Source organism: Astyanax mexicanus, chromosome 25, assembly GCF_023375975.1.
Source record: "Astyanax mexicanus isolate ESR-SI-001 chromosome 25, AstMex3_surface, whole genome shotgun sequence".
Taxonomy (NCBI): Eukaryota; Metazoa; Chordata; class Actinopteri; order Characiformes; family Acestrorhamphidae; genus Astyanax; species Astyanax mexicanus.
The window spans coordinates 16,041,402-16,329,759 of NC_064432.1; the positions used below are offsets into that span (position 1 = coordinate 16,041,402).

The window sequence follows — 288,358 nt, forward strand, 5'->3', positions numbered from 1 at the left end:
TCCTTGCAAAAGGGTGCTATATGTGGTATTGGTAAGAGAATCATTGACTTTAACTGTAGTTGAAACGCTGGCATTACACCGAATATATTATGTTCTATTTTAAGGTTCATGTCTGTGTTTTGAGGGTATATAATAGATAACAGATAACCTAATAGCTAATACACTTAGAAAATAGGCTCATACAGTTGTGGTTAATGTTAATAATCTATATAGCTGCATAATAATATATATTTTCAGTATTAGTTCTAGTATTAGAAATAGTCACATAATAATAAATACCTAACAGTGTTTGCCAGATTACAGATATCTTATCTACCCAAAACATTTATGTTACTTCAGATTTTTCAGACATTGTCTGAGTTCATGAGTTCATATATAAAAATGGCTTAAGAGGGATTCATAGACTCACAATGGTGGCATCCTGTTACAGGCTGGAGATTTTATATACATGTGGCAATGAGACAAAATAAAACAAAAACACACATTTAAGGATAAGAGGTGTATCCCACGAGGGAATGTTTGTCAGCTGTGCTATATATATATATATATATATATATTCTTTCACCACTCTAAAGAACCCATTTTGCCTGCAGTGTAGGTTATGTTTAGACTGCACCTAGGGGAAAAAGTGCTGTGGGTAACTTTTAGTGGGTTTCTGGGTAAGTGGAACATGCTCTGCTTGCAAGGTGGTTACCATGGTGAACTGGGAGGAATAAGACTGATTTCTTCCCCTAATATGTTTCTGTTAATCTTTCAGGTCTGATTGGGGCTTTCTCGTGCCCGATAGTCTACGAAAAGCATCAGGTAAGAATTTTCAGTTACTTTGTTACAGATACACAGATATGCACTATTTAAATATACAGCATGCTGTGTTTATGATGTTTTAAACAAATGCTGATCCTTTAACATTACACTTTGTTAAGGTTTTCAGCATTCAACCCCTAGAATCTAACCCTATATTTGTATTTCATTTATAAATCCTAATACAGAAAAAAACTATATGATTTTGTAACCGTTTAACTTGAGTCCGACAGGCTTCAGTGTTGGGTCCTATCAAACTGGAGATGACTACAACAGCAGTGTCTTTATTGGAAGTGTGGGTTTACAATACAGGGTTTAAGGGGTTTAAAGGGTATAAAATGCAGTGTTTGATAAAGTTGTTTATATGAAGTCAAAGCACTGTTATAAGTCTAATTTAATTTGACAGTCAGGCTCCTAATTTCTTAATATAAAAGAACACAGAAGAATACAAGCTATGCTTCATCATTCTGTAAATTTTCGGCTGGCCACGGCAGTTTATTTGAGAACGTAGACCAGCTCAAAGTGAATGACAGCCAAAGAATGGATTTCTCTCTGGGGGGAATCGCAGGATAAGCCTGCCCTAACATCAATCACGAAATGACAGCATCTGCACTCTTCTACACCAGTCAGGCATCTTATTCATTGATCTTATTAAGCGATCTCATCAGAATTGTGTGTATTCAACAGTATTTCCAGCCTGTGAAATGTGCATCTAGCTCCCTCTTTCTAGGGAGATACTCAACCTTCTTTTTACAGTCTTAAAAAAGGCTTAACTATTTTAACTCTCCTTGTTTTAAGAACGACCCCTTTTTGCAAACTCACCTGCAAAAGGTTCTTGAACTGCAAATTCCATTTTTGCAAGTTCATCTGCAGCAGGTACTTGTTCAGCGTTTTATTGACGTTGACTTGAGTGTACTAGCTTGTTGTTTTAGAAGAGAACTGAACAGTGACTGTGTGCCAGTAGGCGTAGAACCTATGCAAATATTTCCTCCCATCCCTTTAGATATTTTCTCATAGCACGTTTTGTGTTGTTTTAATCCCTCTTCAAATAATTCACACTAATAGAACTTTGAAACTTTGTAATTTTACTTATATTAATAGAATGCTGGTGTCATTCTAAACTGATAGTTTGTACCTTTAGTTTGTGATTATCATGTATTGTTTACTGGTTGTAGTATTGATGTGATTGTAGTTATGCTTCACCAGAGCAAGAAAATGTGTCCTTTATCTCTGCTTCATCTCCTACAGACGCAAATCGACCATTACGTTGCCCTGATAAACAACCAGGTCAAGGACGTTGTTGGAAAGTAAGTTCAATTTGTCTTCACCTTTTTACATGTTTTTATTATTTTTTTCACTGGTGACCTTTTGAATTGGTTTCTAAATTATGGATTTCTCTATCCAATTCAGTGACCGTAATGAATCAGTTACCTGCTTTTATAACGTGATCCATTTTCCTTCCATTGTTTTGCTGTTGCAGAATGCCCTCTTGTGTCCTCTATGTGCCATTTTCAGTCATGATTTTCAGCTGCCACAGTGAAGAAATGCATTTTCTAAATGTACCATAGACAGTGTTCATATGTGACCTTATTTACAGTGAACTAAACAAAAAAAAGAGGTTTATTTTAACTGATTAATGGGGTGGTACAAGATTCCTACCCAAACAAGGCTCAAGTTGGCTTGACGTTTGTTACATTGTGTACATTTTAACAGCAAAACATAATTGCTGCATCATTTAAGGTGGAATGGAAAGTTTTTGGGTAAGAGGACAAAAATCACCACAGTTATAATTGCAATATTAATAAACCACTACCAATTAAGTTTGATTCAGTATGGACATGCATACCATTGCAAACCTAATATAGAGTTCCTAACAGCAGAGGCAGTTAGGTTTCTCCTCCAAGCGTGTTGAGCTGTCCATTGACACTGCATTAGTGTTAGATTGAAAAGATTTATTTTGCTGACTTCATGTAGAGCAGAGAAACAGAGGCACCTTTACCATCTCAGTGTCTGTGATCTAATGTTATTGGCGAGTTCTAACTTTGGAAACAAAATTGCAGCATTTTAGATGGATATTTCTGGGTTAATTTTGTGTCTTTATCTCCTGTATTGTTTCTGTAGGATCCAGGCTAAAATTCCTGGCGCTAAGAAGAAGGCTGAGTAAAGAGTATAGAGGCCGTTGAGCTGGAAGGAGTCTGTCGAGTTTAAGGCTGGTGGGGTTGCTCTGAGGATCAGGGTGTGGTGTCCTCCTCTACACTGTTATTTTCAAACATCTCTTTCTCTTTTTCTCTCCTACTGAATCCCTCACACCCTGTTGAAAACTGCTTATCGGTTTGTTCTCTCTTTTTCTCCCCCACTCTGTTTTATTTTCCTTTTCCACCCAAAAAGGTCACTACGGTGAAGTTGTTAAACCATTCGAGCCACTACATGTTTTTCTTGAGACACTGACTGACTGAAATAAATGAGCAAATAATATCTTTACTCTGTCACACATCTCAAAACAAGAAATAGTATTCCATTTCCTGGTTCTGTTCTTTTCTCAAACCACACCTACTTCAGAAATAATTTAAGTATGTGTTTTTGTTTTTTAAATGAGGGAGTGTTTAATGGTACCACTTTTTTGGGGCAAAAAGGAACTCGGTATCAGTCCATTTTTGGTATAATTTAGTGTTACTGTGATTGTACTGTTTTATTGATTAACTGTGTAGACTTTCACAACGCTTCTCGCTCTTTCAAGTGGCTCTTGTTAAACTACTAGCAAAGAGTTGCTCCATAGCACTTCATGCTTCTGAGTATTTCTAGGCTAATAGAATCTTGCAAGATAAGAGCATATATCGAGACGTCATTTCACCTCATTGCAGCTATATAGTGAAAAATCTCTGGAAGAACACGTTTACAGACGTTGACTTAAAAAAGAAAAAAGGAAAAAAAAAAGGATATTTAAAGTTGTTTTTTTTTCTGTGGACCCAATACCTACAGCTGCAAAAATATGTAACATGAAATCTTAAAGCATTGTTTGTTATGCAAGTAATTGTGAATGATAACTTCATACAGTCGTGGTAAACTCAGTGGAATGCATTGTGAAATGTAAACAAGCACCAATAAAGCTTCTAGATGAATGACAAATGAAATGTGTTTGTGTTCTTTTAATTTTATTATTTTGACCCCAAAAAGTGCATGTGTTGTGAAGCTCTGGGAGCATGGGATTGTGAGTTCAGTTCTCCCTCTGGCCAATAACCTGGCCATGGGGCTCCACATTTGCATCATTATGTGATTTATACTCTACAGTCATTAGCTTTAATACCCACCAAAGGAGCATTACATTTATCACATCAGTTACTTTATCTTTACCCTTATTTGGGGGGTATTAATACAATGAGTCTGGGATAGCTCCTTACCCGCTGTGACCCTGAACAGGAAGCTGCGGATAAAATGATGGACAGTGGCCAGTTGATTGAGGTAGGAAAAACATGAATGTAAAAGATAAAGTCCTTGTTGAACTGGGGGCAATGAACCTGTATTTTTCAGCTTGCACTGGTGCTGGAGAGCCAATCAGCTGACTGGCTGAGGCAGGTGGTTTGTCTTCACTGATGTCACGACTGAACATGAGGCAGAGTGGACGCTGCATGACTTTTAGAGCCTCTGACTGGCTGAACCTCTCGTGCTACGTGAACGTGATCACTGGTGACCTGCTGCTGTGTGTACAGAGTGGAGCATACTGGACACGGACAAGATTCACACTGTCTTAATTTTCACTTAGCGTGATCTGAAAATCATGTTTCCCAAAGGTTCTGAAAGATTTGGAAAACCTGGAAATTTACTTTTTTTTCCGAAAACTCTTAGAAAAAAAGTTGATAAAATGACCCAGAAATATTGCTTAGTTTATTTGGCAACTGGCGCCCTGTTTATTTAATACCAGAGGGATTTGCATCTAAGCTTGTTATAAAAATAATTTTGAGACTGCAGTAAACTTTTAATGATCAAAAATATTCCAGACACTGAAACTTGAAAATAAAAATATTTAAATGTCCTAAATACACATAAATATGTCAGCGTACCAGCTATGTTAGTTGGCTTTTTAATTGACAAAAAAAAAAATACTTATATCCTAATGTTGTATGATAAGTTGATAATGTAATTAATTTTGTAGGTCTGTTTGCATCTTTACCGTGTTAAATGATTCAAAAGTAGTTCTTTCCTTTTTTTGGGTGCAAGTTAGTCACATTATATTCCCATATATTACATGCCCCATATATTTTTGAATGTAATGTAATAGATGTGAAATCGGATCGACAGATCTCAGCTTTGGAAGGGTTTTCGGCAAAACTAAGACCAGATCTGTGTAAGTCAAGGACCCCCGAACCTATGGTGCAAGTTTGGTGAAGATTGGAGCATATCAAAATTTTTGTCTAAAAAATCTAAAAGGGATACATACACCCCTTAGAGTTTTTTTTCAGTGAAATTTTTGACTTTCTTCAATCCTCTCCAAACTTGCACCATGTGATTGGGCAAGTCTAATTTAAATAGAACTGGTCTTAGTTTTGTTGTATGTCTCTTCAAAGCTGAGATCTAGTGATCCCATTTCACATCTGTTCAATTCACCTAAATATATGCGTTTTGGACAGTAGAATTTTGTAACTTTGAAAAAACAAGATACAATATCAGGTCTGATATGCATAGAAAAGTGATTTTTCTATTAATATAACATTTATGTGTCATGTTAGACACCATATGGCACCATTTAAATACATTGGAATTTGGATCCCACTTCACTTTTTTTTTGACATCATTAAATGAATGAGAGTTGGGATGTCCAGTTTGACTTAAAAACATGTTATATTAATAGAAAGATCACTTTTCCATGCATCTTACATCTCCCTGGTTCCATATCTGCCTTCAGAGTTGTCAAATTCCAGTATCTAAAACCCATATATTTTGGTGATGGGATAGGTGTGAAATTGGATCATCCAGATCTTAGCTTTAGAAGGGTTTTTGACAAACCTAAGACCGGTTCTATGTAATTCAAGGTCCCCCAAACGCATGGTGCAATTTTGGTGAAGATTGGAAGATATCAAAATTTTTGTCTAAAAAATCTAAAAGGCCCTTAGTGTTTTTTTCAGTGAAATTTTCGACTTTCTTCAATCCTCTCCAAACTTGCACCATGTGTTTGGGGAAGTCTAATTTAGATAGAACTGGTCTTAGTTTTGTTGTATGTCTCTGTATGAGATCTAGTGATCCCATTTCACATCTGTTCCATTCACGTAAATATATAGGATATATTTTTTATTTTGTGTTATTAGAATATTGTATTTAATTTGTGTTAATCAAATATTAATTTATTTTGTGTTAATAGATTGTTTTATTTTTGTTAATAGAATGTATATTTTTTATTTGTCTTAATAAAATATATATATTTTTAAATTTTGTGTTAATAGAATATATTCTTATTTTGTGATAATAGAATTTTTTTTATTTTGTATTAATAGAATGTTTTTTTACATTTTATGTTAATAGAATATTTTTTTTATTTTGTGTGAATAGAATATTTATTATTTTGTGTTAATAGAATTTTTTTGTGTGTGTTAACGTATTTTTTCTGTTAATTATGGAAGCCCATTCCCGCCACCTAAAAAATAAAAATACTCCAGCAATTTTTTTTTATTATTATTAAGTAAATTGCTATCTCAATATTTTGAGATACTAAGTCAATATTTTGAGATACTATCTCAATATTTTGAGATACTAAGTCAATATTTTGAGATACTAAGTCAATATTTTGAGATACTAAGTCAATATTTTGAGATACTATCTCAATATTTTGAGATACTAAGTCAATATTTTGAGATACTAAGTCAATATTTTGAGATACCTTAAATGCTGGCTGAATATACATGCGGCCACCTGTAGATAATGACCTGGGAATTAGGCCAAAAGTGAGAGCAATAACGTTTTAATTCATATTTAATTTTATTTACATTATATTTCACTCAGAGTTAAACTCTGTCCCTCGCATTGTGTTCTCCCCTTTATTCAGAGCGTTTTCACAGCACTTTGCTTACATGCTGTTTTTTACTGTTAAAATGCGACATCTACAGGCGGCCGCATGAATGTTCAGCCAGCATTTAAGGTGGAACGGAAATCTGAATAAGACACTGGCGAATAAGAAGCTAACTTCAGCCTCGTCCAAGATCCGGAGGCTTATTTTGATATTGTGTGATTCCTCTAAAAGTTCCAATATTTCATGATTTGTGAATCCACGTCTGAAGTAGTCCTCAATGATGGTATCCATTTTGCATCTTTGTCTCACCTGCTTCTGTCTCTGTACAGCCTACTAGTATCTCAAAATATTGAGATAGTATCTCAAAATATTGACTTAGTATCTCAAAATATTGAGATAGTATCTCAAAATATTGACTTAGTATCTCAAAATATTGAGATAGTATCTCAAAATATTGAGATAGTATCTCAAAATATTGACTTAGTATCTCAAAATATTGACTTAGTATCTCAAAATATTGAGATAGTATCTCAAAATATTGAGATAGTATCTCAAAATATTGACTTAGTATCTCAAAATATTGACTTAGTATCTCAAAATATTGAGATAGTATCTCAAAATATTGAGATAGTATCTCAAAATATTGACTTAGTATCTCAAAATATTGACTTAGTATCTCAAAATATTGAGATAGCAGTTTACTTAATAATAATAAAAAAAACATTTTGCTGCTTTATTTATTATTTTTTAGGTGGCGGGAATGGGCTTCCATAGTTAATAGAACATTTACACAAAAATAAAAATAATATTCTAAAAACACAAAATGTAAAAAATATCCTATTAACTCCTCGGGGAGCAGGACTCTTATTATGAAGGCTAGTCGAACTCGGTCACGTTACCATAACTCCGATTTTTTAAATAGTATATATATATATATATATATTTTTTGTGTGTGTGTGTTAGTAGATTATTATTATTATATTATTTTGTCTTTTGGGTTTTTACATTTTTTGCTAGTATATTTCTTTATTTTGTTTTAATATACTATTTTTTATTTTGTGTTAATATACCTTTTTTATTTGCTTTTTTCGTGTTAATAAAATATACATAAACATGTATATATTTTTTTGTGTGTCGATATAGTATATTTTTTTTATTTATGTAAATATTATTTAGATTTATTGCTGTGTGTTTTCCTGTTAGCTGCTGTCTGGTTGTGAAGGCCTTTGTCTGTTTCCAACCTGAAGCAGGACTCTTATTATGAAGGCTGGTCAGACTCGGTCACGTTACCCCAACCCCCCCTTCTTCTCCTCCTCCTCCTCCAGCTGAGTTTATGGGCGCCGTTATCGGGGCCGCTGCCTGTGACTGAGTTCGGTAACCGGGGGCGGGTGGTTTAGTTTACCGGGGCCGGGCGGTTTTAGCGAAGTGTGGGTTTTAATAGAGTAGAGGGAGCGGATGATCTGTGGTCAGGCTTCAGGCTGCGGTGGGTGTTATTGTTAGCGTGCTAAGGCTAGTTAGCCTGCTAGCTGTGGTTAGCTATGGTAGTTATGATATTATGATAGTTGATATTATATCAGCAGTAAATAATCAGAGTATTATTTATTTAGTTTAATATTTAGTTTATTCGTGATCTCTGGGGAACTGTTGTCATGGCTGTCTGTGTAACATTAGCTCGGGAATTAGTTGTCATTAAAATGCTAATGCTAAAGCTAGCGGTTTACCCGCTGTGCTGTTGAGTAAGTTAACTAGGTTACCTGTTAGCTAGGCTGTGTGTGTTTATTATTCTCTGAGATTAAACTGCTGTAAATATGATCTGTCTAACAAAGGCAGGCTGTAGATCACCTGTTCTCAGTCTGATCATCGCTTAGCTCGAGCTCCAGGCTTCACCAGTAGCAGGAGCTGACTGTCTGTCAGGCTATAATTCGCACATCTAACAGCTGGGTTTTAACTCTCTGGATCAAACAATGGCTGCAGATCTCCAGTCCAAGTACACCAAGCTGGCCCAGGAGTACTCCAAGGTACAGTGTGCGTTATATAATGTAACAATAGCATGTAGTTATTTAGCCCTTTCTGACCCTGAGCCCAATACAGTGGACATCATGTTGTTCTTCTTATTTTGTAATGTTTTGTTCCAATTAAGTTTAATTTTTTACAACAGACGTTGTCACAAAACATCTTTACAGAGAAAAAAAACAGGGGCAAGGAAAAACTCCCTTACATTACCCGCTAAACAGGCCAGCATTTTTCTACATTTTCTGCCTGATATCACACACACAAATCTTCACAACTAAGGATTTCTATTCAATCATTACATAAAAAGCTTTCATGTTTAATAATAAACATTACTACAAAATCTAATTGCATTTGTAATAGAAATTATTTAAAAAAATGTAAGTAAATCTGCAACTTTAAAAATATAATAAATAACAATAATAAAAAAATGGCTCTTTCCTGATCAAAATCAGTATTGTCCTGAAATCAAATCAAACATTTCATGTCCTCCAAAACTTTTGTATGGTCATGAAAATCCTGGAGTTTAGTACAAACAAATAACAAACAAATAACAGAACAAGACAATAGTACAAAGAGTACAAAGGTATATGTAGCATGGAGCTGTAGCTAATGTAACAGGTACTAATTTAAGAATGTAAAAATGCGGACATTGTGATGAGGACATAAACAGAAACAGATTCTGTGTGTAGGTAGGTGTGATGGGTAAATATGCACAATGTTAATGTTGATCAGTGCAGGGATGTAGAGCAGGAATGCAACACAGCAGGCAGTGTAGAGCCAGGCTGGGCAACATCAGGAACAGGGCATCTCAATACATGTAAAAGAGAAATACAAAGAGAAAGCAGAAAGAAAAGAAAGAGGGGAAAAAGCGGGAGTTGGAAAGGTTGTGTAATAATTCTGATGAGTAGAAGGACAGGGCTGATTCCGGAAGACCACAAATGGACACGTCCAGGCAGGCCGGCCGGGCATCTCAGCACATGTGAGAAAGATAGAGAGAACAGAGAGGGGAGGGAAGAAAATGGGATTAGAATGATTTTATTATTCTCTGCTGGAGTAGGATGGGCACTACGTCCATCTTAATAGACAATAACAAACCAATTAAAAAGTTTACCAGCCAATAAAACAGTAGCTTGACCACACCAACTGCACTGGATTAAACAAAAGAATTACTAAAAATCAGTAGATATTTTATCAGAAATTATTTTCTTTTTATCTGAACTAGGGACTGTGAGTTGTTAAGACCAGTAAAAATATAATTAACAACACAGCTTAGTAAAGTGTGTTTCTGAGCATTTCTTTTGCACACCTCTCCACCCACCCACTCTGCCAAGAAATTATTATTTAAGTACTGTGTTCTTCTCTACAGTTAATAGATAAACCAAAGTGTTGTCAAGTGGCAAATATGCTTATTGTGCAGATCCCCCACAGGCTCTGCCCTTTATAGTTGACTGACTTGCTTCACGTGGATTCAGGGCATTTCCTTTAACTACCACAGGATGCTGCAACTTTACTGAAGCGGCCTACTTCCTGCCTCTTTTCATAGCTGGAGCTTAAGCTTGCTTTCTTTTGTTGTTAGTTGGTAACCTAACATGTTCACTCTTATGTGTCTGATCGTGTTTCGCCGGACAGCTAAGAGCACAGAACCAGGTTCTGAAGAAGGCTGTGGTGGATGAGCAGGCCAACTCCAACTCCTTAAAGGTAAGACAGTTAGTTACCTTTTTATTCTTGTTCAAGCTGCACAATATGGACAAAATACCAAATAGCAGTTATTTATTTTCATGGTGAAATGCCCTTACAGAATGAAAACTGTAGTGGTTATAAGCTGCATGACTGTGTTCAGAACCCACAGAATCGAATACGATCATGGCACACAAAACAGCAGTTAATGAATAATAAAATTCCCTGATCAGTTCCAATATAGTAACACCAACATTTACACGTGTTTGCCATCTGACTGCAGGAGGAACTGAAGCAGAGGGAGCAGGGCCTGAGAAAGGCTGAGCAGGAGATGGACAGCCTGAGCTTTAGAAACCAGCAGCTGGCCAAAAGAGTGGAGCTGCTGCAGGAGGAGCTGCTGGCCAGTGAGGCCAAAGGCAAGAAGACCAAGGTGAGTTTAAGAGTTATCTTGAGTGTGGTTGACCACTTGCCAAAGAAGGGGCTTTATTCCATTTCTAAAGTTGGGTAAAGTTGAGTATTTTAACATTCCTTGATCCTCTGTGTCATTTGTGTACTGTAATACGAAATAGATAGCATTACCACCCACAGTGGATAGAGCAGTCAGTGGTAATAATCATAACAGACAAGGGACAGGCAAAAATCATACTAAGTCCTGTCCCATGATTTTTGGCATTTCAGTGTATGGGACCTTAATCTGCCACTTTTGCTCTTACTATACATAATTTTATTTTTCTAACAGAACAAAGTAGATTCTCCCTCCCAGTCAAGTTATCAGACGCAAAGCGTGTTTGATGAGGACCTGCAGAAGAAGATTCAAGAGAATGAAAGGCTTCACATCCAGGTAAATAATAAGTAAGCCAGCATATAGGTGTTACCTCTTACCAGTGCTGCCAAGGTCACACAACCACAAACAAATTGTGTTTTGAGTAGACAAGCATCACATGATTTACTAAATCCATGGACTTGCCTGTTAGAAATGTATCTAACTCAACTAAAAGGGATTGTAAATTATGGTAGGTGAGAGGTTCAACAACAAGGCCAAGCTATAAGAAATGTATTTATGTTTATTTATGCAGACCTTTAGCTGCCACTGTTGGCTCCTTGATCAAGGTTCTTAATCTGAGACACTGATATATTTTGATTTAAGGCACAGAAAAACATTTATGGGCAGTTCCCCAGATAGGGATTAGGTCTTGTCTTATATCACACAGCATTGGAATATGCACTCTTTGATCCATAGTGACCCATCAGGACCAACCAATAAGTTGAAGCTTCTCTGTTCATCTGCTTTCAGTTTTACGAGGCAGACGAGATGCACCGGCAGCAGGAGCAACAGCTGAGAGACAAACTGGAGCAGCTGGAGAAGGATGCTGAGCAGCACCAGACAGTGGTGGACAACCTGACAAGCAAATACATGGACACCATAGAGAAACTTCAGAGCGACAAGGCTCGATTAGAGGTAAGGTGGACTGATTCTACCAGGGAAAGAAATTGTAAAGCCGCAACCAGGCTACGATTGAGGCATTAGCTGTGTTCCTGAAAGTGTTTCTTTTTTTTTTTTCATAGATTAAAGCTCAGACATTGGAGAGGGAGTCTAAGGAGTGCCGACTCAGGACTGAGGAATGGTATATTGATTCCCTAATGTTTCAAATTCAGTATATTATTACTAAACCTTTTTATCTCTCAAAGAAGGGTAGCTTTATTAGAGAAGGGATTACATGTATAATGTTTTTTTAATGCAAAAAAACATTTCCCAGTCATTTTATGCTTCAACCCCCCCCCCATATATATGTATATGTGATATGATATAGAGTCTTCCTGTTACAGTCAGTAAGACTTCACCATGATTTTAAGATGGTATATTACCAAAGAATTCCTATATAATTCTGCATTAAAATTTCTAAAGATGTCTTTTACTTTTATATTATTTCTATATCTGTACAACTTCCAAGCAAATTTGGCTGAAAGTACAGTCTGAGTGTGTTCTCCCTTTGTGTCTGTGTGTAGCCAGCAGCAGCTGAGGAAGTATCAGACAGAGCTGAGCAGTCAGTTAAAACACAACAGCAGTGTCATCCAGGAGAAAGTGCCCTTTAACGACACCAGTTAGTATTCAGCCATCTTACACCTTCACCGTGACATTTTACATTTTTTTGTATGTTTAGTAACTCACAGTAAAGAATCAAGCCTTTTGCATTTTTTTTAATCTTCTTCAGAATATGATGACTACAACAGCTTGAATGTTCCACCACACAACAGAAGACATCAGGTAATCAAGCCGAATAATGAACACAGACTATGAAACATTACTCAGCACTTTAGTAGATCAGAGTTATGTAAAACTAACAAAATGTAAATAAATGATATTCTAATCTTGTGTATAGCTGAAAGCTCGAGATGCAGCCGGACAGGCTGTGAGTTTTGTACAGGACCTGGTCTCTGCGCTGCTCAACTTCCACTCATACACAGAACAGAGGGTTCACATTTACCCCCTGGACTCCTCCATTGAATCCATCTCTGCCCTCAACCAGAAGGTACACACTGCTATAAACCAGCCCTCTTTGTTTATTTTTTGTAAATACCTTGATTCTTTAATGTGTTCATATACGGTACTTACAAACAAAATTGACACCTGCTCCTGACCACACATAAAGTAGACTGTGCAAAAGTATAACTCCCTGTAAAACCTAATAATGTTTATATAAAGTTTATTTATTTATTCACTTCTAGAATGCACTTTATTCAATAAAACATTAATTTCTGGTGGAAATATCTGTTTTCTTTTGCTTTTTCTTGGAATGTGTAATTCCTCAGTCTAAAGACTTTCATTTGTAATTCATGGGCCTGGATTATGGTGATTGCATGGTAATAGTAAAAGGTTGTGCACCTGCAATCATTTGTATTCACACATTCTACCAATGCATCAAATGTTTTATGAATGAGGCTCATTGTGATTAAATCCCCTCTGATTTCCACACTCTTCTATTTAAGTATCTTCTGCCAGTGGTTATTTACTGTAGTTGAAATAATCAAATTCCAGTTAAACTCATTCTTTTCATCCCATATCAGTTCTCCCAGTACTTGCACGAGAATGCAGCCTATGTCCGCCCACTAGAGGATGGCTTGTTGCAGCTGCATCAGAGCATTACAGAGGACACAGTCACAGTACTGGTAAGCATCACTGTTTTATGTATAGAAAATTTTTTGGATGGTGTTGAAGTCCCTTTATTAATGCCCGGTGGTTTAATGTGTTTTTTTGGAAGGAAACAGTAGGACAACTGCAGGACTTTTCCAAATCATTTTCCACATACACAAGCTTTCTGCAGAAGATCCTGCCTTATCAGCTTAAAAGGTAGGTTTTCTAAGTATTGACAGGAGAGAACATGTGTTGTATACTTTAAATTATTTATGCACAATCACTAATGTCCTCATCCCACTGTTTAAGCTTTTTTTTTTCCTCTGTCTATATCTAGCCTTGAGGAGGAGTGTGATATTCCTCTCTGCACAGCGCCTTTGAATGCTAAGAACCGTGAGCTACAGAACGATATGAAGACCTTTACTGCCGTCTTTGAGAAATTGCAGAATTACATCAACCTTCTAGCCTTACCTAGTGAGTCCTGTACTCTGGTACAAAAGCACAGACACTCATTATGCACCATTCACATTATAGCATTACAGTGGTCACCAACCCTGTTCATGGAGAGCTACTGTCCTTCAGGTTACACCTGCATTTCAGATCAAGCACACAGTAATTAGATGGATCAGGTGAGATTAATTCATGGTTTAAGTTGAAGTCTTCTGAAGCAGGGTTGCTGACCCTAAGGTAATGTGTATGCAGATAACTAGGGGTGTAACAGTTCAGAAAATTCATGGTTCGGTTCACACCGCTGTAAAAACCCCACTGTTCGGTATGTTTTTGGTACGGTTGGTGGAAAAAAAAGCTGGGCATTCTGTACAACCGCATCTTTATTAACTTCATAATAACAAAATAACTTTATTTTAAGCATGTTTTGTTGTTTGGGATGGAATGTTGTAACGGGGCTCGAGCTCTTTTATTAAATCCTTGAATCCAGGGTTCTCTCCTGCTTACAACAACAGCATTACTTTAACTGCTTAAATCACATTTTTTCCCTAAGCACATTACTGTATCCATTTCAGTGTTTAAGTTCTTTTTAAGAAATATCAGCATTAGATCGTTCAAATTAAAGTATATTAGTGGTGTCAATTACTTAAAAATGAATTAAAATCATGATACATCTTTTAATGCTGGAATTTCCCAGTATTATTTTGAGGGAACAGTAATAAAAGTGTAGTGTGATCTCGCAGACTAGAGCTTTTTTCCTGTATTATTATATCTCAGAGAGGGAGCGAGAGACAGATAGACAGACAGACAAATGGCACGAACAAAAGATAGAGACAGACAGACAGACAGAGCAAGCCAAAGAGAGAGACAGACAGACAGACGGAGTGAGCGAAAGAGAGAGACAGACGGCACGAGCAAAAGAGAGTGTAAGAGAGGGAGAAAGAGAGAGAGACCGTAGGAGCGCCTAACCCTGCGTTCACACTGGAACAATCTACAGACGACCATTTTGAAAACAGAATCATCTGTGTTTTCTGTGTCATCTGTGTGCTCCAGCCTGTGTTCCGTGTATTTTGCGTGTGTTTATGCGGACCAAACTATAACCCCTGTGCAGTGACGGTTCGTAAATAATACATGTACCATTACACCCCTAGAAGATACTATACTAGAACTGTTCAAAATCTTCAGGGTGACACAATATGCCACACAACATTTTAAAGCTTTATTAAATTAAAGCTATATCACCACTGCTGCTGCTGATAAACACTGGATGGGAACAGGAAATAAATCATCTGATAAGAAACTGTCTGTAATCTAGAAATCGCTGTGTTTCCTGATAGTGAATCTGCATTTGTTCACAGATGAGTTCTCATGGTAATTTGCTGTGCTTGGTCTTTTCTTGATAAATGAATCAATCAGCATAGTTCATAATGACTTTTGAATATGATCATGTTATGTTTAGAGCTTTTTCTGTCCTCAGTAAATTGGTTAATATATTCTGAATACATTTACAGCCTTTTTTGCTTTTCTGTGGAATATTAATGACTTGATTAACATTTATTCTTAATGTTGTGTGTTTTTTGACAGGTGTGCGTTTGGATGCCATGCCTCAGAGCAGCTTCAGCGCTGTTTTTACCCAGCTGTCGGCCTGCTTACATGGACTGCATGACACCACCAAGGGTGAGACCACCAGTTAGATACAGTAAATCAGTTACTCAGTTTGCTCCCCTTGATGAGCCATACTTATCTGCTGCTTTTCTGATGTGTAGTTGACCCAGTGGATTTCCAGTCGTTTGCTGCATTATGCAGCAACTGTCATTAAAAATTTAATGCAGTGCTTTTAGTAGCATCATGTCATTGGGAGAAGGTTTCAGATGTAATGTACAGTACTCTGCTTTAGGTTTGGGAACTAAACACTTTTTTAAAATCATACCCACCTGACATAGCAGAAATCATGGGACAGGGACTAGCGTTTTTGTGTCTTATGGCTTTTTGTGTTCTGTGGAAGCTAAATAACACTGCACTTACCTGCAGGATATGATAATTGACACCCACTGTGCTGTCAAGTATGGGTAATGATGCCTTCTATGTACGTATACACTTAACACTGTGAATTGAGAAAGAATAAAGGCTTATTTAACATCATTAAACACTGATTTACAAATCTAGATGCTGATACATGGAGTAATAGAATACTAGACCCTCATGAGAAGAGCTTTGGAGATGATTGGTTATGACTGACTAATGAGAACAGTGATGTAAATCTTACTTTTTATGAGAACCCTATTTATATTATAATTGTAACCCTATTTATTATTATAATTATATTATAAGTATTAGTGTTTTACTGAGTAAAGAAAGCTTTTTAATATAAAAATTATATGTTTTGCCGTACTGTATGATTGCAAATGAATTGAACTCAATTGCAGATGTGATGCTGAATCTGAGTATGGTCACTTGGTATAGCTCAACTGACATGGGGTGCTCTCTCTGCTCTAATATAGGTGGTGTGAAACGAGCCTTACTGCTATAATAAGCCTGGCCTGCCACTGTGTTACTGTGTCAGTTCCTAAGTAACTGCCATAACATTCTCATTATATCACTGTTAGGGACAGTAGATCAAAGTTTAATTACCCATAAATCATGTCCTATTTAAAATAATACAGGCTTAGGTGTACCATGTTAAATAAATATTCATAGCCTAGTATGGGAATAAGATTAAGACTATTTTAATAATCTCTTTTAATTAAGACTTCTATTTTGATGGAACATTAAGTTATATTTAAAATATTTCATTTTAAGAACTATTTAATATATCTATTTATACCTATTTAAGAACTATTTAAAATAATACAGGCTTAGGTGTACCATGTTAAATAAATATTCATAGCCTAATATGGGAATAGGCTATGAATATTTATTTAACATGGTACACCTAAGCCTGTATTATTTTAAATAGTTCTTAAATAGGTATAAATAGATATATTAAATAGTTCTTAAAATGAAATATTTTAAATATAACTTAATGTTCCATCAAAATAGAAGTCTTAATTAAAAGAGATTATTAAAATAATCTCTTTTAATTAAGACTTCTATTTTGATGGAACGTTAAGTTCAGAATTAGCTGGCTCTTGCGTAGGAGTCTATAGTATGTTCAGTACGACTTATGATTTTGTGAACATTCCAGGTTTGAGATGTATATAGAGGTGGGCAGTACAGCAATAATTATTTCTTATAATATTGTACTACTTTTCTGAGCATATAGTGGATATCAAATCTTAGAAAAACACAAAATAACTGCAATTAGTCACATGTAAGTGGTTGGGACGCAGCGCATTTTGAATAAGTATTACTGAACTAAATCTGGGATCATTTTTTAAGTGTTTTTTTTTTTAAGAATAACTCACACCCACTCTTACTTTGCCTGTTCTACAGAGCTCTCCAAGCACTACAGTCAGAAGGTAACTCTGGAACAGGAGCTGCCCACCGTCACCCAGAAGCTGCGCACCACTAATGAGTGCTTACTCTCCTCCTTAGCCTCTCTGACCAACAGCACTGGAAAGGTAATCCAGCAAGGAATACAATAAAAGGGCAGTTTGTGCTTACTTTGATTGTGGTGATTGGGAGTTTTATGGTTCTTAACATTAAATGTGAATGTTTTTTTTTTTTTTTATCTACATGCTAGTTATTAAGTAATTATTCTTTTTTTGTTTGTTTTATCCAGATTGCCACATTCTTCAGCAACAATCTAGACTTCTTTGCTTCATCAGCTGGGTACGGACCAAGAGCTGGAGCAGGAAATCTCAACCCACAGCAGGCAGAGAGCATGCTCAGTAACAAGAAGAAGGCGTCCACGTACATTCTCACAATCAGGAGGGTGAGTGAGATGCTAAAGTTATTGCAATTTGTGTAACTTATCATTTAATAGATTAAAGGGATTCGTTAGCCAGATCTTAACTGTTGGTGGTACTGTATTTGAATTAATTTTGTAAAAAGCCTTTATTCAGATAATAAGCTTATAGCAGTTAGACCAGTGCCATAGACCACCATGTAAAGGCTCTCTTTTTTCTGTAGTGGATATAACATTTATTTCACAGCTTATTCTTCTTTTTGGTTTTAGACACGCCCTGAATCTGTTCCGTACACAGAGGCTCTGACTAACCGCCGCATCTTGACCAGCTCCACAGAGAGCAGAGAGGGCCTGATGCAGCAGGTACTTCTGACTTTAATACCTGGATTGATCTTTACTTCTTCGTCTCTTTTGGGTTGGACATGATATATCTAATTAAATATGTCTTTAAAAAGCGGAAAACAGAGCATCTAATCATATTCTGTCTATGGGTAGAACGTAACTTACACATTAAAGTTGTAGTCTGTATCATTTTGTGTCTGAAAGCAGAAGCATTTTAGAAGGGCTCATTCACCCATAGTAAAAACAAAGAAACAAAGGAGTGAAGCAAGCTCTGAAACCAAATAGGGAAGAGAGAGTCTGCGCTTAAACCAGGATTAATATCAGATTGGCGTTTGAACAGTGGAGAGAGCTTCGTGACCACTCTCTCACTTTTTCTCTCTTTAACTGAACATAACCTGGAATCGGATTCTTTCACTCTGAAAGGAGGCTGCATCACACCCGACCAGCTTTAAACGATTCTTCCGCATGCTTGGTGCAATTACCCATTCTCACCAGAGACTCCCAAATCCCAAAACTTACTGACATCAGTTTTAACACCTTAGAAGTAAAAAAAAAAAAAAAAAAGATAACAGTTTTTAGCATTTAAAATAAGATTTTCTAGCTCATATCATCACTGCATTGTTATTTTTTTCCCCTTTTTGCCCTGCAGGTGCAGCAGAGCCAGGAGAAGATCGCTCGTTTGGAGCAGGAGAAAGAGCACTGGCTGCTGGAGGCACAGCTGGGTCGAGTCAGGCTGGAGAAGGAGAGCCAGCGCATAGCAGAACTGGAGGCTCAGCTTGCAGCTGCTTTAGGGGGTGACAGTCTCTCTACCTCCTCACAGACTGGCTCCCTCACTCTTGCCTGCACTGACCCAGAAACAGAAGACAGGTCTGGCAGAGAAGAGTCTCAGAGCACCAGTGTGGTAAGTGCTACTCATGGGATTTATCAACAGAGAATAAAAAAAAAAAAAAAGATTGCACTATAGAACAGTTTGAACCAATCAGGATTAGGCTTTCAGAACCGTAACATAATGTTTTGGGTCACCCGGTTCAGATTACATGCATTTTTGAATTTGTTTAATTTTTGTTTCGTTTTTTTTAGTAGCTTTATATGATTTAAAATGTGAAACTGTAAATAATTAACCTAATTTCATTTTCCTATCATCAGGTTGGAATGCTTACAACAACCCCAACCAGTGAGACTGTAAGTATTAATCCATAAGACCCAGAGCATAGTAAAACATTAAAATCTTACATTAAGGTATTAGAATTGTTAAAATGGTTTGAACAAAGCTGTAGAAGCAAAACATACACTTTTAACAGGAGTTAGATTTATCTCCAGCACTAACTTAAAATTTCTGAAGCATGGTTCATGCCGTTGTTAAAATTTATAGGCTACATTCGGACCACTCTATCCTCTGTCTGTTGTGCAGGTTGGAGATGAGGAGTCCCGGGAGCACTTGATCAAAACCCACTATATGGCACGAGTAGCTGAGCTGACCACCCAGCTTCAGATGTCCGACAGCAAGGCTGTACATTTCCATGCAGAGGTGAGCAGAACTGTCCTTTATTTCACACCCAGTACCCAGGAGCCGGAGATCTTATAGTGACAGATATGTTTCCATTTAAGACTAGAACATATAGAAAACCAGTGACATTTGATATTTTCTATTGTTTTTTTTCCTCTCTGTACGTAGTGTTACACAATCTAGATTATACCTAAACTCCTGTTACCAAGTGTGTTTGTGTGCTGTATGCTATACATCTAATCAATGAGAAACCAGCTGTATCAGATGAGCTCTTATGGCTTTCTCCTTTAGTGCCGGGCGCTGGCTAAACGTCTGACAATTGCAGAGAAATCTCGTGAGACTCTGACTGACGATGTGAAGCACGCCAATCAAAACATCACACGCTTGCAGGTAATCTCAAGGGTAAAGAGATAAAGGGGCTTGTCCAGCCGAACAGAAACGTACATAGACAACACTAGGGCTGCACGATATATCGTTTCAGCATAGTCATTGCAAAGTGTGCAAAGTCACATCGCAGGACGTGCTGTCACTTAAGGCAATTAAATCCAACATGTCATGTTGCAATGTTTTGATTTATGACAGAAGTAGATACACAGCGTTGTCTCCGTGTCTGTGTAAGTGACAGGCTGCTGCTGCCTGAGAAGTGTGAAGGGGAGCACAAGGGGGAGGGGTGTTAGGAGTAAACACAAGGTAACCACATGGCCTCCATCCACATGGTTGGCATGTGCTTGTAAACACATGTCGAAAGCTATGCACCCCAGCACTGTTTTCACAGATATTTCCAGTAACAGCTGAAATCACACTTTTAATCCCAGAAAAACACTCTTATTTACCTTTTAAAAAGATGTTTAAATGCCTGATTAAAGGGCCGATTACTGTTGTTACGCCTTGGGTTTTGAGTGCTCGGCACTGACTTGCGATATATGTTGTTGAAAAAGAAAGAACATTTGCAATGTAAAAATGTTCCAATATCGTGCAGCCCTACTACACCCATGCTAAATGCAATAAGCACTGACTGCTTTCACACTATTTATGTGAATTAGTTACATCAGTCCAATTTCAAAACACCACAGAGAGTTGTCTGCCCTGCCCACCCCTCCCCAGACATGAGGCTACCTCGGGTGGCCATTTCAGGAGGCTGAATCTACACAATGTACACAAAGTTTAGACAGGTAGGAGAGGCAGAGAACTTTGAGAGAACGAACAAGAGGCAAGTGAAGCAATACAGCATTTCTAAACTCTTAAATCACCCGTATTTAGTGTCCTATTGACTGTATGTTACACAAGGGAGCTATCGGCCAGGCTTTGCGCTGTGCCGCGTCAGAGACCGCCATGTCGGCATGTTTCCTTAATATCTGATGATACATCCTGATCATTTTATCATTTACTATTGAAAATAAGTTACATATTGGTCCTTTAATTGAAATAATATAAAAATGACTGAATTGTCAAAAATACAAAAAAATATATATATTTTTTATTTTGCAAACTGCCTGCTTTGTTATCTACATCAGCTGTAGAGTGCCAATGCACAACTTAAGAAAAAGGCAAATTTCATCCACCAAGGTTTTGGCTAATAATAATAAACAAAAATCCAGTCTTAGTTTAACCTGTTAGTTTGATGAATATGATATGTATAGATATGTTTTATTGGGCAGGATGAACTAAGCACTACCAAACGGAGCTACGAAGACCAACTGAGTATGATGAGTGATCATCTCTGCAGCATGAACGAAACCCTCAGTAAACAGCGAGAGGAGATTGACACACTCAAATTAGGCAACAAGGTGAGTTACATACTATTGTATTGTATTCCTATTATTTATATTAATTAAAATGTAAGGAAAATATTAACTGTACTCACATGTAATGGTCACTATTATCATGGGCCCACCCAAAATTGACTGCTGAATTTTGTGCTGAAGATGCTGGAAAGGGATGACTTTATACAGATGACTTTCATTAACGAGTGGATCCTCACTCCTGAGTGATATGAAAAAAAGAAAACATTACATCATGATACACATTATTATATATCGCAATATTTTGACATATTTTCAATATTTATTGGTGCATTCCATCCATAAACACAGGAATATCTCAATTGGAATGTGTAGTTGATCAGTGTTCTCTTTGCTCAGAAATACATATTGTATTTCAGTATGCTTAGAAAAAATATTTTGTATTATCACAATAACTCAATTTTCTACAATATAATAAAACATTTACCCATGTGTCCGATGAATCCAACCTTTACTGTTCCTGTTAACTGCTTTATCTTAATTACGTAAGTAAGAAAACATCTAACTGAAAACATCTGAAAACATTCCTATAGTCCTCTCTGCCATTAATTGTTTGAATGTACAGAATACTAGATGAGAGCATAGAGGAGTCCATGACTGCTGACTGTTGGTACAATGTTTAAGGAACTTAGAGTAATTTTAGTTCATGGACATTTGCATCACCATGCCTTTCTTTACAAATGGGCTAAACCCCTTATATGCTTTAAAGGCATACTTGAGTTATTGTTCTTTTCATTTGACTACACTGCAATGAAATTAAGTTCCTCTGGAGCCATGGTGCAACTGTCCTATATAGATGAACAGTTCAAAATAGATTTAAAAGTGCCACATATCTCTACACCGTATGCTCACATATTAAGATTGTACTGTGTCTCTACTGCACTGTCCTATGACAATATAATATAATATAATATAACAGTGTACTACTCTGATTAATGTAAACTTTCCTTTCTTCATTTGATCCTCTAGGGAAATTCTAAAAAGAACAAGGGCCGGTAGTGACGCTCAGTTCTCCTTTAACTTCAACAGAGGAATTGGACGAGGGACCAGACAGTGCTCTGACTGTACAAGCACTGTACAAAAGTGGAGTCACACAACACCCCACTTCCTACTCCAGTGTGTCAAACTGGCCAACTTTGACTCTGTAATACATTTCCAATAATTTCCATACCAATAGCTGGTGAAGTGCTTTCTTTTTTTGTGTGTGTGTATGAGGGAGCAGCTGCTTGGTCAGTTTGAGAACTGGAAGATGCACAGGTTTCTTTCAGGGCGATTGTTGACGAGTAGGTGGTGTGTGTTTTGTGTTCACTTGAAATTCTGTAAGAGCTTTAGTATACGCTGTGTTTGTCTGTCCGTCTATTTTAAATAGTTCTGAGTTGTGGTGAAAGAGTTGGTGATCAGATTTGGAGAAAAAATTATCAAAATTGAGAGGCTAAATGATTCTTGCAGTGGCAGTGGGTGGACTGCACAATTTCAGACGTTGAACATTGAACGTTGAACAAAAGAACATTTCTGTGCTCAAACGATATGGGATGCATTTGAGTAAAATAGTTGTTGCAGCAGCTCCAATATATGCAGGAATCTGTGGTACAGATTAGGTGAAAGAGGATGTGTGTGTCTTTCAATGTTACTTTAATGCATTCAAGACTGCATACTGACAAAAAAAAAAGAAATCTGTAAATGCACACACAAACATGCACACGACAGGAATAGCACCAAAAGTCCTTTCAGACGTTGTGGTTACATAGCACACAGCACTGTTCTCACTGCAAAAAAATACATATAGGCAAGTAAAAGCATCTTAAAGGGCATTTACCTCTATCTATTTATATTTCTGCATAATTTAATGATTAAGATGTAAACAAAGCAATTTACAGGGGATTATAATGTAAAATACTTAGTCATTATTGTATGACATTGCTATTAACACATTTTACAATAATATAATGCATTATATATTGTTTTAGAGAAGCCTTTGGTCTAAAATCTAATAGTATTTAATACGTTAATGGTGGAGTGGCACATGCATTCCCCCCTACAGTAAAACTTAAACAAAATATAGCTTATTTTGTCAAATTGTCCACTATTTTATCATCAACAGAACATCTAAAACTCAAATAACCTGTAGTAGGTATGGCTGTATTTACATTATAGACATTGACACCCATATTTACTATCACTGATTCTGTAAGTTTCTCCACAATAAACCATTTTACATCAAACCTATCTAAACCACTTTGTTTATCTCAATCACTGAATTATGCAGAATATTTATGGAATTAGTGAAATTTCTCTATAAACGTCCTTAACAGTAAAAAGCATTACATGAATTGGTTGATTTATTTTTCATATGTTTCTACAGACGTCCATCACGGGCAATTATATGGCAGTTTTTCTGTTACTTTTAAATTATTCACATCAATATTGGAATCTCATCTTACATTGACCAAAATTATGTCCAGCCTGTGGTCAGTTTGACCCACAACATAAGAGAGGGGTTTGGAGTGGGCTTTAGATTAAAACTTTTTATAAGTTGCCTGTATTTGGGTTGTTTTGTAGGGGAATAAGATATTATCACAATACGTTACCCACAATAACGGATTTTGCAATACTCAAGGTATCGCAAGACAATTCTTTATGATACTTCAAGCTGTTGCTGAAGAGGATAAAATACAACTAAATAAGCAAATACCAGGAATTATGGATTTATTGGCGCCCTATTCATTTGATTAGCACCACCATGTGGAGTAATGAAGCAGTAACTTTAGTAAATCAAATTGTGGATGTAAGTCTTGGAGAGTTTAAAGCGCAAAAGTTTTAATAAAAATATTAATACGGCACAATACAATCAAAAATATACAATATCCCGATATATTGTCCCACCTCTAAATTGTTTTAACTTGCCAATATAGTAATATACACTTTTTGCAGTGCTATGATAGAAGGCCTGTTTGTGTATTCCTGCCTTTTGCAGCCTTTAGCAAAATCCTGCTAATGACTAAAAAACATTGTATTGTGTAGCCTTACTGAAAGAAATAACACACACACTAGACTAGTATGTACCTCAGTAGTGCTGATTATTACACATGTAACCAGAGGAAAAATCTGTGAGGTAGAGAGCCTACAGTTACAGTAAGGATTGTCCTATATTGTTGTGATCCATATTGTTATATGAATATGAATATGCACTGAGCAGATTTTTCTGCACAACCGAATCATAAATGGATGATGAAAAGGGTTAATGTGAAAACATTTAGTTTGTGTGTCATTCATGTTTTTTTTTTCTTTTATTACAAAATTATATTACTGAATTTATGCAAAAGCTCAAATATTTGAACTTATACTTTCAACCAATGAAATCAGTGTTTTTGATTAATGTACTGGAATTAATACCCAAGCGCTGAGGAAGAGTATATATTCACTCCATTACAACTGTGACCGAATTCATGCAGTTATTTTTTTTTCTTTGTACGACTGGTGTGTTATTTTTTTAATTAATGTTTTAATCTGTCAGCTCAAAAGTAGTTCTATTAATGAATCCCACACAGTTTACACAGTACCGATTCACAAGTTTACAAAGTTTTATGGATTCAGCCCAGCTGCTTACACCCTCCACGCTCCAGACTACTCCAACTGTGAAGAACTAATTCTGGGCTCAACTGCAAATGCGTTTGTTCATTTTTAATCCAGTCCAGTTACTGCCCCTCTACCAAAACTGTGTACTTGGCAAACTAAACATGACACACTTGTGAAATAAAGAATCAAATTTGCATTGTGTTTTCATATTGCTGTATTTAATTTAAATAGGTTACATACCCTTATTGTGAATATATACATGTACACATATTTTCCTGTTTTGTATTTGCAACATACCTTTTTTTTCTTTTGATTCTTAAAATATGATTAAGTAAAACATTTGGAACAAAATTAACTCTATCGATTTTACTGTATAAGCTTTAGTTTTAACATAATAATAGGGTGGGCAATATGGTCCTAAAATAATATGATATTGCATGGTATTTCTGCTATAATGATAGTTGGCAATTTGACAAAACATTGAAACATTAAATAAATACTACAACAAAATAATTTTTTTTATTCTATTATTGCATATGATATGATATGGCACACCCCTAACTGAGATATTTAAAAACAAGAAATTTCAGATTTGTAACAGAAGTCAATGATCCAGTATGTCATGATACTAATAATGCACTCTAAATATCTCCATATAGCCAGGATATATCAAGTTAAATTAATGATACTGGACATATATAATCTGTCTCTAGAAAATCTACAGCTCTGGAAAAAAAAATAAGAGACTTAAAAATGATGAGTTTCTTTGACTTTACCTAATTAAAAACCTCTGGAAAGTAATCAAGAAGAAGGTGGATGATCACAAGCCATAAAACCAAACTGAACTGCTTGATTTTTTTGCGCCATGAGTGGCATAAAGTTGTCCAAAAGCAGTGTGTAGGATTGGTGGAGGAGAGCATGCCAAGATGCATGAAAACTGGGATTTAACACCAGGGTTATTCCACCAAATATTGATTTCTGAAGTCTTACAACTTGATGTGAATATGAATATGAATTTGTTTTCTTTGCATTATTTGAGATCTGAAAGCTCCTCATCTTTTTTGTTATTTCAGTCATTTCTTATTTTCTGCAAAAAATGCTCTAAATGACAATATTTTTATTTGCAATTTGGGAGAAATGTCTGTAGTTTTTAGAATAAAAGAGAAGTTTATTTCACTCAAACATATACCTATAAATAGCAAAATCAGAGAAACTGATTCATAAACTAAAGTGGTCTGTTAATTTTTTTTTTCCAGAGCTGTATTATGGAAAATGAGAACAGTGTGATTTTTTCCTGGTAGTACACTGATGTGATAATAAGGGGAGGGTGATATAGCATACTAATGATACTAATACTAATAATTTGTAAATTTTGCCACGCAGTGAATGCACGCCTTAACATGCCGCCTCCTCCTCGCGCATGCGCAGTGTGTGAGCTTCCGCCTGCAGTAATGGGACTTTTAAGGCAGTAAACAGGGAAACTCCGCTGTGTTTTATGATTATCTGTATCGTGTGAAGAAGATCTGAGCTGAGTTTTAGCGCGATGGGGTCCGCGGAGCTGCGGGCGGAGCTGGAGAGTTTACTGAAGTCTCTGAGTATTGAGTGGGTCTGTGTGGATCACCCGGAGGTAAACCCGCTCTCAGCCGCCGCGTGGCTTCTTTAACCCCTTCAGTAATAGGCCAGGAATTAGTCTGCCTGAAAATTACACCACTAAATCTTTAAGATTTCTATTCAAGCATTACATAAAAAGATTTAATATGAAAAGCATAAGTGTAACGTTAATTGTAATAAAAAAGTAATTCTGTTAATGTCAAAATATAATAAATAAAATCATAAAATTGTAACATTGTAAAAATACAACACAAATTGTTCATGTCCTCCAAACCATTAGTTTAGTTTCGTTATTTAGTTTTTACGTCTAATTTCAAACATGCAGAATTTGGGTTGATTCCTGTTACTGATCTGGAATTATTAAGTGGAGTAGAGAGAGAACAGGCAGCTTCTCCAAGTGCCCTGTAAGAGATTTCAAACCTCTCAAATTTTCAGAATGTAAATGTAAAAGTTGATTTTTCTGCAGAAAAATATGATTTTGTATCACCTACACCTGTACCATTACACACTAAAAAGACTCTACTTTTATACTTTATTTTATTATTATTATTATTATTATTATTATTATTGTTTATCTGTATCATATTATCTTTTCCTTTTTGTAACTTCTGTGTACTGTGTATATCTGCTGCTACTGGATGGTCCAGAATTTCCCTCTGAGATCAATGAACTGACTGTCTGTCTGTCTGTCAAACAAGACATTTTAAGAGGTTAACTGACTTAAATGACAACTAGTATGGACAATAAAGTATTTTTGTTGGCTTGCAAGAAAGTGTGGGTCACTTTAAAGCATTTTAAATGTAGAAAATTGTCTACATTACTACATTACTACTTTAAAAGAGAAAATTGTCTACATTAGTTGTCAGTTAATAATTAGTTCTGTCGGAGATTTTAAAGCCCTATTTTCACAATGTACATAAGTTATTTTAATGCATTTTTTTTAGAGCTGATGTGTTTCTTATGCAGCAATGTAACTCTGTAACAGGACGATCTGCCTTTACTGTAAATGTTACGGTGCAGTTCGGCGAATGAGCTGCAGTTTCTGTTCTCCAGGCGGAGCCAAATAACCGATTAAAAAATAATAATACTAATAAAAGGAAAGCTCAGCTGGAATAAAACGAGATTAACCGATTTCAGCTATTTAAAAAAAAATCCACATACACAGTTAATAATTAATTAATTTTTGTGATTTGTGTATAATCTAGCCACCAAATATAACTACAGTCCCATATGAAAAATAAATATTGTAAGCATATGGAAATGCATCTATAATGGGGATTCAACGTACGATTATTTTGACAATGGATTAATCTGTTCATTTTGACGATGATTTATTGTCAATCAGATAAAAAAAGGGGGGGGGGGGATCTAAATTAGATTTATAGCAATTTATTTATTAAACTTTTTTGTGTTATGTTATGGAAACATTGTATAAGTAACACACAACATACCAATTTTTTAAACTATTAGTGTTTAATGTAACTGTCAGGTTAATTTCTCATGTAAGTTAATTTTATTATCATTATTTAATAACTAGGGCTGCAATTTATGATTATTTTGATAATGGGTTAATCTGTAGATAATTTATTTTAATTCGTTAATAAAAGGAAAAACATTTATTAATATAATGTATATATTTATTTAATATATGAATATATTGACCAGATATTGTTATATTGACTGATATAAAGATTGTAGAGAACTAATGTTAATGTTGAAACGTTAATGTTAGAAATAGTGTTTACATGAAGAAAAGAACCTTACATTAATATTATTTCCATAATTATAAAACAACACAACAATGTAAGTAATATATATAAAGTCTGAAAAGACTTTGAAAAGGCTTTAATTTAGTTATTGAAAATGTTTGGATTGAGATTTTTTTGTCTGAATGTAGCTTACTGATACCGCATTTAAGGTGGAATTTAAGATTTATGGAATTTAGTGAATTTTAAATTTACTGAAAATTAGACATGTCTTGTTTAACTACTCTAGCAGGGCTAGGAATACCGAGTGAGAGGAAAATATAAAAAACGTGCCGCTGAGGCTGGTTTGACTAAAACTACAGCTTGTTTTGGATGCCACATTTAAGGTTGTATTTAAGGTGGAAAGAAAAAAGAAAACTCAGGGGAAAATCTCTGAGGCTAACCTGTTTGCTAAATGTGAGTGAGATATAAATGTATTAAGAATGAGACACAAATTGTGTACCTACTCTAGCAGCTCTAGGAGCAAAATAGAGAAAATGTGATGAACTTACAGTGAATCTCCTTCACCTACAGCTCCAGCATTCTTTACTCCAGTGCTTTACTGTAAAAAAATAAACTTTAAATGTTCTCCTTAATGGGATTTTTAAGTAAGCTGAGCAAAATATACTGAATTACAGTGTAAAATGTAGTAAAATAACCGCCTCAACTAACTTTATTAAGTTTTAGGGTAAAATTTGGTCTGACTGAAATTACACAGTTTTAATTCTTTAATTGAACGGGGTCTACTGAGTCTTACTGCAGGGGTTTTTGCCTGATGTTGGTCAGGCTATTTGCATATTGGGCGTGTCCGCCCACCTCTCATTCGCCATCAGGGTGTAATCATTCGCCACAGGTTGCCTTCTCTTGGGATTTATATATGCTCTGGTATTTCGTTTGACCGCCTTTAGATTTGATTGTAGCATGGGTTCGCTGTGACCTTGTTTTAATAAGCTTCTGCAATGTCACAAGATTTATTTCAATCCATTAATTTAAAACAACTGCAGCAACCCCAGATCATTTGCTTAGTTAAAGCCAGATGAAGACTTTTTTTTTTGCCCAAGCAGCATATAATAGTTATCTACCTGCTTCCAGTGTTGAAGAGTGTTGAAATAAGAAATAGCTATTTTTTGTATTGCTGGGTGGGACTACATGTTGGCTTTGCATTATCACACATTTCTATGACTGACAAATAAAAAAATCCAATTGGTTGGAACTCATCTAATTTTACATGAGAGTTCATTTGTTTATGTCCAAACATTTGTGGCCACATATCCACACAAAAAGATTTTTTAAGATGAATCGGCTTATAATAACTTAGTTCGCTGTTCTTGGCATCTTCTTTTCCATTGGCTTCTGGCACAGTCTGTTTGCATACTGGGTGTGTCTCCCAGTTTCTACCACTCACCATCAGTGTGAAATTATCCCCCCCTGGGCTACTTTAGGTAAATCTGTCTGTTTTACAATCTCCAACAGCACAGCAAAATGTGATTAAGTGCCATTTTTCTGAGCTGTGAGTTCTGTGTTGTCTGTCTGCTATAGTGGTCCTCTTTAGTGTTTTCTGCCTTTATCCAATTTTAATGAGTATTCCAAATTGGTGCTTTAATTAAATTAAATCAAGAAGAAGACTACGTATGAATCTATTTCATTCACCTGATCATTTTGAGAAAAAACTTACACCTCTCCTATTGGCATTTTGGTTGTGTCCACCCACCTCTCAGTCACCATCATGGTGAAATCATTCTTCACAGGTTGCCTTCTCTTGGAATATATGTAATGTCATAGTTCAGGGTTGGAGGCTGTAAGAACAAGCTACCATGTTTTGTGTTGTTGAGTGTAAATATACATTGGTTGGATTGAGCTGGTCACATGTGCTACAGGCAAAATCTGTGGGGTTTTAAACCCATCACGTGTTTAATCAGTGTTTATTAATCCACAAAAACTTGAATTACTTTTTCTTGATGCAAATCAAGAATGTCTTTAAAGTACATGTCTATTTTATTTTCTCACCAGGTTTTCACTGTGGAGGAGATGATGCCGCATGTGGAGCATCTCAGTGGGGCTGTCACTAAAAACCTCTTTTTGAAAGACAAGAAGAAAAAGGGTCTGTGGCTCGTCTCTGTTCGTCATGACCGTCAGGTTAACCTCAATGACCTGGCCAAGAAACTGGGCGTAGGCAGTGGTAACCTGCGCTTTGCTGATGAAGCGGCTATGATGGAGAAACTGAAGGTGGGTCAAGGTTGTGCCACAGCCCTCGCTCTGTTCTGCGATAAAGACCAGAGTGTGAAGTTCATTATGGACAGTGACCTGGCTAATGGAGGCCATGAGCGAGTGTACTTCCACCCTATGACCAATGCTGCCACCATGGGACTGAAACCAGATGACTTGATGAAGTTTTTGAAAGAGACGGGACACGAGCCGGTTCTTCACAGCTTTGAGTAGATCTGGGATATACAACTGTCTGTTACACATACAATATGGACTGGTTCTTGGAATAGGGATTAAAGGAAGTTGTGGACAATGCTCAACTTTTGTCTGGAAAATGCTATTAGTTGGTTTCCCCACACTGTAAAAAATAAAACTAATTACCTCCCTTAAAGTTGCTCTAACTAAATAATCTGTATTGGCCAAATTATAGCTGAACCCTAGTTGAGGCCAAACCAGTTTGACTCTTTAGTTGTCCAGGGTCTACCAAGTTATTCTGCAGGGGTTTTTACTGGATGTTGGTTACAATGTTTGCATATTGGGTGTGTCCTCCCATTTCTCACTCTCCATCAGGGTGTAATCATTCTCCACAGGTTGCCTTCTCTTCAGATGGGTGTGCTGCATGTGTTATGTTATAGTTACTTGCCTGACTTCAGTGTCGAAGGCTATAAAAGCAAGTTGCTGTGATGTCAAGTGTGACTATATGCTTGACAAATCCAGCTGCAAGCTGAACCTGCTTCTATGTGCCCAAATGTCTAATAGAAATAATTGAATAGGATGCTCTGAAGCAGCAGCATTGGTTAAATAATTGTAATATCAGCAGTTGAGCTTAATATCATTTCTGTCTCCTGGCAGAATGCAATAAAATTCTCACAGCAACTTTTAGCATATAGCCGTTGCATGACGTGCCTGATGACATATTGTTAATACAGCCCCAATTATTCCAATGATTTCGAAAGAAATGGTAAGGTGTTTACAAACTTTTGGACATGCATGATATGGACAAAAGTATTGGGACACTTGCTTAGTCTAAAATCAAGGATTTATCCTGCTTCTGTTGGAGAAAAATGCCTCTACTGTCCAAGGAAGTTTCTACTAAATTTGTTTAGTAAAATATTCATCTATCTTATCTCATAAGAGCTGGATAGAGTAGAACCATTATTTCAGAAAACAGCTCAATACCGGAAAGGTTTAAATCCCTCTAGTCTACATCTGTCATTAGGATTGTTTCCAATAGATTCATGTATATCTGCTACAGATAGTCCTATTCTATTGACAATACTTCTCTACAAAGACTGGCCAATTTGTTAGTGTGCATCTGCACATTTGTATCAGCAGTCAGCAATGGGTAAAACTGCAGGGTTTCTTTAAAATGTTGATCACAGGTCGTTTTCTGTGCACTACAGCCATTTTGAGGAAAGTTTCCCATTGGCTCCTGTTTGCATGTTGGGCGTGTCCACCCACCTCATCGTCAGGGTGTAATTATTATCCACAGGCTGCCTTCTCTTGGGGTTTATTGGAACATTTTATATAATAGTTAACTGTCACAGTGTTCAAGGTTATAAGAGTAATTTACCATGTTCTGTATTGTTGACTATATGTTGGCTGGGTCCAACTTGTCACATTTGTTTTATTGCAAGCTTATATGATTGACAATAAAGACAGATTTGTAATTGTCATATATTCCCACTTCCCTTAACTTAAATGAACAAAATCATAGTGTTGCACCCAAAACATTAACTTATTTTTTTAGTCAGTTGAACTTACAATACACATTTCTTAACTTAAATTACGCCAACTAAAAACAGAAATTTTAAGTTGGTAAGTTTCAGTTGGCCTCAAAACAACAAAATAAAACACTAGTGCAAGTTGCACAACTTGCACTTTCTGAACTTTATTTCTACAGTTTAAGGGAGAGACTGTTAATGCAGCTTATAACTACCTTCATGTCAAAACAAAAAGGTGGTTTCACAGCATTTAAAACCTTAATTTAGATTAGACATTTAACCCACCCACTAGGTTCACATACAAGAATACCAACACTAAGAGGGTGAGGACAAGCACATGCCTCCTATACATAACAAGTCAGCTGCTACTGCCTCTTTTCAAGCAGCACGTGGCTGCTAATGCTTTCAAAGGGAACATGCTGGATCCCCAGACCTGATACACCAGCCCGCAGACACCTGTGCTGACCAGTGAAAGATGAGGGGAGAGCACAAGAACAATTATGCTATCTTGAGTTCATAATTGTGACCCTCAGGCCAAAGTTTAAACATTTCTGTCTGTTACAACAATGCTGTTCATTTAAAGCAGTGACCTCCTAGTGCAGATACAGGTATGATTCCTATATAATGTCTCCCTACATAGCAGTGATTTGTTGTGCCTCTGTTGCAGTGTTTGTATTGGTATTGAAAAAGTAACAGTTTAAAAATGAGTCATCATACAAAAAAAACAGAGACAATCATTGTTTTATCACATTTATACATTTATGTAAAAGTGAAAAAGGAAGCAAATGCCAAGTCTACATGGTGACAGTAGTCTTACAGGCCAACATTCACACTCGCACTCATACTCACATACGCATAAAGCAGGAACTTGCTGTACCCTTGTTTTTGGCAACCCCGACGACAACCGTTACCCATAGAGTCCTTTTTCTCTTCTTTTTCTTTGTATCTGGAGAAACCACTCACGTGTGTTTACTTTTAATGGCGAGAAGGAGAAGAACGGGGTGGGCGAGGGGCGTGTTAATAGTCTTTGCTCCATGCAGAATGTGGCGATCCATGCTGCTTTTGTGCAGATCGATGTATGATGTTTTTGTAACACTAGAGATGCAGCGCCGCATGCACGCTCGTAAGACAAAGAGAGTCCACTGGCAGAGTTTAAAAAGGCCAGCTGATTGAGAGTCACGCAGGGAGCCGGCCGGTGTATAGTACAAAGCTCCTACAGACACAGTGGAGCAAACATTGGCACCAAACGGTCCACTTAAGGAGTGCACGAGTTTGTCTGTAACACCACCGTGCAGCAGTGCAATCAGTCAAAAATGCTCAATACTTAAGATTCAATTGTCTTGTGTTGCAAAGTCTTGTGTGTATCCTTGATTCAAGGAAAAGAATGCTTGTTTTCATAACACAGAAGGATCCTTGATTTAAACAAAGGACATACAATCTTTCATACATCTTTTCTCAATGTCGACCAGGTCAGAGGTTTAAAAAAAAAAAAAAAAAAAAAAAGGCAGTCAGACAGTCAGGTCGAAGGTCACTTTTCTCTCTGAAGAGGCAGCAGACCAGGAGGAAGTGAAGAGATGAAGAGAAAAGGGCAGAAAAATGAGATTACAGGCAGAAATGGTGAGACAGAAGAGACAGACAAACACGCATGGACCGCAGAACAGAGTGCAAATAGATATTTAAATGGTAAAAAAAAGATTTCACTTGTTCATCATTGATATTGCTTTATTTTTAATTCTAATAATTCAGCTGTATGAATGGGATGCTTAATGTCCAAAACAGTGTGGGCATTTAGCATACTTTAGCATACATTACGCTTACTTTTATGGGCATAACACTTTAGTAACACTATAAGGTCTATACTATATACCTACATATTTTTGTTTTGTGTGTATGCAATTCTTTTTTTATCCACCTTCAAGTAGTTCATCTTTTTACATTTCACATTGAATTGTGCTTTAATAGTGTACACTGGAACACTGTAACACAAAACTGACCAGTGACTGATCATAATTCTTGACTCATCTTGTCCGAATATGGCCACAAACTACAGTGAGCAGACAGTGGAAGATATTAAAAGAACTAGCTCAATTTACTCTGTGACCTGTCCTTAAAAACTAAAACTTTTTATGGATTCGTGCCTAAATAGACACAAGCAGTAGTTATGTTTTTGACTTGTTCATTTCATGTATTTTGGTAACATTTTAAGAGTTGATTTAATTTCAGTAACAACACAAAGTGTTTAGGCTACTCCTCTCACCAAACAGTGATTGAGTGCTGTGAAAGACTTAAAAATGCTGAAGATGGCACTGAAATATACTGTATGTTCCAACAGTCCATGTACACACAACATAAACACACATACAGACATGCGCTGTATTGGTAAGCGAGGGAGGTCCAGCCACAACCTTACACTAACACCATGCAGTAACTGAAGCCACGTCCGAGAGGAGGGGGGTGACTGAAATCTGCTCAGACTACACAGATTTACCTCAGCAGGGACATGGAGACACTCAGTCAAACTTCCACCGAGAAGAAGGGAAAGGGGGCTGCTAAAAGAGGATGTCTGGGGGTCTTTGAACTGAGCGGGAAAAGGGGGAAGGAAGCAGAGCTAGGCCGAAAAAAAAATAAAAAATAACACCCCATCCCAACCCACCCCACACAGTTAACCATGCAGGCCAGGATCCATCATCAACATGGCCTCCACAGTCACCAGAGACCAGCACGGAAAAGCAAGCACGTGCAGCTCAGACATCTGTTCCACCTCTCCGGGTTACCATAGCGACCTCCCATCCCCCCTCACGGGCAGCGACACTCACCCCTTCAAGCTCGTGAAAACGCTAGCGCTGCGGCTAATGTTTAGGAGCTTTGCTGCTCTCCCGATCTGCTTTTTGACTTTCTGCGATCTTGTAACACTTCCACATCTGCAGGACAAAGGCAGGTGATATTACAACTAAATATTACAGGAAAACAAAACCAAAACAAAATTAAAACAAAAGCACTGAACTTCACTTCATATAATATGTACATGATAAATAATCAGGAAGCAATAAAATAAAAGAGCAACAAATAAATAGAACTCACTACAGTTATTATATAGTGTGCTACTACTGTGGGGATACAGGGAAAGTATGTTTGGTATATGTGTTTTGCAGCAGAACCTTAAATATATACAAAACCTACAATCTCATAAAAAAATCTCCTCTAAGCAGCTGACCCATTAATCCAAGCTCAACCACAAATGCGTTCTTTCATAGCAAACTGTTGTACACTCTTAAAAATAATGTTTTTCTTTGAGCATTGCCATAGAAAAAACTCCTGATTCAATAAACATTCAAAAGAATCATGTTTGTAATAGAGATGCGTTTTTGTTAGAACCTTTTAAAGGTGATGTATATGACTAGTAAAATTTAGCAGATGCTCTTTGTACACTGGAAAAAAGTCTAATGTTCATACTTAGCCCTGACTTCAAAAAATGAGAAACAAATAACGTGTCTCAGACGGAGCCACATAACACTATTCCATCCAATCAGCAACAGGGGGTGTTACACTTATTTTTGCAGTTTTACAGAAATAGGTCAATATTGTTTTATTCCCTTTCTGGATGTTTCTCATATATAATCATAACTGGTTTTCTTAGCAGCAACAATGTTAGCAACAGTTTGCTAATCTACAAAGTGCATAAATTTGGTTATGGAGCTTTTGAAGAAGTACTGAAGTGATTCTTTCTACAGTAAATACAGCACATTGAAGAATCTCATGGTACCTAGAATCTGTTAAAAACAGAAAAGCCAAAAATCTGAGATGAGTTGAGTAGTGTAGGTACCATGCATTAACTTTTTTTCTTGATTGAACCAAAATAGGTTCTTCTATGACCCTGCTCAATGAACCATTTGAATAACCTTTATTGGAGTGTAAAACTGGTTGAGCTTCACAACATAAATCACATTTAACATAATGATACATTTAGAAAGCATCCTAATGCAAATATTTATGTATTGTGCATATGAAATGTTATATTATCTTAATGTCGTAGTGTATTTGAGCTAATGGAAGCAAATTATGTATGCTACTGCTGTTGAATATCTACCTAGATTTATTTAATAAGCTAGAGCAAAAAAATGTTTTTATATTGTAAATGGACAAGTTAAATGGGATTTTTAACAACATGCTGTAAAGCATATCCAGCCACTGCATTTAAAATCTGCAATGAAAGAAGGTATTTGCGGGAATGGATTATTTCACTTTCAGGGGAACCCCTAACACCAATATAGTTTGAACAATGTAGTGAAAATAAGTTGAACAGCTCAATCGCACACACAGTAGTACTACTGTGCTAAACAAGTAAGATTACAAGTAAACAAAACAAATAAAGAAAACAACACCCATATATAATATGTCAGTTAATCCATTCATTTTGATTGAGGCAATCAAAATAGAATCTCAGAATTGACACAGAGAGGGAGAAGCCATGCAGTGACTCAGCAATGATGTTGTGAAACCCATTTTTATGTAAGACGGTCCCAGATAGCAAGAAGTGTCAACAGCGCAAAACACCAGACATCCATCCCTTGTGACAAAGCTTTCCCTCTGCACAAGCCCCAAAAATATAATATTATATCTAGTTAATCTTCTAGAAGCCAGTTGAACTTGTAGAACAGATCTGAAGATATTATTTTTTATGGATGTCTATTAGTCTTTTAAATAGCTCTGAAAATGCAGAGCATCATGGGACATGCTCCACAAGCCTAATTACTTTATTTAAATATCAAAGTAGATCAGCTTCAGCTAACTTTGGAACTCATGAACACGCAAATGTAGGCGCAGGGTACAAAAAATAAATTAGCAGAATGGTGAAATGATACAATTCCACAAGGAGCAAAGCTTATGAGGTTTGCAAAAAGCTACAACCAATGGCTTATAATTGTGACGATCATAATTGTGGTGATATGATTACAGTACATCTCAATAAACAAAGAAACGTTTGCACATGAATTAAGCGTTGTGTGAAAATAACAATAACAACATGAGACATAAGGATTACCATGCATGCAGACATTCAACAGCTGGATTGAACAGTGAGTTCAACAGAGGGATTGTTCAGAATCAACAAATCTCCCACAGACAGCCCAAACAGTTCGAGAGTGTGGTTATGGAGTCAGCAACACAACAAGGAGGAGAAAACAAACAAAAACGGATACCATGAGAGTGCTCAAAGCGTTCATGCAGGTGCTTGACAATCACCACAACGGAAACAGGTCACATGATCCCATATATTAGACACAGCCATATTCGTACCACAGCGATTGGCTATCCTCTGAACTCAGGGGAGCTGATTGGTCGGAAATGCTTACATGATTGTTATCACTGCCCCTCCCGTCTATTTTGGTGTCAGGGGGACCGTTTGACTGGTTCTGACTGGGCTTGGGCTCTCTGGGCTTGAGGGGAGGGCCACTGATGTTACTAACTAGGGACGTATTAAGAGAGAGGATAGCTTGGTTTCTAGTGCCGCCCGCAAACACCGGCTCACTAAGGATGGAGTCCAGGAACACTGAATCTACAGTGAAGGAGGGGCCTAGGAAGGCTTGCAGACTGGATAGCTCGGGGTCCTCTACACTTGGGGCGTGGCCAGTGCACGGCATGCTGGCGGACTTGGGCAGCGGTGTAGGGAGACTAGACTGGGGAGGAGCGTGGGTATGTGCTCTGGGGGATGCTTGGTACTCACTGGGCACAGGCTGAGGGCGAGATTTGCTGCTCTTGGAGGGCGAAGGGTCCACGGAGATTGGCTGGCGGCTGTCCTTGGACAGGAGATCGTGGATGCTGGTTCGCCGTGTGCTGCCCTCAGCTGTGGAAATGACACTGCTTGCCCGGGGAAGACCTGCAGAGGAGGAAGCGGCGCTGTCGAGGCGCTCAGAAACAGAGGTGGCCTTCCCTTGAGAAGTCAGGCTGGGTCTAGGCTGGCTCGGACCCTTAACACGGGTGCTCTCTGCCTTCCGCAGGGTGGGGCGCCCCGGCCCTGTTCGCGTAGTGCTGGAGTCTGATGGTGGAGCCCTACCACTGGCAGAGCGCAGAATGCCCCGGCCCTTGGGACGTTCCTTCTGCACAGGCTCTGCTGCTCCTGACAGACGGGGGGATTCTACAGTCAGGTTCTCCTGGCTTCCAGACTGGAGGGGACAAAACAAAAACACTGTTAAAACATCTAACAATCAAAAATTATCTTTTAAAAAAGAAACACCAAATATTTTAGATAGGCAGCGTATTGACTAATGAAAACGATTGCAGTTATTACAAACTTAAATATTGTAAAACATCACATTTTAAATTTAGCAGGATTACATCCTGACATGGCTGAGCTTTGTGTATCATTAAGGAGGCGCTCATGTCACCTCAGAAGGATCTATGCTCTCTTCCAGGAACTGCTGAAGGGAAACCACCTCACTGCCAGGAGAGCCGGTCTTCCTCTTGCTCTGGGCACCAGTGGGCTCCATGTTCTTGCGGAGTTGCAAGGGGCTCTGATGAGATGACCTCTGAGAATGCGGCTGCTGCACTGGGCTACTCCCGCTGGACCAAACCTCTGTGTCCAAGCTCAGGCTGAACTCACCGCTGCTCTCACTGTGAGGCCTGCTTAGAGTGCCGTTCACTGCACCTGAGGGCCAAAATTGAGTTATTTTGTATTTTGTATATTTTATATCAGGCCACATTATGTAACATAACTCTTTGGAGCTTTGGAACATATATAAAAATATGAATGTGGAAAAACTGGCAGAAAACAGAAGACACCCAAACCACAATCAATTCACCTGCCATTAAGGTAATTACACTGCACCACACCATGCCACAACAGCTGAATAAATTGTAAAGTGCATTCATTTTCTGCATTTGATTAGTATCCCAGAAATACAAGCGCACGTCACAGACTAATGCGGTCAATACTCTTTAAATATTTTTTTCTAAATAATTAGACACCAGAGACACCCTTAAAATGAAAGGCAAAAACCTGGTCGATACAGGCATACCTTTTTTCTTTGCATGCTGAGTCCTAGGAATTATCATTGCTATTACTAATAGTGGCCTTGCTACTAGGGAGACTGGCTGGACGGGGATGGCAGGGCACACAGCACGAGAACAGATCACACTGAGGCAGCAGATGGTCCATGCTGGCTGGAACAATCAGCAACCATATTTGCCCAGAGCAAACTCAGTGGCAGGTACTGGAAGAGGGGAGGAGCCTTGCAGAAGAAACCACACAGTAAGTATCTGAGGGAGGAGGGGTGCACTGTACAAAGTTGGAGGACCTATAAGGGGTGCCCATGCACAAACAAGGCATGATGTTAAAATGTAGACTCTAGGAAAAAAAGGTTTATATATATAGAACGTCCAAGTGAAACCTTGCAGTGAGTGAAACATGCTTTAGCAGAAAAGAGAAAAGGGTGTTAAATTTATACAAATCCACCCATTTAGAGAACACTTCATTGAGTCACTTACTACAGACGTTACAGGGGACTCTGCACAGGGTGGATAAGGTGGGAGTTGGGGGAGAAATGCCTTCTGCATTGCTAAAAAGCTGCAGTCCTGTCCAATTACACACAAAGAACTCACTGTCATAACAACTTAACACATGTTCTCCTGACTGGCACTTGCTGTCTAAGCTAAAGCCTCTTTGTGCATTATGAGTGTTAAAACCAGTAATATGCATGGCCATGATTGTCGTCCTCATCAATCTCAGCAGGTCACATCCAAGTCTTCACAGCTAAATATTATATACAGGTTTTGTTTACATGGACACTTCATTTGTGTAGATATCAAAAGGCACAGCTTAAAGTTGCTTTTAAAAAAACATGTAACAGTTTACCTTAAAATAACAAATGTTAAGAATGACTGTAATATCATTCTCATACTGAGTCTTGAGGAAGTCTCATCTACACACATAAATCCTTTTAGCAGATTTCCTGAGCACAGCAGATCTTTTTAAAAATACTAAAATCAAACTAACCTCTTAGGAGCCTTTATAAGCTAGAGCTAAATATGGCACTGTACTGTGGCTCTGGCAAGACAGGCCAGATTACCACATGTTTTATCATTTTAATTGCATAGTGTCAAAAGGAAATTGCTTTATGGAAGATCATAAGAGAGTTTTTGCAGAGTCCATTTCTCACCTTGAGCTTGAACACCACTCTGCTCATCTGAGGTCGGTGTAACATCTTCACAGGATACATTATCTGCAAGGTAGAAAGGCAGATTTTACAAACCTTGTTTAAGTTCTAGTCTGAGAAGGAACAGCTAGAACTGAACATCTTGTAATCATTTTGTTTCAATCTGATAGCAGTGAAGGAAAACCTACTAATGTTTATGTTGCTATTTAAAAAAATAGAACTAGTGATCATGTCTACATGAATTAGTGTTGCAAATGCAGTAAATCCATACAATTCTGACATTTAAACACACAGTAAGCCAAAGTTACTTATACACTGCTAAACTGGAGTTTTAATAAGCATATCAAACATATTTTGATTGTAATATCTGTAAATCTGCTAAGATTTATTTTAAAGAAACTGCAAATACACATATGATTCTGCTACCATATATCAGTTATATCAGAATATTATGACCCATGTCACTATATATATATATATATATATATATATATATATATATATAAAAATACACTTTTAAACAGAAAATACATTAGATTCGGTTTGCTCTACCTTTGTTCTTAAGCTTTTGTTTATTGTGGCTGGCAGGTAAACTGAGTGTGGCACAGTTGATGGCGTTGGTAGAATAGGCCATAGATCCCAGCTCTTTCATGCGCTGGCCATCACCCGCTGATGCTACCTCTTCAGGGCCGTCAAGGTTGTCTGTGCTGCTTGCCCACTGACCCCCGGCTAGTGCCATTGTCTGCAGCAGGTCGTTCATTGCTGAGATGGGAATATCGAGAAGTTTTTATTACTTTGCAGCAATGGAGAAAAAGAAAGATAGAGAGTAAGAGCGCGAGATACAGAGAGAGAGAGAGAGAGAGAGAGAGAGAGAGAGAGAGAAATAAAAGTAGTAACAGATCAGAATACAGACTTAGAGAGATAGAGGCATGCAGTATCACACCAATATCAACAATCACAGATGCCTCATCAAGAAAGAAGAAAAAAGGAGAAGAGAGGAGAAGAAACAGAGAAAAGAGAAAGAAACAGAAGAGGTTGTGCCATGTTAGCATGACATGCACAGAGCTGAAATGAAGCCTCCAATAGTTGTGTCTCACTAAGCGAGAGAGATAGAGAGATACTGTGTATGTAAATATGTGTGTGTACTAAAACAAGTAATAAAGTTAAAGAGAACTGAGAGGTAAGAAAGAGATTAAGTCAGTGGACCAGGGCGTGGCACTGCACAGCTTAGCTTAGTGTTAACCCCATTACAGCTGGGTCAAATGTTGAGTGTTGGCAGCATTTGCACTCACACTAAACCTGCAGGTCCTTGGTATAGATAGGTAAAGATAGAGAAGAATAGTACAGATAGTAGAAGAGCGTGTGTGTGTGCAAGATTGCTCCATTTCAGTTCCAACATGGTGACTAAATGGGTGGTAGTGCCGTGCTGCTTATGCAGTGAGTACGGACAGGGTGAGTGATGAGACAATCACCTCACACCACAACCAGAAAAGAGGCCCATGTCACAGACAGTGCAGGCCACACACATCCAGAGAGATCACACCATACACAACACCAACACCCTCCAAATACCATATCATATACTATCAAATACTAATGCAACTACTGAACAGTACTACTCTAGTTCTATACTACAACACCAGTACTTAATCAGATATATCTGATTAAAATACCACTATATATTACTCTACCAGTACTCAAAGAGAACTTTAGAGAACTAGACTACAGTACAAACTACAGGCTCAGTACTACAGGGGTTGGACAATGAAACTGAAACACCTGGTTTTAGACCACAATAACAGACAATTCTGGTGGAAACAGGAGAGTTGAGGTGCACATTGAATTCTGCCGTGATTTGTTTAGCTGTTTTATGTTTTTTTTGGATACATTCCGGGTTAGCACCCGAATATCCCTTTCAGACAGCTTCCTCTTGCATCCACAGTTAATCCTGTTGGATGTGGTTTGTCCTTCTTGGTGGTATGCTGATATTACCCTGGATACCGTGGCTCTTGATATATCACAAAGACTTGCTCTTGCTCTGTCTTGGTCACAGATGCTCCAGCAAGACGTGCACCAACAATTTGTCCTCTTTTGAACTCTGGAATGTCACCCATAATGTTGTGTGCATTGCAATATTTTGAACAAAACTGTGCTCTTACCCTGCTAATTGAACCTTCACACTCTGCTCTTACTGGTGCAATGTGCAATTAATGAAGATTGGCCACCAGGCTGCTTCAATTTAGCCATGAAACCTCCCAAACTAAAATGGCAGGTGTTTCAGTTTCATTGTCCAGAGCTGTATGTATTTGTTTATAGGACATGGGGTAGGCAATATGTGAAAAATTTTGTGATATATATTTTCAGAACCTGCACTATTTATAGCAATATTTTCACACTCTTTGTAATGGATACAGTTTCTCATGATATTCCAAGGAAAATAATATAACGAATCATGACTAAAAAACGACCATGATGTGATAAAATATGTTAATATTGTAATAGTTTAGTAATAGTAGTTTCATCTAATGTGCACAAACCAGTTGCCAAATAATGATGTATACCTCCTTATATCTGCAAATACACTATATGTCCAAATAGTGTTGTGGACACCACCCCTCATAATGAATGCATTAAGCTACATTAAGTTGCACCCATTGCTGTCAGAGATGGGTAAATGCACACACACATACACACACAGCTTGTCTAGTCTTCGTAGAGATGTACTGCCTAGAGAAAAGTATAACCTGTAGCAGATAAACCTGCTGGAACCTTGTCTATTGCCAAGTGTGGGCTAGATTAAAAAAAGGTATAAAACCGGGTTCTCTGAATAATTATGCTCCATTTAATATTTTGTGATGAGTCTTGTGATGATCTCACTAAGGCTTTTGCCAATGAATGCATTCACATCCTCACATCAATGTACCAGTAGCTCTTACAGGGAACTTGGGACAATGTAGTCTGTTAATCCAACTAAAGCAAGATCAACTCTTTTCCCATATTCCAAAAATACAAGCAAGAAAAGAGCAGATGTCCCTATACTTTTGTCCATATAGTGTATGCAATGGCTATTTTGTCAGGTCCCATTTATCTAGGTGTACATTTACAATAAGTCACTGTGACCAAAGTAATGACCTGCAAAATGTGATTCCAGCTTTTGCATTCTTGATCAATAAAAGTGGACAACTATAGGCCCAATCTAGGCTACAAAATCCACCTTTGTGGCAAAAAATGGTTAATTTACCAAAGTGTTCCCAACCCTGGCCCTGGAGGCACCCTGTCCCACACATTTTAGATGATTCTCTCCTTTAACATATCTCATGCAACTAAAAGTGTGAAACTGAGCTGATTAGATAAATCAGGTGTGTTGGGAGCTGGGAAAGCACTAAATGTACGGGGCATGACTGGTGCCTCCAGGATCAGGGCTGAGAAAGACTGATAAAATCTAATAAACTGGTATTTTAGTGTATACCCATAATCAGTCATTATGACAAAAAAATCTGGGAAAGTTGTGGGTAACACATGCATGTTTCTTAGCAAATAAAATAAATCAACACTGTGATTTTTAATAAATCCCAGTTGTGAAGTTTTATGCACAGCATTCCTAGCACCTGGTGCGAATATTGAAAGCAACAAAGGAAGTAAACAGAATTCTACACAGAGAAGGATGCAGGCATGGTGGAGAACGAAGGGAGGAAGCCAGTAGCCATCGGGACTCTTACACATGGAGCGCCGGTAGATGGCCTTCTCTTTGTCTTTCTCCTTGGATCTGTTCCTCATAAATGGCAGCCTTTTCAGTGCTGTCGCAGGATAATAGAAGGCAAGGAAGAGGAGGAACACAATGAGCCCACAGAAGGAGAGATGAAGGTGGAAAGAGCAGGGAGAGAACATAGTGACATTAACAAAGCTGTATAACCAGGAGTAGGATTAAACCAGACCACCACTCAGACAAACACACTCTCTCTCTCTCTCTGTCTGTCTCTCTCTGTCTCTCATACACTTGGGAAACAAAAACATACATAATACAATACACAGAGTATACATATTTTAGTAATATGCATACTAGCTCACAATTACAGGTGAAAAACACGGCAAAAGAGACGGCAGTGAGGAGGGCTGTCAGAGATATGAAGATATGAAGCTGCATTTCCAATGCATTGCCAACACCGCAGAAGCCAGAACACACACACAGAAGGGATGTGATTATTAAAGGGTGCAATTGAGGGAGTAAATGGTAACACCAGGGAAGGCAGTTTTGCAGGATGGGGAAATTAAGGCTGAGATTCATCCCAAACGATAATATACATTTAGGTCTTTAGGTAATTTCAGTTTGTAAGGCAACTTAATGTAGACCTTCTAAGCACTGCCAAACTATGGACACTCATGTGATTCAAATGTACACAAAAAAACACACTTGAAAATAATGAATTAATATTCTTACAAGCATATCTTTTTTGGAAAATGTTTGGAATTTCATTTGTATTACCAACATGCCACATAAATAAAATGTACTGTTATCATTCTTACTGTTATTTACTAATCTAACAATGCAACTGATCTGAACTGCTTCAAAATATGCATCATCGTATTGTATAGACAAACATTAATTGCACCTTTTAATATTGATAAACAGTTATGATGGGCAGTCACAAACTCTTAACATGCCCTGAAACAGGATATTTATGCTACAGCCAAAACTCGCCCTGATAAAGCCTACCATTGGAGGAGCCCTGCGCATTGCTGTGCTGCGCTCTCCTCCCTTTTCGTGCAAAGAGAGTGAGAGAAAGCAAAAGAGTATGAAAGAGAGCGAGAGAGATCGAGAGAGAAGAGAAAAATAGGCAAATCAAGCATTAGGCCTGAACAGCAAAATAAATGTCTCCAGTAGTCAAAGTGCACTAAAAGCCAGCAAGCATCCTCAAGCATTTCTGCCTGCAAAGAAGAGTGAATTGAAAAAAAGAAAGTTCTGGAATTTCCAACCGAGAGAAACATGACTGCATCTGCCTGGTCATAGACAGAAAGAGCAGCTCATTTCAATACATACAAAAATACGGCTGTTTCAAATGGACCATTAATTGATGCCATAACCATCAACCACCAACAAAACGTGTAATTGAGCTGTGTGATTTTAAAGACCCTTCTAAAAAGTACAGAACTTTCTTCTTTACCAATTTTAAGGTTTTTGAACACTCACATATTTACTGCAACAATTTAACCAAGGTAATCCTTTTATCAACCAAAGAAGCATTCAAGGCACCATTTTTATATTATTCAAGATAGTATTGGTTACAGTAAATTTCATGTTAAAGCTCCTAAATCGTTTCATGCATCATTATTGTATATAACAATAAATAATCTAAATAAATATCTATATCTGCTGTATATCTGCTGGCTGTAGTTTCCACATATTTGGGGCTGCAGCTTAAGAGAGACATCATACTCACTGCTGCTTCTCTTGTGGCTCAGGGGGTCATCAAGTGATCCTGACCCCATGGATGAACTGTCCTGGCTGTCTTGAAAAGCTGACGTCCCAGCCAGGAAACCGTCACTGGACTCTGAGCGGGTGGGTGTGATAGTGAGGGAGCGCATTCGTTCACGGCTTTTCGGCTTGATGAGTTTCTTCATCTTCAGTGTAATCCAGTTGCCCCTTCTGTCAAAAAAGAAAAGGTCTCAGCAAATTTACTTTGTGTTTCAAAAAAGAATGTATAGAAAGGTATGCTCTGCCAAAGAACTGTAAAGAATCAGTGTCTGCATAAAATCGATAAAATAAATAACATGCAGGAAAACAAACAGCACTGTACTGTGCATGTCACGATTCATAAACACGGAAATACAAAAGGAACACAAGTCTCCATTTTGCACAACGCAGCCAAAATGTAGTTCTGAGGACTGGTGTCAAAAATCAGTGAACATGCAACAAAGTCTCATTCTTGATGCAAAAATACCTGCTGATCCAGGCTCTGAAAAATGACCAAAAACATGTACTATAACTTGCATATACTATATAACTGCTGTATTTGTGTTGTACCAAAATCTAAACTAATTTGTTCCCAAAGTCTAACTTTCAGTCCTTAAGGTAGTAGAGACAACCAGAGCATCCCTCGAAAACAACACAAACCTTCGAGGAGGCGAAGGATCATAGAATTTGTATTGATCCATGATTTTCTCTTCCAACTTCTCCTTCTGTCTTCTCAGTTCATTTAACTTGTCTCTGAAGGAAGAGAAAAGAGCGAGATAGGGTGAGATATATAAGAAATACAAGAAATACAAAAGCTTAAAAGTCCCAGGATTGCCTTAAAAAATGCAGTAAATATTTTTTCCAGCCATAATCTAATACATTTGTTACTTTAAATTAAGGTCTTTAGAAGAATCTGAATATTGAATTTTTTTTTTTTTTAACTAAACTACCACTATAAGTCTGGAGGTAATCTCGAAGCTGATTAAGGTACATAGGAGCTGGTATAATAGTGATGTTGATGTCGCACATGTATTGCCTCTGCTCCACATGAAACAGGTCCTTGCTCTCCATGGTCTGCTCCAGTAGGGTCCGATTTTGCAACATCAGGGTCTGAATCTGGTCCAGCAAGTGACGATTCTCCTCTTCCAAGTTGCCTTTCAGCTGACTCAATAACTAAAAAGAGAAAAAAAATGGGTTTCTTTATAGGTAATCAATCTTCTCAAATTTGTGTCTGTTCAAACTAACTTTTAATATGTACCTATATTTGACATTCACCTAAACAGATAATGCTCCCAAACTGAAGTGCATGCTTAACAAGAAATGCTGGAGATGGAAATATGCAGTAGAGGTGGGCTGCAAACTCAAAAGCAAATTATCTATCATGAGCGCAGGAAGGAGAAAGAATTAAAATATGTTGATGATGCCTGAATGTAAAATAGTCTATTTTTCCTTCTCCTAAGTATAAATATGTGTAAATGTAACCTTAATGCAAACGTCAGTTCCTCATAGGTCAATTCAGTGTGTGTTGATTATTCAATAAGTCACTAACAATCTATCATTCCAAATGTTTATGCTCTGATATAAAAAATATAAAACTTACAACTACATAAAAAAGAATGTATTCCATGTTCAACAAGCTGACTACAATAACCAATTGTTTACGTAATGTACAGTAAAGAACAATCATTATCAGGTGTTGTTATGAAATTATAAAATTAAAAGTAAAATAACAAATTAAGTTAATCTGCAATAGCAGATAGGTGCTATCCTTTAAACATATCCATTAAACATGTTTTGGCCAAGTAACTCTTCAAATATTTTCTCTTCTTCTGTGAGTTGTTCTAATGTATTGACTCACCAGTGCTCAGCCTTTATTTTGAATACCAGAAACAGAGGAGTTAGTCTGCATGTCATATCATCTCACAGGGACAGGTTTATGACTTAATAACAGACCCCACAGGGAATAGAGATCAACTTTTGCATTCCAGGGAGGACATGTGTACTCCCCCCTTTCCACAAAGTCCAATAGGACAAAAAGGAAGAGGCAAAGTCTGACATGCCCATGCCAGAGGCTGTGGGATCTGTAATGAGCCCATACATTCTTGTGGGGAGAACCCGACTTCCTTCAATCTATGTAAAGATATGTCCAATTCCAGAGCATGATGCCAAGAATAAACAAACTTCAGAAAATACAAAGTGAAAGATTATATCATATAATGTGGGATGGACAAAGTAGAAACAATGAGAGACATCATGGTCACATGACCTTATTTATTCCTCTTTCATACTCTCGTTAAAAAATGTATAAAACTAAAATAGAAGAAATGTGCCATATCGAATCAAGCCGAATCATTAGCATACTGTGTGGAAGATTTACCTCACACTGGTTTGTAAGTTTGGTGGAGGTGATGTCCAGCTGTTGGTACTGCTCTTTCAGTTTGGAAAACTCAGCCTCCAGGCGTGTCTGTTCCAATTTGGCGTTGTTAAGCTGGCTTTTCAGGTTCTTGTGGTCAGCCTGCAGCCCCTCATTGTCTTTAAGCAGCTGCTGGTATGTAGTGTTTAGCCTTGGGAAAAGAAAAAAGCCACTTAAACAAATACATACATGTATCCCACTTACGGAGGAGGGTTTGCAAAAATTATGTTTTATGTGCTTTATTTAAATTATTTAGTTTTATAATGTAGTTTTAGTATTATTAAACTAAATGAATGTCCTACACACATTCAATACCAAGAAAAGTAATATTTGTTGTAGATTTTAACGCCTTACGCCATTAAATGAATGCTAATTAATTTAACAATTATATTTTTATGAAAGTTATATGTTATGCATTTATGAGTTTTTCAGAGTCTCCAGTCCCCTACAGGGTTTATACACTTTTTACAAGGTAAAATTCAAGCACCTTTCAAGCACTTTCAAGGCCTATTTGCAAGTTTTTCCAGCACCTTTCAGCTGTGGTGAATTAATGATAAGGGTAATATCTTAAAACTGCCATTCAGCGATAATCAATATATCGCAAAACTATGCTCCACACTTTACAGTGACTATGCTACAGAGACAAAAATAGCGAGAATTATGGATTTATTGGTGTCAGTTTCACACAATTGAAATACCAATTTAGCAGTTACTGTAATATGTCAAATTTAGGGGTGAGTTGAGAGCATTCATACATACATGTACTCAAAATTACTGATTTGCTTTCTGTCAGAGATATGGGGTCAATAATGAAACTGAGACTCAGAAGATCACTATGCAAATAACTTTCAGTCATTTTGTTTTTACTGAAGGTGGGTAACCCAATCCAGAAAGTAAAAATGCAACCCAGGGCTTTGCACCAACCCCCCCTGGGCGGCTCTGCTGCAGATAAAAAACCCTGGGTTGGATTTTTACTTTCTGGACCTGGGTTAGCCACCTGTAGTATTTTCTTGATAATTTTGTTTTTTTTTTTCCTGGGTGCATTGTACAAACTGGACTCACAGTAATCATTTGCTTGAGTGTTAAAACTGTGTAAAAAAAAGTAATAAAAAATGTAATTAAAAAATTATAAATTTTTACAGTTAAACACTAGGGTAGCACGGTTTGACAGGGTAGTAGAACTTGACAGAACAGCGGCACTGTCAAGTCAGCTGTGGGGTCAGCGTCCTCCGATCTCTAGGGCCTGTATCGTGGCTTTAGTGCCTAGAACAACCCGCTCGGCACACTGTTATGTGTAGTAAGGACATAAAGCTGGTTTTATTTAAACTATTTTCTTGTTTTAATATGGCATTCCACAATTATACAAAACTGTTAATTCTAGGTTTCTAATCCCTGAGGTATTGCTACTAGGTTCTGCTTAAAGTCACTTACTTGTCATTGTCCTCTTTTAGTTTGTGGTACTCGGCAGCTGTGGCCTGATGACTCTTGTTTTCTGATAGCATCTTCTCCTGCTCAGCCTTCAGGACTTTTTCCAGTTCCTCCAGCTGAGTCTTTTGTTTCAGCAGTTGGTTATACCTGCACATTCAAACAATACATACAAAAAAAAGGGAACATAAAAGTTAGCTTTCAGACTTTCAAGCGGCTGCTGATTCTTTATGCTTCACAAAGACACCACTCTTCTTGTGGTACAAGCCCATGGATAGTCTCACCTGTCCTCCAGGTCACGATGCTGCACCTCCAGACTCTTGTGTGCAGACTTCAGGCCACCGTGTTTGCCAATCAGTGCCTCGTATTCAGCAGCCTGGCGCTCATGGAGGGCAGCCAGTTTCTCATGGTCCCGCAAGAGGAGCTCATACGTGGTACGGAGCTCCTCTCGCTCCCGTACAGCACCATCTCTCTCACTCTCTGCGCTGCACTGCTGACTCTGCAGCTGAGCATTCTGGGCCCCTATTGCTGCACTCTGGGAATTCAAAGTTGAGTTCTCCACCTGTAGATAAAAGAGAAAACAAAAAATACGGTCAAATTATGGATCCAGTGGACATATTTTATGTATTTAGGCATACAATGTGCTAAAGCTGCTTCAGCAGTGCTATCCAGGAATATTAGCAGGCTACAGGCCGACAAAACTCACCTCTGGACGGCCAAAGAGCTAGCGTTTCACGCGTTTACTGCTGGAGAACTAAACTGAAACTCCTGTATATCGCTGTATGTCAGTGGAGTAGCTTTACTTCTCCTTACAACCTGACTGATAAAATGTATACATGGTCCACTGGCTTAAAAGGTACACTGAGGATTTTTGGGAAAATTAAAGAATTTTAAATGTGCCTTTTAGTGCAGAAAATGTATTTATGGATCCATCTAAAGTGCCTTCAATCTGGAAGAGCTATAAGGCGGCTATGGTTCAAGTGAGGAGAGCAACAGGGGTGCCACAGCTGGTCTGCAATCTGGACACAAGCTTAGATAGTATAATGTGTCCTATGGTATAAGAAAAATTTGCACAACTGTATGTGAACCATCAAAGCCCAGCGGGTAACATAAACTTGTGCAATTTGTGCTAGCTTTTTTTGTCTGAATATTTTTAATCCACTTGGCTGCAAGTTAGGCTGTCTGCGGTTTCACCATTAAAAGTCAGGCTTAATCTCCACATTCAGCGAAATTATGAAGTACCAGATAATCCAAGTGGAATAAAAGCATAGATTTGACTCTAAAAAGATGTCACATTAGGCCATAACATTTTTATGTCAAATTTAATGTCACTGCTACTTGATACACTCATCTGTCAATGATTGAGAATGCTTTTAGACCTAAATATCTGTTACATTTATAAATGAAAATTATAAACACAGCTGCAGATGGAACTAAGCTCAGTGTTACAACTGACCTAAATTTGGCTTGATCTGTTGCTTGATCTAAATCCCTGTACAAACTGTGCCATATTGGATGCAAAGCCCAGCATTTAACTGTTCTAAGCCAGAGTTCAGTGGAAGCTGGGGAAATATGTAAAGCTATATGGAAAAATAATAGAAAATGACTGTATTGTATTTTCATTGTAACTTGTCATGATCAAGTGTTTTCTATGCTAAGATAATACTGAGAGCTAGTGCTGTGCATTATGACTATATATATTTACTTACCTTCTATCATCCCTATAGTTTCTACAGTAATTTCATCAATTATTTATGCAAATATATAAAGTGGGCTACGATGAAATGTATCGGTGTGGTCACTTTGCATAAACTCGGTTTATATACGTGATAATAAAGTAATCTTCGCAAAAAAAGCTTCATAATGTGGTTTTGGACATGGCGCTGATTTACGTTATTTGAAGGACACATGCGGACACGCCGGTTTGCGACATGCTTTACGTTATTAAACTCTTGAGAGCTGAACAATGGAGATGCAGTGTTCTTTTGGAAAAATTAGCTACTGCATCTATCTCATCTGTTTTCATTTGATACATATATATTGCTGCACTAAAAGGTAGCAATTCTTATTTGTGAAAGTTGGGTTTAAGGTCACTTTGAAATAAAGTTGAAAAAAGTAAGCAATGATATTATTTTGTAATATTGTTCGAAGAATAACTAAAAAGATACTTAAATGTGGTATATCATGATATATATCGTTATCGTGATATAAAAAAAATCCATATCGTGATATATGATTTTTCCCATATCGCCCATCACTACTGAGAGCAGTAAAGCTAGAACAGAAGAAAAAGAGAAGACACAGAAAAGAGAGAGAGTGGATTCAAGATGCTGCTAACCTGTAGTTTGGCATTTTGTGTTTGCAGAGTAGTGTTGTTCTCCTGCAGTGAGGCAGTTTGTCTCTGTAGGGCTAGAATCTGAGCCTGAAGATTACTGCTTTGAGTCTCAAGCTGCTTCAGCTGGGTCCGGAGGGCCTGCTTCTCTGCCTGAAGAGTGGCATTCTGGGAAAATATGCACAATAAACCATTGATGATTCCTTTCCACTAGATCTGACAATTATATAGAAAGATATATTGGTTTTGGGGACCTAAATTTAAGACAGCAGTGAAAGTGACTTACATTTCTTTCCACCTCTATGAGGCGATCTTTCACCTTCAGCAGCTCTCGAGTGGCCTCATGGCTCTCCTTCTCCCACTTACTGACACTCTGTGAGTCACCCACTACTCTGGGAGGAGAGCTGTGTACCATGCGTTCCTCTTCTTCCCTCTGACGAAGTGCCTCATAGTTCTTTTTCACCTAAAATGGGTGAAATGGACAGATTAGTGAGGAATGGGAAACAGTTTAGGGATGTTCACATAACAAGCCTCATTAATCAATTCAGATTTTTTTCTCAGATCTTGGAGTTTCAAATTTATAACTGTAAATAACCTGTATTTGTCTGTCAAGTGGAATTTACGTCTGTCACTAAATAAGAAGCATATATATAAACCAATGCTGATGGCTGATGACACTAACTGCATGCATTTAAGCAAAAGGATGCAAAACCCAATCTGAACACTCACATTATTGCCATATGCTTATGAATCAAATAAGCATCTGAATTATGGACCACACATGATTCAAATCTGTTTTAATAAGACTGGGTTTAACACGTCCACCCAGGTCTAAGCAAATCAGATGTCTGTCACATTAAGGCAAAAAATCTGATGTCAGCTTGTCAATCTATTCTAATAATTTTGTAATATATTCTAGATTTTTTTATGTATTGGCTTAATAATTTGTTTAATTAAAAAGTTGATTGTTCAATGTAAATACAGCATTACTGATCAGATCTGTTTCAGTTCACAACGTAAAAATTAAGATGATTCTGAAGTGATGTATAGCGAAAATGTATTTTGCATGATATAAACAGAGATAAAAACAATGCTCACTGTTTTGAGTTCCTGGCGGAGCTCTTGGTTGAGGTTAGAGGACTCTTTTAGTCTAGCTTCCAAGGAGGCGATCTTCTCCTCCTTAATCTCTAGTGAGGATTTCAGAGTGGACTCCAACTTCGACTCTAGCAACTTGAATCTGAGAGTTACAAAACACCATATTCATTACAAGCAACAAAAACAGTGTCATTATCATTTATCAATGTCATATTTTTCACAGTTGCATAATTAAACCTCGCTACTGCTCAAAAGTTACAGAAAGGAAACTAACATTGTGAGATTAATATCACTTATATTGTTATTTCTGTACTTGTTTTTGTAATAGCTTTTGAGCTGATCTAAATAGTCAGCTTCAGTTTTTTTTGTTGAACACTGTGGCCCACAAAATCGTTAGCCTAACCCCACTAAAATATTTTCTAATATATAACCTTTGTATTTTTGGTCAATTGCCCACCACAAGGGTGCACACCCAAAATACAATGAGTACCACTTGTCTAGAGCATAATTATTATTATTTTTTATTTGATTGTGTTGTTACAGTTATTTGGCTAGCATGCACACAGTAAAGTTTCCAGTGTTAAGTCAACACAATGCATAATTGAGAATATGCAAATGAATTGTGAGTAAATGCAAATTACCTGGCATCAGAACTCTCTTCGTCATGCAACAGTCCCTCCTTATTCAGACCAATCTTCTCCAACTCATGAGTTAGTTTCTCCAGGTCGTTATTTATCTGTTGACCCTTTAGTTTCTCACTTACCAGCTCCTGAATAGCAAAACATCAGAATCAGATTAGAAAGCCAGGCTCTACTACGGAATGCCATTCTTCTTTGTATCCAAAAATGTGCTATACCAGTCAAATGTTTAAGACTTCTCGTTCAATGTTTTCTTTATTTTTATTATTTTATACACTGTAGATTAATATTAAAGATTGAAACATTGCAGGGACACATATTTAATCATGTAGAAAAAATGTTTGGCCTCCATAATCACCCAAACTAAAGTTGGACCACAGAGCAACAGGAGTGTTCAGCACCTCTGGGAACTCCTTTAAGAATTTCCAGGAAGAATTATTCCAGGTGACTACCTCATGACACTGACTGAGAAAATGCCATCTAATGAATGGAATCTTTTAAATGACATCTATTGAATCTAAAGTATGAAACATTTTCTCGTTTACCATTTATTTGATTCTTTATAGATCTGATGTCTTCAACATTAATCTACCATTTGAAAATAATAAAAAACAATAAAACTGTTTTTATTGTCATTAAACTGTTGTATACTGAACATATGAAAGATAGGCCAAACTGTGTCCCTCAATACAACATTGAAATATGATCCATTATTCCATTAATCCACAAAGGTGGGTACAAATAATTACTGTAATTGTTACAATCAGATTTCTTTCTTTCTTTTCTTGTGTTATTGTGGTGGCTAAATTGTGTATGTACCTCTCTCAATGTGACCAGTGTCTTCTTGTCAATTGTAGCTTGCTTTACCATCTCCTTGTTTTCTTTTTCAAGGTCTTTGACGCGGTTGTAAGAGTCTTTTAGTGTGCTAACTTCCTTGCTTAGGGCTCGATTCTCCTTCTCAAGGTGCGAAATGCGCTGATTGTCATCATCTAATTTGGAGTCCCTGATTTCAGCCTGCTGTCGAAGTCGCTTGTTCTCTTTCTCCAACTGCTTCTTGTCTTTCTCCAGCTGAGAACTTTCCTGCTCCAGCACTTTATTTTCCTGCTCCAATTGCTCCAGACGCTTGCTAGAAATCTTAAGCTCCTCCAGAGTCCTCTGAAGGCTTTGGTTTTCACTTTCCACATCCTGGAGCTCACCTTCCAGTTGCTGGATCTTGCGGCTGCTGTTTTCCAAGGCTTTTTGGAGCCGCTGGTTCTCAGAGTCTAAGCCCTGGTAACTTACCTCCAGTCGTTCACTCTTTTTAGATGAAGCTTTCAGCAGCTCCAGGCTCTTCTGCATTTGGCTTTTCTCGCTCTCCAGTTCCTTGTTTTCCAGCTCCAGTTGAGCAGCTTTGGCACCTGCAGACCTAAGTGATTCAGTTGTACGCCGCAGCTCTAAGTTCTCCTCGTCCAGCTGGGCATTCTCCTTCTCCAAGGCCTCTAGCTGAAGGGCTGTGTTCCTTAGTGCGTCAATCTTCTTCTTTAACTTTCTGCTCTCAGACTCCAGCTCAGTGTTTTCCTTCTCGAGTGAATCCACCTTCTCGCAGGTGATGCTGAGACTCGCTACTCGCTTCTGAAGCCCTTCGTTCTCCCGCTCTAAGCGATGGACTTCCATTTCCAGCTCTTCTGATTTTTCACCTTTCTCTTTGTAATATTCCAAGTCTTTGCGGAGCTGCTTGCGCTCAAACTCAAGCTTGTTGAGTTTGCTGCTGGTCTCTTTGATTGAATCGTGAAGCACGCGGTTTTCCTTCTCCACATCTTTGACCCTGGCCTCAGCACTGACTTGTGATCGCTGCCTGAGAGAGGCAACAGTCTGGTTCAGGTGCTCGTTTTCCTGCTCCAGTCCCTTCACCTGCAGTGTAGAGATACAGAGGATGTAAGCTGAGAAAGAACCGAATGCATGATTATAAATTTAAAGAGGTTTTGTATGATGCACTACACTAGAAAGACCCAACCAACCACATGGTGTGCCACAGCAACCATTCTGCAACAAATAGGCAACTACCAGTGACACCACAGCAATGACCCTGGATACCAAAGCAAATGCCCAGCACCCACATTGCACCACCCTACCAATCATCTAAGCATCTAAACAACATCAGCATCATCATAGACAATTAACATACCTACCAAATCTACCATACACCATATCTACCAAACACCACAGCAAACACCTGTTATACCAAAGCTACAGCCTAGCAACCACCTTGGATACAATAGCAATCAGTTAAGCTCCTTTCACATATGTACAATAACACAGAAGCTGAATCTTTTAATGCAATTTTTCAAAATTACTTTGTATGTATATTAAGTTTGGTAATTGGTAAGTTTTGCCATTGGTAACGTACCTGTCTCTCAGAGTTTTCCCTCAGCGTCTCCAGAGTCTTCTGCAGCTGTGCTTTCTCCTTCATCAGGTCTGAGCTGAGGTTCTCAGCACTGCGCAGGCTCTCCCTGTCTACACGCACCTCACTCTCCAGCTGTTCCAGCTGTGCACAAAAGGTGGGTAGGTTTACAATACATATGTATTACATATTGTGGTTTGTAAAGGGGGCAAAAGGACTACAGCTATAAACCAATTTTGAATAAAAATCTTGAATCTTGAATCATGATTTGGCCCCCAGTCCTCCTGCTCTCTGAGCTCAAATTTGGGGTTTAGAATCTAACAGGGATAATTAATACCCTCTCTTTGCTCACACTCATGAGGGGGGACAGGGAGGGATGGTAAGTGTCTGCATTGTCTCTGAAACACAGAAACAGCTGCAGGGCTTTCTACATCTACATCCACTTCTGGAAGGGTTATCCTACAGTCTGTCCGTGCACACATTCAATTTTTGTCATTTTTATTTTTTTTAATAAACTCAAAGCTTTTCTAAAACACATGCTTATATAAAATTATGCAGAAGGCTTGTACACCTGCACATGCACACACACACAGAGCATAAGCCCATCACGTACGTATGATCTATCTGTAGTATCTAATTCTGTCAAAGCTGCTTAAGTGACAGCTTAGTGTGGCACACGTCTGGGTTGAGAGCACCCAGCGACTGTGCTTAAGCTACAGCATGACCCTCTATTTCACTACTCCTTTGGTTCAACTTTTCAGCCTTTGTGTAAGGAAATTGCATTTTATTCATGACTTAATCTAAGCTTAAAATGAATTGTTAAGCCTGCTAAAAATAAATCGAGTCCAGAAGCACAGTCTGTAAAGTCCTGTAAAGACTTCTTTTGTTCTCTCTGTCTCTTCTTGTCTTTGCTGAACTACTTTTTTATTATGAGCCACTTTAGTGAACTCTTTTTAATGCGAGTTTTTGTAGTACGGAGCCCTAGAGCAAAGACGTGCACGTGTACCTTGAGACAGCGAGAGGACGTATCATCTGACCTTTTGGCAGAGTCTCTGGTTCTCCTTCTCAGCTTTAACAAGGCGTGTGCTAGCCTCCCCACAGTTCTTCAGTTCCTCCACAGTCTTCAGGAGCGCTTGGTTCTCCATCTCCAGCTTCAGGAGTCGGCTGGAGGTCAGCTCATTCACCTCGTGACCAAGAGACTTCTGAGGAACTGCAGGCATTTGTGCAAAATGATGAAATGAACAAAAATATAAAATTAACACTTCTCATCTGCACACTACAACAACTGTTACAACAAGCCAAACTGAGCTTGCTCATTTGGAAAACAACCAGGGTTTATCTGGGATTTAGGACCAGTTAACCTTATTAGCTTCGTCAAACGTGGGCCGGGTGGTAATCTGGGACTTGCGGTCATTAAATATTAATTACGTTAATCAATCATGTGTGAATAATCCAAATGCAATCTGCAAGCTGCCAGTGCTAAGGCTTCAGAGTTTGCAAGCTTACCCTCTGTAAGCTCAGGTGTGGTTTTGGAGAGCTGCTCCAGCTCCCAGCCCAAATGCAGAGACTCATCCATGCTCTGCTTTTGAGCCATCTCTAGTGTCAGGTTCTCCTCCAATAGCTCCTCAATGCGCTTCCTGTCCATGTCTCGCTCCTTAAACACAAAACAAACATTTTAACATGAGGATTTACATAGGGTTAAAATCGTCCAGTTATGTTCTATTTATAGCTTTTTATAATCTTCTAGTTCTCTTACCATCTCCATGTCATGGATTTTAGCTTTTAACTGCAGATTCTCCTTCTCCAGTTCATGCAGCTTATCAGAGCGAGCTCGGGAGCCTTCTAGCTGGTCCTCCAGCATGCTCTTCGTCTCCAACAAAATCTGATTGTCCTCTTTCAGTTCCTGCATGTTACCAAATATGACCGATTTATGACTAGGTTACATAAGACGACCACAATATAAGCAAAGCAACACTGTCTACTAAATGCAAATGAAACTAATAAAAACAAAAATGGTACTAGGGGAGAGCACGTTGTGTAATTTATGCATGTGCAACATGATACATTTTCAAATTTAGAATACCTCCACTCTGGCTTTGTAAAATTCAATGTCATGGAGCCTCTCTTTATAGCGCCCCACTTCACTCTCCAGCTTGTCCACTCGGATGGCCTTCTCTCTAAGGGCATCAAGCTCATCCCGGTAGGCTCTGGCAGACCGTGCATCAGACAGCAGCTGTAGGTTCTTATCACACCCCCCCAACACACACACACACACACACACAACAAACACACACACACACACAGACACACACATCAGGAGAACTGTTGCACCTAGGTGTGCAGTCAATGGGTTAACACTAATCCTGCCAGGAAGCAGGATTTCAGTAGTGTTTTGACACTTTCCTTGAGCACAATATGCTTACAGGTCACTCTAAAAATACAGCAAGAGCTACACACATGCAGTTGTTATCTAGGTGAAAACAGCAGAGAAAACAATCAGTTAGGAGATGAAGACTGTAGATTAAAGTTTTATCTATTTGTTATAGACTCTCTGGCTCTTAGGAAGAAAAGCACCCTGTCATGTGTTGAGTAGTTCACTAAGTTAGCCTTTTATTGTATTGTATTTTTTGTATTCATGACGATAACACAGTTAAAAGCTGAAAGTAAGCTATCTATACCATGGCAATGTCAGGAAGTAAGGATAGTTAGTGTTGTGCCAAATTCTTCCTCTCAGACAAAATCCAGCTTGCTTCCAATGCATATGCATCACACCGCAGAACGAGTCTCAGAATTTTTTTATATTTCTATTTTTAGGGACTTAGGGGGACCTTTTAAACCTGTTACTTTGATTTGGAAAAAACTGAAAAGTCAGAAGGCCTTTTCTGCAAAACAAGCAGAAGGAAGCAAACAAGGTATGTGTGAAAGCACTCTAAAACACTGACACAAGAAAGTGTGTGTCCTAATAGCTGGTTCGAAGAGGTAGTACTGAGCATCAATACAGGCTATGTTAAAGTGGAGAGTGCTGATGTTCTTTCTACCTCTTGCTGAATCCTCTTCAGCTCTTTCTCTAGGTTCTCCAGCTCCTGCCTGCAATCCATTAGTTGCTCACTCTTCTCTTCCCTGAAACAAAATGATATGTCATCAATACACATGCACTCCATTTTTCATCCCTGATTCAAAGTTAACTTTACTTTTTCCTATAATTTAACATGTTAAGAAAAACTACTTGCTTTGCTTGAAACACTGAAAAAATATTAAAAGCACTAAAACGAAAGGAATTATTAATATGACTTGTAAAAAGCTTACAAAGCTACAAATTATTGTAAATACTTTCAGTGCCATAAATGGTACAGTTTATCCTAAAGCTGTGTGTCACAATTATATCAAGGAAATGCAAATCTATAACGGTTCTCTCAAACTTCCTGATAGCATACAGCTGCATAGTGGGCACAATCCTCTCCTTTGATTAGCTCCTGTTACCTCACAATTATCTCTTACTCCTCTTACAGGAACACTTCCTCATAAAATGCTAATGTGGCTAACAGTGGTGGAAAACCTATGTAATACCAATTAGCATGGTCTAATTTTCATAATACATACAGTCCTAGTCGCATCATTTTTGGAAGACTTGTTCCTTCAGTAAACGATGGAAGCATGTAATGAGCCTCATGCATGTACTAAACAGCTCAAACAGTTCAGGAGTGAATTAAATTAAAATTGGCATGTATTGCATGCTGACAGGGCAAGGTGGGGTGGTTCAGGAACTCTTAGCAGTGCCGCGAAAAAAAAAAGGCATCACTAAGCGCTTTCAATGCTGCATTTTCAGCTGCCACACTTTTGTGCGACACTGTTTCATCTTTTCGTCTTTGTACAGCATCATATTTTAACTTAGTCAAAGTGTATTTGTTTAGTGCTTTGTACAATAGGCATAGTTACCCAGCTGCTCTACAAAGATCCAGATCTAAACATCTAGCATTAAGAGAGGAAGCTTGGAGAGGAAACTTGTATCACCAATGACATCTCCAGATTCTCTGTAGGTTATGTGTGCTGGCCAAACCAATGTTGTCATCAGAAATTTGGAAATCATTACATGCCAATTGAGTGATAATACATAACACTTATGAAAAAAGTAGTATAAATCAAAGTGTCAAAGTTAAATGCATTTTTGGAACTTGACAGTTTTTGAATGTGGTTTTGATACACTATTATTTTACAAAGTAAAGCAAAACAGAAAGGGAGGAGCTTCTCAGATCTGGAAAAACGCCCAAAAATCCTGATCCAATCCGCTGACTCAGGACTGGGGCTGATTCAAGCATATTTTAATGAATAAGGTATCAGCTATTTTAATCCCAATCCAGTTCCAGTAAGTTTTTTAATTTGTACTTTCTATACCATCCTAAACTTTTCTGATATTGTTGTAGTATATATCTAATGTATAGTGCTCAGCTGGGGCACATCCACAATGTCTGATGGCTGTATAGAAAATTTATACTCAACCCAACTCCATCCTAGGCTTACAACACACTCAGCAAAACAAAACAAAACTGTTTGCTCAGCCTGAGTGCTGCAGCGCAGAGATGAATGTGTCTTTTTTTAGTGCTTCGTTGCGTTGACAAAAATAGCCTGTCCTCTTTCTCTCCTTCAGTGCTCTAACTAAGATGGGAACAAGAAGGAGATAGGGCACGACAAACGCAAAAGCAAATGCGCTGTGATAAACAGAGATTTTGTTGAACTCAGACTGTGTAGAGCTTAAGACAAGAACATGCAACAACTCCATAAGTAGGTCAAAGACGCTTGAAGAATATCCAACATGCTAGATTATGTCTGATCTGGGCCAAATCCCCAGATATCTGATCCAGAGTCAGGCCCGGTGGACGCTAGCTAACACTGGCTACGTCCCCCAACAATTGCCTTGCACATTCATTCTTCAGCATGCTGACATCACTGTGACAGGGTCAGGGCATAACTAGGCCAACAGCATCTAACGGAGGCTTGAAACACTGTTATATGTGTGTCAGATCCCCAAGGCTCTAGACAGAGTGAGCTGGGAGAAATTAGAACTATTTGCTTCACATTTGTACAAATCCAAGAAGCACATAGCTGTTTTTTAACTCCTTTATTTTTATACATAAGTGAACAAAGCAGGTGCTGACAGGTACACAACAAGATCATCCTCTCAAAAGCTCAGCAAGGCTACAGGCAGGCTGGCTACAATGCACTTAATATCAACTTCCTCTCATTATAAAACTGCTTCTCCAACAGAGTGACCGCTACCGCTAAATCATACCACTGTGTATTGTCTCTCAAGGTTAATGTCCACTTAAGGAGGAAGTTCAATTATTTACAAGCCTGCAAAAAGCTCCTGTGCTCTGCCTTTCCCAGTCAGACAAAGCAAAGCTGCGAGATAAGGGAAACTGTAATCATTTTAAAATATTGTCTCTGACAACAACAGGGAGACTTTTCTCCCTGACTTGACCGTTTGCATTTGCTGTTCTCAGGAATTTTAGAGAAAATCACCAACAGTTATGAACCACGATGATATGTAGAAAATGTTGGCTAATTTTAAGCAGCCAAATTAAATGCAATTTGAAGCACAATCTCCTTTAGATATGGCACATCGTCACATGTCTTCTCATACTTTTTTGTGTTTAAGTAAGACACTTTGAATTGCAACTATCCATTAAAAGTGCTACTGAGGATGCACCAATTGATTTTTACTCTTTAACTCTTTTTTTTTTCACAATCATTTCATCGCAAGCATTTTATAGCAGTTGATAATGGGAATTTTTAGAATTGTTGGTGCTTATACAACATTAAACATCTACGGTATGAGTGAGGCCGTGCCTTAGATTACTCGAAATTGAACAATAATATGCATTATATAGCATATTAGGAGTTCCAAACAGTGCAGTAGCTTGCTTCAAACAAGCAAGTAATGGGACTAAATTGACTCTTCTAGCATGGGCTTCATTGCAACAGAAAATGTTTGTCTATGACGTGCACTGTTACAGATGACTTGACCTGAAGGACGCCTGATTTAGGGCTTTGGTTATTGCAGCAAAACCTACATGCACTAAGCTTAAAAGAAATGTGTATAAGTACTTTTATTCTTTTCTTTGTTTCACAGTTTAATTCAGTAACATTTGGCTAATACTTTTTCTGGTAGTGTGACAGTCCTATTTTGAACAGCACCATGTGCTAAAACACAAGCAATACTGAGATGTTAAATGTGGGGCTTTACTCACAGCTCCTGTCGGAGGCGCCGGATCTTTGCCTTGGCGTCCGCCAGCTCCACAGATAGATGCTGCCTGCTCTCGGTTCGCCGCATGCTGGGTGAGTCATTAGGTGACTGGGCACTGGGTGCAGGGGGTGAGTACTGGCCACAGTCTCTCTCCTGGGTCAGCTCCACAATGGTCTGGAAGCAAAGAGGCACTATTAACTCGCCAAACATGGTACCCACACATTTTTTAAAACAGAACAATTCTGTATAACAAATAATTTCAGCTACTTTTTGGGTGACTCATGTAGTAATTTATTTGATTGTCACAGAAAAGCAATGCCAAAATAATAGTATGCTCTGGAGCAGTCACACAGCTGCAATTCTCTATCCACATGTCTCACAATGCACAATGTAATCTGGTTATTAGAGTGGTATAACCCCTGTAGCAATGGGATGTGGAGCAGTAGAACTGTCTTCTCTGAAGTGTTTGAGCTGCAGCCAATAACTAATAAGGGATCAGTTTGAGTGGCCTTTTTTTGAATAACTAATTATCCATTATCAGTACCTGACCTCACTAATGCTCTTATAGCCAAATGCTGTTAAAGCTCTATAGCAATGTTCCAAACTCTAGTGTAAATATGCCCTTGCCAAAGAGTAAAAGCTGTATCAAAAGAAAAAGATTATATTTTCCTTTTAGTGAAAAATCTTAAAATTTAAAATGCTGTGTGATATAAAACTAAGCTTTACCCCTGTTTGGAAACTGCTCTACAGTCGTGAAAATGGTTCTTCAGGACCACAGAAACTCTAACAAAGCAAGCTGCTTTTCACTGAGGAAAACTATTTTTGATGAGTTTCTGATTTGCTTCTCTCTTGTTTATCAACAACAGAACCACATGTTTTTTACTGTTTCTATGGAGAAAACACCATGGGCTAGTCATGAGGAAGAGCCCACTTCAGGCATTTAGAGGGTGTATTATTACATTGGCTGTATACTGTGCAACAGTAAACTCGTCAGGCAATATAAGCAACCTTCCCCCTCCTCCGTTCTGCGTGAGGTCTCCAATTAGGGAGAGGAAAGAGATTGGGGCAGTTATGCCGTGCTAGCCCGAGCAGCCAGCCGTGATGATTTCATTAAATTAAAACCAGAAGGACAATAAGCAGAGCGCCACCAGAACTGGCCAACAAGACTGGACCTGCTCTGTGGGGCCTGTGCTAGAGGAGGTAAGGGAGGGGTCAGCATGTGAGTGACCAATGCTGAACTGAGAGGAACAGGAAGGACATTTTAAGAATATATCTGTAATCAGCAATTTAATTTAATCCCTGCTCCAAGTGATGTGTGGGAGCAAAAAAGTGTGAGATAGGGTGAGAGAGAGAGAAAAAAAGTATCACTGAGAGAGTGAGTGTGAGCGAGAGAGAGAGAGAGAGACAGGGAGGCAAAGAAAAAAAGGGGAGGGAAATGGTGTTTTAATGAACAGCGGCTGGCCACAAGTGGGGCTCTGTAGATCATTATCCAAGCCCAGAGGAGCAGAAGATACAGGGAATGCCCTCAAAGGCCACTGCAACTCTGTGGGAGGGCTGAGTTTAATCAGCCTCACCTGAAGCACAAAACACTGCATATGCGTTTAGACACTCATACAGAGCAGATTCAGTGTTTAGCAGCAGACATTAGAAAGATAGATATGACTGCATGATATGGGGGAAATACTAGTATCACAATTATACTGATACAGTACATTGAGATGAAGTGTGATATGGCTTGCAACATAGTAAAGGACATGGGTCACATGTACATCTCAAGTTGTTCAACATTGAAATACTGACTGTTAGAGGGCACAGTCTACACACAGCAGCTTTCAGTGCTATTCTGCAAATGCCAGTTTGATAGAAAACTTTGGAATGTGAAACCCTAGAGAATATAACAGCTGTTTTACAATAGAATAGTCTGTTCATTCAGACTTCGGTACCTCCAGCTGTTCGTCTCTCTCGTCCACCAGGTGTTTGAGATGGAAAGCCAGGTTTCTGGAGAGTGAGTCCAGGTCTTCAGGGGGAGCCTCCCCACCTTCCAGCCACTGTAGATCCAGCACATTCTCCTGATTGTGTGTAACCTTCAAAACAGCAGCACATGTACTCAAATCTATTTTAAAACAGTAAAGACAAAATATACTAATATGAGATAAATAACTGTATAAACAACTGTCTACATTCATCAGAACTCTGCATACTTAGAATTTCTTAGTTTTTGTGAAGCTCAGGTATAGTCTACGTTTTTGTTCAGATCTCTATAAATTGTTTTGCCTTTAGCTTGTCTTCAACTTTTAACACTCAACAGCTTTAGTTTTCTTTCCAACTTTTATGAACTGTATACATGGTTAAGTTTACGTAAAACTACTTTCAGTGCTAGTTATTTTTGATCTTGGTACAAACACATCCAAATTGTATATGAGTAAAACAACACGATCAGAAAGGCTTAGACAAAATGTCCTCGGACTATATTCACATTCATTTTAAAGCATCTTTGCTGTAATATACAAGCCCTTTCAATAAAACATAGTTTAAATATTTTAGAGACGCAGTTTTATGGACTGCTTTTTACCTCTTGAATATGAGACGCAATAGCTGCCTTTGTGTCGAAGTCCAGCGTCTGGATTCTCTCAATGTACTCCTCTTTTTCTTCACACTGCAAACACGCAAGGAAAGTGAGGACACAAAGTCTGGCAATGCGAGACATGCACTACTAAGAAGATCTGTAAGAAAGCTATATCTTCTATACTTTTTGCATAGTCTGTTCTAATTTGTTACAATCTAAGGGTTAATAGATCAAGTAAAGTTGTCCAAAAATTACTCAAAGTAATATCATGATACATTATAAATTTAACATTTTTTTGCTTCTCATGTAAAGCATAGAAACTTCACTTAAGAAAAAGGTGTGAATGTGTATGATAGATTTAGTCTCATTATTTTAGTGTTTAGCTACAATGTTTTAGCCTTGATGTAGGTTGAAAGTGAAGCACTGTACTTGGCATAGGCAAACTTATTGTGTTTGTGTGTGTTAAGCGTGCATGTGTGGAACTAGATCAGAGAGGCCCTCCTGTGCTGCCGACAGCTTCTCACACAGATCTCAAGATTGGCCTGCTGCCAACTTCTGCCACCTGTCACGATGGTAGCGTTAGTGGCTACTTCACGTTTCATTTAATACAATCTGAAGCATCTCGGAAGACTCAGAAATACAGTTGCTCTTGTGTGGGAACAGTGGGTGTTGCATGAGCTCACCTGGACAGCACACCCCAACAACAGCAACAAGAGTTTCTTTATTTCTGCCAAGCCTTGTTCTAGGGGAAAAAAAAGAAATAATTTTAAATTCAGTCTGTTCAACTGTGGAAAACTACCTAAGATAATCCAACAGTGCATCTGGCTTGTTTTCAGAAAATCTGTACATCATGGTGGTCTCAGACATGACACAACATGATAGGCTGGCAGGGTGAAGCTGAAGCTGTGGGAGCTGAAGTGTTAACACTGCAGAATTAGGAAGAGGGATTCTGCACTCGTAGGGGAAAAGACAGGTGGTTTCTCCAACTGGGCCACTTGGCTCTGATTAGTCCACTTGTGCAGGGAGGGTGGAGCTCTAAGACAGGGCAATTACAAATAAACAAACGGCTTAGAAAGTAGGACTGTTTAGCTACAGTGGAAGTAAAGCTGTGAAGCAACTGTGAGCACATGACAGACCTGCAATTGTGTGTTCTTTTCATTTAGAGAAACCCCAAATAATGCACATTATTTGTGGCAATTATATCCACAAATCACAAAAAGTTGGACCAGTATGAAAAACTTAAATAAAAAAACAAATCTGCCTTTACAGATACAACTCAATACCATACAGACAACCTGTATGGATGATAGTGTTTTCTTTTATTTTCTTGGGCAAAATACATCCATATCTTCCAATGAAGATCTGGTATACACATTTCCACTGTGTGATGGTTCATTCCAGATGCCTTATAGCCCAGGCAAGTCAATGCCGCATCTAAACATGAATAACATAAGGCTTTCGATTTGCAGAGTTTAGTTTTAGGGGCACTTGTGAATAAAATTCTGTATTAAAGAGTTTTAAAGAATTAAAGAATTTGCCTCTCTTGCCCATGTGGTTCTATCAGCTAATGTTGAATGATGATTGTTGATACAGGGCCATCAGTGGGATTGAAGATCACGTTTGCTCAGCTTGGACATGCACTCTCGGCCTTCAAGCAATTAAATTTTTCCCAGTTACTTTAATCATGTAATGATATTATGCACTATAGACAAATAAATATCCAATATTTCTTTATTATTCTTTATCACGTTCTTATGCATTTGTAAACAAACTGGAGATCCCTTGCCCATCTTAGGTCCTCAAAGATGTGGTTTTGTTCCAAACCATGATTCTACAAAATCATGATCACATAAACATTTTTATTAGTTAGCTTTTTTTTTTACCTCACTACTAGACCTACCTAGGTCTTGAATGTATATTATATATGTTTACTGGATGTATTTAAAATAAAACACATGATAAAACAATAAAACCATACTGTTCCAGTGTGCTCTGGAAAACATTCTTGACATTTAGACATTCAGTCATGATTTTGATTTTTATGATATGGTCTAAACTTTTGGATAGACTACATGTAGGATACTCAGTAAAGGATCAGCTTAGCAAACAAACAGGATGTTTTTTTAAATGGAAAAAAAGGAAAATATTTAAAAGCATTAATGTTTTCTCCATCAGTGACCTATATTTAATTCTCACTGGTCAACAGCAGCACGGATTACCACCAAATGCAGCAGCAGGGCTGCCAGATAGGGATGGAGTCTATATTTGGGCACATGGAAAAACACACAGCAGTTCTGTGGAAGACCCTTTAACTTTGCATCCGCAATAAATTATGTTTAAGGCTGAAAACCCTGTTTAAAAAGATTTAAAATGTGCAAGAGAAACGAAAAATCAACAAATCTGAAACTACATACTTATTACTCACTGCCTAAGCACTGCTCTAATTTGAGATTAGAAAGGAAGTGGCCATTGAGGACATTTATTTCCATGAGGTTGAAAAGAATACTGCAGCACTCAAGCACAAACTAAATACGATGGTTACACTGGCAACACTGAGTTATCCAGAAAGGAAAGAGTATATGTGATTGAATGGAAAATCTGCTTTATTCACTGAAAATAAAAATGCTTGCTCACACATATGCATGCACACAAGTGTACACACACACACCTTCTTTGAAAGAAAGTGAAAATTTCCCCGCATGCTAGCTTAAGATAAGGAGACATTGCTGTGTTGTCTGTGTGCAGTGGATGAATTATTCAAAGAGGCTCAGAAGAGAGCGCAGAGCTAAAAGAGAAGAGAGAAAAAAAGGGAGTGAGAAAAAGAGAGGGAGCGATGGGGGAGGCTTCTAAAATCGAGCATAAACATTCGCCTAAAACAACCCCTGTCCTCTCTGGGGTCTGCTGTGACGGAACTGCGAGTTCTTTTCTAAGCTTTCGTCACCATCCTTCCATCCTGAGAGGAAAAGAGAGGTCACAAGGACACTGACTAACCCTGGCCTGCTCCACCTCTTCCTGTGAACAATGACTGCTGAACAGGAAAAGGAAACAGCTCCTCTGGGGGACCCCTATGCTTAATAATGCCATAGTTTCCTGTGATCTCATGAATGACAGTATCCTCTACAGCAGCAGTTCTCGACAGAGCCAGCCTTAGGCCACCCAATTGTCCATTATCACTGAGGCATGATACAGGGATAATAATCAGCAAAAGATCTGAGACTTGAGTTTTAGATTTTAGCTGAAAATAGTACAACCCCAAATCAGAAAAAACATGGGACAGTATGAAGAAATATATACAAAACAAGAAAATGTTTTTTTTTACATTCCCTTTAACAAAAAAAAACGTTATACGGAATGGCACCTCCCAGATGCCCCTCAGCCCCAAGAAGTTGACGCTAAATGGCTAACATAAAGCTTCTGTTTTTATAGTAAATTTATAAGTGGCATTTGTGAATGTTACTTTATATTTTAGTGCTTGACAGAGATTTGTCCCTGGCCCATTTAATTATAAACTGGTGATCCTCTGCACACCTTTAGTCCCTAAAGTCAATAGCCTTTGTGCAGTGGATACTGCTTTGATACCCAAGGAAGATTCCAATCACAATTTTTAACCTTTAACTAGCCCTAAAAGGCTTGAAATGGAATACCCAAATGTAAGAAATACTTTCTTTTTTTATTACTATTTTTTTTATTGTGCTTAGAAGAAGCAGAATCTTGGACTACTGTACTAAATTATTTCCTCTTACGCTGCTTTTCGGGCCAACACAGTGAGCGGAGCTGTTCAATGGACAATTCTACAGCCACCTTAGTGGTGACTTATGCTTCCTTCTGGCTGACACTAAATAAAGTGCACCTGTCATGACTCAGCATTTCTATCCTCCAGTTGTTGGTGTTGATCTAAAAACAAGCAAACAGGACACCTGTTAGACAGTCATGTGTGCGCTGAGTGAGTCAATGTGGTCTGGAGTGAACAAGTGAGTAAGGGCAACCGCTGAACTAAAGGCAGGGCAAGACACAGGGCAAGAAGATCACCAAGCAAGGACAGTGGGGTTGCGTCACAACATGCTTCTACCTCACATGGTTGGATGGGGAGAGAGAGAGAAAGTGTGTCTCAGCGAAAGAGAGAGCGACCTAGACAAAGCAAGAGGAAGAAAAAAAGACCTAGAGCAAGATAGAGAGACTAAGAGCAAGACTGAGACATATCAAAAGAACCTAAGAATGTGTATGTGTGTGAGAGAGAGAGAGAGAGAGAGAGAGAGAGAGTGATATAGAGAGGCTAAAAGTCAGACAGAGAGAAGTAAGACTTCATCAGTAGCTAACTCCTCATAGTGCTGGGTAGACTCCCACAGAGCTGATAATGTTCCCATCCCCCACAGGGCTCTAATAGCTGCATAATAAAAGCCACATGGCCAACCACTTTCAGATGGAGAACCACTGTTCTACAAAGCCTCTGTGGCAAAGGTCACAGGAGACCAACACTGATTTGTCTTGGAGGCAGTCGCACATATAAATTATGATGACCATACAGGCCTGTACAGGATAATGTACAGAATATGACAGAACTAGATGTTAACTGGATGACTGTGATATTACTTCCATACATTATATTACAAGGGACTTTATAGGTCATTTAGTATTCTAGTATCATGTATAACTAAATAAAATTTTAACACAGTTTATAAATGAAGTAATTTCTATTAGTGACATGCCTTCTGCCATGTTGCAACACATCCTTGAAGTTTATAAAATAAGACAGTAAAATCAACCTGAAATTAAGCTTGGACAGAATAACAGTAATACCATATACTGGCAGTATTTAAAATATATCATGCTGTCTCAAAATTATTTTCTATGTCTATTGTCATTGTCAATACTCACCTAAGGATTTAAAATGAATGAAAATAAACCTATAATATTTAATATATATTGTGTTTTTAACATTACAATGAGCACCACATTGAACAAAAAGTAATTTGCCTTTAAACAACATTTAAAACTATTAATATGTTTTTTTTACTGTATTTTACTACATCATTTTTTTTTAAATGAGCCAAAATGGGAATACAAAATAAATGAAAATAAAACATCTGTTGTGTCATATAAATTAAACAAAAAAAATGGTGCCCCTAATAAAATGTGCTGGACAGATTAAAAAAAAGATGCTGATCAACTCCATGTAACCTGGAGGAAGCATATGTTAACCTTAACACCCTTTGTTGGCAAATGGGTGGTGACCATCAAACAAAATGGAAAGAAATCTACAGCATACAAGAGATAGGATATAATAATAAGTAACACTTGGAAAAATGTTTTTAAAAAAAGCTGTGTTTCAAGCTCTATTCAGTACCTGTGCTGTTGTATTCACAAGCTAAGAGGGCCGATTGATCTGCAGTCCAGAAAAAGCACTACTACATGCAAATCCTCTGTGGGTGTGCCCCACAGTATAATTCTACAACTGCAGCGTAAGCAGGTATAGCAAACCCTAGGGATTGGGATGAACCCAGCATTTGGTGTCAGCTTATATGGGACACCTACCAGTAAGTGGGGTCCTGCCAAGCACCAGCACATTGGGCAGAGGCATCATCACTAGCTGCTGCAGGGTCTCCTAGAAGGAAAGAAAAAACACACACCAGTGTCATTTAGCAGCTCATTCTTTTTACTCTTTCTATTTCTCAGCTGTGCATACTACCTGCTGTCACAGTCAGCACTTATTCAGTTGTAATTGATCCTGCAATTGGCAATCAATACGAAGTGCCTTAATGGCCTCCTTTGAACGAGTGGCTGCAGATATTTTCACACCAAAAGCCACTGGAGACAAAGAAGCTTCCCCCACAGTTCCACTCACATAATACAAGAGTTTTTCTCTCATATTGTCAAGGTTTCCTTGTGTTTGGTTATGCTTCTGTGAAACTGTGGAGATTTATACTAGGAAAACACTTCTGACATATTTTAACAGTTACATAATATGTTAAATAAGTTAATTAAATCAGTAATTACAATTACTTAATGTGAAAGATACAGAAAGACAGATCAACGAATCATTGCTGCCATTGTATGTATATGTATATGTATATTTTCAATTAAAGATTTATTATAATATTTGTGTTCACACAATCAAAAGCACTGATTTAATGACAAAGACTATGAGCAATGTTTAAACTGACTGGAAATAATAAGTAATCACTGCATTAACATACACATAAGAATGTCTTCTCCTTTTGCCACAAAGTTATCTTTTTGTTATGATAGCAACAAACAATTAGAAGAGAGTTTCAAACAGCAACAATCGGGGAAAATGTGGGTTTCGTCCTCTGACAAATTTAGTACAACATGTAGGACAGCACAAAAACAGATCCATCACAGTACAATCAGTTAATCAGTCTTTTATAACAGAAAGGCCATAATTTATAATAGAAAGGCCATAAATGATTCCAGTATTCTTTAAGATGGTCATGATGTTTTATTAAAATTATTATATACCAAACTGTATCGTCCTAGTAGGGGGTGAAATGAAAAAAAAAATGGGTATTAGACTACAGAACACACTAATATATGTCATAATTTAATAATTCATTCTAATTTTAAGAGTCAATTGTGTATTATATGCATGTATATACAAATCATTTTCTAAAAGATGGGTGTGAGGCCCTCAACTGGGTACACGCCTTCAACATGACACATTACAATGTAATAAATTAATAAATATATATTAAACTGTGATGTCTATGCCGACAGCACTGTGCCCTTTAAACAGAATTTAAGATTAATTCTTTCGAAATTGACCGAATGAAATCTTTAAGATTGCTGCACATAATCCCCCCTGACAAGAACAATATAATCCCTTCTATTCATCCGTGTGCCTGAAAATTCAACTTCATGGGGTAAAAATGAGCTAAGGTAAGCAAAGAGAGGCTCAGACAACAGGAGCTTTCATCTTCTATCATTTCTCTTACAGTTAGCGGTCTGTGTTATTTCATTGCTCCTCTAAGGCCTTAGGGACCGCCCTTCAAAATCAGAAGAATCTAGGATTTCTACAGAGGGAACATAGAGTTAGTAAAAAGCTGAGGCTGAAACCAGGAGGTGATGCACAAAGGCTGACTTTCATACCAAAGATGTGTGCACATTCTAGGGCTGTTCAAGCACTATAATTTACAATCCTGTATGTATCCCTGGAATGCCTGCAATGATTGCACATATGTTTTGAGAGTAACAGTTTTGGATCAAACACTGCAGCTCAGATTTCTGACGCCACAGGCAAATCTAATAACAACAAATAAGGCAACAAGGACTATCTGAGTCACAGAGCAGAGGTCTGCTAGAAGCTGGGTTCATGTTGTGAGTCAGCTACCTTCTCATCAGCAGAGCATTAGGGACGCAACCAAAAATAGGGGTGGATATCAAGGCTAAAACATGGCTTATCCAAAAGACATGACCAAGGACAGGATACAAAACAATCTGTCGGAAAACCTTCCAGTAGAAAACACTATTAGTATATTTTCTACCATTTGGTTCATTCAGCAGTATGGCTTTACATTGTGTAATGTAACTTGGAAAGTAAACATTTTATTTACACCAATTACCCATAACATTATCACCACCTGTCTAAAGACACTGTCTAGGGCTAATGCCATTTCATCCTTTGCCTCTATCAGTCAGGAGATTTTTGTTGGGACAGAGGCGTAGGGTACAGTGCAACATGGCACTCCAAATGAAGTTAATGGATTTTTCAGACATACACTCCAAACAGAGGGATCGGATATAGCTGGCAATATGGCTGCATTAGCAGACAAAGAAACCAACAAGTGTAGTGTGAAGATAACCATTGCATTATTTTAGCTTAATGTAGTTGCAATGTTTTATGGCCCTTTTCCTTATAATAAGTATGAAAAATCGCTAGTAGTACATCTCTGTAGCCAGTTATACAAATTTTTCATTCCACCGTACATGGTGTAGCAGTTACATTCTAACATTTTATTCCAAGATGTTATTAGCTGTAAGTTCTGTAAGTTAGTTAGCAAGCAAGGTGGGGCCTTTGTGGATCAACACATTACCTTCAAGAAGTTCTGTAACTATTTATCTATTATCTATTATCACAGCATATTTTCTGAATGCCCCTCACAAAAGTATGGTTGTCACCATTTTATGTACTGGAAAAATAAAGACCAGTGGTCTTGCAGCAAAGGTACCATCTATAGTCAGAACCACTGGTCCTGCTAAAGAAAGAAGGCAAATGTTCAACAATGTTGTAACAATTTAACAAATATATGTTCGTACTGAACGGTCATAATAAAGATCTTACCAATGCAAAATAACCGAAAGGTGTAGCCGAAAATTTCATAGTGGAGAGAAAAAATTCATCCATTGTCAATACCCACTTTATGCATGAGGGTCATTGGGCTGGAGCCTATCCCAGCCGGCATCGGGCAGAAGGCAGTATACATCCTTGGCAGTATGCCAATCCAATCGCAGGGTAGAAAGAAAAATCATGCTGAACAAAATTTCACAAGCATGGGCTCTACATAACTTCTGCATACAGATACATCCTTACTGTCTACACACTACATCCAGCATGGTTCATTTACCATTTTTGAGATGAACAGGAAAAAAAAAGTACAGAAACAGAACAATGGCAGTATGCTATATTCTCTCACCAGTACATCTGTAAATAATAGCAACAGTGAAAGTATATTACTGGTCTAAAAAGGACAAAAACACACACAAACCAGGCACACACACCTGTCACTGTTGTAACAATACAGACACTCTTTGCAACCCCCCTATCACTGCCACTGTCACTAGACACACACATATCACCTCAAGCTCTTATGTTTACCGAACAAAGCTCATAAAACCCTCTTGACTGACAGGCAGACAATAACCCTGTTTGCCACAAAAGTCTTCTATTCATTCTAATTTAGGCGATTCACTGAAACAGCATTTTAAAATGAATCCTACTTGCAGTCAAAAAAAAGCTACTGACATGTTTGTACGAGTGCTCACAAATGCCACAGGCAAAGCAAACAGCTGGAGAGAGATGTTGAGCGGTTTAATATGAACCGTGTAGCATGTATGAGCAACATGTGCATCATATTCTGAGTATACTAAAACATAAGCAACAAAGGAACAAAAGACTGTGGAGGTGACAGAACTACCACCAGCACTGTGTTCTGGGGGGCTGTCCTACACGCCTCTGGCTTCACAATTCACACCTCATACAGTGTGCGAGTTTTTTTTACATCCTGTTCTGCCTTGTGAAACAGAATGAATCAAATGAGGGTAGACAGCAATTTACCCTATTTCAAAGCATAAAATTAAAACTGTACAGCTATGCCAATAAAAAAATAGAATAACATCACAATATTCACAGATGTTATATATATTTATATATTCGGTCATGATCATCATCACCAACTTCTGCTGGGGGTGGCAATGCCTTCTAGGACGTGTTGCTGGTGCACATGGCACTTTGGATTAAGGAATTTTAGGTGGATGCACTGCAACTGTGGAAATGGAACGTCACTTCCACCTGTCACCCATTACCTGGTATTGCCCTTGCCATGAGCATGCTGCCCAAAGTTCAACCTCACTCACCATCCCCTAAGGTAACACTTCATGATTGATTTGCATACTGTTTTCCTTTAACTTTCAGTATTTCAGTACACATTGAGTGATGTCTCCAGTAGATATATATAGGTCTACACTGAGTGTGTATTTCACAAAAAGTGAAGAACCTGCCTGCAGGTTACCCAAAACAGTAACTACTTATCTTAAGGGGCTTTTCCTTTATTTGTTTCTGCTTTTCTTCTAAATCTAATCTGAACTACCTGCCAACAGTAGTGCCAACAGTAGCATGGCTTTAGCATGTGTCACAAAAGAGCTGTGTTTTGTTTGCCTTTGCTTCTTTGGCCACAAAGGAAAGCTACTGAAAACTCACTGCTGATGACCTTGAGCACTAGCTCCAATTTCAGACCATGGAAGTCTATTGTGAGCCGGATAGTATCATCTGGACAAGGCTAGAGAGTGAATTAAGGGTTAGGACAGAAGCTGGTGGGCATTAAATGTGGGCCAATCAGTTGATGGATGTCTATTACATGTTATCTATGTGGTAAGTGCTGTTTAAAGCACTTACTATTTGGCAGTTGTCGTAAAGCGGCAGTGGCATGGAGCAGGGAGGAGGCACTAAATGCAGCTGCAGCTCTTTGGCTTAGGCTGTTGTGTGTGGCTACTGTGTGTGTGTGTGTGTGTGTGTGTGTGTGTGTGTGTGTGTGCGTGTGAATGAACTGACAGAACACTTCATTTCCCCTTCAGTCCTGGTTCCGTCTGGATAGAGGGGGCAGTGGCAGGAACAAGGCAAGCGATTGTCCAGCAGAGGTGCTGGAAACGACGGTCGCTCTGCATGCCTTAAGAACACTAACGACCTGAATCACACCCATTCTGCAGACACTGCGGTTGCCATGGAAATGCTGGTGGGTTGATTCACCCTGTGCAGATTTTGGGTGTGTGTATGTGTATGCTGCTCTCATCTTTTCTTCCTCTCTCTCTCTCTCTCTCTCTCTCTCTCTCCAGCTCTCTGTGCCTTTTCGAATAAGCTTCTGCTTAGATGCTGCTGAAATTCAGTAAGAGGTTTCACTGCTGTCTGATAGGGAGACAGAAATAAAAGGGGAGCAGAGGAAAAAAATAGTAGATGAATCATGACAATAGGTTCACTCTCACAATAAACAGCCCAAGACAATGAGCAGGCTAACAATAGTATATATGTGGCATGCTCTTTTCAAACCAATATGCTTTCTGGTATTCAAATCCTACTCAGTGAGATATGTATACATACACCAATTAGCCATGACATTGGCAACACTTAAACAGCTAAAATCTAAAACAGAGTGCGAGAGAGTACTGTGTACTGTGTACTGAGTACTGTGGTCTCTGGCATCAATACTAATAAGTTAATAGCAAATCCCTTAACAATTTGTGTGAGTAGTAAGGTGGAGTGAATCAATGAGCTTGAGGTGCTTATAATCACTTACCGGTTCACTGGTTGCGTTCTTTGAACACTTTTAGTGACCACTAAATACCTGGAACACCCCACAAGATGTACCTGATGTTTTGGAGATGCTCTGACCCAGTCATCTAGTTCATTTATTGTAAATGTTGGTCCTGGAGGCACCATCTCCACTTTATCCACTTTATCTGCTCATTAAAAAGCACTATGAGGCTTGATATGGGTACATTAAAGCAAGTAGTCCACTAAAATATGTACAGGGGAATGCATCCAAGAACAAAGTAAAAAACACTGATTTAGCCATCACAATCTGGTCCTTGTCAAATCTTTACGCTTACCCTTTTTTTGGGCTTTCAAAACATCAACTTCAAGAACTGACTGTTTACTTGCCTTTACATATATTCAATGGTGTATAACAGTAATTGTTGTCTCCTGTGGACCACTTAATTAAAAAATAAGGAATTGTTATAAGACAGCAAGTCAGACTCATAATTAAAAAGCATTTTTTGCACATATTAAGACCTTGATGTGCCTCTATGCCCATAATTCTAATATGAGACAAATAGAATAGTTGTTATGGGGATCTATTGGCTCAAGATTCAGAGAAATTAACATTACTATACAAACTATAGCATGTCGGCACACATGCTATAGTTTAAGAGTTGTTTAATAAAGGCAATCAATTTTATAAAAATCTATGACCAAACAAAAACCCAGTTGCATCTAGAAAAACTTCTTTGTGTTTTCACACTGGTGGGAAAAGTTTTGTTGATGGTTCTATACAGAACTAAATTGTAGGTATCACACCACATGGCTTATATTTCCAATCCAGTCCACAGTAGCATGCCTGGAAGAGAATGTGGGCATTATGATATATAATGTAAAAGACTGCATATGAAAGTGAATTTGGCCTGCAGCCGTTCCATCCACACAAAGCAGTTAGCCAATATAAAGTACATGCCCTAATAAACTAATGCACAAACTGACATGCATACTGCAAGCCCTTCAGCCACCAAAGCATTAAAACCAAAATGAAGTTAGTGGTTAACAACTCTTCCCTCTAAAGATCTACCGTTGGTTTTCAGCTATAACTGTAAGACTGTATCACACCTAGGAGTGTAGAAAATTATCACAACATTATGTATAGTATTATACTGTATACAATCTAAAAACACTATCGATTTGTAATTAAAGGTTTGCAAAAAATATTTTGTGTTGTGGGTAAGCTATCAAAAAGCTAAAACAATGGGCATGTAACCAGCTATTAAAACAGGGAGAGAAATAACATGATTATCAGTGGATACAGTTACTCCATTAAACTGTAGATAAAAATGTGACAAATATTGTCAATTTTTTACATGCATACATTAAATTAAACAAGTGCATTATGTATTTCATGAAACTATACTTAAGCCAATGTATCTTCTCTGAACATCTAAAGCCTCCAGCTAAACCAGTTCTATAAGCACGGCCACAAGCATGTATAGTGCTGTAGACTGTTAAGCCTAATCAATGAATCATCACATCATAGCTACATAGGTTAATAGCTAAAACATTGATTCTGCACATAACTCACACACTAACGTTAATTTTAAACATTTACCAACTCTGATATCCCACTGCAGTTGCCCCCTTTTTTTCATGATGCCTTCAAGACGGAAAAAGGGGGGAAAATAACCAAAAACAAACATTCCCTCTGCTCTCCAAAGTGGAAGTCTAACAGGCAGCCTTTGTATTTGTCAGCCAACTAGCTGTGACTTCAACCCTGAGCTTGCAAAACAAACCAGGCTGCTGTGTTTTCAAAGGCCAGGACAGACTGAGGCTCACAGATGTGGGGAAAAAATACTTTAGCATAAGGGTGAAGGAGGGTGCTGGGTTAAAAACGTCACCTACATTTACGTAATTGCTTAAAAAAACATCGAGATTGAAAAAAGTCACATGTATTTAGAGACTGAGGGCTGGGCCCAGAATGAAGCACTGTTTAACTTGCAGCCAAAAACAGACCACAAGTTTCAAAATAGGGTAGACCAAGATACTGTAACCACTGTAGCAGCCTCGTATATTGAATGTAGCAAATTTTAAGTGCGTCATTTAAATAGGCGTAAAGTCAGTGAGGTTTCAATGGTTTGCACTGTCTCTTTCGTCCTTTAAGATACAGATTGTCTAGACACTCAAAAGACAGTGAAAAGACAAGCCTTATAAGACTCATAATCCAATTAACATGTCTGTGGCATTTGATAATGGGACAGTTGAAAGCTCACATTTCTTGGCAAAGATATTAAATGCAAATGGTCACATGAAAGGTCTTATGACATGGCCAGTTTATGGCCAGCAGTTCAAATACTGTAATAATTAGTCATACCATTTATGAAACTAAATCAGAGAGTTACTGAAAAATGTCTGAAGCATTTTCTCAGTGATGTATGAATTTGGACTAATTTATAATCTATATATTTATTATTTGGCTGCTTAATATACTATTTGCTAAATGTTAAAAGATATTGGCCATTGCAAAGACAACATTTGCATAAGCCCCCTAACTATATACAATGATTTATGATGTGACTTCGACCGAACACAACTCAATTTTCACTTTATTGATTCACTAATGTGGACAACCCCAAAACTGTAGACAGTGTGTACCCAAGATTTTATTTCATTTGTTAGGATGTACATATTTGTCAAGCACTAAACTAAGAAATACTGTGCAAAACAGGAGCTTTTATGTTAACCATGTTCAAAAGTGGTGTTGAATCAATCTGTGTAAACTTGTATTGTCCAGAGAAATCAGTATTTCAGATGTTTTAGAAACATAAAAAAAAAAAGTAAAACTTTTACAGTGATATTCATGTGTTTTTTTTTTAAAGCCACATGCTGCACACATTACAAAGGCAAGACATATGTGAGTGAGCACTGCACTGGTGCATCAGAAAGTGGAGGACATAATCAATGTCATGCTGTATAATCATTACCTCTGGTTCCCAGTGAACTCCTTAGTCTATATGAGGTTGGTATGCAGTCTCTGGACTATGTCAAGGACTAAGAAAGACCATTATATTCACCTACTGCCGACTATGTCTGAAAAAAATCAACAAAAATTGTTGAACAATCTGTCATCCTTAAAACAGCTACAAACAACCATCTGTGTGTAATCTGATATTTTGCAGTGATCACAGGAACTCACCAGAAGGCTGTAAAGTCTATCGCTGTTTTATGTATTATTTAGACAGCAATATTTTCCCTAGCAAATTCCCTATGTTCATTCTCCTTCTAACCTTTGGTTGGCAGCCAGCTTTATCAAAAAAAAAAATCTATTTCCAAGAGCCTCTGATTATTTTAGCAGTCAGGCGTCTAGACTGAGACCCTGCCCACAACCTTCCTCGTCCATTAAGAACCGCTTCGGAAATCTGCAAGTCGGAACAGCATTATAGTGCCATTATTATGGAAATGGAGCGTTGGCTGATTTATCAGTACAGCAAGTAATTTCCTCCCTCCTATTGCAGAGATTCCAAAGCTCTAATATAATGAATTGTGGAGGGGGTGGAGGGGGGTCTAGTCTTGGTTTGAAGTCAATTGCATCCCTCTGTTGTGAGGAGAGTTAATTAGCAAGTTTACTCCGCTGAGAGTTAGTTTATGCTGACTCAGCAGTCTTTAATCCTCTGCCTCTATTGAGTCACTTTTGAAGCACAATGCAGATTAACCCCCCCTTCTCCCCATGCTTCACTGACTTGTGTAATATTCATCCTGTATTTAACACTGTTGTTCCATTTTTGGTTCAGTGACTGATGTGGCATCTCCAGTGTGATAACTGCTAAATATTTCATTAAAGTCACTATGAGATGGTTTTTATTTAGTAAAATAAAATGAAAACAATACATATTGTACATAATCGCACACCAACTAATCAGCTAATTCTAGCATGGGCTAAATCTAAACACTTGGAAATAATGTCAAATAAAGCGAGTCGGACTAGTTGCTATACACCACTACAGACTACTAAAATGATAGACCTGAAACTAAATATTAATAATTAACAAGAGCATCTGTCCAGGGTAAAATGTATTGCCTTACTTACTTAATATATGTATATTTGGATTTTTCTTGCTACTTTTATGATTCGACAACTCACCTACCTATTGTTTTACCCAATAATAACAGATTATGAAAAAAGGGCACAAAATATGCTTAAAGCTATCATTCAGGAGTAAAGAGGCATTTCTTTGCCCTGTTGAACGAGCTTTCACCTTTTTATTTTTTATTTTTATTTTTTACACACATTCCTGCAGTCCACTGCATGCAAGCTGTGTCATGTACAATTCCTGTTCTTTCCAGTACATTAACACACTTTCAAACAACCCAGTACCATATAGTACTTTATGCAGAAGAAGTGGAGGGGGTATGCATGTTTTAGATTTAGTAAAACAAAATGCTAACTACGTGTACCTTCTGATCAAACATAAAAGGGCCAGTTCTAGACGTTCTAGATGCTATCACCTGGAAAGAAGGCCACATCATTTTCAAATAAATCTTGAATTCAAAGGTAGCATTAAGGTCTTAAAATGTCATTATTTTTCCAAAGAATATTCTGTTAAAAACAACGCCCCATACTTATTTATCATTTGGGATGACAAAGCTTAGATCTGCTTAGTCAGCAATTTTTTAAATAAAATGCCGTTCATGTCTGGACATGTACATTTGCACATTTGTGCTACCCTCCTATTTTTGCCCTTTTTTGCACCACAAACCTCTGCCAATGGATACAGAATAACTGCTCTCAACAAGATTGATTTGAGACATAATCTCATCAGATCAGTAGCCAATTACAGCTTCGCATTTCATTACTCTGAGGAAAAACACATTGACAAATTCAATGAACTGAACTTTAAAGTCTCCCTCGGCACTTAATATCAAATACACACATTGAATTAACCACATCTATGAGCTTGAATGCTCTGTGTAATCTATTTGCAATGTGCCTGAGCACAGCTCCAGAACTGGGGAAAACGTGTGGCACCATCTGGAAAGCAGGCAGCATTCCCACATCACACCAGCCACAGGCATGAGCATGAGTGACCAAAGCATAGCTATGTTTCCATGTGAAAATGAGCTTGGAACAGTGTCATTGCTTCCAATTTAATCTCACCATCATTTGATGAACACATGTTTGTAGTGCATGGAGATTTTATTGTTAGAAAAATATAGTTTGTGCAGGTCGAAGTCTAAGTGTGTAATTTACATTTACCAACAAGCTCTTAGCAAAACATCAACAAAAGCGTATTTGAGAAATGTAATAACAACCAATTCAATCAATGACTCACCTGATAATATGTTTTGATACGACGTATGAGGGTGGAGAGATTCTGTATGCGCAATACTGGATCATTATTCACTCTCTTGTTGACTCTCTGTGAGGATGCTTTAGGATTTCTGTGGAAGGAAAAAAACAATTACAGTTCAGGATAGAATAGAATAGATTAGGATAAAACAAATGTGAAGGCCATTTTTTCTCATTTGTTGGTTGTGAAAGTCCACACTGTAAAAAAAAATGCCTGAATTGAAGGAAATACTGAGTTGACAGTTGTATACTGTAAGGGTATTTTCAGACTGAAGACAAATTAGACTTCTCAATTCACATCCTTTAAGATAACTGTCAGCACTGCTATTTTCCAGTGATCAGATTTATAATTGCTTGGGGTGACCTGATCCGACTTACTATATCACGTAAAGGAAACCTAGAACTAGGGCAAAAAAAAATAAAAATAAAAAATAACTTAAAACTCATTATCAAATGTCCTGTCCTGATCGCTGTGTCAGTATGCTCTGCAAATAATAGCTAAACACAGAAAATATTATATTTCAACCTCTTTAACAGGAATTCTGAATAAAAAAAAAATGCAGTACATTATTGTAAGATGCTTTACAGTATATTTTAGCTGCATTGCAATAATGAGTTGGGGACCTCCTGAGAAATCCATCTCAGACTTAAGGTCAGAGGGGTGTCAAATGTCACTGAGATGGTCAAACACTCTCTAAATCAATGCAAACAGCAGTTCACACTGTCAAGAAAACAGACCACAACAGACCAGACCAGATCAGTGTGACAGTTAGGGCTGCCACGATTAGTCGACTAGTCACGATCATGTCGACTATTAAAATAGTCGACGACTAATTTAATAGTCGATTAGTCGTTTTTTTTTTTTTCTTTGTTTTTCTCTCCAAACTGCTGCGACTGCCTTTCTGTCCTGGATGCACATGCGCAGTAGTGGAAACCGGGGTAGGTAGTGGACGACATCTCAGGACATTATACAGACAGGCTCTGGTTTCATGGCTACCCCGCTACAGAACTCAAAAGTGTGGGATCACCAAGAAAATAAAAGTGAAACGCGTGCAATGCAATATCTGCAATGAAGAACTTGCCTTCCTCGGCAGCACAACCGCGATGCACGAGCACCTGAAAAGGAGGCATGTTGTGGCTGATTAAATGACGAAGAAGCTAAATTGCTATTTAGCTGCTAAAATTAGCGTAAACAGAGCGTTAACTTAGTACTTAACTTACTCATCTTGATAGCTTTAAAACAGAGGTCACTAATAGGCGGACCGCGATCCGGATCCGGACCCAGACGTTGTCACAAATGCCGTCCCAAACCGATAAACTACAGAGAAGGATTTCATTCTGACAGTGGCTTCTGTTTTCAGTGCTTTTCGGTGCAGTAAACTCACAGATCAGTCATGTGTGGTGTAAAATCACCAAACGCTCTCCTCTGCCAATCAGATCTGTGCAGACCGCTGCCCTGTGTACGGTAATGTACACAATATCTGGACAGAGAGGCATTTTTTATTAATATACTTTTTTTTCATAATAGTTCAAACAACCTCACGGTTGAGATGTTTCATAAATGCCAGTGCCTTATCCTTATTTTACACAGTTGTTTACACTTTATGCTAAACAGTAAAATAATTGTCTGTTACAACAAGCTGCATATTTCATTAAAGGTTTAATGAACTATGATTTTAATTGTTTTTATTTTTAGTTAGCATATAGCTGAAATCTAATGTTGGTTGTATAATAGCAGCTGCATTCTATTGTGATAAACTGTGTTTTATATTCAATTAACGTATGATCCGATTAGTCGACTAATCATAAAAAATAATCGGTGATTAGTCGACTATAAAAATAATCGTTTGTGGCAGCCCTAGTGACAGTAGACACACTACTTCAGAAAACCTTTTTTTGTTTGTCTAAATCTTTACATACATTGTTAAGGATATAATATTGATACAATCAGCAATTATAGCATCACTTGTTTAAAAGAAAGAGAAAATTGAGAATATCAGAAAAAAAAATTAATAAGAATAAAACAACTCTTTTGCATTAGAGACATCGACATACATCAGTGATCTGTGTCATTCCCAAATACTACTTATACTGTACCTATACAGGTAATAGAGTCTCATGTCCGGACCGATCAAGAGCTGAGTCAGCGCCGAGCACTCAAAACACGAGGAAAACAGCAAAATAACAGTAATCGGCTCTTTAATCAAGCCAATAAATGGCTTATTAAAAGGTAAATAAGAGCATTCTTTCTGGGATTAAAAGTGTGAATTCAGCTGTAACTGGAAATATCTGTGCACAACTGTGCTGGACTGAGGTGCACAGCTTTTGACACGTGTGTTTACAAGCATGTGCCAAACCATGTGGATGGAGGCCATGCGGTTACCTCGTGTTTACTCCTCACGCTCCCCCTCCCCCCTGCGTTTCTCATGAAGTAACAGCCTGTCACTTACACAGACACAGAGACAACGCTGTGTATCTACTTTTTGTGTCAAGAATCAAAACACTGACGTGACAACATGACCTGTTTAATTTATTTGCCTTAAATGACATTGCAGGTCCTGCGATGTGACTATTGTGCATGCGCACATCGCAATGACAATGCTTACACGATATATCGTGCAGCCATAACAGGTAACGATCTAAAACCCTATATACTGTTACCTCGTGTTCTTTTAAAACACCCAGAAAACCACCTTCAGTTTCTGTAAAAAGTAACAAGTAACATCTGTGAAGAAAAAACATCTACAAAGCTACTTTTTCAGGAGCAGAGAAAACCCCTGGGCCTTCCACTGTTTTGGCTTAATTATTCCACAAATTCAAAGACTTGCTTCTTTTTTTAGCTCCAAGAGATTTAAAACACCTAAATCGCATAAAGGGCAAGTAAGTGGAGCTAAAAACTGCCAAAGACAAACTGGAACATCTTGGGCCTGTATTTTAAGTTCGAATTGACTTCTAGCTGACCCTGTAAACTAGGCTAATTTATCAAACATTAGAAGAATTCAAGGGCACAGACACAAATGCAAAACACAGCCACACCTTTTTTTAAGCTACCCAGCGATCTTTCTGCACAGAGGCACAGAGAAAATTTTAATCCCTAAGTTCAGTTCAGCACTATGTTTTTTCCTCAAAAAAAAAAAAAAAACACGAACATGCTTGATGAGCACACAGAGATTAACACATCTACTGCTTCGCTGACCTTCTTCGCTGGCAGATGGCTTGTGTTTAGTTAGCCACTGACCTCGTTTCTCGCCCAGACTAGTCTGATCCAGCTGCCATGCCATGTACTGTTGTGCAGTGCATTGATAGATGGTTGTGCTGATGCAAATGACAGGTAAAATGTGCAAGCTGTGCATAACACAAACAATATGACATTAATCTCAGCCATTTTCACACTTGTAAGAATATCATGGAGGTACTCACTGTGTGTAGGGAAGTAATTAGGGGCATAATTATTGGAAAACAACAAATGTAAAAACTAAAAATTACTTTTAACAATTAAGTAGGTCCAACAGTGATCTCGTTAATTGTTTACCTGATATTTGATCTAAATTATGAAATGACTGCATTTTATTTCTTATAATCCAACAGTATAATTTTATTTTGTAGTGCAAATCCAGTAAAATATTGCCTAATTAAAACAAATTCTAAATGTTTTCGTTATGGGTGGGAAACATGACAATAATAGTATTGTGCTACTGGTGCATTCTGTTTACAAAAAAATTAATTGTCACAAAAATTGGGATGCTTAACATCAAGAGAATTAAAAGGGTATAAAACATTTTGTTTAGTGTCCAGAAAAGGGCATTACTAGATTTTGAAGATTGCTGTGAATGTTTGATTTCATATAGAAACAAGAGCATCAGTGAGGTCAGACTGATGACTGATCTTCACCTCATCCCCAACTCCTCATCAATATTCCAGAGAACAAAGTTCCACACATTAAATGCTAGGGGGCTTTATACCCTCAGGAATTAGGAATGGAGCCAACATAGTCATGTTTCTATGCTCTAGAGAGTCCTAACCTATTGGGAATTAGACAAGCTGTGTACCTGTGTGCCTTTGCAAAACTGTGTCAGCAATAGGTGCAACTTAAAGGAAAAAATGCATTCATGAGAAGGAGTGTCCACAAATATGTGCGCACATAGTGTGTGTACATTATACAGTATATAACTAGGATTTTGGCATCAGTCCAAAAAACATATTGGTCGATACCCAATGAAAACTACTTGAAATTAACAAACAGGTAATAAATCTAATAAACAGCTTTGCCAAATTAGGGCATATTTAATATTTCATATTATCTAAAACTGAATACTGAATAAAAATAAAATCAAATAAACAATCAAATGCTAACAAACATGCAAATTTCCAGAATGTATTGAACATGTAATGTCAAACAAGTAAATGTTTTTTTTTGTTTTTTTATGGAGAAGCATATGCATCTTTCAAGTGAACCTTGACACAATTTCTCCTCTCATCCTTAACTGTCCTAGATACCCACACATACACTCCACACAGACATGCACGGCTATTCACTAGACGATGAAATGGCTAACTCGTCCGTTCAACTGTGTCACTCAAAACATCACGTGACTTAGATGCGCATGCTTTTCTAATTTGTTCAGTATTGGGGCAATGCTTATATTCCATAGTTTGGTAAATTAGCCCACATTGTAAGTAAATATTAAAAGAGATAAAACAGCTCATAAAAACCCCCACTGCTACAACAGCCATTCAGTTCGATCATTCTTAATGTTTTTTTTTTTTGCAGTGAAGCTCTTTTGCAGTCTTAAAGGCTCCTTTTGCAAAGACTGTGGCTGCTCCCACACTCGCACACACCGCCACACACAACTGTTTCTTAGTCTTGCAAATCAAGGAACAAGGTCCTTTTAAGACTAGTGTGAATACACCAATCATCACGTGACCTCAAAGCGCATGCCTATCCAGGAGGCCTTTTAGACGACCTCAATGGGGGGTGGGCTTAAACCCTTAATTAAATACAGCGGTGGGAGCTGTAATCCTGTCAGCCCAAGTGCTGGTTAAAACACAGAGAGCCGGCCTTGTGGATGTTAATTTTCATTTCATCCTCAAAATGGGAAGGACAAACAGGATCCAGCATGGAAGGGGGTTGGCTATGCTGTCATCACCCTCCCCAATGTTGTGGTTAACTAGTGGATAAAAATGATCTGAAGATATCAGATTAATTACTGCAAGTTATAATATTGTAATAAATATAGTCAATATCAACAGCATTCATCATAACCAACCAATCAAAATAAAGCTATGTGTACAACCCAACAACAAAAACAAGTTGGGACTGTACGGAAAATGGAAATAAAAATAAAATGCACTGGTTTTTACATTTACAGATATTATGTTGCTCTCAGTGATCTCACTGTAAATGCATTAATTCTGCCATCACAAAAGTGCACTGACACAACCCATATAATAACAGACCCTGTCTTTTTGGCTTGTTGCTGTTAACAGTCTGGATGGTCCTGTTTGTCTTTGTTTTAAGTACACAGCGTCCATTTTTTTTCCTAACTAGATCTGGAATATTGATTTATCTGACCACAATACACAGTTCCCACTGTGTGATGGTCCATCCTAGATGCCTCTGAGCCCAGAGAAGTTGACACCAGTTATGAACATGGATAGCATAGGTCTTTTCTATGCACAAGAATTTTTAAAGTGGTATTTGTGAGTGTATACTCAAACTGTAGTGCAAAGGTCTGCCAAAAAATAATTTGCTCTTGTGACTGGTGATAATGGTTCTCAATGGAGTGCATTCATTAACTGCACATTGCACCAGTAAGAGCAGAGTGTGAATGTTCAATTAGCAGGGTAAGAGCACAGTTTTGCTCAAAATATTGCAATGCACACAACATTATGGGTGACATACCAGAGTTCAAAAGAGGACAAATTGTTGGTGCACGTCTTGCTGGCGCATCTGTGACCAAGACAGCAAGTCTTTGTGATTAATCAAGAGCCTTGGTATCCAGGGTAATGTCAGCATACCAACAAGAAGGACGAACCACAACCAACAGAACTGTGGACGCAAGAGGAAGCTGTCTGAAAGGGATGTTTGGGTGCTAACCCGGATTGTATCCAAAAAACATAGAACCACGGCTAATCAAATCACGGCAGGATTCAATGTACACCTCAACTCTCCTGTTTCCACCAGAACTGTCCGTTGGGACAATAAATTATTGGGGTCTAAAACCAGATATTTCAGTTTCATTGTCCAACCCCTGTATGTATATGTATATATTTTGGAATGTTTTGCCGGCCAGAAATGATACAATGGATGTAATTTAACAAATTAACTTAAGTTTAGCAGACAAAACAGGAAATATCTTGGGTTTATACTGCCTGCAGTGAAATAAAAGTCAAAGGAAATGGAAGATTTATACAAATACTCAAATTAAATTTATAAAAGAATAAGGTGTTTACATGCATGTAGTTATAAGCATTACTGTACACAAGAATGAAAGCTATTGTAAGACAGACAGAAGATATGGACTGCGTCGATGAGGCAGTCCTTCAGACATCGGCAGATGAATGCAGAAGTCAATAGTCAATGCAGAACGTGCCATGGCCCCAGGCGCTGCTGTGCCACGGACTAACCTACTTCTGACAGGCTGCATCATTCTCAGTTGGCGAGGATGAGTAGGGGGAGGACAGAGGCGGGATTACACAAACACTGTCATGGCACGAGTGGCCTTTCCAGCGGAAAGAGGAACTGTTTTCCAGAGCTGTTCTAGACAGGCAGGTGACAAATGAGACATATGAGACACATGAGAAAAGGAAGGAGAGGACGCTAGAACTAAAGCAGCACAAACTAAAGTTCCATCTATTAGGAATCGTGATATACATCAAAAACAGTCCCCATAGTAGAGGGCCAATAGGACCACATTAGTCATCCAACAAGTAGGACACCAATTTTTGACCAATCTGAAAAGGAATACCAAAGCAACCAATTAGAGCAAACAATGCACCCACGCCCATTATTGAAAAAAAGCGAGTAAATCAGATCAGTGGGCAGCTGACCAATATAAAATAATTTAAAAGGGAAAAAAATTAGGATACACGACAATACAGGAATTATATATATAGATTATATACAGCTTTGGAATAAAATAAGAGACCACTTAAAAAGTATGTTTCTTTGATTTTACCAAACTGAAAACCTCTGGAATGGAGATTTATAGATGGTCCCAAGCCATCAAACCAAGCTGAATTGCTTGAAATTAAGTTTTAAGTTATACAAAAGCAGTGTGTATGACTGGTGGAGCAGAACATGCCAAGATGCATGACAACTGAATAAAAACCAGGGTTATTCCACCAAATATTGATTTCTGAATATGAACTGCAAACTTTTCTTTGCATTATTTGTGGTCTGAAAGCGCTACATCTTTTTTGTCATTTCAGCTATTTCTCATTTTCTGCAAATAAATACTCTAAACAATTTTTTGGGAGAATTTGGGAGAAATGTTGTCCGTAGTTTATAGAATAAAACAAAAATGCTTATTTTACTCTGGTCTCTTTTTCTAGAGCTGTATATTATAAACTATTAATGAAAAACAGGAAAATGGGTCCTTTCTCATGCTTGGTTCTGTTATTGTTAGTAGAAAACGCAAGAAATAGCAGTTTCACTGTTTAAAACTGTTTAAAAACACAAACTGAAATTTTAATATAGATTCTTATTTTATTTATCCAATGTTATAATAACAATAAACTTCCAGCGTGCATGTCAAATATAGACCACCCTAATGAAAACTACAAAACATGCCTATACAATATCTTACCACTATGTCAAAATAGTGTTCTATCTTTGTTTTTGTTCAGTTCTTTATTCAAATTGTTTTTGATTATCAGGTTGTGAGACTGTAAAAGAAACCTATTTCTTGGTTTTATAAGTAACAATAACAGAAAAAAAAAAAAGAAAAAAAAATTAATAAGGAGTGGTACACAGACTTGAACTTTGACCCAGAATACCAGATTCATCATCTCGGTAATGAGTTCAAGCATGAGTTTGGTATGTAGTTGCCTGTTTTTGTTTTTACACTAGGAATGGATTTCGTATTACTTTAATGCACCTGTATATTGTCACCGACGTACAGAAATCTTACAGTACTCAATGTGTCCTTGTTAAAATATCACTCCATCAAGGCCATGCTGACTGCTTCCAGTGAGACCAGCTTCAGAGCATTCTTATCACAACAACCCCGTTTCATCAGTCCAGGTTCTGAAGTTCATTCCACTGATTCCACACAAAATACTACCCCGTATCATCACACAGATGCACGCTGGAGAAATGAAGGTGGTGTATTTTCCATCCTGCAGATAAGAGTGGAAAGTAGGACATCAAGAGAAACATGGGTGGAAGACCATTTTCAGACTTCAGACAGGCAGATAACAGCAGAAGAAACAGCAGCAGCAACAGCAGTTATGAGGGGGAGGGGTGGTGTTGGGGTTGTATGGGGCCTTCTTTTCTACCTGTCTACATCTCCAGACCAGACTGACATCTTTGATCTGCCCGGATAAAGAATCAGGCAAAGCATCTACTGAAAAAGATTGCCTCGCCCCTCTCCCCACAAAGGACAAAGGAAGACACATGTCTCATCACTAAAATTCAGAAAGTGAGAAAATGGGGGAAGAAAGCCAGAACAGCAATGTAACTACTGAAATGGGTCTATCCTATTATCACCCTCTGTCTGTTCGCAAAAAGGCACCACAGGGTGTGAACTGAAGCTACTGCACACAACACCGCCCAATCTAGGATTAGCGTAATTAAACTGTTGTCGTTCAGGAGATATCTTATCGGCTGCAAAGCCGGCCTACTGCTGGGATAAAGTGGCAATAGTCTGTGTGAATTGTGCTAGAGCTAGTGGGGGTCGGGCTAAGGGGTCAGAAAGAGTAGTGTTAAGTATTGGTATAGAAATACACCAGTGCAATTGTAAAGATTCAGTTAGAACCGATTACAAAAAAAAAGCTGTTTGAATCATGTGCAAATAACTATAATAAAACTGAATCACTTTGAGATGAGTACCTGTGTTCACCTGGTCACTCCATGAGTCTTAAATATCAGAATTATATCTGGATAAGGCCAAGCTACATAAAAAGTTTAATGGTGTCATTCCGCTAAATTGCACTTTTTCTTGTTCACACATCAGTGTTATATGCTTTTGCCCAGTAATTCATATCTAAGAAACAAATTGATAGAATTTGTCTAAGAAACACCACCATCAAAGTACAATTGAGCTAGGTAGGTTTGTGTTTAGAATAGTTCTGTTTACACTAGTTACTTGGCTAGCTAGCTATCTTGTGTAAGCAGAGGTGGGTGGTCCAGGTCCAGACAGTAAAAATCTACCACAGGATTTGGTTCCAACTGCCAGGGCGGCTCAGCCAACAAAAACCAGGGGTGGGTTTTTTAATTTCTGGCCCTGAACTACCCTCTGTGTGTAAGTAACTACAGGTTTACATAGGATCTCCGGTAGATTTTGTGTTTTACAGACACTGTAAGACTAGGTCAGTGGCTCAACTGCATTTAGCAGGGTATTAAACATGTTATAAAGTAACATGACATTGCAAAGGCTGTTATTACTGTAAAATTTCTAATTTTTGCCCGTCTTGCTACTGCCTGTCACAGTGCTGTTAACCAATCAAAGGTGATAATGTTTGTATGTAGGAATATTCATGAGCAAGAGCCGAAATCCTATCGTTCTTCCCCGTCCACTCCTCCACTGGACTACAGCAGCGTTATACCGTATCACCAGAGCACTTTTTTTCAAAAACAAAAAAACAACTCACAGGGCATTCATACTAGAGACCATAACTAGACATTTTAAAATAAATGGGGAAAAAAACGATAGAATGACACCTTTAAGCGGATGTTTTAGTGCAACCAAAACAAAATTACCAGGTGTAAATGGGTACCAGGATTATATCTGGATAAAGCCATTTATTAATCAAAAACGCAGCTGTAACTTGGAGAGCTTCTGGTTTTGTGGAGCACTGGTCACCGAAGGGGCAAAAAAGTGTGGGACTGGGCAGTCACTGCGGAGGGGCAGGGCGTTCACCTCCACCATCTGTGCTGCACCGTCTAAACCGTTAGATAATCCAGGCGGGCTTCTCTTCTGCAAAGACGACTTGTGTCTGTCAACCTAGAGGCTTTCTGGTCACTGCTAAGGGAGATGAGGCAAGACATGGAGCTTTCACATGGGGAGCATCATGTGCTGCATCGTGATCCAGAGCAGAAACAACCACAGAGTAAAAATAATAATTTATTCATATATTTTCGTCTTCAGTGAAGAGTGACATTGAGGAATAATTTGTCTACTTTAAAATAAGATCAAAAAAGTCTATACATACTTTAAATTAGGTATTAAAGAGTCTATAAAACAAAAACTGAAAATAACTTAGACACCACCCATAGCAAAGTACTGTCCACTAGTTTCCTCACTCTTCTAAACTGGTATTACTACCAAATACAGTTTCCCACACTTCTTTACTGAACCAGCACATCCCTAACAGACTTCTAGCTCCAGGGCATAACTCACAACTACACCCCCTTAAAGTCAAATTTGTTAAGACAAATGACAAGATCAATTCCCCTCAAGCATTTCTTTTGGATAATGACCACCATTTATGCCAATGAGGCAAGGAAAGCCCTGTAGGAGTATTGATTATGAACAAAACCAAAGTGTGCCAGCAGTTAAAGCTATAATGGACATAATGCCAACAAGTTACTTCAATTTCTGCTGGCCATATTAAATTATGCAACAAAGTTCTGGACATTGCATCTTTCACCGCCTGATAACTTCCTAGAAATCTGACAGCTCCTATAAAGAGAAAGGGACAAAAAATAAATAAAGTGACCCTTTCATGCTACTTATACTGGTAATCTAAATTAAATTAGGACAATCTTTCTCTAAAAACTGTGGCTTGGACAAAGACCACTCACTATAAACAATCAACGAAAAAGAGAGAGAGCTAGAGGAGAACTGTAGTAGCCACCAGTTCCATGTGTGCTTTGCTAAAGATTTACCAGTGTCCAGAAACACTAACCAGTTAACATGCCTGCCAGTTAACAAAGACCTGCTTCACTTCACTCATCGAACAATGTGCCTTCTGTCTAAGAGAGCCATGCTGAGAGGATGAGTGCCAACAGCTGCCCAAAGCTCAGCGCCAGCACTAACTGCCTAAAAATCCCCAATAACCAAGGCAAGACTTCAGCTGTACCTCAAAGTAGAGAGGACAAATAAATCTGCATACAAGTCATTTAGCATACAGCCTAATAACATGTTCCATTTCAAAACTGCCAATGGGTATAATGGGTATAATTGCATATTTGTATATGATGCTGACAGGAAACATAATAAGGCCAGAAATTAAGTGCTTAAATCGATATTTCAACACTTTCCTATTAAACTGAGTGTGTACAGAAGTAGTTCTGTTTCATGAGCAGCTGTCAACATTTACTTTTGTAGAACAAACCTAGAACTGTTGTTTGACAGTACATTAAGACTCTGAAACTTTTAATAGACAGCTTCACCATTCAAATTGCCTAAAATATGGCTACATATTTCTGAGTAATATTGATAATCAACTTTACATAATCCACAACGGATACTACTTTGGTTTTTATGGGATCAAATTTATATTTATATTATAAGTAGGTATGAATAATGTTCATGAGCCCATGCTTTAGAGTACTGCTACTTAATGCTAAAAGATGGCCTGGTTTAACTTTCAATGGCGTGTACAACATTTTTTTTTATTTATTCCACGCCACTACAAAGCTTTTCTATTCCTTCATCCATTATGAAATAAGTGTACATTTTAAAAAGCAACTGACTGAAGCATAAAACTAAAAAACGAAGATGGTCTTAGTGTGTCGAAATTTAGTTATACTGTCTCTGATCGTCTGCATGCTTTCGAACACTGCAAAAAAAAAGTAAAACAAAAGTTAATTACCCACCACTCTCTATGATGACCAAACTTGAATGTGTTCAACACAGTGTGGTGATGTGATGACAACACTGAATCTGTAGCTTAGAAGTATTGTGTACGTTACTCTACTAAACACAGAAGTGGCACCAGACCAATAATAGTCTTACTTTCTGAAAATGTGCCTGTTCCACTTCTCTCAGTACAGCCTGGCTCAAACCTGCAGTCTGGAAATGCCATTTTCACCCTGAAACAGGCAGAGCTATGGATTCCTTGCAAAGCGTGTGCAAGAAAGGAGTGGAGAGGGCTGGGTTGCACAATATCAGCTCCATGTGCAGAGCACATTTCTGCCTTTGTGCCTTCACAAAGGCCAACAACATGACCGCAGTCTTTCTTTATAATAAATAATAGCAAGTCTGATGTGTACTTACATCTGAAGCATGACCTCGTTCAAGTAGGCTCCATCCACTAATTCAATGTATTCATTAAGCTTGCTGCCATCGTTGGTCGAGGGTTGAACCACAGTCTTCACCTGCAATGTGTCAAATACACACATCAGCAACGGCACGCTAGCTAAAATACACTATGGAAACGTGCACTTAAGCCTGATATTGGGCGTTCAGGAGAAAAATCTTACCCAAGCTACCAGAGGAGTGAGTAAAAACTGCTCCAGTAAAGGCGTGAACACCTGGTTTTCCATCTTCTTCGCGTCTCCTTTAAGGCTATTATTCCACAGAAGAGGTCAGATAATGGTAAAAACTGAGCAGAATTTAATTCGGTTTAATTCGCTCGTCCTGGGCAGAACTCATTTCCTCTTATGGTTAAAATACCAGACGACGCTCCTCCGTATGGGTTATAATACAAGGAATAAATAGAGCAATGCTTGAATTAGTTAGTTAGCTTAGCAGTGGATTAGCCAATGTTTTCTTTCAAATTTGCCTCAGATTTGAAAAATAACGGCATTTTTCTGGCCTTATCTGTTAACCTAGCGTTAGCGTTAGTTAACCTAGCTGTAAATCCGACCAGCTTCCTAACCTAATAGATTAGCTAGCTTACCCTTTACGTTTTGTCCTCAAAGACAGATTAAACAGATAAACTACAAACTAAATAGTCCTGAACATTGCATATTAATGCGTTTTAAAACAAAGATAAAAAACACTAACACTAGTTTCGTTAACCTAGCTACCGTTGGCTAGCCTTCTTTCTAACACCTCATACGAGCCATTCAAATTGAATGGGAAAAAATGACAAGAATCAGCCCGTTAACCAACGACCGAAAAACGGACAAAATATCGCCAGAATTTGGAAAAAGAGACGCGTAATATCCTTCAAGCCATCTTTTTCGCTTTCCTGCAGCACGTTTCCCTCACGGAACCGACTCACTCGGACGACAATTCCCGTTTAATGAGTATCCCAAAGAATGTGGATTTTGGCAGCGGTGGTTTTCTCGTCTGCCTCCGTCTGAAGGACCGTAGCGAGCGAAGCCGCGAACGAATCGTTCTGTTGAATCGGTTCATTTGAATAACTCACTCGAACCGATTCACAAATCCTACAATTCCCACAACTGAATTAGCTACAGTCCTACTACTTTACTGTTATAGAAAAAAGATAAATAAGACATGTTAGGAAAATACCACAGCAAATATAGTAAAATATCACACATTAATAAGATTGTTTATTAATAATAATACATTTTTTTATTACATGCTTGCATATCTTATACTTTACATCTGTGTCTATTTCAATGTTTTATTACAATAAACAGCCAATTAATCAACATATATTTATGTAAAAAAGTTTCATGATTAAGTTGATTGGAGTGACAAATAGGACTTGTTAGTATAGTATTATTTTTCCAGGAATTTTAACTACATTAGTGATTAAATAAATATTAAATAAATAGGGAAGCTTTTATTAATTTGCTCACCAAACTCACCAAACACCTAAGCAGCAATGTCTACTATAACAATATCTACTATAGCTATACAGCTCTGGGAAAAAAATCCACTTAAGTTTCCAAATTTAGTTTCTCTGATTGTGCAATTTATAGGTATATGTTAGAGTAAAATGAACATCGTTGTTTTATTCTAAAAACTACAAACAGCATTTCTCCCAAATTCCAAATAGAAATATTGTCATTTAGAGCATTTATTTGCAAAAAATGAGAAATGGCTGAAATAAAAAAGAGGCAGAGCTTTCAGATTTTAAATAAGGCAAAAAAAGAAAAAACAAGTTTATATTATAAAGCAGTTCAGTTTGGTTTTATGGCTTGTAATCATTCATCTTCTTCTTGATTATATTCCAGGGGGGTTCAATTTGGTAAAAGCAAAGAAACTCAATTTTTAAGTGGTCTCTTATTTTTCAGAGCTGTATATAGTAGCATTTGAAAATTTGTATATGAACTAGCTACTAGAGAAGAATGCTGATTAATCACTAAACATTAGAACTCTTAATATTTGTGGTGATGTAATTTGATAATCGTTGTGATGATTAACCACAACTAGTACAGTAGATAAGAACCTCTGACTTGCCTTGTGAATCAATGAATCGTTTAATAGACCGCCCCATCAGTTCACTCTGACAGTTAAAAAAAGAACCGACTCGGTCAATTGAATCACTGTCTGCAATTGCTGAGATTCTCAACCCGCGCTCATTGGTCAGTTTACAGTTGTTAACTAAGTAGATATATATATGAAAACTGCATTATTTTTAATGACGTATCTACAGGCAGACTTCTTATAAACCGTATAACTGTCTCCTTTAGAAATCTAGTGGACTGTTAGGATGTTTCACCTTTATTTTATGACCTGGAATGCACTATTTTAGTGTAGACTTGGTAAAACCGTAGTAACTCGCAGTCTAGTGTACTGTGTGTATTGATGGGTACGTTTAATTATAAGCTCTAATTAGAAATAGCTAATTACCCGGATGTCGCCTTGCATACTTAATGAATGAACGTGGATCTGATGTTCCGTTGTACTTTGAGATGAGATAATTTAGAGCATATGTTTTTTTTCTCCAGTTTATATTTTAAAACTATTTGAATTAATAAGTAATATTGTTCTTTTCTTGTGTGGTCCTTTATTTTGGTTGAATTTAAATAATTCGTCTAGCTACCTTAACCCTTTCTGGTCCAAATAACGTTAGAGCAAATGTAATTACATTGTTTGCTCCTGTTGTGAACAAAAATGGCTTTCATGTAAATACACAGGCATATAGATTATATAATATAATGCATTATAATGATGTCAAAAATGATGCCTGGCGTGTTTTCCTTTGTTTGCGCAGATCGCTCTGGCTTTTAAACACGTCAAAACAGTGGCCTCTGGTGGTGATGAAGGTAATAAACTCCCCCTATTCATGTACAGTATGTGCATAACATGAATATTATTATTATCTACACAACGTTAAACAGTGTTATAATATTTATACAGTATGCAACCCTGAGATATGTGCAAGTAGGCCCACTGCACATGTAATGCCCTCATGTAATCCGACAAAACACTGTCATTTGATTGATAAACAGGATGACCTACATGAGCGGAAGCTCTGTCGCCTGTCCTGTGGAGCTGTTAATGAAACTTAAGTGATCCAGTCCCCTTCCCACTGAGCACCAACCCCAGGGCGATTAACATAAACAGGGGATAAAGTGGGGTGTGGAAGCCAGCCACAATTCTGCTCAAATCACAGAATCAGAGGCCCCGATTGTGCACCCCACACCAGTGCATTTCCATGTACATACAGTAAATCAGACATAACATTAAAACAATAGCCATATTAACTTGAAATGAATTACACTGATTATTAGGTTATGATGGCATCTGTCTCCAACTGTGGAAAGTACATATTAGGGAGCGATGCACAATCTAAGCCACTATGAATTAGGCCAAAAACTGTGATCAGAGCATCTCTAAAACATCAGTTCTATGGGGTGTCCCTGGTAAGCAGTGTCCACTCCTCACCAAATGTACGCCAAAGAAGGGCAACCCAAACTAGTGACAGGGTCAAGGCCTCCCAGGGCTTACTGATGTTAAATACATAATAGGAATTAGACAGGTGGAGCTAATGTTATGGCTAAGAAGTGTATCTGCCCATTCAGCCTTCAGTTAAGTACAGCTCACTCACATTACATTTGAGTCTCACACTGGACTACATTTCAAAAGAAGCTCAATACTGAAAATCAGAACAGAAATAATTTGTGTATCAAGTTAGTAAGTTAATTATTACTTTGTGATGTTGCAAGAAAATATATATTGAAAAAATAAAGTATAAAGGGAATGTTTCTGAACAAACTGTGCATGGTGTCTGTAAGTGGGTATCCAAAGTGGTTGCTATGTTGTTGCATGTGTGTTTCTTTGATATCCCAGGTAGTTGCTTAGATGTTGCTATTTGCTTCTTGGCAGTTGCTTAGGTGACCAAAGTAATGACTCAGGTGTTAATAAGTAATTGCTAATGGGTTGCTATAGTCACATTAGAACGTTGCTGCGGTATCCCAGGTGTTGGGAAAGTAATGCTAAGTAGTTATTGGGCACTTGCTATTATAGCCCAGGTGGTTACTAATGTGTTGCTTAGTGGTTGCTGTGGTATGCCAGGTGGTTGCTAATGTGTTATCTTGATGCCATGTTGTTCCATGTATCTGATGATGAGTATATATAAATCATTTATAGATTTATATAATAAATTATAGTTAATGAGTTATATTCTTAGACGAGTTATAAATAACACAAATGGTTAGTGTCGCTCTCCAAACCTCAAATTCATTTTCTGCACCACCTAAAACCGTCTGACACATCAGCACTGCAGCCTCTCAGACATGCAATTACTGCAGCATCACCCGCCACTACACCGCTATCTGCCCTTACTGGGGAGGAGAACTGCTGACATGAACATGTTGTCATGCCAACCACCACTATCACTAAGCTGCAGCCGCGGCAGGAGCTTAACCCCTCAAGTGCCCTTCACCAAGGGTGGGCATTATGGCCAAATTATAACATCACGACCCTTGAAGAAATTCAGCAATACTAAATTTGATTCATGATATTTGGCTCTCCTGAGATGAAACAACATAAAATCACCAGCAAAACTGCAGTGTCACATTTAACAGCATAAGCATAGAATCTGGGTCCAAGTCTAAGTGTTAATAAGCTTATATACCATTTTTAGAAATAGATGTCATGTGCCAAAATGTTTCTAAAACTAAAAACTTTTCAAGGGCTCTTATTAACGTGATTAAAATGCAATAATTTTACATTGACATTTTCACATGTAGGAAATTACCATTTAATTTTAAAATATCTTTTTTATTGTTATATTTTTAAGATAAACCTTTATCATTTGTAGGATTAAGATGTTTTATTTGAAGTAAAAACCTAATTTTTGTAACAGTGTAATGATTTGTGTTCATACCATAGTTTGCAATGGGGAACTGCATTTTCTGGAATGAAGGTGCTCCATCCAGTACTTCTGGGAAGAGCTGGGTATTTGGGGATGAGGCAGGGTGCTGATCATCCAACTTCTTGACCTCAGAAACTCGTTTCACAGAATGCATACAAATCCTCACAACAATGATCCTCCGAAACCTAGTTGAAAATCTTAGACAGTTAGCCAAACAAGGCACAATACACTCTTTTTAGTACTACTGATTTTAGAAGAAACAATGAATGAGCAGGTGTCCCAATACTTTTGTCCATATAGTCACCAGCACAATAGCTTATATATGTGTGTATCATCTAATGTTTTAATAGATACCTCCACATGGCAGACTGGGGTTCAATTCCTGTCCCTGTAAGAATACCACTGATAACCTCTGAGTTAGTACACTACATGCTCCCACCTCTAATCCATTTTAAAGGACCTTTGGTCATATTTTATGATCAAAGTATTATATATTACCATTATAATCATTATTATCCCCACTCACCCGTAATACCCCTACTTAACAGATGCCACATTTCTGCTGCAGCTGGCAGCCTTCTGACATATCAGCATATGTGTGCTTTACAAATGCAACATACTGTGAGCCATATGGAAAGAATATTGGCCTACACAACAAGGGTCTAGACACAGATTAAAGCATACTGGTGAGTAAACTAAACTGTTGAGTCTTCATTTCTGGGTTTCCGAACGTTTTGCTCCCAGCCCACTTAACAAAAAAGTAAGTGGTCCACATTAAAATTAATTCCATTCTAATTTGACCAAATGCCAGACTACTGAATTTATTAAATTGCTTGAAATTAATTTTGAAGGCTTGCTTTGAATCTTGTTAATTCACAATTATGGTCGCCAAAGTTGGTAAAAGATAACACAAGCCATTACAAGGCTGATAAAGCAAGAAGAACAAAAGGAAAAAAAGCAAAGAATAGGATAGGAGAGAACACTGATAAAAAAAAAGGTCACAAACTAATATTTTGTTGGACCTTCTTTAGCTTTGATTGCTGCACACATTTGCTGTGGCATTGTTTTAATAAGCTTCTGCCATATCAAAAGATTTATTTCAATTCAGCGTTGCATTAATGATGGTAGAATCTGATCACTGCACAAAGTCTTCTCCAGCACATGCCAAAGATCCTCAATGAGGTTAAGGTCTGGACTCTGTGGTGAACAATCCATGTGAAAAAATGAAGATCTTATGCTCCCTGAATCACTCTTTCACAATTCCAGCCCCATGAATTCTGCCACTGTCATTTTGGAATATGCCCGTGCCATCAGAGAAGAAAAAAATCCATTAATGGAATAACCTGATCATTCAGATAGTCAGCTGACCTCATTCTTTTAGCACATACTGTTGCTGAACCTAGACCTGACCAACTACAGCAACCCCACATCATTTGCTTAGTTATATCCAGATGGCGACTTTTTTTTGGACCAAGCAGTGTACATAAAAAAACAAATATAAATGTGTTTCAGAAAGACTAAGAAGGCCTTTTGGAGCAAAGTCTTATGGGGAGCTTAAGGAGGAGGACATAGGTTGATGTTACATAAACATTTAAAGCAAAATTTAAAATACAGACCCAGGCATATGTAGCCCAAAACTAGGTGTAGTCACTGCCTAGGAAACTGGCTCAAAGCTCAAACTCTAATTTGTTTCCACTACCTTCAAACAATGCCACAGAAGAACCACTTTTGTGGGAGATATTATGCTGGAGTAAAGAACCTTTGACTTGGTAAATAACTTTTATATTAACCTTGTAAACCATTTTAAAAGTTTACACACATCTCTTTTACACAAGCAGTTCTTTATGGAAGCAAAAGCTATTTCTTTCATGGTATAATTTTACATTCACATTACCAAGCTAAATTGACCCAGTTTGGTTTTGTTTTTTGCCTTAATGTGACAGATTTGATTCTTTCAGGAGAGTGCAGACGTCAAGTCTAATCTTTTCAAATGAGATTTAAACCTTACAAACATGGCTATTGATCAAATATGTATCTGATTCCTAGACAGAAATCAATACGAATGTGATGCATCTGTTTGCCTGTTTAAATGCACTTAGGAAGGTTTTGTCACTTAGTGGGCATCTTTGCAACAGTGCTAGACAGTTTTATCCATCTATACAGGTCATCAGAATCTGATCTCTATGGAAAGGAACTGAAGATAAAATTTCCCTTTCAAAACCACATTTTAAATCTCTGATAAAATCCTGAGAGCTCATGTTTTTTTTTGTTGAAGGTGGGAGTTTATCTGTAACCAGACCCAATGCTGAATGTTATGAACACTCACTTATTTCCTACTTTAACCAGTGACAGATCTCCTGGTTTATTCTTAAGTATGCAATAAATGTAAACAGAGATTGAATTTAAAGCTTATTTTTGTCTGTATGCATGTGCTTAGTGCTGTCCTCATTAGCCAGCACCGCTTTGTAATGAATGTGATATACATAAATGTATCAAGGTGCGCATGCATGCTGTTCCAGGGGCAGTTTTGGTTACATTACAGACAGAAACAGTTTGCTTACACTGATCACTGTAAACCATTAAGATCAGTTAGTCAGTCTTCTAACAAATGATGGCATGCTCCTGCTTGGCACGGAAGAAAGCCTATAGCCACACTTGCCCTGTGCAGATATAACTGGTAATTTTTGCAGTGAACACTTTGCATTGCATGAGCAACAATTAAGCAACTCAAGGAAACATCCAGCTTTAGGAGTGTTTACATTTCAGATGTAGAAACTTCATTTAAAACCAGATTGAAGTTAGACCACTCGTTTAAATGCCAGGCTCAAATTTAATCTGAACTTTTTTCATTTATCAAATGTATACAAATGCTGTAGAGTGGAGATAATGGTTGTAAATGGACTTGTACAAAAAGTAATGGAGAGAAACAAAAACAAAACCTTCAAGAAATCAACCCTAACCACCTGAAAATGATGTAGGTGTGGTTCCAACAGTGGTACTTAAATTGGATGGAAACTTCAGACTTAACACCAGTTCATACAAGGAAGGCCCATTCATGCTCCAGTTCCAGCTTCAATCCCTGCTTTACACAATTCAGCAAGGACCCAAACAAAGACCAAATCTCATGGTCTTCTTTTGGTGCATCTGGGATGGCATTTTGCAGGAGCATGGGAAGGTCCTGCAAGATGCAAACAGTGAGAGGAATGTCTGTTTCAGCCAAATGGTAGCTGCATCCCAAATCCTAGGCTGCAATTTATGGCCACCATGTCACAAAAATAAATGTAAATTATTCATGCGTCGCACTGCAGTTGCAAAAAAGCAGAGCATTACTGGAGACATCGCGACAAAGCCTTATTAGACTGCTCCAGGTGTATATAATCGGCTACCATGTAAATTAATTGATACATATGACCAATATGGCATTGAAAAAGAGCCTTAAATATACAGATGACCTGCATCCTAAGCTTTGGAATGCAGCTAGTGTGTAACTGTCAGAATATTTAATACTTCAGAATATAATATATAATATAGTGTGCTGGTGACGGGAGTTATCTTCTGGTGATGAAGCCACTTGCTGAGGAGAGCCTGCGCTCCTCACAGAAGAAAAGGAACGAACATTCAGACGTGGAAATTCTTCTCATGACGAAATGAACAACACAGACACCCTCAGACATGCTCCATTCAGCTGCAAAATGACTTTACTGCAGTTTAATACACGTTATTAAAATCAGCAACAGAACGTCTCGTTTTCTTCAATGAACGAAAGAATTTTGATTAAAAAGGGGTAAACTTGTCATCCCACCTTGCTGTGTGCCAAAAGAGGAGAGAGAAAATGTACACTGGCAGGAGTAGTTGTCCCCTCTTTTGAATTATAGTAATAATAAAAAAAAAAATCACTGGGGGGAAACAATTAAAAAGACGGGGCGGGGAAAAATACAGCTGTACACTACTCGTAATAAACTCAGGAATACAAGATCTCAAACATCTGAACTTGAGCTCCAAGTCATAGACAATAACAAGTTCTACTCTTTAGACCCATGCCTGGAAATCTACCCCCCAATTTCACCCTCCCCATTCAATCTCTTACTCCCTGCACCCATCCTGGATCAAGAAGAAGAAGAAGAAGAAGAAGAAGAAAAAAAAAAAAAAGACGCATGGCTCGGTAGGCTCTGCCAATCAAGCTTCCAATACTAAATGGCTAGTCCTGCTAGGCTGACTGGCTCTCATGGTAACTCCACTCTCCACTGGTGGGAGAAAATAGGAAAAAACAACTGTGGTTGTGGTGAACTTCAGCACCCCTGCTGGTACAACCTGGTACAACAGGATCAAGTGGTGGTGGGGTATTCAGGGAGGGCTCAAATGACTGTGGCAAAGGATCCGTACACCTCTGTCCTCTGCTGCCCAAAGTCTGGTGGTACTTGTGTCTGAGCAAAAAGGTAGTAGAACTGGGGGCAGGAGGGGTGTGGTTGGGGGAACTGTGTTTGGGGTTGGGTCCCTAAGCCCATAAGAACAGGACTCGGTGGCACCATGGGACATTAGAGTGGAGGACTACAGCTGTGTCTTACGAGCCCAGTCTGGGTCGCTTTCTTGGAGACATGTCTTCCTCCTCATCTTCCTCTTCTTCGTCATCTTCATCTTCGTCATCTGGGTAGTCCACAAGGCCAACCAGTCCAGTCTGGAAAAAGAAGCATGAATCAATTTAAAAGAAAAACCTTTCGGTGCGCACTGGAGGTCAGCTGTGATCCAAACTAGGGCATATATAATCTGCCTCTGATAGATGCATCATGGGACATGAGAACAATGGGGGAGTTTTTATTTTGTATTAGGCAAATTAAACTATACATATTTTGCTAAGACTTTAAATGACATTTCACATCCTGCAATGTCAGTATTGTGCACATCGTGATAATGCCGAAACAATATACTGTGCAGCCCTAGTCATGAGAATTAAAGAACAAGGTGAAAGGAAGATAAAGTATGCAGAGAAATGCTGATAGAAACAATTCAGTAGTATTAACCCCGGTGAAATGCAAAATTTGCACATCAAACCAACCTTTACCACAGGGGTGGAGGGCAGTGCTGCTGCCGCCTTTCCTGAGGAGCCAATGGGACTGGCAGGAGAGGCAGACGAAGCTGGTTTGTTGCTGGCACTGTTGTTTCCGTTGGCGGCTCCTGCAGAATGAGAGAAGGTAAACTTAAAGCTGGCAGTTGGCGTCCGCTTTGGAAGATTCTCCTTGTCCTCACATTCTTTAACTGCAACGAGATAAGAGACGTGTGTGAGGAGAAGTGGAAGTGCCTTTCCAAATAGGAAAAGAACAGGGCAAAGAAAAGAAAAACTGGGGAGTGAGCATAAGATACCTTTTTTTGTCCCCATGTACTTTCCGTAGGTTTCTGGAAATTCTTCGTCGACTCGCTTCTCAACAGCTGCTTCTGCCTCATCTTCATCCTCATCTTCATTGAACCACATTTCTTCATCATCCTCCAGAGACCGAGCATCACGACGGTACCTGTAAGCATCAAATTTTGTCATTAAAGGAAAAAAAAAGAAAGAAAAGAAACCAGATTAATTGCAAGTGATGCTCCATGTCTTACCTGCTAAGCCCTCGGCTCTGTCTGTCCTTCTCTTGCTCATAGCGGCCCTTCAGGCCTTTGAATGTTTGAACATACTCGATAGATTCAAGTGCTTTGTAGAAGTTGTCGACAATGTGAGCAATCAGAGATTTTATGTCCTCCTAAAATCAAGAAAATAAAACATATGAAGATCTGAATACCAACATTTTTAAAAGTTGCAGGCTTTTAGTCAAGTTCTTACCACTTTGATGAACTCGAACAGTTCTATGATGGCTGAGTTGAGAAGATTGTATCTTGTCCCATTATCCAACAAAGCATTAATGACTGGCTCAAATAGGTTCCCTTTAATGATGTAGCGGTTATAATACTCATCCTTCAGTCCTATTATTCTCCTCATGAACCGCAAGGCACCTGTAGAGGCAAATAACAGTTAGCACAATTCGTAGTATTACACTTATCTTTCAACACAGAAATTCCTCTCACCAAGGCTCTCTCTCACCTTTTTTTTGTTTTTGTACTACTGATGTTGCAAAGCAGCAAAAAAAAAAAAAAAAACTACTGCACGCCACCTGGACATGGCTAAAATTACTAAAAGCAGCCCATTTTCTAAATCACAGACTGATGAATCAAATATGGCTTGCAAAGCCTGTTTTGCATTATTTGCAAATTTGTAAAATGAGACACACTACCAGAACATTTACTCATTTTAACTGTGACTGGAAAATGTGACAAACGGCAGTGTACTCAGAAAAAAACTGCAATACTAATAGCCCTGCTCAGAGACTTACATAGTGCCAGGAAGGTGTGCTTGGAGTTCATAAGCACCAACACTCTCCGCAGTAGGTCTTTATTCATGATGTAGTTCTTTATGTGGTAAGTATGGTGCTCTACACAGAATGTCAGCAGCTCCAGAATCAAAGCGAGCAGCTGAGCAGTCTGGAAATTGTCTGGAGGTAGCAGAAGAAAAAAAAAAAAACACTTTAAAAACAGAAGTAAAATATTAAAGAGCAGAGTTAGTAATATTACATTAAATTCCAAGTAGTGAGACAAATCTTGCTTACCTGGACACACTGGATTAACCTTTGTGGTTTCCTCAGGTAAGTCTATGGAAAACCATTCAAACATTTAAAATTCATTCTTTATTTAAACTAAATAAAACCTTTTGGCTGCACAAGCAATCAAAGAAATCTACAACTTTAGTGCTTTCTTTGGTAAAAACTGTGATAGCCACTATCCTTTAACATGAATACGTCCCTGTAGCTAACTATTGATACAATGTCATAAAAATAACTATGGTAAAGCAGTGAGGTTGCTAAACCTTTCCACTCTTTGCCAACAATAACAGTGCTCCTTATAGCTTGGTAATGAAGCAGTGCTTTCTTTATATAACAATTTTGACAATGTATTGAGTTCTTGAAGGGCCGTCCCATTTTGTAGGGGGAGGTTTGAACCATTTCCCCTTCTAACTCAGTTAAAAGGGGAGGGGTGACACTCAAAAACAAGGAGAAATGAGATGGGGTCTAAATGTAACATAAAACTCACCCTTTCTCTCTTCCGCTGTATTGGCCAGCAGTGGGGCAGTTAGGACATGCATGCAGTACTTATAGAAAAAGCTGAGGAACTCAGTCTTCTCTGTTTTCTGGGGATTCAAGTTCAAACAGGATATAAAATTCAAATCAGTTTTGAATGTGAACCAGTTGTTGAATCTCATTACATGACCTGCTAATATACATCACACACAATTTAGGAAATGTTTTAACAATAAACAAATGATCTAACAAACAGCCATGTAGTAGATTTTAGAAACCATCCATCATAACTCCTATACAATCCTGCATGTAGAAGAACCTAAACTCATTCACATCTAACAGGCAGGGGACAGCTAACATTAACCATCACAGTTGCTATGGTGTCAGAAATAATAGGGCCTTATCTACACAATGAGTCAATTCCAAAGGGCATGTTTCTACAAATGACTACTCACAGCACACACGAAAAAGCAGAGCAGAACCATTTGTTTATTCCACTTTGCAAAGCACAGTAACTCACATTAGTGGGTGCCAACATGTTTTCTGGGTCAATGAGGGTACGGAGCAGCCCCATGAGCTGTACTGCACCACCCAGCTCAGGGTCTGAGTCGCAGATCATTTGCTTTATCACAAGGTTTATCAGTAGGACATCCTGAAAGAACAAAACCAAAGGTAAATGTATGCAAAAATATTTGTTTAGTACCAGGTATGTGTTTGGGACTCAATAATAAAAAAAGGTAAATCATACAGTATAAACAAAAACTATAGTTTACAAATGTGCAAAGAGCAAAAGGCTATATGTTCTACACATACATTTATTCAGTGTTTACAGACATATGAGCTGCATTCAAATCTTAGGCTGCAGCTGGGGCAGGCTAAAGTTTTAATGAGAAGACTGTGCCAAAGTAAAGGACCCTTTGCATAAAGTGAGGAAATGCATCAGATGTATAGAGCCATTTTGAGGATGTAAACATTCGCAACCCTCTATTACCCAAAAGGCTCTATATGCAGAGCCTGGGCACTCCAAAGCTCGGGCACAGATATTTACTCAATGCCCTTCTGTCAACACCCATCCAAATATTCAAAAGGGCTTTATGTGAAACTGATCTCATTTGAGTGCCCAAACTTTAGCTAAAATGTTCTGCTGGTACTCACATCATCATCCGCCTGCTGTGGTTCCTGCATTACAAACTCTCGGACCATGGAAGGACTAAACTCCACCAAATATGAGAAGATATCTGTGGCTGCAGCTCTCACCTGGAGATCATCCATACCCTTAAGACAAAAACAGCATTTATTAAAAAGGCATTGCTCCCTAATAACATACTTCTTTGGGATAGGGGGTGATGGAGGTCATGAGTCTTTTAGAGCACAAACTTTCTTTCCCAGATCAACATATAAACAAATGCCTAGTTAAACTAAGTGACAATTTATACTTCTGCGTCAAACATATGCCCTCAGTACCCTACGTGTAGCCTACTCCAAAGCCTGAAGTGCACCTCTACAGATATGCATCTACGACCCACTGAGCTTTGTTTCTCTTCCACACATTTCCACCTTTGAGGTTTAAACTGCAGAGGGAGGCAGAATCGCAGAGATGCAAACGCAGAAGTATAAACACACAATGCAGCGTACAGCACTCATACTATGGCGTAGACAACACTTTGAATCAATGCAGAAGAATAAACCAGCCTAACAGGTTAAGAGTTGCTACTGTTAATGGCAATCAATGCTCAAAAAAACAAAAAGAAATCAATGAATGGAACACTTTGTCAAGGGCTTTTAACTTACCATAATGATTTCCAACGCAGGGAGAATTCCTAGGTTTGCTAACGTCTTGAAAAAAGCATCCCTATTTTGAGGTTGCAGTGTTTGTGAAAAAGCACAAAACTCTTTGAAAAAGTTGACCTGTGAGAAACAAACATTACAGTTATCCAAAAATATAAACTATGGGACACTGTTTAAAACACAATATATTGATTTATTAAGGCAAGATGGCAAACTTGAGATCTTACCAGCTCTCTCCTTTTTCCCTCCTCTGTTGCTTCATCTGTTAGCTGAGCGAACACTTCCGTCAAGAACTTCTCATCCTCCTGGTAATCAATTAAAAAATATTTTTTCAGATAATTTTTATTATCATTTATTACTATGAAATATCAAACATTTATGAAAACAGGCCAGTATATAAATTAGTACAGGCCAGTATATGATATTTAAATTTGAGGAAGAAGAATGAGATTAGATGAATCAGGTCGACTGCCGACTAGTTCTAATACAATGTGTGTTCTCATAAAATAGCAACAAAATTTAGAAAAGATGCGCTGATTATTAACACTAAATTAAAATCCCTTTATTTTATTTAGTAGTCCACCCACACCCACACCCAATTTGTTGCAATGCTCCCGACACTAAGAGGATGAAGCACATGCATCCTCCAACACAAAGTCAGCAACCAACTATTTGCTAACTACCGCCAATGCAGCATCACCAGAACCCCAGTTCTGATGCACTGACTAACAGACCCCTGTGCTATGTGTCATACAAGAAAAGTACACAATCAAAGTACACCACCAGTGCCGATGTACATTTCTATAACTTAAAACAGAGGGTATATGCCCTGGCCTAACTTTAGGTGTTGAAAGGTGTTTTCAGGTTAAATTAAACCGCTGTATTGAAACTAATACATAAATATGAGCTTAAACCAATACATTTTAAAGCAGCATGGCCAGCGTTGGCCAACTTTAGTAATGTGGCCAGGATCGTTTGGTCCTTTTCCAGTATACAATCGATGATTCTACAAAAGCAATTATCTGCATTCCTAGAAAAAACAGCTCTAACTGTCAAAACTAGAGATATGTTAAGAAAGTGCAGCTGCAATGACTTACCTGAAGCATACTAACTATTTCCACCTTGTTGAAAAAGATAAATGATGTGAGTGTGGAAAGGAAGTTTTCTTCGAAGACTGATGGCGTGGGCAAGATGATATCTTGTATGTACTGAACCCGATATGTCTGGTGAATCTTCTGCCTAAGTTCTGAGTCTGTGATGGGGATGACCTCTTTAAATTTTGCTGTCTTGGTGAGGAACTCCCGGTGCCTCTTGGGCTGAACCAGTGCCGGGTCGTACTCCAGGCAGCCAACAACGTCCATGATGCAGTCATCAGAGAACATGACCTCGAACAAGGTGGCCTTATTGAGGAAGAGCACACCACGCACTATTTCATAAAGATGGTGCAGACCTTCCCGGTTGTCCTGGTCTTCGCACGTCCTAAAAAGCTGCAGGAGCTTTTTGATATAGCCTTCGCTCATGAGTGCCAGCGCCAGCTTCTCCCGTCGGATGGGCGAGGAGAGCACAGAGGTTACTAGGTCAGCTATTTCCTCCAGACGAGCCAGCTCGCAGGCGGGCAGCTCCACCAAGTGGCTGGTCTCTGGCATCTCCTCGAAGCGTTCTTCCTCAGATTCATCGATGGGGTCCTGAGTGATCTCCAGGGATGGATCTTTACCCTGCACCTACAAACAAAGGGCAAAACACATTAAGTAGGATGAAAACACTTAAAATAAAGACTAAATCCCAAATGTGTCAACAATTATTAGGAAACAACTCTAGGAATGGTGAAATATCCAGTATAAACAAACTGATTTCAATATAACAACTATTAATCTAATAAATCTATAAACCTATTATACAATAAAAAGCATCAACACTAAATATAGAACATACATTTTATATTTGTAAATAGTAGGAATGTAGCGGTACGTATTCTTTATGAACCGTCATGGTACAGGGGTCACGGTTCGGTTCATGCAAACTGCAGAATACACGGTACAGGGGGTCTATAGGAGGAACTAATGTTCACAGAAATGTTGCCCCCGGAAAGTGTAGCTGTAGCACTGTTGGTATTAGCAACTCGCTACTGACTTAGCCCATAGCCTGCCATGAGAGTTTTGCTCTGAACACCTGAGAGTGTATAATATACACAGTAGGGGTGGGAATCGATTACTATCTCACGATTCGATTCGATTCCGATTTTGGGGGCCACGATTCGATTCAAAATCGATTTTTGATTCAAAACGATTTGAATTATAAAAATTTCTGCTTCTGGCTTATGAATCTTATTGAAAAAAAACCCTCCATAATATACACTGGTCCTGGAGCAAGTAATGTGTTACAAAAACAATAAAATGTGCAGGAATGTGGGTCCTCAGTGACAGAGAAATCACTGGGATATCACAATGACGTTAATGAACAATAAATAAATAATAAATAACACTGCTTTATTACCAGGCTACTAGCGGTGGTGTGTAGGTGACGCTGCTGGGCTGATGTGATGATAGCAGTGGAGCGCTAAAGTTCAGGAGCAGCTGCTGATTAACTAGTTAATTTAAGGTCGTTGTATTTCTTCAGAAAGGGGGCAGGAGGTGGAGAAATTAATTCATATTGTCCATTCCTTAATTCCTCTGTGATGAGGAGCTGAAATGAGCTCTGATTAGCTTATTGTTATTTTTCCGTTCCGCCTTAAATGCTGCAGCCCGCAGCCACCTGTAGCGTTATTTAAGGTGGAACTGGAAAGTTAGCTTGTTAGCTAGCTAACAGTTACTGAAACTAACTACTAGCGATCTTTTTTATGCTTGTTATGAAGCATTCTGCCATAAAACATTGAAACTACACGTTAATCTAAGGTAATATAGTGCTTGTTCTGCCATCTTACCGGTGATTCTCAAACACCTACGCTCTGTGTGTGTCTGGAAGACCTCGGTTTGAAGGGACAAGCGGGTTGCCAGGTCCAACAAAAATACCCAGCCCAAAATCAGTCCAAAACCCGCCCCTCAGAATCGATTTTGGGACATTTTAAATCGATTCTGAATCGTAGTAAATGAGAATCAAGATTCTTATGTGAATCGATTTTTTGGCACACCTCTAATACACAGGAGCTATAGGACCCGCCTGTTGCTGTTAAATCAACTGTGTGGGACTACTGTGCATTCCCTGTGAACTACAGCAGGGCTGGAAAGCAAGTAGTGAACCGAACATAGCCTACACAGCCTTTTTATACAGCCGGTGTGAAAAGAAAAAGCACCAGCAGGTATTTAGGCACAATTATTCTCACTTTTTAGACTGCCCATTTGTGAAATGTATTACAGTAAAAGTTTCTATCAGAGCAATATTTAACAACACATTTTAGGTATACCAATTTTAAAAATATAAGCTGCTAAGACTGTCCCATCCAGAACGTGTGCTTGGCATTTCTGTAAACCATGGGTAATAACCTCACACCTGTATTACGATAAATTAAACACAATTACACAATTAAAGGAAAAACACTGCTTTACATTGGTACAAACTTTGTTTTTGAGTTCTTCTCAATATACTGCTAGAAGATACGTAGAAATAACTACTTGATTTTCCAGCCTCAGTAACAGATAATTTGCAAAAACACATTTAACTGTTTACCTGACAGATCTTCTCCCAGATTTCATCACAACCTGCCTTTTCCTGGAAACTTAGGGCAAGATCATAATTTTCTGCTTCGGACCAAACGATGAGTGTATCCTAAGAGAAAAACATGAACATTTACAGAAATAAGAAGCTGTATAGATAGCAAGTGTCCTTTAAAGATTGAAACCAATAATTAACCCAAAACACAAAACTGTGGATCAACACTTACTTGTTGCTTTTGATATGCTGTATTTGGACTGATTTTGGACTCCAACAAAAGTGAGCCTGAAAAAAAAAAAAATCCAGAAAGCACACATCACAAAATTTACCCAAAGTTAATAAGAGATTGAGGAGTGGCACTTAAATTGCTTTGCTGTCAAAATAATTACATAATTACATAAAGATGAAGTGTCCCGTAGTAAAGATTCTTTCTTTGACCTGTTTTAAATACAACCGTCCACAGATTCATCACTGTTGTATATGTGTAGAAAAAGCCCAGTCCACCAGGCCTAAACATTTTAAGTGTGTAAGACCATTTACAAAGGGTGACTGGCTTGTCAGTGGTTAGATGATTAACATCAAAAACAACATGACTCAAAGGTGGCACTATATCCTGCTGAAGAAATGTGAACTTGATTAGCTGTTCCACATCTAAACAGACATCTATCAAGATTCAGTACATGCATCATTCACCAATATGAAAGTGAAAGGGATGATTAATTACACAGTCGCATGCTGTATATAAAATCAAAACAGATGAAGTGTATATGAACAGTAGGGTATAATCACCAGTTATTTACGGAATTTATTCAAATCTGAATCAGAAATTCAATTCGATTTCTGATTTATTTAGGTATATTTACAGTAAGCATAGTTTTTTTTTTTTACCTTTTATTACGTGAAGGACTAACTCAGCACAGTAACATCCATTTTTGTTTACATTCATTATAAGATTTAAATAGTATTATTCATTATACTTATTTACATTTATCCTCATAATGCGAACTTAAATAAATAAATAAATAAATCAATCCCAGCATTAAAAAAAAGCATAGGAAAGTCGTACTAACACATTGGGCAACACTCTGGATGACCTGTTGACTGCTTAGTAGTCTCTCTCCTTATCACTCTTTTAAAATCCTGATAGCCTTTACTCTATACTTACCACCTAATCTAAGTTAATAAGAAACAATGAATGTTTACTTGCCTAGAAATTGCTAGTTTAAGTCTGTTGTTATTGTACAAGCAACACTCAACCTTGCCTTGATTAAAAATGTCAGCATTCACGTAAAGGACCATTCCTTTTTTTTTACTTTAACAGGCTTTGTACACAACAACCTAATTATGTTTTCATTTGTAAACAAGTAGCACATTTAAAGTGATGTGGGAGGTATTGTTTTTCCATTTAATTTAAATTAACCTACTGAGATTTCCTCTGGTAGCTTATATAGTATGTAAAGATAAACAATAGTGATTACTATGCCAAAAAAAAGTAATACATTTAATCAAATTAATTTGATTAATTTTGCAGCCTTTTTTAAATAAATTGCTTGAAATACTTCAGTACAAACTATTTTAAATGTTTTGGTACTTCCAATTAAGTGTGGAGTTTAAATAACTCTTAAAACGTTATGAATGTGGACTTGTTTTTTTCTCATTGTTTGATGTTTGAAAGCAGTGCATTTTTATAAGCATTTCTACAACAATGTTCACTTTACTCAAACATATACCTATAAACAGCAAGATCAAAGAAACTGATTATGAAACTAGAGTGGTCTCTAGTGGGTACCTCTCTGAGATTAATTTTTGCAGAAACAGAAATAAAAAATCTGTAAATGTCAAAATATAACGAATAAAATCATTAAATTGGCTCTTTCCTGACCTTTATTTTAAAATAAATATTTTCCTAAATACAAATCAAACAGTTAATGTCCTCCAAACCTTTAGTTTCATTATGGTTGTCTAGTTTTTACGTCTGTTTTTAAACATACAGAATTAGGGTTGATTCATTTTACTGGCATGGAATTATTAAGTTGAGTAGAGAGTGGACAGACAGCTTCTCTAAGTGTCCTGTAGGAGATTTCAAATCCCTCAAAATTTTCAGAATGTAAATAAGTTATTTCACTCCAAAGGAGAAAAGGGGGTTTTGTATCACCTACACCTGTAGCCCTTACACGGGACAAGGCATTTTAAGAGGTTTTATAGGCGGAGTTAAACACAATGTATTCTATTAAAAATATCAAGAACTAACAGTGTGGCGGAAAAATAAACTGTTGTTGGGGACAAAAGTTGTGAGTCTCTGATAAATCACAATATTGAAATACTTATTACTTGTAACTAAATATGTAATTTGTATTGTGTGTAACGTTAAACTCCACCAAAAGCATGATGGGAAATAATCTCAAAAAGAATCTAGTTGCAGTCCTGAAAACAGTTAACAGTTATCATCAGTGTTTACTACATCTTATCCTGTCACTAAACGTGAGTCTAATCTTTAGACTTTATTCTGTTAAAAGCCTTTTCAGAGTCTTTTTAAAGTCGTGTAGCGTATAGACAGCATTAAGATAAATAGATAGCTAGCTAAACTGACTAGCTAACAAGCTAACCGTTTCATGTAGCTTAGCTTAGCTTAGCTTATCCTTGCTTTAGCATTAGCCTTACCGTCGGATTCAGCCCGAACCAGCAGCGATATTCCCTTCAGTCTCTCCACATAAGTAGAGGAGACGTGCCCGGTCCCTCTGTCGTCCCACTGTCGGTCTTCGTTGAGCGTGTAAACTTTAACCCGCCGCCTGGTGTCCGACATGGTCGGTCTCGGTGAATCGGCTCCGTGAACGCCGCCGCCGCCGCCGCTGTTGTTTTCTCCGCTGTTTTTTCCTCAACCCCGGGCTTTAAACTCTGTTACTAACCGCATGTTCCCCCACACGAGCTCAGAAACGCACTTCTCCACTCTCTACCAGCCCGAAGATCTCCCGCTCCTCATTTACCAGCACTCCGCTCACTAAAAACAACCCCCAGACCAGTTTGATCTCCAGCGGCCGTATTCTCTCACCCACCGACCGCCATCTTGTAATCCGATCTGGTGTTAGTGATGGTGACTCTACAACCAAACGAATCGTGACTCAGACAGTAGAATCGGTTCACAAGCTCCAACGAGTTAAACCCCATACAAAGCTCTGGAAAAAAATAGAGATAATGTGTGATAATGTAATGTATTTTTATAAAAAAAAATAATAGCATTAAATCAGTATTATTAATAGTATATATATATATATATATATATATATATATATATATATATATATATATATATATATATATATATTTTTTTTTTTTTTTTTAATGTTGTGATTTTATACAGCTCTTTAATATTTTCATTTAACAGAAGAGATTTTCTTTTTAGCTTGTTCATTTTGTTGCTACAGAATACCTTCCGAAATTCTCAGTGCAGGTACAAAATAAGAGAGAATTTCTCTTTTCTTTGTTTATTTAGACAGTAAACATAGCTACAGGGTGACTATAACATTGTGGATATGCCTTAAACAAAATAATAAAGAAAAAACAATAGCGAAACAGTAAATACATTCAATTAGACATTAAGGCATTAGCTGCAATTAAAGCATATACTGTACACACATACATAGCAGAACAAATAATATCAGTGTTGTCTTAATGTCTAATTAAGTTTATTTAGCTAGAACATGTGTATTTCTTCTTTTTATTTGTCATGAAATTTTGACACAAAACAAATGCCATATTTGCATTTTTATTCCTAAAAGAGGCAAGCAAATATGTTTTTTTGTTATTGGTATATTTTTTATTATTATCTTATTTATATCATTAATACAAAGGTGTATTTTTTAAGATTACCATAAATTACCAACTAAATTACTAAGTAGAAAGAATAATTGTATACATAAATGTGAGGTAATTTATGTTTTGTATTTTGTATAATAGGCCCATGCTATGTAATACTTTTCCAGAAATACTAATTAAAAGCTTGGTGTTTTCTATAAAATAAATATTATATTTTGTTAACTCAGTGTGTGCTGATGAAATCCAAAGTGAACGGAAGTGAATCTCTGAATCCGACGTTCAACTCATTAATCGGACAGTTCAAAAGAGTCGGTTCTGTGAGTTGAATCGAACTCCCCTTTTCTCCCTTAAAACATCAATCAAAGCACTGTTCCGCCGCGGGGTCTCCCGAGAGGGGCTACGGCAGCCGACTGGGGATCGGCAGGGAAAACGCGCAGGTTTGTTAGTTCGTTTTCTCATTATTATTAAATTATATACAAAAATAAACAATAAAAAGAGGACAAAAAAGGAACATCGGAAATTATTTGGGAATCCTGTAATATTTTCAAAGATTTTTTTAAATTTACTTTTGGCAAGTCTCTGAATCTACTTCAAAGATTTAAATGATTGAAAACCATTAAGTCATCAACCATTTAAATCACCATTAATTATAACTAGTGTCTTTGTATTATGATATAAAACAACAAAAAGTGTTGTCCAATAGAAGACAGCAAACTTGTATTCATGTCCCCACTTACCCTAATTACATTGCAAATAATGCACTCTTTTTTGCTGCTAATGTAACCATAGTTTTTTTTTATTATAATTCATTTGATATTTTTTTCTCAAAAGATAAATCAATTTATATGAAATTGCGATTTCAACACACGTCTCCCAGCACTGTGGTCTTGCAGTGTAGAAGAAGACACTTTAATAATTATTATTAAAATGTATATTATTATTTGTAGGAAGCACCTTTCACCTAAAATCATTGTAAGTGTAGATTCAAAGCCCCAACCATTCTAAACATTTAAATGAACATTGATTCCATGTCAGAATTTCAACACTAACCAATGCCTATTAGGCAATGTTAAATAAAGGTAGTTTTGGGAGGGATTTTTCCATAACGCTTTGTCAGGTAAATGTCAAAATTATTGCAATAATCATTAATTCATTAAATGATAATTATGGTTATTTTGACATTTACCTAACAAAGAACATAAAACATAATAATAAGAACATAACAAATATAACTGCCCAAAATACAAACAAACAAACAGACGAACAAATAAATAAATTAATTAATTAATAAATAAAGGCGCATTTGGTGCGAAGGAGGGCGGTTAACACGTCCGTTTTGGACGTCCGGAGACTTTTGAAATTGGGTGCTACCCTTTTATAAGCCACTGAGTGTAGGTTTATGTATAATGAATTTTAATATTTGAATTATTGGTGTATTTATTCTGTCTCTTTGGCAGGTCAAAAAGCAGTAACAGTAACACCTGTTCAAATAAAACAGACCTGTCTAATGTGTTTAAACTACTGCAGGAACCCCCTTTAAATGTCCCTTCATACATACACTGCAAGAACACATAGTACCAGCAAAAAGAAAATGCAAACAAGTTAAACATTTAATGAATGTAAAGATTAATACAAACAATATATCTCTCACCAAGAGGTACAATTCCTAAAAGTACCTTCTGAAATGTAAACACTTTAACACACTCCTAATGGCAAGATTCAGTGTCCTATAATCAGACCACACCTGAAAACATACTGCCTGAGGCACATGCTGAGATTTGCAACAATTCGGGTGTTATTTGTTTAAACTTTAAACAGGAAACATTTCCTCTAAAGGATTTCACAATTGATTGACATTCTTGACCACAGAAGCCAAATTTATTTTCCCAATTTTTTATTTGTTAAAAAAGTGCATATAAACAAAAATATCCTATAAAACAATACCCACTCATGAAATATCTAAATGTACTGGACTATGGTTACATAAATAAAAACATGAGATCCCCATGTTCTCTTATATCCGTTAATGTGAGAAGGCTGGAGTGAACCCCCCTCTCAATGTCTGAGTGAAGGAAACTGAACAAAGAAATACACTGAATTGCTGATACCCTACATGCCCCTAATACTCCTGAGCAGTCCTGCAGGTCAGGGGGAAGTCTCAGACAGGCCGTGTGTTGTTCCCATAGTGATACTCTGTTTGTCATTAAGAGTCTTCACCACTGTGGCTGTAGGAGAATGAAGCACTTTACGAGACAACCTCATCCTTCCATCTGTCGGGTCACGTCCAAAATATTTCACCTGTAAATGCAGGTATAACACACATCGTTTAAACAGCACATTTAAGCAGCACTAAGTAAGAATTCATATGTGAGAATTCAGCACTAATGCTTTAATTGTTTTACAATCTACATTAGTCAGACACTTACAGTGAGGAAAATAAGTATTTGAACACCCTGCGACTTTGCAATTTCTCCCACTTAGAAATCATAGAGGGGTCTAAAATTTTCATCTTAGGTGCATGTCCACTGTGAGAGACATCTAAAAAACATCTAAAAAAAAAAACATGAAAAAAAATGATTTTTAAATAATTGATTGTGTTACTGCTGCAAATAAGTATTTGAACACCTGCCAATCAGCAAAAATTCTGGCCCTCAAAGACCGGTTAGTCTGCCTCTAAAAAGTCCACCTCCAATCCACTTATTATTCTAATTTTGAAGGACCTGTTTGAGGATGTTAGCTGCATAAAGACACCTGTCCTGCCTACACAATCAGTAAGACTCCAACTACTAACATAGTTAAGACCAAAACGCTGTTCAAAGTTGTAGACCTCCACAAGGCTGGAAAGGGCTATGGGGCAATTGTTAAGCAGCTTGGTGGAAAAAGATCAGCTGATGGAGCAATTATTAAAATACGAAAGAAGCTAAACATGACTGTCAATCTCCCTCAGAATGGAGCCCCATGCAAGATCTCACCTCCCGGCATATCAATGATCATAAGAAAGGTAAGGAATCAGCCCAGAACTCGCGGGAGGAGCTGGTCAATGACCTGAAGAACTATGATGTCATAGTTTAAAGTCATGCATGGCACGGATGTTTCCCCTGCTTAAATCAGCACAAGTCCAGGCCCATCTTAAATTTGCCCATGACCATTTGGATGATCCAGAGAAGTCGTGGGAGAAAGTTATGTGGTCAGATGAGACCAAAATAGAATTTTTTATTCTTAATTCCACTTGACGTGTTTGGAGGATGAAGAATGACGAGTACCATCCCAAAAACACCATCCCTACTGTGAAGCATGGGGGTGGAAGCATCATGCTTTGAGGACGTTTTTTTTCTGCACATGGGACAGGACGACTACACTGTATTAAGGAGAGGATGACCAAGGCCATGTATTGCGAGATTCTGGGGAACAACCTCCTTCCCTTAGTTAGAGCACTGAAGATGGGTCGTGGCTGGGTCTTCCAACATGACAATGACCCAAAGCACACAGCCAAGATAACCAAGGAGTGGGTCCGTAAGAAGCACGTCAAGGTTCTGGAGTGGCCTAGCCAGTCTCCAGACCCAAACCCTATAGAAAATATTTGAAGGAAGCTCAAACTCCGTTTTTCTCAGCGACAGCCCAGAAACCTGGCTGATCTGGAGAAGATCTGTTTGGAGGAATAGGCCAGAATCCCTGCTACAGCGTGTGCAAACCTGGTGAAAAACTACAGGAAACGTTTGACCTCTGTAATTTCATGCAAAGGCTACTGTACCAAATATTAACATTGATTTTCACAGGTGTTCAAATACTTATTTGCAGCAGTAACACACAAATAAATTATGAACAAAATCATACATGGTGATTTCTGGTCTTTTTTTTTTAAGATTATGTCTCTCATATTGGACATGCACCTAAGATGAAGACCCCTCCATGATGGGAGAACTTGCAAAGTCACAGGGTGTTCAAATACCTATTTTCCTCACTATATATATATATATATATATATATATATATACAGGTGCTGGTCAACGAATTAGAATAATTTGAAATAGTGCAATCATGAAATTCTTTGAATGCATTTTTTGTGCAGAAAGCAAATCAGGTGTTCACCGCACCTGTCCTACTCGTTAGACTAATCACAGAACTCGTTACCTGGAATCTGCTCAGCTGAGCTTTCCAAAAGGCCCATTTAGGCCATTTAACTGTGACACTGTTGTTTTATTGAATTAGAATAATGGAGAAACCGTTTCATTGAATTAGAATAATTTTTATTATAATTACAATCATCACTTTCTCAGTATTTTGTGGCTGCCCCCTTGGCTTGTATGACTGCCTGAAGTCTCCGCGGCATCGATTTGACCAGCTTGTCGCAAGTTTCCGCACTCACAGCTTCCCAGGCAGTGGCGATGTTCTGCTTCAGTTGGTCCAGCGTAGTAGGCTTTCTGTCGCGAATTTTCCGCTTGACGATGGCCCAAAGGTTTTCAATGACATTGAGGTCAGGCGAGTTGGCCGGCCATGCCAAAACTTCAAGCTGTTTTTTAGTGAACCAATCTTTGGTCGACTTTGCCGCATGAGCCGGTGCAAGATCCTGTTGAAATATGAAGTCTTCTTCGCCGAACTGTTCCTCAACAGTCGGAATCAGGAACGTTTCCAGAACATCTTGATATACGGCAGCATTGACAGTCTTCTTGAGGAAGCAGAGTTTCCCTACACCTCGAGCGAACATGCATCCCCAGACCATAACGCTCTGGGGAAACTTGACGGATCTTTTCACGCACTCGTGGTTGTAGGTTTCGCCACCACGACGCCAGACACAAGGACCTTGGTCACCGAAGGAGATGCAGAAGCGTGATTCGTCACTGAAGACCACTTTCTGCCAGTCTTCAGCAGTCCACTCGCCGTGTTCTTTGGCCCACTTCAGCCGTTTCTCCATTTGTTTCTTGTTCAGCATCGGTTTTACTGCTGGAACGCGAGATTTGAAGCCAAGTTCGCGCAGACGACGGTAAGTGGTTGATCTGGAGACGTCAGCGCCGGTCTGCTTGTTCCACAAGTCGGTGAGCTCGGAAGTGGACTTGAACCGGTTGCTGACTGCGATCTTTCTCAGCTGCTTGTTGTCGCGAGCAGAAGTTTTTCGGACGCCGGAACAGTTGGTGCGCTTGCTGCAGTTTTTCTTGAGAGCTTTGCAGACGGAAGACTGCAGCAATTTTAGTTTGGGTCAAGCCTTGTTGGCGAAGGGCTTGAATTTGAGCCACTATTCCGGTTGAGAGGTCGCGCTGCTTACCCATGATTGATTTTACAACTTAGAAATTCTACTCAACCCTGACTTTATACTGCACAGTGAACACTCTTCACAGAAAACAAAAATTCGAGCATTTATTTTAATTCAATGAAACGGTTTCTCCATTATTCTAATTCAACAAAACAACAGTTTCACAGTTAAATGGCCTAAATGGGCCTTTTGGAAAGCTCAGCTGAGCAAATTTTTTTCCAGGTAACGAGTTCTGTGATTAGTCTAACGAGTAGGACAGGTGCGGTGAACACCTGATTTGCTTTCTGCACAAAAAATGCATTCAAAGAATTTCATGATTGCACTATTTCAAATTATTCTAATTCGTTGACCAGCACCTGTATATATATATATATATATATATATATATATATATATATATATATATATATATATATATATATATATATATTTCTGAATACTTTTGAATGTATTTACCCTTTGGAAGTCATAAAAAGTTCATACCTGAATTTGTTGACCAACCTCTAATCCAAGAGCACTGGGATGTTTGATCTGTTAAACACAACAAAATAAAAAAATAAACCCATCCATCCATTCTTTGTTTTCCTTTTTTAATATCACATTATTAATTCACTGAATCCAATTTAATTGTTGCATTTCCTTATGAGTAGGCCATACCCGTTTATGATCCAGCTGTGAGTTATGAAGAAGCACTGGAGTCATGTTGGGGTACAGTTTCACCATGACACCAATGTCCCTGTACAATTCAGCAAAACAAAAAAACAAAAAAAAACAGCAACACTTATCAGCATTACAGTTAATCAACTTCCAACTTTCTAAAAAAGTCTACTTATCAAAAGTGAACATGGTGATATGACAGTACCTTAACTCTGTGATGGTGGCTGTGTATATGGCACCAAATTCAAGCTGCTGTTCTTGCTGCAGGAAAAACAGAAATGTTGCATATCTCGTACTTGAATATAAAAAAAGTGCATATGAAAATAATGTGATGCTTTAAAGCAGAGGTTCTCAAACCCGTTCCCAGGGCATTGAAGATGGTTTTAATAGATTACAGCTCTCAACACATAGGGACACAAATGCCCGGTTGCATAAAACACCCTAAGGGATAAGGACTGGTTTAAGAAACTCTGCGTTAATGCATTAGAGAATAGCTGCTGAAATGTACATCATCCTTGCAGATCTCAGTGATGAACTCCTGAGCTTCATTCATAGCGTTTGGTGTTGGAGCGAAAACTGAGAAGGTTTCCTCATCTACTTGGCTTATTGTTACACCTGGAAAAAAAGACAGTAATAAAATAAAACAGCATATAACTTTAATCCCCAGCCACAGTACAAAAAATATTTTTTATAAATATTATATAATTTATTTAATCATTATTATTAAGCACACAGATAATCAAAGTCTTACCTGTTTCGGCTTGTAATCTACGGAGATTATGACCTCCAGGACCAACAAAGCGAGCTCGTCTTGTCACAGGCACTCGAACTTTCTCTTTAAAACAAAATAAAGACTTTTTTTTTACTGACTAAAATGGGACAGAGGTACATTTAACAAAGAAAATTAAACAAATAATAAATAAATCAGCAAAACATCAGGCATACCAACAAGTGGACCATTCTCCTTCCGGGAAACTCTTGGTTTAGAAATGGTTTTATTCATAATGCCCAAAATCTCTCTCTTGGCCACTGAAAAAAAGTGTAAGCAGTGAAATATGCTTTCCATATACATTAGGGATGCATTTAATATTCAGCAACCTAAATTTTTCGGCCAAAAAAGTAAAGAAGTAAAAAGCCTGAATAATTTATAACAAAAAGTAAGTTTTTGATGATGCAGTCAAATCTCAAATAACTGTGATGTAAAAATAAACTAATGTAAAAATTACTACGTATATTTTTTCTTCTTTTTTAACCATTTAATGAATAAAAAAAGTGGCAAAAATAATGAAAACCAGAAGAAATTGTGTTCAATATTCAGTATTTATATGTTTCATTTTGTTTGGTTGTGGACCAGTATTAGAATTTTGGTGCATCTCTACAATTCCATAAGAAATATTGTTTAGTACCTGTTGCCTGCTGTATAGCTTCCATTACAATCTTTAGAGGAAGACCTGGAATCTTAATATCAGCCTGATTGAAGGAAAAACACAGTAAATATGAAGAAGTACAAGAACACTGACCGGCAGAACCGGTCCAAGACACATCATGACCATTCACATGTTCCACATTACCTGTAAAGCTGTGATTCCCTTGTTTGTTCCAGCCATTTTAAAGTCCATGTCTCCATTGTAATCCTCAATTCCCTACAAAAACAAATTAAGTAAACATAACGAGAACCTTTACTGTCCTTTTACTGTCTCTGGAACAAAAATCACATTTAAGTGAAGTACACTTACCAAAATGTCAGTTAATAATCTGTAGTCCTCAATGTCAGAGACTTTCTGAGGGTTGGGCTTAGATATTAGACCAACAGCAACACCAGCCACTGCTGAAGATATCGGGACACCTGAAATCAGAATCAATAAATTAATAAGTAAAAGAATAAAGTTACTTATAGTGGGTTGATGTGAATTTTAGACCACTTTAATTCGATACTTATACCAAAGGATTATACCTGCCTATTATCCCATATTTTACTTGAATCTTAAGTGCATTATCAATATCATGTTGGATCACTGACTTCAGTTGAAAGCTCCAGTATTTTTTATACTGTAATAAACACTTCAGAAAAAATATTGCATAATCACTTTTTTCTCAATATTGTACAGCTCTATTTAAAACATGTCTTAAAGCAATCCAGCAATAACAATCATTGCAAGCCAGGCATTTGCTGTCCTTATTTGGGTGAATGGAGTCGCCACAGCTCATACCTGCATCCATTAGAGCCAGGCTGCCCCCACATGCAGACGCCATAGATGAGGACCCTACAGAATAAAGAATCAGAAAAGTAGCATCACATTGTTCTCTGAAATATGACAGAATATTAGGACAGTCATGATTACCCAATTTGTTACTCAAATTAATCACATTGTAGCGAATATGTAGTAATCAGTTTGTGTATATTAAAAAAAAAAACTTCCTACTGATCTCTAAGAAGTGAAACATGATTTTATGTGTGTAAACAATTTTGTTCAGTTTAAAAAAGTCATAAGCTGCAAAATAATCAATAAATTCACAAAAATAATGAAGAATGAGAGTCCTAATTATAATATGTCACATGTCTGAAGACTAATAGTGAAGAGCATTATATTCCAGAAGACACACCATTGGACTCCAGCACCTCTGAGGTCACTCGTATCGTGAAGGGAAAGTCTTCAGGAATAACCGGCCTCAAGGCTTTCTCTGCCAAAGCCCCTGGACACACAGAACATTTTATTATACAATAAATAACTGAACATAACACTAATAAAACACTCACATACTCATATACTCACCATGACCAAGCTCTCTTCTGTTCATTCCACCCATCTTCCCAGTCTCGTTTGTTGCATAGGGAGGAAACTGAGAGAGAGAGAGAGAGAGAGAGATTAGAGAGTAAATATGTCACAGTACTGTAATAAAAAAAAATCTAAAATGCTAACGTCTAGTAAAAGGTTTCAATACTTACCTCATAGTGAAGCATGAAATTCTTGCCTTTAATCCCACTAATTAAGAGGGGAAAATTAAATCAGACAACAGAGCAGTGTAATGCACATGCAGAATATAAAAGAATGATGTCATTTAAAATTTTTGTAGAGTTGTGTACTGCAGCATATCACTATACTTAAAACTTAAACATTTTTAAAGCAACATATTTTGGTGGTTTTACATTTACAAAATTGTGTTAAATGCACTTTATTACTTTTTTTCTATGTATTTTAGTTATTTCATATTTTGTACCTACTCTATTCAGCCTTTAATTTCTTTCTCATGAAATTGCTTATTACATGTGTTAAGTACAACTCCTTTCTCCTACTCTGCATCATGATTTACAGCTTAATGAGTTGGTTTCCTGGAGTGAGGCTAAAACTTAGGTAAAGAATTATGTGATATAAAACATTATTTGTTTTTTCATGTTGGTTTTGTGTTTATTACATATTTATTTATGTAAACGTAATTTTCTGTAACAGGAAATAGTATGCAGTCTTGGCCAGGTCTCGGCCTCGGATGAGAGATTTTAATCTCAAGGGACCTCCTTGTTAAATAAAGGTTAAAAAAAAATCCAAACAGGAAGCTTTACCTCAGAGCTGTGGTTATGACGTCTGGTTTTACACTGGACTCTATGGAGTCGAATGTTACACTGCAAAGCACCTGCAGTAGTATTAGACAAGCATTAAGCTGCAAGATGGTGAAAATGGAACCACTAGACATTTATTAATTTGCCATAAATATTTGATTTAAAAGCTGTGTATAGTAACTATTTGTTACCTGGGTTTGACCCCTCTGAAACAGTGCAGAGCCATGCAGTGGCTTAAATATGTCCACTTCACATGAAATATCTCTTAAAGACGTCAGGTCTCTTCCATCACACCTTACACAACACAACCAAATGGGAAGGAGGTTAGTTCAACACACATTTGCTTACTTATGCAATTATCCAATCAGCATAATGGGTGGTAATGATTGTGACCAGTTATTTTCATTTTGTATGACTAGAGGCAGATTATGTCTGCCCAATATTGTTTACTTTACTCCAATTTTGAAAACTCATAACAAATAGTTTAATATTATGTCTGTGTTGTTAAAAAAAATAAAAATAAAAATAAAAATAAAAAGTTCCCAATATCGTGCAGACCTAGTTAGGACTTGATCTGTAAGATCTGTGAAGCATCTCACCTTTTATATTCGTTAAGTATTAGGTTACGGAAGACCTCTTTAGACACTGTGTCGAAGGACTCGATTACTTCATAAGACTCTGCTTGAGGGAACTTCTCTATAAAGAATAGTTCAAAAGCACGTGTTATGATGACACATCTACTACCTTAAACATTCCTTCGTTAAGTACAGTATTGTATGTTTATCATATTTGGTGAATTTAACTGTTTTGAGAACAATTACACTACCTTTAATTTTTTCCTCTGTGTCAAGTCGTACTTTGTTTATGGCTTCATCTCTGGAAACCTGAAGTATCATACAAATACAGTCACGTGAAAAAAATGTCACAACCCTCGAAAACTTGTCTTTTTTTTTTTATCTCTGCTTTTCTCTCCGATTTAGCTTCGACAATTACCCCACCTAGTCTCCTGGACCCTTTTACTAGCAATGCCCAAAAACCAGGAGGGTGAGGACTAGCACATGCCTCCTCCAACACATGTGAAGCCAACCACCGCCTATTTGCAAACTGCTGCTGATGTAGCATTAATGAGTAGCCAGTGCACACGGAGGAAAGCGCAGCAATTCAGCTCGGTCCAATACATCAGCCTCGACACCTGTGCTGACTTACATCTCCTCTAGTAGTGGCGTGGGGAGAAAGCGCCATCTACAGAAAGAACAAGGGCAATTGTGCCCTCTCGGGACTCTGGCAGCAGCATATTTTGGTTACATTTTTTTACATTCATAAATGTGCTTCGTTCAGACAATATGGAGAGATGAGGTTATATAACTTTACTAATTATAACTTTTGTAATTAGGCTTAGACTTCAAACTGGAGGCATTCAGAGGTGGGGTGTCCTATTTATTTCATGTTACTGTACAATCAAATACAACCAACAGCCAGAAAACAGGATGGGAAAATATGTACGGTGAAATTACCTTGTCATGTGAAAAGTCTGTAAAGACAGCATAGACTCTTTTACTGGCCAGCCTGAAAGCATACAGAAAGTACTATTTCAAAGTATTTTATAACATTATATTTTGTAATACATAACATAGGCACACTGACATAAACTGCAGCTAATCGAGGCTACAATTAAATAAAATTTATAAATAAATAAATATCATTTCTTACTGTCGAGCATGTTCCACCATCTCGGGGGGTGCGGTGAAGAGTCTGGACGGTGTGCGCTTCACCACCTTCTGCTCTCTGGCCAGCTGCTGGATGGCATGAATGATCTGCTGGGTGTGTTTTACTCCCAGCTTCACAGCATGACAGAAGTCCTGTTGCAGTATATTCTCTGCAGCAGCCTCCATCATCACTAAAACATTCAAATCAGTTATTAAAACAACACATACTCAACATTTGTGTGTTTCATAATTTCTTTCAATATGATTATTATATCAATTTTACCGTTAATACCAGTATATGCAATACATATATTATGTTTTCACTGGCTGCTATTAATGACCTTAATTAAAAAAAGAAGTTTAGGCATTTGGATATGATTACAGACAAAAGGAAATAGTCAAATCACAGCTATATTCAAAAATCATTATTGGCAGGATTACAATCAAATATAAAATCACTAGAAAAAGAAAGTGAACCTTAGAAGATGTCATATACAGGGGCACAACATTGGAAGTGGCAACAGAAGCATTACTTAATGCCTGGAAAGGAAAAAACCACCAATTGTGAAAGAAATAAAGAAAATCCAAAACTAACGGAGACTTGCGGAGTCCTGGTAAAAATCCCTAATAATTGTAAGGAAGAAAGTCCAGCAGAGATTTTGCTGCTTTTTTAGAGTCCTGTCAATATGGCCCAAGGGCCTAGTCTAGGGATTACATGCTTGGCTCCTTGGTTCCTTTTTTTCAGCTTATGTGATTTTATGCTACAAATTATGCGGTGGCATGGAAAAAAAAAAACTTACCCACTTGGCTGCAAGGAGCTCCTGCAATCACCAGGTTCAGTTTACTGGAGCTCATTTCCCTCCGAGTCGGATTTACAATAAACTCTTCACCTACAAGACCAATGCGCACTGCACCTGCATAGCAAAATGATACAAATGCAACTGTATTTATATGTAATCATGGTATCACACAATAACAAATCCATAATGTAAGCAAAGTGCATGACAAAATGACATTATCTAAACGAGGGTAGACTTACCAATAGGCCCATTCCAAGGAATGTCAGAGAGGGCGAGGGCAGCGGATGCTATGACAAGACAACAAACAGTTAAACAGAGACATCCTCAATGAAGATACAAAAAACACACTGTATATTACTAAAGACATGCTGTTTTAGTGTTATTCCATCATACCTCCATTGATTGCAAGCACATCTGGGTCATTGACACCATCAACAGCCAATATGTTGCACAAAACCTTTGTGAAAATATGAGAGGAATGGTTAAGCCTTGCTGCTGAGTAAAAAGTCACAGAGATAATGCTAATATGAAAAGACTATACCTGTGTATCATAGAAGTAACCCGCAGGAAAGAGAGGTCTGATGGAGCGGTCTGAGGATAAATACAGCAGTGAGAGAAAAAAAAAGTGTTGATTGCAAGTGTTGAGTACATATGTGCTTTATTTCATGATCACAATTGACACTTGTTATCTATTTAAGTTTCAAGTTCTGGATTTTGTTCTCAATGGAAATTAGGTGAAGAGATCATAACCAGATTTAAAGACTGCTGATCTACGCTGATCTGCCCTTGAAGTAGTACTATGAGGGAACTGGTATTTTAGGAGCCACCCTAATGGACTATAAATGTGCCTTTGTTGACCAACTGAGAGTAAAAGCAGAACCAGAAATAAATGCTACATGTTTCTAGAAGGAATGACAGAGATGCCCTTCCTAATCTTTTGACTATGACTTATTAAATACCTTCATAATAGTGCTTAGAACAATTGGTGCAGTTAAAATACAGTATATTAATCTGACCTATTAGCCTGCTGGTGAGGATTTCAAAGTCAGTTGTGCCCAGTTCTCTCCGCAAGTAGTTTGTGGGAATTCTTCCAGCAGCTGCTGCTTTCTGCCTGTAATCAACCTGTTGGCAAGACAGGGAATACATTTTATTGTTCCAAATGTGTGCTTAGTTTAGCAGCAGAGAAAAAAATGTTTAGACAAAAATCAAGATGCATCTGAAGCCTAAATATAATTTCCTCACTTACCACAAGGGGCATAAATTGGGACGGTGATGGTTTTGTCTTGCTGACAGCTGTGACCATCACTGATGTCTCTCCCAGCTATAAGTTTGGAATAACAAGAGCAAACACATAATTTGTTTAGAAGCTAAGTCTTATTACTCTGCAGCCTGGATATCATTACCAGCCTGACATACAAGGGTTGAACTTAAGGGAATTTAATTTGTTTTTGTCCTGACGGACAGTTCTGGTGGAAGCAGGAGAGTTGAGGTGCACACTGAATTCTCCCGTGATTTGGGCAGGCGTGTTTTTTTGGATACAATACAGGTTAGCACCCGAACATCCCTTTCAAACAGCTTCCTCTTGCGTCCACAGTTAATCCTGTTGGATGTGGTTCGTCCAACAGGATTAACAGGTGGTATGCTGACAATACCCTGGATACGGGTGGCACAACAAAGCAACTAGGTTTAGGGTGCAGACACTTTTTCCATTCAGGGCTAAAATTCTTTTTTTCCTTTAATAAACAAAATTATAATTTAAAAATGGCTTTTTATATTTACTCAGGATATCTTTATCTGATATTAAAGTTTGTTTTAAAATTGGAAAAATATTAATATGATAAAAAAACAAAAACTAACGAAATCTGTAGGGGAGGGGGGCAAATACTTTTCCACTCCACTGTATTTATGATTGAAAGCAGTCTGTATTTCATTTTAATCGTTTGTTTACAGTAATAAGCAAGCACTATTATGCCACACACAATTTATTATTGTATACAAAATCAGAATTTTGTTAAGTTACTATGTACGAAATACACAAATGTTTATATATATTTTTTGTTTTACTGACTGTATGAAACACTTATATTAACACTAAATATTTTTTTTTTTTTGCAGTAGTATATTTAAGAAATCATATCGTGAAAGAATATTGTTATTGCGAAATACCACAAAATAGTGTGATACAATTTTAGGGCAATACTGCCCACCCCAATTTCAACCATTTTAAACTGATATAAAGTCTTGTAAATATTTTTAATACAGCAATACAATTTCAATACAGTTCCAGAAAATGTGGCTAATATTAAGTAGTTTATTAGATAAATAGACATATTGAATTTCCTATAATGAACTAGCTACATGCTGATATGTTACCTCAGAGACAGATGGTTAGTTGCCAAGTAACAAAACGCTTTTTCATTCTCTATCACATCTTACTTAGCACATAAGAGACACCATTAGTAGAACTAGCCATGTCGTTTTGCTATCTAGCTCTAATTAACTTTACAACTTTTTTATACTGTATGAGACTTGGTTTTACCTGAACAACAGAACATCCATCAGCAAATCTGGCAAGCTTCCCAGATGATATTTGAAGTTTTCTTGGGGAAAAAAAATAGAAAAGAATTAAAATTTCAGTTTAATGTTAATTCCAATTCAGATGAACAAGATATTCAGTGTTTCAGAATATTAAATTAATACTGTGAAAAGCGAGTGAATGAAATGAGTAATAAAAGGATTTCTGTACACAGTACAGATTTTTTCCTTTATAGGAAGTATAAAATCCATAAATCATGAAAAAAACTGTACTTTTTGTTTTTTTTGCAGCACATAGGTTCCATTAGAGACTCCCCAGCTTATCTCAAAAGTATTTTATGGAGCACCATCATTCCGGAGGGAACACAGTTCACCCATGGTAGGGCGATGCCTGGCATTAGACACGGTGCCAAGACAAACTGTATAAGAGTCTCTGTACATCTGTGTCAGCACTAATATTGTGTGTTTGGCTGATGTCCTGTCCTGTCTAATGCAACAGCATCTCATCTATATGTTGTTTTAATTTAGTCAGGTTCATAGTACAAAGAAACCCAGGCAGAGCAGCAGAATGTCCTGCAGTCCACTTTCTGCTCTAGTTCAGACGTTTTCTCATTATGATTATTTATTTATCTGAAAAATATTTCTGTTTAATTCTAGGGCCTTTATTCTAGGGCCTATTTGTTTTTTATAGCAGAAATTAATATTTTCTTAAAATCTCGGTTTGCATTTTAAAATATAATAATTAATAATTATACATATTATAATCACGTGCAGCATACATATGCAATGCAGACTGCAGAGTCAACTGTAATAACCTAAACTGGAGTACCTGGAGTAACCTACTGTATTTAAATTATTCCACTGGCATCCTCAGCTCCTCTGTATGTGCTATGTCCTTATTTAACTCCTGTTTCTCCAGTTTCTTTGGGTTCGGTGAGGCAGCGTCACAAATTATAAAAGCAAGTCCATTTCTACCACTTCTACTGCACGGCTTAGAGGGTCAGTGTAACATTTATTAATTTATTTTTCTGAGTGTTTGAGGCTAAATGTAAAATGTCTAAAAATAAAAAATTGGATGTAAAAACTCTTTTTTTAAAGTAGTGCAGTACACAGGAAATAAGTTTTCATCCATTTCAAATTTTAGTTGTTTCATCTCTGCCCCTTAAAATCGGAATTTCAGGAAAATTGAAAAAATGTGGTACAAGATACAAAAATAGACAAATCTAAAAAAATCAAGAGAATATTCAGCTTTGAATTTTTCTTGAAATTCTATTTACGAATTTAGCTTGATGCTGTTAGAAAAGTAAACTGCTAAACGTTAACTTACACTGACCTTTAGAGTATCTATACCTTAAATATGGCGCTTTAGTGAAGTTATGCATAGTAAACACACCCCAGCTCAACACCAACGTCAATAGACGTTAATTTCAGGTTGAACGTTGGTCATGACGTCAGATGACAGAAATTTTACGTCAGGATAACGTCTAACACTCTTACGTGCCTGCAGTGACGTGACTGGCAACGACTGAGTTCTTTCATCATCTGGAGCTAATAGTTAATAGAATATAGGCCTAACGCTGCTCTGAGGGTCACAGCATGTCCAGTAGAGACCTGTGTTGGCTCTGGAGATTCTGACGCTGCTTTACTCTCGTTTTCTTACCTTCCCTCCCCTAAATCCACCGCAGCCCGCCTCTCAGTGCCGTGGCTCGCCCACACGCTCCGGTGACAGAACCGCGCGTTCAGCCGGGCCGCAGAAACACCCAGCCGGAGAAGAAACCTCATGTTCAGGGAGAAACCGGACTGTATGTTCTGTATGACACATGAACACACAGGCTCAGGGGGCAGCCATTAATCACGTGACAGTAAACACACCCATTCTCCTCTCTGATTGGACCAGAGAACTCCTAAAGAACGGAACACCAGAGATTTCCCACTTGAGCATCTCTTTCGGGTTTGTTTAACCAGTAGGGGGCGCTCCAGCGGGAGTGCAAAATGAATGGGTTCCTTCGGAGCAACTCAGCAAAATCAGAGTTTATAAATGTTTATTAACTTTCATACTGAAAGATAGAACTAATTTTCTCAACACAGAACAATATCAAATGCTTCAGCATCACAGACATCACTTTTAGCTATAAACATGTCAAAATATTCATTTCAAAATGAAGTTCAGAAAAGAGCCAATTTAATTGTTTTATTCATTATACTTTGACATGAGCAGATTTACTTAAATATTTGTTTTATATTTTCTATTACAGTTACAAGTATGCTTTTTCAGTAATGGTCCTTATCAAACGTTTTTCATGAAAACGTTTTATCTAATGCTTGAATGGAAATCCTTAAGATTTAGTGGTGTAATGTCAGGCAGACAATCAACAAAAATCCTGGCCTGTTAAGGGGTTAAGAGATTACAGTTGGTAAGTAGCAATGTAAATAATCTTTGGAAATGGATTTAAAAAATGTCAATTTACAAAGCCTTTGTCTGTAGTTGGTGAACAACTAAAAATAAGGGTGTTCTTAAACTTCAATTTATATTGAACATATAAATACAAACACAAATTTAAACAATCAACCCAACTATCTTTCTTTTTACTATTTTTACTTTATGATATATGTAATCTCTTAGTTTTTTATGTGTTGTAAATGTGTTTTATTTTACTGTAAACCTTTATAACATTATTATAAAATTAATTTAAAAATTTGAAAACAATTATGCCTGCAATTATCAATTTATATGGTGTTCACACACACAAACTGAATTTGTTGCACTTACATATTAATATCAATAAGGTCATTTTAATTTTGCTAAACAACTAGCTGTCAATTACTAATATGCCTTGGTATTGGTATTGGATAATATGGGGCACTTACTCCTCACTTATATCTGCCCTCTCATGTTTTAAATTATTAAGAATACATAATTGTCATAATTGTCAACAGTGTCTGTTGAATAATGACACTGATAAGTGTGTTCTCTATTACAAAACATTGCTTGTTTTTAGTACATAATAATATAATAAAATAATAAAAAAAAAATTAAAAATTAAAAGTAGTGAATAATGAATTTCTTTAAAAAATAAACTCAAAATTCTAAGGCTAACTTTAAATCATCAGGTAAATATGTATATTTAGAGGAGATTTTATATAGTCAGGGTACTCTCTGCCCACTTCTTACAATTTAATCAAGTCAAGTCAAGAGATTTTTTATCAATGACTAACAAGCAGTTTCTTGCAAGCCCCAATAAAAACACAAGATGGTGCTATTGCTACTCTTTTTTCATAGGTGGGTATAGGCCTCACAGTGAACCAACATTGATTTAACAGTATAACTTATCATATATCATATCACATTTCCCATATCACATCTTCTGCAATTACTGTTATAATTGTTTTATCACATCAGTGTATGCTGCCCCTCTATTGTATAGTTTGACTGTACCACTGTAACCACTACAGTCATACAGTCAAAATATATTTTACTCAGTGATACATACTACATTAATCATATTAAGAAGGATCTCTCACTAAAACCAATGTAAAACCGCAGCCTTCACTAACATTAAATGTATAACATCTGAATATTTAAGACTCATGTAACATACATAGTGTATTAAACACTCGTGGATTTAAATGAATGAGTGTAGGTTACCAAAATAGACACAACACAATACGCAATGTACACCAGACATTATACAAAATTGCATTTATTAAAGAAGATATATCATAATGTGATTAACTGCTCAGTGCAGTCTATCCATCTGTGGATATAATTCAGTCCAGCACTGCTACTGTACAACTCTCTCCAATCCAGAGGATAAAGGTGGGAATGCTTCAGAACTTTACTTCTTGATGACCTCTTCTTTTAGCTTCTCTGCCAAGTGTTTTCTCTTCTGCAGCTTCTTCTTCTCCTCCACAGAGATTTCCTTAAAATTGAACAAAAGATCAGGTTTAAAAATGCAGCTGCAACAAAAGAATGAATAAAACAGAGGTGCTCAGTCTCAGCTGGGGCTTATCACTTTGGGTGGGTTACTATTCTCACTGCATATATATATATATATATATCATAATCAAGTGTGTTAATACAGAGCCCCTGAAGGGACATTTTTCAGGTAAAAGTGATACAGAGTTTTTTTAGTGTAAAGAAGTGGTGCTCACAAGCTACAATCTGATGATACACTGAGCACTAGATACTACCAGATCGGTATAAGATGCTCACCTAAAATAATTCAGTGCTTACCACATAGTGTAAGGTGCTCACCTAATAGAATTGAGTGCTTACCACACAGTATCAGGTGCTCACCTGATAACCTGATCGAGTACTCATCACAGAGTGTCTGGAGTTCACCACATAGTACCACATAGTATCAAGTGCTCACCACCTAGAATCTGGTGCTCACCACTTTTTTACCCAAAAAAAACCGCATCACTTTTAACTGAAAAAAAAAATACATACTTTACATTCAGTAGTATTACAACAGAGAAAACACAAAATGCGCTTTAGATGGAATTTCCCACCGCCGAAACTGAAAACCAAAAACAACTAACACACTAACAAGGCATCAGGTGTGCTAATGCAGAGGGTTTTCCATCGGAGGTTTGGAAACAGGGTGAGAAAGAAAGCACTAACGGTGAAGAACTGCTATACTACAGTAACACGGACACTTTTGCTTCACAGGTCACCTTCTGAGCCACAGGGCTGACGCTCTGAGGCTGTGAGGCGTTCACACCAGCACTGCCCCCGTGCCTTTTCAGCACACTCTCCTTCCATTTGCAGTTGAGGAGATAAGACGACAAAAGCTCTGATTAGTTCAGGTGAAGAACGTACACAAATAATTCTGCATCACTTTTATTTTATATTTCAGTCAGAGAATAAACCACAGTGTAAATACAATATTGAATTACTGTACAGTCCTTTCAGGGTTTTGTTTGCAGCTGTTTAATACTACAGATTTCTGTAAAGCTACTTTTCGACACCATCAGTTGTATAAAACACCCATCAGATGAAGGCTTATTTTTCTCTAAATGATCAGTATCATTCAGTATTAGTATCAATTTACTTACTCAACTATCTCTTTACAAACTGTTTGTTTAGCAGTTGAAATATAGGAGCTGTACAGGGCTAGAGTAGTAATGTTAGCTGACTGGTTTGTTTACCAAAGACTGGCTGTCTTTCTCAGTGTAAATTGTAAGTCACAAATTAATTGGCTTTCTGTGTTCACGATATTTCAAAATGATGTGAGGTGCATTGTGGTGAGCTAAGGAATTAAGCATTGCTCAGAGTTTTTAAGTGCTTTCTTGTAAGTGTTTGGTTGTGGCGTGGCCGGTGAAGCTGTGAAATGCTTTATGTTACACTGAAACCTTCAAACTTCAAACCTAGCCAACATAACATTAACCTTTCTGTCGTCTGTCCTCTTGGACTAAAAAAAAAGCGCTGTTAATGTAAATCACCTCTCAAGAAACACTGTATAGAATTTCCACATTTAAATCATTGTGGTGCTCCACTGATCTCTTATAGGGAGAACAGTTTCACTACTGTATGATAGTTATTCCAGGATCAGCATGCTACTAATCCATGGAAAATCCTGAAATATTACTCTACCACCTCAATCCACATAGTGGAGGTGGCTTAAAGTGTGAATTACACTTTCTGACTATAGTGGGCATCCGGGAGCAATTCTTCTTATCAGATAATGCTACTTTTAATCTTGAGGCACACCAAGTGAACCACAGGCTGTCAGACAGCTTCAGGTCACTGATGAGCGTAGGTTGCTAACTGGCACCTTTAATCTGTGCAGTGTGTCCCAAACTCTTGGCTGTAGTTGGCACTTGGCAGCTACGTTTTAGCTGATTAAGCATGTGGAATCTGCATTGCTGGTCGGCCACAATAGTTCGAATTAGGAGTAGAGAAGTGAAGAAGAGCAACCAAATAAACAGCAAAGTATATTAAGGACACTCTCAGTTTTCACCAAATTGAGAAAGATTTATTTTTATTTTCACACACTAAGTTTAGATAAAAAGCTTTTAAAGGATGTAAAAAGCTGAGCTGGTGGGAACAGACCATAAATGAACCTTAGCTGGTGATAGTTCCACTCGTCAGGTAGGTGTGAAAGTTGTGTTCACAAGCTGCCTTTACAAAGAGGCTAGTTACCTGTGAGGGGGGTGTTGGGACAGGTGCTGCTGGCGCCTCCTCTGCAGAGACAGGTTTGGCTTTCTGCTCTTTCTTCAAGGCCTGCAGTTTGTCCCTCTGCTGTCTCAGGTATTCTGCTCTCTGCTGTAGCTGCTCCTGCTGGGCCACCGTTAACTCCTAAACACACAAATAGAAACAAACAAAGCAGAGAGGGGGCGACATCGGAGATCACAGAGTGATGGCATTTCTCAGATGCTAGATAAGCGAAGCCGTGATAGGACAGCAGACAGTCAGAACCAGTTGGTACAGGCCTGCCCTCCTTTACTCACTTTGAAAGGTTTGGAAATGCCAGCTTCCTTCCGTGCCTCGTCCAGCCAGCTCTCTGCTGCCTGGATGGAAGTCTTCTCCTTGGGTACAGGCTGTGAGGTACTGCCTTTGACTGGTGCTCGGACGGCTGGCAGGGTTTTGGTCTCCACAGTGCTTTTGTCTGTGTAAAAAAAAAAAGAGAAAGAAAATAAACTAATTGACAATTAATAATATAAAAATTATTATATATAATTTATTATATAATTTAATAGCTGTTCATATTGGATCCGTCAATAATACATTCACCTAAATAAAGCAAGATTAAGTAGCAAATGAAGAGAGTAATTATGTGTTACCTGATGGTTTGATAGTTATTTTGCCTGAAGTTCTCTCAGTGCTTCCAGAGACCGCAGACTTCAAATCTCCTGCCTTCCCTTCTTTCTTTGAAGCACTACCGTTCATCTGTGGAGATCAACTTGCTTTAATAGTTTTGTAATATTATAGAGATGCAATGACAAAAGTGCTTCGGGCAGCTAGATCTTATGTTGTGTTGACAGTCAGTAGTCATGTCAATTCCCCCATCCTAAAGCCCCTCTTTGCACACCAAGTTGACCTGTTAGCAACATACTTTGCTGACGCCGTTGACTGTCTGGGTTGGACTGTGGGCAAGGGCTGGAGGTTCAATGCCGTTTCTCACTGGCCTCTCATTGAAGCTTGTGGAGGTAGAGCCCACCTCCTCCTCAAACTGCTCTCTGCGAGCCATCTCCATCTCATACTCCTCCTTTGACCGCCTGCAATTAGAAAAACATGAACACAACTCTAAAACCTTTCATTGTAGGAGGATTACATTCCAAGCAGTTCTGAATGGGATTGAGAATCACCACTCTAAGAGTGAAGCAGAGTTAACAGCAGAGTGTTACATAACCCTTCATATTTTTAGACCTGCAGGTATAAAGAGATCAGGTCAGTAAGTTTACATCTTCTGCAGCCAAGACTAACTCTGCACAGTGGGGGGTTCATCAAATGGTAATTACTTAACACATTTAAAGGAGATAAAAGTAGCTACTGATACATATCAATAAGACATTAGTGAGTGTTTGAGGAAGCTTTAAGGAGTCTCTCGTTCTGCTCCATCTGATCTCTGACACTTCCTGTGATCCCTTAATGGAATTGACTACTATTATCTTCTTAATTAATCTACACAGAAACTTCTGGGGCACTAAACCAGGACAATATTTTAAAACAAACGAGGGAAGACTAGGAAGGCATCCGGGTTGGCTGATGATGCAAAGAAATCAACTCATCCCAGCAAAGAGTTGCATTAAAATGCTCAGTTTTCACAGCTTCCAGCATTGGAACAGTAAAGAAAAAGAAGAATGCTTGAGATATAATTTGATTTGCTTTAAGCAAAGAAATACTGAAATAAAACACACAGGGTGTTCAGTATTATCCACAGATAGGCCAGACTGGGTGCAGGTTTTCACTGTAAACAACCAGCAGCACACCAGATTCCACTTGTTTAATCAGTTGTTCAGTCTTCAAACAAGTCATGATATGTGCTTCTGCTTGCCTGGAATGCAGAGCTCCAGCTACACTGGCTCTTTGGGGACTGAAATTCACAACAAAAACCTTCAGTCAGTAGTGGGCAGGCCACTTGATTCAATGTAGTGAAGACAGAAGAAGAAGAAGCAGACTGGAAGAACATAATTAAAACAGAGCTATAAATATTAACACAGCCGTCTTTTAGCGGGAATCCAACCGACCAATATTAGTGAAACCCTAAGGAGCTTAACTATCCATAGACACACAGGTCTTACAGACCTGGCTTAGTGTGAATGGCACCAATCTCATTAGGTGAGTTACTGCAGGCTTCAGAAGTGGAGAACTGCTGCTTGCAATGCAGTTTACCTTGGAGGTGCTACATAGTGTGGTCCATGAGAAACAATCACGGTCTGATTCAAAAGCATTGTCAACGGATAGCTGAATCTTTTAGAATAAAAAAATGGGCAGAGGATCTCCAGTTTGTTAACAAATGCATGAAAATTTGTTAATTTATTTATTATTTTAAAAACAAACTGTCTTCAAGATGACATATTTTCCAGGGACACCCATGCATTGTCCAACAAGACAATCCAAAACCACATGTTGCACATATTACAAAGGCATGGCTGTGGAAGAAGAGGGAATCCTGTTCTCTCCTGTTTAATCCCTAATAGAGAATGTATTGGGAATTTTTAAATGGAAAATGTGATGACAGCCCCATGCTGTAGCACACCTTTAAGATGTGTTTACAGGAAGAATGGGACACAATAACACATGAAACTCTTTATTGCTTTACATCGTCCTTAGTGCTAAAACATTGTTTAAGTGTTGTGATGGAATGGATGTACATGAACTAATGAAATTAAGTTTATCAGGTGCAACAATCTAATCAATATCAATTAGCTCTAGCGGTTAACAATGAAAAGTGGCCCAGAAAACATACTTGAGAACCTCCTGCAGAATCTGCATCTCCTGCTGCTCCAGCTCACTCATTACATCCGAACCGTCAGTCAGACATTCAGGTAATGCACCTAGCAGTGACACACATAAACACGTCATTATCTCCTTTAGCATAAACTATATGTCATACAAAACAGCATAAAAAACGTGATACACTGCACTGAGTTTACACAAGTAACAAAACATTGGGACATTTGCTCATTCATTGTTTCTTCTGAATTTAAGCATATTACAATAGCAAAAGTGTTCCCTGATTCTGGACAGTTAGAGTAACTGTCTCTACTCTCCAGGTAATAGTTTTCTACTATAATTATTAGGAGCACTGCTGGAAGGTTTTGAATTCAGGGCTCAGCAACAAAAGCCTGAGTGAGATCAGGATGTTGGATGATCACCCCACCTCATCCCCACCTGCTCAATACAGCCCAATCCCAAAAATATTAAATGAAGCACCATCATTTTAGAGAACATAGTTCCAATGCTCCACAGCTCAGTGTCTGGGGGCTTTATACTACTCTTGTCCATTCAGATCTATGGTATTAAGGCGCTACTGGAGCCAATAGGTTCATGTCCATCTGCTTGAGAGAGTCATATTATTTCACATAATTTCATACAGGCAGGCAGCAATGGGTGCAACGGGCTTAAAGTAGCGGAATGATCTTATAAGAAAGGGTGTCTGCAAATATTTGGCATATAGTGTGCATGACAATAGTTTGTATAACTCAACAAAAACAGAATTGCACAAACAACACAGCTTTTCTAGTGCACAGATGCTTGGGTACCATTTCTCTCCTTTATGACCCGCAAGGCCTGAAGCTGGAGCTCCACGTTTTTCTGAACCATCAGAGAGCGGAACATCTGAAAGTCGTCTGTGGCCAGCACTGGCTGGAACAGGGTCTAAGACAAGAAGTAAAAAAAGGAAGAGATGCATACGCATATTAAATGCACATTCACTTAAGAGGCACTGACAATAAGCAGGGCTGGGGCAACGTGTTGGCATCGAATTACAGTTTCAATTACAGAAATATGTCGATTTACATAACTTGCACTGACATGTTGCAAAGATGCAAACAGGAGTCAAGCCGCACACTAAAACATAAGTTAATGTGTTACAAATAATGTACCACCATTAGAACTGTGCTTATTAATGTATTAGTGTGTGGTATGGGAAACAGGGATGGATTTTTTTTCCATTATTATGAGGAAACTATTTTAATCAAACACACATACACAAACGTACAACTCTGCACAATAATTGGCAAATTAGTTGTTAATTTAATCAACTAAATAAACTTAGGTGCTACCCTATCTACTACTTGGTCACTAACACATTTTTTAAATGTCACTATATCACACACATCTGACCAATTAAATGAGCTTATAATAGCAGTCAAGGCTGTCTAGCGACACACAAAACAATCCTACAATCTACCAATCTAGCCATCACAGTAAGAGAGTGCAGATCTACACTATAGCTAAACAGTAACGTACAACCCCAAATCACAAAAGGTTGAGACAGTATGAAAAAAATTCATTGCAGACAGAATTAACCCAATATTTTTCATGCTTTGTCTGGTCAACTGCACAGCTAAATAATGATGTGATTTTAAACAGGTGATATCGGCAGGTGTTTTAAATCACGATTTGAAAGGCTGAGACTTTAAGATGCCAACATCCAGTTTCTAAAAATATGTGAGAAATGTATTTTAAGTGTTCCTCAAAGAAAGAAGGAGTGTGTAAAGGGTAAAGAAGCAAGCCTAAACTGAACACCCATTATCTCCGATCCCACAAATAGCACTGCAACTGTGTGCTCCAAAACAAAGACAAAAAGATCATTCAGACTGTTATCAGTACCAATTTCAAAAGCGAGGGATTGCATGGTATAGGAGGGTGTCGGGACTAAGTCTATGAATCAGGAAGCATCTCATGATACGACGTGATCACAGTATCCTCTCTACGCTAATGATATCCTGATACTGTGATTCTGTGATACTTAAAATATCACAAGGCAACTATCTATGACACGTCACTGCACTTGTTTTACTGAAGCAGTATGAGCAAATACCCAGAATACCAGGTAGTAACTGTAGTATGTCAAATTGGGGTGCGGGTCTTAAAGGAGTGTACATTTCAGTAAAATATTGATATTTGACACCCTGTATTGATACAATACAATGGAATTATACGATTTATCACAATAGCAATATATTATCCCATCCCTAGTCAGTAAACTTTAGTAATGGCAGCATTATTGCAGATTTTGCAGAGCAACATATTATGCCTTTTTGCATTGTTCTATGTACATTTTCCACACTGTCCCAACCTTTTCCAACTGATTTGGAGTTTTACGCTCATACATCACAAATAATAGCTCTGTGAAAACCACACACATAAATCCTCACACATTTGCATTAGTTGTTCAGCAATCTCAGAACAACTTAATCAAAAGCAACTTTATGCCTACTTTAGTCTATTTTAGGTAAGGGGGGGGTGGGGTACTGAACTATTGCGTTAATGTCAACCATCTGTCAAACACTTGTTAGTCAAGAGCACGCATGTACCTAAAGGCTAAAAGAGGTGGGGGAGAAAGGAGCAGTTGTAATTGGCTTCTTTTTGTTATTGTGATTGTTGTCTAAAACCCAGCACCTTCAAATGACAGCAAATCTTAAAAGGGCCTAGGCAAAGTCTATCAACGAAAATACTGGAAAACCTGCTCTTTCATTGTTCATAGTTCATCCTGCTTTTGTTTGAGTAAGCATCTCTATGGTCCAGAGAAGGCTTTCTAGTAGATTATGGTGCACTGTTGTGAGGAATTAATTGCATTCAGTGAAAAAAGTTTCAGTTTATACCCCTCTAGACCATGCCTGGCATTAGGCATGGTGCCAATATCTGCTCCAGAAGGTCATATTCTATTTCCAATACCTCTTTACAAGGGCGAGATGAGCTGTTTATGTGCATATCAACATTTCTGTCAACAATGGGTGCAACTCAATGTAGCTGAATACATTCATTAGAATGTCCATAAATATCTGGACATAAAGTGTACAAATATAACAAAGGTCTTTCAAATGATTCTTTGATTAACATCCGTGAACATGCACTCTTGTTTTCTTAAAGAACCTTGTTTCTAATAGAGATGTGAGTGTGAACTGAGGGTAAAGTGAAGTTCTTCAGACTCACACACTCCTGTCACAGTTTTACTTTATATTACATGATTCTTCATGGAGTCAATTTTTTTTCTTTTAAGCCAACAGTCACAAAACCATATGAAGCACCTTTGTTTTTATGAGCGATTAATTACTGCAAGTTATGGAGACAAATCAGAAAGTCTGAGCTATTTTTGACCCTGTTTTCTTTACAGATCACTTCAAGTATCTAGGATCTGGATTGCATCTGCATTTATTTATAATTTCAGCTGTTCACATAAAAAGCCAGGTGTGAACACCCCAAAGCTGCACTGTGATCAGCTTATGATTATATTACATACACCACATTAGGATGTGGTCAGACACGGATCTTATCTGCATTTAATAATATTGTAAACAGATTACATTTTATACGAACATATACAGCTGGCAAGTGAAAATAAGCCTATTACTAGTTCAGGTAAAACAAAATTATAATTATTAATGTGGATCTTAGCATCTCTATCCTGCTCTGTAGATCTTATCTGGTCACGTTTGGGACGCATTTTAATGACAAGTGTAAACAGAATCTGGTCAAGTTGTATCCGGATACTTTCCAGATACCAATCACATGTTAATACCAGATATAAACAGGCCCTCCAATATGCATCTGACAACCAAAGCTCTAATAATAATAGCCACGTAACAAGCACACTTACATATTCCAAATATCAGATTTAGTTCTGACTAACTGGAGACAGAATTGACAAACAAGTGAATGCTTGTGGCTAAAATCCTCATAAGACTCACAAAAAGAGACCAGAAGTGAACAGGGTCAATATGACCAGGTGTTATTACTCTTGATAAAGATCATAAAGATTTTGGAGTTTTTATACTTTTCTGAGGGGAGATGAGTCACAGTGAGATCATGATCTGAGATCTGAGCTGAGTTACCTGTGAATCACTGTTTTGATAAAAAAGAAAAAAAAAACATTGGTTTCCCAGGAGTTAAATTTCAGGACCATTTCTATGAAAAATAAATACGATTAATCAATGAGAAGTTCCTAAGTTCCTAAAAAACTGAACTTCTCATTGACAGAATTGGGTCTTTTTGGTGACTGTGGGTACACCACTGTAACTCATACTGACCTACAGAAACATCAGAAGGTGTGAAAAACAATCTTACGGCCCATTCTACAGAGCTTCAAAGTGGCATGGTGAGAGCAGAAAGGTGTGAGCTAAGGAGCCAAATGCTCCTTCAAAACTGAAGGGGATAAAACACCCCTAAAAACGAAAGCGGAATTCATTTATTCACACTGCCATGATAACTTCTTCACCTCTTGTCTTGTCTGTGAATTGGTCTGTTCTCCTTGTAATAGGGTCAGACGTACTGCCTTTGCTTTTCTCTCTCCAGGTACGAAGCCCAGATTCTCAGTCTTGGCTGGTAACTTAATCACACATGGAGGCTTTTTCTAGCTGGGGTAAATCTCAGAGGGCATAGCTGGGACCGTGTCACTGTCCTGAAAGCAACAGCTCCCCAAAGCCGCTTCCTCTGCCTCGGTAACCCAATTCAGGGCTACCCCTACTAATCTCCTCATAGATCGGGTTTACCTGAGTCAGTGACTGACACTTTAAGTCTTGCGCTGCTGAAACGAAGGTAGAACAAAGTATGCGTATACAGGTCTGGACATTTTATTCACTATCAGTATATTTCATATAGAATTTTTTTACACATTTCTGATATTTTATCATGCATCATTTATGTCATCTATCACTGACAGAGGTTTAATTCAGGGTGCACTAAATGTATTGACAGATGTCATTTTTCTGATGTTTGTTGGTATAAATATCTGTTATTGGTGTTATTGACAGCTGTTATATTGTTCATATCAATATCAAAATTATATCGTATTGACAGAAAACAAAAGTGATACAATTTTTTGGCCATATCGTCTAGCACTATGTATATACTGTCCATCTTTTATTGTATTTAAATGGCAAAATAGTTTCTGAGGTTTGGTTGGACTATTGCATGAGCTCGAGTGCCTGCATGACATTTGTTATGGCGATAAATGCATTGCAGTTTGTTAGAACATAGTCTGGTTTTTGGCACCCTTGGTGTAAATTAGCAGAAGGAATAAATGTGTTGATTGAACTCTAGAGTGTTGACTTGAATGTTCCCTTGAGTGCACATTATTAACACTTCACTTCACCCATCAGACCCAGTTATTTCTTGCTTTACAGTGTTCTGCATCACTGGTGCAGGCAGATACTATCTTCTAGGTACTGTGCATACATCTTTTAAAATGATTTTAAAAATGATCATCTAAAATGACAAATTGTTTACTAATTTTCTCCTCAGCTTAGCTTATAGCAAATAACCCACCCACTCACTGGGATTCCTCCCATCAGGCATCCATCAGGAGTGTAGTCACACCCTGCGCTGATATGTTAGAAGTCAGCCACTGCCTCTGTTCCAACTGCCACCAGTAAAATTGTAAAAAAACAAGATAATTTGGATTTTTAACCAAATCATTTGCTTGATTATGAGATGCATCTCTAAATGTACACACAAACATTATGACTGATGTAAAAAGATTGGTGTAGAGTTCAGTTCTCATGTAATATGCGGTGTTTATTGCATTATTACAGGTTAAACAATGGTTCTTTCACTATATTTCATGCTTTGTTTAAGAGGAAATTTGACTGCATTATCAAAAACATTACTGTTTGGTATAAATTATTCATTTTTTTCACTGAAATTGCTATTTTGCTATTTTTTGCCATGTAATATTTATAAAATATGAGTCATAATTTGGTGCAACCAAATGGCTTGATTTTGCAAATCAGTCAAATAGCGCCATCTTTTATTGTTGCTTATTTTGGTTTTGTGGTTGTAAAGTATTGATCCATTATGCTGATTGTTATTATAAAAATATTGTTTGCTTTGTTAACCTTTAATTCACAGATATCTGTGCCATATAGATAATACAGTATATTTGAATTTAGTGTATTATGGCTTATTATTTTTTCTGTTGTTGTTTTTTGAGCTTGTTGGCTACTCTTTGAAATGTATGCGGTAGTGTAATCAGAGTTTTATGGTAGTGATGTTTCAGTAACACGCAAAAAATAAATTAAAAAACTTGCTTACTTGGTCGCAGAGTTGTTGTCTGCAGATGTCATTAATTAACCTTTCATTATCAAGGTTTTTTTAAAGTCAGAGTTCTGTCACTACCATTGCTAAGTTTTTTATTAAGGTATCTCCTTTACCTTATCACCTACCTAACTATTTATAATGACTGTGTTTATATCCACTTAATCATGCAGACCTTTTGAAAAATCAATTAAATCCACATTTACTACACATTTATTTTGCTCACCTGCAAAGTTTTTGACTTGGCAAAGGGAGATGAGCATGCCTCCAAAAACTGCTGCTCACTAATGCCCACTTCTTGCATATAGCTTTCTAACAGCTTCTCTACCTGGAATAAAATTAAACAAAAATTGCACGTCAATCAAATTGCATGTTTCAACTGCTTACAACTGGATGAGGTACACATTAATAGAAGTCCTTATAGAGCATTTCTATTAGTCCAATCATCATTGAATATTAGTGTAGTGTTAAAGATCATTGCAAGCTTCTGTGTGACAGAAACAATACATTCAGCACTGAATGTACTCACCAGTTGCTTGTATTGCTGATGGATTTCTGTGTAGGATAATTTATTTTCTTCGTCGTCATCAAACACTGACAGAAAACAAGACACATACAAACGTTATAATGCTGCAAAAGTCATTAACACAAAGCTCACAGCAAACACTAAGCAGCCAGACACAATCTCATCAACATTATCTAATGATTATCTGTTCCTGTATCCTTAGAGAGCTGTAGTCCAGCTACAATACCTGAAATGAGATTATGACATACAGCAATTTTTTTCTTGTAATAAAACCCTTATTAATAGCATTGGACAAACGTTTTTTGTGGTTTACTATATTATCTAATATAGGCAAATATGTGTATAAATTGTGTGAAAATAATAATCTTGTTTCACAATTTTCTTTATTTTATCTTAAATAAGTAGCAAACTAACAAATGAAGACAACCAGAAAGTTACATTTTGATGTCATAATACCTTTATTTAAATGTATTTATGCCAAATGGAAATAGTGTTAATATTTACAGTAGAACTTTCTAACTAGCTATGTGAGTTAGATCACATCATTTCCTTTTTTTACAGCCTTTTCCTATTTTGCCAAATACAAATAGCAAAACAACAAGTAAATATAAGGAAAGCTGTGCAAATGATGTTTGCATTTACAGTATAAAATAATGTAACTATCTAGCTATGTGAGTTATAAGATATATAAATTCACAGCTTTTAAAAATGATCAAAAATAGCAACACAACAAGATAGTACAAGGCAACAAATTAAGACAGAAAGCAATGTTTTGATGTGCTTCTTATGTCATTTTACCTTTGTTTAAGTATAATTACACAAAATCTTTACTGCAAATTTAAGATATATACTGTGTAAATTACACAGCTAAATAATCACAAAAAAAGTATTAGATTCTTATTGAATATATCTAATGCAGCTATGCATTTATGTAACATACATTCCCTTTAGCCCTTTAATCATATTTAAATAAATAGTAAAACATTGTATTTGTATCACTAAATTCTTTATACACACGTTTAGGCTGAAGAAAACTCCTAATTATCAAACTCTTAAGACTGAGGTTTGGTTTATTCCCATAAACTCACAAATAACACCAAAAACAAACATTTACTGGTACTGGTAAAATTTTATGTATATCTTAAGTGCTGTTTATTATTATTTTATTATTATTATTAAAAAAAAAAAGTTTAATAATCCATTTATATGTTTTTATCCATTAGCCCTACATCCTAATATTTAACATGTGGAAATTATGTGTGCAGCATGTATTTGTCTTTCTACTTAAATAATAAAAGAGATAGAGCAACAAATCACGACAGCAGGAAAGTAATATCTGCATATTATTATTAACATTGTTATTATCCCTTTATTTCAGTGTATTTACACATAGTGCAGTGTGAGCTGTGGTTGTGCAGTATTGGCCTCAGAGTGGAGACTGCAGAGCTGGGTTAACTGAGCTGGGTAATTATATCTTTCTCCAGGCGGAGGGTTTATTATTAAACTAGTGCAGATTCCAGTGATTTACCTGAGCACTTGTTTTCCATGAAGTCAGTGACTGGGATCACCCACTCCGGACTGCCGAGGTAGCCCGCGATGCTCTCCACCACCCACTCGCTGTCCTCGGCCATCACGGCCCCGGAGCCCCGCGGCTTCCTCCGCCCGCGGCCCCGCGCCCAGCGGCTCTAGCGGCGGCTCACCGCAGCGCTGCACAGGCGGACTGGAGCAGAAAGAGCGGCGCGGCCTGGAGCAGGGGCAGCTCAGACATCTGCTCAGCGGAGATCCGAGCGCAGAGACCCGCGGAGGCGCCGGACGAGGCCGAGCTGAACCAGCGCTGATAAACAGAGAGATCCAGGAACACACAGAGATCCAGAGAGTCGGTTCACGAACCGAGCGCAGCAAAGCGGCTAACGCAGATTAACCCGAAACCATAGCAACGCGTTACGTCAGCAGCAGCAGCGCTACCGCGTGGCGCACCGACGTCACAACAACAACAACAAATAATAATAATAATAATAATAATAATAATAATAATAATAATAATAATAATAATAATAATAATAATAATAATAATAATAGTAATAATGTTGGGGCTCTAAATCTACACTCACAGTGCTTTTAGGAAAAATGTGCTCTCCACAAATAATAATAATAATAATAATAATAATAATAATAATAATAATAATAATAATAATAATAATAAAGTTGGGGCTGTGAATCTATACTCACAGTGCTTTTAGGAAAAATGTGCTCCTACAAAAAAATACCTTTATATTATTACTAATAATACAGTGCTAAATTATCAGGAAATGGATGTTGATTCAAATTTTTCGTTTCGTAGCTATAATAGTCTGTGCTCCTTATTAGACTGGTCCTCTTAGAATATTCAAAAAGTGACTAACAATTTTTTTCTTTGGCTATTTACTACATTCATAAGACTTCAAACTATTCAGAAACCATTTTTTATATTAAGTTAAACTAATATTAATAATTGCTCAACTTGCACTAAGTGCCTTCACTCCCTTGAAAATGAAATAGAATAAAGGTTGTGATGTCAGTGATATTAAATGTTATTTTCTTAAAGAGGTGGGACTATCCCTAATGGACAGGGTGAACAAGAAACTTCTGGTCATATTTAAGTAGCTTGATATTTTTACACAAATAGCTCAATGAATAATTAAAAAAGAATAAAAAATAGCACCATTAGCATTAGCTTGCATTCCTGAATTTATGAACAGTTAAAATGCAGGTGGTAAAACTGAAAATCGGTTGGAGGTTTTAAAGACTGGACTGGGAACAGTAATGGTCACTAGGGTTGATTTATTCTCAGGCCTTGACCTAAGAGTTCATTCCCACTTTAATTAGGCTAAGATGACTGTAAGAGAGAAGTTAATCTGTGGATCACAGCCAAGCAAAAGGTTAAACAGTGTGAACAAGCATGATGTTCTTTATTTCAACTAGTGAGTGTGATGAAGCGTTTTAATGGTCTAAAGAGCCTTTACTTGGTGTAAAGTTTCTTTAATGATATATAGCTTTTCTAAACATTACACTTCTATTACAAACATAGTTATTTATCCATTATCTTTTATGTGCATTTTTAGATATGTATTTATTATATGAATGTGTATTTATTTTTGTGCAATATTTGCTTGTTGTCTATATTCTGTAAATATATTATATCTGCACATTATCGACTTATTGTACAATGTTTGGATAGAAGTAAAAAATTTGAACACACCTCTTCTCATGATTTTTTAAAGGATTTGTTAAATTGTAAATTTAATATTAAAGGTATTAAAGCTTTACAGAAACACATGCAGAATTATTTTGTATGAAATAAACTGAATGTGTTTTATACTTTAGATTGTTCTAAGTATCCACAATTATCTTTAAAGACAGATCTGTACACTCTTGGTATTTTAATCTCAGTGTCTTTATGAGGTATAGTCACCTGGATTAGTGCGTTTGATTTGGTTGCCTGATTTGGTGCCTGTTTGCCTGATTAAAAAAACACACACACACACATATATATATATATATATATATATATATATATATATATATATATATATATATATATATATATATATATATATATATATATATATATATATATATATATATATATATATGTGTGTGTGTGTTTTTTTAATCAGGCAAACAGGCACCAAATCAGATTTATGATTGGTACCTTATCAGCATTGTATTGTGCTCTTTAGAACTCTATATATATATATATAGAGTTCTAAAGAGCACAATACAATGCTGATAAGGTACCAATTTTATTATCAGGAATTATGATTGTAGTTTGTCTGAGACAATCATAAACAAAGCAATGATGTCTGTAATATGTAACCAGCAGTGTAGATGATTATTTCCTGAAAATAACAAGTATTTACACTTGCCTAATTTTGACAACCATTCAAAGCCTGCATACTACTGATCATATCTGTAGTAAATGCTACATGTTTTGTATTTTCATATTGTAGTTAAGACATGAAGTCCACAAGACCACTGAAGTTGTCCTTTGGTAAAACTTCTTTAGATACCTTAATGGCATCTGTGAGTGCATCTACGTGTACTTAAATATAATTAAATTACTGAACATCATCGAGAGTCATTGGTTTGTCAGAGTTTAAGTGGGTATGTCAATAATCAGATTTTTGCTGTGCAACCAGCCAATCACAGAAGATGTGGCATACAAATGACAAAAATCCTTTTATTAAAGGGTTATGATGTTAATTTAAACACACACATTTAACTGAGGCATGGGAACACAGGAAAATATCACTATATCACTAAGTGTCTTTAGTTAGAAAAGACTAGTCTAAAGACACTTGATATCAGCTGATGTGCACCAACAGTAAAGTCACAATTTAACACCAGCATCATTAATGGTGAATCTATAGACCTAACCTACCTTGGCTTTGTACAAAGTCCTTATAGGCAGGTCTCCTATTTTTCCCAAAATATTGTTATATAAAATGACCTGCTAAGACTAAAAAAAACAGACCACACCATATACCACATTTCACTACAGTAAATTGTTTCCAAGCAGTATCCTTACTTTTACCTTGAGAAACCATTTGAATATTAAATATCTACACATAATATTTAATGTTTATGTATTACTGCTTTAATATATAACTATAGTGACCCATAACACACTTCCTTGTAACAAAAAAAACTTCCTTGTCCATACCAGTTGACAGTTAATAATTACAATGTGCGTGAACAACATGTACTGAAGAAAGGACATACACCTGCTGATATCCCTCATCAGGGAGCAGCATCACAAGCCTGTAGAAGGGGTGTGCAATCAGCAAATACTTACTGGTGCAATAAATATGTGCAGTAAACTGCCTTAAAATATGTGCTATATTTCTTTGTCTGAATTTTTAGTCTTATCAGGTCATTTTATATAACACATTTTTTTGACCTGGTTTGCTCTGAAACCTTTACCACCTCCACCAGCCGGGAGTGCTGACACAAGATAGAGATTATATTAACGAGGAGACCAGTCACTGATTGAAATATGAATGGGAAGTTTTGTAACTCTCAGTATGCGGTATGTATAATACCCTTCAACAAAAACAGCCAATCAGAGGGATGTCAGTGTTGAAAAATCGGATTTTTTAAACATTATTGTGCTAAACTCTGCAAACCACTCATGTGGTTTTATCAGATTTGATCAGTGATTTAAATTTTCATGGGTTCCAATGTCTCACTTAGTGCAATTAAATGATCATAATCCTGTTAAAAACAGAAAACTATAGTTATCTGTTTTATTCAATAGTCATGTAAAAAGCAAACTCTGATTTCTGATATAAATGAAAAGAAAAATCTTTTCACAGAGCTAGAATTTAGCTCAGTAATGGTATGTCTCAGTGCATTTTGTGCATGAGAGAAAACAGACTGTGATACTGCAAATAATCAAGCAGTGTTTAACGCATGAATGCGACCAAACACTTTCAGATCAACACTGTAACTGAAAGATTTAAATAATCTTCATCTTCTAGCTGATGTATGTTGTGGCTCAATGTGTTACAAAATTCCAGGGCATGAAGTTTAGGGTTTACATCATGTTTAAGCAACATCTTCTGTGATTGGCTGGTTGCACAGCAATGTAATGTCAATGTGATGATTGGACTACTGACAAACCAATGACACTAACTGATAGATAGATACTTTATTGATCCCAAAGTAAATTTGATGATCTTCAGTAATCAAATTATGTTTAAATAGACGTAGATGTACTTACAGATGCCACTGAGATCTCATTACATGACTTAAAGGATACTACAGGACACCTTCAGAGGTCTTGTGGTATTCATGTTTTAACTATAATATAAAAATGCAAAACATGTAGAATTTACTACAGATATGACCAATAGCATGCAGGCTTTAAATGGATATTTTTAGGAAATAATTATCTACACTGCAGGTTACATATTACAGACATCATTGCTTTTTTATGACAAGCTTATCTTATCTTACACCAACCACAATCATAATTCCTGATAATAATGTAAGCACTTTGTCGGCAGTCTATCGTAATCAATAGAACTATAGGGTATATATACAGAAAGCCCACTCACACAGCAAATGAGTGAAGAGAAGAGAAGAGAAGAGACGAGAAGAGAAGAGAAGAGAAGAGACGAGAAGAGAAGAGAAGAGAAGAGAATGAAGTCTTTTGTAGCAGTGCTGGTGTTACTAAGCACTAGTGTGGTGATGAGCAAAAATGACATACTTAAGCAGCTTCAATCTGGAGAGGAACAGAGCCTTAAAAACGAAATTCAAGCTGAAGTTCAGGAAACTGAGGCCACAGTCTCCAACCAAGAAAACTGCCAGCCTGACATCCAGATGCTGCTGAGAGAGCTGAGCGTTAAGCTTGCAGAGCAAAGTGTGGAGCTGAGAAACATCAAGAGCCAAATGAGCACAGTGGAGAAACAGTTGGAGGAACTGAAGAAGCAGAACGAAGGTGAGCAATGAGGTTATGGTTCAACCAAAACATCATGTTTTATATTGTACAGAGATTATACTTTTGCTGATGGGTTATGTCTGTTTTATAGGCAGTGAGAAACAGCTAGAGGAACTAAAGAAGAAGAATGAAGGTGATCGATCAGCTTTTGGTTCAATCAAACATTGTGTTAAAAATATTCTGAGAAGATTATGCAGGATTTGTTCTGTTTTGATGTTTTGAAGTGGCTGAAATATATGCATACAGTACATACAGTGTAACTATACCCGGTACCACTTTAAAATAAGACTACCTTTAAAAAGGGTTTATAAATGGTTAACAATTTGTTTATGAATGGTTACTAATTAGGTTGTAAATGCCTTAAAAATCATTAATAAAATAATTTTAAAAAAAGTTAAAATTTTATTTTGCAACTAAGGAAAAAAGAATTGATTTTATTAACTAATTTATTAAACTGAAAAACTTGCTAATTAACCATATTCCTTTTGACAGTCTAATGTTAAACTGAGCAAGTGGGGCTGATTTTTAGATGTGTGTCATTATTTTTATTATCTATATTACAGATAAAATAGCCTTTTCAGCATCCCTTTCTGCATCTGGTGAGAGTAAATATACTGGACCCTTCAATACGGAAGTTACTCTGAAGTACACCAATGTCTTTGTGAACACTGGCAATGCTTACAATTCAAACACAGGTAATGTTCCTACAAATTATATATTTGTTCCAACAATAACCCCAATCTGTTGCTAATGCAGTTCTAAAATGTGTCTATAAAACCAATTTCCCCCAACAACAGATAATACAGTAGCTAGTTATCCATTACAAAGACATCTTTTAGTTTTAGTATTTTTGTCCAAGACCTGTATTGACTGCCAGCTTGTAACACAATAGCAACCATCTAGAACTCACTTTGCAGAACCATTACCACACCCTTGGACACCATAGCAATCACTTTGCAACACTATTCAAATATGACCCCACATCAACCAAACACCAGAATGACCATCTAGAAATCAAATAGCAATACCATTGGAAACACCTGATATCATAGCGACCACCCAGCAATTTATTTATTTACTTGTGTTTATTTTAGCTTTTTTTAACTGAGTTTTCAAGAACTGGTTCTAGTTTTTTTCAGTGATCTTATACCAAGAGAGTTTTCCATCCACAGAGCTTTTGCTTGAATAAATACTTGAATAGAAGTCCAAAATATAAAAAAAATGAAGTATTGAAAAAAGATGTTTAAGATAGAAAAAGGTGGAAAAGATAGAATACCGCTAAAGCCAAAATGCAGAAAAGTAGCATGGAAAAAGTTGGGATGTTTTAAAGGCAGCACCATGGATGCTGCTGGGCTTACCAACACACACATCACTAGTCAAGAGACTGCTGTAACTATCTTTACTGCAGTAATCAACATCCAAAATTGCCTGCAACACAATTAAAGGCCATCCCTAGAAGGATAAGGATATGCAAATGATTCTGACAAGAGCAAAAAAACGAATAAAATTTCTCCATTTAGTTTGTTTAGCATCCTTTCCCATTCACAGTAGCCTACCTAATCTAGAGTTAATCACTTATACTAGTGTAGTGAAATGAAACTTTTTCTACTGGAATTTTGCTAAAGATGCTGAAATTGTGGAACTGCACAAGACTTTTTCAAACATTTGGATGGAAACCCAGCTACACACAACACTCACACTACAAGCAGCTTTATGCTTTTTTGAACTGATGGTACGTGTCTGATTTTTATTCTGCTACAGGAATCTTTACAGCGCCGATCAGAGGAGTCTACACGTTCAGATTCTCCATTACTGGACATGGTAGCGATTCATCTACCGGAGCGCGTCTTTTTAAGAATGGACGTCATGTGGTTATCGCTTACTGTCATCAACCCAGTCATGTAGTGAGCACCACCAATGGAGCATCTCTGCTCCTGGAAGTGGGAGATGTGGTGTATGTACAACTGTTCCCCAAATCTAAAATATTTGATAATGGAAATTTCTATAACACATTTAGTGGTCAGTTACTTTTCACAGTGTAGAAGGAAAACTTGGACTGTTAATCTCAATGTATTATTAATGAAAAATAATTACAATAAAAAATGACTTCTTCACAAATGAAGGAAATCAAACACTTTGTTTATCAAATGTTTTTAGAAAAATGTTTACCTCACACTTTACAAGACATAAAGTATTCACTGCCAACATAGGTCTTGGTGTCAAATACCCAGAGATAGCTTGTTGCATTGGCAGTATAGGCAAAAGCTAGGGGCATCGTCCTACCATAGGGGCATTATTTTTTGTGTATTTAACTTTGAAATATTACAAATAAAAACACCATACAGCCTTAGTCTAATAATATTAGACCTAATAATAATTAATGTGTTCCGTGCTTGTACACTGCAGCATCCCCCTGATAAAAATACCCCCACACATTACCCTGCTTATCTGTGGGGAAGAGTGAGTGGCAAGCTGCCAGCACTATGTCCAACAGGCCAAAGCCCTCTGGTGCCCAGAGGAGGAAATTAAGAAAAGTGGACAAAAAACATCAAAAACCAGAAATAATGTAGTTTAATGAATAAACATTTTTTTCTGTTGCATAGTTATCTAAGCCCCACCCTAAATTCAATAAGAACATTTAGAACAAAAAAATAGGTGTTGGTTTATATTAAATGTGCAGTCTGCACAAAGCTTTCAATAGCTCTCTTCCTGAAGAAACCTTCTTGTCAGAAATCTTAGTCTATTTAACAAGCCAGTGCTGGCCGTTCCCGTTACCGTTGATTGTAATGTGTGTCATTTTGTAAATATTAAATAAAAGGCTTTACATTTTCATTTCATTCATTGCTTTTGATATGTAGCTACAGCCAACATGCTTTATGTGAGAGAAGTTCTAACTGAATATTTTTTTTTTATGTGAATGCAAACTAGGTGTAATTTATTTTTGCTGTTTGTGTTTAGAATGTTATAGGTTATAATGTGTTGTATGTGTTATTATAACTTTAGCTCAGCAAGTTTTTCAGTTTAATACATTAATTAATACAATCAATATTTTTTTTCCCTTAGTTGCAAAATAAAATTTTTACTTTCCCACAAGTTGCATTTCCTGCTCGGAAACTCAAGAGAGCCTCACCAACCCCGAGTTTAGAGTCCAAGATAGCTGCACCATATATCACAGCAGTAAAAGCAGTAGAATTATACCATTTATTACCTCTTATCAATGCACGTGCAAAGTGTGAATAATTCTCAGACAGTGCCCAGCCAACATGCTCATATGGAGCTCACATAGGTGGATTGTGGGCATGTTGTTAATGGGACCATGGTTACAACTCACCTTAATCTTGCATTGGCTCTATCTAAGCTCTGTCTGCAGTCTACCACCCTGATGGGGCTTGTATTCGACCTCACTGACATCCTTATGTGGGGCCAAAAAGGAACTTTTGCATACACATTTTGTTCATAGTTAGGCTTTTAAACATTTGAACATTTCTATTGGTCCGTTCATCATGACATGTTTTACACAATGTAAAAAACAACTTCTAGATTCACATTAGGTAAAATGTATGTGTGTGTATGAGTATATATCTGGTTTCCCTATGGATGGACCTCACCTTTGGAGTCTTTGAAGGATATCATAGAAACAAAATTTAGGTCCATTACCTTTTTCTTCTTCTATTATTTAATTATTTATGACAGCCTGACTCAATTAGTCTGAACATCCAAACCATCCAATCTAAAAAAAAATCACCCTGCAAACAAATTGGACCACAGTTCAAAACCAATCCTTTTAGTCAGATCAAACAAAGTAGGTGTGATTGCACCCTAAATATAAATGAAAAATCAGATCAGAATCAAAACATGGGCATGTTATCAGAGCTGTGTTAATTCTGGAGAATTTCTACTAGTTTATGATTTATTATGATATTTTATACAATGTTAAGAATAACTGCCAAATGTAAAATGTATGTGCTTTGAAAGGTTGAATTTGCTGAACACTAGGTGTCACTCCAAGCTTGCTTTAAAGCCTACAGTTTTCTGCAGCAGTGCACTGTGGCCTGGATGGTGTTTCCTAGTTCTACAACAGTACAGATGAGTCCTCACCTAACCACCGAACCCCTTTATAAGCCAAGTCAGGAGAGCTAGAGCAAAGAACACATTGGTATGGACAACATGAATTCGTGCCATATAACTCGTAACTTTATCACTGGAAGGCTGAACATAAAAAAATCGACCACCCAAACTTTTAAAGCGGCTTCAGGCCTTCTCTTTACTTCACTGACTGAGAAATAGACGGCTAATCAGTCAAACAGAATGTGACTGACGTGTCTTTATACAAAGAGCCGTGAAGTGGTGCACGGCGAAAACTTCAAAGTATTGCGCCGTAGTCAGTCAGACTACACTCAGAATATAAAATTAGACTTAGCAACCTTCACCGCATGGTTTCCATGGACACCGCTAGAGGATGGAATAACCACTGTGCTAAGGAACCTTTTCTCCATAATTAACTAATATATTCTTCTTATTATTGTTATCGGTGGTCCATCAACATCAGATTTTTCCATAGGGTCCCATTCAAGGTGTCTTTATAATTTAAATCTTATAATTTAAAAACGTTATAATTAGAATATCTCGTCTAAAATAATAGTACAAAAATGTTTTAAGATGTTAATTTGATTTATATTATAATTTGGATCAATTTGATCATTTATTCCGAAATAATTCATGTGTTGCAACATGTAAGGTCATGTAGTGATATCATGATATTACACTAAAAACAGTTATACGTTTCTACAACTAATTTGTATGCCTAATCTTAATAATTTGTTTTTGCAAATTATATGGAAATTAAACCATTTCAACACACTTTTTTTGTGATACATCATTACAAATCAAAACTATAATGCAGACGCCTCAGTGAAGCGGGCCCCTCATATAATCAAAAAGAGAATAAAAATGTTTCCATCCGTTAGTGCTGCGTTCGTTCTGGTTTGTGCAGCAAAAATCAGCATTTGTGCTGATAATGTTATTGAGAAATTAAACAAATTATTTTCTTATCTGTCATGTACCACAACCCCTCATCTGTGGTCAAACTGCACCAAAGTGGTCTCGTTCATTAGTACCGTGTTTGTTCTGGTTTGGTGCCCTTTCTTCAGGTTAGAGCAACTGCCCTTCAAGATTCCTGTGCACGTCCCTGCTGTTGAACACCTTGGTGTCACATGAGGATGTAAGGTGGTATCATTTTTAGTCTTATTCACATCTACCATGTCAGTCATTTTTATGTGGCCGCTTCACTCCCATGTCAGTAAAGATTCTATTGGATTTCACCTGCCATAAAAGCAGCCATAGAAATAACTGCAGCCTATTTTAATCTGAGTGAACTGCCTTGTCAGTAAATATCACATTATATCATGAGAAAAAAAGAATCTAACACATTCCACAGCATGCATTGAAAAATAATATGTTGCATAAGTTCACTTATGAGAATGGCAATCTAATTTTATAATATGAGGATTTTGTGTTCACACTGTTGAAAAGACATCACTTTAAGGCAAACAGCAGTTTGTTTAAGCCTGCGATGGAAACACTGTTTCTAAAATTAGGATCTTCTAAACCCCACTTTTACAGTTTTAACATCAGTGTTTTCTTGTTTAGGATTTGTTAAGTTTACAAGGACAGATCATCATTATCCTAGGCCTAATGCCAGGTGTGGACTAGAGGGGTATAAAACCCTCTTGCTTTGAGCTGTTGATCAGTTGAACTGTGCTTTCAGTAAAGATGTGGCTCTGATGATATGCACTAATTCTACTGCTGCTGAATACAATCACAGCCAATGCTTCTCCAAATTATAATAGAAATGCTAGACTCTGTTCAGTACTGGCAGACTCGTTTTCAAAACCCTTGATTTTCAGGAGAAACAACGACTGAGCAGGTGTCCCAAAACTTTTGTAAATAATGTATTAAGGGTTTTCTCCTACAGCAGCCTGATATGTCACTTAAACACCGTTCACACCTTCTAATATCTTCCTGTGGTAGATATTGAACCAGCAGATGGTTCCAGAAACCATCCCTGTCAAATTCTGTCTATGACTCTATCACATCAATCCCTACTGAAGAAATGAGGTTGTATGGCATTTGTAGGTGTGTATGAAGCGAATCACAGTGTGTGTGTATATATGTGTCTGTGTGTAAGAAATAGAATGAACCATGGGAGATAGAATGTGCAATATAAGTGTAATCTATATCCCCAGCAGCCGTATGAAAAACTTTATACTTTAATATAGCTATCCTTAAAGATAGCACTACACAGATTTAATCTTCCATTCTTAGTATGGGATCCAATATCACCGTGTGTTATCCCCAGTGTGCCTGTGTATCAGAGAACTTTATCCTTTATTGTGATTCATAGTCCACTATCGTTCCATTGAAGACTCTTCGGTGCTCCGCTGCACACACCGTGCCGTTACTGTTACACCATCTCTAATAAATGGAGGTGTTAAAGTGCTGTTCATAGCCAGTCGCAGCCAATGATGATAGATGGCTATATTCCCGCTCGCTAGCTTAGCTTATCCAAATGAGATCAGGCGGACGCATTCATCCGCTGTAGCTACATGTAATGAATCGACTCAGTCATAAACTATACAGTGTAGAGTTTATATTATCTGCATGAGCCCAAGAAAATGGTCTGGAACATATGCTCTTTTTTGTGCTATTTTTATTTTATGTAAAGCCATGGCGTGATAATCACAACATAGCAAAGTAACAAAACAAACTGTGTTTTATTTTTTAAAGTTATAGCACAAGTTATAATCAAACAGCTCTGACTTGACTTGCAACTTGTCTTGCAGCACTGTGTATAGCTACAAACAGGCCAACAAAATTGAGCCTTCTGAAGTGAGGATAAAAATTAAACCAGGTGAGCTACCAGTTCCTATTGATTTTACAGGAGGGGTGATTGATAGTGATGGTAGCATGTCTAATAGCATACCATACATTTTCAATCAAGATAGGTCTGGATACGTAGCTGTAAGTGGCATATCATATGCATCTTGAGATAACAGCAGTATGTGGACAAGCATTGTTCTGTTGCAGGACCTCAATAAGACCACTTTTACAAGAATAGAGGGGTTTTTTTTATGTTCTCCATCTAGTGTGGCACACATAGACACACAATGCAAATATTTAGTCAACGTCTCTCCTTTTTCTCTGGTTTCATTTTTGATTTTTATACTGCCCACACCTGTTACCAAGGTGAGTCTAAACGAGCATCAGATGTTTGAAACAAAGTTATTTACCCACAATTTTGAAAGTGTGTTAATAATTTGTCCATCCCTTTTTTTAGAGTTTAGAGTGAAATTGTACAAATTTTGCTTTTTTGTCTCTCAGGTATTTTTTTGTGTTAAACTATGCTACACACAAAGTAAATAAACATGTGCCAACACATTTTTGACCCTGACTGTAGGTCTAAATATAGGGTATTGTTACATAAGATAACATAATTATTTGTTGGATCATTTGGATCAACTGTGTAAAGTGTGCTGACGTTATTTTTGTCTTTGTCTGTAGAGACTGCACACCCCAGAACACTGACTAGTGAAGCCTCTATCATAGTTCAGCTTCCCTGTTTGTGGTCACAAGGTTTGCCAACTGAAGACCACAGATGGATATTGAATGCACTGTTCATAATGGGTGCCAAGAATAAGCCAGAGCTACGGGATAATCTGCAGCTATGGTACAACCCACCACAACCAGGACTACTGTAATACCAAGCCCAAGCTCCAGACTTATTTTCTAAGTCTTTTCTAGTCTGAATGCCCTACAGTTTGAGGAAGGCCAAACCCTACCTGTGGACATCATCAACTCACAGGAGCTGGCCTGCACAAGAGGGCAAGATGGATGGGGAACAGCTCTATGTGGTAGCTGAAATGGCTGAAGGAGAACCACACAGAGGTGTAGCTGTGTGTGGCAAGTTTTCCAGTGGTCCCAATATGCTGCCCATCCTCTTCCCAGAACCCTCAGAGCCTGCCGTGGTGCCAAGCTGAAAATGGTTCCTTGCCATTTACAGTCAGGACATATGACTTGACAAGGCTTGAAGATGTTAGAGCAAGACAACCTCAACATATGGAACCATTATTAATATGGATTTCAAAGGTTCTGCATAAATCATGCAGTTTTATAACTGAAACATGTTTAAGGGCACACTCTTTAATAAGCTCTGTAGATTTTGTGTGCTTAAATCACCAAGAAGCAAGCTGGAACAAGTGAACTGGGCTTTGGCTCACCTCTGTTGACAAAGAGTTGGACCAGGTCCTTATCATTGTGCTTATGGCTATGATGGGGGTGGCCTTGACATAATGGCAGATGATCAGGTATAAGTCTGGATATTTGGCATTTCATGCGAAGGATGGAGGGATGCACAACATGTTCATTTCAGTTGTATCCCATTTTTATATACCGTCTGTCTTCCTGTATATTTGATGGGATGCAGCTGATGTTTATCTGTTGCGTGATGCCAAAAAAGTTGCTGATGGTCTGTCTGAACAGGAAGATGCATTGGTAAACAAACCAAATCTGACCATGGAAGAGCTGGCTCTCCATTGCAGGAGGAGAACCTGTGGAGTGGAGACTACTATCCACCTCATTAAGCAGCTGCTACAAGAGCTCATGGGGAGCAGTGGCAATGATTCTCTTGGGGTCCCACTCCTTGACCTCGAAATGAGGGAGCACATATGGAGTGTCCAGAAGAAACACAGTGCATCAAGGACCCTTGCTGTCCACCAGGTGTAGCACTTCATACAGAGACTGGAAGCATTACAAAAAGGGGGTGTGCTTCTCAAACCTTATCAGTGGGCCTGGGGCTCAACTTCTCTTGAGTCATTTCATTTAGACCTGAACCAGGTCTCATCCTGACCTGGTTCAATGTGTTAAAAGCAACTACAAAACACAGTTTGACAGGAAAGTAGTCCCCAGTTTCTCCCCACCTGCAAGTCACACAGGTAATACTGCAATTAGTTATTCTGTGGTTCTTTATTCATGGTTTTTGTCTCCTTTAAATAACCATATGGTTTCCCTTTACTTCTGTTTTTAAGGTGAGCTCATGGGAGACCAGTATCTCTTTCGGCAGACTAGTCAGGTGTTGCAGCATATAAACCCTGACTCAGAAAAAAAAGGGCACAGCTGACTGAAGAGCATGAGGATAGTGCTTAAAGGACGCCACCCACCAGAACCTGTTGGATGGATTTTTCTAGTTGGTTTAAAAACATGTTATTCAAAAAAGACTGTAGTCCTTCTGTTTTGCTGAAACGTTTATTATCCTCATAAATAGAGGATCTGTTCCCTGTTCTTTAATGGTCGGGTTTAAGGGTCATGAGCATTGAAGAACCGGGTGAAAGTATGATAATATTAAGAAATGTTTAAACAGAGCTGCTGTAATGGTGAGTTAAGCCACAGGAGGCAACACTTTTATTCAGACACATTCTAAACAGAGCTGCTATAATACTGAATGTGTCCACAGGAGGGCAGCACTTTTATTTATCTATTTTCTAAACAGAGCTGCTGTAAAACTGAATTTGTCCACAGGAGGGCAACTATTTTATTTAGCTATATTTCCAAAACAGTGCTGCTGTAATACTGTGTTTGTCCACAGGAGGGCAGGACTTTTATTTAGCTTTTCTATAATCAGAGCTACTGTAATAATGAATGTGTCCACAGGATGGCAGAAGTTTTATTTAGCTACTCTCTAATCATGTAAAAAGGAAGCACATGGTGGGTCTCAGGTGGAGGTAAGCAGCTGTTAAAGTGTCTGTATGTGAGATTAATCTGCTGCTGCTTTAGGAAATTGTCTGGTAGTGGAGTTTATACTGGGAGGACTGGTGTTTAACTCCAGTAAAAAGAGGATTGGTGGTCAGTAGGTATGTTAATGGGACTGGAATGGACTCTGGAGCTGCTGGTCGTTAGTGCACAATGCAGTTCAGGTCTGATTAGTAATAGACCTAGTTTGTACTGAGAAGCTTTCCTCTTAAAATGAATAAAACTAGAATAGCAAAATTTAAAATAAAACATGTCTTTTAAAATGCCAGTCTCCAGCAGGTTCAAACCTTCACTTACAGGGATGGGTTTAGCAAGTCACTTAGATAGAGACCTGTAATTCCTCCCACGCTCACTTGGGACACAACCACAACCACAAATCTTACAAACTGAGCCCAATATACCTCAACACACCATGTGAAAAGAGAAAATTAATACTGCACCTATGCTTCAATTAATTTAATACTTCAGCACAGATCTTTACACAGAGGGTAACATCTCCAAAGCGGTGAGTGGTAGTCTTTCAAACGGAGAGCAAAACACTCTATATCAAAGTTTGATTTAGCCTTAACCTTTAGTCTTGAGGTGGTTTGCATTTACTGAAAGTCTATCATAAAAGGAGAACAGATAATATTTGCCTAGAAGTTTTATAGATAGTAATACATAACCCGAAATTAGAATCCACCAGGCAAGTTCCCATAGTGCCCAATCATATAATCTCAAGTGGGCCAGGCTCCGCCCCTTGATAACTCTGGAGATGCCATCAGTCTGAGTCTTGCTGCTAGTATAAAGGTATAAAAGTAGGAAACGTGACTAGTATCATGGATATATCAGGGCTTATCTTGTGGTGGAACTGATATCAATTGTAGTACTTGATGGACTTCTGATTTTTCCAGCTGAGTTTGTAAATGCTCTGCATAGTACATGAAAAAAAGTATTGTGACAACATTAAGCTTAGAATGTATCTTTCTAGAGCACTCTTTCTTAAACAGGGACTTCCAATGGGAGAGCCCAAATTTATAATGCAATACAGTTGTACTTTATTCTTTTGTACTTGTCTTGTACCTTGTTAGAGCAAAACACTCTATGCCATAAAGTTTAATTATGCTTTTCCTTTATTCTATTTAGAGGTGGTTTAGCTAGTGATAACTAACTCAATAGAAAAATCCACTAGGCAAGTTCCTATAGTGCTTGTCCAATCATGTCATCTCGAGTTTGTCAGCCACCGCCCCATGATTAATCTGCACATGCTACCATCTGTGTGAGTCTTATTGCTGGAGTATTGGCTCTCCCAGGGAAACAGCACAAATGTATCTATTACTTTAACTGTACTTTAATGCTTTTGATCTTAAGGACAGTGTGTGAAAGTGATGGCATAGGTCTTTTAGGGAGTATTGGACATCCCAAATGAATATCTAAGGTGTCTGCACAGGTAATGTAAAATAACCAAATATGAAATGTCTTTTTTAAAACACTCTTTCTTTTAAGCAAAATTTTTGGTCAAAAATTTGCTCACGTGGGTCTGTCAACAACAAATCTGCAGCTCCTCAGATGCTCATCAGGGATGTTTGGAATTCCATAAAAGGCCACCACCAGCCTTACAAATAGATCCTACCAGTTACTATGTAGGGTCAGCTTATAACCAGGTTACATTTGGACTGTGCCATTGGGAATTTTTCACTGAATCACTGAACAAAACATACACTGGTATGGAGAGTTTTGAATTCAATTTACACACACATCTCTTTGTAGCTCTAAACATTAAAAAAACCTTTACCTCAGCACTGTGTTCAAACACACAGGCAGTCCAGAACTGATCTTTGCACTGAAAGTAACTCCTCCATGGTCATGAAAACATATCCTACGTTCATTAAACAGGTAACCTTTCTAATACTCTTTCTAATAACCCTTCAGACAGTCATGGGCCTTCCTCTGGGTCTTCGACCTGTACTTCTCAGTAAGTGGTGACTGCGGACACAGATTCAGGAAAAGGCCACAGATGCTACAGTTTTTGGACGTGGCAATTTCCTGAGGGGTCAGGTATTCAAAAGCCCTCGAGTGACTGCATACAATATTGCAGTAAGATTTGGTGAAAGCCGGTACTAAAGGTTCAGTTTGGACAATAAGGATCATACTAAACTGAAGATCTCCATGGCCATACACCTCTACTGACCCAAAAGCACCACAACATTCTGGTCCAATCTGCTCAGAACCTGGCAACCACAATCATTCTGTGAATCTGTTTTGTGTAGTGATGAAACTAAATTGGGTTCATTTAGATCTGAATGCTGCTGAGAATTTGTGACACTGTTTAAAATCTGCAGTTCAATATATGTTCTCCAACCAAGCTGATCGATTGACCTTAATTCAGTCTAATGATAAAAACTGATATTAATCATAAAGTAGGTCTCTCTTACTGCCTCCATAATGTATAAAGAGGATTTGGTGTGTTTAATGTTGAACATTTCCAAGACTTCTCCATAAGTTCTTTTTTCAATCATTCGTTACAAGTTTCAGCTGTACACACACACACTGTTTCAGAAACAGGCTGGCTTCTGTAGGGAATCGCCCATGCAGCGGTTCTATTTACTCCCTAAACTGGATACAGGCACAGGAAGTGAAGTGGAAACAGGAAGTGGTGTGAAGGTAAGATGGTACCTGTTGGGAGTAAATGGTGTTTTTTTGTGTTTGTAAACAGTTTGTATTTATGATTTAGAATCAGATCAAGAGAAAAGTTGTACAGCGCTAGATTAACTCTTACTGTTGGGGCTCTGATTAAAGCGGGTGCTGGAGTTTGTGATCTGTTGCTGATCAGATTTATTAGTCTGATCAATATTCTGATGGTGGATTGATTGAAGGCTTTATGGAAAGTATTGTGTTCTGTATAATGCTGCTGTTTGTTCAGGGTTTGGAAGGGCAATGTTTACTATTGCGTTTATCACAACTGCTTTGACCAGTGTTACCATTTACCAGTGTTTAATTTCCTTTGTTAGCTTTATCCCAGATTAGCATGCTAGCATTGTTGTATATTAGCATTGTCTCAGGAAAGCACTGTTAGCATTGTTAAATATTGGCATTAGTTCAGGTTAACACTGTTAGCATTGTAGACATTGTTCAAAGTTAACATTCTTAGTATTATCCCAGGATAACACTGACAGCAGTACTAGGTGATATTTGGGAATTACAATTTAAATTTCTTACATGAAACATGAAAATTTTGACATCTGTGTTCAAATGGGCCTTGGCATAGTGTTCATCTTCTCAACATTATAGTTTTTCTCAGCTGATTCACACGTTAGAATTGAATTTCTCAAAACCATTTCTTTAACCATTTTTTATATACACATCATCTAATCACTTGAGCACATCGCAATAGTAATTTCTCATTTATTTTATACAAACAGCAAATTATTTTGTACAGCTGTCTGCTGTTTCTCAAATGATCAGTTGCTTCTGTCATGCAGATCACAAAATATTATACTTTTTTATATAGACTTTTTCTTTTACTTAAATTGCTGTAATGTTCTGTCAAAAAATTACTGCAAGTCAGTGAAATCATAAAGGTAAATTCCGTCCAATTTCTTGCATTCAGGCTCTTATAAACAGTAATGTGTAATTGTGTACTACTGAAACCAATTCATGATTCACAGGAAAAAGTGCAGCATTTTTAAATAATTTTAAATTTTGCGAAATTAAGAAAATCCTCACAGAGTAAACTGATACACGACATATTGACTAATCTTTTTGATAGTCTTGTTCATAATCAATGATATAAGGACTTGTCGTTCTGATGACTCTGACAAGCTCATTGACATAAATATGCACCTTTTGGGCCTGAAGAAAGAATTTTGAGTGAGGTACGAGCATTAGCTCATCTATTATGTTTAGCTGTTTGCACAAACTGTATTGAAAAATGGTGCCAATATGAGTCTGATTTGAGAGATGCACAAAATTGACTGTAAAACGGTAATAAAAACATGTTTACAATATCAAAAAATTAATTTTTAGCATGTTTATTTTCCCCTTAAAAAATAATTCTTAAAAAATGCTCTTTGAGAGAAATATATAAAAATGTATTGATATTTAAAAAGAGAAAACAATGAGGTGCAATAAATATAGAAACAAAAATGAAAATTGCTATGTGTAAAATCATAGCAAGTGCTATTTACAGACAAGCAGACTGGACAGATAACATAAATTTGTAAAAAGCTTTTTCTAGAAATAACATTCCATACTTTAAATAATTTACTAAAAAACATGAATTGGGTCTTTAACTCGAATAAAGATATATTTTCTGTGAAATAAAATCCAAGTTGCTTTATTGTTTGTCCAATCATGTCCTCTCAATTGGGCCATGCTCCGCCCCATGATTACTGTGTAGATGCTACCATCAGTGTGAGTCTTACTGCTGGAGAATAAAAGTCAGAGAAGCGCTGCTTTTGTATGTATTTGAGGAAAAGCCCATATGTAACTATATGTAGCTCTTATGCTGCGCCAACATCATGGGTGTTTTGCACAGTGTGTGGGAGAAATGGTGATGGTCTATCCTGGTCACACCAGCGGGACCACCTTGATAGATCTTCAATCTTCCCAAAGGAGATGTTAACTGTTTTTGTGCATATCTGTTTCAAGCATATCTTTTGAAAATGTTTGTCTCTGCATAAAAAAATATATTTTAAGATTGAGAACTTCACACACATGGATTAGCTGAATTGGTGAATCCCTCATTAATAAACCTCCAACTCCCCACACGTCCATCAAGGGCCACCATCAGCCTTACAAACTGACCCCAACAAGCACCATGTAGAGTGAGCTGGTGACCAGGTTAAATTTGGCCTCTCCAATTAGGAGAGGCCAAATTTATAAAGGGCCACAGCTTCATTAACTCTTATATTTCAGCACCGAGCTTCACACTGATGGTAAGCTCTCCAAAGTGGTCACAGAGGCGGAGTCTGAAATAGCATAGACAAAATGATTGGACCAACACTGCAAAAATTAACATAGTGGATCAAGCAACATTTATCAGTGAATCAATCAACACATAAACATACATCTTCATTTAGCAATTTCTAAACAACACTACTGTAATACTAAATTTGTTCACAAAAGGGCAGCACTATTTTCTAAACAATGCTACTGTAATACTGAATTTGTTCACAGCACTTTTATTTATCTAGTTTCTAAACAGAGGGCGGCACTTTTTGTCCCAACTACTTTTGACTGCAGCCTGTGGGAAGGCGTCCAGTGCGTCCAACTCTGCCCACATTTTTCGCGTCATCCCTCTTGTGAGCTTGCAGTGTACACACAGTATTAAGCTGGACAGTGTTTTTATATTGGTTAAACATTATATTGAAAATCTGGCTTAAAAATGTATTTTTAATTGATAGAAAGATACGCAATGATTGTACAATAGTTAAACATCTGAATAAATCAGAATAAAAAACAACCGCTAACTGCCCTGTACATTGTTAATTTCTGTTTAGAGGCGGAGCTAAGACATGACACTGACAAAGTGGGCGGGGCTTGACGGCATGACGCTGATAATGCTTCCCACAGGATGTAGTCAGTATCCTCTCCTTTTTTTCCTGTTTTCTATACAGAGCTGCTGTTATACTGAATTTTTCCACAGGAGGGTGACACTTTTATTTGGCTATATTCTAAACAGAGCTGCTGTAATACTAAATTTATTCACAGGAGGGCAGAACTTTTATTTATCTATTTTCTAAACAGAGCTACTGTAATACTGAATTTGTCCACAGGAGGGCAGCACTTTTATTTACTTATTTTCTAAACAGCGCTGCTGTAATACTGAATCTGTCCACAGGGGGGCAGCACTTTTATTTACCTATCTACTCTCTAATCAGGTGACAGGAAGCACATGATGGTCTCAGGTGGAGGTGAGCAGCTGTTAAAGTGTCTGTATGTGAGATTAATCTGCTGCTGCTTTAGGAAATGGTCTGGTAGTGGAGTTTATACTGGGAGGACTGGTGTTTAACTCCAGTAAAAAAAGAAATGGTGGCCAGTAGGGCTGTTAGTGGAATTGGAGGATCTCTGGAGCTGCTGGTCGTGCACAATGCAGTTCAGTGCTACTGCAGTTCAGCTCCTAATGAGTTAATCAGGCCCCGCCCACCTGAGCTTAATTAAAGCACAGAGACAGGGAGATCAGATCAGGTCTGATCAGAAAGAGATCCAATTCAGCCTGTCTGATTCCAGACTGAGAAGTTGGGGGTTAGTTTCCCTCTGGGCTGCACATATATTAATTCTGGATTTTTAGTTTCAGGTTTACATCTGCTTTCTCATAGTGTTACTTAATAAATCACTCACTGATAAACCACCAGCTATCAGCTGTAGTTTGATCAACATTCTCCTCAACTCACACTAGGTGGTGTTAGTTTGGAGAATGTTGCTCTGACTGGGAGAATACACTGCAAACTAATCCACTGCTTCACTGACTTTTATATTCCACACTGATCTTCACATTGATGGTAGCATCTCAAGTTTGGTCATGGAGTCTGAACCACCATAGACAAGTAGATTGGACAAACACTACACAACTTAATACAGTCAGTTTAAAATGGAATTGATATTTATATGAGCATAACTATTTTGCAAAAATAATGTTGTTTTTGTTGTGTCTTAACTTGGAAGAAGCTCCAATTGAAGAACTACCACTTTTTCAAAACAAAAATGTGTAAAATGATGAGGAAACTTGTCTTTTAAAGGCTGTTGTGTTCCAGTACTGATCTTCATACTGATGGCCCACATTTATCTCCAGAGAAGTTACGAAGGCAGTGTCAGTCCTACTATAGATGCCAAATGCTTGATAAACAGTATAAACACCAGTTGACTGATTGTTGTATTGCTTCGGAAACTTTGTACTTAACTCTCAATCTATAAGAGCAGAGTAATACAAACACACATGTAACAGAACATTCACCACCAGCTCAGAAGAAAAGGACTGTGATAAAGACTCATACAGTCCAGACCTGATCTTCACACTGATGGTAACTCCTCCTGCTTGATCATAAAACATATTTTAAACTTTATTAAACAAGAACCCTTTCTAATATTCTTTCTAATAGCCCTTTAGTGGATCCTCTGGGTCTCCTCCCTGTTGGTTGTGTCTCTCGTACTTCTCCAGTAGGAGGTGACGGAGTGGCAGCTGGTACTAAGAGTTCTGTTTTGACAATAAGGATCATATTAAACTGAAGATCTCCATGGCCATACATCTGTACTAACCTGGCAACCACCAGTGCTCTGTGAATCTGTGAATTTTCAAGTTTTTTTCCATACTTTCTTCTTCCCTTCGTTCTGGTACAGGTTTCATCTTCCCAAAGAACACTGTTCCAGAACAGGGCTGTTTTCTTTAGATATTTTTTATTGGATTATTAAGGGAGTAGCCAATGCAATCCATTAATTTTTTTTAGATAATTTATCAGATACTTTGGAGCTGGTGAAATAAGAAGGCTTGAAAATGGTTGAAATTCCTAAATTTGTCATAGCACATTTTTTTCAACCCATTAAATTAAACCTGAAAGTCTACAATTTAACTGCATCTCACTTGTTTTATTTGGAATCAGATGAGTGACTCCTTAAAGCAGTGGAAACATGGGCCAGGTCTTAAAAGGTTCGCAGGTTCACAGGAACCGGATCCAACACCAGCACTTTGTTGGTGGAAAAGAGGTATGTATGACTGGAAGTGTTTTTTCAATGAAAATAATCCTCCACGTAAACACATGGAAAAATGGTGCTCAAATTTTACAAAGTGTTAAAAAGTGTGAGAAGCAAGAAAATCCTTAAATACTTAAACATCTTTTTAACAATTTTTGTATTTGCAGCAGGAGAACAATAAACCAGTGCAGGACAGGAGTTCTCCAGGACCAGGACTGGAATACACTGGTGTAGGATATGCTGCTGATTAGCCTGCTAGCAATGCTATAACATGTGAAAGTGGTGAACATTGATCTGATCCTACCAATCCTCTGGGATGAGTTGAGTGTGCAGTGGGGAACAGAGCTGCTGCAATGCTGAGTCTGACCACCGGGGGCAGCAGCTCTATTTACCCCCTAAACTGAATACAGGAACAGGAAATGAAGTGGGTGCAGGAAGAGGTGCGAGGGCAGGTAAGGTGCTACCTTTTGGGGGTAAATGGTGGTGTTTGTGTTTGTAAACAGTTTGTGTTTATAATTTAGAATCAGATCAAGAGAAAAGTTGTTCAGTGCTAGATTAACTCTTACTGTTGGGGCTCTGATTAAAGCGGGTGCTGGAGTTTGTGATCTGTTGCTGATCAGATTTATCAATCTGATTAATACTCTGCTGGTGGATTGATTGAAGGCTTTATGGAGAGTATTATGTTCTGTATTATTATCCTAATGTAAATTACTAATGAATTATTAAATGCTGCTGTTTGTTCAGGGTTTGGAAGAGGATTGTTTCGTAAGATGTTTACCACAACTGCTTTTACCATTTACCAGTGTTTAATTCCCCTTGTTAGTTTTAGCGCAGGTTAGCATTGTTTCATATTAGCATTATCTTAGGTTAGGACTGTAAGCGTTGTTCAAAGTTAACATTCTCAGTATTATCCCAGGATAACACTGATAGCATTTTTAGGTTATTTGGGAATGTCAATTGAAATTTCTCACCTGGAACTTGTTTTGAAATCCGTGTTTAAATGGAACACAACATAGTGTTCGCCTTCCCAAAATGTACAGTTTTTCTTGGCTGCTTGAAGCATTTCTCACATCAGAATTGAATTTCTCAAACCATTTCTTTAACCAATTTATTTAATCTGCACATCATCTAGCCACTTGTGCACATAGCAATAGCCATTTCCCATTTATTTTATACAGACAGCAAATTATATCTGCTGTTTCCCAAATCATCAATTGCTTCTGTAAAAATATTATATGTTACTCTGCTGAACTGTCCTACACACCAGAACAGCCACTCATTAGTTCACTGCTTAAGTCCTTTCATTAAAATGATTTAAACTAGTTATCAGAGTCTGTAATGCAGATTTTATACATTTCTATTAGACTTTTTTCTAAAACACATCTCCTGAATTGATGACTAACTAATCATGACTTTTCCTAATGATGGAAAGTTTGTGATCATGTTCCAGATGAAATAAAGAACACGTTATCAATCAAACACTGGCAGAGGCTGGTCAAAGGGTACAGCTGATAGTCCAAACGTTTCATAGAGAAAAGAATAATAATGCATGTAATTAATAAAAGTCATGTTGTATATTCTGGACTTTAGCATAATGAAACTGGAATGAAGCAAAAAATATACCTGAATGATGCTGGCTTTAACCTGATGAAACACAATGTACTGACAGTCTTTACTGTCTGTTCTGTGGTACAACAACATCATCTGTCTATAAATTACTGTATAAACAGTAAAATCGTAAAGGTGAATTCTGTCCAATTTCTTGCATTCAGGTTCTCATAAACAGTAATGTGTATTTATGAACTACTGAAAATTGAGAAAATCCTCACAGAGTAAACTGATAAACGAAAACATGACTAATCATTTTAACGTCTTGTTCATAATCAGTGACATAAGGACTTGTCGTTCTGATGACTCTTTGACATAAATATGCACCTTTCGGCCATGAAGAAAGTATTTTGAGTGAGGTACGAGCATTAGCTGCTCATCCATTATGTGGTGCTGTTTGCACAAACTGTATTAAGAAATGCTCACACTGTAGTGCAGCTATCAGTCTGATTCAAGAAATGCACAAAAGAGATAATCTGTAATATAATAAACATGTATATATTATCAAAAGTTTCATTTTTAGCATGTATATTTCCCCCAACAAAAAAAAAATATCTGCACGGGGTCTTTGGGAGAAATAGCTAAAAATCAGTTGATATTTAAAGAGAGAAAACAAGGAGGTGCAATAAATGTAGAATTAAAAATGAAAATTGCTATGTTTAAAATCAGAGCAAGAGCTATTTACAGACAAAAAGACTGGATGGGTAACATAAATTGGTGAGAAAAAAGGTTTCTTCTAGAAATTATATTCCATACTATGAATTAATTTACTCAGATTTCATAAATAAATTAAAAGAACAAAACATGAATTGTATCTTTGACTCAAATAAAGATTTATTTTCTGAAAAATAAAATCAAGTAAAGTATAATTAAAATAAAATCCACCAGGCAAGTTGCTTTATTGTTTGTCCAATCATGTCCTCTCAATTGGGCCAGGCTCCGCCCCATGATTACTGTGCAGAAGCTACCATCAGTGTGAGTCTTACTGCTGGAGTATAAAAGTCAGAGAAGCGGAGAGGTTTGTATGCATTTGGGTCTCCCTTTGGTGGAACCTAAATGTACCCATTTCTCTCATGCTGCCCTGAAACTGTTTGGTTTTGGGGTCAGAATGTGGGAGTGATGGTGGTGGTCTTTCATGGGGGATCTGGATGATTGGACATTCATCCAGGTTCACCCAGAAGAAAGAAATATCTAGAAAGAAGTTTGAATCATGTTAAAAGAAGAATCTGGGGTTTATATATTGAAGAAAAGTAGTAACAATATGATGAATACACTTTCTTGTTTTATAACACTGAACAGTTTCTAAACCTTTGAGAGGTTTAGAACTTTCCACACCTGGCTTGGCTAAATTGGTGATTCCCTCATTAATAAACCTCCAGCTCCCCAGACACCCATCTGGAACACTTGGAGGTCCATCAAGAGCCACCATCAGCCTTACAAACTGACCCCAACATGCAGTATGTAGGGTCAGCTTGTGACCAGGTTAAATTTGTTCTCTCCAATTAGGAGACCCCAAATTTATAAATTACCCCAGCTTCATTGACTCTTATATTTCAGCACCGAGCTTCACACTGATGGTAACCTCTCCAAAGTGGTCACAGAGGTGGAGTCTGAAATAGCAGAGACAATATGAATGGGCCAACACTACATAAATTAGCATAGTGGATCAAGCAAACATAAACATCTATTACTTAATCGTTCAACAAATATACATTCAGTTTTAGATGGAGAAAAAAAGTTTAGAATTTTTAAGATCCAATTTTCAGAAACTCTCAAATGGAGAGTTCTGAATTTTACTTACGTGTTCTTCTCTTTACACCTCTAATCTCGAGTCTTTAGTACAACACTGTGTTAAACTGACGGGCACTCCAGAACTGATCTTCACACTGATGGTAGCTCCTCCCAATTGATCATGAAGTTAAAAGAGATTAAATTCAAACCAACTATTTACCTTTCAAACACTTCATTTCACACTGGTAATCTGGTAATCACTCATAGTCTAGCGTTTAGACTTAGTCTAAATAAAACTAATTACTGCACTACTGCTCAGTACTGATGTGATTAAGAAGGATTTCTGAAGGTTTGAAACTCTGGTGAAAAGGTCTTATGTTTTGACAGTGTTGGGTTTGGGGGTTGTGGGTACCTATAAGGGGTAGTTGAATTTACTATGATAAATTGCTCTGTAGGTGTGAGTGAGTGAGTTCATGGTTGTAGGTGGTGCCCAGCCCAGGGAGCGTCCAGTGATTGTATGTAGGCTCTCGAGTCACAAAAAAAAAACACATATAAGAAGATGGATAGATTGAAGCATGATTTTATTGGTATAATGTGAATCTGATACTTGTTCTTCATGTTGTATCAGGATTTTTTGTTCAATTGGTTGGTTCTCGAAATGGTTTACAGTATCTCTGCCTATTTTCTATTTTTCTCCGGACTGCAGTTACATGTACTTCCATGTCTAATCAGAGCTGCTGTAATACTGAGTTTAGCTTCAGGTTGCAGCACTGTTATTTAGCTACTCTCTAATCAGGTGACAGGAAGCACATGGTGGGTCTCAGGTGGAGGTGAGCAGCTGTTAAAGTGTCTGCATGTGAGATTAATCTGCTGCTGCTTTAGGAAATGGTCTGGTAGTGGAGTTTATACTGAGAGGACTGGTGTTTAACTCCAGTAAAAAGAAGAATGGTGGTCAGTAGGAACATTAATGGAATTGAAATGGACTCTGGAGCTGCTGGTTGTTAGTGCACAATACAGTTTAGGGATGCAGCAAATTAGCTCATAATGAGTTAATCAGGCCACGCCCACCTGAGTTTAATTAAAGCACAGAGACAGGGAGAGGGCAGACCTGCAGATCTGTGGGATCAGGTCTGATTAGAAACAGACCCAGTTCAGCCTGATTCTCAGTCTGATTCTCGACTAAGAAATTGCGGATCCGTTTCTCTCTGGGCTGCTGGGCTTTACATTAGTTTACACACAGAATAAATAAAAAAAACATATATTTGTATATATAAAATCAGTTTTTTTGCCTTCAGAGAGGTTCACATCTTCTCTCTCACGGTGTTACTTAATAAACCACTCATTGACAAACCTCCAGCAGCCAGAGTTTTATACACTCTCTCTACTTTACACTAGGGGAAATTAGCTTAGCAAACACTCACATAAGATTCGGCACTACACAGTAAGAACTCTTAATAGAGCATTCACCACCAAACCATGAGCAGAGTGCTGTGTTAAAGACTCATACAATCCAGGACTGATCTTCACACTGATGGTAACTCCTCCTGCTTGATCATGAAAATAACCTTTCTAATACTCTTTCTAATAGCCCTTCAGTGGATCCTCTGGGTCTCCTCCCTGTTGGTTGTGTCTCTCGTACTTCTCCAGTAGGAGGTGACGGAGTGGCAGCCAACACTAAGTGTTCAGTTTAGACAATAAGGATCATATTAAACTGAAGATCTCCATGGCCATACACCTCTACTGACCCAAAAGCATCAGAACATTCTGGTCCAATCTGCTCAGAACCTGATCGATTGACCATAATTCAGTCTGATGATGTCTGATTAAAACTGAATTTAAATGTAAAGTAGGTCTCTCTTCATGTTCAGGGTAAATTGTGAAATTAAACTGACAGGTGATTTTTTTTAATAACACCAGTTGATCAGCCATTGCAGAAGCAAAGTCATTTCATTAATGAAGATCTTGATGAACTTAATGAACATAGAATGAATATAGCAGTCCAGAAAGTCTGTTCAGTATCAAACCTATAGATAAAATGTATCCATATACATTTCAGGACTCATCCTTCTGCTTCTGTCTTCAGTCACATCTTCAGTAATCACCAGTGCTTCAAAGCCACTGAAATGAGGAGGCTTAGTAGAAAAATGGTTGAAACTTCTAAACTTGTCATAGCATATTTTTGTTCAACCCATTAAATTAAACCTGAAAGTCTACAATTTAACGTTAAAATGTTTGAAAAGCAAGAAAATCTTTAAACGGTTAAACATCTTTTAACTATTTTTGTATTTTCAGCAGGAGAACAATAAACCAGTGCAGGACAGGAGTTCTCCAGGACCAGGACTGGGATCCACTGGTGTAGGATATACTGCTAATTAGCCTGCTAGCAATGCTATAACATGTGAAAGTGGTGAACATTGATCTGATCCTACCAATCCTCTGTGATGAGTTGAGTGTGCCGTGGGGAACAGAGCTGCTGTAATGCTGAGTCTGACCACCGGGGGCAGCAGCTCTATTTACCCCCTAAACTGAATACAGGAACAGGAAATGAAGTGGGTGCAGGAAGTGGTGCAAGGGCAGGTAAGGTGCTATCTCTTGGGGCTAAATGGTGGTGTTTGTGTTTGTAAACAGTTTGTATTTATGATTTAGAATCAGATCAGAGAAAAGCTTGTACAGTGCTAGATTAACTCTTACTGTTGGGGCTCTGATTAAAGCGGGTGCTGGAGTTTGTGATCTGTTGCTGATCAGATTTATCAGTCTGATTAATACTCTGATGCTGGATTGATTGAAGGCTTTGTGGAGAGGATTATGTTCTGTATTATTATCCTAATGTAAATTACTAATGAATTATTAAATGCTGCTGTTTGTTCAGGGTTTGGAAGGGGAATGTTTCGTAAGATGTTTACCACAACTGCTTTTACCATTTACCAGTGTTTAATTCCCCTTGTTAGTTTTAGCGCAGGTTAGCATTGTTTCATATTAGCATTATGTCAGGTTAGGACTGTAAGCGTTGTTCAAAGTTAACATTCTCAGTATTATCCCAGGATAACACTGATAGCATTTTTAGGTGATATTTGGGAATCCCAGTTGAAATTTCTCGCCTGGAACTTGGAAGTTTTGAAATCCGTGTTTAAATGGAACACAACATAGTGTTCGCCTTCCCAAAATGTACAGTTTTTCTTGGCTGCTTGAAGCATTTCTCACATCAGAATTGAGTTCCTCAAAACCATTTCTTTAAACAAGTTCTTTAATCTGCACATCATCTAGCCACTTGTGCACATAGCAATGGCCATTTCCCATTTATTTTATACAGACAGCAAATTATATCTGCTGTTTCCCAAATCCACAATTGCTTCTGTAAAAATATTATATGTTACTCTGCTGAACTGTCCTACACACCAGAACAGCCACTCATTAGTTCACTGCTTAAGTCCTTTCATTCTGATTATTTAAACTAGTTATCAGAGTCTGTAATGCAGATTTTATACATTTCTATTAGACTTTTTTCTAAAACACATCTCCTGAATTGATGACTAACTAATCATGACTTTTCCTAATGATGGAAAGTTTGTGATCATGTTCCAGATGAAATAAAGAACACGTTATCAATCAAACACTGGCAGAGGCTGGTCAAAGGGTACAGCTGATAGTCCAAACGTTTCATAGAGAAAAGAATAATAATGCATGTAATTAATAAAAGTCATGTTGTATATTCTGGACTTTAGCATAATGAAACTGGAATGAAGCAAAAAATATACCTGAATGATGCTGGCTTTAACCTGATGAAACACAATGTACTGACAGTATTTTCTGTCTGTTCTGTGGTACAACAACATCATCTGTCTATAAATTACTGTATAAACAGTAAAATCGTAAAGGTGAATTCTGTCCAATTTCTTGCATTCAGGTTCTCATAAACAGTAATGTGTATTTATGTACTACTGAAAATTGAGAAAATCCTCACAGAGTAAACTGATAAACGAAAACATGACTAATCATTTTAACGTCTTGTTCATAATCAGTGACATAAGGACTTGTCGTTCTAATGACTCTTTGACATAAATATGCACCTTTCGGCCATGAAGAAAGTATTTTGAGTGAGGTACGAGCATTAGCTGCTCATCCATTATGTGGTGCTGTTTGCACAAACTGTATTAAGAAATGCTCACACTGTAGTGCAGCTATCAGTCTGATTCAAGAAATGCACAAAAGAGATAATCTGTAATATAATAAACATGTATATATTATCAAAAGTTTCATTTTTAGCATGTATATTTCCCCCAACAAAAAAAAAATATCTGCACGGGGTCTTTGGGAGAAATAGCTAAAAATCAGTTGATATTTAAAGAGAGAAAACAAGGAGGTGCAATAAATGTAGAATTAAAAATGAAAATTGCTATGTTTAAAATCAGAGCAAGAGCTATTTACAGACAAGAGGACTGGATGGGTAACATAAATTGGTGAGAAAAAAGGGGTTCTTCTAGAAATGATGTTCCATACTATAAATTAATTTACTCAGATTTCATAAATAAATTAAAAGAACAAAAACATGATATGTATCTTTGACTCAAATAAAGATTTACTGTCTGGAAAATAAAATCCAATAAAGTATAATAAAAATAAATTCCACCAGGCAAGTTGCTTTAGTGTTTGTCCAATCATGTCCTCTCAATTGGGCCAGGCTCCGCCTCATGATTACTGTGCAGATGCTACCATCAGTGTGAGTCTTACTGCTGGAGTATAAAAGTCAGAGAAGCGGAAAAGTTTGTATGCATTTGGGTCTCCCTTTGGGAGAACCCAAATGTACCCATTGCTCTCATGCTGCCCAGAACTCTTGTGTTTTGGGGTCAGAATGTGGGCGTGTTGGTGGTGGTCATTTATGGTACATCTGGATGATTGGAAATTCATCCAGGTTCACCCAGAAGGGCCATCTAGAAAGAAGTTTAAATCATGTTAAAAGAAGTGATGGAGGTTAATATATTGTATAAAAGTAACTTGATAAATCCAGGTCGTTATTTTACAACCCTAAATGTCTTCTAAACCTTTTTGAGAGGTTTAGAAGTTTACACACCTGGTTTGGCTGAATTGGTGATTCCCTCATTAACAAACCTCCAGCTCCCCAGACACCCATCAGGGGGCATTCGGATGTCCATCAAGGGCCACCATCAGCCTTACAAACTGACCCCAACATGCAGTGTGCAGGGTCAGCTTGTGACCAGGTTAAATTTGGCCTCTCCAATTAGGAGAGCCCAAATTTATAAAGGGCCCCAGCTTCATTGACTCTTATATTTCAGCACCGAGCTTCACACTGATGGTAAGCTCTCTAAAGTGGTCACAGAGGCGGAGTCTGAAATAGCAGAGACAATATGATTGGACCAACACTACAGAAATTAGCATAGTGGATAAAGAAAACACAAACATCTATTACTAAATCATTTAACAGATATACCTTCAGTATTATATGGAGAGAAAAGTTTAAAAATGTTAAGATCCAATTTTCAGAAACTCTCAAATGGAGAGTTCTGAATTCTACTTACGCGTTCTTCTGTTTACACCTCTAATATCGAGTCTTAAATACAACACTGTGTTAAACTGACGGGCACTCCAGAACTGATCTTCACACTGATGGTAGCTCCTCCCACTTGATGATGAAGTTAAAAGAGATTAAACTCACACCAACAATTAACCTTTCAAACACTTCATTTCACTGATTTCTGTTTTTTAAGATGCTGTTTTTGTTTTAGTAAAAATGTAGCCTAAAACTAAACAACATAAAACCCATAAAAAAGACGTCTCTTTAAGCTTAGATGGTTTAAACTCTATTCTTCACATCTATGATACTAACTGCTCACTCCAAGCTCTGCACACAAACATGTACCTAAAGAAAGACTGTACATGCAGCTCTTTAGGACTTTACTTCACACTACCTATATCTGATTAGCTAATTGCTTAATGAATATGTAAATTAGAGAAATGTGGGCGTGTCACTTAAAAAAATTGAGTGAATAGTACAGTTTAAGGTTTGATGCTGGACCTCCTGCTCTCCCCCTGTTTCCTCCACATGAGTATCAGCCAGCTAGCAATGCTAAAAGATCTGAAACTGGTAATCACTCATAGTCTAGCGTTTAGACAGTCTAAATAAAACTGATCACTGCACTACTGCTCAGTACTGATGTGATTAAGGAGGATTTCTGAAGGTTTGAAACTCTGGTGAAAAGGTCTTATGTTTTGACAGTGTTGGGTTTGGGGGTTGTGGGTGAACTTACCATTCTAAACTGCTCTCTAGGTGTGAGTGTGTGAGTTAATGGTTGTAGGTGGTGTCCAGCCCAGGAGGCACCCACTGATTCTTCACTGATTGTTAGCAGTGTTAAGGGAGTAGGTAGTGATGGGCAGATGAAGCCTCATTGGGTGTATGGCACATTTCTCAAACTGTATCGACACTGTGTTGAAACTGTGTTGCTGTATCACTTAATGGTGACATCTGCTGGACTAAGAAAGTAATTGCAAGCAACTGTGCGAGGAAATGCATCGGTCACGTGGTTTTCCTTAAAATGATACGTGGTCCGACACAGGGGTTTGCCTTGTTTGCTCGGTGCAAGTTTCAGTGTCATCAGACCCATCGCTACCAAACGATACAGGAAGTGTATCGGTCACGTGGGTTTCCTTAACTTGATACGCGCACCGACACGGGGTTTCACCTTGACAGCTCGGTGCATGTGCTGAGGTTTCAGGGTCGTCAGACCCATCACTAGGAGTAGGTGCTGTTTGAAAAGCTCTGTCTCCAGGAGTTTATTAAAGATAGTAAGGGATGCTCCTCCTCAGGTAATGGAGGGTAGTCTGTTTCACTAGTGGGGAACTCTGTATGAGAACAGTCTGAATTGCTTCGTGTGAATGTTTGGGAAAGCTAGGCGACGTTCACTGGAAGAGCACATCAGCCGGGGTGGGGGGGGGGGGGCTGGGGGAACATAAGCCTTTAGGAGTGAGTCCAAGTAGGAAGGAGCTGCTCTGTCATCATCTTGTAGACAGTTGTAAGAGCTTTGAACTTAATATGAGTAGCAACCAGTAGCCCTTGGAGCTTAATAAGCAGTGGAGTGACTTGTTCTGTTGGATAGATTGTTTTGCTGGTATAACCAGAAGTTCAGTCTCTGAAAGGTTTAGCTGGAGGTGATGGTCCTACATTCATGAGGATATGTCTGAGAGGCACTGTGATATCCATGCAGAGATCAAAGGGTCATCAGGTGGGAATGACAGATAAAGCTGAGTGTCATCAGAAAAGCAATGGTAGGAAAAGCTGTGTGAGCAGATAACCTGGTCTACAGAGGTGGTGTATATGGAAAAGAGAAGGGATCCCAGTGGATAAAGAGTTGGCTGAGGACAACTGTTCCAGCTATGACACCTACAATGAGCTCCCCCTGAGGTATGATTTGAACCATGACGGTGCATTGTCTGAGATACCCATGTTTGAGAGTATAGATGGGAGGAAGTCATGGTTAGCTGTTTCAAAGGCGTTGACTGTGTTGATAATACTGTAAACATGAAGAATAGGGCTAAAACCATCCAACGTCTCGTGGGACAATGGGTATGTATCTTTTACAAGCAGTTCATTTTTGTTGGTGATTGAAAAATCTTAAATGAAGAGAAACTTTTAAAACTACTTTTGAAAGGTTAATTAGCCTTGTCATAGCGCAAACCTTCCTTCTTGACCAATCAGGAGCCTTTGCCATCTGTGTGTAAATCATGGTTTGAGTGTGGATTGATTTGACACAGCCCTTCTCTCTTGCACTGTGTTTGAAGCTGTGGTAGGTGGTGATCTTCCACAGAGACTGAAACACTTGATACCAGCAAAAAGCTTTATTATGCCTTACCTTTAGTCTGTCTTTAGATGATTTGCGTTTACTGAACATCTTACAATTTCTTAAAAGTAGTTTCAAAGTTTTAAACGTAGTGATAAGTAACTGAAAAAATACTAAAGAATCCACCTGGCAAGTTGCTTTATTGTTTGTCCAATCATGTCCTCTCAATTGGGCCAGGCTCGACCCCATGATTACTGTGCAGATGCTACCATCAGTGTGAGTCTTACTGCTGGAGTATAAAAGTCAGAGAAGCGAAGCCTTGGTATGCATTTGGGTTTCCTTTTCAGAGAACCCAGATGTACCCCTTTGCTCTCATGCTGCCCCAAGTTTCTGGATGTTGGTGAGGGAGTGGTGTGTGTGCTGGGGATTCCAGCATGGTGAGAGATCCATCCAGATACACTCAGAAGAACCACATGGAATGTCTTTCCACCAATTCAGAAAAGATATGTCAAATATAATTGCTGCGGAAATACAGTAACATTACTTATCTTGTAACATCCCATTTTATAAGTCTAAGATCGAAAACCTTTTTGAGAGTTTTAGACCTTTACACACCTGGATTGGCTAAACTGGTGATTCCTTCCTTAATAAACCTCCAGCTTCTCAGACACCCACCTGGAACATTTGGAGGTCCATCAACGGCCACCATCAGCCTTACAAACTGACCCCAACATGCAGTATGTAGGGTCAGCGTGTGACCAGGTTAAATTTGGCCTCTCCAATTAGGAGAGACCAAATTTATAAAGAACCACAGATTTATTGACTCTTATATTTCAGCACCGAGCTTCACCCTGATGGTAACCTCTCCAAAGTGGTCATAGAGGCGGAGTCTGAAATAGCAGAGACAATATGATTGGACCAACACTACAGAAATTAGCATAGCGTATCAAGCAAACACAAACATCTATCACTGAATCATTTAACAAATATACATTCAATTTTACATGGAGATAAAAATGTAGAATTTTTAAGATCCAATTTTCAGAAACTCTCAAATTGAGTTCTGAATTTTACTTATGTGTTCTTCTCTTTACACCTCCAATCTCAAATCTTAAGTACAACACTGTATTAAACTGACGGGCACTCCAGAACTGATCTTCACACTGATGGTAGCTCCTCCCACTTGATCATAAAGTTAAAAGAGATTAAACTCACACCAACAATTAACCTTTCAAACACTTCATTTTACTGATTTCTGTTTTTTAAGATGCTGTTTTTGTTTTAAGAAAAATGTAGCCTAAAACTAAACGACATCAACCCCATAAAAAAGACGTCTCTCTAATTGTTTAGATGGCTTAAACTCTATTCTTCACATCTATGATACTAACTGCTCACTCCAAGCTCTGCACACAGACATGTACCTAAAGAAAGTCTGTACATGCAGCTCTTTAGGACTTTATTTCACACTTCATATATCTGATTAGCTAATTGCTTAATGAATATTTAAATGAGAAAATGTGGGCGTGTCAGATAAAGAAATTGAGTGAATAGTAAAGTTTTCACATTTGATGCTGGACCTACTGCTCTCCCACTGTTTCCTCCACATGAGTATCTCTTTTAGTATGACCGCTATGCTACAATGCTGTTAGCATGGCAAACTAAATTAGAAACTTTTTACATTTTTAATTTTAAAACTATTTTCAGATTGCCTTTCCAAGTCATTCAGACAGTCTAAATGAAACTGGTCAGTGCACTACTGCTCAGTACTGATGTGATAAAGGAGGATTTCTTAAAGTCTGTGAGCAAATGGTGTAGCTCAGGGATGTCCAAACTACGCCCCGCGGGCCATTTGCGGCCCGTTTCCTTTTTTGGAGCGGCCCGCGAGGTATTTTAGAAATAGAATGAAAGTTGGCCCGCTGTTAAGCAGGTTTTTATAATGTGAGGTTGCGCATTTCTAGCACAGAAAAACGGGCCAAAGAGTCTAAAAGTTGCCGTAATTAAGGAGTTTAATATTAAGAGACATCATGAAATTAAACATCAATTTGAAAAATCTTAGTTTACTCAACACTGTCAAAGATAAAGATAGTAAGTCAGGTAAAATGGTGTGTAAATGAAATAATCAGGAAAAAAAGTATTATTTAAAGTGGTATATTTCATTATTTGTTTTATTACAGAGTCTGTGGCCCGTGACTTCAAATATATTTCTCCTTCTGGCCCCCAACAAAAAAAGTTTGGACACCCCTAGTGTAAATGGTCCCATGGGGCCATGGAAGTTTTGTGCTCTTGTGGCCAAACTCAGTATTACAGCAGCTTTTTTAAAGGATCAATAATAGTGATGCCCTCCTGTGGATAAATTCAGTATTAGAGCAGCTCTGTTTTGAGTATTAGCATGATATAAGAGCTGTAGATCCAGGCTATGTGCTGTAATGTGAATTATACTGTATTATACTGTATGACTAAAAGAGAATGTTGTGGGGGAAATCTCACAGAGTATCTACAGCTATGCTACAATGCTGCTATCTTGGTAATCTACATTGACAACTTTAGAACATTTATAGGACAATGTTCAGATTGCCTGTCCAAATCTGATTCGTGGCATTTTCAGATTGTCTCCAGTTTGATTAGCCAGCTGTTAATGTTAAAATCTGAAATTAGTAAGTATTCATCTGGGCCTAGCATTCAGACAGTCTAATTAAAATGGTTCAGTACTGATGTGATAAAAGAGGCTTTCTAAAGGTTTAAAACACTGTGTAAAAATGCTTTATGTTTTGAATTAAATATAAAAATAGCGGGTAGGTGAACTTGCCCCTAGGTATAAACAGCCCCTAGGTTTAAATGAGTATGTAAGTGATTGGGTGTAAGTAGTGCCCAGCCCAGGGGGTGCCCAGTGATACCATGTAGCACACACAGATTAGTGAACAGAAAAGAAAATAGATCAATAGAAATGCTCCAAAATGGAAAAATATCTTCCTTCTCTATAGTTACATTTTTGGTATTGACTCCTGTACCAACCAACAAAACATGGAGAACACAGTATAAAACACTTTAAATGTAGATATTGTGGGTAAACTGATGTGTAAAAAAAACATGTTTTTTTCATATACAGCTCTTTTTTGTTGGCAGCTAAAAACTCTTAAAGAAAAGCTACAGAAAAGCTTTCAGTTTTAGCTTTATTCTGTTTTCAGGTGATTTGCTAATAGTCTTATTCTTACATAAAACGAGAATAGTGTATTTGGCCCATTAGTTTTATAGAAACTGATGAATAACTCCAGAAAAATCTCCCAGGCAAATTCCTAAAGTGTTTATCCAATCAGGTCATCTCCAGTAGTTTGGGTTCCGCCCCTTGATTACTCTGGAGATGTTACCATCAGTGTGAATCTTACTGCTGGAGTGTGAAAGTGAGAGAACGCTGCACTGTTATTGCAGTCAGGCTCTTCTAATGAGAGAACACAACTGTACCAGTTATTGATACGCTAACCTCCACATGTTGAGTGTTATGGGGTCAGTGGATGGGACTGGTGGTGATCCTAATTGAGCCACTGAACATTGAAAGATGTATACATAACTGTTCTATGCTGCAAATGATGAAAGTGTAATGACAGATCTTTTATATGCAGATTGTTTTTGGTGTTGACCAAACCATTTTAAATCAAGAAAAGCAAGAAAATGACTTTTTAAAAGTTTAAATAGCTCAATAATGGCTCAAGCCTTCCACACCAATCAGGAGGAGTTACCATTTGTGCAAAAATCCGTGTTGCAGTGTGTTAGGATTTGACACAGCAGTATTTGAAGCTAAGATTAAAACACTTAATACCAGCAGAGCTTTATTATGCCTAACTTGAGATGGTTTGCAGTTACTGAACATCTTACAATTTCTTAAAAGTATATTAGAGAATACTTGTTAGACAGTTTTATAGATAGTGATTAAATAACTTAAAATATAAATCAACCAGGCAAGTTCCTATTGTAATTGTCCAATCATGTCATCTGGAGTGGGCCAGACTCCGCCCCATGATTAGTCTGCACATGCTACTAACATTGTGAGTCTTACTGCTCACAGTAGGTTCTTGTATGTGGTTGGGCCTTGCCTGTGTAACAACTAAAATGTACACATTGCTCTCATGCTGCCCCAATGTTGTGGGTGTTGGGGTCAGAACATGGGAATGAAGGTGGAGGTCCTGCTGAGTGGACCTGGAAGGATCTCCACTCATCCCAATAAAAGGTTTGAAGTGTGATTAATAAAAAGTACAGTAATTGTATTAAGTGTTAATTATGTCATCCTATAAGATTGATTTTTTTCTGAATTAAATATCCTTTGGGAAGGTTTAGAACTTTACACACATGGACTGTCTTGGTGATTCCCTCATCAATAAATCTCCAGCATGCCAGACACCCATCTGGGACATTTTGAGATCCAGCAAGGGACCATCAGCCTTTTAGGAAAGCCCACATTTATAAAAAATCAGAACTTCATTGACTCTTGTATTTCAGCACCGAGCTTCACACTCATGGTAACCTCTCTAAAGTGGTCACAGAGGCGGAGTCTGAAATAGCAGAGACAATATGATTGGCAATATCTATTTAATACTAAACTTGTCCACAAGAGGGCAGCACTTTTATTTAGCTGTTTTATTTATCTATTTAATACTGAACTTGTCCACTTTTAGGTATTTTCTAAACAGCGCTGCTGTAATATTGAGTTTGTTCACAGGAGGGCAGCACTTTTATTTGGCTGTTTTCTAAACAGTGCTGCTGTAATACTCACGTTGTCCACAGGAGGGCAGCACTTGTGTCTATTTTCTAATCAGAGCTGCTGTAATACTGAGTTTGTCCACAGGATGGCAGCACTTTTATTTTGCTGTTTTCTAATCAGAGCTGCTGTAATACTGAGTTTGTCCACAGGAGGGCAGCACTTTTGTTTATCTATTTTAATAATGAGTTTGTCCACAGGAGGGCAGCATTTGTGTCTATTTTCTAAACAGAGCTGCTGTAATACTGAGTTTGTCCACAGGAGGGCAGCACTTTTTTCTAAACAGCGATGCTGTAATACTCATGTTGTCCACAGGAGGGCAGCATTTGTGTCTATTTTCTAAACAGAGCTACTGTAATACTCAATTTGTTCACAGGAGGGCAGCACTTTTATGTATCTGTTTTCTAAACAGAGCGACTGTAATACTGAGTTTGTCCACAGGAGGAGACAATAAAAGGAACACTTTTATTTATTTATTTTTATTTGGCTCCACACTTAAGGCACTTCTGCTTATATGAGAAATACGTAACATATTTTTCAATCTTGCTCGACTCTTTAATCAGAGCCCCAACAGTAAGAGTTAATCTAGCGCTGTACAACTTTTCTCTGATCTGATTCTAAATCATAAATACAAACTGTTTACAAACACAAACACCACCATTTAGCCCCAACAGGTAGCACCTTACCTGCCCTCGCACCACTTCCTGCTCCCACTTCAGTTCCTGTTCCTGTATTCAGTTTAGGGGGTAAATAGAGCTGCTGCCCCCGGTGGTCAGACTCAGCATTGCAGCAGCTCTGTTCCCCACTGCACACTCAACTCATCCCAGAGGATTGGTAGGATCAGATCAATGTTCACCACTTTCACATGTTATAGCATTGCTAGCACTAGGATTATTATTAGTATTATTAGTCCTATTAGTACGTGTATGTTTATTTAACATTTTACTCTAGATATGCTTGAAAAAAAGAATAATTATTTTTTTCCATATGCATGCATGTGTATTAAGTTTCTTTATGTGTATTAAGAGAAATTCTTTCAAACAACATAGTAGTGCACCTAAAACCTCTGCATACTGCTTTATATATACATCCATGAAGATTATAGGTAGAGTTAATTCAAACGAGACTTGTGCTTAATTAAAGTTTCACCTAAGTCTAGTGAAGTGACCTTCCAGTCATCATTAAAATGTAATGGCCGTCACTGTGTCCAGTCAATTCCAGCATGTATTGAAAGGTCAGAGAAACTAATACTTCCTGGGTTTCATTATTTGCCTAAAGTGGAGCACAGTTCCTACAGAGCTCAGGAACAGAATTAAAGATTAAAAAACGGTTTGTTTGTGCAGGAGTTTATTGTTTCTGTTCTTGCTCTGCACATGTTTCTAATAAGAAAAAGCTTTTACATTTTACACAGACTGTAGAGACATTGTATAATTACGATATGGGTTCGAAAAGCTATTTTGTTTTTCTGGCAGCTGTGTTTTTATTACTAAGAACATGTTGTTCCTGCTCCCACACACATATAATATTGTACGTTATGGACAATAATGAGTACAAAGCAACTTGGATGTTTTTCTGTTTACAAACAGCCATCTCTGTGATGTACAGAGAGATAAACATATCTGTATATATATATATATATATATACACATCACTGTTTTTTCAATATATAATCTGCTTTGGTGGCCCACTACTGCAGAACTGTTGCTGCTGCTGCTCCAGAATTAAACAATTTGCAGAGAAGGGTTTTATTTGAAATAAGAGGTACAGGGAAGTTGACAAAAGAGAGACAAAAAAGAAGACTTTGGTCCGGAGCCTACCTGGAATCATTGGGGGCAAGTCAGAAATGCCTCCGGATAGAGAACCCGTCCATTGCAGGGTACCACCTACTAAACACACAAGCAGGAACCCTTCATGGACAGTGAAAGAACACACCAAACTCCTCACAGAGAGAGAAAGAAATAGAGCAACCCATTAGAAAGATGTTCAAGGCTACAGCCAGCAGGCCAGACCTGCTCACGCCACTGATCTCAGGGGCTGAACTGTGGAGAAATTTGGAAAAGTGGGTAGAATTCGTCTGTAGGTGTAAAGGACTGTGACGAATAAAGCAGATGTTCCTGTTCCACCAGAAACCCATGTTCCCTCAGGATCTTCAGACCTCGTCCTTCAACTGCTGCTGCCACTGTGCTGCTTTCTGCATAGGAGCAGGGAATCACGTGCAGGTAGGTGCCGAGACAGTGTGGTGCCCCCCCCCCCCCCACACACACCAAGCCCAGACTACCTGCAGGATTCACATTTGGCTCAATGCCCTGGGGGTCTCATTACGGTCCTGCTGAGATGAACCCTGTGTCAGGCCTTGACACTGCTATGCTTCAGTTTAGGTAGCTAGAGAGAGAGAGAGAGAGAAAAGGAGAGAAAGAGAGAGTGTAGTGGGGTAGTGGGGGTGAGCAGGGAGCTGATTGATGAAGCCCCTGGTAAATGAAGTGTTTGATGCTGATTTGCCAAATTCTAAAAAATGAGAAAAACTGAAGGAAGTATTGGTGTAGTGGGGCCTGTCGTTCACTTCTCTTCAAATCTGTCTATGTATGTGTCTCTCTCTCTATATGTCTATTTGTGTCTCAGTCTCTGAGACTGGAGTCCCAATTCCGTTTCACCCCTTGGCCCTACCACTTACCCCTACCCCTCTGTTTTGCATGTGCATGTCAAGGGGTAAGGGTGTCCTAATTCTGGTTAGGTTGGTAGATGTAAAGGATAGGGCTTTAAACTGAGATTTTTTAGAGGCACACTTTAAATAAAGTGTTATGAGAAGCTCTGGTAAGATGGCAACACAAGCAACCAAAGAAACCCAAAAATGTAAGTATTCACTTGTTAAAAGTGAAGATTGTATCAGAGTTTAATGTGTAGTTTCAATGTTTTATGGTCAAAAACTTCATAACAAGCAAATACAAGGTTTGTCTCAGTAGCTAGCTAGCTAACTTTCCTGTTCCACCTTAAATGGTGCAACAGACGGCAGGGGCTTCACAGAGAAATGAAGGCATGGACAATAATAATTCATTTCTGCACCACCTGCCGCCTTTCTTGAGACATACAGTTAACTAGTTAAATAGTTAACCAGCAACTTAAAAGGTTATGGTGGAGGATTATGGGGAAGGGTTACACTCCAAAAAAAGGAGTCAGGGTAAGTGGTTGGGCCAAGGGGTGAAATGGGATTGACATTAACATGTGTTCTGGGTGATCCAATCACAAACGATTGCCAACGTATAGTCGTTCACACCTGTCATTTTAAATATGTCTCACGTGCCTGAGATTGAATTTCTCGAGTCTTTCAGTCTTCTTTGGACAAAGTCGTCAGCCCAAACCCACATGAGGCAGCTAGTTTCACTTGTACACCGTAACCATGAATATTAACACTATTCATTAGCTTGTTATTGTTGCCCGCTTAGCTTAAACCTACATATGGTGGACAGTGTGATCATGCAATGCAGTTTCAGGGCGTTCACACTACAATGGCGTTGTACACTACAATAATAACGTGGTCATATGTGTCCCTGACTATGTCTGACCAGGTCATTCTGTCCATTTCTCTACTCTTTAGTCTGTCTCTCTCTCTGCCTCAATCAATATCTCTATGTCTGTATGTCTATTTCTCTCTCTTTCTTCCTGTCTCTCTCTCTTGCTTCATCAATATCACTCTGTCTCACTGCCTGCCTGTCTGTCTCTTTCTTTCTTCCTCTCCCTTCCTCTCCTCCTGCATCAGTCTTTCCACACACTGCTCACCAGAGAACTTTTTCGACCCAAACTCACACACACACACACACACACACACACACACACACTTACTTGGAGAGGACGGGACCTTGTTTCGATGGCAACTGCACTGAAAAAGGAGAGTGAGTGTGCACTGACGTAGTCTTGCATGTTTGTGTGTGTGTGTGTGTGTATGTGTGTATGTGAGCAAGAATACATCTGGGATAGCTTTTCTACATTCTCTCTCTTTCTCTTTCTCTGTTACACACACTCTCTCTCTCTCTCTCTCTCTCTCTCTCTCTCTCTCTCTTTTATTATAACCCTCTCTCTCGTTCAAATGTTTATTTCTTTCCAGTCCCTTCAGATTACACCTCCACACCTCCATCACTCCTCGCTCACTCTCTCTCTCTCTCTCTCTCTCTCTCTCTCTCTCTCTCTCTCTCTCATTCCTCCCCTCTCTCACTCAAGTCTTCTTCATCTCCTTGAAGTTGAGATTGACAGGCTTCTTCAGAGCAGGCCCTGAAGGACTGTTTACAATACTCAGCATCGAGGACTGAACCTCTTCTCCAGCTCTCTGTCTTAGCCCTGACCAGCCCAGAGAGAGAGAGAGAGAGAGAGATTGAAGAATGAGAAGGATGACATTGAGAAAGGTGACTGAGAGAATGTGAGACAGAAACACTGAGGCAGCAGGAGAAACAGAAAAAGGACAGATAAAGAGAAAATGTAAAAGAAAAAACGAGATAAGAGAGAGATAAAGGAGAATGAAAGAGAGAGAAAGAACAGATGAAGAGAGTGAGAAAGACAGTGTAAGAATGTGATTGGAGAAAAAGAGACATATTGAGAGAAAATGAGAACTTATAATTGCAAGAAAGTGAGATTGAAAGATGAAGGGAACAGAAAAGGTCAGTGAAAGACAAACAGATACAGACTGAAAGACAGAGAGAGAAAGAGACTGAGAGACAGAACATAAAACAAAAAGAAAAATAGACAAAGTTTAAGAGTGAGAAAAATACAGAGGAAAAAGAAACAAAGAATTAGAGTTACAGAAGAGAGACAGAAAAAGAGAGTGAGAGACAAAAGAAAGAAAGAGAGAAATGAGAGAGAAAGTTATAGTAGTATAAAGAGGGATAGAGGGACAGTGGGTTTTTATATTTGACTTGTAAATAAGGGATGTATTTGTGTCGTGCCCACTAGGATGTGTTGCTACATCCATCAAGCACGACGTATCCCACAGCGGCTGACACAAAACAGAGAGAGGCTGAATCAGGGCCAGCTGCTGATTGGTTCATTCTGGAACAGACAGATATGGTGAAGGTCTCCATCAAATCCAATCAGCCATAACTTTAAAACCACTGACAAGTGAGGTGAACAGCATTCAGTATCTGATTCAAACAGCACATGTCTAAGAGTGGGATCTGCATAGGCGGCAGCAAGTGAGCAGTCAGCTCTTAAAGTTAAAGTGATGGAAAGATATTGGTAGATATTTACCAATATTGGTAAAGGGTATTTGCACGATTCCATTCTCATTTACTCATACTGGTGGTAATCACAAACATGGCTTCGACACCAACACTCAATATGGTATGCCTATAGAGCACATTGCTGTGATAACAAACAGACAACTCTTCTTTCCAGCAACTTCATCGCTGAATTATATATATATGCAATCCCAGTTCCACAGCGAGAGAGATGGTGAGCGAGAGAGCATAAGAGCTTAGCAAACTTTTCTCAGTGCAACAAGACCCATGAAGCACTGCTTCCACCCATTTTTAATCCACCTTGACTTCAAAGATTTTATACATCCAATGAGAAGTATCCACATTCAGTAAAAACTCCAGCAAAAACTGTTTGGAGTGAAACTTACCTGAAAAAACAGCTTGCTCCTCTCAGCCACACACCGTCTTTTTTACTTCCTGTTTTTTTTCATGAAAGTCTCATCTGATTGGATGCTTTAGTCATGAAGTCACATGATTGCACTGGGCTAATAGACATATTTTTATTGAAGCATAATTTCATACTTTCTTAAAAATATATGCATGTTTAAAAAAAAAGTTTATATACTGTGACTTTTTCACAACAGAGCCCACCCTATCCCCTATAATATTAGCTATAAGCTGATTCCAGTGTAGCTAAGGCAGTAAATCACTTTAAGTATAGTCACTTAGCACAGCATTTGTGGAGTTACAGTAAACCCCAAAGAAACATTTTTTGTTTATTGCACTCTTTATTATTAGATACATTTATTTAAAGGTCAATTTATAAACTAAACATGTCACTTTATTGATTTCTGTTGTCAAAAAAAAACAACAACTTTGAAATTAAATTATGATTGCAATGCCTGGTGTACATTCATATGTAACATAAAAAATTGAAAGTGTATACAAATAAAATTTGTATGCCCTCTCCAGGAGCTTTAGGCAAGACCCATAGTCTACACTAGAAAGCCCAAATATTTTTCAGAGTACTTTCTGACCCCAGTTTATATAAACATTAGCTAAACTAAACCCTCCTATTACCTTACCATAACACATAACTTTATACAAAAGTCAGGCACCCCTGCTGTGAGATGCATCCCATGTCAGCAGTGTATATTCTACTTTGCGTAAGTATTCAGCTGCCTTTACTTTGGGTATTATGAAAAAGGAACAATTTATTCCATTGATGAATAAAAAGTTGTGTTTTTGGTGACTCACCTCTGAAAGTTAGTACTTGCCAATACTGTTCTGAGAACCCAGTGGACCTGCTGCAAATGTCTTGGTGCTCTAGGCCAAGCTACCAGTTACAGGCATTAGGAGGGAATACACAATATCAGTATTTCGTCTATAATATACATGTTATGGCTGTTCTTTGTTCTGGCTGTTCTAATCTGAGATGGATGCAGACATAAAAGTGCGAGCAAGAGAGTGAGAAGGGCTTGGTTTGTCTCCTTTCATTTGGTGAGAAAGAGAGCGAGAGAGCAGAGATGATTGTTTCTAAAATTGGTGGTCTGCTTGACTGACTGATAATTGGTGTGACAACTTTTGCACACACAGGCACACACACACACTCACTTAAGCTTTTATAAATGACATAAGGATGCACCACACACACAGACTCATTTACTCATCGAATGAATTACAACATATATTAGATTACAATATTAGAGTTAAAGGATTATTGAGGTGAACTGTACAATTGAAAGGAGGCTCTAGTGCCCTGTTGGACCTGGAAAGCATGAATACAAGATGAGGTGTGGTTGGACATGGATGCATACAGGTTCTGAAAGGCATCCTGTGGCACATTCTCCCACAGATGTTGTAACTGGGCCTGTAGATTCTGCACAGTTGGTCCCATGTATGCTCGATTAGCAATAATCTGGTGAAGGGGCCAGCCTAAAAAAGTGTTACAATCTGTCAGAAACAGTCCTGTAAAATCAAATGTAACAGAATTGTAGAGTTAGTGTTCTCCGCTAAGCATGCTGAGCTCCAGTGGTGCTGCATTAGCAGTAGTTTGAAAAGATGAGTTTCACCTGCTTCAGAGGAAGACCATGATAGTCTTCCCAATTCTCAGTTTCCAGCTCTCCCAGTGCTGGTGAAGTGGATCAGAAGGGGATGACTGGGCTAGGGGGTAGAACTGTTAACAACTCAATTAAAGCCATTAATACTCTTACAACGCTAACATGCTGAAATTCACGGGAAAGCAGTATGTAAACATGATGATCATGATGTGTCATTTACCTTTGTGGGAAATTGTGGGAATGCCCACACCTGTATAAGTTGTGAGGTGCTATGTTGTGAGTGAGGCAGAACACTGGCTAGTGTGCTCTTGGCAAGGTGATGTGAATTATAGAGTACGTTTGAGAGATCATGGGTGCAGGAGGGAACATTCCATTTCCAAAGTTGTTCAGGCATTAAAACCCACTGCGGATGGTGCAGAGAGTGGTAATGATCGTGACTGGTGGCTTCTGGCTAGAACTGTCCATGCTTCCAAGAGAAATGGCAAAAGTCATGGGGTATGATACTTCTTTTTATATATTAGTGTAAAACATAGCACTTGAAAGACACTTGGAGCGAGCTTGACTAGTCTATGAGGACGTCTGAACCATTCGAGGCCTAGCTGCACTCAAATGCCCTCAGAATGACAGCCTGCTACTTGAGTGCCAGAAGGGAGCAAAACAAAAACAACAACAAAAAAAACATGACACATTTCAGAGATTAGAGCGAGGGAATTGCTGGAGAGGAGAGACAAAAGCCGAGTGGAGAGGGCCTGTAATGGTAGCATGTGTCCACCGACAAAAAATGGGATGAAAACGAGAAGAAGTGAGGGAGCGGGCGTTTTTATCGTCTGCCTTGGCAGCTGGCTGCGAGTCCACTGGGAGAGAAGGGCACGCTGTGGAAGAAGGGGTGATGAAATGGAGGAGTAATAAAGTGAGAGAGGGGATATCTTAACACGTGTGTGTCTGCTGTGATCTGTGGACGTTTCTAGAGCTCATGTGAAGAGGATTTTAGGGGGCTGGGAGTGTCACATCAAAATCCGAGCAGGCCTGACATGATCCTCTGTGACGAACATTGTTTGCTGGAGCTCTGACTGTGTTCAGAACGAGCCCTTTGACGGTATTTACTGAACTGAGGAAGCGAGAGCACTGTATGGGTCACTGTTATATAGGGGCAAACTTCGGGAAGACGCCTCTGCCCCAATTCAACTAACATCATAGTGGCCATTATTAGTATTCCAAAAATATCTGATACTGATATGGAATATCTGCTTGACACAGCACTAACCAATATCATACAAACTGTCAAACATGGTGGTGGTAGTGTGATCATTTTCAGAACCATGGATTTTAATGTCTACCAAAAAGTCCTGACAGTTACACCCATGATTTGCCAATAGAACAGTACAAAGCAGAAGATGAAGCTCACCCTGGCCCTGTAGCCGAGGTGCCAACTCCAAGGTAGGGAGTACACTGTACACTTCCGAGACCTGATTTGATTTATTTACACAGCTAATGGAGAATACATTTGTGTAACTTGTGTCACTGGTTCGCATTGTTGCGAAATGGTATGGTCCTGCAGTGGAAAAAGCAAAATGAAGGTTTTGGCATTGCCTAGTTAAAGAACTTAAACACCTTTGGAAGTGCTGTGGCCTCAAAACACCTTTTTCACTGTGTTGAAACTGTGTTGAAAAACTGTGTTTTAAGCTGTGTGTTCAACACCCTCCCTCCCTCACCACCACCTTAACTCTCCTTACCTTGCAGCAGCATATTAGTTACACTGTGGGATTAAAATAGAGATGCCAGACACATTACGAGTTGGTGCATTTTAATTTGCGATGTAGTCGGGTGGGTTCTCCCTGGAGAGAATCGGTGTGGAGATCATTAATAACCATGAGCCCGAGATGCAGCGCTGGGATTTGAAATTCAATTAAAGCCTGTGTGTAATTTAGTGAAGAGAGAGACGGTGTTGATGCGCGTCAGTGCTCTTTCCAATGTCTCCTGTTTAAGCAGTTTGTCCCACCGCACAGTGATGACATCACGACAGACTCTTGTTATCTTGTGTTCTGATTGGTTGAGAGTGCAGGGAGAGGCTTTAGCAAGTGCTCTGACACTCAAATCACCTCTGTCAGTTAATTATCAGGTTCACCCAGGTGTTTTAGAGAAGGGGAGATTGTTGATTGTCCTTGTATTTTAGCCAAGTAGAAACAAATATAACATTTTGGGCTGTTCAAAGACTATTTTGGTGATTAAACTGTTGTTCTTGTTTACCATACAGGCTTGCTGTCCATTTAGCATGCATAATTCAATAAAACATGATATATATTTAGTGTGTTCTTTTTAAAGTAGTAAAACATACCAGTCCTGCTTATAATTTTATAAACCTTTCATAACCTTTTTAAAAAAAACACTTTTATTGTTGTGATTTTTGCCTCTGCAGTCACCTACGGGTTCAACTGTGCTATAGGCAAGGATGAGGTGTCTGCGTACACTTTGATGCACGGACACATCACGATATGCAAATCAGTCAATCAATAATACCGCCCCCTTAATGACATCCAATCATCTGCATCTCACCACTATTAGAGGCACACTGATCTGCCCAAACAGCTTTTCCTTCTGCCCTGCCCCTAAACCCATACATCACCCAGTGCCCCCTTTTTTTTTGCATTTTCAAATTTGAGCTGAGGGTGGAGTCAGCTAAAAATCAGGGGGTTTACTTAGTTGCCCTTTAAGAGAGTTTGAGCCTGGAAAAAAGAAAGCACACGACACACAATCAGAATGTCTGGCATTAATTGTAACCTTAGCAGTGTCCTGAAATCAACATATGGGTTCCCAAATAAATGTGGTCTTGGATTCAACTTGCCCCATTTTAGGGTCAGATAAATCCACAAATTGATGTGGAGTGTATTTCTAAAACATAATGTCAGTTATTCATACTTTGAGGCAAAATCAGGCAAAAAAATTATACCCTGCTCTTAAATAAACATGTAGTGATAGCAGTGTTATGCAATCATATTTAGTTCCTTTAATTCTTAATACATACGTAATAAACATATTATAAATGTTCTTACATTGGTTCACTTACCAGACTTTACCCATCCAGGCCAGAATGTTTCCTCAGCGTTGTGGGTTGACCTGGCTGGGTGTGTTCTTTGGAGATTTGTTTCCACATAGAAGAATCTCTTGTTGGATGTGACTGTGTCCTTCTGGAGTGCTGAGTTGAAAGACTGGGGTGAAGTCATTTTCCATCTTAGATAATTTGATGGTTCTGATTACCCATCTAAGTATCTAATGTCCAAGGAACTTTTTTAAATGCACTCTACAATTGAAATTTAAAAAATGTATAGGCATTTCATGGTTAAGTAGAAACTAAAGCACTTTACTTTCCTATTATTCTAATAATACCAATATCCTGACACCAACCTGCAGCATGGTTTCTTCATTATATTCGTTATAAATGTATTATATATATATTAATACTTTTAATCCTGCTCTTGCAGATCCATTGCTGTGCACAGTTTGTACATTTAATCCCTTAAATCCCCAGGCCTATTATATCCTAAGACTTATTGCTTAGTAATTACATAAAAAAAAAACAATGCAAAATTAATCTGTTCTTTAGTAAGAAACGGAAGTCTTGACTTGATATTGGTTCCTGGGCTATAACTATATATCAGCTGAGTGAGGTCTTCATAATACTTAACATACTATTAATAAGCTATTGTGAACAATGTTAATAAAAATAAGGAAAATTATTATCAAATCCTAATCTAGTTTTTTTTATTTAGAAGCTTTAATTCATTATGTAAGCTAATCTTTTTTTTTTTTAGCAAGAAACCAGTGCATCTTGAGGTGTGTTCAGTTATAAAGGGCATGAAGCTTCTGTTTTTTAATGGACTGAACATAAATGATGGTACAGAAAATCCAGTATGTATTTTTATATGTTCCAGTGGTGTCACATCACCCCTTTAAAATTGTGCACATGCCCAAACCATTATGTTAAATAATGTCTGATGGTGTATTTTATAGACTGTCCCAATTTATGTCCCATTTATTTTTTTAATTTAAGGTGTTATGTAAGCCTGTGTGTTATTGGTCGTGCAGTATAATTATACAAGTGAACTCTACGGCTACATAATTTTGAGAAAATGCTGGTAGAACAGTAAAGGAAGAAGAAGAAGTTTAGTCCTACACTTTACTGTGTTATTTTAATATATAATATATAATAAATATTCAGTATTTTAGTTTTTTTATTAGTATTTATTTAAGATGCTCAATATGTTATCCAGTTTTACCATATGATCTCTTCACTGTGCTGTGAGATATGGACTTCAAGACTCCTTCTCTGAGTTCTCAGGTAGGAAAACTGTAAGTTTAGTCAGTATTTTGTGCACTATCTGAGACATGTGTGAGCTTCACGAGGGCTGACTATTGTGTTTTACCAGACAGAAACCTATGGCACCAGTTTTATGATTAGAGCAGGCTAATTGAACAAGTTAAAACCACTTATGCCCATAAAGCCTCTTTAAAGACTCATTAAAGGGCAGTGCAATTAAACCAGCCCCTTCTGACACCAACAATCATGCTGCATTCAAAATGATTGAAATCTAAATTGTATCTCGTTCTGATGGCTTCAGGCTTTGGGCTTCTGAACTCTATGTATTTTCAAGGCTCTAAAAAGTGTCATAGTTCTTCATTAGTTCTTTAGATGTCAAGCGTGACCGTTGTTTAAAACATAAGAAATAATCACACGACACGCCAGAGTAAGAAGTATATAACCAATTGTATTCCCTTCTGTTAATATACACATATTTAGGTTCATCTCACTGGAACACTTTACAAGAACATTTAGAAAGAACAGGAGGGCGCCGGGGGGAAAGGCTCTGCGATGAAGTGAAACTAAAAAACGAGACAAACGTCAGCAGAAAACATGAAAAAGGAAAGAGAGAGAGACGCAAACGCGCACACATACACACACACACATACATACACACATACAAACATACATACATACTGATCGCTGCTCTGAGAGAAATTTTCGAAAGGAAAGTAGAAAAAAAAAACAAAAACAAAAGAATGGAAGGACCCTGAAGTATTACAGGCTGCCATGTTAAATGATGCACAGAAAAGGGTTCAAAATAGAGAATGATGGCATGATGATGCAGAAGACTGTGATCTCCTGAACTGATCAAAAGAAAAGAAAAAAAAACACATTTGGTAAGATCATGTTTGCTTTGTAAACCAGATTACATTTTGCTCTGTTGAACAAATAGGAATATATCAATTTCCGCTCAGTTTCCCAGGATCACTGATTATTGTATTTCTCTTTTTTTTTTTTTTTTTACTCCAAACAGGGGTTTTAAGTAAGGGAAACACATCTGTTTATCTTAGCAATGGGATGAGGTTCAAATATTTAGACATTTCACAAACTTTTTTTTTTTTTTAGATTTTTTTTCGGTTCTTTTCATTTTTTAGTTCTTTTAATAGAGCTGAGAAAATTGAAATACTAGAGTTCAAGTCGTACATCCTCAAAGGAACAAGTCTTCTTCCTCAACTTTCACGCGTGTAAGTGTTTTTTTTTTTAACGCTCGTTAAAGAAGTTCGTACCAATACAGTCCCTTCTTTGCCTCGTGAACCAGTGAGAACCAACAAGAACATCGCCTGCTATTCTTGAACCCTCACGTTCCCACTGCCAAACCAACAGTGTACACATTTTCCTGTGAAGCGTCTTTTCCCTTGTTGTTTATGACAAAATAGAAAAGGAAAAAAAACAAAGAAACCAACAGAAATCAAAGCACTCTGGTCCATAGGCTTTGTTGTTCCTTTATGTCGGTATGTAGCGGATGGTTGCTGTGATGTGGCTCTTTCAAGAAAATGCACAGGGAGAGGGAAACGTTGACTCATGTTGACAACCAAACAGTCCGTTATCACCTCAAAGCAGTGGACGGACATCACCTCACGCATCACCATCCATTTCCTTTCTGTGAGGTCCTTGAGTCTATACATATATATTTATATAGAATAAAGTCAGTTTTGCTGCTGAGAGATGTTTTTATATTTTTTCCGGTTCTTCATATATGGAACTGAGAGCAGGAATCAGGATCCTCAAAAGGGCTAAACGTGGAACCCCCGAAAAACACATGACGCATATCTGCTGGAACGAAGGACAGCTGGGGGTTTGGCCTCAGAGTTTTCGGTGGCTAAACGGAGCAACCGCAGATGTCAAGTAGTTCTCACGCTTCGCTAGTTATTCGTTTTGCGACTTTTTTGATATAATTTTTTTTATACTCCACAGAAACAGTTTTTGTCTCTTTTTCATTTATGAATACTACATGCTTGAAACACAGCAGAAGTTACGTTGCATCAGCTCCTGAGCACCAAAGACAAGTAGAGGAAACAAGAGTACGAGCCCAAAAAGGAGAGAGAGAGAGAAAGAGCGAGGAAGTAAAAGGAGAGAGGAGTCAGAGATAAATACTTATATAGCAGTGAGGGAGGCAGATTTGACACAAAGTTGATTTGGCAGTATTTTGGATTGGCAGGACCATTTGCAGAAACATTCGCTCTTCGTCTGTCTGTCATCTTTTGCCTACTCCAAATAAAGTTTAACGTTTAACTCTTCATTTTTTCCTTAATTTTGAAAAGCATTCTAGACTTGAGAGTCAAATGACAGTAATGTTCTTGATATACAGCTAGCCTTAAAAAAAAAGTCTTCAGAGGAAGGACAGAAGGAATCCCCTGGGCTTGGCACATAAAGGTGTTGCAAAGTCAAAGTCAGGTTAGGTGATGATCCTGAAGATCCAATATGTACTAACACAATATTTACAAAGAGCTAGCATCTAGTGTCTCGAATGATTACCATGGAAAAACTCCACTTCTCATTTACCCGACAGTACAAAAGTAGAGCAAAGACAGAATCTGTAATAAGGATCAACTATTAAAAATCCGGAAATAGAAGAAACAGCCCGAATCCTCACTTGCTCTCGCTTTTGCTCCTGGCTTTTTTTTAAGAGACAGAAACAGTCGGGAAGGGTGAACAAGAAGAGGACTTAAACCACTCGAAATGTGACCGCAAAGTGCCAACAAATGCCTGATCTTTTGCCTTCCCTCTACCCATACTACTCTTCCTCCCTCTTTCTCTCTCTTCCCTCTCTTTCTTTCTCTCTCTCACTCTTTTTTCCTCTGCCTCCATCTGTGGCAGGCCCGAGTTCAGACGTAGTATTCCTTGTCTTTGTTCTTCTTGCTCTTTGTGCCCGTTTTGGTCGTGCCGGACTGCTTCTCTTTGACCAGTGCTCCGTTGCTCTGTGTGGCTGAGTTGCTGATGTAGTTGCGAGTCTGGTCCACCTGGTAGGAGCCCTCGTCGCGGTTGCGGTATTTGTACATGGCGTAGAGGAGGATGAGGATGCAGAGAGCGGCTGCTGCCACGATTCCCACCACCATCCCTGTGGTGCTGCTGGACTCGCGGATCACCTCCACTGCTCCTGGGGGTCCTCGGTCTGGAGATGAGGGATCTGTGGTGGGGATATGAGGGAAATTTGGGGGGTAGGTTATACCGGGGATGTGCCTGTGTCTCCCGCCATGCTCGGGATCCCCGGAAGGCTGGGCCGGGGGTAGAAGCACCTGATCACGGTTGTTCATTTTGCCTGCCGGGATATTGTTGCCACTGTTGATGCCGGGTTTGACCCGTGGGACGAGTTGCTCTGGGTGTGCAGTGGGGGTAGAGGGGAGTGGGGGGCGGTGGGAATCGGGGTGCCGAGAGAAGTGGCGGTCCCCGCGGGTGTTTTCAGCGGCAGGGGGAGGGGGGATAACGGTCCGGTCGGTGACGAGGGGCGAGTTTTTGTAATAGTCCTCGTCGTCCGACTCGGTCATCTCGCCCGAACCGTAGGCCGAAACCTCCATAGCCTCTTCACAGTCCTCTTGGTCCAGCGGGCATGGAGCCCGGCCATTGGGCAGTGACAGAGACTCTTTGGTGGTATCGAGCAGTGTGAGGAAGGGGCGGTAGGTGGGGGGTGGAGGGATAACAGGGTAGCGTGTTGCAACTGAAGGGGGGTCTAGAGAATCCACGGTTATAATAGGCAACACTAATTCACCTCCTAGGATGAGAAACAGACAGGGCGGGAGGGGGAAGAGAGTGTTAGTAGAACCCTGAGAAAGGTGTTCTCCAGAGGTAAAATAAAAATCAACAACAGTGAAAGGAAAACAACAGCAACACAGGTATAACCATCATTAGAACAGCACTAAGACTTAAAATGAGGTTAGTTCAAGTTTAGTTAGTGACTTGTGATCTATTTATAATGCCATCTAAGACGTCTACTCTGTACTAACTCTCATTTCTAACCTAAATAACAACAGTAAAGTATATAAATACAAGTTAATAACTGGTGCATCATGGATATGGATACTATCGCATACGTATAGGTTATCTATACTAATTCTGCTAAGCTAAGCTGAAAGCTATTGTATCTGTGACTGCCATGTTACTGATTTATTACGTTATGTTAATGGCACAAATAACAGTTCTATAGCTAAATACAAATTCTGTCCTGACTGAGACTACACTAACTCTCACTTGCTATCTCCTGCCTCTGATTGGATGGGTTAAATAAGATAGCAAACCACGTAGTACAGGTCACTTACATCAACAAATTGGCCGCATGATTTTTGCATGAAAAAAAAAATTACAAAAAGAAAGCTGTGTAAGATTGTTCTCGGATAGTGATAAACAATGTTCACCCCAATTTTAAAAGAAAGGTAGAGTCTCTTTAATCAGCCATTCAGTTTTTTTTATGTCTCTCTGAGCTTATAAAGATAAGTATAATCCCTCTTTCCCATAGGCATTATCATGACTGAAGAGGACTTGGCTAATTATTATAATCTATATGCAAACCTCCCAGGTTCACCTCAGGATACTGAAGATGATTTCATATTTATACTCCCAGTACAGCATTTCCCCAAAATAAAGATCATATCGTTAAAGATAATTGTCTGTTTCCTTATTCCCCCAGAGTACGAATAACAAAACGAACATTCTAGTATTCCTTGGATACATTTATACATATGCTGTAATGTTGAAACACTGCTCAGTTATTCAGTTAGACATTTTATACACATCTGTGTTGGTTGGATATACAGTCAGGACCATAAGCAAATTTACTTTAGTACACCACCTCAATGGATTGCAAATGAAGCAAAAGGATGTGAGACATATTCAAGAACATTCTATTTTTTTGTGATAAAATGCTCTAGGGTTGCTTTTACATTGTGCTTTGGTTCAGTACCCGTCTTGCACGCTTTGACTAAATTAGGGATGAGATATCTGTGCACATAAAAATGTTTCCTGCTACATCAATAAATAGCAGGAATGTAGATATTTTCCCATGTCATAGCAGTGCCTCCACCATGTTTGACAGACTTGGGATATCTATTCTTTGTTTCTAACTTAGCCTACTTTCTTTAATTCATTATTTCTCCTTTACTTAAGTTATACATGGTTTAATTATAGGTGTATCTGTGCAGAGAATCTCCAGATCAAGCTTTAAATGTTTTCTATGCATCTAATCTGGTCTTTGAGTTCTTGAGTTTAACTAGTGGTAACTAGTAATTGCTTTTTGACATAAACCTTCCATATTTACTTTTACAAAGGCCACCGATTGTAGACTTGGGTAGGCTTGTTGATACTGGTGTGATTGACCAGACATTGTTAATTTTTTTTTTCACTAATAAAATAATCTTCTGCGTTGGTTTTATTTGGTCATTAAGGTTTTTTAACCGACTTTGCATTGCTTATTTTTTTAAATGCTTCTTTTTTTATATATTCCAAGTGCTACTTAGGTAAATGGAGACTTTTGTATGTACTCTGCATTCAGTTTCATTCATTGGAAAGTATAGTGGGTGGTAATGATTGTGATTGGTTGTGTCTGGCCAGAATTGTGTCTGTGGACAGATATCACATCCACATTTAATGAGGAGACCCATATGCAAATCATAGGACATAATACTAATTATTTTCCACTTATTTTTGTCTTGTCTACATTTTTGAGCCTGTGAAAATTGAGGGATATTGAAAAGAATGACTGTAATTTTTCAACAGTGAAGGAAATATATTTGATGAATCCATTGAATTAGAGCTGAAAGTAAACTTTAGTAAACTTCAATAACATGTTGATGGATTCATTTCCCATCCATTGAGGCGGTGAAATTAACCAAATATACATGGATCTGCCTGTATTGACAATAAATCAAACCGGGCACACTATATACAGTATCAGGTGAACACAGAAAGCTACTTTCTTTGAGTTATGAATTCAGTTTAAACATCTACAATTATAATATACTTATAGGTTTTTAACTTTTGATGGGGTGAATTAGTGCAGTTGGATATTACATCCTACAAAAGGTTAATGTACAGGGAAATGTGAACCCAGCATCAACATGGTTCAGATCAAACTCCCCAAACAACAGTCTCTTATAACCCAGTCAGAAATTTGTAGCACATAAAATAAGGCTACAATGTTCAAAACATTGCAAACCTACAAAGAACAGTTTATAAACATAGATATCAAATATACTGTAAATCTGTAAGAAGGATAAGATGAACTGAAGAAAGGAAAAGTTAGATATACTGTGATCCCACAAGCCCCACCCTTCTTATCCCCACCCTCAACCATACAACGTACATAGGTAAAATAGTTTGGCTATAAAGTGTGGGCTGTACTGTTGTGTGTTCATATCTCAAGTCTGAGAGCTGTGAGCCAGTACTGTGTTGGGTATAGCTTTAGTACAAGAATTTCCAGTCCTTGATACTTAGGATTATGTCAAATTACACGTTTGAGAGAGTCCAATAATTCTGAGGAAAGTTCCCTTTAGGGCTAAAATGAAAAGGATCCATTTGTCAGTTATTAGATTAGTGGTTATTAAATTTAAAAAATGTTTCTGTTTATATTGTTGGTTCTCACAGTGCTGTCAGACATACTTAGAGCCATAAAGCAATTTCTGGCCTTTATTAAAAATCTGCAGCATCTCCAATTACACGCAAGACAAGAACTCTTGATTTTAGTGCTGTGCCCTCGCGGAGTAGGTCATAAATCGATAAGAAAAAGAGGGAAAATAAAAGAGCAGAGATGGAACGCTGCATCTTGGAGATAACTATCGGAGATAGAGATAATAATCTCATTCTTAAGGGAGAAGAATAGCAGGGACTCTCAGATGTTCTCCAGTACACAGAGCCAGAGAAGCAGAGGAAGGCATATTTTAATATCGTAATGCAATATCACTGAGTAAAGGAACTGAGCTGTCACCCTTGGGATACTGCACAGCACACAGACTGCCCACACCATGAAATAGCCAATCAATACCATGTCAGTGAAAGAGTGTGTGTGTGTGTATTCATATATTATAATATCCACAGTGGACAGCCTGCAAATAGCTGACCTTCTTTTACTTAAGTGTTTTTTTTTCCTGAAATGACATACAGCTGGTGCTTGGTCAGCAATTCCCCATGAGAGAATTAAGCGATACTGTACACGTTACACGGATAGGCATCTGGATTCTTATTAAAATGGTGTGCATGTATAGAAAGTGTGTATGATCAGGGATTGAACTGCTGATACATTGCCTCAACTAGAAACTAGTTTAAACAGACCAGAATCTAAACCAAGGTACATATATTTGATAGACTGTACACTTGATTATCTCAAGTTAGTTTTAGGTTTCAAACTGTCTGTAGGCTGTGTCTATCTACACTTGACATTTATTGGTTTCTAGAATATGGTCAGTTCGGCCAGTTGCATTTCCAGGTGTTGTGCTGATTTCTGTCTCATTACGAGAATCTAACTTCCTGCAAGTGCACAGGCCTCACAGAACAATGAGATTAGAATAGTCAGAAGAGTTAACCTACAGCTACAGTAGATAAAGATGTTGTGAGCCCATAAGCCTGTGCTACTGCATGAAAGGGAGTTGGATTTCAGCACAACACCATTCCTTTTTTTCTTATGTAGTACCTCAACATCCTGTAATTGGTCCAAAACATATTTTAAAAAGTGTTTTGCTCTTTGTAACCAATCTGGACCAGATTTGGACTGAGGCCACCTCTTTTGAATGAACCAAATTTTGCTCCTTTGTGGCACATTTTACACCTGCTATTTCGATTCAGACCAAACAGAACAAGGTACAAAAAGCTAGGTGTAAAGTTACTCAGCAGTCTGCCACCCTTTGTGCAGCAGTATAACACATACACAGACATTTATGTCATGTAGAAGACAATGATATCCAGTAGGACTTACAAAAGTACTTCACTTTTCAGTCAGAAACTGTACATGCAGTAGCTGGTGTTAATATGCTAGAGTCAATCTTAGATACTGCCCAATACAAAAGTCAGTATGGCTAACTAGAAACAAGATTTTATGCTTTGTGACCTTTTTTACACCCTGAGGACTGCAATTTGTTAACTATGTGCACAACAATGCAAACTGTCTGAGTTGTTGGTTAGATATAACATGGTGAAAATAGCTATGAACCATAGATTTTAAAAGATTAACTGCTCTTGAAAGAGATGGTCTTCATCTGTTTAAAGATAAACAGTGACTGTTACAGATGCCATTCAGACACCATGGAAAGATAGTTCCACTACCTTAAAAACCAAGACAGAGAAGAGTTAAGTAACTTGTCTTCCATGCATATTGAAGGATGTCGGGTCAAGCTAAGTCATACTTTCAGCTTCTATCCACCCTTGCTCATTGGGACTCAATAGGAATATAGGCACTAAATATTCTATAAATCTCCAGTTTTACATCCAGACTTGAGCCTGGTACAGTGTGTGTTACTACTCTGACAGCAGGTAAAGTAGCAGACTGAAGTGGGTCTAAGGTTAGACTCAGAGAAGTATAAAAAATCCTTTAATAATAACTCTGTCAAGTCAAAGTGGTGCAGCAGCTCCACCTCTGCTCTCACAGCTTCACTGGTGAGCTGAGGCAGGAGGGATTAGTTTCCTCTGGCTTCATCTTAGCTGAACCACTTAAGACATATAAGGCTTTAGTCTGACAAGGAACACACGAATGGAACGGAATAGGCACATACAGTATGTCAGATGATGTGAACATATGGGGAAAAACTTAATATAAAATAATGTAGGGATCATATAACCACATAATCCTTCTGGCATGCATAATGAACACATTAGCCTTAAACAGCCACACACTAACCACTGTTACAGTAACCTCCTCACTGTACTTTGGTATAGTTTCACTATGTGAGTAATAAACATAATGTGCTGAAAATTGGTATGTTATATTAGAGCTACCATTATATTATATATGATTAAAAATATAAAGTGAATTTACCTCTTTAAAGACCAAAATTTAAAATATATTGACCAAACACTATTTTCTCCTCATATTTTGCCACCATATACACCAATCAAGTGTAACACTATGACCCCCTCCTTGTTTCTGCACCCATTATCTGTCTTATTAGCTGCACTAAGCATAGAGGAACACTTTGTAGTATCTATAATTACAGGCTGTAGTACTGTATCTGTTTCTCTGCATACTTTATGATTCTCCTTTCACTCTGTTTTCTCAGTGATCTGGAACCCCCAGGAGAGACCACCTTCTCCTATAAAATTGTAATATTTATTTATTTATTTATTTATTTATTTAAAAACAGCATCAGAAACCAATACTCTGGCAAAACCTTTTTGTTAAAAAATAAATTAAATCCAAAGTGGACAGGCGTACTCTGTGATTTTCTCTATTTTGACTGATAGTAGTCTTTTAGTGCTCTCACTTTGGCCTTAAGCTACCGCCCTGCACTCCCCACACACCAGCATCCGGCCCTCAGTCCATGCCCTGCTGCAGTCCTGGTATCATGTTGTTTTCTTCCGTTTCTGCTTCTTTCTACTTTCATTATTTACTTTGCTTTCTTTCAGGAATCAGCCATCCTTTCAGCCTTTCATCTGTCAATTCATATGTTTATTTCATGCCTTACCTCAACATCTGCTCATAGTATACACTCTATTCCATAGTGCTGTGCACGGCTGCATGTTCAATATCTGCACAATCACATATCAAACACCGTTACCACAGCTGCAGCACGCTGAGAGCATGCTGCTGCTGTTTCTGTTTGATTTTTTATAGGCAGTGGTAATTCACTGCAGTCAGAAGCCAGGATGTGGTCAGTTTATCTTTTTCGGCTAATTTTCTCTCTAATTTAGCCTAGCCAAATAACCCACCCAATCGCTAAGACTCCCCCATCACGTGAGACATGTGATGTTAGCCACCACCTCTTTTCAGACTGTCACCATTGCAGATTCATTAGGTATTAGCCAATGCACTTGAAGGAAATTGCCAGATCCTCAGCTCATATAAATGGGTCAACAGATACCTGTACTGGCTAGCATTACAATAAAATGAGAGCCCAGAGAGAGCCCAGAGAGAGCATGGCCAATTGTGCTCTTTCTGACTTCAGCTGCTGACGGCTAAGCAGCTTGATCAGGGATTTAAACCTGCGATTGGTCTGCTGAGCCACTCAGAACCCCCTAGTTAAAACCATCTTATTTTTATTTCTGAATAATTGCAGTCTGGATGATACATTATTAAACAGATCATCTGTAGTGTTTGTTTATTTTATAGGATCTGAGTGCTGGATGCTTTAACAAGGCCTGTGGTAGAATCTGTAGAGTTTGTATAAATATTTAATATGATTAGAAACAACAACAAACATTTGCGCAAGCAATTAAAAGCAATCTTAATGTTTCTTACCCTAAAAAGGACTCATCGACTTATTTTCTAGGCACTGGGTTGGACTCATCAGATCAGTTATGTCTTCTTTTTCTATTTGTTTTGTTGCTAAATCACAATGTCTCATACCTGCTTGCTTTGTGAAATGGAGCATGGTAAGTAAATACAATAGTAAAATTTTGGGATTCATTTGAATTGTTATTTTCACAAATGCCAAACAAAGTTGACAAAAAGAGTAAATTCTCTGCATACCAAGATAGAGTCTTCACTATTTTCTGCACTGAAAACATGAATACTCTGGTACAAAAGTGATGGAAATATGAAGCCAATCATCGTAGCCCTCCTAAACAGCAAATTTCTGTAGTTCGAAAATCTGGAGTTGTGTAAAAGAGTTAAAGAGTTAAATTGTGTTTATTGACTTTATCCTCCAACTTAGACTACAAGTTGAGTTGAGGGGGACTCTTTGGTGGCGTAGTATTTCTGAATTGATTCCAAGGTGTTGAGGAGCATGATTGAGCATCATTTAGCATCATTAGTATAATGGGTGTGTCCCCCAATCCTAGTTTACCACCTTCCATGAGGTGTTTCATCATTTTTTATATAGTGGTTGTTTGCCTAGCCGACTTGTTGTTGGCTATAAGAGCAAGTTACATCTTCTACACTGTTAAGTGTGACAAAGTGCTGGCAATGCCCTGAGAACTGCAATGCAGAATTAAAGTTGCCATGCAATGAAAAAATACACTGGCATACACTTGTTGATTATGAAATTGTTATTGTAATCAGTAATGATGCTTTTTGTTGTCATTTTTACTCCTAAATGTTCCAGGGTTTAATTATATTAGTTTAATAAGACAAATTTTTGCATTAATTGTTAACACTGTGAAGAGGTTTATGGTAAACTCTCAGGGAGTTTATTCTAAAAAAACAGAATTTGCTGTGTATCGAGTGGTTAAATAACCATGCTGAGAAAACCAGGCTCAGCTCAGAATTTTGTGGCAATCTGTGTCCATGTGGAAAAGCCACAGGAATTATTTCCCTACATACTCAGAACTGTTGTGCCCTGCAGTGGAAAAGAGGCCATTGTTTCCTTTCACGTATGATTAAACAGCTAACTCAGGTCTCTAACAAGGACTGATCATTTTCTTGATGAGATCTGAGGTCAGTGCATTAGGAGCATGGTGCTCAGCAGTGTTCCTCATATCTCAAAAATGGCAGCCTTACAGGAGAAGGAGGAAAATCTCAAATTGTAAAGGTCTTTAACCCTGTAGACTCTGCATGTATGCGTATACTTCTTCACTCTTGTAACATAACTGTACAATAACTGTTAGACTTAACAGGAGTTAGATAGGTCACAAGATAGAACCCTGTGGAACCCCCTAATTATATGCTAAACCAGTAACTCAGCCCTTGCCAAATAATGCTGAATAGTTTCTATATTATGATTAATAAAAAAATATAAAAGTGATTAACTTTCAACAGAATTCCAAATCATTATATTAGTCCATTGATTAGGATAGTTACAATCATTATGTATGCTCCTTAGCTAGGGAGTCTAATTAATAAAGCTCTGTTAACTGTTTAAAATCTAGATTGTTCCTCTGCTGGCTGCAGCATATGTGAAGCAAAACAAATGGCTAAGGATGTGAAGAAAAATGAATGGAATTCTATGGGTGGACATGAATGGATGAAAACAAGTGTATAGTGGGTTTAAATGCATGTATCCAAAAGTTGTACAATGAGACTAAACAATGTAGGGTTGCTATCTCCAAAACTGATGTAATGACTGAAATGATATATAGCTGCATCCATATCAAAATTATAGTTTCATCATTATCTTAACCTATTTTAATGACTAATGTTCTCAAAGTAATACAACGACCACTTCAGTAATATTAAATAATAAAAGACTAATCCTGTAACGTGAGAAAGCAACGACTGTTATAACATCCAGCCCTCAAACCGACATCTACTGCATGCTGTGTCCCATACTCCAAACTACATGCCTTTCTTAAAGCCTTTCTTAAAGCACTTCAGGCTGCTTTGTTTAAGATTTCAGAGCAGAACAATAAAGTTCCTTACTTTCGTTCAGCTCTGTCAAACCCAGACCAGCCAATTCTAATTTATAATTTTAAACTCTTGAACGTCAATGTCAAGCAAGAACAGCCAAGCGCTTCAATTAGCAATTATAACTCTCGACTTGATGTGGAACTTTCTCTCTGCTGAGAAACACTGAGCAAAAATAACCATCCAACCCTTATTTTCAGAACTGTAAACATACTGTTTTAGGAATTATAGCAGGGTGAAATTAGAGTGTCATTCATTCCCTCAGACTAATGATGTACTTCTGCTTGTTGTTCTGCCAATTTCTCCACAGCATAGGAGAGGTATGTGCTGCTGCTGGAAAAATGAGAAGAAATCTGAATAATATCTGAAGAAACAGCTGGTAACAGAAAACTAACTTCTTAACCCCAAACTACATAAGAAAACAGTCTAAACAGGATCACTACTTTGACCATGTCTGTTTCTAACTGAGTGCATAGGTGTGTGTTTGTGAAACGTTGTCATTGCTGATGTTCATCATGGTATTTCTCTCATTTTAATGACTCACACTAAGAGCTAAAGGAATGTAACAGCTTCCTCGGTGGGAAAACCTTAAGCTTTACTTTGCTGGAGTGTTGTAAAAAGCATTCACTGTCTAGAAATTTATTTAAAAAAATTTAAAGGTAAAAAGGTAGCTGTAAGGTAATGTTTTTAGTGAAGCATTTTTAAGAGATTGGTTCTTTTCCATGTTCTCTTTTCATTTATGGATGTACTAATGTTAACAGGATATGCATCACACCATCAAGCAAACTAATCAAATCACTAATTATTTAGCAACACATGTTCAAGTTGAAGAAGGATCTGATTAACCATGCAGATATACTATAGGGACAAACGTATTAGGTTAAGTTATTACCTATACATTTTGCTTATAGCTTATAGAATTATAGCTACAGGAGTTTTTATTGACATCCTATTCTAAATCCATAGGCATTAGTGTGGTAGGTCTAACATCAGGGGTGGAGTTGTGAACACTTTTCTGCACTATGCTCTGATCCTCAGCACTCAGACCTGGACTTGCCTCTGTAATTTTGTGTTCCGATTGTTCCTGTGGATTCTAAATGCTTTCATTATTTAATAATACTTTTTAATACCATTTGCAGGCTGATGGTGGAATTTCATCTCTTTAAAACAAATCCTGAAATGATTTTACTTGTGTTTGTACAGAGTTTGTCAGACTGCACGGTTAGGTGCTTCCTCTGTGGCAGTGGGACTGAATAAAACGCCTGAATTCATTGATTAAGAGGAGTGTCGCAATACTTTTGTCCACATACTGTATCCGTGTTAGTAACAGTGCAGTCAGAAGCTGAAATGGCAGCGCAATATTCATGCTGCTTCTGAGCCCGCCAGCAACGGAAATCAGCATTACTTAGTACGTTCTGGGTTCTTGGGTGCGTACGAAACAAGTCGTTTGTGTGTGAAATGTTTTTTTGGTGTATGTGTTTGTATGAGTGTGTGGGATATAGTATATGTGGCTTTATATGTGTGTGTGTGTGTTTCCTTTTATAGAGGTGTCAGCTCATCTGAAAGAAGAGAACCCTCAGCCAGGCTTGGTTAGATTATGTAATTAGGGGCGTCTAACGAGGGCAGAGATTAATTAGCCCGGTGGGCCGGGCTGGGAGGAGTGGAAATTCATGAGACGCTTCAGTGGGACCCGGACGAACGACACAATGCAAACTTTTTTTCTCTCCTCATCCCTCTCTCTTCACTGTTTTCATCCCATCCCTCTTTCCCCAGGCGCAACGAAACGTGACACACATGCCAACGATCGGCACTGCTGAAAGCTGGTGTCTCTCGCCCCCTCCCTCCCTCCCTCCCTCCCTCTCTCTTCCGCTCTCTTTCTGTGGTTCACTGCCTGGGTGTGTGACTCAGAGTTGTTTGAATATGTTTAGCTTTCTAAGGTCCTGCATCTGTGTGTGTGTGTGTGTGTGTGTGTGTGTGTGACCGTGCCCTTGGATCTCCTCTTCGACAGAAACACAATACACTGTCTGTGTCACACACATCAGGAGCGTTTCTCTGCAGTCAAGAGTGTGTAAAAAGGAAATTAAACAAATAAATGCAGAGATAAGGAAAATCACTCAACCTGAACCGTTGCTGTCCTCTGCTGTCTGTTGGTGTGTGGTGTGTGTGTGTGTGTGTGTGTGTGCTGAGTGTGTACTTCTCTGAATAGGAAGCAAACCTTCTGCTTTGGTTTATTTACTATGTTGTCAGCAGTTAACCCCTAGACGTCAAGTTAGTATTATTATTATTTTTTGCTGTATTTCAATTTTAATTGGTGGCATATTTAATAATAATATAGAGGAGTCATGTCATATTTAAGATGGGGCTCAAATGCTACAATACAGACTGTCGTGCATGTTTAACACTGTAGCTCAGGACTCATGGTTGATTGTAGATTCCGTAGTTAGCAAATGTTACTATCAATGCCAAACAAATAACATACTCCAGTTTCCTGCAAAACTTAGCATGCAGTTATGTCCTAGAACAATATGTGACTAAATTATTACAGGTCAGGTCTGATTAAATGCTGGGTCTTGCCACAAAAGGGCATAACATTTCTTCTCCTGCTGCCCAATAAAAAAAATACTTTTGGATAGTGTACCTCTTGGTGAGAGATCACGGACTGCAAGACGTGCCACCACAGTGCACTTAAAGACACCTTGCAAATTTGACAGATTTTCGCAGGGAGGGAAGACATCATTGGAATGAGAAAATCAAAAAAATCGTATCATGTTCATTAAAAAGGTAGTAAAAATACTTTGATTTTATTTCCTGTATTTATATTGGAAGAAAAATGTAGAAAAAAGTCAATGTTACATTTTAATAACATTCTGGACAATCTTTTAGTGAGTACATCCTTAGTGATTTCCAGATGGTCCACTGGTCTCTGGTTTCTAACAAAACATTGATGGATGCACAAATCCACCAATTACAGATGAGAGGCAGATGATAAGAGACACACAAATCCAGCAGTTAGACATGGTGAGAGAGAAAGGACGAGTTTCTCAGCTGCTCTGTATTCCCACTGAGTTAGATACCATTTATCACTACGTAATTCACTACTTCGCTCATACTGGGCTCATGGGTAATTTTAACAGAACAATAAACAATCCTGACTCACTTGTGGCAAGTAATCAAATAGGTGGCAAATATAATCAAGCGGGCACTGTTAGATAATGTTTATCTAGGAAATGGCTAGATAAAAAAATCATCACCCTTTATTTAGTTGTTGGACTTCCCACTGTTGTTTTAATAAGGTTTTCTCCAACGCTGGCCGGCCATTCTGTCAGATAACTCTGCTATCAGCTGTCTAGCCGCAGACAGTGAGTATAATAGATGTGTGTACTCGGGTAAGCTCTGAGTTTAGGTGATAAGCTTTATCTACTCAGTTTAATGTTGATTAAAGCTTTAAATGTCTGAGCTGTAGATCGAGTGCGAGTTCATTTTGTTTTCCAAAAAGACCACACCTTCCTTTATATAAGCTATTCTAGTCTGCCTGCTAGCCTGAGGTCACAGAAAGGCCAGGGGTGTGGCCTGTGCTACTGGATGGACAAAGACAATTGGTGAAAATTGGTGAAAGCGTATAGAGTGCTATCTGCCTAGGGAGGAATAGAGAATTACAGTAAAGGGGAATGAGGTAAAGGGGACAATACTGACCAAGCACAGCTGTATTTAGCACATTCCAGATTTGTGTGTGTGTGTGTGTGTGTGTTCATTAATACACATTGACTCAATAAGAAAAACTCACCACCAGGCTCGCACTCTTCTAGATCCTCATCATCACTAGGACATTCTGCTGATGCTACTAACAGATCATCCGTGTTCTGAGAAAGATAGAAAGAGAGAGAGAGAGATAATTAGTTACTCAACCTTTTAGAAGGTTTCACAGAAACTGCATGCATTTTAACAACCCTGTTACCACCCTGTTAGAGTGGCTGTGCTCTAATTAGACAGTTTACAGCATGACATCACAGTGGTTCAAAATTAATTCACATGTATTGCAATAACATACACTTATATGTCCAAATGTTTGTGGAGAGCTCTTCTAATAAACGCATTTAGAAACTTTAGGTTGCACGCATTGCTGACACAGAAGTGAAAATGCACACACTTACTCATACACACACACACACACAGCTCGTCCAGTCCCTGTAGAGACGTATTGCTAATACAATACCACTGAATTTCCTCAACAGCAAATAACAGCATGGCTCATAATTGTTAAACAATAAAGAACCATTGACAGAACCCCCACCACATACAGTCATAAAATTATTAAAAAATATATTTTAAATATATTTTATATTTCATAAAAAAGGGATGTTTGCACAGTATGTGGCATCTGTTCATTAATATTTCAGTAGAACAGCTCAGTGTAAAAGCTTGTGTAATGAGTTTTTAACAAAATCTAATCCGCATTATCACAAATAACTAAATAAAGCACAAAAGCAGAATCTTCAGACTGGGTCCAACAAACTGAAACAAAAAGAAAGGTTACAAGCTGCTTCCATCCAGGTGATTGCCTGTCAATTTTGATTCTCTTCCATTAATGTGCTCAGAATTGTGGAACTAGGAAATTACAGCTGATATTTCAGGGTGTGAGAGTGTGAAATGACATGCCAGTACACCAATGCATTCACACAATCAGCCTAAATAAACCCACCTAAATTAATCACTGGAATTCGAACATAATATTGGCTTTTATCAACTTTAAATTTACGCTGTATAAATAATAAATGAAAACAAATGAATTATAAATGTTTTCTAGAAGGTTGTTCTAAATTCTGCTCGTAATAATCAAATCATACACATGCAAGTCTGTACTTGTCTTTTTCAAGTACAACCCCTAATCAAATTTGGGACAGTATGGAAAATGCAATAAAAATGCATTGCTTTTTACATCTTCTTTAGATTTTTATTTCTTTGCAGAGAGTATGAACCCAAGATATTTCATGTTCTCTTTTGGAGACAGATCAGAACTGCAGGCAGGTATGCCAGTCCCAGCACCTATACCTTCTTCAGCAACCATGCCTATGTAATATGTACAGCATGTAGATTTGCATTATATTACTGAAAAATACATGGACCACTGAAAATATCGACTTGCAGGTAGCACATACTGCTCTGAGATCTTATACATTTCTGCATTATTGCTGCATGACAAACGCTGACTTCTGGACTTGTTACTGATAAGTGTCTTTGATCATTCCATAGTCTATTATAATCATCTAAGATATTGATTTGTCTGACCACAATACACATGCCCCTGTGTAATGATTCCTTCTGAATCCCTCTGAACCTGCAGAAGTCGATGCCACTTCTGAACATACATGGTTAACATAGGGATTCTGTTTTGCAGAGTAAAGTTTTAAAAGACACTTGTGATTGTAAATCTGTACTGTAGAGCTTGCCAAAGTCTTACCAAAGTAATCCCTTTTGGGCTGATAGAAACACATGAGTACACTGTTAATATCACCTGTTGACATCATCTGTTTGAAATCACGTCATTATTTATGGTTTTCTTATCATTACTAGCTCTAAAAAATCAAATCTAACCTTTTTAGAAAGTTTTAAAGCATGAATTAATGTATTATTACCAGAAAAATAAAATGAAGTTTAGCAAATAAACATTAAACATCTTGGGTTCATACTGTCTGCTGATTTGGGGTGGTAAAATAAAGTGTAAAGTGTATGTATGTTGGGTATTTGGTGGATTTTGTAGTCGAAGCAAAACATAATACCATACTACTATAACTAAACCTCCCATTCTGTCAGCGTACAAATAATAGAGTAGATAAAAGGAAGAAATAAAGGAAGGGATTCTGTACATCGATGCTGTCCATTCACCAGCAGCAGCACTAACAAAAGCACAGTAATGCATCTACTGTACGGGCTGTCTGTGGGATATAAAGAGTAAAAGAATACCTTATTAGAAAGGGGCACCAATGTATTATCTTGCCAATGGTACCAATTCTAAAGTCTTCTGGAGACTACGTCACATGGAAATGTAATGAAAGCCCTGCAGCCCTCTATGGGCCTCTGTGCTATGTTGCTTTGTCAGGAGATTTTTTACAATAGGAGGCACATGTTCTTTGGTCCTGGTCCAGATATAAATGCAAGGATTAAACAAGGCTGGATGTCAGTTCATCAATTGGATTCAGCTCTGAACCAGCCAATCTGAACCAGCAACCATGAACAGGGGCAAGGTAAGCAGCAGATATGAAACATAAATAAATCTAAAAAATAATTCAATAAAATAATGATGCAAATAATAATAATGCATCATGATTATCCAACAGGTTATCTTCTACGAGGACAGGAACTTCGGGGGTCGCTCATGGGAGTGCACCGGCGACTGTTCCGACATGTCCTCCTACCTGAGCCGCTGCCACTCCTGCAGGGTTGAGAGCGGCTGCTGGATGGTCTACGACCGCCCCAACTACATGGGAAACCAGTACTTCATGAGGAGGGGCGAGTACCCTGACTACATGAGCCAGTGGGGATTTAACAACTGCATCAGGTCCTGCCGCATGATCCCCATGGTACGTAATCAGAATTAGCTATTTGTTATTATGTGTGATCACTTTTAGTGTTCCTCCCAAAAGTAACTCTCAGCTTGTTCTCCCCCAAACAGCACAGAGGATCCTACAGAATGAGGGTCTATGAGAGGGAGAACTTCATGGGTCAGATGGAGGAGATGACCGATGACTGTGATTCCTTCATGGAGCGCTATCAGTGGTCCAACGGCTGCATGTCCTGCAACGTGATGGACGGCCACTGGCTCATGTACGAGCAGCCCCACTACAGAGGCAAGATGTGGTACTTCAGGCCCGGAGAGTACAGGAGCTTCAGGGACTATGGCGGCAATAGGTTCATGAGCATGAGGCGCATCGTGGACTCCTGGTATTAAAACTGGATTCAAGTCTATTTTAAATAAATAAATGAAAATGTGAAGTACATGTTGCAAAACGTATTCTTTTGTAGAGGAAACAATATATTCAATAATATTTTTTGGGGATTAAACACTGAATTTACTAAAGTCTGCTAAATGCTGCACCACAGAAAGTAATTAAATTGTTTTTTAATACACGGTCTGATAAAAATGTAATTTAATAAACTTATTATAGCTAGAGAACTGCATGCGGGGCAATGGAAATTAACAGAAATCAATGCAAATCTAACAGATTTACCACAATTTTACATTATCAAGTTTCTGAATTTTTATGAAATTAGAGAGAAAATTATTTATGCTTTTTTTAATTCATCAAAAATAATATTTGTGAATCATATTGCTATTAATTTGCATATATATATATTTCTTTTAGTTTTTATGTTCAAAATATCTAAGTATAATTTTCTGACAAAAAAATAATTTTAATTGCATTTCAAGTTAATGCAACAATACCTGTGAGCTATCATGCTATTATTAGAGAAAACAAATAGATATTAAAGCAACTTTAGTGATAATTATATGTGCAGAAAAAAAACATTTGTGTAAAACACTCAAATAATTTGCTACCATTTCAATCTACAGGCTTTTAACTCATTCACTTGTCAACAGAAGCACATACGTGTAAAGCTGTCCATAAGGGGGCGATCAAAGCATGATTGGCATTTACAGCAGTGGTGTAAAAACACTCCTCAAGGGGTGGCAGCAAAAAAAAAATCTGCTGAAAATATCTGCTGATAATAAATGAAAATGTGAGCAAAAGCACAGTAATTTTAATCTTTTCAGCATTACCTGTAGGGAAAGGCCTTTTTAATTCTTCCCTGTAGAGATCCACATTTTTGTCATGATGTAGATTAATCTGAAGCATTAACTCAGTACCACTGACATAAGGAGTTAATTTGTACACATTAGATATTATTTTGGAAAAAAGCTTCTCTTAACTACAGTGTTAAGACCCTGAGCTAATTTTCTAATTAACTGCAGGCAGAATCGTGTACAATTTGACAACCCGAGATATTTCATTGACTGTGTGAAATTTCTGCTCATCTGGGTTAAAAGCATGATAGCTGATGGGCATTCCGATGTTCTCGGGTTCCTTAATTGCTTTTAATTGAAGCTCGCAGCTGAATTGTAATGTTGATCATTGGGCTGGAATTAAAATAGTAGAAAGGATCCTCTCTGAGTGCTGTTTTTATAGCAAACACCAATTACCAGTCACAATGAGCTCTGGATATGGTGACCTTAGACTCAAATATGGCTGCTCCAGAAAATCTAATTCTATAGGCAGTGCTCTTCCACTGAGAATGGCTTCTTCTTAGGCAGTGGTTCCCAACCCTGGTCCTGAAGAATCACCTTCAGTCACATGTTTTTTTGGTGTTTGCTTTGCTGCCAATAAAACCACTGATCCAGTTCATTACCAAGCCTTTTCTAAAGTTAAAGGTGGTAGGACAGAGGGGTCCTCCAGGACCAGGTTTGGAAACAATTGCCATAGAAGAATCAGAAAATCATGTAATCCATAGAAAAAGCAGTCCCTTGAGCATAAATGCCAGTCTATGCCATAGCTTACACATAGCCCCATACTGTACACCACACCCTATGCTGTAGCCTATGTGTGGCAGCAACACAGAGTGCAGGAACTGTGATTGGTCTAATTGGCAGCATCGGTTTTAAAATCACTCGGATTAACTAAACTGATTCAATCGATTCAACCATCTCTTCTTACATCATCTTTCTCTTTCTTTGCAATTTCATCAAAAAATGTCAATATCTCCAACTCAACTCAAACTGTTCACCTCTGTTTTAGCTGTCACTGTTTGTGAACACGTGTTTTGGCAACTGGTAAAATGCACACCGAACTAGTATCAAATGCTCCTAAGTGTGTAGGACACTTGGGCAATCAATCCTACAGCCTAGGCTTTGTGTTAATTGTGTTAATGAACAGGCATAATTTGGCATTAAAGTCAAACTGCTCCTCCAGGTAACATATACTACAGCTCTGAGAAAAAAGAGACCACTTAAAAATGTTTGGTTTCTTTGATTTTACCAAATTGAAAACCTCTGGAATATGATCAAAAGGAAGATGAATGATACCAATCCATCAAACCAAGCTGAACTGCTTGAATTTTTGCACCAGGAGTAAAGGCATAAAGTTATCCAAAAGCAGTGTGTATGACTGGTGGAGGAGAACATGCCAAGATAAGTGAAAATTGTGATTAAAAACCAGGATTATTCCACCAAATATTGATTTCTGAACTGAAGTGGTCTCTTATTTATCCAGAGCTGTAAACTGGTTAACCAGTTCTAGATATAGCAGTTGATTTTGCTTTGGTTTTTAGTTGAATAGTTGTCGATCTTGCTGAGGGTGATCATTCTCGTAGACCAGTTAAAGCACCCTATAACTCTGATTTTTAGAGAAAACATATAATAATCAGCTGTATACACTACAATACTTTAGTACAGTAATTGTTAGTGGTAAGGTTATGGTGTGAAAAAAAAAGGTTCAGCTACAATTACGGTTTTAAACAGCGAAGTAAATGAAGTAAACCTCCCCCATTTCCTCATTTCAGCTCCTCCTCAGGCCTTGCATCAGTTCTTCAGACAGGAAAACACTACTCTGTTTTTTTTTCTGCAGGAACAGGGACGCTTTGCTCATAAAGCAGAGGGAGAGAGTGTATGATAGATAGAAAGAGAGAGAGAGAGAGAGAGAGTGAGAGAATACATCAAAAGGTACAATGAAAGCTTTATTTAACCATCAAAGTGTTACGCAGCTAGATCAAAGCGACATGAGGCCTCTCAATCTCCACTCTCTCTCAATCTCCGCTCTCTCACGCTGCCGTAAAGACAGGTATGACTGAAGTCGTTTTCACTCGCGCTCTCTCACTCTCGCTTGCACTCGCTCAGTCTCGCTACTTGTCCCATTTTGATGCTGGTTACTGTCGACTTGTAGGAACAGGTGGAGCATGAGTTTCCCTGATGTATTTATAGTGGAATCGCATAGCCGGCTGCTGCTGCTGTACAGAATTCCCCCACTCAGCCAAACTGCGTTTAATGCACTACACTGATTAACACTATTGACTAAATTGACTAATGACTAAACCTACAATTTTTTTTTCTGTAAGACAACTCACCCATGCCCGTCTCCCCTGCTCGCCTGCTGTCAATGCCCATTGTTATGCTAATAAAGTAAAAAAAACAAAGTTTTTTATTTGATGCTGAGAGATACAAAATTCTTCTGTATATATCTACAAATGTTCAATATATTCAAGCTCAGAGAGACAGGGAGAAAGATAGAGAATATATATATATATATATATATATATATATATATATATATATATATATATATATATAACACAGAAAAAGGCATGCATTTACATATGAAGAGTTGGTCTGAGAGCTCTCTAATGGTTGGCAAGGAGGGGTGAGGTCGCAAAGATCCCAACATTTCTGTCAGGCTAGTGTTAAGTAAAGTGCTTTAAAATAGCATATCTAACATTCCCTTTTTGCAAGTGTATAAAGATGCAAAAGCATACTGAATTAGATTTTTGCAAGTCTTTTGAGGTAAAGAATTTATGCATAAAACCAGTATTCCAACAGCAAATTTAATCTAATGTGGATTTTAGAAAACCACCACTTCTTCACGGCACCACATCTTTTTAAAAAGCCAAGAGGGAAGTGCTTTAAAAAGGTTGCCTGCAGTTACCCGAATCTTTTTGAATTTGCTACCTTCGGATTTCTCATTTAGCATTCGTGTATTGGTTGTTTATTGATGTTGTTTGTTGACTGTGAACGCACAGCATTAGACAACATGATTTAAGTTTTATTAGTCATGAATTAGAAATGAGGGATGCTTTGGTATTGAATATTAGAAGCCAAGCAGCAGCCAGGTTAGCAGCCAAGTAGGGCACAGGCTTGTGATCACAGTACTGCATCCCATGATTTTGCTATGTTTCTGGTATGCAGTGAATGTGCCCAAAGTGCTTCAAAGAAGGATAACTGGTAAACCAGTGACAGGGTCATGGATACTTAAGACTCATGAAGGCTTATAAAGATCCATCTCACAACTTACAAGACTTTAATAATTTATTGATAACGTCTGAAGGTGTCCAGATACCTCGGGTCTTGTAGAGTCTATAGCTTGATTAAATCACATTATGGGACCCACAAAAAAACATAGGGAGGTGGTTTTAATGTTATGGATGAGTTTAAAGAGGTAGGTACAGGTAGGTACAGTATGTCTTATTTACCATTCGCTTTTGAGGCAAAGGCTAATGGCGTCTCCATGCTTGGGCCGCTCTGCTAATGCTGTGTTGGGATAATTAAGTGTTCTTCGTGACTTTATTCAATTCAGAGGCATTAAACTAAACTCAAAGTGCTTTGCTCTGGCTGCGCCGTGAGCAAACGGCAGAGAATAGAGAGAGAGGATGAAGAAGGGGTGAAAAAGAAAGCCTAAAAAGAGAACAAACAACTACCGACGAAGAGCTAACATTCAATTAGCCAGGGCTTGATGGGTGTTTACAGCCGGTGTAGGTTTGAACTCCCGGTTTCAGCCGGGAGCACTTCTTTCTCTTGCTCTTTCTTTTTCCGCACACATTCACTTTGTCTCTCTAACCCTCTCTCTTTTTCTACTCTCGCTCTCTCTCTCCCTCTCCCCCTTTTCTGCCATCTACCTTCTAAGGGTGACACCCATGTACTTACTGCCAGCAATCCAGTCTTGTTCTCCAGCTATAATAATGATAATTCACAACCAGAGAGGGGAAAATTGTACCTTATTGCTTGGCATGTAGCATTGACACTTGCAATCTTTCTCTTGCTCTATCTTTTTCTCTCACTCACACACATACGTACTTCAACTGTGTGACATCGGTTCCAATGGTGTTTAAGGGACAAAATAAACAAAGAATGAAATTGCATTGGATTTAATTATATCCAACTGTTTAATGCACTTTATACCTTTGTGTCATTGTCTTGTTAAAATATGGATATATGTCCCTGAAAAATATGTCTTCTTGATGGCAGCATATCCTGCTGTAAGATCTCAATGTAATTTTCGCATTAAAACTGCACCACAGAAGTTTACAGTACTTACATAATCCCATACCATGACAGTACCATACCCAGACATCTGGCTGATAACAGTCTGGATGGTGCTTTTTGTCTTTGTCTGTGATGCTTATAAACCAAGAGATGTCAATGTCGCTAGTGGATATGGTTAACGTAAGGTTTCCGCTTTGCACGGTAAATTCTTAAGTTTGTGGATTTGTGAATGTAACTCTGTATTGTAATGTTTGCAAAATGCCTTGTTCATGTGATTCTATCAGGTATTGTTGAATGACAGTTCAGAGATAAACAAACACATCTATTAGACAAGATGTGTTGGTGCATTTAAACATTCATCTCTGGAAAAAAACAAAAATAAGAGATCACTTTTAAATGATGAGTCTCTTTCTTTTTACCAAACTGAAAACCTCTGGAATACAATCAAGAGGAAGATGGATAAACACAAGCCATCAAAGCAAGCTGAACTGCTGGGATTTTTGCACCAGGAGTGGCGTAAATTATCTAAAAGCAGTGTGTAAGACTGGTGGAGGAGAACATGTCAAGATGGATGAAAACTGGGATTAAAAACCAGGCTTATTCCACCAAATACTGATTTCCGAACTCTGAATATTAACCTGTTTTTCTTTGCATTATTTGAGGTCTGAATGTTCTGCATCTTTTTCATTTCAGTCATTTCTCATTTTCTGCAAATAAATGCTCTCAATTTTATTTGGAATTTGAGAGAGATTCAGCTAAATCAGAGAAACTGTTTTAGAAACTGAGCTCCAGAGCTGTATGTGTCAGCAATGGGTGTAACTTATTAAAAGTAGCCAAATAAAAAAGCATTTGGACATATAATGTACATTCTAGTAAATTTAAAAAGCACTCTTGCCCACTAGTTCTGCTCTCACCTGTGTGACACTGTCTCTCATGGTGGGTGAGCGCTGTTTGCGGGTGGTGGTGGTGGCCATGGTGGTGGTGGTCTCCATGATGGTGGTGGACATGTCTGCCAGCGGGGTGGTGGAGGTGGTGTCTGTGGTCAGGACGGAGGGGACGTCCCCCACTAGCCGCAGGTTACCCTGCACCTGCACGTTCGGGTCGCCCTCGGCCGCCAACTTCAGCACCTGCAGCCCGTTATAGTACAGACCCGAAATCTGACCCTGAAAATTCCTCCCTTTCTCTCCACCACCGATCTTTATAAACGCCTGACTGTTAAAGATCGTCAACTGCCGACCTGCGGAGAGAAAGAGAGAGAGAGGAGAAAAGAAAGAAAGAGGGAAGGGGATTCGAGAAATTGAAAGAAAGCAAGAGAGAGAGAGAGAGAGAGAGAGAAAGTAAAAGAAAGAGAAATGAGTGAGGGAGAGAAACACAAGCATTAGTGTCTGAGTTTTGGTAGTCTAAACATCATACTCACATACTCTAAGACACACACAATGAGTCAGGACATACTGGATGAAGAGGAAAGCAGAACCAAATCTCTCAGAATTGTCCTGGTAACACGATAGAAGATCATCAAGCTTATGGTAGAGAATTTTAATGATTACAGAAGATTTGTTGAGATATCTCCACTTCAACCAAGTGAAATAGTAATTTTTTTACTAGTGTTCTATTTAGTTGTATGATTGATCTCCTTTGCAAAATCATATGCCGTAGAAACATACAATACAAAATGCAAAGTCAGACCAATTTATACTAATACATTGGAATGATAAAGTAACTAATTAAAGCTATTTAAATTGGTGTATTTGCATAATATTCCAATGGAACACCATATTAAAGCTAATAAGCTACTCTATTATACTACACTATTCAATGGCATATGTTTTAGCATGAAACACTTTTTAAGTGTGTTTAAACTATATGGGCAAAGTGATTTGGACAATCGACCACCCATTGCTTCTACTGATATCAAGGGTTTATGCTCAATTTCAGTTAAGGGGCTTTATACTTCTTTAGCCCATACCTGGCATAGGCATAATGCCAACAGGTTCTCATGTTGATCTGCTCCAGAGAGTTCTAAGTTATTGGTAACAATTTATTCTCTACAGGGACTAGACAAGCCGTCAGCTATGGGTTAGAAAACTAGTTGTTAAAGGATGTCCTTTACTATAAGGGGTCTCCACAAATAGAAATACTGGAACATATAAATAGTGTGTTATGATTTACAGCTGATATTAATAGTTGGTGTCTAAGCAACTATCCCCCTGATGTGCTACCAGGACAAGTGGAGATTTGTTCTTCCTCCTTCTTTCTTCTCTTTTGCCGATATCAGTGCTTCATTCCCGCTCTTTCACACAGGCCGGTCTCAGAGGAGCACTAAAGCTGACATGCTAACTGACCTCCTAACAGAGGCAATGACATCTGCCCCACTAATGTAAACCCCCTGCAGTGTGAGAGATGGACACAACAGCAGGGAGCAGACAATGAGAATGAGTTTTTTAAGAGGTAGCTGAGAGAGAACATGTGACCACTACGGTGGACGTAGAACATTTTGAGGGAACAACACTAGAGCTAGGCACCTAACCTGCGTTCCAAAGCATAGCCTGGAGTTGAGGTAGGATTGTTCTCGAAACTGAATCTGTGGCTCGAAACTTAATTTCCCTTTCTTTCACATAATCTCTAAATCTGGAAACTTTAAGTAATTCATTTATTTAAAAGCAAAGTAATCATTTTACCAAGTTTACAGAACCTGGTGACACACTGATGGTTTTATTTAGCAATGCAAACACAAAAGGTTGATAGATCTTTACGTTTTTATTAAACCTGAAATAAGGATTAAATCTCATAACTAACACTCACTACTTCTCCCTCAATCTTCTTTCTCTCTCTCTGCATGTTTCCACACGTAAAGCTCTCAGTTAAACCTTTTCTCAGCACATTAAAAATTCCTAAAATGTTTTAAAGCATCAAAACTACAGTTAAATAATAGAGTAAAGTTAAAAAGACGTTGTCTGTCTTACATACATTCTTCTATTAGCATTTTAATATGCAAAATATTAAATGTTGGAAGGATTATACCTTAGGATGGAAAAACAAGTGCAATTAGTCACAATTAATCGTGATTAATCAATAAAATAAGTTTTAGAACAAACTCTGCTCTGAAAAGATGTGTATTCCATGATTTATTTCAATACTTTTTTGTGTTTGAGTATGTCCACAGAGAACTGTGGGTAACTGGGCACTGGGAAGGATACATCAGTGGTGTCCTTGAAATTGCTTCAAACACTGGATTCAATTCTATATGTATACAAATGTTTTTCTTTCACTTTTGAATGTAGCGGTTGAGAAATGGAGCCCAACCTGGCTGTAGCCTAGAGTTTGGAATTTTAACTATAAACAGAGGAAGGCCACCATTCATATCTGTGTGTGTGTGTGTGTGTGTGTGTTTTCTGCCTATATGAATGGTCCTCTGTGCTGATCTGCTTCCCCTCGGGTCATGCTTGGATAAAGCACACAGTGTGATCCCACAGTCTGAGCTCTGCTCTATGAAAAGAGCGGAAAACACACCAGTCGTCCGTCCTTAGATTCAATTAATGCTGACCGAGCCTATTATTTACCTAATGGCCTTGTTTATGAGTATCACACTACATTGATTTTAGTCTGTGTGTGTCTTTCTCTGTGTGTGTGTGTATGTGTGTGTGATACTAAATTGATTTCAGTCTTCCCGTGAGTGTGTGTGTGTGTATGTGTAAGAGTGACAGAATAAGCCGAGCTGCTCCATTACCTTGCGTCACTAGCATTAATAGATCATACCATCTGTTTGAAACCCGGGATGACTGCTGATGAGTGGGAGCTGTAATGATGGCAGTGTGCATGACTTATGAAGTGGATGTGTGTATCAGCTAATTCCTCAGTGGAGGAGGCAGTTCAGCGTAAGGACACTAAAGAACCCGAGTTAAAGCCCTATTAGAGCTGGATTAGCTTTACCTAGGGAGGCGGGGTAATTTAAGCCTTTACCTGTAAGCCCAGGCAGAATGTATTGAATTAGTGGGCTTTAAATGAGTCCAATTCCACTGTTCGCCCAGTAGTCAACATATACAGTGTAGAGTCCGTCTAACTGACAGGGATTAAGCTCAGTTCTGGATTACACAGCATTTTCAATTGAGACTTTACACTGAAAATAAAGCAATGCCATGACTAGGCTTAATCCCCGCCTCTGAAACTGGACCTCCGTGTTTAACTGCCATAATGTTATTGTAAGCTCTGATACTGGTTTAGTTAATTACCAATAAAAAGCATGATCTGCACTTTTTCATAATACTATACAAGCAATTTGTATTAAGCAATTTGTATTATTAGTTTTTAGCTAATGTTGACTAATGCTCAAGATAAACTAATATATATATATATATATATATATATATATTAGTTTATCTCTATATATAATAGGGTAGCTTTGGTAGCTAAAAAAATCCAATTAAACTTTGAGAAGAATACTGATTTATAGTAACTTTATTTTTTTATCTAATGGATATAATCCAGTATGAATCTGCAGGAGTTACAGTTTTTTTTTACATTCTGGCTGTAATAATTTTAAAAAATATATAATCTAGTGTAGGTATAAAGTTTACAGGTTTATAGAATGTATGTTATAATTTGTATGGAGCATTTGTAATCCAGTATGAATCTACAGTGTGTCCATGTTTTATACAATGAGTGCAATAATTGTCGGGTGATCTTAATCCAGCATAATTCTTCATGATACATGCTAACTGTAACTGTAAAAACTGCAGAGTGATTTCAATACTGCATGATTCTCTAGTGTGTATAGTTTAACAGAGTGTGATGTGATTTGAAGTTTGGTTATTATGCTAACTATAATAACTGTAGGATAACTATAATCCAGTCTGAATCTCCAGTGTGTGCAGATTTACAATGTAATATTAATAACTGTAAGATAATAAACATAAAATAAGTGGAATCCAGAATGAATCTTGCGGCTTGTATGAAACAGTAACAGTAATTACCTTTCAGAACTTTTGATCCAGCATGAATTTTCAGAGTGCCTAGTTTATCATGCTTGCAAATAATAAATGTTGTGCAAGTATAATCAGTATGAAACATCAATGTAGTTTTACATGCTAAATGTAATATTATATCATATAACAATTAAAAAAGAAATCCAGTGTGAATCTATATATAAGCACAGTTTGTACAGTATATAAGCAGTAATTGTAAAGCAATTTTAATTCAGTATGAATCAATCCACTAAGAATGCATTATTTCACATGGTAAATAAAATAATAATGGGGTAGTTGTATCCAGTATGAACTTTGAGAAAGTGTAACTGTAAAAATAAGTGTGTAATTGTACTCCAGTATGAATCTATAGCATCTGATTTTACACTTTGACTGCAATAACTGTGGAGGGAATGGCGGCCTGTAATTGGCTGAATCTTGGAGTCCACCTTGTGATTGGTGCACGAAGAGGAGCAAGATCACAATGCAGAACCCCCCCAGTATACTCTAATATGCAGACGTTATTAAGGAAGAAGTGTCTGATATCGGCAAAGGAGAACACACACACAAACCATGTACACACACCATAATGGGTCTCCCACACATTCAGATATATTCATATATATATATATATATGTATATATATATAAATATATTCTGCTCAATGTGTTTGCTATGACTTTCTATTCAGAGTGCTGCAGGTTTTTCAGCATTGATGGAGGAGTGGTAGAGGAGCACTGCACCATCATTAAGAGTGACAAGTGGCAGATTCTACACAAATACAGAAGAGCTTCAAGAGCTGCAGAGGATGAGTGTGTAGTAAAACTCAGCCGGCACTAAGAAGAGGTGTCAGCAGGCAATTAAATCAAGTCTTCAAAGCAAAGGAGGAGAAGTGGTAGACTCGCGGATATGAGAACATTTTCAAAGAAGAGAAATCAGAAATAAAAATAAGAAATCTGCAGCTTCATCTGCTGCTTTCAGCTTCACACAACCAATTTTATCATCATAAACTGAAGACGCCACTGGCTGAGAACACACTAATGACTTTGTGTGTGTGTGTGTGTGTGTGTTGAGACTGATAAGCCCATTGTTTTGTGCTGTCTGGTTAAATGAAAAGTGACAGATGATCGCAGAAACAATTTAGGGCAAGTGGCCATCATGTACACACAATGTTTAAAAATGATGAAATGGTGTGTGTGTATATGTGTGTGTATGTGTGTGTGTGTGTGTGTGTGACAGAGGTCACACTTCTGTGCCATTGTCAACATCAGCTCTGCAAGCATCTCTCTCCTGTGCTTTTCTAACTTTTTTCTTTTTCTCATCTCTCTCCTCCTCTTGTTTCCCTCTCTTTCTCTTACACTTCTTCTCCTCTCTTCCTTGTTTTTATATATTTTACTTTCTTTTCTATTTTTCTCACTCTTTCACACATTCTCTCTTTTCTATTTTGACTCATTTTCTCCTCTTTTTCTCATCTTTCAATTTCAACAGTCAATTATCTTATTTTAGTCCCCGCTTTCTTATCCGTTTATTTTTTCCTTTATTTTAGTTCCTTTCTTATTCATTATTCTTTCTCTACCTCTTCACTATTTCTCTTTCTCTGCTCTCTTTTCCCCCTCTGTACTCTTCTATCTCTTTCTCTCTCCCACACATTCTCTTTTGCCTCTCTTACATCCTCTCACCCTCTCTTTCTATTTCTTTCCATCTTTCTTCTTTGCACTTAAACTTCCTACCCTCTTTTTTCCTCATCGCCTTCTCTCTCTGTCTTCCACCATTATTCTCTCTCTCTATTACCTCTCTCCCTCTCACCCTCCCTCTCTCCTGATCATTGCTATACTCATTTTCCTGTGCTCTCTCTCTCTCTCTCTCTCTCTCTCTCTCTCTCTCTCTGTGCTTTTGTTTTATTTAAGAGCTATTTACAGCAGGGACAGACAGCAGGAGAAATGAGTAAAGGAACAGATAGAGGAGCTGGGGATAATGGTGGGTAATGAATGAATAGATAGATGGATGGATGGATGGATGAATGGATGGATAGATGGTGAAGGGGTCGAGGGGGGGGGGGGGGCTTCTGTCTGTTTGAAGCTTTAGTAAAATCCCTGCTATGAAGCAGCTAAAGCCTCCTGTACTGCTCAGCCACTGACTCTGACCCTCATTCTCGAAGCTGGAGTAAGGCGGAGGGCTATGAGGGGCTACAGGGGGCTGCAGGGGGCTTCGGGGGGCTGCAGGGGCTAAGACACAGAGGCTGTTTGGGTGAAGATGCTGTTGAGGATCTTAGAATGTGACCCAGAACTTTCCAGGGGAATCAGCAGATAATGAGAATTAAACACACACACAGGTTTAGACAGAGCAGACAGAGCCACAAGGTCTCTGGATGACAAAATGCTGGCAGGTTTTGTGTGTGTGTGTGTGTGTGTGTGTGGAGCTGGATTACAGTGGTGGAAGGTCAGGGCTTGGGTTTTAGTGAACAGTGTTGTCTGAGAGCAGGAAGACAATGGCGGTGTCGCTGTAGAGGAGTAGGATGTACTCTGTTCCTCTAAACGATAAATACATTCTGTGTTTCTCACCATGTAATAACATATTTAATATATTATTGTTGTTAATTAGTGTAATGAACATTGTATAATGAATTAATAGTAGTCCCTTTAATAATTGTTTAACTTTGATTCTTACAGCCAATAAAGTAACAAACAAATATATTTTTATACAGCTACACAATTTAAGGCTGCTATTCACAGCAGGTGAAAGTGGCCCAAATCAGATTTTCTGAGCAAATCCTAAACTGAGTTTAGGCTCTTCACACAATCTTTTTAATGTGACCTCACTTATTATCTGAAACACGTCGTTTCTGAAAATCATTGTCTGTTACATGCATGTGCATGTGCAGAAGAGCAATGCTTCACATTAAGTTTCACTTTAAGCCCAGCAAGAATTTTTAATTTTAAATCAATAAATAATCCTGTTACAGACTGATTATATACTCAGAATATTATTCACTTATTACATAGAATACTAACACACTGAGTTACTCTCCCTCTAATAGCAGTGAGCAGTGTGGTATAAGAAGATATTTAGCCTAAAGAGGTAAAGGAGTAATTATCAGTCACACTTACGTATTCACTATTCTGTGATCATATAATGCTTATATCAACTGAAGTGTCATCATTAAAATGATAATTTAAAGGTGTCAAATATTAGTCAGGAGTAGCATACCTAACTAGAATCTGTATATAAAAGCTTATATCTATAAAGTTTAGCTTTATTTTTGTGAGTCTACTGAATTAATCCATGGTTTATTTTAATAGAAAACTTATACTGGTTAATATTGATAAACATGTAATTTAATATTTACTAATATATTCCTTATGTCTCACAAAAGCATCACTAACAATACAGCTGTTAGCCTACAGGAAAGGGAGATGCCCTTAGTCAATAAAATCATTCCAGGTAAATTTGGAGCGTTTCTATTGGTCCATTTATCATGACATGTAAAGAACAACTGTTAGATTTAACAGATAGAATAAATGCTTAATGATAACTCCCTGCTCTCTTCATCACTTAACAGATAAAGACATTCAAACCTGTAATTAAAAAAATAATAACACTGCAAATATATTAAATATGGACATCATTACACAAATATTTGAATCAGATAACTGATGTTTGATAAGATTAATTTCTTCTAATCTGAATTACAGCGTTCCAATCCAGCGCTCTTATCATTAGACGGGTTTGAGTGTAATAAATCATATGGTGTCTGTCATGTAATTTAATTAATTCCAGTAAAAGAGACATACACAGACACAGCAGGAATTCTCAGTGCACTTCCTGAAGATATATAACAGCAGAGTGATGATACACTAATATATTAAATATATACGTGTTTATATGTAACAGGCTAGTGTTAAGTTTTACAGCATTATTCACTTCGTAACTTAAGTCTTTTAAATAAAAAATACACAATTCCATGAAATTTGATTAATTAAAAACCTGCGCAAGTGTCCAAAAGCTTCTGAAGTTTTACAATAAAAACTAATCTAAATGGATTCCTTCATATAAGATCATATACAGTATTGTGTTACAAGTTTATTCAAAAAACATTTTATTATTACTATTTAAAGTTCCAATCAGTATCGAGTTTGGTTAATCAATGCTTTATTAAGTTTAATCAAAGGCTGCTGGGGAATTTGAACAAATCTATGTGATGGCTGAGAGCAGAGACAAAGAATCTGGAAACAATCCTGTAGGACTACTTATTGTTAGTTATAAAAAAAAAAAAAACTAAACAAAACTTAGCATTTAACTCGAATGTTATAAACAAAAAATGCAATACAACTCAATAAAAATAAAAAGATATTACCAATGATCATCCTGACAATCTAAGAAAAGTCAATCTAATTCCTAATAATTTAACAAGATTTTACAAATTACCAATGTAAAGAAAAAAGTAAATATTAAAAAAAAGTTATAGGATAAGGAAATGCATTATTGGTAAAATGGTATTTAATTAATAGCCAAACACTCTATTGCATTTATACACAAGTTATTACATCATTAGATTTGATTACATTATGTTTATTAAGTGCACAACAATGTCTAATTACATAGTTTTACTATTAAGTTGAGCGTTCTTATTTTATTTTATATATTATTGGAAAATCCTACAACCACAAGTCTAACAAAAAACCCTGTATTAGCCAAAGTAAATCAACATCTTTTCTGAACTGAATGTACTATATTTATTGAATATATTCTAATGTTATACAGTGCGTGACAAGATTGGGGGCACACTGAATGTCAATAAAATGTTCTGGAGCTACTTGCTTAGGCGCTTTTTTGCACAGTACTGCATAAATTTAACATTTATAACCCAAACACTATAAATCAACACTGAAAGTGCAGTTTACTTTACTCAAAACCATTTATCTCAAAAATAAGAGTTTTATATTATTTGAACAGATGCAAATAAACATCAAGTTACAGTAAAAAGTCACACGAAGTTCTTGAATTTAAGTAGTTTATATCCATTGAGCTGGCCTGAAGAACAAAGTTTAGTTTCAGATTTCTCCTGGATGCCCCCAGCCAGTGCCACAGTGGATGTGTTCAATTCCATCATCAGCTCACCTGAGCTTACCAAACATCATTAAACCAAGTGTTGATATGAGAAGAACTATAAATAATACTAGACTCCCCTGAGAAGAGCATTGAAGATGTAAAATCAGCACTTTTGTTGAGTTATTTGAATTTATTGTAATATTAGTGTTTACTGAGCTAATAAACACTTACTGCACAGATATGAACACAAACACACGTTTGTTATTGTACATTCCACAGGTGTTTTAAACTTTTGCACTGCGCTGTAAGTGTGAACGTGTGTGTGTTCTTGTGCTGCCAGAGTGATTGATGATGGAAGGCTTATCCCGTAACATCAGGAAAGAGACGTCGCTGGAGAAAAGAACTGAGTCATCACAGGTATGAAGAAGTGTAGATGTAGAGGAAAGAACAGGACAGGAGGACATGATGAGAGATAGAGAGAATACTCTATAACCTGCTACCTTTAGAATACAACGAATAAGTGAACAGTGAATGGAGGAAGGCAGTGAGGTGAAGAAAAGAGAGAATGAGTGATAAAGAATAGCTTTCTGGCCATTAACTGCAATATAACCCAATAAAACATCCGTGGCATAAAGAGGAGAATAGATTTAATGGTCATCTGTCTGACTGCTTTAGCCCTGTTCTGTCTTCTCCCTGCTGAACTCAGACGCAGTGCTCTGTGCAAAGACTAGGAAAAATATCAAAGACGAACACAAAGCCAGTCATATGTTAATAAACTCTAAACTCACCTCCGTCAGGCAATAAGTGTGTGGCTGGACGCCAAGGCAGTGTCTGTAATTACCACGTGGGCTATCCAAGAGAGTGTGTGTGTGTGTGTGTGGGCAGTGCATCGCTATGCTTCAGTGACTAATGCACAGCTTGCTGGTCTGCCACTGGGAGTAATGAGACTATAGCCTGCAGAATATCAGATAGATAGATGTGTGTGTGAGTGAGTGTGAGTCTGAGTGTATTCTCCTGCATGGAGTTCTTGAAATCCAAGAGAGTTAAGTAGGCGTCAGACCAGATGACTGAGCAGAAAGGTCACAAAATTGTAAGTTAGGGGCTTTGTGATGAGATCATTATGGGTGGTATACCAGGCGCAGAGTATGGAGGAAGTGGAAAAGTTCTCCTTCTACAGGCAAACTGATTCAAGCTGCAATGACGCTGGCGGGCGCTCACACCAGTTTACGCGAGCAGCGTCGCACGAAATGTCTATTAATGGTAAACTGTGCTATTTTAAACATTGTATGTTTTAGTGTTATGAAAAACAGAGTAAGGAAACACTATGCTCTGCTTTTGGCATTATTACAGTTCAGTTTTGTATTGAAAATTATTGATTTAAACTTAAACTTTAAACTAAACTTAAAATGTTTAAATCAGTTAAACCAAAAAATTTGAATCAAAAATATTGAATTGCACTGGAAACTACAGCAAACTAAACACCACAACTAACTTTATTAAGTTTCGTATCAAAGTTGGTTTAACTAGATAATCTGTGTTGGCAAAATGTACAAATTGTACCTGAACCCTAGTTGAGGCCAAGCCAACTACTTTGCACATGCTCAGTTTGACTTTTAATTTAATCCTGATGTTGGTCACACAGTTTGTTGCACTTTGAGGAAAACCTTTGGCCTTTCTCATTGGCTCCTGGCAACATCTATTGGCATATTGGGTGTGGCCTCCCACCTCTCACCATTAGGGTGTAATCGTTCTCCACAGGCTGTCTTCTCTTGGGAAGTACAGTACATATGAGTAATGTAATAGTTAACTGCCACCGTGTTGAAGGCTATAAGAGCAAGTTGTTATGTTATGTGTTGCTGACTGTAACTAAACGCTGTTCATATTTGCATTACCTCAAGCTTAAATGACTAAAAAAAAGAGACAGATATGTAATTGTCGTAAATTCTTAGTTTCCAGAGATACAACAACCTATAACCTGCCACCTTTAGAATACAACAAATAAACTACTAAAAACATTAACAGATTTTTTTTATGATTTTCACTTAATATTTGAAGATATTGATTATCTGAAGTAAAGATTTCTAGTGGTTTTCTTCAAAACTTAAAAAGTTTGAATTCGCCTCAAAACTCGCCTCAAAAAAAAAAGAGTTGCCTTGAATTTTGAGATTCCTCATTTTTTTCAGTTTTACAGTGTCCCAAACTACAGAAAATAATGGCACTTTTCCACTACATGGTACTTATACTACTTGACTTTACTTAAGCCTACCCCTTTTTAGTACTTGGTACCTGGCCAGTTTTACTGTACCACAGCTTTTTCCCAATTAACATTTGTATCTGGTGATTCACAGCTCCTAGTGGATTCTTTCATAACCCATACACATCAGAGCAGATTACTTTTCTCCAGCCTTCAACTGTCCAGTCTTAGCGTATCTGTGCACACAGTGAAGCCTCAGCTTTCTGTTCTTGGTTTCTGTTGTTGTAGCCCATTCGCCATTATGGTTGGATAATATATCAAAATACACTGCTCAAAAAAAATAAAGGGAACACTCAAATAACACATCCTAGATCTGAATGAATGAAATATTCTCATTGAATACTTTGTTCTGTACAAAGTTGAATGTGCTGACAACAAAATCACACAAAAATCATCAATGGAAATCAAATTTATTAACCAATGGAGGCCTGGATTTGGAGCCACACACAAAATTAAAGTGAAAAAAACACACTACAGGCTGATCCAACTTTAATGTAATGTCCTTAAAACAAGTCAAAATGAGGCTCAGTATTGTGTGTGGCCTACACGTGCCTGTATGACCTCCCTACAACGCCTGGGCATGCTCCTGATGAGGTGGCGGATGGTCTCCTGAGGGATCTCCTCCCAGACCTGGACTAAAGCATCCGCCAACTCCTGGACAGTCTGTGGTGCAACGTGACGTTGGTGGATGGAGCGAGACATGATGTCCCAGATGTGCTCAATCGGATTCAGGTCTGGGGAACGGGCGGGCCAGTCCATAGCTTCAATGCCTTCATCTTGCAGGAACTGCTGACACACTCCAGCCACATGAGGTCTAGCATTGTCCTGCATTAGGAGGAACCCATGGCCAACCGCACCAGCATATGGTCTCACAAGGGGTCTGAGGATCTCATCTCGGTACCTAATGGCAGTCAGGCTACCTCTGGTGAGCACATGGAGGGCTGTGCGGCCCTCCAAAGAAATGCCACCCCACACCATTACTGACCCACTGCCAAACCGGTCATGCTGAAGGATGTTGCAGGCAGCAGACCGCTCTCCACGGCGTCTCCAGACTCTGTCACGTCTGTCATGTGCTCAGTGTGAACCTGCTTTCATCTGTGAAGAGCACAAGGCGCCAGTGGCGAATTTGCCAATCCTGGTGTTCTCTGGCAAATGCCAAGCGTCCTGCACGGTGTTGGGCTGTGAGCACAACCCCCATCTGTGGACGTCGGGCCCTCATACCATCCTCATGGAGTCGGTTTCTAACAGTTTGTGCAGACACATGCACATTTGTGGCCTGCTGGAGGTCATTTTGCAGGGCTCTGGCAGTGCTCCTCCTGTTCCTTCTTGCACAAAGGCGGAGGTAGCGGTCCTGCTGCTGGGTTGTTGCCCTCCTACGGCCTCCTCCACGTCTCCTGGTGTACTGGCCTGTCTCCTGGTAGCGCCTCCAGCCTCTGGACACTACGCTGACAGACACAGCAAACCTTCTTGCCACAGCTCGCATTGATGTGCCATCCTGGATGAGCTGCACTACCTGAGCCACTTGTGTGGGTTGTAGAGTCCGTCTCATGCTACCACGAGTGTGAAAGCACCACCAACATTCAAAACTGACCAAAACATCAGCCAGACAGCATAGGTTCTGAGAAGTGGTCTGTGGTCCCCACCTGCAGAACCACTCCTTTATTGAGTGTGTCTTGCTAATTGCCAATAATTTCCACCTGTTGTCTATTCCATTTGCACAACAGCAGGTGAAATTGATTGTCAATCAGTGTTGCTTCCTAAGTGGACAGTTTAATTTCACAGACGTTTGATTTACTTGGAGTTATATTGTGTTAGCTGAGTGTTCCCTTTATTTTTTTGAGCAGTGTATATTTTAAAACAGAGGACTTTTTGTTTGTGTATTCATATCCCATTCGCATAAAATTGCTTAGCATACATGACAGCATACATGTTTCTGTCTTTACCTATATAGTGAATGAGATAAGTACTGAAAATAGATCATTTTACATATGAATACCTGTAAATATTACACATATATAGTGTTCTATTTAGTGCTGGAATCTGTAATTGTGATTAAACATATGTGGTATGTTGATCATGCCTCATTCACTGAGGTAATATAACCTCACTGAAGTGCTGAAGTGTTTTCTTGCTTTCTTGTAGAGCTTATGGTGAAGCTTAAAGCTTATATGTCCGGAAGCTCTGAGCACAAGGTGGATCCTTGGGCGGATGTAGTGGGATAAGAAGAAAGCAGAAGAAAGAAAGACAAAACTTCTGTTCTTCTTAAGTGTCCCTCTCCTCCTCCTATTGGCTGCGCTGGGCTGCTGGAGTTGGGTATGAAGTGGGTGGTACTTATCTCCTCAGCACAAAGCATACAGTGCTAATTAAACTCTAAACTCTCTCAATTTCATTGCTTTTGTACCGGCGCAAGTAGGCGAATTCACAACTGTGTTAATAGCGGTCAGCAGAGAAAAGCAGGAGGAAAATCCACAGCGGGATGAGGCTCGAAGCCAAGGAAACGCAGAAAAAGAAAAAACTTGAGAGAACATTTAGGTGGAAAGGTCAGACAGAACTTTGCAAAATCTATTCCACTGACTTTGTTTGAGTTAACCTCAGATCTATTCATTAAGTGAAGCACAGTAAGTAACGCTGGATTCGATTGGCCAGTATTGGGGCATCAGCTCATTCGTTGCTTTATCCAAAAACTCAGGGATGTGAAAAAGCGTTTATCCAGCTTTTGTTGGAGCAACTGTCCAGGGAAGGCTTTCTACCAGAGTTTGGAGCACTGCTGTAAGGAGACTGATTGCATAACAAGATCATTAATAAGCCCAACACATCCCAAAAGTATTTGATGAAGCATAATCAATCCAGAGGACACAGTTCCACTTCCTATGCATTCCTGTCTTGTGTTGGAATGAATTTTATTAATTCACCCTTGAGAAAAACTTTTAGTTCTGGGAGACTCTTAGGCCATTTTGCTGCACTCTTCTTTTAAGGTCTGTCCATAGAGTGTTGGTAATGTTCAGGTTAAGACAGTGAGGGATCAAAATCATTGTCCTGCAGTTAAGGCCATGCTCTTTCAGCTTTGAATTATTGTGTACAGATGTTGGGATGTTTGCTTTGAAAATGGGAAAATTTGGTATTTCACTGCACACCAGTAAAATACTCCATATGCCACGGGCTTCAATACAAGCTCGAATCACGATTTATCCACCCCCGTGCTTAACAGTTGGAATAGTGTCCTTTTTTTCTGAAATTCTGCAACTTTTCTTCTCAAAAATACCTGTCCAAAACAATCATCAGTATATGGGACTCATACCTCAGGCTTGTTCAGATGTTCCTTGCATGTCTCTCTAATGTTAGCATATACAGTAAGAAGAGCACCACCACTGTAGAGTCACATTAACGTCCCTAAAGGTCTATTTTATAAATAAACAGGGGTTTTGAGGGCTGATAAGTGCCATTTATTAATGACTTTATAATCTAAGACAATAGATACCTGGAAATGTAAGTGTTAGACAACTGCTTAAAGGAGCTGATGGCTGCTAAGTGTTGAGACACAGTTAGAAGAGAGATTTTATGAAGCTTTAAAATGAACCTCACCTGGCCTTGCTGGCCTCACTGGACAGCTAATTAAGGCCTAATTCTTATGTAAGAGATGATCTTAGTTAATGCCTTTTTGAGATCCATTCATCTTCTGTTAATTTAAATATTTAATAGAAATTTCGACCAGCTTCTCAAGCTTGTCCATGCCTCGGGGCTCATAGCCTCTAGGACTCTCAAGGAATGGTCAAGTGGTAAAAATAAGTAAGCAAACAAATAAATCACTGGGGCTGGTTGTTCACACAGCTATTGATTTTCTTTTTAGCACAGAAAATAAAGATTGTAATTGGTGCCACGTAACTGAATTCATCTGGGTGGAAAGCGGGACAGCAGCTTTACAAGCAGTCTGCCTGTCTGAATTGAGCGCTTGGTATAACACTCCAAATGAAGCTCTCGCTGTACCGCGGTGGTCGCAGAGACACCAAATAAATATTTCTCATAGGCTGCAGCCGTCATGTTTACTGGGATGAAACAGAAAAAGAGAAATTGATTCAGTGTGCTTATTTGTAGTATCTCATGCTGCTTTCTGTTTCTTTCTATCCTTGCTCTCTCTATCTCTCTCTCTCTCTCACTGGGAGGCTCTATTCTTCTATTCCTTCAATAGAAGCTGCTGTTGTAGTCTCTCTCTCTCTGTCTTTCTCTCTCTCTCTTCCTCTCCAACAAGTGAGATTAGAAGGTAAGGCAGAATTGCTGTGATGTGTTTCCAGCAGACATGGTGCAAAATGGGGGAGAGGAAGAGAAAGGAAGGATAAAAAAGACAGAGACGTGAAAAGAAAGGTGGGAGGTTACAGGATTTGGGGTGATGGGCGGACGCTAGGAATGAGAGGAGAAAGCGAGAGGACTCGAACGAGTAAATTCGAGCCGCTGCAAACTTTAGGTGCTTATTTTACCCCTCCATCGAGCTGCTATAACCGCTGCCATTTTGGATTTATAACTCCTCTGCTTTACCAAGTCTTACACGCCCTCTCTGATCTAGCTCAATGTCTGCAAGCGAGGGGGTGAGGGGAGGGGGGTAGAGGGGGAGAACCTGAGGGAGAGAGAGCAGAAAATATACAAAAAGGAAGAAATGTTGAAAAAAGGGTGAAAAAAAAACAAAGGGAGAAAAAATAGGTCAAAGCAAAGCAAAATAGGATGTACAGAGCCTCTAAAGAGACATTGAGTATTTTTAAAAAATAAATACTTTATAATAAGCGTCTCTAACAGCTGTGTAGTTACACATTAACAATCCATGTAATAACAATATAACTACTGGTGAATTATGCATTTTTAAAATAAATGTAATACAGTTGAACAGGTTATGGAATTGTATGCACCTCAACTTGTTAATGTCCAACAGCTCTTGTGTGGTATGTAATTAAGGCTGTGATTGTTTTCGAATACTAAAAATTATACTAATTGACACTGACACACATGCTATTATATATCCTGTGCATCTGTAATCAATCTGTAAGAATGTGTACTTCACCATTAGTTACAATGTTGTTACATTGATTGTTAATGCGTAATTACACAGCTATTACAGGCACATATAAATTGGGGCCCAATATGGTGCCAAATGGTATTAGGTGAGCACCTTCCAAATGCACTTCAATACTGCCTTGGCTGTGGAGAGAGAAACTGCCCTGTCTACTGGTGTGATGATCTAGGGAGCCATTGTAGGGCAACAAAACTTTTCTGTAAATGTCTCTGCCAGATGTTTGTTGCTCACCAAATACAATCTAGTGCTAATATTTAGTCTTCCTTTAGAGGCTTCATATGAAAGAGCAGAAAGAAAAGGAAAGAAAATATTTGTATTAACTCAGTGCGAGCATTTTTTTTCTTTTTTTCATTTTGTTTCTGTTATAATCCAAAGCTGAATTTGTTCTCATCTACTATGCCGACTTCTCACAAACAGCCTCAGTACCCTCTAAAGCAGAGATGCTGAATGCAATTTAAATGGTGTGATTTTAGAGAGACCCTGCCGTTGTGTGGGAGACCCAAGAGTACACACAATATCAGTATGCAGCCTGGACCATTATAGAGGTTAGAAAGTCAGAAACGGAGAATTACAGGTGTAGACGCTGTGGGTGGAATTTGATATTAAATGGTATAGGCTGCATTCAGGATAGAGAAACATGTATACAGTTGCAATCACAGTCAAATATATGATTCACAATGCCCATATAAAGTCAATCAATAACAGTACAGTAAAATACAGATCAGAGCAGAAAAACATCAGTAATGTTGTACATCTTCACATGTGACAGTAAATGTTAAAGGGACCTTATTCTTGCAATAAAGTTTCCAAACAAGCTGCTTAAAACCACGAAGTCATCCAATCATATGCAATTAAACAGATTATTTAACACAGCGGTTTTCCCACAAACCGCGTCAGGTTTAACCCTCTGAGTTTGCAGTTGGGAAAGGGGGCGGGGACAGGGTACGCAGGGCAATCCAGGCTAGTTATACAGACTAATTTAGAGCTGGTTACATCTGGTTATTGGCAGTCTGTTTATGGACAGATTAGGAACGTTTTGGATGCTAGTCTTAACATTTAGTGTTTGTTTAATTTGGATTTTGGATGTTTATCCAATTTAGTCAAAAGGTTATGTGTGTTTAGAAAGAGGTTTAGAACTGAGAGCCTTCATGTTTGGTTAAAATCACAAATCAGCCAATCAGAACAAGCCAAATGATTTAATATAATCAGGGATTGGGGGAATGGACAGCAGCTCTCAGTGTTTAGAAGAAGGTTGAATCGGGTTGGGTTGATTTGCAGTTAGGTGGTTAAATTCTGTTTAACACTCTTCTCTTTCTCTCTCTTACTCTCTCTCTCTTTATGGTTATTTCTACAGCTTATGGCTTTAACCCTTTGAGTTAAAAAAATAAAAGTCCCCTCCATTTCTCGCTCTCTCTCACCTCCCCCCTCTCTTTATTGCCCCCTTTTCTTTATTCAATTTATTCAGCAAACAATCTGATAAGGAACACTATAGAGCCCTGCTGGTAATTTCTTGAGTAAATGAATACGTATCTCGTTCTGATTAAGTTTATGGTTGTGGCCATTACTCAATGTATTGACCAAACTAAGATCAAGTCAAAAATGTGAGTTAGAAAAATATTTGACAATATTAAGTTGAGTTAACTCAAAAATGCTCTGTGTGCAATGGCTTTATAATTTTATGATGGCCTGCCTAGCATATAATCTTTTCATGTTCCTACTTTATTTTACTTTCGTTTGACCTACTTTGACTCAAATGAATTGCCCCTCAACATCATATACATTATTCTATATATAAATATATGTATAGAACTTGCGCAATTTGATAAACAATAAATAAGCAGTTCACTTACTTGAAGATTCAGATATTTTTCAAGCCTAATGGTTAAATAAACCTCGTTAGATTATTCCATTAAGATGACAGCCATCTTGCAATGTAGCATTTTATAAATCACAACATATAATGCACTTTTAATTCAGCACTTTGTGACAAATTAACATTTCACATTTCTTGCCTCAGTTAGTGCTTAAAACAGTGTATCTAAGACTAACAGTAAAAACCTAAACCCTCAAACTGAGACTGACTGTACAGCTTCAGACTTCATATTGGATGATGTTATCAGATATTCTAAACTGCTCTAACCTCTTTATTATATTATTGTTAATAAAATCTTCTTTTTTGTAGCATTATCTGCAGGATTTGGCTCTAATTTTAACATTGAAGAGAAAGGGAAGGGAAACGTGGCAGATCCAAAGAAATGAAAGAAATTAACCACCTAGGGCATCCCAAACGAAAGGAAAGACACAGGGTGGAGGGGTGGGTTGTGTGGCACTCAAAGGGTTAAAGTTTGAGTTGAATTTTTGAGAATCCTCTTCGTCATGATAATGGAGAAATGATTGAAATTCAGTCCCTTTAACTTTTAAAGATGCTGCTGCTTGAAGAGCTCAGGAATTGCGACCGACTGGACTGTTGTGAATTAGCATTAGCATGTACTAGCATCGACTTAAAAAACGAATGCGAGAAAATTCACAACAGCCAAAGAACACCGGGAATGTAGAGTAGGTAAGTGTAAGCAAATGGAGGAGGAGGTTGTGGCGTGTTGGGCGTTGTGGGGAGGTTAGGGGAAGGTTATGTTGGGGTTATTTGTAGGGTTAATACTCCGAAGAGGTGCAGGCCCATATCACATTTCAATACATACAGCTAATTCAAGATAAGCTATGGATGTACAGTATTAACATATGTAGCGCGTGGACAAGGACTTTTAAATTGTAGTGTCAATTGATTATGATCAGTGATCAGCGAGGATTATCCCAGTTGGAAGTATTTAGCACTGATTTACATGTGGTGGACTGGACAATTAATTAATTAGCAAAATTAGCACTGTGTTAGCATTGATTAGCAGACAGAATAACAGATTTTTTGTTTAACATTCCTCTGCAGCCAAACAGCAAAAAAGCTAATCAGGCAAAATGTAAGAATTATGTGCAGCTTTAATAATGGGCCTGCCCCTCTTGCAGAGATGTGGTTAAGTCAGTTAGACGGTTAGCTGGTTAGGTGCGATTAGTGGTGTTTATTACCTTTGTCGAGTAGCCAATCGTCTACTACCCGACCAAGTCTGTACGGGATTCTTTGTCTGGCAATAGCCAGGCGCTCATTATCAAAGTTCCCTTTAGAGAATTCGGAGGAAACAAAAAGAAAAAAGAAAAAAAAACAAAAAGAAATTCAGCATGTTACAGTTTCAAGGGTCAAAGGTTAAACGATTAGAGGTCAAATGTTAGAAAAAGGGCATCAACATGAGCTTAGCAGGTTATGAGCTTTAAAATCAGCTTTAGCGTTGTGGATCAGAGCCTCAGAAAGAGGTCTTATTTGTTTTTGTTTTTTTTTTGTTTTTTTTTGTCGGTTAGGAAGTTAACAAAGCTTTAGTTACCATGTTTTTTTTTAAGTGTTTTATTTATGAGCTAGTGAGTTAAAGATATTTATGAATGATTTAGATGTTCAATATTTACAGGTTTATAATTAAAGGAAAGATCATGTGTCATATTTAAAACATCAACAAAAACATCAACGATTTCCCACATTAAAAATGAATGATAATCATTAGAAACTACATTGGTGCCAAGTACATGTTGTAACATCTGTTCTTACATCGTTTTACTGAAAGGAAGATGTTTTCTGCTTTTATTTCTTTTAACCCTCCTGTTATGATGCACTGTAAGCAGCAGGAATAAGCTGTTTAGTGATCTGAAAGTGAAAAATGTTTCTATAGAAACATTATCGTTAGCATAATTAGTAGAAATAAAGGCTGTCAAAAAAAAGGAAAGAAAAACTGGATGAAGGTGTACACCTTCTAAATCATATCATCAGCACGGCAGCCATCTTCAAAATCACCATTTAGGATTGAGAAGGGAGTGTGGCATCAAACTGGTGGAGAATTTGACCAGAAAAGCAGCTGAGGGAAGTAGAAAATCTAACTAAAGATGGCTGCCACATTTTGTAAAATTGTAACTCCATCAGTGAAACATTTTCAGTTTATTTATGCTTGTTTCCTCTCTTTTGAGACCTTATTATATAGTGTAATATTATATAGTTTAACGAATTAAATAAATATAGCTAAATAAATGGGTTAGTGAATTTTATATTTTTACCATCTAAAGCCTGACTGGAACAGCATATCATATATAAACATGCATAGTATTATTATCACTTTGAAATATTACTTTTCTACTAATTTATTAGAGCATAAAACCTGTTTCCTGCTTCAGATATAATAAAATAAACAAAAAATATGTATTTTTTTTTAATAATGTATTTTTAAAATTTTGAAACGAGTCAGTCTGACCCACAACATAACAGGAGGGTTAAATATGTCCTTCTAAACAAATCCAGACCCCCGGATAAATGTAGCTCTTCAGGAGATGATAGAACTCAGATACAGTTCAGCTTTGCTGTGAAGGAAACTCTACAGAAATAACAGACATTTGTGTGTTGTGAAGCACCTCAGTTACACAGGTACATGTTTTCTGTATTTCCACACCAAACCTGCTTTAACACACTCTTCACATTCTCTCAAAAACACAGCAGGAAGAAAAGAAGACCTAAAGAAGACCTGATGATGAAAATTTCTCACTCTCTCACTTTCTTACACTCTCTTGTACACACACACACACACACATTCCCCCACACTCACTCGTAGAGTTTTTCAGATCTTTTGAGACCCACAACAGCTCTTACAACACTGTCAGCAGTGAAAAACTATTTTCTACATCACTGACAGCTGTACGGAGCCCTGAGGCCGCAGCTTTGTCTAAGGCACGGGGGGTCAGGGGACGGGTCTTGGTTTAAAGCAATTACCTTTCCATTCAACAGAGCTCGACCACAGATCTCAGATCAGCCCACACTAAAGAAATACACATTACAGTTTAGCCTCAGACCTCAAATCAGTCTGCAGAGAAACACTGCATTTACTTTAGGCTGGTTTATACAGTAGTAGAGAATCCACTGGATTTCTTTCTTTATTTGTTTGTTTATTCCTAGTTCTTCACTAATGCATAACATAAATCCATTTGGAAATAATTTCTCTACAGGTACTAGCCAAGCTGTTTCATTATTTTGGTCATTTTGAAGAAAATAGAGAGAGCAAAGAGCAGATATGTAGATCTGAACTGGAGTGATATTGGTCATCTAATGCTTTGATTCGCAATTTTATTTGTATAAAATCACAACCCCTGTATTTTGTAGCCAAGATCTTGCATGCAAAGCCCTAATTAATAGGGATACACTTAACATCCAGCAACTGAAATTATTCAGCTGTAAATGGCAAAAAAAAAAAAAACACTTTTTGTTGCCACTGTTAAAACATACAGTGTTTAATAAAACAGTAATGCGATTTTAGTATTACCAGTAAATTACCAATACCAATATTACCAATAAACAGCCGGAATTAATAATGATGCAGAAAAATACCAGGCAATTGAAATTATTCTGTTAAAAGTGGCAAAAATAACACATTTTCAGCATGAATATATTTTTTGTTTTAATTCATGCAGTGGTGAAAGAAATGGCAAAATTACTAAAAATATTTTGTTTGGTTTTGGTTACGCTTTCGGTGCATCCATGGTAGTTAATGCACCATTAATAGGTCTTCTATGCATAGCAAAGTTTGACTAAGCTTTCCAACACCAGTTTCTAACATTCAGTGAACCATTTTAACCGTGTTAAACTCAGGTGAAGAAGCAGATAGCTCCAACTTCTGTTTAATGATCTGTGTGTCTGTGAGGAGGAATTACTTCATCATTTCCTTTAATAGGTGCAGCATTAATAGTCTACTCTCTCTCTCTGTATCTCTCTTTCTTTCTGTATCTCTCTCTCTCTCTCTCTCTCTCTGTATCTCTCTTTCTTTCTGTATCTCTCTCTCTCTCTCTCTCTCTCTCTCTTTCTGGACGGCCTGCTGATGTCAGTAAGAGCAGGAGATGTTGTGAAATCAAAGTTGTCACTTCTTTAATTAGTTGAGGCAATCTTCCTTCCTTTCCCTGCTTCTCTCTCTCTCTCTCTCTCTCTCTCTAATGAAGCCACTCACTCTGTTGCCACTAACTCCTAATTGGTGCTGCAACTCGACTGCAAACGACCTAATCAAAACCCCTCTATGGAGCTTTACCCAGAATTCCTGGCTGAACTCCAAAAGTGGCAGACACACTCGACGGCTTCTGTCAATGCGGCGCCGTCACTGACCACCAGCAAAACATACTTCATTAAGTTGTAATTAAAACTTGGGAAAATGTTTGTTGCGCGGTCGTGGAGGTCACTTTGGGTAATCTCTAGCTGCCAGCTGTTCCGCTCACATTCCGTGACGTGGTGCTGTGCGGCATGCATACCGTCTGAGACTGTATATTATATTTAAAATGGATTTGAAGTGGGACATGCATTAATATGCATATATTCAGTGTTATGAACAGACTATAAAAAGATAACACACCTCATTGTTTTTCCGTTTGCATACGGATATGCATCAGACCTGGCTAATTAGCTTGTTAGCTAAATAGAGAGCTAATGTAATGGGGGGAATACATTCAGAAGAAAGGATCTAAATGGAGCGGAAGACAATAGTTTTCCCTCTTTTTAAAAAAAAAAAGACCATAATATCAGGGTTCACTGTAAACAAAGGAAGGAAACTAAAAAAAAACAGAAGCAGCATTCGGATTTATATAATGCTTTTATAATTATAAAGACATTTACAGTATTTCTCAGTTCTTTCTAAAAAGTTAAACTAAAAAGACTGCAAGAGTATGACTGTGTTTGTATCTGAGGTTTTTTTAGTAGTAGTAGTTTAATGTTTATGTAGCTGCCCATGGAGCTGAATTGGTGTTTATGTAGCTGTCCATGGTCCTGAACTAATGTTAATGCAGCTCTCCATGGTACTGAACTAGTGTCTATGTAGCTGTCCGTGGTGCTGAACTCTTTATATGTAGCAGTCTATGGACTATGTAGCTGTCCATGGTTTTGGAACTGGTTGTATGTAGCTGAAATCTGCACTAATCTGTGGGACGTGTGTCTAGGGACCCCAGCATTGAATGTGGATGTGATTTCAGTCTCTGTTAGTCATACAGACACTCATCCACTACCAGGCCTTATTTAAATAATGATGTAATTCATATAATTGACAAGATAACACCTCACATCTTACACATCTTACATGGTGTTCTTGTGGGAACACTTCTACATTAATGTATATACTGCTATACTATGACTTTTGGTATGTAAATGCATTGGCATCACAACAATATCACCATCATCACAATTGGTACCTTTAGCAGTGGAGGGTAGGGAAGGCTTTCTATTCTATTTTGGAGGATTGCTGTGAGGATTTGATCACATTGAGAGATAAAAATAGTGAGGTTAGGATGTTGAATTATCACCTCACCTCATCTCCAGCTCTTCAAATCATCATATCCTAAAGCATTGACTGGATCACCATCTGGTCAATTCCATGTCTGGCATTAGGTATGTTTCCAAATGGTATGCATCAAATTGAATGCTCCACTCTAGTTGAGTGACTAAGTATCTGTTTCCCCCACATGAATATAATTAGAATTTAATTAGATAAAGCCCAATTTGTCTCTAAAAGGACAGTGATATATATTTTATTTTTATTTTATTTATCTCCCTGCACTTCTCCAGACTCAGAGACAGAGTTTGTGGTATTAGGTGGGAGGCAGTGGTGTGTGTGTGTGTGTGTGTGTGTGTGTGTGTGCGGTGGGCTAATCCTCTACTCTTTCTGCGGATTTACTAAACATGTCCAGCCATATCCCCTCTGCACTGTCCCTCCACTCACCAGCTCTATTACACATCCATCAGACCTAAACATTCTCTGTGCTTATATACATCATCTCACACACATGCAACCAGCCTCTTCACCCAAAGTCACATATATAAGAAGCAGCTGAGAGTCTAAAATTTATATTTAGGACATTTTGAAGAAGACAGAGAGAGAGAGAGAGACAGAGAGAGAGAGAAGCAGTGATGGTGTGTGTCCCTGGGGTAGCATCTGCCTCACTTTATTAAGGTGCCCTAGGGCCAAAGTAACAAACTATTTCAGCTCACCATCCAGAAGAATGAAAAACACACACTCCCGAGAAAATAGAGCCAACATAAAAACACTGATAAACAAACAAAACAACAAGATTCAACTCATTCCCACCAATAAACCATAAAAACTAATGATACTATTTTTTATATCACTGCACAAACTAAAGCTAGCAACAATTATTTTTCATACTAACAAAATCCACAGTTATATAATCATTATAATCATATTTACGATATATTTTGTTCTAATTAAAGGTTATTCTGCTTAGCATTGCTACCTTCATCTTTTGAACTAAAGTAAGTAATATTTAATTTTATATTTAATATATTTAGTAATTAAATGCTAATAGTAATTTTACTATTCTACACTTCTTTACTTTTCTACAGGAGAGAACATAGTTAAATTAACATTTTTAACTATCAAACTTTAAAAGAGGATTAAATGGCTTATAGGTCATGCTGAACCTATTAACATTAGACTGTATTGTCAAGCAAAACCACCCCTAAAAACAATAATATCATAATATAATAACAATGATCTAGTATATTCATTACTACAGTGTATAATATATGCAATAGGCAGCAGTGAAGTTTTAACAATGTATTTTTGGTGATAAACTGAAATCAGTCATGAATATATTGAATATTTTTTGCTGGTTATAGTCTGAATCACAGTAAAAACATACTTAAGTGTATTACAAACACACTTAAAGCATAATGTTAATAAAGAAATGTGCAATAAAATGACTACTTTTAAGTTCAAATTTGATTTTTATTTCAATTTGTCATGAAACATAGGGTAAATACTTTTTTTTTTTTTTTTTTACTTTTTATGGGTGAATTAGCCTCAGACAAAGTAGTATGCTTTATGACCATAATTTGGGAACATTATTCTTGTAACAATGTAACATTTATTGCTTCCTTTTTTGGAAGTTCCCATTTAGTTTTTCATTATTAAACCCCTCTTTTTATGTCCTGACTGCCTTTATATCTTCATAAATGCTCCTTAAATATTCCCACAGTTCTGAGTTAAACCAAAAATAGGCGTTCTGCACCCCTCTGGCCAATCACAGCTGAACGTGCTCCTCTGATTACCCAGGATTCCTGGTTTTAGCTGTGTAACTCTAAGTGGGTCGTGGGCAGATGCCGTGTGTGTTACCATTCCTTATCTGAAGACCCCTCCTCCTTTTTCATGTTTCCTCTTTTCAATTAGGACACCCAGCTCTCTCTCTCTCTCTCTCTCTCTCTCTCTCTCTCTCTCTTTCTTACTCTCTCTCCCTTTCACTCATTCCTTCATCCTTTCCTCCCACTGGAGTCATGCATAACAAACATGTCTTCCAGAGCGAGACATGAGACGCCAAAGCCTTCAAAGCATTCTAGAAATAGAAATTCTGTATCTGACACACGAATACACACACACACACACACACACACATACTTATAAAAGCAGCGACCTCATGCCAACCAACAGTGTAACCCAACAATAACAAACATAAAGAGAAACTAAACTCTCTTGAGATCTAGAGGTCACAGTGTAGAAGTGAACAGGGCTGTGGACGTAGCCTTGAGGTACCCCTTGTTCCAAACACTGCTCTAATCGTTCCACTAAACATTACCTTCATTGGCTTAAAATTAAGCAACCAAGATTAAAATCTAAACAACTTTCAATACTTGTATGCTCTACATAAGTTCTTCTCGATACTCAAATTAACTTTAGATCTTTATGTATTATTTTAAAGTTTTGGTTTACATCTTAAAGTAAATGTATATTTAGATTAATGTGTGCTGATTCTAATTGTAACAGCGATAATATGATACAAGGGCTGTGCGTATCAGCAAGACCTTGTGATAGGACATGAATCACAATACACGGATCACAATTCAATATTTTTTCTAATAAACGGACAACCTATCAAAATCTATCTTCAGGAAAGCTGTCAATTTTATGGTGAAATATAGAGAAAGTACACCATGATAGAATTTGAATAAAATAAGAGGGTACTCACTGGATGAACTAAGTACAAAACTGCTGTTTGGTTCAGTAACTCAGGTTTATGAATTGTGGAGAGGATGGATGCAAGTTTTTCAGGGTGCCCTTGTGTCTATGTTACCTTCTGGCTCTCTTTTAGGAGCTTTAGGATGTTATAGTTAGAGCTAAATGAAGTCATTAGCCACTCTCTCATAATGTGTTTATTCATATACGTATATTATCTATACTCCATATATCCAATCAGAACTAAGACCATTTCTTTTACTTGTTGACCAAAGTTGACTGACTGAATAGCCTGTCCGAACTGATGGAAGTTGCTTAGGAAAAATACTAAAACACCGCTATTCATTTGATTTTGGTCCCATTACTCACCCTGCTGAGCATCCATATGTGGGGCTAGCATGAACACTTTCTGGTTCCCAAATGGGTTACCCATACCTCACCATAATGAGTGTGTTATCTGGACATTGAGAAGACATACACACAGTCACAAACCTGACCCCCTGAGATGAGAGTGAAACCAGCTAGAGTCATCCCATTCATCATCACTGTTTTCAGATCTTCATCACTGTTTTCTGAGAGAAAATGAACTCAAACCAGTGAGGAAACTCCCTCAATCTGGTGCAGGTCTGGTGTGGTACCAATACAGAACGTCTGATTAAAATTATTCACACATTATCTCAGATATCAATCTACAGAATCCAGAAAACATCTTCCTTCCTCACATACACTTCAGTGGAGCTTCACCCTACCGGCCTCCTGAAAGATAGCGAAAGAGCGAGGGGGAGGTGCATTGGTGTGCACTGGTTTGTACTGGTGTTTTGCAGACTAATTTACAGTGTGATGGAGTGTGTGTGTGTGTGTGTGTGTGTGTGTGTGAGTAGTGAGTAGGTGGGTGCATGTTTGTTTTCTTGCAGATGCTACGATACTTATGTGGGAGAGGATGATTTATAACATCTCATCTTGACACACACACACACACACACATTCACACACACTAGCATATAAAGTCTCCCTACAGGCCATGTTCTCTATTGTGAGATTATTTTATAGGGTGTGTATGAGTGTGAAGGGATTAGTGATGTATTTTAAGCATTTGTATTTTTATGCTGCAACACATAAGTCATAAAATATGATTAACAGCAGTGAATAAAGTGCATTCCCTCTCTCTCTCCCTCTCTCTTTACAAAAGGGCCATAAGTTAAAGCGATCTCTCCACTGAAGTGCTCGTTAATAAGATCCATTTGCTCTGAAATATCCCCTACCAAAACACACACACTGTGTGTGAGTGTGAGTGTGTATTTCCTACCTGAAGGGAAACGCTCAATGACCGGCTGGTTGTCCACCTGCAATGTTGCGTTTCCGCCGCTTCTGGTGAAGCGCACCACGTGGTATTTGCCATCGCTCACCACCACACCACTCTCCTCGATCGCTATGTCGTCTGTCCCCACGTTGAAGATAACCCCGATCTTCCCCCGCTCCTAAAAAAGGAGAACAAGAGAGATGCAATCAGTTGAAGAGTAAATAAACACCAAGCAGCGTTTCTTTTAACAAGTGTAAAAAACACTGTGCTCCAACATCATCATTCTCTACCAAACACCACCATTCTTCAGCACCATCATTCTCTACCAAAACAACTGTTCCCCAACATCCTCATTCTCTACTAAACACCCCCATTCCCCAACACCATCATTCTCTACCAAAAACAAACCATTCTCCAACACCATCATGTTCTACCAAAAAAACACTGTTCTCCAAAATCATTATTCTCTATCAAACATCACCATTCCCCAACATCATCATTCTCTGCCAAACACCACCATTCTCAAACGCCATCATTCTCTACCAAAAACAACCATTCTCCAACACCATCATGTTCTACCAAAAAAACACTGTTCTCCAAAATCATTATTCTCTATCAAACATCACCATTCCCCAACATCATCATTCTCTTCCAAACAGCACCATTCTCCAACATAATCATCCTCTACCAAACACCACATTCACAAACATCATTCTCTCTATCAAACACCACCATTCCCCAAAACCATCATTCTCTACCAAATGCCACCATTCTCCAACATCATCATTCTCTACCAAACACTGACATTCTCCAACATCATCATTCTCTACCAAACACCACCATTCTAAAACACCATCATTCTCTACCAAACACCACCATTCCCCAAAACCATCATTCTCTACCAAATGCCACCATTCCCCAAAACCATCATTCTCTACCAAATGCCACCATTCTCCAACATCATCAATCTCTACCAAACACTGACATTCTTTAACACTATTATTCTCTACCAGATGGTAGCATTTTCTTTTTAACCACCATCATTCCCTGCCAGCACTATCATTCACAACATGGCATTATTCACCAAACACCAACATTCTGCACCAAACACCATCCTTATTCACCAAACACCAACATTCTGCACCAAACACCATCCTTATCCACCAAACACCAACATTCTACATCAAACAGTCAATCAAATACCATCAACCTTCACTGAGCCCCATTCCAGCATGCAGGAGGACTAAGCAACTTTTTAAATACTGAGACTAACTGACTAAACCAGTACATTCAGGTGATTTTATGGGAATTAATACATGAAGCAACTGCATGTCTATGGTTATGGCCATATTTAGCAACAATAAGAGATATAACATGAAACTTGTGTGTGTGTGTGTGTGTGTGTGTGTGTGTGAGAGAGAGAGAGAGTGGATGTCTGTAGGTGTGCCAATTTGTGTCCTACCTCTCGCTCAATTTGTGTCCTGCCTCTCTCCCAATTTATGTCCTAGCTTTCTCCCAGCCCATTTCATATCTATCAGAGGTGACAGCCACCTACTGCTCACACTTCATTACAGTGTCTTTCTCTCTTTCATTCACTCATTGTCTCTCATCCTTCTCCCTCTCTCCCTCATTCACTCTCTCCTTCTCTCCCTCTGTGCCTCTGCCCTTTCTGTCAACAAAGGTCAAAGTCATTTACTGAGAGAGACAGACAGAAAGTTACAGAGAGAAAGAAAGAAAGTGTGAGAGAGGAAGAAGGAGATACGTTTGGAAGTAAGTCAAATAAATAGTGAAATATCAAATATTACCAAAATATTGTTCTTGCCTTATATTAATGAACTGTTAAAATCAACACCTCTATCAAACTCCCCCATTCATAACATCACTGTTCTCATCATTTCATTCTCATTCATTCTCCACCAACCAGCAAATGGTACCAAACACTATTGTCCACAGTAAACACCATCCTTCACAAGCACTAACCTTCACAACTACACATCAACATTTTCAATCAAACACTGCAATTAAACACAATTAATTCACCACCAAACATCAACATTTACCATACAAATATCTATGAAGGACCATAAATAGCCAGCACTTCCATTATTCACATGCAAACATAGGCTATTAAACAAACGTCTACCATTACCAAAATCCACTGTTCTCCACTACACAACATCAACAAACACCATCAGTGTTCTCCAAATACCATCATTTACAACCAAACACCACACATTATTATTCACCACATTATTGAACCCCATTGTATTCAATCATTTCATCACCAAACTACACATACCTTTATCTCACATATATAGCATAAAAAAGAAAGGATACTTAGAACAATACTATAACAGAACCACTTTTGTTTTCTTGATGTAAAGGTTCTTTAAACTCACACATTTGAAGTAACTTTATTGTTAGTGTATGGTTTTCTGTTTATGCTGATATTTATTCTAGTGAACAGGAAGCGGAAAGGGCATTCTCCACCACTGGTTTCTTACTGCTTCCTGGTCCATATCATTAGCTCATTAGCCATGCACAGTTATTCAGAGAGCACGACACACAGCGATATTCCTTTTAAATGGCTGAAGAATGGCTTTAGCTTTAGGCGGCTCATAAATATTCATTTTGATTAACTCATTTTCTGGAAACCCCCCACTAAATGTTAAAGTGGCTAAAGGAGTGATTTAATTGAGCAAACAGGAGCAGAGGTTGTTGGGTAAATTAATGATGAGTCTAATTGCAGGCTAATTTATGTGCATCCTTTCCACCATTTGCCCTAAGACATGCCTCTAAAGTACTCGGGCGAATGATGCAGGCAATTCTGTATGCTGTTTCTCAATCGAGTGTCTGGTAACTGTTCTTGAGAAAGGAGGAAACCCCTTTAGAACCTCTACAGCTGGGAAAAGGTCAGGGGTGAAAAGTCATGGGTTAAGTGGGTTTTTACCTGAAACATCCAGTAACGATGGAAGATCAGAGCTCAACATCAGTTATTTCCCAGTTCTCCCACAGCAGAAGAAGAACATTATGTTATCTGGGTGCTCTGGAGAGCTCTATTGAGTAGATACAGACACGACTAAATGTGTAGTTAGACAGATAACAACCTTACTCATCCCAAAGGAAACGGCAGTGGTTCACATTCCTCCAAGAAACCCAAACCACACGGCCTTCCCAGCTCATTAATGCTGATTTTCCCTCTAGATTTCATTTCATCCTCCAAGGACAAAGATACTTAAAACAGCAAGATGAAGATAAAGAATAAAAAAAAATAATAAAATAACTGGTCACTTAGAGACCAGGACACTCAGAAAGCATAACAGAGACAGACAGAGCAATGCAGAGATATTTACTCAGATTATCATTTTCTGTTCTGCAACATTAAGTCCTTCTCTCCATGTTAAAGATGGTGAGGACCCTGTTAAAGCAGTATCTCCAGCAGGGGGGGTTTAAATCTGCTTTCAAGTGCTGAAGTAATGATCTTTTAATGGCTGCTTACCCTCCACTCAACCTCCTCTCACCTGACCTCAGCCTCACTCGCAACTGAGCTTCTATCGCGCTGGAAATAGCAGGAGAGCTGGACATTCATTTACAAGCATAAATGCTAAGCACATCCACTCTTCAAACCAGCTGAGCAATATTTTTGTGGAATGAATAAACACTCACCATCCATTAAATACTATGATTCTCCACCAAACACCAACAATACAAGTCTTCTTATCAAACACTAACATTCCCTCACAAACACCATTATCCTTCATCAGGCAAATGTGCTTGTTCTCCTTCTAACAACTTCATTCTCTATGAAATACTATTGTCCTCTATCAAATGTCAACATATTTTCCAAAGACCATTCTTCTTCATTAAATATTTGTTCAATCAAACACTATTTTGCATAATAAACACAATCATTCCCTAATAAACGCTATTATCCTTCATTAGACATACGTTTTTGAAGACCAAACACCATCATTCTCAACCAAACATTGTTTTCCATAAAATACTATAGGTCTTCACCAAATATTATTACTGTCTACCAAACACCCTCATTCTCCATGACATATTATTGTTCTCCAACAAACATCATAATTTACTACCAAACACAAACATTCTTCAGCAAACATATCACTGTCTTATTCTCTTACCAAAGTCATCCTCAGACACCATCTTTGACCAACATACATCATAGTTCTCTACCAATTGCCTCCATTATCTTTTAAACATCACTGTTACCCATCAAACACCACAATTCACTACTACACATTATACTTCTGCATGAGGTACTTTTCTTCTCCACCACCATCACTTTAAACACCATCATCGTGTTTTTTCAGCCTGGTGATTGGTGGGGAGGTAGAAGGTAAAAGCAGAAGAGGCCAGAGGAGCTTTGATGGCCACTCTCGCTCTGACAGCAGCAGAGTGATGCTGACAGCTGACTTTACAGCAGTAAAGTAAGACTTTGATAGTCAGGATGAAGGACTGGTCAGGAATGTTCAGCATGCAGGTGCAGACCTGCAATTTGCACATCAAGAGCAAGAGCTGAGACACTGACGAGTTTACGGCAAATATATTTATCAGCTGTGACCCCGCTGACCGCTCAGAGACACAGCAGCAGCATTCAGTCATAATATAGCATCATGCTACACCAATCAGAGAGCTCCTATACACATCACACAGAATCATAAATATCTCCATCCTCTTACTGCAGAAAAGATATTTCCATATCATTATCAAGTTACTACTATTGTATCATTACCGTGCTAATGCAACATTATTACTTTTACTATATACAATTACTATACCATGTTATTAATATTAGTAATACCATGTTATTACCAAAGTTCTACTATTGTATCATTACCATATTAATACAGTGCTATTTCGATTTTTGCTCTTGTGCATTTACCAGGTTATTAACCCTTCTGTCATGTTACAGGCCAAATTGACCTGTTTAAAGTTTTAAAGATTTAGGAAAAATAGTTCAAAGTATTTTTTTTCAGTATGAAACTTCTTCTGCCTGCCTTAAGTAGTGTAATCTACATATAAAATAAAAATGGTTCATCTAACATACTTGCAACCACCCCCTGCAAAAACAAAAAATAAAACAAACTTAAAATATTATCTTTCAATGTTATGTAATCCATTGTTTTATATGTTGATCTTTCAAAAGTAATGAAGTAATGAAACACGAGTAAATTATCACAATTGAATGATTACCTGTTAGAGGTAAGAAACCATTGCACTAAATATTAATAAAATATATATTTTTTTGGTTTCAGACATATTTTGGATAATTAATCATGAGGTCAAACTGACCACGGAACACCATTGCTGTTCCTGACAATTTAACATAACAGGAGGGTTAATATTGCATATTTATTTACACCCTGTTATTACTATATTACTACAATATACACAGGCTATTATAATGTTACTATTGATTTGTTAATATTTTATTACAGGGATGTTGCTTTTGCGTGATTATTGTTTTTTACTATGTTTCTATTGTGTTATTGCAAGGTAGATACTTTTTTTGGCATTACAATGTCATTACATAAGATATTTCAAATGATTAATTGTTTAATTGTATGCTAATAAATTTTTATTACCATTATTACAAATGTGATATATTACTGCTTTTGTGTATTGTGCTATTATTGTGTAATTATCGTGCTGTAACCATGTTATTACTACTGTAATATTACTATAATGGTAAAAAGTTACTACTTTTCTGGTTCTACAAGTCATTTACAATTAAATATCCACTATTGGATGCAATTGCAGTGATTAATCGCGATAATATTTTTTGTGATTATATGACTGATTTTTTTTATTTTATTTACTGACACCACTAATCTAAACCCAATGCTAAACATGTCTGCAGTGTGTTTGATAAGTAAAGTGTTGTGTTTTGCTGAATCCTTCATTCCGCTGACCTTCAGTCGGGGCTGAAGTGCAGGAGGCGGCGGTTTAAAGCTGGAAGGGCTGGATGTGGAATGAATGATGTTGGTTCATTAAACTTGAGAATTTTAAGTGAGTAAATGATAGAGAGAGAGAGAGAGAGAAACCTTGATGATCCAAAAGGGCCGTTAGGTACTCCAAGATCAAAGAGGTTTTTGAAGCTGTGAAGATTTTTTATCCTCTGTCTCTTTTTTACTCCACACATATGAGCTCTGTCAATTAAAGCAGAAAGGAGTGAGGGGTGGGTTGGAGTGTGTGCGCGCGCGCGCGCGTGTGTGTGTGTGTGTGTGTGTGTGTGGGGGGGGGGGGGGGTGGGGGGGGGGTCGTGAGTGTAAATCTAAAACATGAATATTAATCATCACATACACTGGGCCTATACATGAGCAGAATCATGGAATTCAATCATAAAAAAGATTTCAGTTAAAAATTAGGAAACACATTTTTTTTTTTTTTTTTTTTTTTTTTTTTTACAAATTATGAACACAGAGTTCTCTTGCTTCTGTTTATACACATGTAGTTGATGAAGCATATTTCCCTACAGGAAAACCTGTTTATTTTCTTTTATATGGGAAGAAAATAAAAAAAAAATGACATATTAATACATACAACAGAATCCAGTTGAAACTAACTAATGTTTTAGTACCTTACAACAATGTAAAGCCACTATGCTGCTTAAACTCCAGTTTTAAATGGTAAGAACAGAATTTAAAAAAACATATAACAAACACCCCACAAAAATGAGAAAGCATAGAACAGTTAAAACCGAATTTGAGGTAAAATTTAAAAATATTCCTTATAGTCCTATCCATAAAGTGAAGGCCAATACACTGCCTGAACTTATCTTATTTTTAAGATAAGAAGAACAGAAATCCAGGACAGTAAGAATATCATGAATTATTGGGAAAAAAATCGTTTCATGATGCTGCATACATAAAGAAAAGACTGCACATTTTTGAAAGGGCAGAAATCAGAAAAAAATCTAAGATAGGAAAAAATAAAATTGATTTTTTAAAGCTGTATATAGATATATCCGTTTTTATTTTTTTTGTAACTGCCTTAAACTGTGTCAACTTTTATTGATGAATGGGTCAATAAAAATTCTCAAAACTGACCTGAAATTAAATATTTTTACTTTGACTTCCTTTGAAAGTCAGGAAGTTCTAAATGGGAGGCAAACAAGAATAATAACAACAATGTGAAAAAATAAATAAGCAACTACAAAAAAGAATAATTTAATTGAAACCAAAGGTCACTATACTTTTTGAATAGATTTAACATTTTAAATGGTAAGAAAATACATCTAAACAAATATTAATAAAACAAAGAATTGTGGAATATAAAACTATTTAAATGCATGTTTGAACAGTAATACAATTTAATAGTGCAATTTTGCTTTTTATGTTTGGACACATCTAGTTGAAGATTAAGAGAAGGAAAATAAATTCACAAATAAAATTTAGATTAGAATAAAACTCATTTCACAGGATCCTACATACAATTCATTTTAAAATCCAATAAACAGTTTACATGGATTATAAAATTTCAAATGGGAAGAAAAAAATCTGAGAGAATATGAACAAATAAAAGGGAATTTGTGTAAAAAAATCAAGCTGATTTTATAGTGCTGTATACTGTACACTACAGGTTACTACACAGTTTGAATGGATTTCACACTTGCCTCTTGTCTCACTTTAGCTGAGCATAAAAATGTATTATAACAGCAGGTCTCTCGCTCTCTTTCACTCTCTCTCTCTCTTTCACTCTCTGGTTCTTATAGATCACAATCTGAGTAAAGCTCTCACAAATGTGTCATCTAAATTCATGACACAGAATTATGATCAATATATCCTTTTATTACCCATTCGCTCTCTCAGTGTGTGTGACAGGGTTTCATCTCTAGCCTGGGGCCACTGCACAAATGCCCCCCCCCTGCATCTCTCTCACACACACACACACACACACACACACACACACACACACACACACACACACACACACACACACACACACACACACACACACAAACACACACACACACACAGTGAGAGGAGCAAATAAACAGTGTGAACAGTGGAGCCTGCAGCACATACTCGAAGATAAAGCAGCTGTCTGTGGGGTAGTGTGTGTGTGTGTGTGTGTGTGTATCTTATTGGTATGGATCAGTGGTTATCTTTGGCAGTCACCTTGGCAAACTTCTACCCATCTTTTCATCTTAATAGCACTTTATCTCTCTCTCTCTCTATCTCTCACTCTCTCTGTCCTCAGACCATGTCTCTCGCTCTCTTTCTCTCTCCTTTCCTACAGTTCTCACCCTCTCTTGTCCTCTTTTGCTCTGTCCTCCTTTTCTTCTTCCCTCTTTAATCTTTCCCTGACTTTCCCTGGTTTGTATGTCTAACCTAGTGCAACTGCAGTATGTGTGTGTGTGTGTGTGTGTGTGTGTGTGTGTGTGTGTGTACATATACTCCCTGGAGAGATGAGTCATAGTGAGCATGCTCGCAATCTTAACTCAAACTTGCAAGTACCTATATATGCATGAACACACACACACACACACACACACACACACACACACACACACACACACACACACACACACACACACACACACACAGGTACACATAGTTAGGATGCAGTAATTAAGTGAGTGTATAAATATGTAGCCACATTTGATGCACTTCCCCAGTAATTACTGCTGGATAGCTGCAGCCTAATGACAACAAGCATTAAATTAGGGTCTGACTGTTTGTGCTCTTCAGAGGAACTAATTACCAAAATCAACCCTCCTACTTTTCTGACTAAAGAAATCTGCCAGCTCCATTATTTCCTTCCACTGAGTCAATCTCTGCACTCTGTGTTTACTTACTGACCGCTGCTCTTGCTGCTTTTTAAAATAGGAACAATATATAGACATAATTTTAATTTTAATAGCAAAATATGTTTACAGCAAATTCAAGAGAGAGAGAGAGAGAGAGAGAGAGAGAGAGAGAGAGAGAGAGAGAGAGAGAGAGAGAGAGAGAGAGAGAGAGAGAATGAATAGGACAGATAGAAAAAGGCAAACTGTATGAGTTGGACAGACATGTAAAATAGACAGATAGAGAGAGAGAGATGGATGAATGCATTGGACTGACATGAAAAAATTAGTGAGGAAGAGAGACTAAAAGAAAGACAGAATGAAGTAAATGAACAAGTTGAACAGATATGAAGGAGAAAGAAAGCAAGGGAGTGACAAAGAGAAAGATTTATAGATAGACAGAATTGTCAAGATGGACAGACAGATAGAAAGATACAGGGGTTGGACAATGAAACTGAAACACCTGGTTTTAGACCACAATAACTGATTGTCCCGATGGACATTTCTGGTGGAAACGGAGAGAAAAAGGAGAGTTGAGGTGCACATTGAATTCTGCCGTGATTTGGGCAGCTGTAGTTTTATGTTTTTTGGATACAATCCAGGTTAGCACTCGAACATCCCTTTCAGACAGCTTCCTCTTGCGTCCACAGTTAATCCTGTTGGACGTGGTTCGTCCTTCTTGGTGGTATGCTGACATTACCCTGGATACCATGGCTCTTGATACATCACAAAGACTTGCTGACTTGGTCACAGATGCGCCAGCAAGACGTGCACCGACAATTTGTCCTCTTATGTCACCCATAATGTGTGGATTGCAATATTTTGAGGCAAAGCTGTCAAAATATTATGCAACACAAAAAAAAAAAACAGCTGGCAACACCACAGCAACTGTTTGGAAGTATACTACTTCAGCTCTTCATTATTAATGTGAGTGGATCACCAGTTCCAGATCCAAAACTCCCTGAGGGCCTCAGAAAGTTGAGAAAATGCCAGAGCAATTATTACAGACCACATGGACCAAGGTGTGAAAAAGTTTTATTTGGAGTGGGTCTCCAGAAATATCATTCTACCAGAGCACAGTGATGGAAGGATATGCCTGACCACTCGTTTCCTTTACGCACCCTATTTCCTCTTCGTCTTATGCTGATCAAGCTGTTTTCACCCTTTTCTGGGCCGGATGCCGGCTAACCGGCTGGCTGACGGAGAAAGAGAGAGATGGCGTGATAGAGCGGAGGAGAGATGGGAGGATGAAAGGAGGAGTGCTGGCGAGGAATACGGAGACGAAACACCACATCGATCCTCAACAACATCCCGCTCAGCATATGGCAGCACGTCCACCTCGCTTAGCAATTTCTCTCTTTCTCTCTCTCAGTCTGCCTCTATCTCTCTTTCTTTCTCTCTCTCTCACTTGTTTATTTTTAGTGTTTTTAATCTGCGCGGCGTTGCCTTACAGATCAGATGACTCATTCTGATTTCGATTAATGGATGTATGCGTGTGCAGGACATATATAGATACAGAAAGATGATGATGACGCTGGTGGAGTACTCACCCACACACACACGCAAACACACACACACCAAACACACACACATACCAAATACACACGTGGGATGTCTGGCTTCCTGTTACATTTCTTTTTCACTCTGATTCAGCCACTATCCCTCCATCTGTCTGTCTGGCTTTAAATCTGTCCATTTGGACATGAAGCCATGCAGCTCTAACTTATTAAAATGTGTATCTAGAGAAATTGAACTGGAATCCAATCAAATGTTTGTATTGTTCCAGTAAAATTCTACTGTGCTCAGTGTGATTGTATATATATACAGTTAAAAAACTACAAGCCCACTTAAAAATGATGGGTTTCTTTGACTTTACCAAATTGAAAACCTCTGGAATATAATCAAGAGGAAGATGGATGATCTCAATCCATCAAACCAAGCTGAACTGCTTGAATTTCTGCACCAGGAGTAAAGGCATAAAGTTGTCCAAAAGCAGTGTGTAAGACTGGTGGAGGAGAACATGCCAAGATGCATGAAAACTGTGATTAAAAACCAGGATTATTCCACAAAATATTGGATTTCTTTCCTGCAATATTTTTATTTGAAAATTGGGAGAAATATCGTCCGTGGTTTAAAGAATGAGACAATGAACAATGTTCATTTTACTTAAACATATACCTATAAATAGCAAAATCAGAAAAACTGATTCAGAAATTGACTAGTATTTTACTTTATGAATGTAATGATGATACATGTCAGTGATTACAATATTAAAGCAAAAGTAAAAGAAGGCACTAGTACCCTGTTAGGAGCCTTTAGCCTAGAAACAAGATAAGATACAGTTTGTCCTGTAGGTTCTGCACACTCTTAAGTTGCTAAAACTGGCTTCCAAATGGATCCCAAAAGTATTCTATTGATGATATATGTAATGACAGGTAGGCCAAGGAAGTGTTGCAGGAAACCCTTGAGGTGTGTGTGGGGGAGCATTATCCTGCTGAAAATGTCCTGCACGTGTCACTAAGCTGTTGGTGTCCCTCATATCACTACTTGTGATGACCGACTGTTGTATGTGATGACCCCCAACATGATCACACCAGCTGGGGCAGTTGGGGCAATGTGTAAAGTCCACAGCAAAGGCCTATTCTTAAACCTGGCCATCGTCTGATTAAAAAATAAATAAATTGTCACTAAAGATATGAAGGTGCAGACTTAAAGCCTGTCAACTCTTGGTGACCGATCTCTCACTAAGACGAATACTAAGACCCTTTTAATAGGGCAGTTGGGGGAAGACTTTTATGCTCTTTTTTTATGCTCTTTGTCAGGACCCAGTGTGTGTGTGTATATGTTTACTCTCTTGACGAGCAAAGTGAATCTGACCTTTAAACAAAAGTAACTGTGCTTGTTTTCTCTTTCTTTCTAGTCACTTTTTTATCAATAGCAGTGTCGTCTGGGAAGTAAAAACCTCTCTCACTCTCACACAGTGAGCTCCACGGGCCACAACTATGAAAAATCCATGGCCTATGCGAGCTATATGCCTTGTCTGCCCTCTTTCAGACATGTCTAAAGCACTTTTGGATATCACTGCACAGTAAAATGCCTTCAAACAGGATCTCAATAAATAACACCTCAATAAATAACTGAGGATGCCCTGACCCTTCTTTGCCCTCCGTGCTGATTCAAGGTTTTTAATATTGTATCTCTGCAGATACCAAGTCTGGGTGATGTTTTATTGTTGCAGATAATGCAGCCACACACATAGTAAAACACTTTATAGATATTTAGAGATATATTTCATACTATGGAAAGGTGAGTTGAGAGACATTTATATGAATAACATCTTCCTTTTCTTAGCTGAAATGTGCTACAAATGATATAATGTTCGGGTTTAAGTATGGAGGCTTTGTAGTAAGCGCTTCAATCCTGCCTTAGATGTGGAGTGACACACTGCCTCAACTGCTGGTGTGATGATCTTGGGAGTCATTGGGAGTCATATGTGAGTCGGTCACCCCTAGTAGTGATATGAGGGTCATAAACAGCTCAGTGATATGTGCAGGACCTTTCATGGCAGAGCAGCATCCACCTGATATATTTTAACAGGATGATGCTCATCCACACACAGCAAGGGTTTCTCAGGATGGCCCCCGCCAGATTGATTAACAGCTTCATAATGTGTGGCTCCTGCAACTATATGGAGCAAAAAAAGTTGTGCAAACCTTCGCAAAGAACCAGAACTGGATTAGGCTCAACACAGTCAAAAGCAATCTACCACAATATGTCTGGATCTTTCATCAGGAGCCTTTAAACCTACAGTCAAGATTAAACTGTGCTGTACACAGAGCTAAAATGACACATTTCACATCAGCAGTGCGGTGGCTTTGAAATTTAAATACACCTAAAACTTCATCGCTTTTGAGAAGAGTTTAACACCAAAGACTTAAATAACCACCCCGTCACTGTAATTGACACATCCCCTTTTCATGAATAATAAGAAAAGCTCGGAGGGGATTATGACAGCCTTCTGATCAGTGTGCTGTCCATAACTCTAGTGTCTGCTCTCACACTCTTTCTCTCTCTGTCTCTCTGTCTCTCTGTCTCTTGGGGTTACTAAATTATCAAAGCTTAGCACCTAGAGGACTTTTATCCTGCTGAGCAGAACAAAGATGGTCATTTTAGGGAAAGTGCAGGTGGTGGTGGTGGTGTGGGGGCACCATGTCCATTCACACACTGTGAGAATGAGTCAGGATTTGCTACTCCTGGAGCTTCAGGACAGACACATACAGAAAACAGATTAAGGCTGTTATATGCAATATTAATTACCAAAGACAGCAGGAGAGATGCAGTAAAGAGCTATTTTTTGATGCTAACTGAAATGAACTCATATGTCTGGTTGAATACAATCTATTCTGATCCAAGCTTCAAACAAATCCAAAGGGGCCGACGCAAGAGAGAAAGAAAATAATAATAAAAACAATGCAAGCAATGGGAAATGTTGGCAATACTTTGCAAAGTACAAGTTAAAGCAGAGGTACATTTAGACAGGTAAGGGAGATCAGTACAGCTCCAGAAGAGGGAATTAGAAGAACTGTAAAAGTAAAAAAACTGTAAATTTAATTTCTAACTAAACCACTCCTTTAAGAGTGACAACTTCACAACTTTTAGTTGCCCAGTTTTTGTTCATTTCAGATTCTCCTAGTGCCTTTATGAGCAGGGAGTTGCATTTATAAAGTACTGGTACATTGTTACTCAAGTCTCAGGGGGAAAGGAAGTGCCAGAATCGCTGTGCTGTGAATGTAGGCACTAGAATTGGCTGGAGAATAAGGATAAGGCTGAATAGACTGAGGATTGGCTTGGGGAGGATGCCGCTACTGATGTGAGTATGAAGACTTCAAATTAGAGACAGTGTTCAACTACTTTGGATACACTGATTTTGAAACTCCTTCTACTTCTTTCCTTCTGTCTTTTTATTTGTTTTTATACCCACTTTTGCTTTAATTTGTCATCACTCTCTCTTTATTTACTTTCTAACTTTTGATATTTTTAAACTGATTTGTCTGCCTGGTTCAATGAAGGCTCATATATTTACAGTATATAGAGAAAAAGTATATACTGTACATGCTAATTCATAGTTTCTTCTCCTGTTTTTGTTAGAGTATCTGTCTCTACTCCCTGGGAAAGGCTGTTTACTAGATTTTGTAGCATTGCTGCATTCCAGTGAACACTGCTCCACAGCTCAGTGAACAGTGCTTTTACACCTCTCTAGCCCACACCTGGCATTAGGCAAGGCATGGTTATAGTTTTATACTAAAAACTTCTCCTGTAAATATATATTCTTCATTCCAGAGCACATTATGGTGGTCTCCTTACTTCAGGTAAATGGTGAACATTAGTGAAAAGCATTAATTATCTGGATACAATGGCATCTGTTAACAGGTGGAATACAGTGTACATAACTGGCAGCAAGCAAACAGACAGGTTTTGAAGTTGATGGATGTTGGTAGGAAGCTGGAAAAATGGAGAAGCATAAGAATCTGAGACACTTTGACAAGGATCAAATAATTTTGGCTAGAAGACTGGTTCAGAATATCTATAAAATAATCTCTAAAACACCCAAATTCCACAGTACAACTTCAGAAGTCTTATGGAGTCCATTATGATTGTTATGGATATTCTTCAGCAACCTATGGAACCTCATTTGATTCTTCTACAGTGAAGGTTCTCGAAGCATCACAATTAATTACATGACGAAGTAAACACAACTATTTCCTGTTCCTAAAATATTGGCTGATTTTAACTAAAAGAACATCCCAAGAAAAATAACAAGGGAATAAGGGAAGAGTGCACACACACACATACACAATGTAAGGAAAGAAGAGAGGGCAAGAATGAAGGATTTATTATCCAGTGCAGCCTATTACTCTCAAGTGATACATTATTTATCACACAAGTCAGAGAGATTGTGTGTGTGTGTGTGTGTGTGTGTGTGTGAGAGAGAGAGAGCTTGTGTGCATTTTGTGCATTATTCAAAAACCACAGGAGAACAAACTACTCTTTAAACTCCATGTCTCATTTTTTCTTGGTAAACGACATAAAATATTTCTTCTTGGCTACTGAGGTACGATCTACTACCGAGGCAAAATCATAACTCATCATTGAAGTGATTATCTTGAGAGGGATGTATATGATCTGACAAATTATGACAGATCATCTTTGGTCTTCGTAACAGGCAGTTTCAGAGCCCACTGTTAAATCAGCAACCCTACCTTTCCTTCCACTTTAGCAGGGCAATGCTCATTCACGACACTGCTATCTCAAGAGCTTGCTATGCTATTCCATGGCGCGCCACATTGTTAGACCTATCCACCCGAGGCTTCTCCTCCTCATCCTTCTGTTTCTCTTTTTGAGTCTCTCCCTCTGTCTCTCCCTCAGTCCCTGTGGCAGGTGGGTTTGGAGAGTGATGCACAGCTCTGTGATCACCCCTCTCTTAATTACAGCTCCTCATGCCTTCAGCTAACGAAGGAGACTCTAATTACATTCTAATTATCAGAGTCATTCTAAAGCAAGAATATATCCACACCTCTATTCAGGAAACAGGGAGAGATAAACGTCAGAATAACAACAGACACAGATAGCTAGCTAGCTAGCTAGCTAGCTAGCTAGCTAGCTAGATAGATAGATAGATAGATAGATAGATAGATAGATAGATAGATAGATAGATAGATAGATAGATAGATAGAGAGATAGATAGATAGATAGATAGATAGATAGATAGATAGATAGATAGATAGATAGATAGATAGATAGACTAATTGACAAATGGATAGATGTGAAAAGGCTAAAGCTGAAAAAAGATGCTACTGTAAAAAGATAATGATTTAAAATATACAGTGTGTGTATAATTGTGTGTTTATTTGTCCACATATCTGGAATGCTTGTGTTAATACAGGGAAAGTTCTAGTTTCCACTTTTGGAGGAATCTGGTTTTCCTTCTCCTCCGCTGTCTCGTCTGCTCCCAGAACGCTGTGCTAAATTATACATGCGGCTCCGACCCCATTTACTGACATTTTTACAAAGAAACTGCAGAGTTTTTCCACTTTTAATGATTTTTATAATGATCTCTCCCCAATAACCCCTCTGTTCTGTGCATGAGGGAGTCTGTGTGTGAGTGAGTGTGAAGAAATCTTGGAAAGGGATTTTGAACAACAGTAGATGTTCTGAATATGATCATCTATGTAGTTGCTGCACCAGAGCTGGATGTTATATCAGTTTATGTGCCAGAGTCTATGGGAAGTTATGGAGCCAGTGGTCGCCATTTCTGATGCTTCCTAGAGCTTTAGATTCAGCTTTAGGCTATGGGGGGGAGGGGATTAAACTGTGCTTTATGAGGTGATGGAGCTCCACAGCCTAAAGCTGTACCTAAAGCTCTATAAGACTTTTACCATTTGGAATGAAGACCTCTTGACGGCTCTACAGTGACCCATTATATAAACAGTACTTTTCTATAGAAAGCTCCCAAGCTGTCAGAAATGAGCCTTAGGCCACTATTCCCAATGCCAAGTGTCTTCCAGAGCTTCAGATCCAGCTTAAGGCTGTGTTTTGGGCTTGTAGAAGCTTCAAAAGACACGTTGCCCTTGTAATGTTGACCTTAGGCTCACATGCTTACGACAGCTTGAGTGTATCACAATGTATCAACAGACTTACAGCGCTTTACATTTAGCTTAATGCTCTGGAGCCGGGTGCTCCAAGTGGATCTAAAGCTCTGTAAGACACTTGGCTTTGGGAATGGTGACCTCAGCTTATTATTTGGACTGTGTTTTCTGTGAAAGGCTTTGGAACGGTCACATGTGTGCATGAGAGCTTCATGAACCTAAGAACTCTGTTCTACTGTCTAATACAGAATCTAAAACTATATAAGACACTTGGCATTGAAAACGCTGATCTCAGCTGACCCGGTTTTGGAGAGTGCTTTTCTGTGGGAAACTCTGAATCTGGTGCCTAAGGTCACCATTCCCAATGTGAAGTGTCTTATAAAGCTTTATGAACAAAAAAATCAGGTTTTACAGCGTGAAACAGGGTCTTAAGATCTATAAACCATTGATCTTAGCTTACCCATTATTTAGACAGTGCTTTTCGGTGGGAAGCCCTGTAAATGTGTGCCAAAGTTCACCATTCCCAGTGCCAAGTATCTTATAGAGCTTTAGATCCTATATATGGCTGTAGGGCATTTTTTTTTTAGTTTTTAAGTTCATTGGATTCTACAAGACACTTTGCACTGGGATTGGATTGGTGATCTCAGACAGACATGTGAGAGTTCCAGACATGAGCCTAAGGTCATCATTCCCTAAGCCAAGTGTCTTATATAAGCATAAGATCTGGCTTTAAGCTGTGAAACTTCATCAACCAAGAAAACACATTTTCAATGCTCTACAGCCTGCAGCTGGATCTAAAGCTCTGTAAGACACTTGGCACTGGAAATGGTGATCTCAGCTCCAAAGTGTCCCATTATATTGAAAGCGCGTTTCTATTGGAAGCACTGGAGCTGTTGCACATGAGCCCAAGCTCACCATCCCCAATGCCTAGTGCCTTACGGAGCTTAAGGATCCAGCTTTACACTGTAGACAGTAAAACTCTGGTTTCTGCTGCTTTCAGGGATGATGGAACTCCATCCAGCACCTGTGGGATGTGTTGGAGAAGAATCTGTGATCAAGAACTAATCCAACATCAGAACCTGTCCTCACTTAAGCTCTGTTGGCTGAATGTGATCAAATCCCAACAGCACTGTTCCAAGATCTAGTGTACAACCTTCTCAGAAGAAACCCTGGATGAACATTATTTTTAAAAGACTGCTGAGGTCAGTAGCATAGACTGTACCGCTGTTACACCATTACTACTACTTGTACTACTATTATTAACAGTAAAGGAGGAGATGAAGGGGTGTGTGGAGGTGTCAGAAGGAGCTTTGCTGTGATGTCTAAGATGCTCCAGTGAGCAGAGATGGATTTGATGTGATGCGACGTGATAAAACCTTACGAGCTGTGCCAGAAAGATACACTTTTACACCTACACCCATATTCATCACTCACATTATATTCATAGACACACACACACAAGTTTAGGACAGGTGTGAAGCTGATGACACTCAGAAAAGACACACTCTATTTCAAGATATGATAGATGAGAGCATTTCAGCAACTTCTTACATATATCTATAGAGCTATAGGAGTTTTGAGTTGCCCAGAATATGGAAAGAATCGCAGAACTAAGGCACAAAAATAGAGATGCAATTAATTAACTCAAAAAATGTATTTATTTCTTCAGGTCCTGCACTAATTATATATGACAACACGCGTCTGTCCTTGTGCACAAAAATGATTTCGTACTTACTGGTTACTTACTTAAGTTTGACCATCTCACCATAACAGTGTGAAATCCAATATGGATAAAACATATGGTTTTAGTATGTTTTTTAAACATCAAGCTATAAAAGCCATAAGGACCATCAAATAAAACAAAATCAAAATTGTGGCTAAAGCAAATAAAATAAAAATAAAACAAGCTGTGTCAAAATAAGTTACGCTCTTAAAAACAGTAATGCTAAATACTGTACTTTCAAACAAAAAGCAAAAAAAATACTGTCTCTCATTTTCCTCTTTCCTTTATTTAATTCTCTTTTTTAAATAAAACAATTAATTCCACTGTATCTGGCTGTATGTTCAAGCCTTTTGCAGCCTCCAATAGGTTTTCTTCAAGGATCTGTATTTAGTTCTGTCCATCCTGCATCAAATAAAAAAAAAGCATCCAGACAACATGATGCTGCCACCACCATGTTTCACAGTGGATATGGTATGTTCAGGGTGATAAGCAGAATTACTTTTCCACCACACATAGTGCTTTGCATTTAGGCCAAAAAGTTCAACTTTGGTCTCATCTGATCATATGTTTGCTTTGCTTTCCTACTTCTTCCATATGTTTGCTTTGCTTTCCTACATGGCTTGCTGCAAACTGCAAACAGTACTTCTAATGTCTGTCCTTCAACAATGATTTTCTTCCTGCCACTCTTACATAAAGGCCAGATTTGTGGAGTGCAAGACGTATAGTGGTCCTGTGCTGAGCTGTGGGTTTCTGCAGCTCTTCCAGAGTGATCATTGACCTCTTGGCTTCTTCTACGACATGTGCTATCATTATCTATTATTGGATGATGGACTGAACCGTGCTCTTGGGGATGCTCAAAGCCTGGGATATGTTTTCATAACCTAAACCTAATTTAAACTTCTACACAACTTTGTAAGTGACCTCTGAAGCCAATTGAGTGCACTGGATTTTATTAAGGGGTTTTAATTAATCTTTTAATCTTCAGGTAACTCTTCTAAATCTAAAGCAAGGTCTGAAACAAAGCATGAGATTTGAGATCCTTTGACCAATAACTCGCTATTTTATTATTTCTCTCTATCTCTCTTTTCAAACATGTAGAACCTTCCAATTGTAGATGAATTAATAGTAATAATAACTTAAGTTCCTTAGACCTTCAAAATGTTCTACACACATGGGTCTCTATGAAATAAACGCGCTCAAAGTCAATTTGAAGGACCATGTTGTGAACTTTGCATGATGAATGGTCCAGAACATTCAAAATGACTTGGAACAAAAGCTCATTACATTAGTGTAATGCTTTCCTTGCTCCTATAAATATCCCCCCTATAAAAACGCGTCATGGCCGTATTAAAGCAGAACATGGCCTCCCTCCCTCTGTAAATGCAGCCGAGCTGTCGTATGGATGAGTGATCATGTGACAACAGTATGATTGATGCCGGATCACTCTGGAGATGGAAAACGTCTCTTTATGGCCCATATACTGTATAGGCTGCTGTAAGCGGCATGCTGTTACACAGCGTAAGATCAGGACGTATGTCAAGCTTGAGATAAAATTCTACCTATAAAAAGAACCAATGGCAGCTGCTGTCAGTTAGTGTTAGCTTTGTTACATTGTGTTTTTATTGCTAAACAAAATACATAGGATTTAAACTCCTGTGTTTAGAGTCCTGTGCTTTTATTTTTTGGATTATTCATCACATTTATAACTGTATTTTATCTTAATCACTTTTTATTTCCTCATGCATGTGTCCAATATTAGCGAAAATTGCCATTTGATGGAAACTTGGTGGAGCTAGAGTTTAAGATATGTTGAAATGTTCATGATTACTGAATTTGATCGGTTTCAAACATACATTTAGATGATTTTACATACCACAATAATTTACTATTTCAACGGGGACAGCTTAAGCTTCACCTCAGCTAAGTATTGGGACAATGTGAGAAATTAATCTTAACAATTGGTGCCTTTAATTCCTTGAAAACAAAACAATGTGAAGATTGTCATGTCATTGTTGTATGAAAAGCACTTTTTTTTAAAGAGGTTGTTATCATCCATTTAAAATAATCAAAAGAGGCAAATACATTTTTAACAACACCGTTTCTGGAAAATAAGTCTCTTTCAACTCTTTTAACTATTTATCTTGCAGTTATACATTGTATCTGACAAGAATGTATCAGCAAAACAAAAGTAATTTTGTTTAAATTTAAAGAAAATGATGCTACTTTTTAATTGAGGCAAAACTTAAAAAAAATAATGACATTTCAAGCAAAACAAATTTAGAGGCGGACTGTAAGGCTATCCAGCCAATCGGAAGGTAGGATCAGCAGTGGAACTATCAGAAAGAAAAAGATTGAAACATTCTGAGATTTTTTATTGTAACTGTATGATGAACTCATGATGGTACTGTAACACTAGTGTAAAACTGTAGCCCTGCCTGGGTTAAGTTCTACTGTTGCAGGAAGTGGCTCTTAAGAAAGTGGTGATTGGCTGTGATGGAGATGGACGGGAGGTTAGGGCTATGTGTCTGGGCCTGCAGGCACTAACTCAGCCAGCACAGGGGTCCTGACAAGGACCCCCCACAATCAGCTCTTTCATTATTGGTTGGCAGATGGAGGGGGCTGATAGAGCGCTTGTCCTGTAGGCTGGGGTCAGGACTCCTATCACCAATCACAGGAGTCCACACGCGAGGTGAAAAACAATTTAAACGGGCTGATGTGAATGCACACACATGCACACATACGCACACACACACACACATATACACACATATACACACACACACTCTCTGTAGCTGAGCTTTATTACAGTGTTTTTTAGTCCCAATTTAAATGGTCCTAGTTCTAGTCCACACTTGAGAATGTGAAGTAGTAAGAGGTTTGTTATGAAAGAAATAATAATATTCCCAGTTTTAAAAATAGGAATATGATTTACTATTTAAATATTTTAAATACTGGTATTTGCTTGTTTTCCAAAATTCTTATAATTTGGCGAAAAAAAAAAAACACTTTGAATCTGCCATTAGTGAAACATATCAATGCGTATAATCAGAGAATAATACATGACAGTATTAAGCGTTTCAGAGGCTTCAGTAATTGCTAGATGTCTTAAATACTTTTTGGATGCGTTAATTAAGAAAGGCATGCTACTCTTATTTTTGATGGCTGTTTAATTAAAGTAAGCTGAAGAATCTAGTAGAAAGTCTTCTTTATGGACAGAAGAGACAGTAATTCTAACAAAAGCAGTATAAATGATATACTCTTATATATAATAGCTTCAAATAAGCAGGTGTCCCAATACTTTTGTTCATATGATTTATCCGTTTCTGTTATTCATGAGATATTAAAACAGCAGTACAAAGCAGTGCAGGGACAGTGTGACCTTAGATATAGCCTATATAGGCGTGCATGTGTGTGTGTGTGTGTGTGTGTCTTGAGGGCAGTATTAGCTTTGATTTGACTGGATGGGGATCAAAAGAGTTTTAATTCTCTCACTTGGACACAAATACACACACACACACACACAAGGATACACAGGGATACACACCTCTATGATTTTCTGTGACATTTTGCCCCCGGCTTTGGCCGACACCTTGCGCTTCGTTTGAGTTATGCAAGAAGCCTGAGCTTGATGCTAAATCTGTGTGTTGTTTCCTACAGCCTGTTGTTCAGAACTGCTGCAACTTTAGTGAAGAAGAAAAAGAAGAAGAATGTAGGAGGAGAAAAAACATGAGTGGAAAAATCTTGTCCTAGTTTAATCCTAAAAGCAGTGATAACGAAGCCAGATTGTTCAAAGAGATACAGCTCAAGGATTAGAGTTAGAGTGATGTGTGTGTGTGTGTGGGTAAGAGAGTGTGTGTGTGTGTGTGTGTGTGTGTGTGTTACAGAGAAAGGAAAAATTAAGATGGATACAACAGAATGCATTTATTCAGTATTTCAAGGTAATCTTTAATTTGGGGTGGAAATGCTCAGACTCTAAATCACATACTGGGTTTTGATGTGACTTCCCCCTTAAATCTATTTAAAACTAAACCAGAAAATGGAGTATGCAGCTGTGGAAAGAATTTAAGATAAAATATACTGAAACGTGTGTTTAAGTGACCAACAGTTTTATTTTCTTATCTGCTGAAAACTTGTGTAAAAAGTAAGTAACACACCTGATCTTTTTTGCATCATAGTTTGTGTGTCTGATATATATAAAAAAAAACTTGCATACACACAAAAGGATAACGAAATTTTACTTTTATATTAATTAATTTAACTTTTTTTAAAATTAAATTTAGAGTATTCAGAGGTGAAATGAGTTTTATCTTTTTTCTTTTTGGAAGGCCCTTCCTCTGCTTTCCTTTTTTTTTTTTTTTTTTTTTGGGAAAAAAAGCCTTTATTTGACAAAAATTGACAGTTAAAATATCACAAAAAATTTCATATCATATTACAATAGTTATTAATATTGCCTCCGCCACGATCTGATTTCTCTCACTCACTGAACAAATCCCGTCCGGGAGGCGGGAAAAACACTGCCTGCCCACACAAAAAACTAATTGGCTGTCTCACAGACTCTTTGCAGTGAACAGGCCAGTTAGAACCCTCTCTGTTTTCTCTCTCTCCTTCCCACACGCGATTCGAGAAAAAAAGTCTGTCTCTCGTTCTGAATTTCGGGAGATTATATGTGACTCGCGGGCATCAGGGAGCCACTACCGAAATGCGGGAGACTCCCGCAGCTTCAGGAAGACTTGGTTTGTCTGTGGTTCATGCCAAAATTTCTTCTTTCAGCTTTTGAGGAAGCTCTTCCTTAGAACTGTCAGTTTGTTGATATTTTGTCCCATTATTGGATTTGTGTAAAGCTACACTGTAAAATCACTCTTATTATCCACTGATGCCAAGATGAATGCAGTTTCAGTTCAAGGGTTCTTTTATATACAGACAAGTGGAAAAATGCCAGTGCTCCTGTTATTGACTGCCATTAAACAACAATAGCACTTTCTTCAGCTAACATTAAACCCAATACACTGCATCCACTCCTCCACTACTAGTGTTCTGTCTCCTCGTACTCGCGCTTTCTCTCCATTTCTACAATCTATGTCTCTATCTATACTCTTATCTCTCCAAAAAGGGTGTCTCATTCGCCTCAAACTAGAGTCTATCTAATTCTCTCTCTGTGTCTGAATCTACACAGCAAGCTCTAACCCAGAAAACACTTTTTATACTCACCATTTTACTTCCGTCCCGTATTCCTGTTCTGCCTTATCTCCCTCTTTCATTCTCTCTCTTTCTCTTCCGGAAAAGTCCGAGCACTCAGCGTTTAACTGTGCTGCTGTCACATTGCGCGAGTGAAGGAGTCAGTCAAACGAGGAAGCGCAAAAAACATAGCTGAGCCTGATCTTTAATTTACTGAGAGAGAGAGAGCTGGAGCGAAGAGATTCTGTACTAATTGGTAATATGTTCTAGTTTTGAGGACGTATCATGGATAAAAGTCTAAGTAGGGCAGAACAATATAGCGTTTCAGCATTGTAATATCCGGTAATAATATGCACAGAACATACAATGACAGAATTCACACCATTCTTATTTTCCATCACATACAGTATCTAGTACAAGCAGATTATATCCGCCTAATATCATTTATTTTACTGCCATTATGGATGCACAGAGGGCGTTATTATTGTAATAAATTTATACCAATATTGGATCACTCAATTTAAATTTTTAAAACTGTGTCAAAATTGATCACAGGAAAATATTGCCATGTTATTTTTTTTCCCAAAATCATGCAACCTGTGTCAAATATCTACAGTACTTAGAACTGTTAAATGTTTTTTTTTATGTGATTACATGTGGACAGTATGGACAATTTCATTCCCTAATGCTGTGCAAAAAAATAATAATAGTGCATAATAGGTTAGCATGTTAATATTTTTGGGAAATAACATGCTAAAAACACACTATTTAAATGTGCACATCAGCGCTGTCCAATGAAAAACATGTATCTCCTAAACATGAACTTTTTCAGGAGAGAGATAAAACTTTCTGGACTTTCAATAGAAGTCAATGTAAAAAGAGTTGATTTTGGGTAATTTTGTATACCAGGATTTAGTCGTAATCATATAATCATAATTTAATTCTGGTTGAAAAACACTGGTCTATTCCCACATATTTAGTATTTAAGTATTTAAACTTTTTAAAAAAGTAGGACACATCCCAAGTTTTGAGTTTTAGAGTTAAATTTAGAAAAGACAGCCTAAGGGATGCAACCTCTTCTGGGTGGTGAATGAAGGGTTTCTGCTTGATAATTGTGGACAGACAGAATTAGGCCAGACAGACAGGCCGACAGACAGACAGAAAGACTATTTCTGAATGGCTGAGTATCTCCACATTTTATGTTCACTCTCTCACTCTGATCAAACCAATAAAATGTGCACTTCTGTGCTACCGTGCACTCTGACGTTTATTAGCCACTCTTAATGACGCGATAATGATGCTCTTATTGCTGTTATGAATGTATCTGTGGCCTGTGATAAGTGCACTGACTGGTGCTGAGTGAAATTCACACTCTCTTTATACGGCCTTATCTTTCTCTTAGCAAACACCTGTTCCGCCACTGCGTTTCCATGACAACTATCTCACCTGGCTGGAGGATTCTGGAACTGTTGAAGTCGGAGGCTTACACAAAAAACACACACACTCTCACACACTCGCTACACTAAACATTGGGGAGATGCTTGAAGAAGTGTGTGTGTGTGTATATATATATACACATATACAAATATATATACACAACACCAATCCAGAAGACTTGGTGTCATGATGTGGGGTGCAAGTTCATATGATGCCAGATCAACTCCGATCTTTATTACAGACAGTTCAGTGTTACATTAATGGTGACCCTATATATATATATATATATATATATATATATATATATATATATATAGAGGGTGGCAGGTATTAGAGTGTTTGAACCAAAAGCTCATGTCCTAGATAGAGCAGCTAGAGCGGCGTACACTCAACCCAACATCTGGCTAAATTCTAAAAATCTGCCCAAAGGCTGACCACCCACTGAGAGATGCATAGGGGAGGGGGAATGAGTTAGTGAAAGAGGGAGATGTGGAGCAGGAAAGAGAGAGAGAGAGAGAGAGAGAGAGAGAGAGATAATGTATTAGAGGCAGAATCAGACCTCTTCTATCAGGGCTGGAGGCGCCACTTAAACCTGCCAAACAGACAGACGGCTGGGGACAGAGCTCTGAAACACTGGAGGACAGGGTGTCCAGCCCAGGTGTGTGTGTGTGTGTGTGTGTGTGTGTGTGGAGAAAGGCATTGGGTATCATCTTTGATAGAGAGGTGAATGAAGCTGTTTCTATCATACGGCACCTTCTAGAACCTACCTCAGCTAATGAATATTCAGCAGTGACCCTCATTAGGAAAGACTTTAACAGGGAGATATGGAATATGGGGGAGACATGCAGCAATATGTAGCACAGTTTCAGAACACTCACACTGTTATACGTTCTGAGGTTGTATCTTGTCATTGAGCATGACCACTGACAGCATGCTAGTGGCAAGGGAACTGGAATTGGAGGTCTGATAGTGGGTTCCAGATGCATGATACATTCCATTTTTTTGTACGTTGTGGAGGCATTTAACATTCCTCAATCCACAGTGCCATGTGTGTTGCACTGCATTACCACCTACAAGTGATGGTAATGATCATGACCAGCAGCATCTGGCTAGATTTGTCCATACCACAAGACTCAAGACAAGCAACTCTGGCAGAAATCACATTCACATTAAAAGCAGGAGACCCCACACACATATCCTGCAGGTCAGTGCAGTGTTCTTTAGCGTCTATGGGACATGGCAAAAGTCATGGGACATGCCATATGTCAGTGTATACAAAATGAAAAGGAGTCTAGAAATGAAGGAGGAATTATGTATGAATAAAGGAAGACAAGGATGGTGGATGAAGAAAGAGGAACGGACAGGAAGAGAGAGAGACAATACACATCAGCCAGCAATGAGCTGTACTTCAGTCTGATTCAATTCATACAACAGGATTAACACTCAACAGTAAGCACACACACACACACACACACACACACACACACACACACAAATGCATGCTCTCAGACCACTCAGAGAAAGAAGGCTCATGAAAGATGGAAACCCCTCTTTCTTTCTCTAATGGTCTCTGTAATAGTGTTTGGAGAACAGATTTGGAGAGGGTGAGTGTGGGAGGGAGAGGCAGGGGCGAGAGGTAGAATGAGGGAAAGAAAGGTAGGATGGCGGGAAAGCTAGAGAGGAGTAGAAACAGAGTGGGGCAAAGAAAGGGAGAAAAAACAGAGAGAGGAAGATTAAATTAATGAGAAAGCGAAAGAAAAAGAAATAGGATAAAAAAGGGAGAGCCAGAGAAAAATATAGGGTGGGAGAGAAAAAAGAAAAGGTAGATAGGTTAAAAAAAAGAGATAGGATGCCAGATATAGGTAGAGTGAAATGATGAGTAAGGAAAATAAAGCGAGAGACTGGGAAATGGTGGTGAAGAGAAAAAAAAGAGAGGGAGAGAAAAATATGTAGGATTGGCAAGCATAAGAAAAGAGAGAATAAATAAAAAGAAATACAATTGAATCGAATCGAATTGAATTTAATTGAATTAAATAAATTCTAAATTAATTAAAGAAAGAAAAAGGGAAAGAGAGTGAGACGTAGAAAGCATGAAAAAGCATGGGTGAGAGAAGGATGGGAGAGACACAGAAAGATGGATAAGAATGAGAGAAAAGAGAGAGAAATAGGGTATAAATGACAGAGTAGGGGAGAGGTAGCAATAGAAATAAGATATTAGAGAGAAAGGAATAGAGAGAAAGAAGAAAAAGAGAGGGATGGGTAAAGAGAGAGCGAAAAAGATGGAAGAGAATTAAAGAGAGAGAGATACACAAATACAGTGAAAGAGAGGTGCAGACAAGAGATGGGGAAAGCAAGAGAAAATGAGATAGTGAGGTAGAGAGATAGAATAATGAATTAATTAGAGTAATTAATAACATGGCAATTACAATAATTGGTTACTGACAATAATTACAGTAATAATTAGTGTAGTTCATCTTTTTCATGTCTTACTTTTATTCTACAGTAGTTGTGTTTATAGATATAAGCCTGTGTATTAAGCATAAGTATGTGTAAAGGTTCATTTAGCAGGGTAAGAGCACAGTTCTGCTTAAAATACTGCAATGCACACAACGTTATGGGTGACATACCAGAGTTTAAAAGAGAACAAATTGTTTGTGCACGTCTTGCTGGCGCATCTGTGACCAAGAAAGCAAATCTTTGTGATATATCAAGAGCCACGGTATCCAGGGTAATGTCAGCATCCCACCAAGAAGGACCAACCACATCCAACAGGATTAACTGTGGATGCTGTAAGAGGAAGCTGTCTGAAAGGGATGTTCGGGTGCTAACCTGGATTGTATCCTAAAAACCTAAAACCTAAAATTCCAATTCAGACAGTCCGTGGATCTATGCAGATAAAAAGTGCGTGTGTATGTGTTGTGTGTGTGTGTGTGTGTCTGAATGGCTGTGCAAGCAGTGAGTCATTGATGAATAAACATGTGTATGTGTGTGTGTGTGTGTGTGTGTATGTGTGTGTTGTAAAAGCAAGGAAATTTAATTAATCTCTACAGAATTGACCAAGGCAGAGATAAGAATTGCACACACATTTACACTCTCGCAAAGACTCACATTGACACACACACACACACACACACACACACACACACACACACACACACACACACACACACACACACAATAACTCTAACAGACCCCCATTTTTTCATTTGCAGGAGTCTGTATGAGTGTAATCCCACAATGCCGTGCTGTGATGGAGCGAGTATTGTGAAGTCTATTCCCTGGAGCGAGAGCCCACACCCTGGGGACAGATCTGCCACGCTCGGCCTGCTTCCTAATGTGATGGCATAGAGCCTCAGGGAGCAGCAGTGGGCTTTTTAGCTTTGGGTCATTTAACCCTGCAGCAGTGAGTGTGTGTGTGTGTGTGTGTGAGAGAGACACACACATATAGACGTATACACACACACACACACACACACACCAGGGAACCAGTTGCCCCTGGTGTCACAGGCCTGTTATAAGCAGAAGCTCCAGGACACTGCATGAGGGTGAAACACAGGAGAGGCAAAAGGCTGGATTAGGTGTGCCACGATTGTAGCATTTTTAAAGCAGCACTCCTGTGGCATGTTAATGATTAAATTAGCAGTTTCACTGTACTAGGAACTGTAGCGCAACTGTTGTTGCTCCTCTGGATTTGGTGTGCTGCTAACTGCACTACGTAACTGGTGAAATGGACAGGACAATGCTCTCAAAAAATACTTAATGCTGTGTAACTTGAGTCATGTTCATGTCAAATTTAGTGACAGTTCTATAATGCCTGTAACAGCTTGTTCAGAAATGCATGTGTAAAACGTGTCCTTTAGAAAGAAATTCTTCTTTATATGATCTAAAACTTCATCTCATCAGTACTATTGAGGAAATCCTCTGTTAAGCAAAATACTTACAAGATGAATTAGTGAAGTTTGGGATAAACGAACCAGTCAATCATAAGAATATCTCTTACATATAATAGACAGTTCTATGAAGCTAAAACCAAAACCATATCTTTGATCTTTGGCCATATAAATCAGTGGTGTGTACTAGTAAATCTTGTCGATTTAAGTCTTGTCACCATATAAGACAGAATACTGTCCTCAAAGTCAAGCATGGAGTGACATTCTGATGGAAGTTTTATGTTGCAAAAAGTGTCAATCATGAAGACATGATTGGCATCATGGACTTATAGAATATTTATGCATATTCCATTTTCAACTTGAACTTTTAAGCACAAATAATTCACCAAGAAAACTCTTGAATTTCCCAATCTATGTGAAAACTGTATAAGTGGGAAGAAGTTTTTCTTTAGGACGAAGTTCTTAACAAATAAAAATCGGTGACTGAGGCCCAAGGATTTCAAGCACAATTACAAACCAACCACAGCAGTATATTTGTAAAGGCCAGGTGTTAGTTATGCAGTGAGAATTGAGACACCCACACACCCACACACATTCTCTGCTACATCTGTTCACATTCTGCCTTCCAGACTTAATTTGCCCAGCTGGTAATAACAAACACGTCACAAGTCAGAATCTCATCTAACCAGAGATTCCGATCCAAGCAGTTAATTCACAATGTGTTAAAATCTGCTTTATCATATGTCTAATGTACAGAGGACGACTCACTAAGACCTTCTTCAGCACTTATCCAGCTTTATTTCTCCCATATTCCACATTGCACAGGTGTTTATAATGCCAGTGAGACACAGTCTGAGCCAGAAAGCAGAAACTGAACACACTGGACCTGATCATATTCATTATGTACAATTACCATCATTACCAATCTAATCAAACTCAAAAAGATCCATGCTGCTGCCCCCCCCCCCGTTCAATAAGCCAATTCACACAATTCATTATCAGCCCACACACTGCCCTGTCATGCAACATACAGTCCATGTTTTTCTCGTATTATTCCAAACAGCTCACACTGACAGAGTGGCAGATGTCCCAATAAAAAGGAAATTGTCATTTAGGTAGGAGACAATTGAATTATGAGAGGCTGTTTAATATCCAACGTGTAGAGCGGTGATATTAAAGAGCTGTCGCCTTCAGCTTTTATCCAGTCTCACGATCTGTGCTGTAAAACTTATCTGAACGCTGGAATGACATCTATTTTACAGCCATTCAGCTCCAGGTCTTACAGCAAGGCATACAAAAAAAAAAAACATCATGCAGAAATTCCATCTCCAGAAAAAAAAGCATGAGCAGAAATATGCTGAACTTTACTGGAATGAGATTTTGTTCCACATTCGTTTAGACCTTTTATACAGTAAAAATCTCAGAATCTGATATGGATCTCAGAAGCTACACTGGTCACACAGCTTTGACAGAGAAAATACACCTTAAAACACCACCAGAACAACTCTAAACCACCAAGACCTGAAGTTTACCAGTTTACCAATTTGTGCATTTATAGTACAGAAGTTTCTCTTTAATTGCCAACATATTATAGCCTTAATTCCCAACCAACATCATTTGGCAGCTTTGTTGACATGCCACCAGTTCCCTGGAATACTTTTGGAAGGGTCTGACCACTGTAGGTGTAGGTGTAACTTCTTATATTGTCCAGAGAAGTCTTTCTATTAGATTTCAACTAAAAACAACAGTGTTTTTTCTCGAAGGACGTCTTGATGGAGACAAATCTGTGTGTGGAGGCACAGTGCCATGATCTGGTTGCATGGTGTGGAGTGCAATTTTGTACAGTGCCAGATCACCTTTGGTCTTTATTACAGGTACTTTGACAGCCCAATGATACATTAATTATAGGGGTGTCACGATTCTCTAAATCCTTGATTTGATTTTATTTCCAGTCACGATTCGATTCGATTCTCGATTTTCTTTTTTTTTTACAGCAGAGAGGACTATGCCAGTTTTAGATTAATCTATGGTCAGTCATTGGTTTGATTCGTCAAATTTACAATATCTTATTTCAAAAGATGCTGCGGCATTTGCGTAGTGCGCGTGCTTGTGTAGCTTAGAGGGAGGGATCGTCGATCCTCTTTTTGACTTCGATGCTCAAGACCATGACATAATTTCGATCGATTTCGATAAAATATCGAAATCGTGACACCCCTAGTTAATTAGGTCCTGCAACCAGTGGGCCAGCCTTGTCTTAACCTACACCTCAGTGGCTTATTCCAGCAAGACAATGCTCATCCACATACTGGTGCCACCTCAAGAGCTTCCATTGAAGGCATTAATGATATGCTACGTCCAGCTGCATTGGCAGACCCTTGGTTTGTTATTTGTTTATTGACCATCGACCGTACGTTGTAGTTTTAAAGTATGTAGACACATTAACTTTCCCCAAGGCTTTTATGAAATACCTATATCTGTTCATTAACTGTTCAACCATCAATCCTAGAACAAAATATCAAAACCAAACAAAACCAATAGATTAAAATTATTTTACACTGGTATTATATAAGCAAACTTCTTAACATTAGTTATATAATACATACGGGACACATTCTCTGCTGTATCCAGAACTAACCTTCATTCTTAGTGCCTTCATTAGAGCTCGGTATAGTAAAAAAGCTATTGGTGCCTGGTGTTTGACTTTTTGAATGTCACAGGATATGCAAAGTAACTTTCTAATACACACACTCTCACACACACACACACACACACACACACCACTGTCTTCTTTTCTGAACATGCAGAGAAGTACAGAAGCAGAGAAGTACAGAAGCAGAAGGACGTACAGTAGACGAGGCGTGGCAGACTGCAGCGTGTTTGGCAGAAATTGAAATGACCTGCTGGTTAAATGGTGACCTTGCTCCAGAAAGTTCTCAGCGAAAGTGAGCCGGGTTTGATTAGTCAGCCTGAGTCCGAGTTCACGTTCATTCAGCCAGACGGGAAATAGAGGCTGCAGATCCACAGCTCTGAAGATCTCTTACACACAGGAACGTGTGAAGTGCTGCTCGGGTCTGCTGGACCCGCTGAGCTTTACACTCAATCAGACTGGCATCTTCACTCACACCTCTCAATCACTCCCTTTCTCTCTCTGTCCCATCGCCCTTCTCTCCCTCTCTGTACCTACTCGCTCATCACTATCTCTCGCTGTCTTCCACTTTATTTATTCATTTTTTTATCTCTCTAGTGTTTTTCCCTGGTTTCTGTCTCCCCCTGCAACTACACTGTTCCCAAACAGAGAGAGAGAAAGAGAGAGCGAGGGATATGAAAGGGATAAAGAGTAATAGACTGTAGAAGCGATGTGTGTGAGTGTGTGTGTGTGTGTGTGTGAGTGTGTATGAGTGAGAGTGTGTGTACAAAGGGGATGAGGTACAGCACTGTGACCATTGTGACCACTGTCTGGTCAGTTCTGTTATTAAAGCAGTCTTTTATCCCAGCTTCTAACACCTGTCTATACTCTCTCTCTCCCTCGCTTCTCTCTCTCTCTCTCTCTCTTATTTTTTTATTCTTTCTTTGCTTCTGTCTCTCTCATACAGCACTTCTCTGTAGTCTGTGCACAATGTTTAAAAAAACATGGTTCGAAGACGTAGACAGTACATATGAATTGACACGCCCCATGTTATGGGACAGGAACTAGTATCCCATGGAAGTTAAAGATAACACCTCACAACTTATACAGGTGTGGGTGTTTACATTATTCTATAAACTACGGTCAACATTTCTCCCAAATTTCAAATAAGAATATTATCATTTAGAGCATTTATTTGCAGAAAATGAGAAATAGCTTAAATAACATAAAAAGACACAGAGCTTTCAGACCTCAAATAGAGCAAAGTTTTAATTCATAAAGTTTTAAGAGCTCAGAAATCAATATTTTTGGTGGAAAACCATGGTTTTAATCACAGTTTTAATGCATCTTGGCTTGTTCTCCTCCACCAGTCTTACACACTGCTTTTGGATAACTTTATTCCACTCCTGATTACAATTTTCAATTTGGTAAAATCATAAACCTGGTTTATGTATATGGTTATACGTTGAAGATCTTGGTAGAAAACCCACTGTCCCCAGTGGTGGATCTCATCTCCATCAACAGTAATGAGTTCCTCTCGTCCTTTCGTCTCTACACTGTGCTTTAATCTGCAATACTGCAGATACCTGTGATTTAATCCCAGTCTTTTCTTGCTGAGTTCATGTTGGAGGAACACCAAGCCCCCTGCTCTATGCCTTGCTGTGTCCTTGTACAGGAATGAAGAGTTTTACTGTCCTTTTCAGCAGATTGAGGAAGGGATCTTGTCTTACCAGAGAGAAAGAGAGTAGGATCCCTCAGTTCTGTTACATGAATGATGCTTTAATGGTAACCAATACTGTAGCACTAATGCTACACTTCAGTATTTCTTTGCTGTCACAAAAATTCATTGTATCACAATTGCATGATGAATGGACCATCAACTAAAGAACCCAAGAGCAAAATATCCATAAAGATCTGCTTTTATTAAGTAGATTTAATTCAATTTAGAAAATAGTTGTTCATCTATCTTTGCAAAATCCATAGTTTTATGAGTGTTTTCACACCTGAAAGTCAGGATTCATGTGTTTGTTATATTGTTTTCATTAAGTTAAGTCAGTTTTGATTTCACACTGCAGTTTAGTGAGTAGACTACATACTGTAACTGTGTCTTCCTAAACTGTACACTGATTGGTCTGTAGAATGTTGTCAATTTCGCCTTTTTTAGGGGTTGTGCTAAATTCTTCCTCTGCCAGAATTTGACTCCCTTTACATGTATGCACATTGTGTATCAGAATAAGTGTAACAGATTCTCATCACTCTAATTAAGCACTAATCTACAGTTACAGTAGATACAGTAACAACCCACATAATCTTTTAATGGGTGACAATTGGGGTGACTCAACTTCCAAACATCTGAGCCATGTAAAAAGTGTTTTCATACTGCAGAAGAACCAAACCATAACTCGAATGATCCAAAACTTCCTTCAGTCCTTCAGTCTGGACAGTGGTTCACAGCACCTTAAAGCCCTTCTAATTAGTCCAAGCAAGGTCTTTATATGAGTTAGCAAAGTTTCTTCACATGATTGTAAGCTATTTCCTGACTAATTGGAATACTTGGAGTTGAATACTTTGGGACTTCCACGCAAGACTCTGGAGGAACTGAAGCTGCTGTAATAAAGGTATATATATAATCTGAGATTGAGAACATTCGGTGCACAATTACTCAAATTGCTGCATTGATTATAAACAGCGTTTGTGACCCTTTTGGAACATACGCTGCAACAACGTGCAATTTTTGTACACCTTCCTCCTACGCCTCACCTGTGAAGTTGATGATAACTTTGATTAAGCTGTAGGCTCCACGTGCAAATTACTGCAATTACGCTTGCTGTGGAGGTGTGTGTGTGACAGGACATTTAGTGGCACTGATTTTATTAGCCCCCAAAAGGCTGGTGAAAAATGCATGCAGGATTGAAGAACACGGTGTGAGGAGACGAGGATCGAGCCGCAGTTAAATCACTGTGCATGATTTCAGAGATTATACCTGGAATTCAAATAGCATGAAGAGAGAGGGAGAGAGAGCGAGAGAAAGAGAGATGAAAGAGAATCAGCGTTTTAAAAACAGAGGAATGAACTTCTGAACCGTTAGATTTAAATAAGGTAATAGAAGGACATGGAAAGGGCTATTTTTCAAACTTAAGCCTTAAGAAAACTGGACTTTAGGTTCTTCACATTCATATCTTTTTATTTATTTATTTTTTTTTATGTTTTTTATGGAAGTTACTTTTTCTGTTTCTGCAACACTCGTCCAACAAATAAAGGTGGTACAAACAGTTTCTTTGAGATATGCTCTAAACTAACCTTTCATCCATCCACATATCTTTCTTCTTAACTACCTTCTTCTCAGAATAAGTCTATCCACAATTAACCATGGAGCTCCATATGATTGGGCAGATGTATAGGGGCGTGATTCATTGGAGAAAGGTATGTGTGTGTGACTAATGAACAGCAAAGATATTAATAGGGATAATAATATGATCTAACTCATATGATCTAACCAAAATGCCAAAATTGAATAGTGTCCTCCTAAGAGTTTCTTTGAAGAATGCCATGAACCCACCCATCCATCCATCCATCCATCCATCCATCTTATTAGCTTCCTTTTTTCCACAAGAAGCTAATCCACGATCATGGGATGCAAAGCTTAAATTTCATAAAGAGCAATGTTTAAAAAGGGATGTAAAGAACCCTTTAAAGCACATTCCATTTTAGAAGTGTAAAATATGATCTCTTCATAATTGGATAGAGATGACAGGTGTGGCTAATGGACAACAAAGGCACCAATCAGGATGAAGGATGAAGAATGTTTATGGACGTCTAATTATAAGATCATATGCTCTAACACCAAAATGGCAAAACCAAAGAGTGCTCAACAAAGGGTTTCTTGTAAGGACGTCTTAGAAGAACAATTTTTGATTCCATAAAGAACCTATTCATCCATCTGTCCATTTATCTTTTTATTCACCATCTTTTCAGAAGAATCCTATCTGCGATGAAAGGATAGAATTTAGATTTAAATTTAAAGAACCATTTTTGACTTGAATGTGAAGCACCTTCATTTTTAAGAGTGTAAATATGACCTCTTCATTAATGCACAGAGGTGTTGGGGTGTGTCAAATTGATAGCAAAGGCACCAGTCATAATGAATGATGAAGAATGTATGGACCTCTACTTATAAGGTCATATGCCAAAATGCCAAATTGCCAAATAGTGTTCTACAAAAAGTTTATTTTAATGGTGCTATAGAATAACCATTTTTGGTCCCATGAAGAATCGTTTTTTATCCATCCATCTATCCACTCATTCATCCATCCATCCATCCATCCATCCATCCATCCATCCATCCATCCATCCATCCAGTCAGCCATCCATCCATCCATCCATCCATCCATCCATCCATCCATCCATCCATCCATCCATCCATCCATCCATCCAGTCAGCTATCCATAATCTTATCCATCCTTTTCCAAGAACCATCCTGTCCGTAATTATTCTACGCAAGACTGAAATTTCACAAAGAACTAAGTGAACAATATGATTTCTTCATTACAGGCCAGAGGTGTGGGTGTGTCTAATTCCAAGCAAAGGCACCAATCAGGATGAAGGATGCAGAATGCATGGAACTCCCTATCACGTTATCTATTACCTAAATAAAAAAGCTAGAAAAGTAACTTGGCCATACTAAAGTGTATGGAAGCTACTGTATATGGAAGACCTGTTCAGAGAGTATGACTCTGTCCAGCTATCTGGGCCATCATATCCATGGTGAAAGTTTGCAGGAATGGAGACTAAGCCCTCTCTCAGCCCCTTATCTCGGCAGACACATATCAGAAATTCTAATGCACTCTAGAGAGCGGTGTGAGCTGCGTTTGATATGCGCTGCGACCCGGCTGCTCAGCGCTACTTCCCAGATTTCTCATTCCGCCCGTTCAGAGGAGTATAATTGAGAGGTTGAGTGGCAGAGTGGGGCGGGAAAAGGGCAGCTTGCCTTTGACCTCCCACTACCTGATCTGAATAAAGGTTTGTCCACAAAGAAGCTTTCTTTCTTTCTTTCTTTTTCTTCTTTTCTTTCACTTTCTTTCTGATCACTTCAGCTCAGTTCAAACATGGCTCACCTCCGCATTGTCAAAGCTTTCAGAGCAGGCAATCAATTATTCAATTAGGAAAGATACGTTCTAGTGAAAACACCATCAACAACGAGATCTCTCGCTCTTCTCTCGCTCTCTCTCTCTCTCACGCGCTCGTCATTCTTTCATCCTGGAGATCAAACCTTTCCTCATTTAAGCGGAAATAGCTCCAGCCATTAGTACTCCTCTAATTAGACCTTACAGGCTAACATAGACTCATCGCTGCTAGTCATTAATCTCGTTAAGAGTGGCTGGTTCCACTTCGAGGATAACCTTTAATCCTATCTTCCCCAGCCCCGAGGGAAAACCAACAGCTTTACATCAAACCCAAACCCAATGCAAAACTGCAAAACTGCAGCCAACAAAAGCCCACCTCACATTTACACGCACTTCAGCTTTTCACATTTTCAGGTTTGAGATGCAAAGAGAGCGATATAAAAGGAAAAGCAAGCAGATCCTGAAAAACAGCAGCAAAAAAAAAAACAGAGCAATCCATACAGCGTACAGATCTTACCATGTCATATATCCATGGCTTACACATTCCTAGAGTTACAGAATTAACATTTTTAATAATATAAACCAACATTAATTGCCATTTTCAACAGCATGAAGCACCTTCCATTAAGACGAATGCAGAAAATCACTTTTCAACAGGGTTTAAGTAAAAAGTTGGAATATGTGACGTCAGATTGAATGGGTACCCTGAGAAAGATGTTTTGTATATATTTTGTGATCCACTGGTGGAGCTGTTTTGTCAAGCATTTAAAGAAGATTTTAGAAAACAATTGCTGCATTTCAAAGCCTAGGCTGCAGAGGAGGTAGGGCAGATTCTCAATAAAACTGTCCTATTTAGGCTTTTGTCTTAGTAGAGGCTTCATACAAGGCATCACCAGAAAGGATTGGATGGATACATCAGCTGCAGGCTCAAAATTGCTCAAAATTACCAATGCATTTCTTGTTTTTCAAAGTGTAGATATGCTGCTAAGGTTGCTACAGCTAATCATATTCTTGTTGAGGCACAGTAGGTTAAGTTTAGATTGGTAGTTGAGGCTTAGGTGTAGGATCAGTTCATTGTTAACTGGTTAAATAGGTTGCATCAGCAGTTTGTACACATTTTATAGTGCCTGAAATGGTCATTTGGTTGCATATTATTTGTCCTAAGACCAGGCTGGATCAAATATCAAAGTAGATGACTTGATTATCACTTTATCACACAAAGATATAATTATACAACTTAAGTTATTACGACATGTAATCTTGATCTATGCACAATACTTCTCTGTGGGTACTAAAATAAAATAAGCTGAGTGTGTACATTTGCACATCTGTGTCAGCAATGCCTGCAACTGATTAGAAGGAGTTTCCACAAAGATGTGGACATAAAGTTTATGGTTTGGTCCAATTAGAAAAAGCCTAAGGAGCACTGAAGTTAGGACACATTAGGAATACTCCGTGGGTATCTAGGGCCCGATACCTTCCACCTTACAGGACAGAAATGAAAGTTTAAGAGCCGGCTCTGCACGCTAATTGTAGGTGAGTGCGTTCTGCGTTAAATCGACGTTTCAAAGCAATTTACTCTCCCTGGTGGATGAGCTCAGGTTTCCGCACTTTATCCTGAGGCTCAAACAAAGTAACACAGCCTCCTCATCACGTTGGCCCGGCTTAGTGTAGTGAACGCGGCTGGGGGAAGCTAATTCCATCCCTGTATTAATCAAACAGACGTGAGGGCTTCGCTAATTGCTCTGGGAAAGGTTCCAGCAAACACTGCTCCTTCCCTCCTCCTCAGATCCGGCTCTCTGAGCCGTCTGGATATAAACGCAGAAGAAGCGCACTGCTTGTTAGGTTGTCTAGGAGCTACTGCTAACCTAGCACAGAGCATCTTTACATTTCTACCATGCTTCATCTTCTAGCTTCCTAATTCTGTTTCTCATTTGTACCCCTACTCTTGTTTTTGAGTGTTAAAAGGGAAAGCGGTT

The 288,358-nt window shown here is 38.1% G+C and overlaps 10 protein-coding genes across 38 annotated transcripts in view; 5 read left to right on the plus strand and 5 right to left on the minus strand.

Annotated features, from left to right (window-relative positions):
- rtn4b (reticulon 4b) overlaps positions 1-3,932 on the plus strand; it is a 23,488-nt gene extending 19,556 nt beyond the window's left edge. For 3 of the 4 annotated variants that reach the window (XM_007230116.4, XM_007230119.4, XM_007230120.4), the window contains 3 exons: positions 758-804; positions 2,050-2,108; positions 2,923-3,932. In XM_007230116.4, coding sequence (XP_007230178.2) covers positions 758-804; positions 2,050-2,108; positions 2,923-2,965 — 149 coding nt within the window. In that variant the 3' untranslated portion in view covers positions 2,966-3,932. Of the gene's footprint in view, positions 1-757; positions 805-1,599; positions 2,018-2,049; positions 2,109-2,922 lie in introns of those variants that run through there. The other variant, XM_049472660.1, reaches the window with a different exon arrangement.
- Positions 3,933-8,111: 4,179 nt separating this feature from the next.
- ppp1r21 (protein phosphatase 1, regulatory subunit 21) lies at positions 8,112-25,337 on the plus strand. Its single transcript, XM_022681862.2, has 22 exons — positions 8,112-8,817; positions 10,442-10,510; positions 10,773-10,919; positions 11,229-11,330; positions 11,784-11,948; positions 12,056-12,114; positions 12,497-12,591; positions 12,703-12,755; positions 12,871-13,020; positions 13,556-13,657; positions 13,750-13,838; positions 13,960-14,096; positions 15,654-15,746; positions 17,502-17,629; positions 17,791-17,943; positions 18,187-18,279; positions 18,908-19,159; positions 19,405-19,440; positions 19,670-19,786; positions 20,057-20,155; positions 21,424-21,552; positions 22,537-25,337. Exons 1-22 carry the CDS (start codon positions 8,764-8,766, stop codon positions 22,564-22,566), a joined length of 2,352 nt encoding a protein of 783 aa, XP_022537583.1. The 5' UTR covers positions 8,112-8,763; the 3' UTR covers positions 22,567-25,337.
- A 1,224-nt stretch (positions 25,338-26,561) lies between these two features.
- prorsd1 (prolyl-tRNA synthetase domain containing 1) lies at positions 26,562-32,380 on the plus strand. Its single transcript, XM_022681874.2, has 2 exons — positions 26,562-26,770; positions 30,510-32,380. The coding sequence occupies exons 1-2, from the start codon at positions 26,687-26,689 to the stop codon at positions 30,936-30,938; spliced, it is 513 nt and encodes a 170-aa protein (XP_022537595.1). The 5' UTR covers positions 26,562-26,686; the 3' UTR covers positions 30,939-32,380.
- A 785-nt stretch (positions 32,381-33,165) lies between these two features.
- Positions 33,166-94,881, minus strand: LOC103039205 (girdin). Of its 8 annotated transcripts, XM_022681871.2 has the most exons (34): positions 94,041-94,881; positions 93,835-93,935; positions 81,435-81,543; positions 70,653-70,722; positions 65,804-65,862; positions 65,127-65,210; positions 64,498-64,638; positions 62,559-62,728; positions 59,352-59,433; positions 58,397-58,555; positions 58,070-58,216; positions 57,820-57,967; positions 57,351-57,523; positions 56,320-56,457; positions 54,753-55,823; positions 53,937-54,064; positions 53,299-53,437; positions 52,487-52,663; positions 52,207-52,368; positions 50,153-50,430; positions 49,875-50,018; positions 48,408-48,594; positions 47,058-47,203; positions 46,691-46,783; positions 46,017-46,222; positions 45,293-45,334; positions 44,298-44,375; positions 41,131-41,340; positions 40,582-40,644; positions 39,911-39,997; positions 38,812-39,071; positions 38,151-38,589; positions 35,245-35,349; positions 33,166-33,968 (listed from the first exon to the last, which is right to left on the minus strand). In XM_022681871.2, the coding sequence occupies exons 1-33, from the start codon at positions 94,101-94,103 to the stop codon at positions 35,285-35,287; spliced, it is 5,619 nt and encodes a 1,872-aa protein (XP_022537592.2). In that variant the 5' UTR covers positions 94,104-94,881; the 3' UTR covers positions 33,166-33,968; positions 35,245-35,284. The 8 variants fall into 8 exon arrangements, with proteins under 8 accessions (XP_022537592.2, XP_022537591.2, XP_022537587.2 ...); XM_022681870.2 differs by having other exon boundaries at positions 33,166-35,349; XM_022681866.2 differs by having other exon boundaries at positions 33,166-38,589; positions 38,860-39,071.
- Positions 94,882-102,473: 7,592 nt separating this feature from the next.
- LOC103039515 (serine/threonine-protein phosphatase 4 regulatory subunit 3) lies at positions 102,474-114,419 on the minus strand. Of its 2 annotated transcripts, none has more exons than XM_022681876.2 (16): positions 113,995-114,419; positions 111,563-111,618; positions 111,349-111,447; positions 108,783-109,406; positions 107,913-107,990; positions 107,689-107,805; positions 107,053-107,172; positions 106,418-106,549; positions 105,911-106,007; positions 105,430-105,471; positions 105,157-105,315; positions 104,610-104,779; positions 104,390-104,529; positions 104,156-104,304; positions 103,851-103,969; positions 102,474-103,472 (listed from the first exon to the last, which is right to left on the minus strand). In XM_022681876.2, the coding sequence occupies exons 1-16, from the start codon at positions 114,134-114,136 to the stop codon at positions 103,359-103,361; spliced, it is 2,358 nt and encodes a 785-aa protein (XP_022537597.2). In that variant the 5' UTR covers positions 114,137-114,419; the 3' UTR covers positions 102,474-103,358. The 2 variants fall into 2 exon arrangements, with proteins under 2 accessions (XP_022537597.2, XP_022537596.2); XM_022681875.2 differs by having other exon boundaries at positions 103,851-104,050.
- Positions 114,420-117,023: 2,604 nt separating this feature from the next.
- LOC111195219 (polyribonucleotide nucleotidyltransferase 1, mitochondrial) lies at positions 117,024-131,510 on the minus strand. Its single transcript, XM_022681878.2, has 28 exons — positions 131,309-131,510; positions 129,653-129,713; positions 128,360-128,434; positions 128,130-128,235; positions 127,655-127,704; positions 127,507-127,570; positions 127,353-127,400; positions 127,114-127,227; positions 126,318-126,504; positions 126,122-126,173; positions 125,434-125,491; positions 125,207-125,303; positions 124,799-124,901; positions 124,611-124,681; positions 123,999-124,035; positions 123,826-123,892; positions 123,656-123,745; positions 123,262-123,315; positions 122,788-122,897; positions 122,623-122,694; positions 122,458-122,521; positions 121,997-122,080; positions 121,803-121,886; positions 121,560-121,666; positions 121,257-121,312; positions 121,052-121,130; positions 120,878-120,925; positions 117,024-117,444 (listed from the first exon to the last, which is right to left on the minus strand). The coding sequence occupies exons 1-28, from the start codon at positions 131,428-131,430 to the stop codon at positions 117,292-117,294; spliced, it is 2,313 nt and encodes a 770-aa protein (XP_022537599.2). The 5' UTR covers positions 131,431-131,510; the 3' UTR covers positions 117,024-117,291.
- Positions 131,511-133,333: 1,823 nt separating this feature from the next.
- On the minus strand, positions 133,334-147,281 carry cfap36 (cilia and flagella associated protein 36). Of its 2 annotated transcripts, XM_022681879.2 has the most exons (11): positions 146,911-147,281; positions 145,386-145,450; positions 145,083-145,184; positions 139,360-139,474; positions 138,564-138,651; positions 136,707-136,869; positions 136,435-136,540; positions 136,102-136,259; positions 135,794-135,949; positions 134,326-134,406; positions 133,334-133,568 (listed from the first exon to the last, which is right to left on the minus strand). In XM_022681879.2, the coding sequence occupies exons 1-11, from the start codon at positions 147,011-147,013 to the stop codon at positions 133,485-133,487; spliced, it is 1,221 nt and encodes a 406-aa protein (XP_022537600.2). In that variant the 5' UTR covers positions 147,014-147,281; the 3' UTR covers positions 133,334-133,484. The 2 variants fall into 2 exon arrangements, with proteins under 2 accessions (XP_022537600.2, XP_022537601.2); XM_022681880.2 differs by lacking the exon at positions 134,326-134,406 and having other exon boundaries at positions 146,911-147,277.
- A 4,191-nt stretch (positions 147,282-151,472) lies between these two features.
- LOC103040140 (uncharacterized) lies at positions 151,473-154,700 on the plus strand. Its single transcript, XM_022681881.2, has 4 exons — positions 151,473-151,863; positions 151,955-151,996; positions 152,427-152,558; positions 153,625-154,700. Exons 1-4 carry the CDS (start codon positions 151,488-151,490, stop codon positions 153,903-153,905), a joined length of 831 nt encoding a protein of 276 aa, XP_022537602.2. The 5' UTR covers positions 151,473-151,487; the 3' UTR covers positions 153,906-154,700.
- Positions 154,701-197,197: 42,497 nt separating this feature from the next.
- Positions 197,198-288,358, minus strand: part of LOC103040758 (neurexin-2) — an 848,474-nt gene continuing 757,313 nt past the window's right edge. For 11 of the 17 annotated variants that reach the window (XM_022681896.2, XM_022681890.2, XM_022681895.2 and 8 more), the window contains 5 exons: positions 249,954-250,125; positions 241,650-241,739; positions 222,166-222,488; positions 213,014-213,089; positions 197,198-200,523 (listed from right to left, as the gene is read on the minus strand). In XM_022681896.2, the coding sequence (XP_022537617.1) occupies positions 199,640-200,523; positions 213,014-213,089; positions 222,166-222,488; positions 241,650-241,739; positions 249,954-250,125 (1,545 nt within the window). In that variant the 3' untranslated portion in view covers positions 197,198-199,639. The remainder of the gene's footprint in view (positions 200,524-213,013; positions 213,090-222,165; positions 222,489-241,649; positions 241,740-249,953; positions 250,126-288,358) is intronic. The other 6 variants (XM_049472606.1, XM_049472605.1, XM_049472604.1 and 3 more) reach the window with 2 other exon arrangements.
- On the plus strand, positions 215,365-216,222 carry LOC103040444 (gamma-crystallin M2-like). Its single transcript, XM_049472608.1, has 3 exons — positions 215,365-215,471; positions 215,565-215,807; positions 215,900-216,222. The coding sequence occupies exons 1-3, from the start codon at positions 215,457-215,459 to the stop codon at positions 216,173-216,175; spliced, it is 534 nt and encodes a 177-aa protein (XP_049328565.1). The 5' UTR covers positions 215,365-215,456; the 3' UTR covers positions 216,176-216,222.

Bases quoted from the DNA above. Each gene is read 5' to 3' on its own strand.
- LOC103040444 (XM_049472608.1), top strand. The intron at 215,808-215,899 runs GTACGTAATCAG...TCCCCCAAACAG, and splicing joins CCTGCCGCATGATCCCCATG to CACAGAGGATCCTACAGAAT.
- cfap36 (XM_022681879.2), bottom strand. From the start codon at position 147,013: ATGGCCGAGGACAGCGAGTGGGTGGTGGAGAGCATCGCGGGCTACCTC. The intron at 145,451-146,910 runs GTAAATCACTGG...GTTTTCTGTCAG, and splicing joins CATGGAAAACAAGTGCTCAG to TGTTTGATGACGACGAAGAA. The intron at 139,475-145,082 runs GTGAGCAAAATA...TTCTTGTCTTAG, and splicing joins CCAAGTCAAAAACTTTGCAG to ACCCTGTTCCAGCCAGTGCT.
- ppp1r21 (XM_022681862.2), top strand. From the start codon at position 8,764: ATGGCTGCAGATCTCCAGTCCAAGTACACCAAGCTGGCCCAGGAGTAC. The intron at 12,115-12,496 runs GTATATTGATTC...GTCTGTGTGTAG, and splicing joins CGACTCAGGACTGAGGAATG to CCAGCAGCAGCTGAGGAAGT. The intron at 13,839-13,959 runs GTAGGTTTTCTA...GTCTATATCTAG, and splicing joins CTGCCTTATCAGCTTAAAAG to CCTTGAGGAGGAGTGTGATA.
- LOC103039515 (XM_022681875.2), bottom strand. From the start codon at position 114,136: ATGTCGGACACCAGGCGGCGGGTTAAAGTTTACACGCTCAACGAAGAC. The intron at 111,448-111,562 runs GTAAGTGTTGAT...TTTTTCTCTTAG, and splicing joins CAGCATATCAAAAGCAACAA to GATACACTCATCGTTTGGTC. The intron at 107,173-107,688 runs GTAAGTTAAAAG...TTTTGTCTTAAG, and splicing joins CTGCGTTGGAAATCATTATG to GGTATGGATGATCTCCAGGT.
- LOC103040140 (XM_022681881.2), top strand. From the start codon at position 151,488: ATGAGTGAAGAGAAGAGAAGAGAAGAGACGAGAAGAGAAGAGAAGAGA. The intron at 151,997-152,426 runs GTGATCGATCAG...TCTATATTACAG, and splicing joins ACTAAAGAAGAAGAATGAAG to ATAAAATAGCCTTTTCAGCA. The intron at 152,559-153,624 runs GTAATGTTCCTA...ATTCTGCTACAG, and splicing joins TGCTTACAATTCAAACACAG to GAATCTTTACAGCGCCGATC.
- prorsd1 (XM_022681874.2), top strand. From the start codon at position 26,687: ATGGGGTCCGCGGAGCTGCGGGCGGAGCTGGAGAGTTTACTGAAGTCT. The intron at 26,771-30,509 runs GTAAACCCGCTC...TTTTCTCACCAG, and splicing joins TCTGTGTGGATCACCCGGAG to GTTTTCACTGTGGAGGAGAT.
- LOC111195219 (XM_022681878.2), bottom strand. From the start codon at position 131,430: ATGAGGTTTCTTCTCCGGCTGGGTGTTTCTGCGGCCCGGCTGAACGCG. The intron at 124,036-124,610 runs GTAAAGCTTCCT...CCTCTTAATTAG, and splicing joins GTCATAACCACAGCTCTGAG to TGGGATTAAAGGCAAGAATT. The intron at 123,746-123,825 runs GTGAGTATATGA...CTGTGTGTCCAG, and splicing joins CAGAAGAGAGCTTGGTCATG to GGGCTTTGGCAGAGAAAGCC.
- LOC103039205 (XM_022681864.2), bottom strand. From the start codon at position 94,103: ATGGAAAACCAGGTGTTCACGCCTTTACTGGAGCAGTTTTTACTCACT. The intron at 48,595-49,874 runs GTAAGTGACTTT...TCTTTTCCCAAG, and splicing joins CTAAAAGAGGACAATGACAA to GCTAAACACTACATACCAGC. The intron at 46,223-46,690 runs GTTTGTGTTGTT...CTTTTTTGACAG, and splicing joins GATCCTTCGCCTCCTCGAAG to AAGGGGCAACTGGATTACAC.